This window comes from Calypte anna, chromosome 2, assembly GCF_003957555.1.
Source record: "Calypte anna isolate BGI_N300 chromosome 2, bCalAnn1_v1.p, whole genome shotgun sequence".
In the NCBI taxonomy this organism is placed as follows: Eukaryota; Metazoa; Chordata; class Aves; order Apodiformes; family Trochilidae; genus Calypte; species Calypte anna.
Window position 1 is genome coordinate 21,980,341 of NC_044245.1, and position 288,358 is coordinate 22,268,698.

The 288,358-nt window shown below is 39.0% G+C and overlaps 5 protein-coding genes across 13 annotated transcripts; 2 read left to right on the top strand and 3 right to left on the bottom strand.

Annotated features, from left to right (window-relative positions):
- Positions 1 to 2,128: 2,128 nt before the first annotated feature.
- SLC25A40 (solute carrier family 25 member 40) lies at positions 2,129 to 20,253 on the bottom strand. Of its 7 annotated transcripts, none has more exons than XM_030446184.1 (12): positions 19,915 to 20,253; positions 18,951 to 19,077; positions 18,535 to 18,653; positions 16,499 to 16,558; positions 15,224 to 15,330; positions 13,629 to 13,696; positions 11,840 to 11,964; positions 10,800 to 10,973; positions 8,270 to 8,379; positions 7,899 to 7,980; positions 7,120 to 7,200; positions 2,129 to 2,782 (listed from the first exon to the last, which is right to left on the bottom strand). In XM_030446184.1, exons 3-12 carry the CDS (start codon positions 18,626 to 18,628, stop codon positions 2,676 to 2,678), a joined length of 1,008 nt encoding a protein of 335 aa, XP_030302044.1. In that variant the 5' UTR covers positions 18,629 to 18,653; positions 18,951 to 19,077; positions 19,915 to 20,253; the 3' UTR covers positions 2,129 to 2,675. The 7 variants fall into 7 exon arrangements, with proteins under 7 accessions (XP_030302044.1, XP_030302045.1, XP_030302046.1 ...); XM_030446185.1 differs by lacking the exon at positions 19,915 to 20,253 and adding an exon at positions 19,599 to 19,720; XM_030446186.1 differs by lacking the exon at positions 19,915 to 20,253 and adding an exon at positions 19,634 to 19,715.
- Positions 19,661 to 34,973, top strand: DBF4 (DBF4 zinc finger). Of its 2 annotated transcripts, XM_030446182.1 has the most exons (13): positions 19,661 to 19,858; positions 20,326 to 20,413; positions 22,766 to 22,944; positions 24,172 to 24,366; positions 25,551 to 25,601; positions 26,113 to 26,182; positions 26,330 to 26,406; positions 27,924 to 27,954; positions 28,227 to 28,269; positions 29,991 to 30,122; positions 32,092 to 32,206; positions 32,534 to 32,658; positions 33,840 to 34,973. In XM_030446182.1, exons 2-13 carry the CDS (start codon positions 20,368 to 20,370, stop codon positions 34,900 to 34,902), a joined length of 2,127 nt encoding a protein of 708 aa, XP_030302042.1. In that variant the 5' UTR covers positions 19,661 to 19,858; positions 20,326 to 20,367; the 3' UTR covers positions 34,903 to 34,973. The 2 variants fall into 2 exon arrangements, with proteins under 2 accessions (XP_030302042.1, XP_030302043.1); XM_030446183.1 differs by lacking the exons at positions 19,661 to 19,858; positions 20,326 to 20,413 and adding an exon at positions 21,425 to 21,449.
- A 10,265-nt stretch (positions 34,974 to 45,238) lies between these two features.
- ADAM22 (ADAM metallopeptidase domain 22) lies at positions 45,239 to 170,657 on the top strand. Of its 2 annotated transcripts, XM_030445906.1 has the most exons (32): positions 45,294 to 45,351; positions 45,500 to 45,645; positions 64,033 to 64,109; positions 105,580 to 105,646; positions 116,476 to 116,558; positions 120,581 to 120,644; positions 121,312 to 121,381; positions 124,728 to 124,798; positions 126,036 to 126,110; positions 127,625 to 127,696; positions 128,721 to 128,887; positions 130,505 to 130,589; positions 131,031 to 131,121; positions 133,146 to 133,197; positions 135,043 to 135,142; positions 137,426 to 137,497; positions 137,948 to 138,040; positions 140,187 to 140,267; positions 140,447 to 140,497; positions 140,766 to 140,829; positions 141,347 to 141,452; positions 142,393 to 142,509; positions 143,209 to 143,377; positions 144,388 to 144,496; positions 145,287 to 145,377; positions 146,645 to 146,662; positions 152,514 to 152,614; positions 153,178 to 153,244; positions 156,217 to 156,327; positions 158,444 to 158,530; positions 166,355 to 166,478; positions 167,230 to 167,340. In XM_030445906.1, exons 1-32 carry the CDS (start codon positions 45,294 to 45,296, stop codon positions 167,248 to 167,250), a joined length of 2,760 nt encoding a protein of 919 aa, XP_030301766.1. In that variant the 3' UTR covers positions 167,251 to 167,340. The 2 variants fall into 2 exon arrangements, with proteins under 2 accessions (XP_030301765.1, XP_030301766.1); XM_030445905.1 differs by lacking the exons at positions 156,217 to 156,327; positions 158,444 to 158,530 and having other exon boundaries at positions 45,239 to 45,351; positions 45,497 to 45,645; positions 167,230 to 170,657.
- Positions 170,658 to 177,130: 6,473 nt separating this feature from the next.
- SRI (sorcin) lies at positions 177,131 to 185,393 on the bottom strand. Its single transcript, XM_030445772.1, has 9 exons — positions 185,301 to 185,393; positions 184,081 to 184,164; positions 181,225 to 181,294; positions 180,460 to 180,503; positions 179,265 to 179,412; positions 178,992 to 179,105; positions 178,523 to 178,581; positions 177,762 to 177,832; positions 177,131 to 177,313 (listed from the first exon to the last, which is right to left on the bottom strand). The coding sequence occupies exons 1-8, from the start codon at positions 185,346 to 185,348 to the stop codon at positions 177,806 to 177,808; spliced, it is 594 nt and encodes a 197-aa protein (XP_030301632.1). The 5' UTR covers positions 185,349 to 185,393; the 3' UTR covers positions 177,131 to 177,313; positions 177,762 to 177,805.
- Positions 185,394 to 202,997: 17,604 nt separating this feature from the next.
- STEAP4 (STEAP4 metalloreductase) lies at positions 202,998 to 221,831 on the bottom strand. The gene is made up of 5 exons (XM_030445283.1): positions 221,671 to 221,831; positions 206,605 to 207,060; positions 205,112 to 205,639; positions 204,342 to 204,506; positions 202,998 to 203,309 (listed from the first exon to the last, which is right to left on the bottom strand). Exons 2-5 carry the CDS (start codon positions 207,058 to 207,060, stop codon positions 203,040 to 203,042), a joined length of 1,419 nt encoding a protein of 472 aa, XP_030301143.1. The 5' UTR covers positions 221,671 to 221,831; the 3' UTR covers positions 202,998 to 203,039.
- Positions 221,832 to 288,358: the final 66,527 nt, after the last annotated feature.

Here is a 288,358-nt window from a genome sequence, read left to right on the forward strand (position 1 = left end):
CTTATCAGCATGATTAGTAACTTTGTAAACAAAAATGCATGTAAGTACACTGTATTTTTAAGTGCTAGGGAAAATGCTTTTTTGTGCCAAAGAAGTTTCATAAATTGTTTACATGACTAGCTGCAATACAAGACAGATTTTTAATTATTGCTTACTCTTAGATGTTTACAGGATGTCATTACACTCTGTACAGTTTTAGTTGATTTTCCTCTTGTTAATGGTACCTTGGCACTACTACTGTAATCTGCTCATTTTAGGGTGGGCTTGAAAGAAAGAGGATTCCTTCTTAACAGTACTAAAACCTCCAGGAAATGTTTAATCTTTGTAAGGATGAGGCTACACATCTCTGGAACTCAAAGTACTGCTGGATTTAGCTGGAGGAGGTCTGAGATACATCCCCTCACCTCTCCAGCCCACAGTGCTGGGGGTTACTGCATCAGGAGCAGAGTAAACAGCTACTGATGCCATTTTAAAGTGGATTTTTAAAGAAGCTCAGCAAAATCCACCAGATCTTGTCTTTCAAGCTTGCATATATCCAATCCGTTAATTTCTCTGTAATAAACTGACCATCAAATCTTTTCATACAACATCAGAATGTCCATTATTTCATGTCAGGGTTTTTTTGCTGTTGTTAACACATGAAGCACCTGTTCTCATGGCAGTTGAGTAGCGTTATTAAATACAAGTTTGTAAACGAGGGATGCATTTTTACTACAAATACAATGAGGGAATACAGATTCCCCAAGTTAACATTCTACATCAAGGTACAGTATTGTTCCTGTTTGCTTCTCCCACATCATCAGTATTTTGGAGAGGGCTATGTTAATGATCTTCAGTCATGTTTGCTGATGGCTCTTTTCTTAGAGCTACTGGTGTGAAATTCACGCCATTAACTCAAGTCTTTTATGTAGTCTGACACCACTGTGAGTTTCTGGGTGTTGTTTTGTGCATGGAAAAGCAGTTATGTGTGTCTTTCTCAATTCTACACACTAATCATTTAAAAAAGAAAAAAAAAGTCAACTGTGTTTTGTTGCCTGGATGTTCCATAAATGTTGCATGTATATTAAACATTTTGTATCATCACTAATCACTAGGTTTTGTCTCTGTTTTAATCATACAGGATAAAATAAGACTGTTTGGCAAATTACATTATTGAGCTTGTAGCAAATTATTTTCTTGCAAAACAGGGACATGCCATTTGAGGTTTTTTTCTGTATTTCATTTAACATGGCCCAAAATCTGCTGTTACTACTTTCTCTTGGGCCTCAAGGTTGCAGTGTAAAATACTTTGAAAACCACAATGGGGGAGCACTGTCAAGTATCTTCTATGGGCAGCACCTCTTGCCAGCACTGTATGCTGTGATTTTGTAGCTAATATCTTTACAACTGGAGCATTTTGCATTGTGTGATGAATTTTAACCAGGGCCAAATACATGCTGGGATACCTTCTTCACAGCAGCATATTTATTGGGTAAAGCACACCCAAAAGCTGGTGTCTTCATGACACTGTACTAAGACATAATACTGAGTTATTTCTGTATTGGGGCACACCCTCATTAAAATAAGCAAAAAATAAAATTTGACCACTTTATTGAAAATTCATGGAAGTAGGAATGTAGTGAGGGTAGATAAACAAATTTTTAAAAACCAAAACACCAGCATACAGAAGAAGCTCTAATTCAGTAAGTCAAGTGCCTATGGGCAGGGGAGATGAAACCGCTCACCCCACGTGTGCAAGGTGCTGTAGCAGATGCTGTGGTTGTAGCAGTGAACTAAATGTGCTTCTCGCTTCAGGTGGGGATATGGGTGAGTCCAGCTGGCTCTGTGACAGTGACAGCTTGCATCCTCCCAAAACACACAAAGGAACATTCCTCCAGAACACCTGCACAGACAGTTGTCTTCAGCGCTCAGATGTGCTTTAATTCTTAGAGTATTACCTTAAATCAAAGCCACTGCAGCACCTACCAATGTATACACCATGCTCTCTGGATTTCTAATGAGCACTTTTTCCAGTTTGACCTGAAGCATTTCTCGTTTTAAACCTGAGAAGTTGAAGACTACTTTATTAACATGCATTAAACAAAATGCAGAGCTGCAAATAAAAAAAATGCACAGAATTAAACATGTATTAAGAATAAATAACTGTTTATTGAATTAACTCTAGATCAACCTCTTTATGGAATAATAATCATATCATCCAATTTAAAGCCCAAAACATTTTATAAATATCATTTTAAATACTTGAGAAAAATCTTTAGTCAGACTGAAAAATTAACACAGTGGCAGTGGTTTTTCTTTATTGCTTTGTCCAGCCTAGGTTTTTGTTTGTTTGTTCTTTCTTTTTTTTTTTTGTTTTTTATCTCCTTTGTTTCCTTGTTTCTCTTTAGCTGCAAGAGAAGCCACAAAATCTTCAATGGTAGTTTTGAGGGTCATGTGCATTTTCATAAGTCTTATGAAAAGAGGAAAAAGTGAATTTGTCCATTGTGAAACAATTGTAAATGAAGCTTATAGTTTTAGTTTAGTTTACCAAATTTAGTTACCAAATTTATTTAGTTACCAAATATAACGACAAGAATTCACTGGGAATTCAAGAAGATACTTTGACAGATTGAAATTTGGCACATTTTACCATATATTTTTACTTCTCTCAGTTCGAGGAAGGAGAATTAAGGATGTTAGTCCATTTTTTCATGTAAATGAGAAAAGAAAGACTTTCCATATTCATATGTGCTGATCATTATGGCACAAGCAGGAGCAACTTTAAACAGCCGTGGAGTCATACCTGCCAAGAAGAGAAAGGAAAGTATTCACTATCATTTGCTTTCAGACTGAAGTGCTGCTGTACCATTTAGTGGTCACAATATACTGATACCAGTTTATCAGCTGTGATTCTGTCTATACACATTGCTCAAAATACTGTAATTACTACTGTAATGTAGTTACAGTAATGTAACTACTACTGTAATGAGCTTTTGAGCTCCCCAAAGCTACCCTGTGGGGTCTGCCTGCCTCAAGTCTGTTGCATCTCTGCCCTCTCTGTCTCCCCATGCAGCTGGAGCACCGTGACCTGCAGGACTACTTTGCTCCAGCACAGAAGAGGTGGTGCTGGGGAGAGACTGTGTCCTCTTTGCTAAGAGGCTTGAGACCTCTCAGCGAGGAGGAGAGGTTCAAGAGGCCCTGAATCTTGAAGTCAACCAAGTCAGGGAGGAAGCGGCTCAAGTACCCTCTGCTGGGCTGTACCCTCTACAGCAGGTATGTGTCTCAGCCCTTCAAGCTGACTGAAAAGCAGGATGCCCCTGCCACTGTCTCCTGAAGCCTACAGCGCCTTTACTAAAGTGGAAGGATCCTGCTCACATGGAAAAATGATGGACCTTGGGCATCAATGTCTCCCATTACAATCAACTATGATCTTGTCAGTGGAGGTTAGAAAATTATTCAGCTTACCTAGGAGTGAGAAAATAAGGCTGAATGCACTTATCTACCCGCACCCATCTACTTGAAATGCCAAGATGCCTGTGTGGAGCTAGTGCAAATGACTTATGACCTAAGGGAAACTTTTATCCCTTTGAAACAGTAGCAAGAAGCCAGTCAGAACACCCCAAATTGCCTCACTTACATGTGGGTAACTGAACCGAGACAGTGGCTGATAAAGAGCTCATCTCTGTGTTCCATTAGTCATGACCTAAGTGTAGGTATTCTGATTTATTAACAACATTTCATCCAAAATAATACTGGTACTTTATGGTGATGCTGGCATTGGAGCTCTGAAACAAACATGCAAATCTGTTGCCCAGCTCTGTCATCACTGTACAGCAAGTAAAGCAATGTGACCTCTTTCAGTGAACACCAGGCTTGCAAGTCTTCAACTGTGTAGCCATTCACACAAGGAACCCCAGTGAAACAACACCATGCTGTCAGGACTGGTGTATCCTGGGTTTGGAAAGTCTCTTGCAGTTGTTTGTTACATAGGCTTTTATCTCAGCATCTTGTCACCTCCTCTGGCTGCCAGAATCACACAAGTGCACTACAATGGCCATGACAGAGTATTGCCCCAGCCATGTGGCAGAATGGGACAACAGCAGCCTCACCCCCCCCCAGGAAGACTTGCTGAGGACAGAAAGACAGGGGAATCTCTTTCCTTACAGCCTGGGAGAAGGGCATGAGGAGAGATGAATGACAAGCACCAGGGAAGTAAAGCTCGTGGAGATGAGTGAACATCCTGAGGTGGACACACAGGAAGTCATGAGCACTTTGTGACTGTGAGCCTCTCATGTACTTTCAAGGTTAAATTTTCAGTCTTCAGTTGACATACACAGAAAGGAGGATATTCAAAAGCAAGCTGCTTCAAAAATGGTTTAGTTATGCACTGATACTGTTCTAGTTTGGAGAGATGGGCTAGTAAATTATTGCTAAAATTACCTGAATGTTTGTATTCAGCAAAGGCAAAGTTTCATCCCCAGGTGAAGATTTGCTTCAGTTTAATGAATGACAGTTGTCCTTCACAAGAATATATGAACCAGAAATAAGAATTCTTCAGGATGTCTAATTAACTTGAACACTCTCACTGCAAATATCTATTTGTGCTGACATATGAGGCTAAAAATTCTGTTCCTGTCACATGTGGTGGCAATCCCAGACTGCCTTTGTGCATTCTGAGGTATACAGAGTGACAAATGCCTAACTCCAGCTGAGTTTCCTCTTAATTCCCCCTCAGGCACCACAAGAAGAGGGAGAAAAGGTAGATGGTGAGTGCACTTGTGAATGGCAGTTCTTAAAGAACCCCATTAACTGCTAATCACAGCCCATAGCAGTTCACCACAAAGTTCTTGCCAGGGTATAGACACATTCAGATTAGTTATTGGAGAAGTTCCTGTACTTATGGGGTAAGGGTATCTGCTAGTTGCAGATTGGAAATTAGGGTGGGGAGAACAGGATATAGATAAACTATCGAAGTACTTCTGCTTTTAGGTACTGGATTGGCAACTAGAAACATGGCTTGCATTCTATAGCTACTTAGGACACAATGTATAAGAATGCAAAACTCCAGTTTCTGGGAAATCTTCTTTTCTTCTTGTTTTGCTTGTTAGAGGGTGACAATTAGAAATCTTTGACAGAAGTCTAGTAGGATCCATAATAGCTGCTGCCAAGCATCTTCAAATGGGTGAGAAATTTTCCATGTTGTTCTCCCCGAAAATACCCTGGGATCTTGCAAAATCCACCATGAATTACTAAAAGGAGAGGTAATTGTCTCAGAGTCAATCCTTCTATGTAAGTACGGAAGTGCAGCATTCCCTTAAAGATTTTAAGAATTAAAAGAAATCTTCCATTTTGTGATGAGGTAACAGTGAGACAACTTCTGCTCTGATGCTGGAACATGATTTTTTATGTCTGTTATGACACACTTGCCAGCTCATGAAGTCCCTGTTTTGGCCAGGGTGTTTTGGTTGTGCAGTGGAAGATGCTCCTAAGTCACATAAGGTCTCAGGAGCTTCTATTATCACTCGTTGATACCAGAAAGTTCTCTTATAATTGAGCCATAATGATGATAATAAGGAGGAATAATATTTCCTGCTGAACCTCTCAGGAAAATGGCCAGCTTTGTTCCTGGAGTCTTTGAGTTAGTACCAAGAATTAGGTTACAAGATTACACAGGGGAATTGCCAGAATTCGAAAAAGACAACAGAAGGTACTCCTGGGGAATTTTTGTTCTACAAATATGCAGGGTTTAAAAGGCCAAAATATCTAATGATGGTCAGGGATCCATCTGTGCTGGTCAGCAGTAGAAACTGCCCATAGTTCAGTTAAAAAAAAAGTGATCTTTGCCAAAGGTATCAAAAAGAATAAAAGACAATCTTTAAGAGAGTCCACGCAAGAATAAAAAGAAAATACAATCAAGAAATAACACAGCCTAAATAGGGTCTTAGCAATGACACTGTCTCTTACTCAGTGCCCCAGAGGAACTGAAAGAGCACCAGCCACCTTCTAAATGATGTTCTGAAATGCTCAGCATTGGACAAAGCCTGGGCAGCAATGGTGCAGTCCCTTGATAGGTTCAGTGAGGGTAATGGGGTCATATAATATGTGTACACTCATTTGAGTACATGAGATAACGTTCAAGTAAAATATAAAACTCTTTGACTCATGCAGAAGTCACTAAATTGACAAGATTGTGTTTCCCCATCTGTGTAAATAAAATTTAACAAATATTTAAATTATTTTTCTAGCTTGATAGAAAAATGAAAGGAAAAAAACCCCGGGGAATACTTGTTACATGACCTTGCGTATCTCAAATATACATTATTCAACAGAATTACTCCCATCTAGCAAACAAACAAATATTAATATAATTGCCATATCTTCCAGTCCTCTGTAAAAAACTGCAAAGTTCAAATACCTGCATTATTATGTATGTATTTTATTATGTGAGTTCTACTTCAAAACTTCTTGGGTTCTCAGTACTGCATCGTATTCAAACAGTAAAAAGGGAGACAAAAAAACACCACTGAAGCTTAAGATGTTTCCAAGACAAAAAGGACCAAAATAGTTGAGTATAGAAACTAGTACCAGATGAAAAAAAAAAATTAGGATAGGTATTCCTAAATATAGGTGATGCAACAGTAGTGAAGATTTGGAGATTTTTAGCACTGGTCTAAAAACTGCATCTAAGAAACTCTCAGTTTAAAACTACGTGCACACTGAAGCTATCGAGCCTACAATCCATTACATTTCCTTTGAACCAATTCCTTCTGAAACACTTAGGCATTTTGGTTTTAGAAATCAACAAATTATTTACATTTGGAAAAAAAAAAAAATTGCTTCCTGAACTGAATCCCACCATTTTTATTGGCCAATACAATTGTATCTGTCAAGGCCAGTCCCTCTGTTATTTAAATAAATTGTGTCCATCTTGGACAGCTGTATTTGAGTAACTTCTAAAGGTACTAAATTCCTTCTGGATTTATGCACATCTGTTGCTTTATATATGCAAACTATTCCATAACAGACTGTTGACAGAGATGGAAGTGTTACATAATTTATATGTTAACATCTATAATCACATTACTGATTAAAAAACATTCTCTCTAGTCTGAGTTTTTAGAAATATATCAAAATATTTACCAGCAAATAGTCCAGTAATCCCATTTTTAGTGACAATTTTCCTCATAACTGCCCAGGTTGACGTACAGTGCCTCTGTGGAACTCAATATTGTACAAGAAAACAGTAAATTAAGCAATATGCATGATGCCACAGAAAAATATTTTAAAAATCAGAGACAGTAACTTTGGATGTAATTATTATGTTTAATTAATTTTATGTTAATTTTATCCCTACTACTAATACAGGATGTTAAATTCATACAGCATGCGAATTAACATAATACAAAGCATGTCATAGTAAAAATCTGTAGTTAACACCTGGGGTAAGATATATGAACAGAGACAACATTCTCTACCAGAGTAACTGACACCAGTTGAAAGAAACCAACTAACTTTCAAATGAGCCTCTCTCTCTCTCCATGTCACTTCATACGTGCAGCTAAAAGATCATCACAATTCAGATTTTTAAACAAGAACTTTCCCATATGGCAAACTGAACCTAAAGTTAAGTTTTGAGAATTTATATCATATGAATGAATCATAAGAATGAACAATAATTATTAAGCTAGGACACTATGTCTAAGTTTATAAAAATCAAATCCCCCCTAAATTTGTAAGTGAGTTTGTGGAAGTATAGATCTATGAGATGTGGATCAGAGTTCCTTGTAGAGCAAATCACATTTTTATATAAACTTTAGAAGATGAGACAAATTAAAAATTCCTACCAAAAGTCTATACACTCAAACACTGGGCTTTATTTTTCCAAATTCTTTTTTTCTTCCTCCTTACCAGCAACTTACTTTTTAAGGTCTCAGTCTCCCAAAGTCCAGTCTGCCTATGTGTTTTCACTACATCAAATGGCTGAGTTAAGATAGCTGCAATCTATCAGGAAAATAAATTAATTATAATGCTACAACACAAACAATTAAAAATTTTAAATTAACGTGAACTAAATTTAAAATTAAACTTAATATTCCAAAATTCTTGTATATCACAACATCGTAATTTATTCAGATACATCTAATCAGCTTGAATGCCAGACTACGTGTATTCAAAGTAGATGAGCCCCAAACCCTACACCATTTCTGAGAGAATCATATAGAATCATACCTCTTTTGTTACTTAGTCATAATAATAAAAAGTAGTACCAGAAACAAAACTATATACTTACAGAGCCAGATGCAGCTCCTGAAGTAAAAGCAATAAGAAATGTTGGTTCCTGTGCACCAACTTCCTTGCACAGCATCTTCTTGAAAGTTTCATAATTAGACCAGTACATTGCTACAGTTATTAAAAAGAAAACCACAAAAACCCAAATTGCATTAAAATGTATTTTCATGTCAAACACAGAAATTATTTTAACAAGTACAGATGTGAATATATTCTACTGTGGCAACAGGAGCAAAAAGAAACAAGAACTGAAATAAAAAGAAAAGTGGTTTTTGTGATTGTCCATGGGTTTTTTTAAAATTCAATTTAATATCACTAAAAATGTAGGATATAATTATTTACTATGTTTTCAGGCCTATTCCACACATTTTGTACATCTCACTAACTCTACAAAAATGTATTTCATACAACATGAAAGTGCTCAGGGCTGCCTATATTCTTTTGGGGAACAGTGTAAAACGGAATTCTGAGAGAACCAAGAAATATGAATTTGCTCTCTGAAATGACTAACAGAGGAATGCCTCTATGAGGACTGTCAAAGAAGATGGTCAGTCAGTCTGATGGTCAACTTTTAGGAATAATATCTGTTTCTATTTTCGTTGCTGAACTATACTGCATTACTGCACACCTTCTGCATTTTAACTAAAACTCTCAACTATTTGCTACTGGGCTGAATTAAAGAATGATGTCTTCTGGCAGTTAGTCAAATAAATACTAGGAATGATGGCTGCATATCCTGAAAGATAACTATGCCTCCAGCACTGACTTCTGGAGGTTGTGTCAGCAGAGAAATATCACAGTATTTTCTTGCCAGGAAAACTGTCAGCACATATGTCTGGTCTCCAATATTTCACAAAAGCAAATGCAGGCAGTATCTCAGAAAGCGTTCTCAGGGTTTGATGAAAACCTACTATTAAGTGTACTTAACCCTAATTTAATATAAATTATGCAAATCCAAAACTTTGCTTAAGCACCTGCAAGACTCCCTTCCCTATATACCTTGTACATTTATATTCTCTGCAACAATACTTAATGAGTAAAGTGTTATTGTTAACCCAATTCTTGTGCTTACGTTTTCACAGCTTAAGGCCCAGTGAGCCTCCCGAGGTACATACCTGCAACATCATTCCCTCTTGGGCTAATAACACAGTGGGATTCCAATTACCCTGTGCTGTTTGAATCATGCTGTGCTGCTTGACTGCTTTTCACAGAGGAGCTGCTTTCTCAGTACAAAACTGTTACACTGATTTTAATTCTTCTTGAAAAAGCAAACTTCAGCTAATTGTAGTAGAGGCTCAGACTGTGCTGTAATACCAGACACACTGATTCTACTGGGGCATCAAACAGAAGAGCTAAGATTGAAGGCATTAAGGGAGCACATCTTAACCATATAGAGTATTTATAAGAAAAAAGTAATCTGCAAACACATCTGGAAAAGTCATTAAGCAGCATTAAACACTTTTAGCTTTACATCATTACAGTTTTGTGGCGTTGGTAGTTTGTTGTTTTGTGTTGTCTTTAAATACATTATCCTTTACTCATGCACCTAATTGCCTACTCACTACTTTCAACAGATTCCTTAACCTATAAAGCAGTAGCTACACATTAACCTGTGCTTCCACCCTTCCAGCACTCCACGATTTTAAGTGTTCAAAAGTGCTATTCCTGGTACTACCCAAAGAACAGAAGAACAGAACCATCTGATGCTGGATGATCCAGAAGTGCTCTGGTAGCAATGGGCCACAGACAAGGGCTCTCACCACTGGTATTAACAAATGCAAACACTGCCCTTTAGCAGTCATCACCCAGTGACCTCTGTAGCTCACCACAAAGCAAAGGGGGGATAAAAAGGGAGAAAGATAATCTCCTTGTTATCTTAAAGAACACTTGTAAGACTAGCTATGCTCTGTATCAGACATTTCTTCCAGACTTTCAGCTTTGGAGCTTTGCCAACAACTGGTGCTCTAGCTTCATGTTTTGTGGAGCAGTTCCACAAATTCATTCATCTTGCTAAAAAAAATTCCTGATGACACTACCTACTGCTTCACTCCCTCTTTGTGCGTGTCTTCAAAACAGAACAACACTTAGAGCACCTAGAGCATACACTATAAATAACCAGTATACCTATTCATATCACTGAGAAATTTTCCTACAGCAAGTCTTCAAAAGCAGTCATTGCAGAAGCTCAGTTTTTGCCAAGGACAGGCTAAGTTTTTGCCAAGAAAGACTGGACCAGATGATCCTTACGGTTCCTTCCAATCTGGTATTCTATGATTCTAAAGATGAGAAGAAACAGTCTAAGGATAAAGGGAATGTAACAATGAACCCGAGCTGATCGACAAACAAAATGGGTGGGAAAAATCAGGTCCTCAAAGACTTTATAAATAAAAACACTTAAAAGAGAGCAAGTACATCTCAATCATTCTTAAAGCTAACCATTAAAATTTCCTAAAAACACAGGAAAAATCCATGAATTATGCAAAACCAGATCTTATGTCGCAATCCAAGCTTACATGGAAAATACACCCTACCTGAGAAAGGTATATCTCTCAGAAGAGTAGAACTCCAGCCCCCCCACAGGGAAAGCCATCCATCTGCAGCCACTTTACTGCTGATGCACATGTACAGCTGCTTGTAAGACAACCTGCGATACTGCATTCTTGTTCTGATCAGGTCCAGGGGACTCATTACAGTAACTGAACCAACTGCAAATGAGAAAAATGTGGGCTTAAAAAAATAAAATAGAAAAAAGAAATTTAAATCAACATTTACTAGTAATATTTCTTGAACATTAAAGTCAAGTCTCACCTTACTTTATGTATCAGACTCCTTTCAACTCTCATGTTTTCCTTGAAATAATTCCCAAAACAAGCTTCCTTTCCAAGGAAGATAACCACATCTATTCACAGTACCTAAACCTTCTGGGCACACAATCTGCCTACCTCTTTTAAATACCATGTAACATGTAAAAATCATAATAAGAACAATTTCCCATATCACCCCAGAATAACAATTGTTTTTCTACTAGTTTTCCAGCTCCCCTCATAGTCACGAGTTGACTATGGAATTACATTCCCAGAATCTTCTAAAAAAGGCCAAAAACCTATGACCTGAACAACCCCTACATGAAGAGATGAGGAAAGCAATGAACAAAACTAAGAAGACAGAAAAAGAAATTCAGTCCCTTTATATCATACAAATACATAAGTTAAATTTTCATTTTCCTTGTAATTACCTGTGTAGCTTGACTCTAGAGAACAATGTTTATTATTAGATTCACCACAGAACAGATTTAAATTAATCTCTCCTTGCTGGAAGATATAGGAGATATAGTTTTAAACAAATTCCAAACGTAGTGAAAGTGTAACATCAAAAATAAATCACAGTATTCCATGTTAGAGTGTTATGTTGCCCGAGAAATATTGGGTCATTACAGACTTCCTTTCTATGCCCACCTCCACATTGTATTATCCCTCATTTAAAGCTGCAGCAAATTTACTGTAAAGACAAGTATGCTATTTTCTTGGCACTGTTTTATTTCAGCTTTATCTTCAAACAGATGACAACTTACATCTGCTTAAGGAACCTGCAAGAATTGGAACGTATTGATCATCCATATCAGGTCTAGACTTCAGAGCTTCACTCAGTTGGTCATAGCAGGTAAAATAGATCACTGTAGAAGGAAGTGCCATTATTCTAAAATGTAAGACAGGGAGTCTAAATTACTACAAGGAAAGCAGCAGCATAAAGTTAACCATCTTGTATGGATATTTTCCTTAAATAAGGAAAAACCAAATCTCCAGATGAGTTTTGTTATGAAGAAAAAGTATTAAACCAATGGCTTTGATTCACTGCCTCTTGTTCAGTTTCAAATTCACAGATTTCCCAATCTTTTAGTCTTTAATTTCATCAGAAAAAGTTCTAAGTAAAATGACAGTGGATTATCTCAGTAAAAATGTATTTCATATCACCTTCAGAACAGTTTTGATATGATATTGGAAGATCTTAACATGAAGTATGAAGTAAGCAAACAACTTAACAACTGGGAGTATTTATCCTAATAAAGTTTAGAATACTCATTAGTTGAAAGACAAGGTGGAGTGAGTAACCATAAACTGTTTTGCATTCCATCATAGTGCAGACTATAACAAAACCAGCTCAATATATAAGCATTCAGTGTAGGGGTAAAGCACCACAACCTGCTCTAAATTGGCAATTACATTTCTGTGTTATGTCTGTGCCAATACAGCACACGCCACCATTACCAATAAAACAGTTAAAAAAACCATGCTTGGAAAACCAAGAAGTCATCGTTTAGATTTTCTTTTAAATACTTTGTACCTCTCTTCAATCAAGAACCTGGCTCTTCACTGCAGGAGCACAGAACACATGTTGAAGAAAAAACTGTCCTGGCTGAAACATAGCCCTCTTAGTTCAGTTAGATCCTAAAAGTTTGTATTTTGAAATTTTCACCTGTTCAAGGTTAAATAACAAGGCCTGAGCTTGACAGAGCTTTGCTTATTTATGCCTCTATACTGAGCACTGGGTGAAAACCAAAAGCACACCAGTGCTTTCCCACTGGGCTCTCTGATTAGGAACACCAGAACTGTAACAAAATGCTTCATGTCTTACAAGGTACACCTTTGAAATACATGTTAGATTTGACCAATTTTCTCAGATTTCATATGGAGCAGGATGTAACTGTAGAGGTCTTAATTATTATTCATACTAGGTTAATATAAATAACAAGATAAAACCAGATTGGTGTTGTTTAGCTTAAAAAGACTAGGAGGGAATTTGCTAACAGTGTTTAAATATGTAAATTTCTTTTGTGGAGAGAGAAGGCATTATCTGTTTTCCATCCCAAAGCTGGGGATAAAAGCCAATACAATTTTTTCGAATAAAGATTCTAGTTAGATGTTGAAAAAAAAATTAAGAAAGGTTATGAGGTGCAATGTTTGAGTGCCTGTGGAAACAGCTTTGTTGCTTATTGCATCATTAGTAACAAGATAGGATAATAAATACTGATCAAAAACTGATTATTCCCTAATAATCATGGCTGACCTTGTGGTTCAATTAAGCTATCAAGGAGAAAGTTACAGTAAGAATACAACTTCTAAAAGGCAAAAGGAATCTGATGCTCCTGATTAACTACCAAGAATGTATCCAAGAAATCAAAAGGAGAAATCTCAAGATCTGGATTTAGATGTTTATGACTGAACTGGTTACAGTAATTTCAGAATTTAATAACTTGTTTCATATCACCTAGAAATAAACAAACTCATTTGTCTAAGTAATAGAGTAATTAAAAAAAAATAATTAATAACATACTACAAAAAAACCCAGAACATCCAGCTTACAATGTTGGGGGAAGTCCACTCCACAGTGATTTAATTCCCTCTCTTTGAATAATTTTCACAGATGCATCCTAAAAAACAGAAGCAAAGAATGGCAATTAGCCTTTGAACTTAGTAATATATTTTAGCTGGCAGAACACAAAATTAATGTATTCAAAAAGTTTTTTAATTGCTAATGCTAGCTATCATATTTAATCACACAAGTAATTCCACTGAGCTGAAGAGAAATATTTGTGTGCTTGAAAGTATGAATTTCCTTCCATCTTTAAAGGACCAAAGTAGTAAATTTTTATCAGGAAGTGGCAGCCTTATGAAGAAGTTATTTTCAGAACTAATACAGCATGCAGCAATTTCTGGAAACTCCCCAAAATAATCCAGGACAATGTATTTTTAATATGTATCACAAGATCTAGGCATGAAATAACAATTAACTCAATGATCCAATACTTGCTTTCCATGACAACAATGTGGCAAAATACATGCAATGTATATACACTATGCTACATACTTGGAAGCTCACAATAAATATCATAGCTGCCTCAGAGATTCCCAGACCACTGACACCAGAACATTAAACCCTGAAGACCATACAACTGAAATTGCCATCAAAGAGAAAACCTCCATAGTAGTCAGATACCCAATTTTCTTAAATATTTGGGGTAAGAGGATGAGATTTGATGGATAAGAATATACTTAAGACCAGACATCACAAGGCCTAAAAAAGTAGAGGCTGACAGACCACAAAAAAGACTCACAGGAGAAAAACACAAATAGCCTACAATGTCCTCTATGATTTTCTTCACTGCACAATTTTCCAGCACTTTTGTTTTAAAAAAATGAAAGAAGATCCAATGATATATTAGTCATTCTTGTTTATGAACCACCTTGCTACAGCAAAAAATAAGCATAAAATCATATAAATTGGAAAAATAAGTGATTTTCTAAAAATTACATGAAGATAAAAATGGAAAAAAATTAACTTACAAAGTTATTAATCCTTAAAAAATTAATACTGTACAACTGCTGAAGAAACCTTTTGCATTAACATTTATTCTTCTCAGAAATTTAATTCTGAAAAAAACCCTTGATCACATGTAATGTAACACCTTTCAAACAAAATCTAAACTAACAAAGCATCATCAAAGTGTCCAACACCAAGTCTGCTTCAAGGGTTTGGGTAAAATGCAAGCCTCACAACTTTCAGTGGATCCAAAACTTGACATATGAGCTTAATTTTAAAGGAGCATATTGGGAGATCTGTGGAAAGAAGAGCTGCAAGCAGGTACAGAAAATCAATAATTTTAACCAGCAACTATTTGCAATATAGCTCCAGTGGGGAAAATAAAATCACAGAGGTATTCAGTGAGGAGAGCTGTGCAGTTAGCTGTCCCCATAACTGTCTTCAGGAAGGAATTTGTATTTTCTTGTAGAAAGAAGAAGGTAACATTGTCATGTAAATTACACAGTGTAACCATACAAACACCCTCTCAAATATTAACAAGTTCTACTAGAACTTGAAAAAAACCTGTAAAAAACCAGCATGCTAACTTTTAAAAAATTTCAGTATACAGTTTTAGATAAACGTAAAATGTTCTTACCAATGTGCCTTTGAAATGCCCAGGTTTTTTATACCAGGCTTTGTTGTTTCCATTCTCACAAACACATATATGATCCATACGGCCACTGGAGTATACAAAACACTTACCTAATAATATAAGTGTGTAAGAATACAGTTAATACTTTTAACACTGTTCTTACTCAGTAGTAACTTCAAACTTCAAAAAAGGCAAAGTAGTTGCCTTCAAATACAAGGCAACACATCCTTATCTCTGGACACAGAGAGGGAAAATAATCTTGAAAAGTCAATGACAAATAGTTAGGCAAGAGGAAAGAGGGAACAAAATCCCTCCTCAGATGGCCTGACTACATCTAACTGCCCTCATAGGCTTCAGGAAATATGTTTATGTTACACAGCCATCTGCCAAAGACTAAAAACATCACAAAACCTGAATGTCACTATTTCATGTAACTATGTCAACATCTTTCAGACTTTCAAATCTTTTATTAAATAGCCTCAGTATCCACATTACAAGTGGAAGTTAATATTAGCTTAGCCTGTATTTGTATCAATCATCCTCTCTACTTGTCTTTGTTTTCTTGTACATCATGTGCTTTGAACCTGCTTTATAAAATATTATTACCATTATAGAAACATACTTCAAGTATCACATTTTCAGATTTCTTAAGGGTTTAGAATTTACTAAAAAAACAGGATAGGCTGCATAGGTACTTCTCCCAATTTACAGCAAATCTGACTGCAAATATTCATCTCAACATACAACACGGAACACCAGTCATCTCCTTTCCTTTAAATTTCACTTATTAATTACAACTAAATAGCAGAGATCATTGCCATATCTTTGAGTACACAACGTCCTCAACTACTTAGAAATCAAGTGGCAAGTGATTTAAGCAAGGCTTACTACTCTTTTTCAGAAGTCTGCATGCTGGAAGAGATAAACTTCAACACAGTATTCTGAACATGTAATCCCTCTGATTAAATATTTTTTATTAGTTTTTTTTTTAAACTCAACTCAGTAACTGCTGTAGCTTCTGCCATAATTAAAACAGACAGAAAAAAGCACGTTTAAAATCTTATGTAGCTATGGGAATCTTTTTCCACTGTGCCTGTTCACTTTTTTTCTTTAGCAATTTCAGTATTTATTGCTGTATTGCTTATTTCCCCCTCACTTAGGATGAAGAAACAAATACAACTATAAACAAATGAAAATATTCTGTGGCTGAGCATTATTATAATTATGAGCTAAACACAACAACAAAACTGTCCTCCATCACACTACACATTTATTTACCTTTGGAGAATGGATTGCTTTGGGCTTGCAGTCGAGTTTTGATAACATCAAGAGGAGTTACTGAAATGAAATAGAAGTCATTTTGAAACACCCTCCACACCCTGAAAATACAGAAGTCTACAGATGCCCTATTGTGAACTTACATTATTTTTTTATTTTTAGAAGGAAAAAAAGGACCCACTTTACAATATTATCAGACAGAGGAAAAAAGGAAAAATATAATTCCTGTATGGTTTGCAAGTGACCATATGTATCTTTTTGAATTTAATAACAGTCACACAGACAACAAATACTATAGATGTACAAATCTCATCCAAAAACGATTGTCTCATCTCATCTGAAAGTGCTAAAACTTGCGCCATTATGCTCTGCTGGTAACCTTTTATAAGTGGCATATCAGATCAGATTTTGGCCTCAAGCATGTGAAGTATTATAGCATTTTTTACATGTTTATTCCTTTTCAATAAACTGACTGCAATAGCTATGTTAAAAAATTATTTAACTCAATAGGCATTTTCCTTCTTTACTGTATGCAGACAAGATCTGCAACTTTAGTTGCTGAAAAGCAAATGAAGGTTCAGTAAGCATTTCACTACTTGTGCTCCAGCCCTTACAATTAATTATTACAGATGTGCTGAACTCTACAGTGGCTGGACAGCTGCACCAGCCTCTACTGACTATATTGACTGGAGGCTTGATTCAGTTGCCTACATTCAAGCAGCTAGTGCCACCTGGATCTCCAAGGTATCCAAAACAGGTACACACTTGAACAAAATGCCACAGACAGGACCTAAAACCTTACTGTGCATCAGCATCAAATACTCCAGCACATGTCTCATTGACACATTCCAGTAGCTCCACTGGTATTCCACACCTTAGCTCTTGATTCCCATTAGTTGACCAACAGGAGGTTGAATATATGGCTCACGGTTCCATATGCACAGGTAGAGGTATAAATGTGACACCTGCAGCTCAATTCAGTTGCTTATAATTTGGCACCCAGTAGCATTTCAGCCACTCACACATATTCTGCCTCATTTCCCAGCTGCCACTTCAGAAAGGGGCTGGTGTCCTTTAGATCTTGTGGTCTCAAATACCAAAAACCTTAAGCTGTACTAGAACCTTCCATACACATAGCTGGAATCTATATTGAGAATTCCACAGGTCTGATGTAGCTTTGCTTGCTACTTTATGCACCACAGGACACATGGCATGAAGATAGACTAAAAAAGACTATGGTAAGATCCCATTTTTTAAAAAGTAAATTTCACGAGGGGAAAAAATGTGCTTAGAAAATTGCACATTACCCTGCAACATAATCTGGGTTAAAAGTCAGAACTAAAGGCCAAAAAGCAACTGAAACACAACGTATAAGCTAACGAGCTTGGAGAACTCCAAGGTGATATGAGCTGCTGAATCTCACCAACCCGTGCCTCCTCAGATATGCATGGGGAAGGAGTTCACGATTGATATGACCAAATATGAAGCCAAAGACGAATTCCTCAGAGTATCCAGAAATTTAACTAAAAGTTATCCTCAAGGGAAAAGAAAAAACACATGAAACAATAATAGAAGAATTTGATGGTGTAAGACATCATAGCAGAATACATAAATGTAATTACTGAAGTAACAACACAAAGGGATTATCTCACAGTGGCCAGCCCTACAGGATTTGTGTCTTGTACTGTAAAGTAGACTTCTCTTTAAAATCTATTGTCAACCAGGAGTACGGAAATTAATTTTTTATTATTAATTTTGTCTCTTGCAGAAAGAAAGCAATTCATTAGTACACCAAGAGTAAAAACGACCTAGAAATGAGAAGTTAATAAAAATATTCTTATTTTCAGAAATTTTTAAAGACTTCCAGAGATGGAAAAGATTTAAGATAACTATATTTGTTTAAAAAAGATGCAAAAACTATCAGAAAACATTCTGGTGAAATTTACAGCTCATATAATTGCAGACATCATGCTGAGTCAAACTTAAGAGTAATCACTTTGCAAACTTTCTATGGCAAACCTGACAGTTTACCTTACCAATCAGTGATGTAATTATAGCTCCACAACAAGAGGATATTATTTGTTGAATAACTGTTGTTTTATCTAAGTTGCTATGAGACAATTCAACCATGACTTTATCCTTGGAGAAGGCAAACCTGTTAAAGAACAAAAAACGATATTGCTAGACTCTGCTCAAAACTTGCAGGAAGATCAAAAGTAAAAAATATTTTAAATTTGCATTAATACGTTATTTATAAGCATCAATAATGTAAATATTAGTTTTCTAATATTCAAGCATCTCTGTGTATTTTTGAAATGAGAGTATTTGTGCCACATTTTGCAAATAATCTGTTTCCTGAAGGACAATCAATTAATCTTCAATATCCTTCTTCCACAAACTACAACGTTAAGATTCTTTTTGCAAACCCCATTTAATATTTAATATGTATTACCTCTTGCTGCAACAAAGTGCTTAGGAGCATGTAAATAATCTGTACAAAGCCAAATTCCCATCCTGCAGCCCATAAACTGTAGTACAGCAGAATACTTCATCTAGCCCTCCTCCTGCTTCCATCACTCCTGCGAGAAAATCGAGAGAGGTCTCCTGGTCGGTCCAACAGGCACAGCCTACTAGTGATGAGTACAGCCCCTGGCAAGCTCCTCAGGCAGTAAATAGTGACTAACTAGTATTATGCCCCCATTAAATACTAATTCCGTGGGCAAATCCTGCTGTGTGGCTGCAAAAGCAAAGTTACAACACCTTAGAAACGTATTCCCAGCAACTAAGCTCTCAACAGTTCTTCATTTGATCTACAGGAAACACGATGCTTTGCTAGTTTCACTAAGTTTCACATACAAAAAAATAATAATCTGCCCAAGATACACCCCTTAGATGCTAAAAACTACTAATTTGTGGGGAGTTGTGTTTTAAATTGTATATATTTTTTTCTAATAAAACTGCTTTCCAGAAGAGCATGTATACTGCGTTTGTAAGCAGCAAGCAGGCTGCGACCTCCGGAGGCAAAGCCTTTCATAATAACAAATGTGAAGCATCGTCATCCAGCCCCCCCCAGCCCACGAATCCCAGTACCGCCGCAGACTGGAACTGTGCTCCGGGGAGGGGCAGCGATCTGACCTGCCCTTGAGCCAGGGACTGCCCGGGGCCGGGGAGCCTCCGGGGCGACAGACGCCGATCCCGGGAAGTCCCCAGCCCGCCGGCACCGGGCCTGAGGGAGGTCGCTGAAGCGGGCCGGTACTCAGAAGATTCCCCCACCCCTTTGCCGGGGCCGGTCAGAGAGGCCCTTCCCGAGAATTTCTGACGAGAAAGGGCCCACAGACCCGGCACGACCCCTGAGGCGAGGTAAGGAAGGGTGGTGATACCGCTACAGCCCGCCCACCGCGGTAACGGCCGCTGACCTGCGGAACCTCCCTGACCCAGGCACCTCTTTCACTTCCGCCCTCCCCTTAGCGGGAGGGAGCCCACGGCCCCGCGCCCCTCACCCAGCCCGGCAGCACCTCCCCGCCTCGCTCCTCCCTCAGCCCCCAGCTCTCGGCCCCCGCCTGCCCGTGCATCGGAGGGCGCTGGGGAGGCCACGCCGGGAGGCGGAGCGAGGCCCTGCGCGGCGGGCTGGGGCTGCTGGAGGCGGGAAGGCCTGGTGCGGCGAGGCACGGCACCGTCAGGAGAGCTGCGGCGGCCCCAACGGCTACGGTGGAGAGGGCCGGGAGCCCTGAGCCGGGGTGAAGGGGGCTGGCCGGGCTGCAGCGAGAGGTAAGGTCCTGGCGGTCCTACGCGCCGGGAAGCTGAGCGGCTCTGCTGAACTCCTGCAGGTCTGCCGAAGGACGGCGAGGAGGATGTGACTCCGTGGGAAGATGAAACCGAGCGCTGCGGAGGCTGCCGGCAAAGGAGCGCGTCCCCGTAAGCGGCGGGTCGGTGGGGATGGCCCGCGGGGTGGCTGCGACGGCTCGGGGCAGGAGGCTTAAGCCTTTCGCGCCGTCAGCCGGGCCGCTCTCCGCCGCGGCCTGGTGCCGGTACCGCGTTACTGGCTTCCTTCGTGAGCCCCCGCGGTGAGCCTGGTGCTGGGTTTGGGCCCCTCGGGTCTGTCAGGCGGACGGGTAAGCACGGCTTGCGCTGGCTTTGTTAGAGGCGAGCTGAAATAAGCTTTTTGTGGTTTGGGGAATGAAGCGTAAAAGTGTGTAACTGGGAAGGTATCCAGCCTTTACAAGGTGTTTGCAGTGCAAAGAAGCGGGTAGCTACCTTGCATATCGCCGGCCGCTGCGTGCATCCTGCTCCGGCCGGGCAGATGGTTGCTTGGGTGGAGGATGCCTGGAAGGCCTCAGCACCTCAGGCCCAGAGGGGTATTGAGGTGCAGTCACTGTACGAGAGACAGAAAGACTCTTCACTGCAGTACTGCTAACTCAATGCAGAGTCTTGATTATCCCTTAGAAATTAAATATGTGTTTTCCAGTATTAATTACACTATTTATTATGTTAATGTTTGCACTGGCCTGGCCATTACATGTGTGTGCTGGTATTTGTTGCCATCTCATCTGCAGAGTTTAACTTGCACACATGCTTATCATCCATCTTTTCTATTTAGCTTCTGAATTAGTTGCACTGTCCTAGTCATCCCCTTGTTCCTCTTTCTCTTAATTACTAGATTCTACAAAGCAGACTGGTATTCCTGTTTAACATCTATGTGTTGATAGCCATTACTAATAGAGTCTTGCAGCATGAGCAGTAGTCCTGCCCCTTCTCCCGTCTAAGACCATTGCTGCAAGGGAGAGAATAACAAGAGAGACTGGTTTTGGTTTACACGTTGGCTTTTTTGTCTCCATGAAAGGCCTACTCACTTCCTGCAGCACATTTCATTGTCTGCTTTAAGCTTCTCCAGAAAAGAAGCAACTAGAAGTAGGGTGTCCGTGCTTGTGGAAGAAAAGACAAAGTAAAACCAGTGAGATCCAAGTCTTGGATGATTCTGTCTTCTGTCATTGGTTGTAAATTAATTATTGTGGAAATATTTAAGAACAGAGAAGATTTAATTACTTTCAGTTAATAATATTTTTCTAGTTTCCAGTTATGTTTAGCTACACAGACTTAGGTGTATCACTTTGTGCATTTAGGATCCATCAATATCTCAGTTTATTTGTACTGTCCCTCTCAAGAAATTGAATCTTAATACCAACAACATTTTTCAGCAGCAAGCTACACAGAGTTGTCCTGGTTTCCATTTGGTATCTAACTACTAGTTTCGTATTGTGCCCCATAGCTCTTCTACAGGCAGTTTAGCAATTCTCTCTATAATCTTATTGGTTTTGCATATCTCTATTCTTTTCCCCCTAGGTCATTTACTTTATGGGCAAGGTCTTATCTCCAAGGCTATTCTTCATGTCTTTCATCATCCTTGTTACTCTTTTGCAGGCTATATTTAAGATGTAATTGAGTCCTGCATTTATGAATGACATGATAAAATCCATTGTATTTTCTGTTTCTTGGCAATTTCTGTTTTTTTTCTTTTGATTGCTATTCAGTATTGAACTGATATTCTTGTAGAACTCTGCCATTTCAATATTTCACTTAAGAAATCGTCTTATTTCTCACCCAAACAGGTTTTTTCTTTGCTTAATGAATGTCTAGACTAACAGGACCATGTAGAAGGTTCATCAGCACTGTTTAGTTGCTGTACGTAGTTTCTTAGTTTTAGAGTAAAATTTACTGGGACTGAAAGAATGGTTATAACTACAATGGTTCTAAACTTAAAACTTAGTTCTTCTGTATCTCAATGAGGTGCTCAAAATTTAGGTAGTAAGATCTAGGTCTTATATTTTTTGGTGTTTCAGTTACATTTGACCATTTTTTTTTTGTTCTAATGAGTCTATATGAATCCTTTGGGTTTCAGATTAATGAGAGAGAAACAGATTCTGTTCAAAAGTGGTGTTCCTGTGGTTAGCAGTGTATATACTGTGGTACAGAGATAGCAAATGCTTAGCAAACTGGGTGAGAAGTAGACAGCATTGTATAGTGACTGAAATAAAAACCCCATTTTAGAACATTTAAAAAAAATCTTAAGGGCATGATTATTAGTGTCTGGTTTTGACATGTATAACATAATTTTATATTATGTCAATAGCTATATTTTTTTTAAGTCCTGTGTTGCATGGCAATGTGCCGTGTCCATTTTCATAGTTTACAAATTGCCCTTTTTGAAAAGAAAAAATAAACACAGTCCATAATACCCAGTCGTGCTCAAATTCCTTTTTCTTTTTGCAGCAGATGGAATGCAAGCAAAACCAGAAAAAGTAAGATCTTCTATGAAGAATGTGAGAAAAGATACCGGAAAACTAGAGAAACTTAAATATAAGCCACTAACTGGGAAGGTGTTTTACCTTGATATTCCATCAAATGTGATCTCTGAAAAAATAGGAAAGGACCTCAGAGAGCTAGGAGGGGTAAGTTAATGAGCAGAGGTCTCTCCAAAACTAAAAGAAAATCTGTGCATGTGTAATGCCTTTTCCAAGTTCTTTGCGGCTGCATTTTAATACCTGCATTTTATATGTGACAGGATGTTACTTTTTTATGGTGCTATAATGCTTTTTATGAACAATTAGCTTATCAACATTGTTTGTGTTTTGTTATTTGCTAGAGGCTGCTTTACTAATTGTAACAAAAATGCTTCTTATAAAGGTTAGTTTTCAGTTGATTATTCATTTGCTTAAAAGATTATCTGAATTTACTAAGTTTCATTGTTTGAAGTGGGTTTTTTTATGCTGCCTCTGAATACTTTGACATGTTTGCATGTTACAACTTAAGTTGTTCAGCTGAACCTGAAAAAGATAAGATGAAGTTTTTTGTATGCTTACTAGAAGTCAGTAACTTCAGTAAGCACTTTCTACGTGGGGTAGGTTAATGAGTAATTTTAAATACATTTATTTAATCATAAATTTTGTAAGCATCCTAATAGCTTTTTTTTCCTAATTCTTGCTTCTGCATTGAAGGAACACGTTGACAGAAGCAAGTGCAGGGTATCATAGTAACATAACATACAAGCAATGCAATTATTTAGTCCACTTTAAAGTTGAGTATTTTGAATTAGTATATAGGAATCTTGACAGTTAAAGTATTAAACACCTTTTAACAACCTTAGAAGCAAAAGGGCTCTGCTTAAATTGCAAGCTATTCTCAATATTCCTTTGATAATACTACTTTGACCTCAGAGGAGTGCTGTGCGGTTTTAAGAAACAGGCACTTGTGAATCAAGGTGCTGTCTGAAATTATAGTAGAGGCAAGGAATAGCAATTCTTGGTTTTCACATTAAATGCATCTTTAGATCTAGCATTAAAGAAGTGCATTCTCTCTTTTGTCTTTCCTTTTAAAACAGAATTTTAGGAGTTTATATGTGAAAGCTAAGGCTGCAAATCAAGGACTAAAAAGGGAATTTTTCTGTTCTGGAGGAATATATGCCTAAATCTGAGGTGCCCCTTGCCCTCAGGATCAACTCCCACATGTGTTTTGTTTTTACTTGTGTTGAGTGCACTCATAAGTACCTCTCTGAATATTACATTTTTGTAAAAAGTACACAGCACTTTTATTTGTCACCTTTCATGAAAGTACTTGATGTAAAATTGTCACTGATTATTGTCCTGAAATAATAACATGCTTTATATGTTTATATTTAGAGAGTGGAGAGTTTTCTTAGTAAAGATATCACCTACCTGGTGTCTAATAAAAAGGAGGCAAAATTTGCAACAACTCTTGGTCAGATTTCTCCCGTTCCTAGCCCAGAATCTGCACATAATGGAGGAAACAGTTCACCTCATCCTAGCAACAGAAAAGATCGACATGATGGAAGTTCATTTAAGATAGCAGATACAGTAAGTTTCTTAGTAATAATGCTATGAATAAGGTACAAGATGTGCTCTTACAGTTTTTCTCCTATTTGGTTTAAAAAAATTGGCAGCAGTTCCTTTGGTGAATAAGGTTGTTGGGTTTTTAGGTTTTTTTTTAACAAGTCAGACATACTTTTATACTAGTTCAGGCTAACTTTCGAGACTTTACTAATGCTAATTAAGCAAAGTTTCAGAACCGAATTTAAAAAAGGAGACTTTTCTGCAGATAATCAAACTGTGCTAAAATCTGTTCTAATATAGTATGCCAGACTTATAATTAAACATTGGCATTGTTAGGTTTGACAGCGGTATCAATATGGATAGGCTTGTGATGGCATCCAGTGGTTCCTGTGTCTCTTCAGCAGCACAGCCTATTAATATGACTGCTGTGATGTTGTTAATGCAGCTATCATCAGAAGCAGTCGTTGATAGTAGTTTGAGGAAATAAAATTGAACATTATGAATACTAAGATTTTTTGAGTTCTTTCTTAGAGGATTACATTAATTGCAGCAGTTAGCATCTGAATTTGTATAGGTTTATCTGAAGTTTCTTACATGGACAAGTCTTGCATCCTTTCCAAATAAAGCTGGAAGCAATTAGCTGTTTTATATACGTGGCATTTACTCAGAAGCATGATGGTGAGCCAGTCTGTGGGCTGGTCTTTGCATTGCATAGATGAGATCACCTTATATTGCAAATAACCTGGATAAGTAAAAGCATACTCTTTGTGACTAAACAGCATACAGCACAAACAGAGATGTACCTACCAGTGCTACAAAAGGTGGAGATAAGGTGGAGGCTTATGTTAATGACTGTCATCTTAATATCTTAATATATGGCACAAGTCCAGATTATGAAACCTCATCCTTTGTTGTGTACCACTGGCTGCTTATTGCCACTGTCTGTGTTGTTCAGCACTGATGGTGCTTCAGCCATGCAATCACCTGTTTTGGCTGAACAATATTACTTGTTGGGTGGTTTCTTTCTTTCCCCCAGTTGATACATCAACTTTAACCTTGTAGGGAAGATGGCAATTAACAAAAAATAGTGGTACAGTGAACAAGGGAAACTATCATACTAAAATACGTATTTGTTAGCAACAATATAAACTTTTTTTTTTCTTTAATTAGTTGTAGCTGGCTACAAATGTGTTTCTGTTTTAATACAGGTACGTATGAGTAGAGGAAAATCCTTAGTTGAAAAAGCAATCAAAGAGCAGGTAAGCCAAGTAATCAATGAATTTGTGCTTGAGAAACTTAGGCTTTGCTCTACTAGAAAACAAGCAGTAGTGAGAGTCATCTTAGTGGTCACTCAGGCAGAAGTTGAGGGAGTGCCCTAAGTAAAACTGTCAGATTGTGCTTTCTGGGTACTTGCTGTGGAACTGAAAATCTTTGTAGTCTTACAACCAGTATTATAAGTTATCAGGATTGCTAATAGAGCTAGCTTTTGAGGTGCTTGTGGAGCTAAAGTAAATGTTCACTTTCTTCAAAACTTACTATAAAATGTGACAATTGATAGATAATAGTTTTGGCTTTAAGAAGAGTGAAATAGAGTCTTTAGGTGGGGAAGTGCTGTGACAGGAAGAGGGAAAAGTCAGCTGAGGAGATGGGTAGTCCTTGCATCTGCACTTTGATTTCAGCTTTCATATTACATTTTGTAATAGATTTGTAATTATTTTCACAATTTACTGTATAGTGCTTAAAATTATTAATATAATTTGTTGTTTGCAGGACTTAATCCCCTCTGGTAGTATCCTATCCAATGCTTTGAGTTGGGGGGTGAAGATACTTCATGTTGATGGTAAGTATTTTACTTTGATGAAGCCTAACTTGAACTTGCAACACTAATTTAAGTATGCATTTCTTGAATTCAGAATATTAAAAATGGCAGATTACTTCTAACAATAAAAACCCCTTAGCTGAGTATAATTCCCCCTCTTTTTGTCAGATGTCAAGAATTACATTGAACAAAAGAAAAAGGAGCTCTACCTAATCAACAGAGCGGGCAGTTCTTTGAAAGATGTGGTAAGTGACTTTTTGCTGTTTGTGAAAATGCCATTTTTTTTCATTAACTGAGAAAACACAGATGTACTGAATACTATGTACTGTAAAGCTTACAGATTTTAGTAGTCTTGCGCATGTTCAGTTTTCCACAGACCATGTCTTCTGAATTTATTTTAAAACCATCTTTGAAAAACAGAAAATATTAGCTACGCATTTCTGAATAATTAAAAAAAAATTCCATAGTGGCATTTATCAAGTACATTGTCAACCTTTGCTCTTTCAAAGGATAACTAAGAATCAGAAGTACTGAACTGTCAAAAAAAAAATTGTAGCATGTATCTCATATGTAGATTTTGGTTAAGTTGCCTTGTATAATTTTCCCTATGACACAGTGACTCTTTCCATTTGATGGACCATTTTAAAGAATCAGAATTGAGTTTCCTGAAGAAGCTATCTCTAAGGAATCTGTCAGTAGCTCAAATCTGCATCTTTTCCTTCCTAGTCTTTTCAGAAACTATCATAAAGCATCTTTGAGCTGTTCTGCCAATAATATCCAGTTGGCGTGTGAAAATCATGATTTCTCCAGATTTTAGTGTATGATACAGTGAGACATTGAACATACTTTAGCTGCTTGTGGGCTCCATTTGCAGTTGCTATGTAATTTAAATTAAAATCATGAAGTTACACAATTATCTAGGCAGGGGTCTGTGATAAGTGATGTAAACATATGATATAATGTAGTTATGTTTTGAATGCAGTATTCACTAATTATTTGGGCCACATGAAATCCTCTGGTAAATCATCAGTTTATCAGTGTTTATGGATAGCAGAGTGGGTGTTTTGTTTTCTTTTTTTGCTTTTTGCAAGTAGTATAAAGTACAAGCTTGCATCTTTACCAGAGTCAGTTACAGCTGACAGCTGATGCTTGAATGCGGATTTTACTCTTTTAAAGACAACATACTCCTTTTAATCTTCATTGCTAAAAAGAAATCTCCCCAAAAGCAACCTGTATAAATCCTTTCAAGTGACAAGAATTGTTATCACTGGAGAATATTGATATCTCTGTTGCTATCTGCACTTTCAGTGGCATTTTACAGCTTGTAGTTAATTAACATTTATAAAGTGTTGCAAAAAGGTTATCTGTGTTGAAAAATCAACTCTTAACCATGGGAAGGTCTTGTGGGGGAGGAAAGAGAATACATTTACCTATGTTTTAGCTTGGTGGGTTTTTTCTTTGTTTTTGGTTTGGTTTGGTTTGGTTTTTTTTGGGGGGGGGGGAAGTAAATTAAAATTTCTCAAGGAAAGCACTTTTTAAAATTCATTTTTAATGTAGAAATAAATATTTATTTGTAAAACATGTCAGCATACTTCTGAAGTACTAGTGAGCTTGGTTTCCTGTAAAATTCATCATGACGGTTAGTGGAGTCATGATTCACACAAAAAGACCCTCATAAACCTAAAGTTAGTTACAGCTAAATCTTTAATAAAATGCAGAATAATATTGAGAGGTATTTTATACTTTTTCTTTTTTTCAATAGGGAAAACAAGTTACTGCTTCAAGGTCAAAAAGTAAGTATTTCAATATTGGTAAGTATTTCAATATTGCTTTTTGGTTTGCCTGACATTCTGAATGCTTAAGTGGATTACATGAGAATTTTACTAAAGTGTGCTGCTGTATTCTAATTTGCCTGTCTAAGAAATGGAAGTCAAGTGTTTATCACGTGCAAACACTTACATAATAAGTTCTAAAATAGTATCTGCTTATTAATTCAGCTAGTAGAATAACTTGCTGAATGAAGAAATGCATTTCCCTCTTAATTTCCTGTTCTCCCCTTGACCAGGTAAACTGAAAAATCCATGTGTCAAGGTGGAAGATAGAAGTCGGTAAGTGTTCTCTTCCTGCATTCAGTAATGTGCTTCTGAAGCTGAATAATTCAGAAACATGTAGTATGCCTTGAGGAAGTGCCCTTCTGATCTCAATTTCCTTTGAATTCCTGAATTCATATCTTAGGCACACTGTCCTCTTACAGTAAGATACAAAATTTTTGTCTCTGCACACTCTAGCTAGGTTTCTGTGTTTAGCCACTGTGCAAGATTGAGCAGCTAGTAGTCTAGTAAGGAATATTTGCACTAGGTAATGAGAGTGGAACCTTAATGTGTAGCTCCAGTTTGTAGACCAATGGAGTAGATTCTTTGGAGTACTTTCTGCAAAGTGCTATGTGAATGAAAAGGAAACCTGGAAGCTTTGAGTCGTGGTATCTGATCTTAGATCCAAATCCTGTAGCCCAAAAGGCCAGTAAAACTTTGTATACTAAATTTCAGTCCAGAGTATGAACTTGGTAACATTCATCTGCGAGAGACTGTGTAGATATGAGGAAATGAATATGTTATGTGTTGAAATTGTTAATTGAAATTAGGTTTAATTTTCTCTTCAATCATTAATTTTTAAAAAGAAAAAACCCCTCTTTATCTAAATCAACATCCACAGTAGCATGAAATCTGCTATTTTCAGCCTTTAGAATTTTCATACCTATCTGGTCTTTTAATTGATCAGGTATGGTTGTGTAAGAAAATAAAGTTTGCCAGTTGAGATAACAGTGAATTATTTAAAAGGTGCAGTTCTGCACATTGTGTTTTGCACATTTGTATTTTAACTAGCTTCTGCTTTATCGTGATGTTTATAAGCTCCAAATTCTTTGATTTGATTTTTTGACACTTCTCTAAGCCTGGTCTTACACTGAGTTGGTATAATAGGTATGAAGAGTGTGAGAATAGTGGGGAGAATTTGACAAACACAGTTGTAAGTGAAAGAAATTCATATATAAACTTCTGTGAATTTGACTGTTGAATGGAGCTGTGTACCAAACACTAGAAACACTTTTAAATGTTTATGTAACAAACAATTAAAAAAAATGTTTAATTGCTGATGCAAATATTAGTAGCAGTTCAGAAGCAGAATGAAATTGCCCTATCATGTAGACTTGCTCTTTTTCTTCTGCCTGGGTAGCTTAGTGGAGAAAAACAGTGATACTGAGCTCTGGCATTAGCCAGTTAGGCAAATGAATTTTTGCCTTGTTTTCAAGATTTTTAATATATTCAGAGTAAAAGTACAGTTGCTGGCTTTGGTATCTTTCAAGTTGCAATGCTGTACAGGAAAATTATCTTTCTGGAAAAAAGTTCTTGTATTTCTAATGGAGAATTGACTAAATTTTTTTCGAAAAGGAAGAAAATGGTAAAATGGAAAAGAATTGAGTGCAGTGGATATTGGGAACTGCTATAGCTACTTCTCTAGGAACGCAGATGCACCATCATTGAAATTGTTCTTGATTTAATTGGTTACCCAATCCTTGACAACAAGCAGCTGTGAAAGCCATACCCCAGTGAATGCATACACCAGGGACGAAAACTCAAGGCAGATCTGTTTTGAGAAAGTATCAAGTTTGTAGGAAGGAATGACTTATTCTAGGATATTTCTCTGTCTAGGATGCTGTGTATAAGTAAAAGAGAGACTTTTCCAAGGTTTTTGAGCTGATTTTAAGTTGTGATATAAACTCCTTTTTTCAATTCTGATGGTTCTAATGAACTTGTTTTCTGTCTTATTACAGCCGCTACCGACCATTTTATCTGCACTTCCCCAGTTTTCCAGTTCTGAATTACTGTGTTCCAAAACCATATAGTCCATTTGAGGTGGATAAGAAACATTCTTCTGTTCAGAAACAAACTCAGCCTAAGCAAAGGTTTGTTAAAAACTTGTTATTGCTGTCTGAGTAGAGAATTCTCTAAAATAATTCTGAAGTAATTGTTTTCTAAAATACTTTTTCTGCTTCTAATTATGTGTGATATTTGATACTAATAGTTATGTCTCAGCTGATGTATTTGCTCCACTGTAACTGTTGGTGTCTGTCTGTCTGTGCCCTCTTTTTCCTATCTTTAGTCCTTTTTTTGGACATACAGATGCATACATCCAAAAATGCGTCCTTCTCGTCAACCTAAGATATTTTTTTCCTTTCTGCCACTGGTTTCTTCTTTGTCCTCATCTTGGATGCCATCTAGTAAGTATTTTACAGGAGATGGATTTCTTAAGACTTTTGATACTTGTTGGTGTAATGCTAAAGTAAGCAGCTGTTCATGGGGCAAATAAATGTTAATAACAGTTGCAGTAAGTGGTATGTGATAAATTTTGGCATTTAGGCTCTATTGAGCACTCCAGATGCAGTTAGGACTTTTGCTAAGTCAATTTTATGATTTTAAACTACTTAGCAGTCTTAATTATCTGGGCTTTTTTGTGACTCAGGCTTATTTTGGATGTCTTCTGCCTAGCATATCTGGAATATTAGTGGTTCTTTCATTGACTTCTAAAATTGATTCATATGAGAGACTGAAGATATTTAGGTGAAAGGTAGCTTTACTGTATGTAGAACTTTCTATATCTAGAACTTTTCTGTATCTAGCAACTTGCTGCTTTTCTGTCCTTGGCATCTAAGACTTATTTAGGTTTGATATTTCTTTTCTTTATCAAAGAAAACCGAGTTTAGCTTCTCAAATGTTGAGACTCTGTGCAGGCCTCATCATATTGCTGGAGATTTTCAGCTGATGTTGCCATGATGAATTTTTTATTATGTTTTTAATTGCAATGAGTGTAGCAGTATGAAAGGGCAAAGCAGCAATAATTAGCAGTACCTCTTGAAATAATCAGATGATTTCAGATGTATTTAGAGTGGAGTAGAAAGGCCTGTTCTTTTTAAAGCATTAAAAAAGGTGTTATCTCCACATATGTGGATAAAGGAGGCAAGACCTGCAGACGTTATTATTCAATCATCAGATGAGAAATGCTGCAGCTTATATCCTGTTTTACTGGTTCTTTGATTTTTACAGCTCTGAAGAGACATGGTGACAAGGGTAGTGTAATAGTAACAGCACACAGTTAAATGGAACCTATCTTGTGGAACCCAGCAAATGCTGGGGCAGGTGTTACTGCTTCAGACTTGTTGGTTGAAAATGATTTTTGAAAGCAGTGTAAGCTTGCTTTCTGAGCAATACATTGCTATGCTTTGTAAGTTAGAGATTTTTCAGGGCAGGTTTTTTGATTTGAAGTCCTGATCTTACATCTATGCAGATACTTGGTCAAGTCTTTCAGAAAGATATTTGACTAGACAGGGAGTTGGCACTATTTCTCTGAAATAAAAGTTTGAAGTAGAGCTTGATGGGTTTGCTGTACTGCTAGCAGATCATCCTTAGGTGCTTTAATAGCAAATTGCTCTGTGAAGATCATGGAGCAACTGTTGAAGACACCTTGAACTTGTAATCTCCAGGAAGAACTTAGATAATTTCTTATGTTTCGCTTAAAAAAAAAAAGACAAAATAGCATTTGGTAGTGTTTATTCTGAGTCAGTGATAGTAGTACATCTGTACTAACATGAATGTTTTGTGCTTTACCTAGAGTTCCACTGGGACTGCCTGTCTTGTTGCAGTAAATTTTTTTTCTTAAATTAATGCATAATTTTTCTCTTTAAGTTTCCCAAGTGTTGACTAACAATGATAACAATAGTTCTAGGAGAACTAAATATTTTTTGTTTGCTTGGGTTTTTTTGCTTTTTTGGGGGGGTTTGTTTTGTTTTGTTTTTATTTAAAAGACCGGGAATAAAAGGCAAGTATAGAGCTCAGCTCCATACTTGAGAGTCATTAATATATCTTTTGTATTAACAGAAACAAAATAAATAGTGACAAGGACCATGAAACTCCTCTCCATCTTCCTCAGAAAGACAAAAAAAAGCGAGGATATTGTGAATGTTGTGGGAAGAAATACGAAGATCTTCAAACAGTATGTGAAATGCCAAGGATATGCTTTGATACAGTCATATATCTCAAGTGTTATATCAACAATGGTTTCTATTTGCTAGTTTTAATGTATTTTTTATCTTAAAGGATTTTCTGAATACATCTTTGAAAAAGCAGCAAGTGGGTATTTTTTCTTATATAGGTTTTAAGTCTTGATTTCTGCCTCTGTGTGGAATATCTGAAGGCATAGCTCATGTCTTGGAGACACTGGTAACAAATCAGTGATAATTTAGTTACTGCTCTACATCATACTGTTAATGTGTATATTTTCATACATAGTATTAAATTTCTTCTTTTTTTTTAATTCCAGCATCTTGAAAGTGAACAGCACCAAAAGTTTGCTCGAAGCTCCCAGTATCAAGTGATTGATGATATAATCTCTAAGTTTGTTTATGAGTTTGTCGAATACGAAGATGATGCAAAAGAAATAAAAAGGTAAATTGCATGTTCTAAATTTTAAAGACCCTGTGAGTTAAGACATACTTAGTTGTGAAATTCTTAATCTAGTACACGATAAATTAATATTTTTCAGTCTGATGTAAATTTACTGAAATTTGCAATATGGTTGTACCTAACAAATCAGTTTTAGAAACCTTAAACATAAGAGTTGAAACTCTTTATGAGTATAAAAATCATAAGAGTTGAAGATGGCATCATAGGAAAATAAAACTGACAGGAATTGCCAGAAGTTGTTCTTTGTGTCCTTGAGCTTCAGAAAAGCAACATTTGCTGTACTAAAATACTATGGACTGAAGGACAGGACAACCTGCTCTAAAAACTTTCTGACCTGCAAATAATATTTTCCTCCCTCAGTATGATTTCTTTACCAGTAAAAAAAAAAAAAAATCCTTGTCTAATCTAGATCTTTGCATCTTTGTCTTTTTCTCCTCTCTCCTGCCTGTGCTGCACAGAGAAAGCAGATTTTCCTTTTCTTGATAATTCAAAAGCTTAAATGATAGAGGGACTTGTTTTCTATCTTGGACATAGGCACCAGTGTCTTAATTACTTGGAACAGTAACTCAGTTCAGGATTGCCCTGATTTGTTTGCAAATGAGTCATGAGATAAGGAATAACTTGTCTCATTTATTTAAAAAATGTATTTAAAAATATATTCTTAGTGAAATCAAAGGGAATGCAGACTACTGATAGACTAGTAAAGGTGAGCCTTTACTCTTTTTGTGATTTAAAAATACTCTAGAGTGGTTAGGTTTGAAATACTTTGTCAAGAAAAGCATGTATAATTATGCTGATTTTTCATGTATGTATCATAGAATATTTGTAAGTATTTATAACTGCATTATATTCATTAGCTTCTTTTTTTTAATACCACTGTGAATTGATATATACTGAAATACGAGACTGCTTTCTTTGGGAATTTTTAAAACAATTTTCCAAGTGGTAGAAATAAATCAGAAAACATCAAAACCAAATGTAAGGCACTTCATTCCTGTAGAAGGTAGGGTGTTGCTACCTTAAAAGTATCTTTTGTTTGAAAGTAAAACCAAGAATTGCTTGGTCAGTTTCACTACTTTTCTAGAATCAGTTGGATATGGAGTTATGTTACCCATGTCTCTTTCAAAAGTGTTTGTTAACCATTTAAAACAATTTCATTGCAGGACAAAATGTAGTACAGGATGTTTTTCTCCTATTACTGGAACCGTAACTAGACCAGATGAGCTGAAAGAGCGACTGAAAAAGCAGCGCCTTTCATTGAAAAGTTACTCATGGAAGGATACAGCAATGCAGGCTCTCAAACTGGATCGCCAGCCTGCAGAAATACAACCAAATTGTGTGCCAGTACCTACCACTGTTTCTGGATCTGTCTGTTCAGTTTTTTATTGTCATCTGTCACAACCTTCAGAGCTAAAAAGTAAGTTAAGAAATAATGATGAAAATATTAAAACCGATTGCCTCTGTGCTGCAAACTTAAGAGAGACTGTTGTATCATCAATTTTCATACAACCACCCCCTCAGAAAGATGACAAAGCATACATGGAGAACTTGTCTCGGGTTTATGAGCCATTTTTTAATGAAGTACTGGAGCCAGAAGTAAATAAAAAGAACTCAAAGTGTTTTCGGGAAGGCATGTGTACTTTATATTCTCATACTCAAGTTACAGATTTTAGTGAAAAGGACAAAAACCTATCACAGCCCAAACGAAAATTAAATAATGCAGTAGTTCTACCAGCAAAGTGTTTGAAAAAAACAGATTCCAATCCTACGTTTGTCAAGAAACATCGTGATTTATGTGATAATCATCAACAGATGCAGCACAATGTATTTCTGGAGGCTGAAGTATCTGATACTGCTATAAACAAAGAACTTAATGAATCAGCTGCCAGCACTGCACATAGTTCACCATCTGGAAAGCTGCGCAGAAAAGTGAAGCTTTACTTGGGAAGAAATAAAAGAGAAAGTGGGAAACAGAACACGGAGTTGTGCGTAAAATACTCGCACGGACTGTCTGTTCCTGAAGAGAAGAGGAGTTCTTGTAGTTCACCAGTGCAGGCCCTGCTGGAATTATTTCAGACAAGTGAGATAAACTCAGAATTTGGAGGTTTTTCAGGTTACAGTGAGAACAAAGGTTCAACTAGCATAAAAGATATATGGGAAGGGCAGAATAAAAATTTGTGGTCATTATTTTCCTCTTCATCCTCAACCCCATTTGTTGGATTTTAATGATGTGTTATTTAATACAATGATTTTCAAATAAACTTGCAAATTCAAGATTTTATTCTTGGAAACTTAATTGCTGTGTTATATGTAAAGATGGCTTGGTTTTTCTAGTTTTTTAGTGCAAAAACTTCTGCATATGTAAATAAAAGGTGGTTTTTTAATTTTTTCTTTCTTAATACTGTTCTTACTACAGGTAGTACTAAAGGTACCCCAACAGCTATTTAAAGGCTCTGACCCCAAATTTGGGATTAAATTAATTACTAGGCAACCAATAACCATGACGTAGCTGCATTTGGATAAGGTAATTTTCTAAAATCGGTGCTTATGGTATGTTCCAAATAAGCACATTATGAATAACTGGATATTCCATTGTAAACAAGGCAGCCCATTACTTGTGGACTGCTACTGTTTTGTGGACATTTGGTTGCTTCCCTTCCTATTTCTTCTGCTTCTGCTTTATTAGAGAATGAAAAAGTTTTCCTCATCTTTCTTCTCATGAAAAAGCCTCGGGGAACCTATGTAATGACAAAGAAATAGAATTAGGGAAGCATGTGTTCTATTTTTGACTGCTCTGACGTAATTTCTCTTTAGACTAAAAGTAGCTGTATTGTGTATCTCAGCCAATAGGAAAGCAGAAGATGTATACTTTAATTTTTCTTTGAATGAGCCAAACATACCAACAGAGCAGCAACAATGATAATGACAAAGCAACCAATAGGTTTTTGATTGACTCAGGTCATTTGTTTGATTTTTCTTGCAGAGTAGCCAGCCTGTCTTACTAACTTGCTTGGAGACAGAGTGAAAGTCACAAGTGAGAATTTGGAAGAATTTTAAATACTTGGAAGCTTTACCAGTGCCCATCTCTTTAAGAATTTCTATACCTGTAAACAAGTGCAGGGCATGAGTACAGAATTACAGGAGGTAATTGCAAAGCTTTACTTATATTTATAAGTGCCTTAAGGACAGGTAAGAAATGTAAACCAGCAGGAATTATATTTTGGCATCAATTACTTGTTTGTGTTTTTATCTCTTGCACGTTTAATATCTTCAAACCTACTCTTGTCAGTGTTCTTGTAGTTAAAGTTCTTTCAGTCGTTGCCATACTATTTCTGTCCTTAATATGGTATTTTCTCTGAGGCATAGGTAAAGCTTGGTGTGCAGGAATGAGTGAGGAAAATGACATAAAATTACTTAACTTCAAAGAGTGTATGAATTGGAAGCTGAATTATGAGAATAGCTTCTTAGGGCATTGCTGTCACCTTAAAGGTGGTATTCCTTATTCTGCTATTCATATAATTGCCTGTAGAGTTTTGTAAGAACTACTTTTGGTCTTCATCTTACAGGTCACCTCTGGCTTGATTTAAAGTTTCTTCTGACCTGGATTCACATCAAGAAAATGATACAGAAAGCCATTAAAAAAATGAGTAAAATTAACATTTTAAAAGGCATTGTTCTTGAATATGAGTGTCTATATATATTTTGCCTGTAGTCTGCCAATATATAGTGTTTGAGGAATAGGACTTTAAAGGTGAACATTAAGCAATTACTTAGCTCCTCATTTTGAGTGACACTTGAATGCTAGAAGGATTGCTTTCTAATTTGATGAATGCAGTCTGTTTTAGGAACCAAGTGTGTGTCCGTTTTTGTTCTGGGAATGTTCTGGGGTTTGTTGTTTGTGGTTGTTTTTTTGTTCTCTTTTTAGCTTGTGTTTCAGTACGAATATCAAGTTAAGAAAAACTTGTATTTTTAACACATAGCAATGATCTGTCAGTAGGTGTATCTTGTGGACATCTCCCTCCTCACATCCCTGAGACATCTGCTTTTCTTAGTGTAGTGTCCTCCATCTGACTGGAATGTGTTTGCATGGTTATTTACATCCATAAAGATTATTATAATAGTTAATGGGAGAGGTAGTCAATGCTAGTAAATCTCAGATAAGCAGTGTATATGTCTTGCATAGTATATGATTATATGCAATACTAGAACGTTGGCAGTGCAAAGAGTAGAGAAACTCATTGGAATATGGCGTTAAAATCTTAAAGTGAAAAAAAAATCAGAGGTCTGTCATTAGAATCTGAAGACTGCAGTGCAGATCAAGAGCAGGGAATCACTGCTACAGGTTCCAGAAACCACTTCTTGTCAAAGTAAAGGTTTTGCACGCAGATTCACATTAGCGTGTGCTAAGAATCCCAGTTGTATGTAGTATGTTCAACTGGTGACACAGTAAGCCAGCCAGCTGTTTCTAAAACAGACTTATTCAGCATGTTGTGTGCAATTTTAATGCATTGATCTTTCAAGTTTTTTTGAAAGCTTTTTCAAAAATTTAAAAGGAATTATATTACTATTTGAAAAAATAATTAGATATGGAAGGCTAGTTACTAGAACGTTTGTCTGTCTCTGACTTCTTCCCCGAGAAGAGAAAGAGTGCATCAGGGAGTCAAATGCTACTGTAAGTACCTTTAGTCACGTTTCAGGTGTGTTTTATCTGTACATCTTTGTGATAATTGTGTATTATATGTTTACAGTTTGAACTCTGTTCACAGTTGCATTAATTTCTTCTCATGTACTTCATTTTTCGTTTGGCATGCTTCCTGTGAATTTTAGAAGCTGGTGTAGGTAATTTATATGCTCTGTTCAAAACCAGTTGTTAATACACTCATTGCTTCATTTTTGTGGTGATTAGAGAAACTTGAAGCTGTATGCCCATGCTGTCTGCAGCATACACCTGTATGGAGTGTAGGATTCAAAATTTTAATCAAGCACCCAAATCTGTTACAAAAAAAGTGAAAGCTTTAACATTTGTGTAGAACAGACACTAGTTCAGCTTAAACTGACTGAAAAAAAATCTTGACTTTATGGAAGTACTCTTACTTAAATTATTCTGTGGCACTGTGGACATTACTGTTGCTTTCTCATAGCTGTGGCAAGCACTTTCTGTGGAAGCAAAATGTTTTAGCATAATCTTTAAATGTTATAATAGGAGACACATAGGTGCACAGACATGTACTGTTATTGAAAGCCTGTGCAGACAGTGCACTGGTTTGGTACTTCAGTGGAAGGGTGAGTTGTTCAGACCCACTTTGTTTCATTACCAGTGGAGAGAGTAAAATGAGTAAGGACTTCTGAAATGGAAGCAAGATACACGATGTAATGTTGGGATGGTAGTAATAACATCAAAAGAAATGCAGGTGTTGAAATCTGCTTTTAGAAATAAAGCATTAGAAATAGTGTTTTACTTTGGTTACACCTGCACCAAGTTTGGTTTGCTATCTTTGCAGTGGATGCCCAGCCACTGCATATGACTTTACCCCACAGTATGTGCTTATCTGGAACAGAATTGTTTCTTTTCAGGTAAATGTATAGTGTGTGTCTGAGAGGATAGAGCTCCAAGGGTTGGGAGTGGTTCTGTGTGTGCATTTGCATCTATGTATATGGATGTACATCTAGATACCTGTATCTAGATGGTGGGGATTGTGAGGATTAATGATCCCAAACTACACACACAAGGAAATCCAGCAATAATTTCCAAGTTTCATGCAGCCAGTTAAGCCTGACACTTGGCAGCAGGATCTCCAAGCAGTAATCTTGCTCAACATTCAACTAAAGAACTCTTGAGACAAAACAGCAGGTACGCTACTGAGAAGCCTGCCTTCCTCTTTGGTGTTGGGCTGAAGGTAATTACAACCTGAGGGGTGCTGAGCGTGTTAGCATCTATTCTGTCCTTCAAGGGTTGCCAATGTGCATTGAGGTGATCAGATCCATGTTCCACCTCAAGGTTGCAACAAAATGACATGCTTCAGTTACCCAGTCACACTATAGTCACACTATCATTTTTCTGTTACCTCCTGCTCCTATAACACCTACCTGTGGGGTTTGCCTGTGCTTTCATCCTGCACACTGAAAGCTCAGCAAACTTAAGAGGTGATGGTATATGAATCTCTTGTGGCAGTCTCCAAGGGCAGGAACGATGAAAACCTGGTAGCTGCTCTAACTGATGCAGTGAAAATATTCATCTCCCTCTGTTCTCCAGCTGTAGAATCATGACTTCTGGGCGATTGGCTAATAAACACCAAGGGTTATTAAATGCTGCTTATGATGGGCTTTTCAGTCATGTTGATGGGTGTATCTGCATCATCAACAAGTCCTGGTCTGTCTTGGACTTATGCTGAGTATACCCAAAGATGGAAGTCACTTCCTTGCCCTTGTTTCATTCTGTAGATGCTCAATATCTGAGATTTTTCAGACATGGAATTAGATTATTTTGAGAATAACAGGAAATTGTTGAAATAGTAAAATGTAAAAATAAAACTGCAAACACATGGACAAGCATCCGTTTCATTCATAGGTGACTAGTTTGTATGTAAGTATGACTACTTGCATTGTGGCAGGAGATGAAGTCCTCTTTATCCCTCTCATTTTTTTCTATTATGTCTATTTCTCATGAAAATTTCTTTCTGAAAAATAAGCTATTGTCTCTCAAGTGCTTAATGCCACTCAAATTTAGTTGTAACCTCTATGTTTCTAATCCCTACTCTTGAAGACAAATGAGAAATTTCAGCAGCCAATCAATCCAGAGCAATTGTACAGCTTTACTTACACAGAATGTATGTAGGCAGACTAAAAATTGAGTGCCAAAATATATTTCATAGCATAACTAGTCCTCTGGACTGTGTAAAGAGATTGTTTTATGCTACCAAATGCAAGCATGGGTAGAGATAAATACCATTGGTAATAACCAGACACTACCAGCCACTACTGATGGCCTTTAGCGGAGTGAAGGTGTGAACTGAGTCCATTAACCAGACTAACATCTCTGAAAGTAATAGTAGATTAATATTTCTTTTTTAATCATGTATTCTGTAAATGTTACCCTTTGGTTTCTGATATTCAACAGTGTATTTGCTTTAGAGAATTTAGCTATCTGAAGTAAACGTGGTATATCTGAGGTATAAAAAGATTTGGGATGCAGAGCAGGTGTTTGGATGGAGTCCAGTTTTATTTGGGATAACGTACTTGTAGATTAAGGTAATTATCAGACTTCATGCATGTTTAAAAAAAAAAAAAACTTGAGCTGAGGGAGGATCTCACTTAAAGATTCAATGTCTGCAGTATTCTTTGAAGTGTACATAGCTGGGTTTTAAAAAACTGGCTGTCTCTCTCACTTTCAGAACAGTTTTGCAGCATGGAACTCAAGTAGAATAGAAGTTGAGAGATCCACAGGGGAAGTCAATTGCCAAAAATTATAGTAGTCACTTCTGTGATTCAAACCACCAGTCAGAGTAGGAAATGGGATGTGGTCTCACACATTTCAGGTGCAGGTACACCAGCACATGTCCCATTGGATTCATCTTTCAAGTATGAGGTGTGCAAGCAGAGTAGTTGCGTCTCAGAAGGTTCCAGGTCCTGGGAAAAGGAAAGAGCCTTCTGGGCACTGAAAGATGAGCAAATCTCCTTCTGTATTGTGCACTTGGGTTGGTGTAATAGTAGATACTTAGCTTGTTTCTGAGAATAATTTTAACAAAAACATGAGATCTCTGAATGTTATTCTCTGTATTGCTGTCCTGCCTTCCAAACCACTTGCCATTGAGCCAAATGGTTCTTCTGTCATATGATAAAAAAAGCCCTTTGCTTTCTTTATATCACTAGATTTTCTGAGAAACTGCCATTACTAAAATGTAAGTGTAGCTACATAGTGCAATCTCCTAATTCCAAGAGTGGTGAGCAGAGGTCACAAGTTGTTCAAAAAGGATCCTTTGCAATGACTAGATGTGGGCTCAAACCTCTAAACAAAAGAATTGTCTTTGTAAATTTGGAGTGAAAAAAAAATGGATGAAGCTGATGTACTTATGGCCAAAACTATCTGGTTTTAGCTGCAGATCTAGATGTTTTTTTCAGTCAACAAGAACGTCCTGTCCCTCTTGAGCCCCAAAATTGTGAAAAATACAGTCAACAACCTAAGTAAAGACTTCAGTAGTCTAAGTACTTGTTGAATTAAGGCATATTTCTTATCAGATTTGAATTTCCTGGGTTATAAATCAATTGCATGTCCTCTTACACAGAATTTGGCTGGGGGAGGAGAAAGCACTGGCTTACGTTCTCTAACCATCTGTGTCTTTTCACTCTCTTCCTGTCTGTTCATCACTGTCCTGATCAGCCCTGATCTTTCTGCTTTTTGTCACTGTCTTTCTCTGATCATTGCAATGTCCTTGGTGGGGATAGCTGGTGCACTGCTCCAGATAAGGCTGTACCTCCAATTTATTGTCTGATTCTGTGTCATGTGCTCTTTACTTACAGTTGCACATGCTTCCTCTTTCAAGGTAATATTCATGCTCTGACCTAATAAAGCAGCAAAGTAATTTTTTTTAAATGTACATTAGTGAAAAATTCATTACTTTTTGTAATATTCTACTTTTCACTAAATATATAGTCTTGCAGACAAAATGCACTGTTGACCGTAATCGGACATGTAACTGGTCCTGATACAAGAAAATTTAATTATCACACATTCAGAATGTGAATGTTTTTCACATGGAAACATTTAGGTCAGAACACTTAAGGGAACAGGAGGCCACATGAATACAGACAATTACAACTACTCATAGATCTGCCTCTTCTCAGGAAAAAGTCTTTTTAATACAAATAAATTGTGACTATTGATCACTAAGAATGTGTGTGTTAATAAGTGACCTAGATTTCAGTTGCAACCTATTATATTTGAGAAAACAAAACTTGCTATATGAGGGGAAAAGAGTTACACTTTCTATAGTATTAAGTTGCTGCAAAGTTCTGTAATTGGAGTCAGTGTTACTTTCCATCATGTCTATGCACAAGGCTCTGTCGTATATTCCTCAAGGCAGAAAATTTAGATTATATCGAAATTATAAAAAACACAAAGCAATTTCCATAGGTTTTTTATTATTTAAAAATGTATTACTCTTTCAGCATTTTGAAGCAGGCCAATTTCTCCAGAACTTCAGACAGTTTAAAACTGTAAATCATTACTGCAGTCATCACTGCTTATTGTAGTAATTACAGAAAAGTTTAAGTTGTACAACAAGGAGGTAATTTTCAAAAATACCCCAATAAATTAGAAGTAAAATGCTACAGGGCTGTTCAGCCCATGTGTCTTATTTTCTGTGGAGGGGACAAAAGTAACAGTTGGATGTCAATCTGAAGTGCTGAATTATGACTTCTAATTAATTACGGTTAAAAAATAGTCTTTGGATTAACTATGGTAAATCAAAAGCTGAATATCTACTTGTTCATCACATTTGCTTTAACTTTCCTTCTCCTGAGCCTTTGAAATATTGACATATGTTTTTCAGGCTTATTTTTTCTGCAACCATGGTAGAGGTAGTCATACAAAATATAGCTGTTACGTTTAGCAAGTCATGAAGATGTTGTAATGTAAGGTAGAGCTGTTATTGCTCTTTTAAAAAGGAATTGGCCTGAATTTTCAGTGTAAAAAAACCCCATAGATTTTTAATCAAATTCCATAGAATTTTAACAGTCAAGAGACTGAATGCTGGAAAGATATCTTTCATTAGCAAACAGCAATTTCTTTGGGCACCTCAGTATAGGAAAGACATTAAACTATTAGAGCATGTCTATGGAAAAGTGACCAAGATGGGGAAAATTCTCAAGGGCCGGATTTATGAGGAGTGACTGAGTTCACTCAGTTTATTTAACTTGGATAAGGCTGAAGGTGACCTCATAGCAGTCTCCGGCTTCCTCAAGGGGTGCAGTGGAAAGGGAGGTTCTGATCTTTCCATGGTGACCCCAGCAACAAGACTCAAGGAAATTGAAGCTGTGCCTCATCTTCAATGTGATATAGAAAACTTCTGCAATTTATCTAAACCTTCTCTTCTGAATTTATCTTCAATCTATCAAAGCAGTATTTTCCTAGCCAGACGATAGACGGATGTAAACAAGAAAAGTTTGCAAGGAGTGGGACACAAAAAATTCAGCTCTGTTTTGGCTAATCACGTCCAGCACGCTTACTTTTAAAATGCCTTGATCTTTGTATTAGTTGTCTCTTTTAATATATATATATATATAAAGTTTTAAATTTTATTCTTAAAATTAGCAGAGTTTTAACATATTTTGTTAAGTCTGTTTGACTTAGCATACAAAAAAGTGTTGTATGTATGAAGTAACTCTCGGCATACCTCCCTACATCCCTTGAATCCACAGGCTGGATTAAAGCTCTGGATTTGTAGTCATTAGTTTAAAGCAGCTGTGCCTTGGGTGGTGCTGGCCTGGTGAGTGCTCCACATGATATGTACACCAAGTCTCTCAGCATGTCTGGATGATGATAATGGGAAAGGGAAATTGAAATATATAATGTACCAATGCATCTGTAACTGTACTGTGTATCTACTGCATACCCAGTGTCATGAATTCTCACAGAAAGACACACAAGAAGCTGTGAAACACCGCTCCAGCGAGGACAGTTTGCTCAAACTGAAAAAAAATATAGAGGCAGGCTGCAGCCTGGAATGTAAGTATTTATGACTTTGGAAAAAAAAAAAAAAAAAAGATGGAAACATGGTATTATTGTACCGAATTTTCTCTCTATAAAGAGAACTTTCTAATTTTATTTATGCCTCCCTCTCCCCCTCAATCTCGTCCGGGTTCTTAAGAAACCCTGTAGCAGAGTTTCATGAGCTGCAGTTTGAGCAGCTGCTTGAGGAATTTGTGCAAACAGGACAGTGCAGAACTCACTAGCCACTTTCTCCTCAAAGTTTATATATCTTTCCAGATGCAATATGGTGACTTTTAAACTCCCTAATCATAGAATCATATAATAAGCTGTGTTGGAAGGTACCTCTAAAGGTCATCTAGTCCAATCCCCCTTCAATAAACTCCTGTCTTCACCTTGAACTGTCATTTTATCTGGGATTTTATAATGTGGGAACAAACTGCGAGAGCCCGAATTTCCTTCATCTGTCCTCTATAGGTCTGTGTCAGGAAGGTACGAACTGCAGGAGCGCCAGGCCATCTGCCCTTCCCCGGCGGTGCCCTTCACCGGGGCGGCGGTGTCGGGCGGCGGCTGCCGGGCCCCGATGGTCGCGGTGCCTCCTGGCGGTCTGCGGCAACCCTAGCAGCAGAAATGGAGGTGTCAGGTGTCCTGGCTGTTGCCAGTGCAAGCAATGCAATTAATGTTGATCTGCTGAATGGTTAGATTATGAAAATAAAGATTTGCGTGTGTGCTTGTCATCTTCCAGACTAATAAGCACCACCTTTCCGCGCTATTTGCTGCGATACCACCTCCTTATCATGTGCTTACAACTGGTGCAGAACCTTGCTGTGGGTAGTTTGACCTCATACACTCTTGTCTTGGTCAGCATCAAGCTCTGGATGCCACTGCGCTGCTCTGGTGTTCCTCTTCCCTCGACTCCCCTTAGCTGTGTGCCATGGCGGTCCTTCCTATCGCCACTTCGGGCAACAATAGGGCAAGAGCTGCCTTAGACGATTGTCACAGTGTCCCATTTTCGTAAGGAAACATAGTTAAGAACGGTGAGAGACACAGTGCTGCCAGGCAATACTGCTGCCTTCGGCTTCCCGGTAGGTGGGAGTGTAGAATTGGGTTGCAGATACAGCCATCCCTCTGCTGGGGGAGCATAATCCTCCGGTTTCGGGGAACTGGCATCGTGGGGACTCCTTGACGCTTCTGCCTCATGCCATGGCCTTGCTTTTGCTGCTCACTTGGTTCCTGAGAACGGTGTTGGATCTGTGATGATTCTGCGTTGTAATCCTTTTCAACTCTGATTTAGTGTTAGCCCAGTGGAGAAAGCTGGGCAGAAGTGGGAATTTAAGACAGGAGGAAAAAAGGTCATAAAGGAAATGGAGGTTTACTTTAAAAAGGCATACGTAAGGGAGGAGAGAGGGGGCGGTGGCACAAGCCCTTCGGAGGAGGGGCGGGGGGGCAGTACTAGCAGGTCGTAAGGGAAAATGCTCCGGTGCCACCCCTGAGGACCCCCGTCTTCACCCGGCAGGACGGGCTGACGGCCAACGCAAGGCTTGCGGCAGGAGTTCCCTTAGGCGTCGGGGCGGTGTGGTACCGGGGCTGCCCCACGGGGCGGGGGCGGCTGCGGGCACTGCGGCACTCCCCTGGCTCAGGGGCTTCCCTCCTCTCGCACCCGTCCCTCAAGCCCTGGCAAACGACTACATTTCCCAGCACTTCCCTCTTCCAAGCGGGCTCTGCGGGGAGCCTCGCCGGCTCTCGCCATCTCCTTCCCTCGCAGGGGGCTCGGCGCGGTGGCGGGGCGGAGCTCGGCAGCCCCGGCCCCGCGGCAGCCGCGGCCCCGCAGCCCCCACCCCCTGTGCAGGCGCGGAGCCGGCGGCGGAAGCCGGGGCACCACACGGGTGCGAGCGGGGCGGCGGGCAGCGCCATGCGGGCTGCTGCCTGCCTCCTCTCTCTGGTGCTCTGCGCTCTGCCCGCTGCCCCAGGTGAGCTTGGAGCGGGGGCGGCGGTGGGGAGGGGGGATGCTGCGCCGAGGGCCGCTGCGGAGCCCCGTGGAAACGGAGCCCCTGCTCCAGCCTGCGCGCCGGGGGCGAGGGCGCAGCCGGCTGACGGGTGCCTGTCCCTGCCCAGGAGGCTCCGGGCCGGCAGCTGGGCGGCGGGGCGAGAGCCGCTTCGGGGAGCGAGAGAGCATCAGGCCCCTGCGGCTGGTCTCCGGCGGCGGCGGGGCGCGGCGGCCGGCGCTGAGCACGCTGGTGCGGAGCGGCGCGGAGCGGACACAGGTAGGGGCCAGGTGGGGGTGTGCGTGTGTGTTGTGGGGAGGACGGGGGGGAACGGGCGGGCAGCCCCCGACACCTGCCGCCGCGGCCTGGCAGCCCCAGCGGGCGCAGGGAGGAGAGGGACCCCCTTCCCAAAGGCAGCAGAGACGGCAGTGCGGTGTCCCAGCCGCCCCCCGCACCCACGCGTGTGTTTGCTGCTGGAGTACAGCCTGTATGTAGACGCGTTGCTCGGTGAGACGCGCGGCTCGTTTTCCCGGAGGACCGTGGGGAACGCCAGTCCTACTGCGGCAGCGCTCGGTTGAGTTAAAATGGTCCCGGTGCCGGGTAATTCCCTCCCCCGGGCCTCCGCGGGGGCTCCGGGCGGGCAGAGCCGGCGGTGGGCTGGGGGAGACGCGAGATGAAAGTTGCGGAGCCGTTGCGACAGCTGGAGTTGGCCGAAACGCTGCAGCTTAATTTCGGTTTCTGGATGAAGTGTGGGCAGCATGGGTGGGTGTTCTCTGGGTTCGGGTGTGTTTTTAAAAATAGATAGTGGAAATAGGGAGGTAATTGCTTGAAATATAACGTGAACTTAGCTTAGCAATTTGGCTTGCATATTACTGCCCAAACTGGGGTATGTTTTCAGATTTTTGTTGTATGAAGACTAATTCCTATAGATTTTAACAAATAGCTATCTCAATTTATATTAAATCACAGTGATTTTTTAAAATCTTGATCACTGAGCATCATATTTGAGGTGGCAAATGGCTGTAATATAAAGGGAAAAACATTATGAGTCTATACTGTTGTAGGCTGGGGAATATAAAAAAATTTTGCATTGAGGTAACTGCTGACATCCAAGGTGAATTACAGGCCTCTGTTTTGTCCTTTTCTAGTTTACTGCTGTCCATTTAAGAAACAAGGTAGCTGAAAAAATTGTCTCAGATTTCTTTTTTGTAAATCTGTAGAGGATAAGCACTGACACTTTTAATTCTTCTTGTGTAGTTAAATAATAAACAATCTCTTCACTGCGTATTTGTCTACCTCTGAATGTAATTTACTCTATGTAAGGATTTTTCAGATACGAAGGCAAATTTACATTACAATTAAATAGGATTCTACAAATTCCAAAGTGTGTGATTTGCTTAAAAAAGGAAGTAAAGAAATCCTCTTGGCATTTCAGTATTCTTTGAAGACCCTTGGATACTCACAAGTTCAAACACTTTGTGACATGCCTGCTTAAAAAGTAGAAATATTTGTGTTTCAGTCTGGTATTAGGATTCAAATACTGGTCTTGCAGAGCAAGCTGTTAATTAAAGGGATTTGTTTTTTTGAATGTCTCAACTTTCATTCACCAGATCATATACTCACAAAAATTTTCAAGTCATCCCTATTTAATTGTTAGTATTAACATTACCAGTCAGAAAATAAGTAACATCTGTGTGTTAAAAAGGGTTAAATGCATTTATTACACGACAGTCTTCACCCTAAACTGAGCTTAAATGTATAAAGCCCTGCATGCAACTGCAACTTTTCCTCCTCATCAAGAAGCTTCCCTCTGCTGGTTAAAGTGTCCACAGCCTCTCCCATGGTTGATATCCCAGTGAAGGATGCTGTAGCTGGCAGTGATTTGGAGGAAGAAAATTGCAGAGCAGAAGCAGGCTAAACCGAGTGGAGCAGTACCTATTTTCTGTGATCTTTTCTTTCATGCCCTTGCACAGAGCATAGTACATCCTAATAACAGGATCTGAGTCAGCTCAGCAGTGATGGACCAGCAATGGGACTGCCCTTGGTTAACTGAAGTTTTATAGAAGCTGCTTTTCGGAAGGGAGTTTTGAAGTAATAGTATTAACTGTTGCAGCTGAATAATTTAATGTCCTGACTTTTGAATTCTAGCATCCCTGAAATAACTCTACACTATTATCTCTGCCAGAGTCCTTATCAAAGTAATGGACTTGCTGAGTTCACTTTTACGGTTGCTTTTGGGTGGCTGAAAATAGTCACATGATGTGTAAAGATGCGGAGTGCTAGGTTCTGCTTAGACCTGCAGAGACACCCATGGCTAAAGGTGAACAGTCCAAGATCAGTGGCATATAAAGGGTGGGGGAACAGAGGTACACTATCAATAAAAGTTTTGTATGTATTAGTTTGCTATATAATGAAGTATGCTCTGTCTCTGTGCCCCATTCTATCCATTCCTGGTAGTCTTTGCACAGCTATGTACCAGAGTTAAAAAAAATTGGTCTTGAATAAATTTCAAATCAAAGCTAATGGACTTTTGGATGACTTCAGGGAGGATGCTTCTTGGAGGAGGTTGAAACCTTCAAGAAGAATCTCTGATGGCTGAAGGACAAGCTGCCGTGTCTAGAAAAGCAAAGATACCTGAATGGAATGGTGCAGTTAGGGGAGCAGAAAACAAGGCTGTAGCTGTTGCATTGATGTAAACCATTGTAATTGTGTTTTGAATTGGATAAAGATAAAAGGAGAGAGAGAGATAAGCTGGAGAAAAGGAAGTCGCATTAAATCGGATCGGATTCCTTTAATTCCTGGATGAAAGCCTTAGCTGCAGAAAGGGCAGATGTCATACATTTATTTATTTATTTATTTGGAATTGCACAAGTGGAAATGAGGATGTTTGTTCAGGGGAAAGCAGAAGCAAAGTATGGCTTTTGCAAATCAGGAATTTTAGAAGAGGCTTATGATGGAGTTGAGCCAGAGAAGAGTAATACAAGAAAAGGAGCTGAAAGAGGGGGACTGAAGGGAGAAGTGACTGGAAAGTGATGGTGGGCAGATTTCTAGAAATGTGTGGTTTTTTCATCAGTTTTCATCATTTGTTGAGGTTTCTCTCTAGTAACCTCCTTTGTTTTGTTTGGTTTGGTTTGGTTTTTTTGGGCCATTGCCATCACTATAGAGTGAGTTATCTCCATGCATGCTTTACTATTAAATAGTAAAGAAAATAGTCTATGTACTCATCCTAGAGACCCAGAATGTAATTGCTTAAAAAACAAAATGTGTTCACAGTTGAAGTTGCCCAAGACTGTGTGACTCCAGGGCACAGCACCAGGCTAATGTTGGAGGCTATTATGTATTAATTTCATTAATGTTTTAACATACAGGATATAGTGGACACTGGAAAATTCATGTGACTTTAGGTTTCTGCTTTTAATTCCGATGCTGAATAGTCACTACCTGTATCTGTGACATTCATGTATTTCAGGAATATTCTGTGTTCCCCAAAGGGGGCCTATTAGTGGCTGCATGGTACTTAATCTAAAGAGTAATGAAGATAAGATATATCTGACAATATGCTAATATTAGTATTATCAATAATGCAATCCAGTGTTTTAGCAATGGACACTTCATTTACTGTTGCATAAATAAACCTGTAAGAAAATGGAACGTCTTCTGTTGTAAGGGCATTCAGTGAAGGCTAAACTAAGATTTTTGTATTTTAAAGAAAGTAAGTTCCTGCTGTGGACATTTATAAGGAACTTTTTAACACCATGCCTTGAGCCATATTTGGTTATCATAAAAGCACATGGGAAATCACAATTTCTTAATACTTTCCTTTAGTCAGTACTGGTCAGGCATGTTCTTCATTAGAATGTGGGAATCCATAAGCATTCCTCCCCACTGCCTGTTCTTCCACCTGTGAAGGAAAGCAAAACAAAGCACAACGAATGCCTTTACAAACTTGAGTTTGTACTTGATGTCAGCACCTGATTGGAGGATCTTTTTCTTAATAATTTTCAGTTGATCAAATATTCTGGTTGAGATTAGAGGACCAAACCTCTATACTCCTTCACCTAACAGATGCCTTCTCTCAACCATGAATATAATTTATTAGGGATTTTGCTGTCAGCAGGAGACTGACACTTGGTACCAGTGGAGAAGGGGCCCATTTGTCCCTGACCCCAGCACTTTGTGGTTTTGGTAGTAGGTCTGCACACACAGTCTGAGGGACAACATTTTCCATCTTGTGGCTTTCATTACATTATCCATTTTTGATATATCTAGGTGGTGATAGGGAAATTTGGGAGATTTGCTAAGATTTTTAGCTGGAACAAGGTCTTGACTCAACAACCTACTATGTGCATAGATTCACTCATCTCTGCTGGCTCTGCAAAACATTCGTAGCATAGCATCTTCTGTTTCTCAACTTGTTTTTCACTTGCTTGTTGCCAATTGTCAGAAGGTAGACTGGATTCCTTCTGAATGAGGTTGCTGGGATCCTGACAAGAAGGGGCTCCAGGCCTGAACTCCCTCCTGGAGACATTAGAACATGTTGTTTGTAGTGCAGAGTGACTCAGTGCTTTTTAGCAAAGTATTTATTTATCTTTCATTATCTGCATTTCTGATGTTTGTGACCAAATTATACAATTCCATACATTGATTTGAAAGCATGGCTTTCAGATTTCTTAAATAACTTCTTATTGCTAATAGTCAATTGCAGAGAAGTTTCCATAGGTAGCTCTGCTTTCTCTTGGAGATGAAATCTTCATTAGTTATTCAGGTTTTGCTTAGTCTTTGTTATTGGATTTTCTGACTTCTTGACCTCTCACTCTAGTCTTTCAACAGGATATTCCTGTTCTTTGCAGGTACTTCTGAAACTGCTGACTGTTTAAAACATTGTCACTTTCTGTTCTGATGCTGTCTACTGCTGTCAACTGTATTATTAAGTTTCCATTTGGGTAGCTCAAACAATTAGGGTATTTTTGGTTAAAAATAAATTCTGGCTGTTGAGGCATTTATAAAACATTTCTGGAGTTTAGGACTGATGGATGATGACGGTTGCAAAGAGAAGTGTCATGAGAATTGCCCAATTTAAAGAATTCTTTTCTGTCTACTTAATCAAATGACTGCTGTCTCTTGGAGAAACTTAGGCACAATTTTTGTTCAGCCTATCACAAAACCAAAGAGGGACTGAGGCTGTCACGAGTAATATGCATTTGGCTCTCTGCCAGAATTAATTTTGTTTCTGCCTTATTGCCTCTTTGCCTTCTTTTTATAAGGTTTTAAGGCATTAGGCAAAAAGTGTGTGGTACTTAATTATATGTTAGATATATGTAGTTCTGCAGTATACATGCAAGGGTAACCTAGTAATGTTTTATGAGTATGTGAATGACAGCTAAAATAGCAATACTCATGATTCCTCTTCCTTCCTGACGAGGAAATAAAGTGCTGAAAGTCAAACTTTCCTATAGGTTCCCACATGTTGCAAGGTCATCGAGAATGCCTTTTTATTTCTGATGTAAGAGTGGCTTCCAGATAGATCTTTTTGGCAGATATCTTTTCCTCGTGTGTTTTGGTATTTTATAGGCAAAGAATATTTAAAATTTCTAATTTATCCTTTGTTAGCTGTTGTTTCAGAGTTTATGTTGCAGAAATACTGTATCAGGACTTGGATATTAAGAGCTGATTAGAAGGCATGAGTACCTTTGAATATCCTAATCTTTGTAAAAGGGCTGCATGGGAAATCTTGTTTTGTGATACCTTCTCTTACTCGTGTCATAGCAGAGCTCAAAAGAGATATTCCAAAAGCTGTGGCTTAATGTCATAGCACAAGCTTATGTACAGTCATGAAGGATCTTAACTGCTCAGAGGTAACAATCCTTATGGAAAGTATTGTAGAACCCAAAAAGAATATTTGTCTCACAGCAGTTGCCCTGACAAAGTGGACACTGTGCTCGGGTGGAGGCCTCATTGGATAAGCCATATGGACTCTGTTCTCTCAAGGAGAGACCCCCATTTGGGGAACCACCCTGATAAATGGGGCCCTATTCTCACAGGAGCAGCCCCTCCTTTAGTGGCCATCTCGATAAGCTGAACACTGTCCTTGCAAGGGAAGCTCTGTCTGATGGCCTCCCTGACAGACAGGACACTGTCCTTGTTTGATAAGGGACAGGGGCAGGAGAGCTGCACCCTGCGGAGGCAGAGTGACATCTTGTGTGTGTGCCCAGGGTAAAGCCATTGGAGAGGGCACATGCGCAGAAATAAGGGTTATTGCTGTGTCATCCCATCTGGAGGGGCCCAAGTGAACACCTGGGTGTGCAATATATGCCAAAGCCCCCCCTCAAAAGGTGGAGTCAGGTGGCATAAAAGAGGCACATGCAAAATGTTGGATGTGTGCCCACTTTCCAAGGACCTGAACTTCCTACCAAGATCATTGCTGGATCCAAGGATGGGGATATCTTTTGTTGTCTTATCTCTCTCTCTATCTCCCTCTGTGTCTCTGTTTCTAACCTTATCTCAGCACATAATATAGTTTCTAACTTAGTTTTAAGTTTTACTCCCCATTGCTTTGTTAAGTTTTGTTAGTTGTAAACCTGTTCTTTTTTCAGTTTCCTTAAGTTTTCCTAAATTCTGCTATCTGTAATCCATTGCTTTGAAAATACCATCATTTATAATTCTGCTAGTTTTAATCTCACATGCTTTATAATCTTACTTACTTTTAAGTAAAATGTGTTTTTATATAAGCCTGCTGGTTTGCATACTCCTAGAGTATTGTACTCCTAGAGTACTGCGCAGAGAAGTCCTGAACTTAATATCGTCGAATGAGTTGTTAAAAGAGATTAATTAGAGGAGGAGAAGGATTGAGCCCAGCCACACCTAGGCTCCTCTCTGAAGGAGTTTAGAAAGCAAAGAGATGCAGTCCAAATCTCTGTGGGTCGACTCCCCCTCTGGGGAACTCTACCCATGCCCACTCTGTGGGTTGTAACGCTGTACCCACTCTGTGGGAGGTGATATTTTGTTTGTCCCCCACCTCTGCGTGGAGCTGTGCTCACTTTGTGAGATGTGACAGTGCTGCACCCACCTTGTAGGGCATGCCAAGTATTTTCCCCAACATTTGCTTGTTGTAATGATGAGTATAATAATTGTAAAATCTGATAGAGAGGTTTTTTCAAGCCATGGTAAGCACTGTATCTGTATTCATTCCTGATCTATGTTGGTGCCTGTGAGTGCAGGATCAAACTGAATAGTCTTCCTGCCACTTGTTTCACTGAAGATACCTGGTTTGGGACCCCTGTTGTGGCTAATGATCTGCTGTAACACAAGATGCAGAAGTGTGTTGCTTTCCAAGTAGTGTCATGATAAAGTTTACTCAGTTTTACACAAATAATGGGGGAGCTACATATTAAGCTGATGCTCACTCTAAAATGTTTGTTGCAGGAACGTTATGGGCATATGAATTACAGCATCATGGTAGATCTGGTATTGCATTATTCTTCTGGTACTCCAGGTCCCTTTTGTAGTCTTCTCAATATTTAGTCTTTAAGTGACTCTCAAGGCCAACAACTTTTCTAAGGGCTCTGCTTGTTGAAACATCGTTGCAGTTATCCTGTCAAACACTACTTAAAGGTCAATCAAACTGTAAAACCTTCAACAGCCTAAGATTCATCTTTCTGAATTGTGAGTCCATCTGGCTAGCTCTGTCTCAGTGCTTTCCCTCTCAAATCAGCTCTGCTGAGGTTTGTCATCCTTCCTTTGATGCTGTCCACTTCTCTCCAGGTTTCTCTCTTTTGAGAGGATGTAGACCCTTATTTATACACTCCCATGGGTTTGAGCCAAAGCCCTTTCTCCTCCCAGGTAAACTGCCCTTCTGCTTCAAGGGAAGAGGCTCTCACAGGGTTGTTACCAGAGGATCTGGTTGCTATCTCAGGCCCATGTCCATTCTCAGTCTGGACGACTGTGGATGTGAAGTCCAGTATGATCAAAAGGTCAAACCCACTGGTCTTGGACACAAGATTGTGGTGTTTTTCTATGAAATATCTTTTTATCATTAATTTACTAATATGAGTCAGCTTTTTGGCCCCTAAATAATGTTTTTACAGTATTGTACTTTCTAGAAGCAGTGTAATTGTTTGCTTCTTGCATCTTAAACATAACCGCTGTATTTAGCATCTCCAAACATTACTATGACTTCTGCCCTGTCCCTTTTCTGTCTAGTTGTGACTTCTGTATTTTAATCTACATCGATTTTGTTATGATTTTCTGTATTAAATTAACAGACAAGCTTCTGAGCCCTTCCAGTCTTCTTTCTTTTGGCTTGACAGTGGCCTCCTGGGTACCATAGAATCACGGGGTAGTGTATGGATATACTGTTCTAAGGACACGTCTTTTGGAGTGCATAAAGGATCACAAAGTCCTGCCAGATTAAATTCTGCTCTTCAGAGCTGCAGATGCTCTTTGATAGTACTCCTCTGGAGCCATTGCACTATTTGCATTTATCTGAGAAGGAGAAGTCATCATTACAAGGATGAACTGTGCAGCAGCAGCTGTACTGAGCTGCAGCCAAGCATGGAATCACATCTCTCACCTCCAATGGAGCCATGTTTGGAGCAGATGAGAGCTTTGCCCACAGAAGATTACATCTATGCAAGCTTTTTAGTACTTAAGTGGTATGACTGTGTTAGGGCAGATTGTTTCTTCCCAGAAACTTTACTGTGGGAGTGCTGAGCAGCAGAGGTGGCTGAAGAAATGCATGGGAGTGCTGAGGATGAAGTCCTGGACAGGCTGTGGTGTGCACTTCCACAATGGGTAAGATCAAGTGTCAAGCCAATGCACCTGAAATGAACGACATGATTATGTAGAAATAAAAGAAATGGAAAATGGTGTAGAACTGTTTAAATGTTGAGTCTATAGGACTCCAACTTGAAAGTTGGGTTCAATTAAAGAAAGTTAAGCATGGCACTGCTACTGGGTATTTGCTGTAAGACAGTGAAATCTGCTGATTTCTTTATTAATTTGACCAGCTCTAATTTCTGTACCTTACCCAAATTCTCTACGTTTTTTTTTGTTTTGTTTTTTACTTAAATGATTTTTTCCAGACCAGAAAGCTGTAGCAAGTGGATGACCACATTTTTGAAAAAGCCATTCCAGAATATTATAGTAACAAAAGGTTTAGAATATGTTTCTGTGGATAAATACCTTTTAATGGTGCTGTATTCTGAAAGTGTGATATATGTGAACACGGAAACTATAGCTCTGATTTACAGCTCAAAAATTGCCCTGAAGAAATAGCAGTATGTAGGAACACAGGCTGTTCCAGAAACATCTCCTTCTCCTGAGGCTATTTCAGCCCCTGAAATTCTGTGGGAATAAAAAAAAAAATAAAAAAATCCATCAGCTGTTTCAGAAAATATACACAGAGAAAATGTTGATTTGTTTTGATCCTAGGCTGTATCTAGGAAAAGGAGTTTTGAACTGTGATTTTATCACAGTTTTCAAGTTTAAACTTGATACTTGAGCGTAGTGGTTGAGTCCTATTTAAAAAGTATCCTCTGTAAGTTGATTGAGCAATGTATAGGCATGCCTAGGAGTTTGCAAGTTTCATTGAGCTCTTAGCCTGTGGTGCTGATAAAATGTTAGTCAATTTTCTGCTGTTGCTGGAGAACCATATGTGGGAAAAGTTAGCCATACTGGTAGACTCCAGTGCTTGTTACTTCCAGTGGGAAGAGCTAATGTTTGGTAAGCTTTCTTCTGAACACAAACTAAATATAAAACCACTTGAAAGTGCTTGGAATATGTTATTGTGTTGCTGAAAAATGTTTTGTTCAACGATAGTTGTTGTATAAAGGAACAAAGTTAGTATGTATCCTTTTGTTACTTTTGAATTCAGTTTTTGTAATATACAGACAGTGTTAATGGTGGTTTTTTGCAGATTGCTCTGGTGGTAGGACTCCGTTCATTTCTGAAGACTGCAAGAGATGCTGAAAAGGGGGCCTTTCTCTAAATGTTATTTATTCCTTTCAGAGCTTGGAAAACATTAGCTAAAAATGACCTCAAGGCACCATCTGCTTTGGCAAGGGAAGTGCCTTCACTCCTCTTGACTGTTAGATCTGTTGAGCTTTCCTTCTTGTCTAAATGGTGTCCTTGAGACAATGGTCTTTTCTCCAGCTGAATGACACAGTGATCCAGATGGGTTCATCCTCCAGTGCTGCCTGTGGCGTGTGCGTGGCTGCCCTTGTTGTGCCTTCTCTTCCCCAGCAGCTGCCTGGTGCATCCCTTGTTTGCCTCTCCCACTCCAGCTGTGCATGAGGAGTGGCTCATTTGGGTTCTGCCCACTTGAAAATGCCAGGAATCCTTGGGAGAGGGGCCACTTCATTGAAGAGAGCATTTCCTTGTTTGAGTCTTTTCCCTCTGACCTCGTGCTTCCTCACAAGGATGGATGTTCACTGTCCTCTTGCAATGTCCAGTCCTGTGGTATTGAGGGAGACAGATGGAACAGGTTGCTTTACTGCTGTTGTATCAGTGTTGCCCTTCATGTTATACCTGACCCTCTGCAACCTGCAGTTGCTGTGGGGTGGCAATGGAAACTGTGTTGTCCTTGTGTCAGAGGGTGAGTTTCTGCTCTGCTCCTTGGCTTGGTTTTAGAGGTGTGATCTTCAGTGGTCATCGAAGTTTTTGTATAAATTATGTCAGGAAAACTTTCTGAACTTTACAAGTGTTCATTCATGACTTTCCTTTGTTTCCTATTTGTAACCCAGTACTTTGATAATACCCTTATGATAACCTATTTTATCAAACTTCTCCTAGCCATTAGGCTTGGATAATGAACCTTGTCAAATGCATTTTAAAAACATGAGTTTGAGCAGTTACCAATTTTTCTGTTTTGCCACAGTAGTGATATAATATTCTTTTAATATTAGTTTTACCCTTTGAATGAATCTCTGTGTCTTCCCTTTCAGGAAAAGGAAAAACCAACAAAAAACCCCAAAACAAGTATGTCTTCCCCTGAATTCTTGCAGTTCTTCCTTCCACTGGGATGCATAGATTTTTACAAGAGAAGCTAGAGTAGTTAGTTTCATAGGAAATGAAAAGTTATAACTAAAATTTTCTTGAAGTCAAATTAATGTCATCCTCTACACATAGAAGCACAAGCACAAGATCCGGTATCATGGGATTTTTCTGGTTCTGGAAACAAGTGTCAGATTGCCTCTTGGGAAGGAGCATCTTGCCCATTCAGTTACTCAGATTTGTCCTTTTAGATGTGTGAGATCAAATGGTAGTTCATGCTAAATTTGCTAGCAGTGGCAGCCCGATACTTTTCCTGTCTTCAGTGCTCCATCATTTAACCTTTGGTGAATTTTGAGAAAGGTGAAGTGGAAGCGAGGAAGGTGAACAAGAAAAGAAGTTCTTAGGAGAAAATAAGAATTGTTTTGTCTTAGTTGTTATAACTGTTCAAGTGTCAGGCAGGGGTCTAGGGAGAGATGTGGGAGCAAATACAGCCAAGTCCATCAGAGCTCAGCATCACACCTCTGCAGGACCTCTGAAGGATCCCTGCTGCTGCCCAGGCAGTGGATTTGCCACCTGCGTCAGACACTGCATCTCTTTGTGCTCAGGACTGGTTTTTCCTGGTGCTATTCCCCTCATCCATTTTTCTGGGGTTGCCTTTTACTTCACCATATTGAGTAAATTCAAACAGCTTCAGATTTCAAACCCACAAATCAATAATAAAGGAGATTTTTTTTTTAACTTGAAGAAGAAAAATCACTGGGATTTTAGAGGTACAAGTAGTCCTTGCTTCTAACCCTGATTTCATTGATACTATCGTGTTTATGCAGAGAAAAGCTACTTAAGGTCATGTTTTACAGCATTGTCAAGATCTTTATCTGCTGAGAGCTGATGAATCCCCACCAAAGGGAACTGGACAATGCCACTGTGCTCTCTCTGGCTGATGGTCTTTACCTCCCCATCTGTCCCACCCTCATTTGGCTCGGAGAACAGATATGTGATCCAGGATTCAAAAATTAATGTGGATCTCTTAAAATATTTCCTTATTTCTATATTTTCCTTGAAGTAAATGATTTATCTATTAAGTGTACCCCAAAAAAGCAGCTGTAAAAGCCTTTTTATCAAGCCATGATTCTAGTCTGCATTCTTTCATTAAATAACTCCCCCCCCCCCCCCCCCAAAAAAAAAAAAAGTCCCATAGTCCCATAGGTATTTAGATTTATGCACTTGATAAGAAGAGAGAGCTTCCATGAAGGATGACAAATAATGATGTCTAATATAGTTAATGTGCCTGTAGATATTTAGAGAATGCTAGGGAAAGTAAAAAAGAGATTTTGCAGTTCTTTAATATGCTGTGAGATGTGTATCCCATGCAGTGACACTGAATGTTTGATTAAAATTAGATATCTACAAATGGCAGTAGAGAGAGCCTGAGGAAATAATGTAGCATTTATACTTTATTGCATATTTTAGAAAAAATATTCTTTAGCTTTGAGAATCTTATTTGTATTATTAGACCTAGGCTTATTTCTGGATTTTGTCTCTGAGCAAAGTTTTTGTGTTTGTTTTTTTTCTTCTTGGGACAAGTAGAAAAGCAAGTTTTTGAACTAATTTCTTATTTTAGATATAGCAACAAGGCACTGCATAACTATGGATTTATTACAGCACAACTGAGGCTGAAAACTGTCCTTTTATAATGTATATATGTGATAATTAGCACTGTATTCCTACACTCTGGTATAAATTGAAGTTATAAATTTAAGGACTTTTTAAAAGTTGAGGTTTGTATTCTCTTAATAAATATAGAGAGGGGGCATGTTGGATTAATATCTAAAGAATTTACTATTTTGTAAAGGTGACTGATTACCAAGAAATCTGCTATAAAAACCTCATTGTTCTTACAAACTCTGAAACATAGCTTAGAAGTTTTTTCTTGCTATAACATTCTGTATCCTCTCTCGATTCTCTTGGTGCTTTTCTTACATTTTTACAAATTTGATCAGAATCTTTTATTAGAAACCACAGTGCTATAAATAGTAGCAAATGTAAAATTCTTCACATCAAAGGGCAAGCATATAAATAGGATATTTTTGTATTTTTTTAAATGACATGCCTCTTTTTTGACAGAAATTCTCTTACAGCAAAACTTATTAAAAGGCCTTTAGATGGTTTATGAAGAATACTTCAGCAGTAAGAAATATTTATTATGATGAATTGCCTATTCTATCACAATATATTTTAATGTATTTTTCCTTATTTTAATGAGAAAAAGTATCAGCCAATAGGTTACTACACTGCTTTCAACACCCAGCTAATTATCTTTCTTGTTAGTTTGATTATTAAAGTACATGGATTGTAAATATTTCATTGGTGGTTAAGATATTTTACCTATTTGAAATTAAAGTTTTCTAAACACATTTAAGGTTACGTACAGTAATGGGCAATGCAGCTCACCATTGATTTGCAGTGGTAGACATTGGTTTTAGTTTATGTATTTGTGTTCCCTTTACAGGTACTCATTCTTAAGGCCCAGTTTCTGGATAAAGTTGATCCCCAGTAAGGGTACCAAAAAGATTGTATCAGAAATAATTGGATTTTTTTGTTGTGTTTCTTTGTAATAACAAATAGTCATAATTGGAATGGATCTGCTGTTACTACAGTGATCCCTAAGGCATGGAGCAGGTGATTTAAAATAATTGGAATTGCATCCCTCCTGGTTTTTCAGGAAGGGTTGCCTACCACTTGTTTTTCTAGGATTCAGGCTTTTAATGTTTTAGGTAAAATATCTTCGTGCTCGGTGATTCGAAATAATCCTTTCCACTCCATTTACTTTTGATTCCTTTCAGACATTCACTGAGATGCTTAAACTTTGCAGTCTTTGACTAAAGTTAGCTCTCTCATCATTGTGTTATATACATGGGGTGCTTGGTATTTGCTGTAGGAGGTAGTACACATTAAGTACCACTAGATACTCCATCTGGAAGTACTGCAGCTAATTTCAGAATTGTTATTGATATTTTCCTTCTTCACTTGCATTAAAGTTTCAGAACTTTTTGATTGTGTTGGAAGCACAGCACTGCACTCTTCCATTAAGTTGTTAGTCTCCTTTTCTGGCTCTTGTTCATGTTCTCCATTGAGTGCATCTCTCCTGGTCTCCAAGAAATCCCCTTTTATGACTCAGTTGTCAGCCTTCAATGTGTCATGCCTATGCTTGTTAAAAAAGTCTCGAATTTTCTGAGAAAGTTCCTTGGTTTCAGAACTGAATAACATAATTGTTTGTCCTTCTTCAGTGGCTTAGAGGAGCCTTTGCAGGTATCTTGTTCCTTCTGCTTGACTGAGGTGGTATAGATGGAATAAAAGTACCTATGTTCCTTCTTTGGGTTCTTTTATTGACATATGTCTGTGAGTGTAAGCTTCCTTTGCATCAGGCCTATTCACTGAGCAGGTAAATGTTCTTTAAATTAATGCAGAGCCAACACTTTTTAGAATCCCTTTCTTTAGTTTGTGGTTGTTCACCAGATTTTTAGAAGAATTGTTTTCCTAAAAATGTGTTCTCACTCTCAAGGCGCAGGTTTTTTGTTATGGTGAATGAGATGTTATCTGTCATGGTAAGGGGGATCTGTCTTCCTCTGTCTTTTATGTCCTGTACAGCTTCTTCCTATCACACCTCGTCCTGTGTCATGACTGTGTGGCTTATTTGGATCAGCTTGTTTGTCTGACAGAAAATGTATCCACTCCAAGTATGATTAGTTTTCTGATGCTGATCTGACTTCCTGGGTAGTCACACGAGCAAACAAGGGAGAGCAGATGGAAACATGTGGCCAGAATGGAGCAGAACTGTCCGGTCTTGGCAGCAGCCCACAGTACACAGCATTGCAGTGTTTTACAGCCACATATCAGGGTCAAAGGAAGGGGCTGCAATTTCTTGAGGGCTGAATCTGTCTGAATATCAAAAATATGCATCTTGGTATCTCTGTACATTTGAGAGATGATTGATTGCTCTTGAGTTTAAATTTAAAGGTGAGCTTCCTTGCACTACTTGCCTTGGGGGTGGTTACATCTGTGTAATATTTTTCATCTTAGTTTATTAATAGGCATTTTCTCCCTTAAATCCACATTAACAGCTTCTGTCAGGGAATAACTGTGGTCTAGTGTCACCTCAGAAATACATTAGCCTTGTAATTGTTTATCTTAGAGACATGTTCAAGGGAGGAAATTTCCTAGACCAAATCAATATGATGCAATATGCCTAGCAGTGAAAAACAAAACCAACCAACCAACAACAACAAAAAAAAACCCGGTCATTTTTGCACTTAAAAGGAATGAGGTAAATAAATTTTAATGACAAAGGCTGTGTTCAGTATATGTGTATTTAGAAATTTAAGTTAGACTTTTTATATTCTTCCTTACTGACATATTCTCTTTTGGTACCAACATATGGTTTTATAGAAGACTTGGTTATATTGCGTACACAGATCTAAACCATGGTGTTATGGTCCAATTTGGTTCCCTGCATGACCACAGACTTTTGGACCACTCTGAGGTAAAATTAAAACACAAACGAGGTCAGATGTCACTTGGCATCCAAGAAGGCACATTATTCGTGCACCAACAACTTAGCAGGGCGAAGGGAGAGAAGAGAGTAGTAAAGTAAAGTAGGAAAGAAAGAGGGGGACAGGTAGCACCCACATAATCCAGTGGCATCCCATTTGTGGACCCAGTCTGGGGAAGCTTTGAAGCGTGGTCTCCTCCTCCTCCAGGAAAACTTCTGCATACTGAATGTCTGTTCTCATTGCCTGAACCCCTGTGTTGTGCATGCCCAGGACCATCCTTATGGGGGTCTTGGTGGTAAAGACCTCAGGCCTGGGCTCATGTTAAGGGGGGTAGGTGGGCACAGTCTGACCAAGTTCCTGCCGTCACGGTGCTTTTTGAGGTGTTTTTGCAGAAAGTTGTACTTTCCAAGGAAGGAGCTGCTCCTTTGTGGTTGGGTCGGAGTGGAGTGAATGTCTCGATGTTCTTTTGTGGTTACTGGTGTTCTGTCATCTAACCCCCAAGTAGTCTTTTACAAAAATCTCCTAAGATGGTGATGTTTGAGCCAAATTAATTCTTGAACCCTCACAAATGGCAAATGAAGCTATGTTGCTAATGAAAAGAAATAATAAAGTACTGTAGAATGTTCTTTGCATTTAATAATGTAATGATGAGAAGCAACCAACTGTGCTGCCAATATTCCTTTGATCAGAAGATGAAGGTTGCAGTGCAGATAGGTAAAATAAAGTTGGTTAAGGTTAGCAAGTGTGCTGCAGTTGAACAAGGGAATGACTAAGGTATTGCTTGCCCATAGTACCTTAAGGAGCCTATATGCCTATACAGCAATCTATATGGACAACACCCTAAAAATTTACATCTGGCAAGACAAGATGATATTTTAAAATAATTCAGAGCAAACTCCACTTACTGGGGGTTGGAAATGTGATGCAAATGCTAGCATGTTTTGTTTTGTTGGTGTTTTTTTGTGTGCTGTATTTCTGGATGTGCGAGCTGCTGCAGGCCAGAAGCTACATGGTTGTCCTGTGTGTGGGGGGGTGGCCATATGTACTGTTTGGTGTCTGTACATGCTGTGGGTGTCCATCATTGCCTCACAGGTACCAGCTGGCTGTGTCACGAGTCATTCTGGGCAAGCTGTTTGTAATCCTGAAATTACAAAAAGGGATCAAAATGGCTGATGTGAGGAAATTGCAGCCTTCCCCCCTGCCTCCCCTTTATTTGGACAGAAAGTAGGATTTTAATATAGATGGCAATTCACAACTTAAATAAAAATTACTTACCCAGGTAAGGTAAGCTGTATGTCATATTAGTTTAGTTGGTCGAAATTATATGCTTGACTCTTTATTCATCCAGAAATTGCAAAAAATCACTTAGTGAAACTCTGTGGCCTATGTTACAAAGCAGGTTGGATATCATGGGGATAGTTGTAAGGATGTCTGACTAGGTGAATTTAATCTATTGAGGCACTTTCTAAGATGCTTTCCAGTGAACACTACATCCTTCTGAACAGCAATCTAAATATCTGGGAATTCTCATCATGCAGTTCTGCATGCATATTTGCTGCACTGTCATGGCTAGGCATTTTTGTAGAGGACACTCAGCCTGAGTATCCTTTAATAAGACAAGATGTCTTGATTTTTATTTATTTTTTTTAAAGGAATCATCTGCTTGTAAATACGTATTCATGGCGGTTGTTTTTTTTTAAATTTATTAATACTCATGGTTATGTATGTAAACATAAAAAAACCACAGTCTGTTGTAGGGCAACTCAAAAATGTAATAAACAAAAAAGTCATGATTCTCTCAACTTCCCATTTCTTTGTTGCTGCTTTTTTCAAGGGAAACTGGTATTCTCCACTCTTCTGGATTTAATGCCTATTGAAATGCTGCCAGTAGTTTTAAAGAGAGTGAATTTGATGATTCACATTACCCCATTCTTTCCTGTGTTTCCCAGAGTTTTCAATAAATCAAGTGTTGCAGTTGTACTGTCCTGTATTGTATTGTATTTATTTAGAGAAGAGTAGTTTAGAGTTGTAAGTGGTTCTGCAGTGTTTCTTCTTAAATTCCTCTGTCTACATGCTTCAAATCTTAATGTGCAGATTTCAATGGAAAGAAAATAAGAACAAAGTTGAAACTGCCCCAAAGGGCCCGAAAGTAGCTTTCCTTATTAATTAGTTAAATAACATGGCTGCTTGGTTTCTGGGCAGTTTTCAGGTCTAGAAGCAATCATTTAATTTCCACTTGATAGCTCAGTATTTTTTTCCACTAGTACTATAATAAAGGTTTTATTTCTGGCAGATCATGAGTTACGAAGTATTCGCATGCTTGTTCTCTACAGGTCTGAATGAAAGCAATTAATTCAGAGAAAATATATGGCAAAGAGAGAAAGAGGGAAAAAGAGAGAGAAAGAGAGAGAAAAAAAAAAGAAAAAGAGAGAAAGAAAGAAAGAGAAAGAAGAAAGAAAAAAAAGAAAGAAGGAAAGAAAGAAAAAAGAGAGAGAAAGTAAAAAAAAAAGAGAGAGAAAGTAAGAAAATAAAGATATTTCTCTAGCACCCATTTTTAGGTGTTAGTGACTGCTGAGGGAGTAGGATTTTTGGGAACCTTTTGGAGGAGATGGGTTACAGGTAGTCAGTCAGCTTTTCAGAGAAACACATCCAATCCAATTTTAGTGCATTGCTATCGCTGCCCTATGTGGGCTTTAATGAGAGTTTGTCTGAATGGAGAGTTTGTGTCAGGTAGTGTTGGTGAGGTTTGTGAGTGTATCCCAGTCTGACCAAAGCAGAAACATCCCAGCTGTTAAGAAATGAGTTACACATTAGCCAGGGTGAAGTCTTCCACTTTGCCCAGGATCTTGCCCTGAATGAAAGATGTGAATGAAAGGTAAGAGCTGTTCCCTACTGTGTGGATAGGTTATCACAGGCTGTCTTGTTGGGAATACTTGAGTAAGCCTCCTAGATTCAGAAAGCGGGTATTTTATTCATTATCATAGACTTCTGTGTCTGTTTCAATGCTATTTTACTTTGTTAATGGCAAATCATTACTTAGTAAATATATTTACTTTCTGCACTCACAGACTAGTATGATATATTTTGTTATGGCTGAATACTAATCCCAGGCTTTTCAATATTGCAGTCTACCCACATTGCTCGAGCCAGCTTCCAAGTTGATGCTTTTGGATCATCTTTCATCCTAGATGTGACGCTAAACCAGTGAGTAATGACTGTATCTTACTCTACATTTGTTCAGGACCCAGAGTCAGTGAAATGTCATTTTTCAACAGACATTTTGGAGGCTGTAATATAGCACAGATGCTTTTTTCTAGGTATTGAGTTAATATGTAGTGATATATTTTAAGTACTTCTGTTATTTTCTTGAGTACCACTATAGGTTTTGATACTCCCATTGTTACTTCTTAGTAGCTACTGCAGTGTAACTAACGTTTTAGTGTTATAATTTCATTTGCTATGTTTCATTTTACCATAATGGCAAATTACTATATTCACTCAGAGCCTCCCTGGATACTGAAAGATGGAGTTGCTGAAAACTGGTAGCTGTTAGTGTTTTAATAACCAATTGTAAAGTACTGAAGATAGAGCAATTGCACTGCAGCTAATCCTCAAAAAAGAATGAGATGGATAGTTGGGAATGAAGTTTTTCCAGATGCATTTAGAGTCTTTTGGGAACAGAGAAGCACTATAAGGCAGTAACATACTCTGAACTTCAGTCTATGAGGAAAGATTGAATAGTAGTAAAATTAAAGAGAAGTCTGGTATGTGGCTTTCAGTAACGAGATTTTGAAGTAGCTTTTTAGTTCAGCTGTTTTAAAATAGGAATTGCTTTGCTCTTCTGCTCTGAAGTGAAAAGAGAGTAAATAATATAGTAAACATAAATGCTTTGTTAAGTAATTAATCTAATAACTAAACACAGTGTTTTGTGGTTCTGTGTAGGAATTTGTACTCAATTGCTACAAGTTCTTCTGCTATAAAGATGAACCATTAAGGCTGCAAATTTTGTTTTTTCTTCACTTTTAAACATCTTCTAAACAGTGTCAGTGACTTGATGTGCACTGACATGAATTAAAAACCATATGTGAATGCTTGCTGGTTACAGACAGCAGTGACATTGTGCTGCAGGAAGAGGGTAACAGGCTAGTTTAGAAATATGATTTTATAACAAATGCATTTTTAAAGAGATATAGAGGAAGAACTTTCTTCTGAAAAGCACCAAGTCCACAGCATGGAAGTGTTTGTTGGAAACTAGTTTTGTTTACATATTTATACCTTACAGTATGTTGCAAAAACCCGTTTGTATTTTCGGTGGCAGATTAATGGTGTTGTCACAGGTAGTTTCTGAAAGGTCAGGATTTACCTTGCAGTATGAATTTCAAGTCATCTTAACAAAAGTAAACACAATTACTACTACTTATAGTATATGAAAAGACAAGTTGAGAATGTGATTTTAAGAATTGCAACAGTTCCCTGTAGGTGTTTTTTTTCTTATGCATGTGTAGATATGAACATAAACACATGCAAGCATATAGTTAAAATTTGATTTGAGCTGGATTCTAATTTTGTGATTCTTCTGTTTTCTTTAGTGCTATTAGACAAGTCTTTGTATGAGTAACAGTGTCAAAACATGTCCTTGTCCTATTGCAAATTACGCAAAATGAAAACAAGAAGACTGCAAGGCAATTAATATGTTTGGCTTCTTTCATGACACTTAAATCAACATTTATACTGCTTCTGAATAGCATTTGCAGATCACCAGATAAAAAGAGGGTAAAGTATACCAGAACAACATTTAAAATGTATTCTTAATTATTATTCCCGTGGAGAAAGATGGTCTATTCAGAAAGCTGTCTATAGTTTTATTCTCTTTCAGTTCTTACTCTCCATATTATATTCTGTAGGTATTTTGTGAATATTGAGAGAAAAACAATGATTTTCTTGAGTGGTTTGAAAATTTGACCCACAGTAGCCTTATAATTGAAAAGTAGTTGAATGCCTGAAAGGAGCAAGGTTCACAATTTCAGCTTTCCTCTGGAAAAAATATCAGCTTAGTATTTATAAGTGAACCTCTGTGGATATCAAAAGCATGCTGAAGCAGGCCTCTATGGTAAAATTAACTTTTATGCATAATATACATTTGAGGAATGTTAAAGGAAGTATGGGGTACAGAGAGGGGAGAAAATAATTTAAAAACACAGGTTCTTAGAAGGGAGAGACTCTCCCTGCCTTTGTCAGTTTCCTTTCTTGCAGTCTCCCTGTTGTTTAAAGGTTAATGTCTGTGACTCCTATGGATGAGCACATCTGAGCATCATCTCTAATTACAATGTCAGTGCTGGACAATCACAGAGAAATATTAATTCTTCCATATGGTTCCTCAGTTTATGGAAAAAAAATCAAAATGAAAATTACAGTGTACTTTAAGAAGTCCACTGCTCCCTAATGTCTGTCTGCAAATAGTGTTGTTTGTTTGTTTGTTTGCTGCTTTCTTTTTGGGCAACAAACTGTCTCTTTTATCTTCAAATCCATCTTTTAATCTGACAGTCAGTTTGTCTATTTTCTCCACTGCATTTACCTGTGCTTTGTTATACATCTCCTTTTTTATTTCGTGTTCTGTTGTGTTTGTATATTTTCCATATCTGTTCTTAGTCAGTTCTCTGAGGAGTCACATATTTCTTTCTCTTCTTTTTTCCATCAGAAATAATTGTCCTCTGTGCCACTGTCATAGACACTACAAAACTTTTTAGTTTTTATTGAACCTTATTCCTGACAACTTTTTGCACACTGACAATTGAGGCCAGCAGAAATGTATTTGGATTTGGAAGGAACACACTGCAAGTTGGTCAGCTGGAAAAATTACAGTGTCTGTGCTTGTCTGGAGTGTGGACAGGCCCTGGTATGGCGTGACCACCTCAGGTTCACTTTATGGTAGCCATGCTGGGCAAGCAAGATGATTAGGGCCCTTCTTAGCTGCAGCATCATTTTTCATATGAAAGCTCTAGCTATCTACCTAGGTACCTAGCATCTGGCCACCTGCAGGTACCCTGGCTCCTTGTGTTCCAACAAAATGAGGCCTTCCTGATCATGGCTTTTTGTGAGAGTGAACCCATTGATAGTCTGAGGTCTTCAAGTTTGTGTTGATGGGAAAGTGCTTTGAAAGGTGACAAGCACAAGGAGGATTTCAAGCTTGTAATTTTCAGCAGTTCGGGACTGCTCTGCTCTTCTTGGTGACACTGTCACTAGGATGGAGCATAATTGCCACCTGCTTTCTTTTGCAACATGGATTTAATCCCTCACGGGCCTGTGTTAGTGGAAAATAATCCCTAAAGAAGCAGCAGGCTGGGCAGAATGTTCTCAGAAACCTTACCCCTTTAGGATGCTCACACATCTTCTATTCCCGTTGGGTGCCTGACCATGTCCCAGAGGAGAGCCAGCACTGCATAAAATGATGGTTGTGATGGTCAGTGATGTTCTGAAGTCTGAAAGTTTTCAGATGAAACAATTCTTATAAACTCAGCGATGTTCTCTATGTGGGAAATAAATGCACTTTTCTCATAGTTTATCAAAAGGTTGGCAAAACCAAAGAGGCTTTTTCAGAAAATATTGATAGCTATTATGTACATTTCAGTCTTAATTTAAATTATTTCTGGTTAATGATACTGGAAAGCATTCCAGGAATTAATTATTTTGCCTTGTCACTGAATGTTTTTTGCAGCTTCTGCTGACAGTGATACAGACATTCCTCATGCTTTGTAGGGAATATTTATTAGAAATGTCTTTTAATTAGAGTTTTGCAAACCTCAGATTGTAAACTTCATCAAAAAATCCTGGAAACAGAAGCAAAATTTAAGGCAGCTTGACAGACAAGTGCCAGCTTTTTCGTGAGACAAACTGCTGAAACCTTGCCTGTAATTTCTCTTGGCAAATGCTTTCCAACACTAATATCAATGTGTCATGTAAGCTGTAAATGAAAAACATATTCCTAAATTTGCTCTCAATTGTAAACATTTGGCTGTGTGGAATTCAAAAGGATCAGCTTCCTGATGTGGTTTTAAAAAAATGCAGTTACAACATTTCTGACTCTTGTAATTTCTGGTCAGTCATTCTCCTCCTGCTCCCACCAGGAGTTACCTCCTGATGACTCTTGTGTTCCTCCAGGTGACCCACAGGTCAGACAGGTGCTGGATGGGCTCCATGTGGTGTGATTGGGCTGGTGGGCTTCTGCCTTTGGGTGTGAGAGGACCTGTTTGCCATTCCTGCTCTGGAAGTACTGTGGGCTTTACAGTCTCCATGAGTTAGGTAATGACTCTGTAGCAGGATGTGGTAAGCCATGGTCAGATGAAGCCCCAGGAGGAGCAGTTCTTTAAGTTGTTTTGGATCTCTTTAAAGTCCAACTCAGTCCCTCTTAGTTTTTTTTAAGGAATGTCTTGGATGTACACTGTCCAAATTGCTTGCACTAGCAGCTGCAATTTATTTGGATAGAGGGAATTCAGGCTCTGTTTACTTCTCTTATTCGTGCCCTGTGCATGCAGGCTGAGGAGACCCACTTGGGTACAATCACATTTTTATAATTGATTCTTACTTAAAATAATGCCCTTTTTTTTCACCATATGAGAGTGCTCTGAAAACTTACTTGCAGTATTTAGTACCAGTTTACAAGTAGCACAATACAGACTGGGTTCAGTCTTCTGCCTGAGGTACAGAATCTTGTTCTGCACTATTTTTGCATTACTTTTTAAGTGACACTTACGTGCTTTGTGATCAGAACACCCCTTGACCAAAGAGAGTCGTTCTTTCACACACCCGTTTTGCAAATTTATTCTTTCCCCCTTGGTCTGTGATGGAAAAATTGATTTGGTCATAATTGCAAACTGGACTTACGAATCATTTCTGTTGCTTAATTTCAGAGGCTGATTCTGTTCTTTGGGAAGCAATTATTCAGCACCTCCACTTGCGTTAGCACCCTTTGCTGATACATGTTTTACATGAGCTGTTTCTGAATGGCTTATAGGTTTTTCTTCTCTTTAATTAAAAATGTCAGTTCTACAGAGATTTCTGTTTGGTCTAAAAGACAAGGAAAGGTAAGAGAAGGATTCAAAGTTTACTGCTGTGTCACAAAACATATTCTGAGGCCAGGGAGAATGCCTAACATCATCACAGAGAGTTCCTGCCTTTTGTGGATTTTCTTTTCAGTTTTGTGTTGAAGAAATATGGGAATAAAGAACTTACCAAAGCATAAATTGTTTCAGTAGTTAATTGCCCTCACTGATAAAATTTGAACATGAGTTTTAGACTGAAAAATCCCAGCATCATTGTGTATTCCTTCCACTTTGGTGTGTATAGTAAATCAGCCTTCTTTTTGTTCCAAAATAGATTCGAGTTCCTGCATCTTTGATAAAATGGCATTCTTTATGTCCTTTGGTAATTTCTGTGTCTTTTTGCCAACCTTCCCAGATTATCTGTATTCTTGCTGAATTGTACACTCAGTACTGCATTTTGTCAGTGTCATGTGTAAAAGTAGCACAGCCTGCCCTTTTCTAATTGTTATACCCCTTTATGTAGTTTCCAAGATATTTTTCTTTTTTCTTTTTTTAAATTCTTCTTTTCTAAAAAACCCCTCAAAACTTCCTTCTTCCCATCTTGGAATTGACTCTTTAGTAAATATGAGCTATGTTCTTTGATCTTGTATCCTCACTATTACTATTATTGAATTTGTAATCCTGTACAAGAAAAATATCAGCGTTCTCTGGCCAGAAATATTTTCCATAAATGTATATTGATTATCAGTAAGTTCATTACCTTCCTTTAATTTGTTTTGTACAATGATCTACTTAAAACTTCTTTTGGAAAGGGTAAATTGCTTTTGATATTCCATAACATTTTATTTTTTAATATTTTAATTTAGTTTTAGGTTAACTAATTTCTGCTATGAATATTCTTCTATTGTTGTCAATAGTTTTTTTTTGTTGGTTGTGGTTTAGTACCAGCTACTGGTGAAGGCTGTTGAAATCAACACAATTTTACTACTAATTTGAGTTGAATGGGGATATGGAAATTTGAAACAATATCTGTGAAATGCTTGCAAGTGCTTAATTGTTGTTCTGGTTAAAATGATAACAAAAAAGGTAATTTGTTCCATTCATCTATTATTTCAAACGTGTCACTGAGCAGGAGTTCTAATCACTCTCAAGTGAATTCCCCTGATGTTTCTGAACATGGTTTATGATTTATAAGAAAAATAATATTTGAAAACAGCTGTATGTGTGTACGAAGCCTGTGCATCCCCTCATAAGATATTTTCCTAACACATTTTAGGGAGTTTTTCTAAAAGTCAGTACTTTGTTCTCCTCTCCAGGGATGCGATAAAGAATATTTTATTGCTTTTAGGCAACTGCATTCATTGGAAGCAATATTTGTTGGTTTATAGTAGACTAATTAAAACAGATGAGATAATCAGCACTAAATAAATTGTCTTTCCATGCTATCTATTTTTTTGGCACATAAATAATTATAGAAAATGTATTAATGTGTATATCTGAATGCATGTGTAGGAAGAAAATGATTAATTATTCTGGAGGGATATTATCATTATATTACCATAATGCATTCTTGCTTGATTATATTTGTTAGATTACTGGATCAATTAGGAACTATGTATCTTAAAAACATGCATATAGAAATACCTCAGATGTACAGATCAATCATGAGCTATATTTTGCATTGTCTTTGAAGTAAAATGTCTTAAACTAGGGGAAGAATCACATTTCTTAGCATGTTTCAGTGCCTATGAATTTATCTTTTCATTGTCATGTATCTCAAATTGGCAGTAACTTTAACCTCTAGCTATTATGAAAGGTATTAAAAGAAAAATTAAACATATTTTTGATTTAGCCATTACAAAGTGACTATGATAGTCAAAGTGTAATTTCTGGATTTGCTGTTGAATTGGAATTTTATCCTTTGGTCTTAGAAACCCAGTATCTTTTTTACGTACTTTCTGTTACTTAGATTCTCAGATCAATGTGACTACCTATATAAATACTAGTTTGAGTAAGATGTGTGAAGGGGATAGTAAAAAGAAAAATGCATGAACTGGAATGTGAAGAGCAGGTATTTTCTATGTTGTCATTTATAGGGCATCTCCTTTATGAATCAGCAGCCTTCCTGCTGATAGTTCCCTTCATATGCCTTTCCCTGTGTTCTTGAGTTGCTCTGTTCTGTTTTTTACTTTCTCCTTGAGAACTCCTTTGGTATCATGACCTTCTGTATGTGTGCATTAAAAATAGCACTTAGAGAAACAGGAAGTGCTCTGGGCCTTTCAGCTTGGGGCTCAAATACTTTCCTCAGCTAAGCAGTGAAATGAACTGGAATCCCCATTACTAGACAAGCAGTCAAGTGATGCATGGAGCTATATACTAGAAATTATTAGGCTTTCTAGGGGGAATGAGAGGACCTAACAGATGGCTGAATAGCCATCCACATACAAGCTCTTGGTCTTGAATTCTCAAGATCATTACATGAGGAGCAGGTTATTAAGCCCTCTTCTCAGGACAGCAGTTCTACTTAAGAAATGTGGTTTTAATCCAGAGACTGAATCAGCAGGCAATATTAAAACAATATGTTGTTAACATATGGAACATCTTACCCAGCAAATAACAGTGCTCGACTTGTGTACACAAACCTGTTGTATCATAGAATTATAGGATAATTTAGGTTGGAAGGGACCTTTAAAGGCCATCTGGACCAATCCTCCCTGCAATGAGCAGGGATATCTTCAGGTAGATCAGATTGCTTAGAGACCTGTTCAGCCTGACCTTGAATGTTTCCAGGGATGAGGACACCTATCTTGTCTCAGGGCAACTTGTTCTGGTGTTTCACCAACCTCACTGTAAAAAATTTCTTCCTTATATCTAGACTAAGTCTCCCCTCTTTTAGTTTAAAACCATTACCCCGTGTCATATTGCAACAGGCCCTGCTGAAAAGTTTGCCCACATCTTTCATATAGACCTTGAAGTATTGAAAGGCTGCACTAAGGTCTCCCTGGAGCCCTCTCTTCTCCAGACTGAACTCCCTCAGCCTTCCTTCATTGGAGAGGTGCTCCATCTCTTTGATCATTTTTGTGCTCCAACCTGCTCCAACAGCTCCATGCTCTTCTTGTGTTAGGGGCTCCAGAACTGGACAGAGTGTACTCCAAGTGGGGTCTCACGAGAGCAGAGTAGGGGCGAGAATCACCTCTCCCAACCTGCTTCTCATGCTTCTTGATGCAGTCCAGGATATAGTTGGCTTTCTGGGCTGTGAATTCACATTGAGGCTCTTGTCTACCTTTTTGTGGACCAAATCAATGTATTGGTCTTGTTTGCTTTCTTTGCAATATCTATTACAGATATAAGGTGCTCTCTATGAAATCTATGGCCATTTATTTTTGTGGTTTTGTGATATTTTTGTACTATTTTAAAATGCATTTTGCTAGTAAGAATCATGACTGGTGTCCTCATATTCCCTCACTGCATGACTCAAAACAGACTTGTTTTAACAGAATTTGTGTGGTCTGTAGTCCTTTATGTAATTGTTTCCACTTGGTTGGCACCTGCTAGTGGGTAAAACCTCATTTATGGACAGTTGTGTCATCACAGTGCAGAAAGTTTGTTTCCTTGAAGAAAACCACCAACAAACCAAATTTTGCACTTTCCTTCACACACGTTGCTCTGATTCTCTAGTCCTGTCTGTAGTAGCATGAGAAGCACACTCAGTGTAATGACCCCTTCCTATTGGAACACTTCTTTTTTCTTCCAAAACAGATGCATAAAGAGATTTTTCAAGTCCTGGAGCACCAATTAGCAAATGCAAATCTGACAGGAAACTACTGAGCCTACCCATAGCCTTCTTTCCACCCTTTACTTGTTGGGGTTTGTGCCCCATCCTGCTGGTGCCACCCCGTGGCAGCCTGGGCTGAGTCAGGCTCATTGCCTTTTGTCAGAGGGCATCCCTTAGGGATTGAAAGTTATTTCTCATATGCAAGTATCCTACTGATAAACCTCTCACTTCTTGCATATAACCTGAAGATACTTCTATTCTGTTGATGTACTGTAGCTCAGGGTTGGCTTGGTCATTACCTTATCTCAATTATTACATCTCTCAATTTTACCACCTGGACTCTTGATACTTCCCTGGCTTTCAGACTTCACAGTCTGTGATTCAGTGTTACTGTGTTGCTTCTGTAATGCCCCATCTAATTCCCTGGGTTTTTTTGCAATTATATGATAATGAATTTTTTCTTTTAAATAATCTTCTGATTTGAACAGAACTCAGTATGTTTCTCAGATTCTTCAGATACCTAATTTCTTCCTATTCAGTTTTAGTTCTTTGTTGTCCAAGTTCTGTTATGAAATAGTATAAATAAGATATCTTTTGTTACTTGATTCATCTACTACTATTTATCAAGTAGGACATTAAAATCTGTGTTGGTTTTGTTTTTTTTTTTTTTTTTTTTTTTTTTTTTAATACAGAATAATTTACATTGCACAAATACATTAAGAAGTTATATAAGGAAATGTGCCATCAGGTACTCCTAACAGAAACACTGAGCCACATTTATTGTATATTACTGAAAAGAACTCTTTTTTTTTTCTTCTTTTTTTTAATCCCTTTTCTGTTTCTTTTCAAATGTTTTAACCAAGGATTATGCTTGTATTACCATACAATAAATTAATATAGTCCAGAAAAGTTCCCAGAAAAGTTCCCTTTATCAATTGACTGGAGGACTGGTTGGTTGACAGTAGGTCTATTTCTTTAAGAAAATAAATGACAAAACAGTGTTGAAGAGTAGTTATCATGTGTCCTCAATCTGTTCCATTTACTTTATTTCTACCATCCCAAAGGAAATAAAATGCTGTCATTTGGTGTGATACACCGTGAGATGAAGGAGAAGAATCATCTTGTATTTTTATTAAAGATGACCTACAAAGACATATTTCTTCTAAATTGAGCTTCTGCCCTTTTTTGAGATGTAAAAGGTCAGTTGAAAAAAAACACACACATTTTTTTTCTATTGATCATTCTTCCCTCTTCTCTTCAAAGAAATAAACCAATTTAACATCCAACCTTTTAAATAGCCAAATTTATCCTTATCTTGTGTTATTTACCTCATATCAGATCTCCTTGTTCTTGCTGAAGAATCTACTGGGGAGGGTATAGATATACAGAAGAGTTACAAATGTAAGGGATGTACTCATTCCTTAAAGTAAAAATCCTCCTGATGACATAATAAGATTGGCTTGAATATCAAAGATGTGGGATTTGTTTAAGAAGAACAAAACAAAAGCATTCATGGCCAAAGGGTATGACAGATTTTAAGCCCTTGGTTGCATGTTATCAAATATACCATAGTGACAGTTCTGAATCTCTAAATCATGGTAGACATTGCATAATTTTAAAAGAAAAAAAATCATCTTGTCTTTTTCTATATTGTGAGTTTTTTGGTATCTTTTCGTTCTGCCTAAGTTGGCCAGCCAAAAAATCGTTATCTTAAAGATTTTCCCTCTACAACGCAGTTCAGTTTGAGTAAAGCTGCCTCTTCTCACTGTAAATGTGGTACTTGTTGTGGCACCCTTTCAGTGTTCCTTTCAACAGGCACAACCTTGGTGGCAACAGTGAAATTATAATTGTCTCCCTGCTTATTAATGCTTTTATAATGAATCACACTTTCCACTTGATCTGTCAAATTTTTATAGTTGTCTATGAAGTTATGCTGAAAGGAGAAAAAATGAACTTGATACCAAGTTTCTGTAATGAAACTATGTGTATTTTTAGAGCAAAGAAGTAAAAATCCAGATTATCTTCACTTCCTACAGGGACTGGTGTTCCTAAATAGCACTGAAGCCTTTTGTTATGTTGCCATGTGTTCTAGCATCACCTCTGCTTTTATTTATTTATAAGAAGCAAAGGAAATCTCCCAATGACTTAAGGGAACCCATCCAAAGGTGTCAGATTATCAATGCATTTCTACATACGTTGAGTAACTAATTTGATTACAGAATTGTAGAAATTACCCAAGGATTTAATTTGGTGTACTGTACTTCACTCTGGTAAGTTGCTCATCAAGAAATGGAAATCAGAAAAGGGGAAGCTGCAGAGGAACAGCAGCATCAAACTAAATATGATACTGTAAAGGAGCTGCCAAGTCTAGCTAAACAGATTAATATAAATACATTTCCAGTGTTAATGAAAAATGGTGGCTGGAACTTTTCATTTGCATATTCACAGCCTTTGCTTTGGTACAAAGTTAGAGGGCTTCTTTTGTCTTTCTCTCTTTGGAAGAATTGTTAAATCTTAGATACAATGTATTTTCTGGGTGAGCTTACTGATCTTTAGCCTGTACTTATCCGTAATCATTCTTTGATTTCTTTTTTGGTGTAATTCTCTTTGGTGGTATGCCAGAGCATCACTGCTAATGGATTTCTTGTGTGCTAGAAATTTTACAATATGAATAGATATAATAACATTCTAATGTCCTGCAAATATGTGATGTGTTGCCACTTGAATCAGGCAGCTATGCTGTACTTAAACTTCCTCTTCCTTTTGTCTGTCTCCTTAGTTAGACTGTGGGCATTCAACTGATGCAATTCATCTCTTCTTGAATGTGTTTATTTTCCGTATTTGGTGGTATGACTGGAATAATTTTGCAGCTGGGAATCTGAAAGACTGGGATGAATTTCTGCCATTGCCTTGATCACTGGCACTGATCTTGCTTATGCTTTTATGGGTTTTGAGCCATGAAGGTCATTTGATTTCACCTTCATTCCAGTCCTGCTGCCTCTGGACATCAGAAATGGAGCACTTTAGGTCCAAGCATACAGGTTTGCTGGCTAATGCAATTTCTGCCCTTCCCATCAAAATCTGATTTAAGTTAGCCTGGCAAGGTCTTAACCATGTTTGAATGCAGACCTTCAAATACTGAGTGTTGGATTTAACATGTTCAGTTGATGCTCCTTCATTTATCCCTCACATTCCCAGGGAATTGTTTCACCAGTATCTAAATTGGAATCTGACCTGTGAGTTTACCTGACTGACAAGGTGAGCTTTTCTTTATGATTATGTTTCTAACAAATGACTGGACATTTCACCTTAAGGCTCTGCATGGTTTACACCCAAAAGCTTGACAGATAAAGATACTGGTATCTGCTTTCAAGGTCAGAGTACTGAAGAGGGTTGGTGGTAGATGTCTGAAAGGAAACAGATGATGCTGAGGGCAGGAGAGGTTGTATAGTTTTTTATCTTTTGCAGTATTGATGCCAATGAAAATACTGTGAACTTACTCTACTAGAAGTATATCTTTTGGGTTTGGGTCTGTATTATCTCAGTGCTCAGGCACTTATTGTGATCTTTCCACTGATCTGATCTTCTTGAGGGCGGAATTTCCCGTAGACTGAATACAGATTGGTGCTGAGACATATTCCTCTTCTTCCCTGCATGAGGTGTGCTGAGACAGTTAAACCATTTTTTTTCCTTCTGCCCAGTGATCTACAGATACTTTACTTTTGGACCTTACTGGGTTAAGAAAGAAAGTAGTCAGAAGAAAAGGTGAGCATGACCCATAATCCATGCCTTCCTCCTGTGTAAGCAGGTAGGATTGTCCCCACTGCCCAGCTTCTCCTCTATGCTGAAGCAGATGTGCAGTTAGGCTAGAATGGGGTGGCTTAGACCTCAGAGAGTTGTGAAGGACACAGCAGCACAAAAGTAGTGTCCTGAAGACCTTTGTACCAGCACCCAGTGACTTTAGTACCATGTATGCAGAAAATCAACATACTGCCTGTAACAATGGTGGGGACAGTGGGGAAGAAAGTGAAGAAGTGTACCTTTATTTAGTCTTCAGATTAATCTTTCTGTGATTTACATTTTAAAATTGCATTTGCATTTTCAGAATTTATTTCAATAAATCCTACTTCCCTTGGCAGTACATGCTGGCATATAGCATAGAAAAGTCTTATCTTTAATAATAAAATTTTGGATAACTCAATGCATAAATATCCCTATGCCAGTGTAAAGCTGAATACTGTATGATAGGTCCTGTACTTTAAAGCCAGATTACACTGAGGCACTGTTGCATTTCTTCCTAAATCACCTGTTAACTTTATTAACAAAACTTTTTTCTTAGTATTTCAAGCATTTTTACTTGGCTCCTATTTCTAGATGAGCTCATCATTCAAGTCTAATAACATAAGTTCGTCATTAACTATTTGAAAAGTTTTATTTTCTTTTTGTCTCTTAGAATCTCTGACCAAAATCCCTTAGAATCACTGACCAAAACAAGGCTTTCATCTAAGTACCAGAAAGGGTGAAAACTTCCCTGAATATCTTCATAAGCTGCAGTGCTAGTTAAATTTGAGGGATACCAAGCACTCACTTCTATTGACTCTTTGGAATTTCTACAAAAAATTATCTCTAATAGAAGAAGAAAAAAAAAAGACCAAAATTTAGATGTTCCATTGATAGGTGTTAATCTTTCAATCATTGTGACAGCCTTCATGTTGGCCCATGCTGTAATGCCAATGTATTAGACCAGTACATTTCTATGAGCTAATGGTATCATTCAGTTGGGACAGGTAGGGGCTGTCAGACTATCCAAGGAAACAGTATACAGCAGTTCTTCAGAAATAGCCCAATGTATTATTAACCTTACTAAGTTTCTCTATGCTTTTTAAAAATAAACATATGAATATACACATACACACACACATACATACACACACAGGCACATATCTGCCTTATCTTTATAGGTAGATTTGAATGCAAGACTTTAATTCTTGAATAGGTCCTGTTGCTAATAGCTTCACAGAAAGACTGATTTACTGTAGAGTTGTCTAGACATTGTCTGGATGTGCAGACATTAGAGGAATGTGAGCAATGCAAATTATGGACTTGGCCTCTCATATGAGAGGTGTACTTGAGCATTTACCTCCTAGCAGGATTCTTTCAAATTTTGTGCTCTACATTTCTGTCCCACCTTCCAGCATGAATGAGCAGTTTGAACAAGAGGCACTTCGACATATCAGAGGAGTGAGAGCTTTCCTACTTCTGTTACTTTGTTGCAGATAAATTCTAAAAGGTCAGGGGTTTTTTGGAAGCAAATACTCTTGGTTTTATTTTGGTTTCAATTCTTCCACTTTGATAATCATGCAGATAATTCCTTAGAGCAAGTCACATTTCTCATGAAATGAACTTGAGTAAAACAAGGCAATTGCTGCTTGGTCCTTGCAGAGCCTGTCATAAGAAGGGATTTATTTATTGATTTAGTACTACATGACTGAGATTTAGTCTTTTTATTATTCTCTCTGCTCCTTTTTCTGTTGTGCAGAAAGTAAAACAGCAACATGGAGGCAGCATGCTGACACTTCACTGTGCCAGCAGGAGTAAGAAGAGTATTTAAGCTTATCTTCAACAAAGAAAAATGTGTACTTTTTCAGTGGTTTTGGTATATTGAAAGAAGCCTTAAAGTGTAAGAATCATTTGCAGGTCACTGTAAGTCACTGTGGATATAATCCCTTTTTATTATGTTGCTGAGAATACCAGTTCCTGCCTGCCTGCACTGGGAGAAGAAAGATCTCCATGGTGCTTCCTAATTGACAGCATGGAACTTGAAGGAATGGTTGGGGAAGGAGCATGTCATGATTTGTTCTCCATATATCCAGCCCACTTGTCCTTCAGTATTTCTAGACAGAAACCTTCTTGAGAATTCAGACAGCATAAAGATGTATTAATACTTTTGTGTTGTGTCAGCTGTGTCACCCCAGCAAAACCAAGAGAAGATGCTAATAGAATTGCACACAGGCTATGGCAAACTAAATTATGCTGCTGATCTTGAGAGCTGCTGCCTTTCACTTCTGCTTTATCCAAACAAAATAGCTAGTTTTCAGTTACACACTTCATATTTTCCCTATTTAGACTTGTGTATAGCGTTAAAAAAATGTTATATGTCAAATCTTGCCCTTGAATGAACATCAGTAGTTCTGCTTGACTTCAGCAGGAGCTGCAGGCAAATATCCTAAAAAAAGAACTTGGCCTCAGATCTAATATCCCCTTTGCTGCATGCTGTAGTCCAGGATTGTCTATCTCCCTGTTTTTGAAGTACAGCAGTTACCAACATTGTTAACAAGTCTCTTTCAGTTGCCCTTGGAAAGCCAAACAGCAGGAGCTAAAAACTTTATGGGAATAAGAGGCCAGTGTTTCAGCACCTTTGAGATGCCAGATCCTGAGATCAGCATCCACCAAAGCATTTAGGACTTTGTAAGCATGAATGGACAGTTAATACCCCAACCAGAGCAGAATGCTCTTAAAACAACAGCTATCTGTAGGAACCTACAGATATACTTACTGAAATAGTGTAGGTGTTCTGTATAATTTTTAAGCTGCATTTTTATGCATTGTTGATGTATTTTAACCATGTAGTGGCATTTTCCCTGGGTGTTCTGAAAACTTTTACTTAAGAGAAGGCGACAGAATACCAGGCTGGGGAGGCACCTCTCAGCTGTCAGCAGCAGAGCTGGCAGAGGAATGTATCAGAAATAAACAAATCCTTTCACCTCCTTTTAGACCAGATGGCAACCAAAATCTTCCAGTTGACTGCAAAGGAGCCACAAGACAAAGGAATTTACATTGCCACAGAGTAAGCCAGAGGAGGGAATAATCAATATATAGAGAAACCAGTATTTATAAAAAAAAAAAATTAAAAAATAAGTATATATACATATGGAAAAAGCCAATATTAAAATAATGTCAATACCCCCAGAGGAGGGAATGATCAATATATAGAGAAGCCAGTATTTATTAAGAAAATAAATTTAAAAAATAGATATATATACATATGGAAAAAGCCAATATTAAAATAATGGCAATACCCCCAAAGTGTTAAGCTGTACATGAAGTAAGAAGCCAGGAGAGTGTTAACTGCTTTTGAAAAATGTCATCTTCATTTTTCAGCCAGTGCCCTGTTCTGCATGAACAGGATCTTGTAATTTTCAGGTAACTCTTGCCTTGCCCTTTAAAAATGTTGCTGGCCAGAATGTCACAGGGTGCTATAGAGGAGGCAGCTGCTGCTGCTGCTGCTGTGTTGATATTGTCATCTTCCTTCTCACACTGGTATTGCTAGATCTCAGAAAGCTTAGAAAATGGTGCTTGCTTTTTCTGTCTTTGCTGTAACTTGGTGCAAATTTTTACCTATAGATACTAATGCTCCTTCCATTGCATCTTTCTATCCCTATATTTCTTCTAAAGATGGAATTTTTCACTATTCAATTTCTTTTTTCTTAGAGAACACGACTTTGTTGCTTTCCTGATAGCATCCTGTTTTTCAGTTGCACTGTCTTTGTAACAAATTCTTCCCCAGCTCCATGGTGCTAAGTGTGATGGGTCTTTGGGGTTAGACACTTTCCAACTTTAGGGATGTAGGAAAATATGCCCTTTACTCAGATGCCCCTTTGAACTCATTGAGTGCAAGTACTGCAGTTACCTTGCTCAACATCTGATGACTTTGCTCTCTCAGTCTCTCAAATTTTTTCTTCAGAACTAATTCTCCTTCCCCTGGGACTTTGCCTTACTGTCTTAGCTCATGTGCTGCATTGTCCCATCTTGCATACAGCTGTTTTTGTCCAGGATATTTGTGTTCCTCAATTTGTTTGTAGCACATAAATTTCAAATTGCATTTCCACTTGGAAAGAATGAACTGTGTTCATGCTGGAGGCACAGGGTGTTGGAGTAACAGAGGTTGGTTTTTTTTTTTTTTTTTGTCTTACCCTAAAACTTTGAAGAAAATGTATTGCCTTTTAATGTGATTTCCCCAATTTGTAATTTTGCCTGTTTTCCTTTTATTTTTAATGTGTTTCTTTTCCTGGCATTAATTCCAGCCATGCCCCTTTTGTCTCAGTGGCTTTCTCCTCTGTTTTTCTTCCCATTTAAAGTCTTCACTCTTTCACCAGTTACCAAATGGGATTAATGATTTTGTCTAAAATTACTGTTCTGGAGTATTTCTGTACATGTCTTTACAGTGTTTACAGGACTGTTGTCTCTGTCTTCTTTAAACAACAATAATATTGTTTCTTAGGTCTTAGAACTATGCAGCTTTTAATGCTGTTTTTTTGGGTGGCTTCACTGCAGAGATAGTTCTCAGCAGTACCTTTTTTTTCAGCAACCCAAAACCAATTTGCACGTAGCATGTGATATCTGCACTACAGGGATTTTACACTCTGTACAGATAGTACTCCTGTACCGTTCTTCTAAAGAGCTGCAAATCATATTTATTTTTTTAAAAAGTGAGGATTTCAAGGTATAGTATGTATATTTATACCTTAGCCCCAGTTTAGATGCCCCATGGAGTTTTCAGAACATGGTCTTGAATTTATTTACACTGCCTCCTACAATGTGGGGGGTGCCTCTATAAAAAAGGGATGATTTAAATTAAAATTCCTCAGTTATTTCAGGGGGATAGTCTCCATGATTGCAAACTGATGTACGGAAAGGACTGTCCTTGGTACATAAACATGAAGTCATTACCTTAGCAGCAGCCCCAGTGGTTTAATCCTCACTACCCTCTCTTGAATTGCCTTGATGTATTATTAGTTTTTACAAGAGGATTGCTCTTTCACTGTTATGGAGCTCAGCACTGCTGCTTTTATAAACAGATGATTGTCTTCTTCTGGACTTCAGATTACAGGTGAAACAAAGAGTCAAGATCATAACTGATTTTAGATTGGCTTTAGATACCTCTAATTCCTTCCTGATGCCCCAGGAAGAATATGTTTATATTCTGGTCACATATATAACTTTTTGTCTAAGATACTTGGTATTTGCTCCAAGCAGCAATTTGTATCCTGTACATACAGTGTGTGTGAAAGCTGCTTCCTTGTATCCCACCCACCCTGCAGATCTAGTGCTTGGTTGCAGCTGAAGGAAGAACCAAAGGCGATCCAGTAGCTACAAACACCTTTGGGGCTGGGCAGTCCCCTGATCTACCACCTGCTTCACTGAGTCTTGGGCAAATCCCTGTGCTCCACTGTAACACAGCTCCTGTCTGGTAAGCAGGATAATAGATGATTTGTAACTTGACAGGGCGTGTGAGTTCCAATGCATTAAAGAGTGTAAGCTGCTCATCTAATTAGGTGAACTCCGACCATGAGGGTTGAACATAGAATTTCCAAACCCAAAGGCTTTCACTATGTATGTATGTGTGAATATATATATATACATTTTTTTTTTTTTTTCCCCAGGACCTGTAGTGGTAGGAATTTGCTGTCTAAATGGTGCACAGGGACTTGTAACATGCACCCTCAGGGTTAAGCTATCCTCAGATATTTTGATGGTGAAAATGGGTGGGCATATGTCAAAGACAGCTACTAAGTTGAAATGAAAACAGAACGCTGTGATGTCTTGCATGCTGAAACAATCCATGACAGAAGCACTGTGTCTTTCAGCTCACTGCTTTTCCCGTTTTCCCATGGTGAGTTAGAGCTATTTTTAAACTCGGTATCTTTTAAATAATGCATAAGTTAACAATAGAGACTTATAGTACTGAAAAAAAAAGCCCCACAGATGAGCTAAAAACAGCTAGAAAAACCTACCCAGACTGCTTCCAGGAGGGTCTCTGGGAGGAACAGAGCACATTTGTCTTTTCAGTTGCCAGGCGTATAGCATTAAATTCCTTTTTTAGAGCATATCTGTCTTCAAAATGAGATTTTTCATTTACATAGTGCCTTCCTAATCAAAACAACTGAATAAACACTGCTGAGAGAGGTACATCACTTTGTGGGCCATATGCTTGGACATACCTTAGCCCAGTCTGTGCCTTAGCATCTTTGCATGTCAGGAGGGGTGTTGGGAGAAACCTTCTCTGGGAATAGTATGCATGGACAGTTCAGCTGAGCTGTTTAATTGCAAGTAGTCATTTTCCCAAGCAGCACCAGGTCTATTGTTCGTGTACCCCATGGCTATCCCGTAACAGGCAGCCAAGCCAGGACATCTTGTCTTTCTAAGCCTGTGAACATTTAAGACCTGAAGCACTAAATGGCTGGAAAATGGTCACCAGGGGTGGTTATATGGGAATGGCTTTTACAGTCTGATTTCAGTGGCCGCACTTTCTTTCTGTAGCTCAGATGTTTATGGAGAAGGAACAAGGGAAAGTGGTGGCTGGGAACGTTGTCACCATCAGACCAATTTATCTGACCCTGATTGCTCTGAGAAAAAAAATAAAAAATTGCAGGGACTGAGCTGCAGATCTGTAACCTCTGTGGTCATGAGGAGAGTGTAAGCCACAGAAGCTTTTACCTGTGTGTGAACTGCACTGGCAGGCAGAAACTGCAGAACTGATTTTGATTCTTCTTATGTGTGAGGCTCAAAGCGCTGCTGAGCCCGAGCTGGAGGACTGCAGCCACTGTGCTCAGCAGTGACACAAGCAGTGAATGTAGAGATGGAGCAGAACTGTGAAATAAAGAACATACCAGAGAAATAGGGCTTGCTGCATTTTTCATGTCATCTAGATCTAGTTTAGCTAATGAGACTTCTAACTGAAAGAAAGGGAGAATGTCTGTTTTCCATAATATCTCTTTGCCTTTACTTCCTAAAAAGTGAACTCTAATGATCTGCAGGGTGAAAGAGACAGAAGCACAGAGTATTTAGGGATCCAATCAATCATGTCATGTTATTCCCTTTCACTTGTGTCAAAGGCTTTTATACCATCATGTAGACAGTAATAAATATTCATGTGGGTGGAAGAGAGCACTTTTTTTTTCCAAGGACATTTGGAAATAATTTGTACTCTGGTTTTCTGAAATACTACAGTTCTGTGCTGGTTTTCAGACACATTATTTTAATACTTTGTGAGATATTTTGGGTGAAATGGTTAGCTATCTGGAACTTGCTCATTACAAGAACTCTCTTTTCTCTTTCCTCTCTTTAATTTTTCAAGAATCTATAATATGGAAGATGTTTACTATTGATTTTTGTAAGAAAAGTTACTAATGAATGTCTGTTACTAAGACATTAACGTGTTACCGAATTTAAAGGAATAAAAGGTCTACCAGTATGTTAACCACAGGTCAGTAACTGTCAGGAGATAGAATCAGCCTAATAACACAGGAAATTCTTTTAAGAACAGTAGTTGTAATACCTTTTTGTGTCACTCCACTACGTTTTTGACTGGGTTTTTGGGCTGGTGATCAGCAGTGGTGAAAATATGATACCTGGTTAATTTAGAAAAATTAAGCATCAAATTATGTGTGTGTACATGTAGTTCTTCAAGATATTGCCCATGGTTTGGTGTCAAGGGGAGAACTGTTAGTTGGAGGATGAATCTGTGGAGAGAGTTGAAGAACATATTCTTTGATTTACATATTAACAATAGGGAATAAGGTCTCTAAAAGCTGCTGTGTCAATTACAGTGTGCTTTGTAAAGGTTCAAAATAAGGGATTGATTTGACTTCACGCTGCAAAATATGTAGTACTTTGTTTTTGTAGTATTGCACGTATGTATCTCCTTTGAGGATTTACTGATGTATCCCACTGGATGTGCACGGGCCCTGCAAACAGGCAGTGGAGGTGTGGTTTGCCTTTTACAGTCTCATGAGGGTGTACGTGTCTTGTCTTTCCTCATGTTGCATGCCTAAGGACATAAAAGTTGGTGCATGCTTCTCACTGCTCTTCTCATCCAGTTTTGGCAGAGGATCATGTTTTAGGATACTCATATGGTATGCAGCTGCTCCCAGAACTACTTCTTTCCATCCCCCACTCCTGCCCCTTTTCTTCTTGTGTTGGAATCTTTTAGATGATAGCACTGACCTTTTCTCCATCTTCAAGCTTGTTGCTACAGGTGAAGCAATGCATAACAGCCTGCTGGCCTGTATACAGAAGAAACACTCAAATTTAGCTTTTCCAGTTTGCCTGGCTTCAGGTGGAGTACTTCAGGCTGTTTAGGGGAAGTGCATCTCCAGGTCATATGTTATTTGTAAGATTTTATTAATTTTCTGACCCAGGAAGATGCTTTAGATCAAACTCCAAATTTACCTTGAGGAGAAATCCTTGCTGTCAGTCTTTAGTCCTAGAGTGTGAAGAAGACTGTGCATAAAAACTAGAAGAGCATGGATGCCTTTATGCTTAGAGAGGTCTTTATCACAATGCTACCCAAGAAAGAGAAGTGTCCCTGTGATCCTTGGGGAGGCTTTCTTCACTCTTTTCTTCCTTCTGAGGCTGATAGACGTGGCTGCCTCATGGCATCTGTGTCCATCTTCAAGAGCCTTCTCCCTCAGGACTTGCTATGTGGAACCAAACATTGTGTCTGAGCAGACACCTCTGTAGATGAGCCTGTGCCCCTGTCCTACTTATTCTACTTGGTATCTCACACCTACTGCTTCTGGCATATTCACTTGTGCTGCCCTGTTAACTCTGGGAGCTGGGGGGTTTCTTTCACATGCTCTTTCTGTATGTACATGGAACATATTGCATGGCCATTCCTTTTAAGCTTATGGCACATGGTTCAGAAAGTTACTTCTAATTTAGATTAAAATAAACCATACTGTTGATCTATTTATTTTTTAAATGGAGAGTATTCTGGTCCTTGAAGATCTCAGATACAAATCAACGTCAGAGTCCTGGCCAGCTCTAATAAGGTCATGGTATAAATATCCCATCACAAAGACTAACACTGAAAAGTTTCAGCAATTTCCATTGAAATTCTGTCTAATTGTTTCTTTGAATTGTGTGAACTGATCTGAACTTGTAGAGTAGGCTTGCCAGTCATAACCCATGCTTTCATCAAGACTAAAATATGTAATTGCTGTAAAGATAAGGTGCTACTAGAAAATAATGTATATGTTTGCCAAAATCTTATCTAATTTATCAGTTTTTCTGACAAAACAGAAAACAGGAAAGAACTTTAGGATTTTTTTGGCCCTAGTTTGTTCCTTTTGCCTGGTGGATAAGAAACAATGACACTGGAAGTAAAGGAAAACAAAAATACTGTTTAAAATACTACAAAATATTTCAAAATCCTGGGTTAAAAAAAAAAAGTAATTTAGAACATTTTAAACATCTTCTCAATTTTTGATTTAACAAACAGGTATACAATTGTGCTTCTTATCTTTTTGGTATTCTTTTCTGTAAACTGTCCTCCTCCCTGGATGAAATACTGCATTCTGTGTTCCATTCATTATCTGGTGTGTTGCTATTACTCAGTCACTGACTTTTCTTCACTCATAGTGTAGGGTTCTTGGCTGCATAGGAAAACTTGAGTTTGAGACAAGAGTGTTACTGTGCTTTTGGTAATTGTATTTTGCAAGTCTGGGATAGTAACATGTTTTTTCCATGTCCTTTTATAATCCCATACCAATAGTACTGCTAGAATACGTATTTGTATCCTGAGTAAATTGCTGGGGCTCAAGTGGCCAAGCAGCAAAGAATAATTGCTTATTTTGAGTTGTTTTCCAGTGCTTTAAACAAATTGCTCATTCGGAAAAGATTAATAAGACTCTATTTTGGTCTGTTTCTCTTATTAAAGTATCTTTGAGGATTAAAAAAGAAATTGCCTGGGGGAGAAAACCATTTGGAAAAAAAAAAGTTAATACACTCTTTCTCCCAAACTAAGGGGTCTGGTGTTTGTGTGTTGAATTACCGCTAGTGTATGGAAACTGTCCTGATAGGAGTGTAAAACATGTCTGCTGTTTATGGGTCCTTTATAGCATGACAAAAAGAGTAATGAAGTAGAGCTTTCTGACCTGTACGGTACTTGTAATACTTAGTTTTAAAACACAGTGGGGAGCGAAATGATAGCATTTCAGGGGTGTAAAATTATAATACTTAAAAATAGAGCCTGGATAGAACTGTATCAACATACTGTGGGCAAAAGCATTTAAATGCTTGAATTGTGTATTAGTAGGGGGAGGGAGAATCATCAGGCAGCCACCCGGTCAGGGTTCTTTTAGCTTCAGGCTGTACCTGGGTCAGGGTGGCCATGGGAGGAGTTGGGAATGGGCTGGTGACCCCTGGGACACCCAGTGGGTTTGGCCTCTGCTCCTGTCATTTGAAGTTTTAGTTTGTTTGCAGCTCTACACCTCTTGTAGCCTTTCTGAGGTGACGGCGCAATAGTATGGATAGGACTGATTTCTTTCACCATCGTTGCTTTGGAGTGTGGGGCTGGAGTTCTTCCTTGCTGCTGAAGGATCAGTTCCCATGCTCTACTGCACACCACTGCTTTCGAGTAGCAAATCTAAGTCTACATTTTCTGAGTATGTGTCACCTTCCATTTCGTTTTCTTTGAATGAAGATAAAGCACATACATGGATTTGGGCATGCATACGTCTCTGTGCTTACAGACCCAATCTTGCAATCTGAAGTTTAGCTGGCATGAGTGATGTTTCATCTCGAAGGGCCTTCAACTCAAAGTTCTTCCAGGGGTTGAATGCCCTTGGCTGCCACTCATTTAAATAGGAACTGGGTGCCTGCACTTTCTGCATGTTCAGGTTGCTAGGACCAAAGTACGAACTTTGTCTCAGAACAATATCATCATCCCATGTATAAAGAAAGTTATTCTATAAATATCTTGAGTAGCAATTCTTCAGCCCCTGCTTTTCAGTTACCTCATCCTACCTTGGAAACGTTTCCCCTCTTGACCTTGCCCATAATGTGTGCTTCCTGCTGATATTATATATTAATTCTTCAAATGCATTATTTAACTCTAAAGAGCATTTTAGGCTGCACACTGATAAAAAGTGAAATTGTTTATGAGAGGAAGCTTGAGCTAAGGGAAAATGCACGTACTCTACTTTTAATTAATTTTAATAAACATTAGCTTTATACTATGGATATCTATGGATTAAGACTTTGCAGAGAATGGATTGTTGCATTTCAGGAGTTTGCTGGTATTTCTGATGCTAAATTGAGATCTGTTCAAGGAGATTTTAGCTCAAATATTTCAACACAAAATATAAAGACGTGCATTTGGGTAGTTTTTGTTATTTTTTATGTCTCCCCAGATGAAAAACTATTGTGTGAATTGTACTGAAATAAAATGAGCTTTGTAAATGCTGGAATTCTTCATAAGAATGTTGTCTGTACCCCAGAGATTGTACATCTCGGTGAAGAGAAAGCTAGTTGTATTTAGAAAAGGGTTTTGCCCTGTTAAAATTTGTTTCCCTATAAAAATAAAATCTCCTTATCTTCCATTTTATTATGAAATAATGGTGTTTCATCTAACGCCAAAGTGGCAACAGGTCTTTGCTCTGTGATTGTAACCCAAAATACTAAGCTGTCTTGCAAAATCAGAACTCTGTGTAAGGTGATGATATAAATGTTGGAGGAGCAGGAATCTACCTGTTGTGCAGCACATCACCGATCTGCTTTGGGTTTAGCAATGTTTCCCCCTAAAAAAGTCTCCATGAAATTCTAAGGTTTCCTTCCACATTTTTATTCTATTGTTTTGAATGTTTTAACACTTACATATTTTTGGCCAAGATATCAGTCTCAAACACACGATCCATATTCTGTTGTTTAAATAAAAATGAACTGATTTCCAGAAGTGCAGCATATTAATATCCTCTGCTTTGTTAATGGATATAATGAATGCTCAGCAGCTCAAAATATCTTGTGTGTGTTCTTGAGAGAAAATGTCAGTTTTGGAGCAAATATGGAAAAGAACTGATGGTCGGTCCAGGAGACTTAAAGTGAAGCCTCTTGTGATATGCCAACATTTTTCAGTTGTCTTTGTTTCCTTTGGTGAAATGAATCCCCTTTATGGCACAAAGTGGAAAAGGTGGAATTGATGCCAGCCCTAGAGTAGTCTGAAGAGCATGATTAGAGTACACTTCTTATTAGATATGATCCATTTTTACTCCTTGATCTGAATTGAGCAAATCAAGGATTTCAGTGTGAGTGTACAGAGTTGTGCAGGTCTTTGGATGTATGGAGATTGTGCTTTGAAAAAAAGATTTTATTTAAGCTGTTACATTTCTAGTTATGTTTCACTCTGAAAAAATTGTAGGGATTTTTTTGGTGAAAAGCCGTTTGTTGGAAATTCCTGACCAGCACTAATTAAAAATACGTTTTCAGGGCATCTGATTATCTGAGACATCTTGCTATCTGTTCTTATGCTCTAATTCTCTTGGTGGATATGTAGTGTAGGTTTTTTCTACCTCCATAATCACTGGCCTGTAAGCAAAACAAATGTAAACAGAAAATACCTTTATTTCCTAATAAGGCATTCCTGAAACTTTATTTTTTAATCTTTTCTATAAGGCTTTATGTATTATTATGGTAAACACTGTTTGAGATTACATCACCTCTCCCCAAACACTGATAGCTATACACAGAATCGAATGACTTGTTCAGCAGCATGCATCAATGTGTATGTCTTTGTGATTTAAGAAACAGCTGTATTTGTTTTTCTAACTTTCAGTTTAATGCTCCTCTCCAAATATTAAGATACAGTGCTACAGATTTCAGTCATACCAACACTGTTAACAGATGTATTGAATCTGTTCCCATGAAAAACATTATAGGATTGATTAATTCAAAGAATCACTGTGAGTATGTCTGTCTCTATTTATGTAAGGGGAAAAAAATCTGGGTTAGATAGATATCTAGAGATTTATATATATATATATATATTTTACATATAATATATACATATTTGTATATATAACCATGAACTCTTCTAACTTAAAAACCATTGGCATCCTTGGAGGTAGGTTAGCTTTAATTGATTGTTTAGCTCAGCATTCAATTCTACAATATTGTGTGGAGGTTTTGGAAGGTTTTTTCGTGTTCTGCAAGCCCCATCAGCCTCCCTGATAATTGCTCATCAAACGCATTGCACTGTAGAATTCAAGTCTTAAATTCAGTTTTATTATAAGTAACACATGACATGTTAGAAGGATTAATTTTAGAAATAATATAAATAATTTAGAGTATTGAGCAAGATTCTGGAAATACATAGTAGGGAGTATAATAAGTATAGTCTTATACATATCTGTACTGAAGAGAAGAATCCAATCTTGAACATGTGCTTGTCAGTGTGAGCTGTGGGTATAAACAGTGGCACCATTTATCTAAATTAATGTTTGCAAAGCTACATGTGGTGTTCCTTAAGAACTGATGAGCACTTCTGTAAGTGAGAGGCTCTCAAACCCTTCACTGAGGTGCTGGTTTCTATTCCCCAGTGTGTTCCTCTGTTTGATTTTCAGGCACAGTTGCCAGAGGCACCTAAATAAGGAGGCTGATCTCCCAGGATCTCTGTAGCCAGGAGGGAGAGCATGGGCTTCTGCAGAGGGTTGCTAAGGCAGGAGGCTGGTGGGAAGGGGACACTTTGCCTTTGTCAGCAACTGCTCTCTCCTTGTGCAGAGGTGGATCCTATAGTGGACCAGCTTCCCAGTCTGCGTGTAACATTTTGTCATGGCTCAGCAGAGTGAAGAAGGGGGAGATGATTTCCTTGTCTCTTTAAAATATTCTCTGCTCAGCAGCAGAGGTTCCTCTAGGACATCAGGTTAGCTCAGGATGAGGGCAAGTGAGGAGCTGGAGCATTTTTTTTTTCTTAAAACAGTGTCAGTACATCACTGAGATGCCAAGCAAAAATGACAGGAGATTTGAAAGTAGGTTTCTTGTAGGAGTGCTTGGTCAAATTCAAACTTGTCATCCTCTGAATGAAAATTTTAATTAGAGGCAGCTTCACACTCGGGTGCAGATCATAGCTATAGCCATCTGCATGTGACTATGTCCCCTGGCTGATGGGATGGCTTTACAGATAATGGGGTCTGCTCCCAGCCACAGACCCCATCAGCCAGCTGTGTTTCACATCTCAGTTCTGGATGCATGACTGGACCCTTGGGTGGGCAAAAGGACAGGAGTGCTAGAGGGAAAGAAGCACCTAACAACAGTGGCACTTCTAGCTACTGAATGGAGGCCTTGTGATGAAGTGCTGTGTGGATGGAGCCATTCAGGGTAACAGGCAAAGGTTCTGAGGGTGAATATGTTCTACTGTGTGCTCTTTAGGGCAGTCCTTTCCTTTTCAAGGCCTTCTATCATGCTGCTAATAGCATTTAAAAGGGTCTGCAGCTTTTCTCCACCTTTAGAAATTTTTTTTTTTTTAATGAAGAAGCATCTGTCTGTGCAGTTGCTTGTGAAAATTAAACAGATTTAACTTTTTATATCAGTTATATTCAGCTGCTTGGAGAGACGTAGACTCTGAGCCCCTTGGAATAAAACAAGGGATATGTCAGAATGACAAAATATGTTCCTGCTAACTTCTGCATCTGATAGTTACTTTCATACCTGAATATTTTAACTCCTCCTGCAAGATGCACTTTGCACCAACACTATAATGCTTTCCTGCTCCATGTTCAAAACATGACTGTTTAATGCCAAATAGCTGCCAAGCTGCAAAGAATACCATTGTTTGAGTACTACAGATCTGAGATGACAGGTGCTCAGCCTGGCCTACAGAAAATATGACAATCCTGGAAAAAAGCCTGGAACAGGTAAGTAATCTCTGAATTAAGGGATTAGTCTTTTCAAAAGTGATAGCTGGAGTTTGCATGCTCAAGTATGAAGATCCTTTTTTATCATGCAAAGAATAGCTCAGTATAAAAATAGATATGATTAATAGATAATAATAAAGAAGATAGTTCTTAGAAATCTATCATTTTATAAATTTATGTTTAATGTTTCTACTTATAGTAGAATGAAAGATGAGAGGCTACAGAAAAAGACAAAATAGTTGTAAAGATCTGCTTTATCTTTACTGGCACCATAAGTAAGCTTTCTGGAGATATAAGCATATGGTAATTCACAAATAAGACCCTTTGGAAAGAAAGCAATATTCTTGGGTTTGCTTTGACCCTGGTACTTTTTCCATCCTTGGATACATATCCTCTGAAATTTAAACCACTGTTTAGGTGGCAGCATGAAAGGCTGCAAGTGGTTTATTTTTGAGCATGGATGAATAAAATATGTCAGAGTCTGAAAATGTCAATGCATTAGACATATCAGTAGGCATGCAGGATAAAGCAGCTTGGTTTGGGTTTTTTGAGTCAACAGAGAGAGCATGTAGTCTGCTCTTTCCTAATCATGAGAATTTTGAGCTAGAATTCTCCAAACAGACAACTCTGCAAATGAAGCAGTGGGCTGGTCCTGATTTAAGACAGGATGGAAGTGAAAGATGAGAATAAAGGTGCACAAAAATGTGTGGCAAAGGAGTAAGGGAAGACAAATAACAGATTGGATATGTAATGCATAGTGTATTGCTGACAAATGCCTCCCAGGGGTATAAAATATGACCTACAAAAATTTATATGGATGTATAGCATATAGAAATCTCTTTGAGGTATCAGTATGTATATAAGAAATGAATGGTAGCATCAGAGCATCATTCATATGAGAACTTCTGCCCACGCTACATAATTGGAAAAGGTACAAAACTTAAGGTTTTGCTTTTAACTTTTTTTTACAAATCAATGCACCATGTTAAGTAGATGGTGACAGATGTGTCACCATGGATTTCATCCTATGTCCTTTTTTATTACTTAAAAACCAGCCATAGTTATATCACCTACCTCTGCAACAGAGTTTGGCCTTTGAGAAGGAGTGTGAAGATGCAGTTTTTTACATTGAGGAGTTAAGCTGATGTTGGAGGGATGTGATACGATTAGAAAAGGGGGAACTATTCAAACTCTGCAGGTGTCTTCCTGTAGGACTGTCATTATGAGTTGAATCATAGTCTTATCCATGCAGCAGCAGACAGAAAACTGTCAAAGATGCATTTTCAGAAATGGATCTCCCATTTCTGTGCAGTATCAGATGTGGGGAAGTCTCTGCAATGGATGCCTGCAGCTAGCAGGGTGCTGCTGGCTGCTGCTGCTCTGCACAGCTATTGTAGGGTATGTGATCTGGATATTAACCATGCATTTATCATAGAAAGGTAATTTTAAAGTATCAAGTTACTGTATAAATTTTACCCTAAGTAGGAATGACAGTGATTAGGCACAAAAGAAATGAAACTGTGCTCATACTAATGGTCCATCTGTCCTGACATTGGCAATGGGAGATGCTGTGAAAGAGCACAAAGGCTGGGCCACTGTCAGGGTCCATTCCCCTCACCTCCCCAACATTTCTGTCTGTTTGAGACTACAGATGCCAGAAGGTACATCCCTGCATATGCATTTTAGTACCTGTTTATGGACCCATTGTCCATCATTACAGTCCCTTTTTAGGATACCTACTGGTACCATGTGCCTGTACAGCCTCCTGTGGCAACATTGCAGAGACATACACCCTGTGTGCTACAGTGCTTTCTTTGGTATGCTTTAAATTGGTCTTCTAATTTCTTCAAATATTTCTTATTTTACTATTGTGGAAGTAAGTGAATAACAGCTTTGCATTAATTCTGTCTGTGGCCCACACGATGTTGTAGACCTCTGACATTTTACCCCACTCTCACACCATGCTCTCTTCTCCAAATTAAGAGCCTTTCGAGTTTAGAGAGGGTGATTTACTGGTAGGTAACAGACAGGGAGGTGAAGTAACCTGCTGGGTCATCAACAATGCCAGAGCTGTCTGGCAAGCCAGACAAAGCTGACTTGGAACAGCATTAGAAAATGGATTTTTTTTGTGTCTCTGAAGCAAGCTGTTTTCTTGGTGCTAAATGAGGACTGATGATGGTAAGTTTGGGGAGCTGTGATAATTCCTTGGACTGTGGTTAAGTGATTGGTGTTGTCTCAGAATCTGTCTCTTGAGGATTCCGTGGTTAAGGGATGGAAGTGTCTTCCCATTCTTCATTCATTTTTAAGACAAGCCATGAATTTTATTTCACAGATCTTTGTGTCATTTGTCCTGTGTGGATGTTCTGTGAGATTTTGCCAGTAATGAAGACTGCTTTTGCAAGGGACTGCTCTCTTTGTCTCCTTGTCCTTAACTGTGCATTCAGATTTTTTTGCATGGTTTCAGACTGAAACCCTGGCATGAGCCAGTGAAAATGACCTTTATCAAAAGGCAGATATTACAGTGCTACAGTGGGTACCTCTAATTTCAGTTTCTTGCATTTTAATTTTTCTGCCATTGTGGATCTTTTTCACAATCATGACATATTTTTCCTTAGTACCTCTATCAATAACAGGATTTTTTTTTCAGTATCTTTGTACTTTGGAGACCATTGATATCTTCTTGAAATTTTAGCCGGCTGTTTCCATCAGAATAGTTTCTAGAAACAAATTAGTTCCAAGATTTAGGGTTTACTGTATTTTGAATTAAAGCTATTTTCAGGTATACCCTTTTCTAAAGTTCACAGATTTTGTGACTAAAAATAGAATAGTGTTAACTGTTTTTTTCTGGTCTCATTTCTGAAATATCTCAGGCACTTGAACAATTGATGCATTCATTAGATGAACAATAAAACCAAAGTTCTCCATAATTTTTCAATCCATATGTACTAATATAATTATATAAAAATGCACACTGTTTAGAATCAGTTGTTCTTACTACATAAAAATTTCTTGGGGCATGAGCAACATTTCATATTTCAGGATAAAATGGAATCTCTAACAGCAGGTAACTGTGAGTGTAAGGGGGTGATTGTCCTTAGTGCTTGTACAAGAAATGACAGCACAGTGGGGCAAAGCTTTGCTGTCATTAAGGATTCACATTTTAGGATGGATGTGTTTAGTGTTAGTGCCAAACTGTAAATGTGACCTTGAAGAGATGCTGACATTTTGCTGGTCTTTCTTGGCATCTATCAGAAGTGGGAGACAGTGGCATGGCATGGAAATGCTGTTTGGTAAACAGGGAATGGGCTGGACGACAGAGGAAGAGTAGGAATGTAGCCAGGGAGAGGGCACCTGAGGACAGAGGAGGTGGGTACCAGTAATGGGGAGTTTGGAAGGAGATGATGAAACAGGCAGGAGCTGGAGCAGATTGAATTTTGCCCCCTTTGTATTCTTATTTTATGCAGCTTAAGTTTTTCAAATTTTATTTGCGTAATCTGATCCAATTTGTTACCAAAGCCTGAGAGTGAAGCAAGGCTGTGCTGGCAATGAGGCTATTGCTGGACAGTCTCAGTTAACCTTTAACTGGGTTCAGAAGTGCTTATGTCCAAAGCAAGTGGTCATGCCTGGTCCTTTTGACAGGGTTTTTCTGTGTGACTCTGGAGAAGCATCCCGCAAGGTTGTGCCTCCACCACTTGCTCCAGTGACTGTCCAGTGCTCTTTGGGCACCTTGTGATCAGGATGCTTGGGATCACCTCTGGAGAGCTCCAAGACTTTCTAACTTGTCCCGACTGCAACACACTTGACACATCTGAAATGTGTTATGATGAGAAATACAATATATTTCTACAATCTGTGGCTTTGTAAAGTATCAAATTGGCACTCAAAACAAACAGGTAACTCACAGCTTTCTAGTATTGAGGTAAATGCTGATCTCCTGATGGGAAGTATGTAGAAGACTAATTATTTCTGTTTTGTAAATATTTTGAGAGAGCATAATGGAAATGCCCATGAGTACAGAAATAATTTTTAAATCTGTTCTAGGACAAAATATTGTAAACAGTAGCTTAAACTTGAGGGCAAATTTTGAAGGAAGCTACAAATAAAAATATTTAGTAACATCCATTTGCTCAATGTGTCCTGTACAATATATGTGCTTGTATTTAAAAGCATAGTCATGTTACGGCCACATTGAAATGGATGATATTTAATAACACTTAAGCATTTAATTTTGAAGTTTTTTAATACCATGTTTGTATGAACTATGAACAAGGAGTTGGGTAAAAAGTGTTTGAAATCACAAGTAAGTTGACTTGGAAAGTAATTTTGCATATAGTATCAAACAGCTTGACTGCATGAGGAGGCATATTAAAAATTAGGATTAGACCACACTTATTTGTGCAGGAAAATGCGTTGTCCATGCCTCTCATGTACTTGCATCTTCCCTTTATTATTAATCTTATTATTAATCTTCTCAAATATTGAAATTAACTGTTTATCCTGACTTTAAAGTGGAAAGCATATGAACAGAATGGCATTGTGGAAACTGCTTTGTACTAGTGCTATGAACATGGTCTAAAAATATCTGCTCATTTTCTGTAGGAAAAAGAAGTAATTGACTGAAGATATACTGGTGTAAATTATTCATCAGCAAAAGAAGAGTGAGGTTTTATTGACACTTGCACTGCCATCAGTACTGTATGGAAAACTATGTAAGGTGCAGAGTAAGTAAACCTTGCCCAGGCTACTTTCAACTCTGGCGGTGAAATCAGAAGTTTAGAGCTAGAAAAATCCTATTTCATCTTTCTGCCTGACAGGAGTCTTGCAAACAGCTGCTGTCTACTCTTTATGCATGTTCAAGTCTCTGTAGTTTATCATTGTGACTTCCTGAATAGCACTGTCACCCCTTGGATACTGGGAAGAATCTCTGGGTGTGGAAGTCCTGCTTCCATGTTAGGGTAGTATATTAAATTTCTCTGCTGTCTGAAAGAGAAGACTGTAATCACCATCCGTCCATCATCAGCAGGATTAATTCAGTACTGCATTGAAGCTGTGTCCTTTGAAGTGTTTGTGCCCCATAATGATTAAAACCCTTTATTCAAAAAAATAAAAAAACCCATGATAGATCAGATGTTATTTATCAGTTTCAGATGTAATTTATTTGTATTAGAAAGTTACTGTTGATGCAAGAAATACTAATCATTTGTTTATATTTAAATTGCAATAAAAACAAATGGTGATTTCAGAGCTGCTTTTTGTTTGTCTTCTTTCTTTGTTGGAGTAGGGAGTCATAGTCAGATTTCCTTAAAATATAGTGAAAACAAATATTAGTTTGTACGTATCTCTTCCTGCAGAGCTTAAATATAAACTCCTTGGTTTTTTTCCCTCGAAAATACAAATGGTATATGTGCCAGCTTTAAAGTAATTTCTCATAATTTCCTGATATGGTCATAGAGTAGATTAGACTGAATTGCAAAGGTTGAAATGGATGGGCCAAAAAGTCCATGGCACAGTAACTGTAGATGGACAGTGGCACCCCAGAGTGCCTGCTGGCAGCCAGAGCTCGATGTACTTCAGGTGCAGTTGCAGTGCACAAGGCATGTCCAGCACTGGGATGTGGCCACACCAGCCTGAGTGCTGGAACTACCACTGCTGTTTTTCAGATTTTCCTTGCAGTTTTTGTTGTGTCCTCTCTCCTTATGGTAGTAATAGGAACCAGCTGTGTAACAGAAATTTAATGAAACTAAGCAAGAATGTCTTCAGCCTGCTTAAGCCTTTCCCATCAAGAAATGAAGCCAACCCAGTAAATCAAACACATGCTGTTTGTAAGACAGAGCTGCAAAACTTCATGTCTGATGTGCAGGTGGAGGCCCCGTGCAGGGCTGCAGAGTTGCTCTGTGGTTTGGTGTCTGCAGCAGGGTACAGAGCAGGGTGCATGCCTGTCACGTTCTGCAGGCGAATTAGCTATTAAAGGATAAAGAAGTGCATTTTCAAGTCAGGTGACATTTGAGATCTGAGAGAAGAGTCCTGGAGAAGAAAAATAGTGAGCAAATGCTAGTATTTGGAATAAACTTCATCAGAGGTTCAGGTTATGTATCATTGTCTGTTACTGTAATGTAAAATCAAGCTCCAGGAAAGGACTGAGATTGTGTACAACTCAGCATTTGTGGATAACCCTTAAAGACTCAACCCATTTGTAAATTCCTAATTTCTTGTTGGAGAAAGTCTTAAATAGTCAGTAGGAGTAAAAACTTTATGAAATTACTTTCTTCTTTCCCCCCTTCATATTGGCAGCAACAGGAACAGAAAAGCACAGTAAGAATATTTAAAAAAGGGGAGAAGCTTCAGTTTGTGCAGACAAGAATGAGCTCTGTTCTTTGTTTTTTCCTTCCTCTAAATAGGCACTATGAAAACAGCTGCTGTATCTAAGAGAAGCTACCTAATTCTGATTGATTAGCCCATTTGACCAATTTAACAGATGCAGCCATTAAATTTACTATCTACGTAAAAAGAAATTCAGCAATTCTTTTTCTGGGAAAGAAAGGGGTGAAAGTTTTAGAGCTGTGACTATTAAAGCAGATAGATTAATTGAGTATGGAAATGGCTAACTCCCCCCTGAAATGCAAGGAGAGATCATATATGAGCAAAGAGAGGGTGTTTGAGTAGGCATGAGGATAAAGGAGAATTAAAATATCCAAGCTTGTCAGATACAGAAATCTGCCAGCTAAGTGGCTTTTTTTTGAGTTGAACATGCTGTATTTTTTAGTTAGGTAGTGGCTGGTACTGGAAGTGTTTTAGGATCGTAGTGTAATGTCAGGTAATGCTAATTGCTCAATGTGCTCTTACTGACCTGCAGATAGAAACATCCCTTCTTTTCCCTCTTCTCTAGTTTTCTACTTTCTTGGTCCTTGTTTCATTGTAATAATCAACGTGCCTTCTCTTACCTGGTGTACAAGATGGGCTGTTCTAAAAAATTACCTCCCCTAGACATTCCTTCCATACCTATTAGTTAAAAGGTGACTTTCAGCACTTTTTCAAAGCAGCATTCTTCTAGTTTCCCACATTCTACAATAATCTCATATAGGAACCTAATTCCCTCCCTTTTTACTTGAAAGAGGTGGCTTCCCCTTATACAATTAAGTTATAATTCAGACCTTTCCAGGTTACTTGGTAGAGAATGTACACCACTAGGGCAAAATCTGTTGCCTGATGAGAAGTTTCCTCATCCTGGTGTGCATGGTACCCAACAGTGCCCATTCCTTTTATCACAGCCCTCTCAAGTGTGGTGTTGCAGGAAGCTCCCTTCTCACAGCTTGCTTCTACAATGTGAGTTAGCATTAATTGTGCAGTTGATAGGGCATTTTTCTCTCATCAGTGTCTCCATCATTTCACAGAACCTGTCATTTTATCTTGTATGTCTCCATATGTCTGTTGACATTTTCCTGGCATTCGACCCGTCCAGGCCTTTCATCTGATTTCAGCTAAAATTCCCTCTTCCTTTTTAGTAATACATCTCAGCTCTGGTCTCCCATTTGATGTCCTTGTTTGGCACCATATCTAATCTGAAATTTTAGGTGTACGTAATGAAGAGTTGTGGAGCCAGAAATCGGGGTGAGTGGAAAGAAGAAATGACGGGAGCACTGTGCTGGGTTAGGAACTGCTGGAGACCCCCAGAGAGTGGTGCTGAACGGTGCTGATCCAATTGGTGGCCGCTCACCAGTGGTGTCCCCAGGGATCAGTGCTGGGCCCAGTTCTGTTTAATGTCTTCACAACAATCCCATGGGGAGCTCCAGGCTGGGCACAGAGTGGCTGGAGAGCAGCCAGGCAGAAAGGGACCTGGGAGTCTGGATTGAGAGGAAGCTGAACATGAGCCAGCAGTGTGCCCAGATGGCCAAGAAGGCCAATGGCATCCTGGCCTGGATCAGGAACAGCGTGGCCAGCAGGTCCAGGGAAGGGATTCTTCCCCTGTACTCAGTGCTGGTGAGGCCACTCCTTGAGTACTGTGTCCGGTTCTGGGCCCCTCAGTTCAGGAAGGAGATTGAGGTGCTGGAGCAGGTCCAGAGAAGAGCAAGGAGGCTGTGAAGGGATCCAGCACAAGTCTTGTCAGGAAGGGCTGAGGGAGCTGGGGGAGTTCAGTCTGGAGAAGAGGCGGCTCAGGGGAGACCTCATCACTTTCTACAACTCCCTGAAAGGAGGGTGTAGCCAGGCGGGGGTTGGTCTCTTCTCCCAGGCAACCATCAGTAAGACAAGAAGGCATGACTTAAGCTCTGTCAGGGAGGTTTAGGTTAGATACTAGGAAAAAATTCTTTATAGAGAGGGTGATCAGGCATTGGAATGGGCTGCTCAGAGAGGTGGTGGATTCTCTGTCCCTGGAGGCTTTTTATAAGAGACTGATGTGGCACTCAGTGCCATGGTCTGGGAACCACAGTGACAGTGGATCAAGGGTTGGACTTGATGATATCAGAGATCCTTTCCAACCCGGCTGATTCTGTGATTCTGCGATAAAGAATTCCCACAGTGTCCATAGAGACATAGTGACAACATTCAACATCATAAAACCAGTCTTTTCTCTCATTTATAACACTTTTATAACAAAGATGTATTTTAATACTATGTTTTTGAACTCCCTTTCTGTCTACCCTTCTTAAGTTTGTAATTCTTACTGTGGTCTCTGAGGAGGTCCCTATTATGCCAGCTTTTTTTTTCTGTACCTTTTAGTCACTGCATCTTTACAGTGTCTTAAATTTGGAGGGTCAATTTGTGTTTAAAAGCTGGTTGTCGGCATTTTCCCTCTCTTCTTGAAAATTAAAGTTTCTGTTTCATTTCCAAGATAATTTCCGATTTGTTATCAGTTCCATATTGAAATACTATCCTACTCCTTTTACCAAGATGTTTTATGGTCTCTTCTTCTTTCAAATTGAAGTGCTTTGTAATTTCCTGGGTTTTTTCCTTTTTGTTTCTTTAAATGCTTTGCTTTTTCTGTCCTTTATTCTCTTGATGCCTCATTTTTTGTCCTTCTTTTTGCTTCCAGCAGCAGGCTCATTCTGCTGGGAAACTCATCTATTTCTGAAGCCTGTGTGTTTCCCAGGGTTCCCAGTCCTGCCTTTGGTTTGGTAATCCTAATGTGCAAATGCTACTGTTAATTCAAGGCAGAATTTAAGCACAGGTATATGTGTGCTCTTGGACAAAGGTACTTTTCTTATTTGGAGCCCTGTACTGCAAGAACATTTCCTGGGCCGCCTCCTCCTGTATACTATTGTGACTATTCCAGAGAGCTGGAAGAGCAGAGGAGCTTGCTCATGTTTTGTGCTGGCCCATATGCTGTTGGGTCTGTATGGGATGAACTCAGATGCTTGTGACTTTAGATAACGATCCAAAAAATGATGCTGTTGTAAAAAAACCAAACCAAAACAAAACTAAAAAACTAGACTATTTGATTTGTGTACATTTTAAAAATAACAACTCTGAAAATGGAATTGCTAATTTTAGCATAAATGTGTTTTCCTTGCAAAGCTCACATGTGCTTCTTTCCTGTGAAATGTTTTATTTTTAGATCTTAATATATGCAGGTCTTTGCCGTGCCTTTTCCAAGAATTTGTATCAATGTCTCTGTGAATATTTCTGAAAATCTCATTCTGCAGTGTTGTCATTTATCTTGTAAAATTTTTTTTCACTGTAAATTTATACATCCCTATTGTTTCTAAGATTTTTTTCACTGTCTGTTGCTTTTTCACATTCAAAACCTACTATTTAGGCTTATAGACTGGCAGGCAAACTAAATTCCTTTACTCTTGGAAAGGGTAGAACAATTTATGTTGAAATGCGTATTATTTTAAAGCTGAATGCTTGGTGTCTTATGTTGCTCAAATAATTTTCATTGTGTTCCACAAGTGTTTAGCTATAGATTTTGTTTGTTTTAAAGTAACGGCTTTTATTAAAATTAGCAGTTATGTGCTTTGCTGAAGACAAAATATTACTCTCCCTATAAGGTGATTTCATGAGAGAAGCTTATCTTTTGGAGTAAGTTTTTAAGACTGTATAATTGTTATGTTGCAGCTTAGTTTGTAATAGCACTGATGGCATTATTGGATCTGCAAGAGTGTTGTGCTTCTAATGATATTTTCTGTGCAGTGAGTCATAATAATAATAAGTAAACATGACATGGATTTTTCTTATTGTGGATTTTCCTACTGATAAAATATTCCCAGACATATAAAGCATGCCCTGTTACTTAGGGTAGTCTTTAAAATGTCTTTAAATTCCAGACCCATCATCTGTTCAAGCTCTGGACTTGGTTGCTGGGAGCTGTGCAGCCTGATGAGCCCATCCATGGTGTTTCCCCTCCAGCCAGTCTCATTTTGGGAGCTGAGGCAACTGTGGCAGACAGTGAGAGACTGGGGAATGCCAGTGGCCCTTTCCTCCTGAAACAGGGACCAAGCAGGAGAAAAAGACAGATGAACCTGTTTTGGAATCATCCTCTTGACCTACTTTTAACATAAACACAACTCGAACAATCTGGGTCTGTCCATCAGAGGGGTGGCAAGTGGCAGAAGAGCAGCAGACTGGCCACTGGCAACCCTGGAGTTGGATAGCAAGGAACCTTACACGGCCACCAGGAGAAAGAGGCCCCTGCCAGGGTACAGGCAGAGCAGGCCAGGCTGTGTCAGAGAGGTGCTTGTCCAAATGTCCTGTCCCAGTGGCCCAAAGCAGATGCTGAAGCAGGAGCAGAAAAGCAGAACAAGTGTGTATGAGGCTTGCCCAGAGTCCTTTCCAGGACTCAAAGACTTCAAGTCAGGTGCAGTTTCTGTGTATTTGGCCTCAGTTTAGCTGCTCAGTTTTGCCCATTAACTTGTCCATTTTCAGCTTGAACTGGTACAGATCTCCAGCATCCATGCTTTCCTATGGTAAGAGGCTCCATGTTGTAACCAGGGGCTGTGCTAGCAAAGGTCTGTTTTTATTAGTTTTGAGCTTAGTGTCCTACTCTGTTTCTTCCCAGTTCTTGCATTGTACAAGGCTGAGAATGATCAGTCTCTTTGTTTTCTCATGCCAGATGCAGTTTCCAGATCTTTGGGAATGTAACATATGATCTTCCAGAACAGAAAAATTTTAACAGCAGTATCTTTTAAAAGCAATATTCTGTCACATGAGAAGATCTTGTGCTGCTTCTTGTTGTCCCTCCAAATAGACTTGTAAACTCTTGAGTTAAGTCAGTCTGATCTCTGTCTTTTGTACTGTATACTTACTTCAGTATTTTACATTTTATAATCTATTGCCTCTTCCTTGACAGTAAACTCTTAGTGGCCATCAGGTAAGGAGGATGACCTTAGTTTAGTTGAGTCCCCTCAAAATAGCTGAAAGTATAAGTAGTGCCCTAAGCTATAGAGGTACCTTTAGTAAGCCCACAGAACCACTGACTTTTGATATAAAGGAAGTGTTGTGATTGCTGAGAAAGTATATAAATATATAATTTCAGCAAACTAAACTAAATACATTTTAAGAGAGCCTCTGTCTAAATGTCTGTATCTGGAAAAGGCATATTAGACTTTATAGAAATCTTTGAACATCCCCCTGGTGGATGAGTATCCTACATATTTAATATACACTTCTGGAAGGAGTTAGAGGATTGTAATTGGTAACTCAAACAACAGCATCTCTTTCAGTTGCTCCTCAAGAATGATTCACTCACAGGGGCTGCTGTGCAAAGCATCAATATAGCAATGTGGACCTGACCAGAACTAAGGGGGTCTTAGTGGGTGAACCTGGAGGCAAGCTGGTCATGCAGTGGCTGAAAGAGTTGCTTGTTCTTTCTTCCTCCCCTGTTTACAGCTGCTCAGGTGTTTCCCCCACCCTTGCATCATCTCTGTGGCTCATTGTTCCTCTTCACAAGGCATTTGAATTACCTAATGCAGTGCAAACATGGGTTTGATGAGCCCTGCTAGGGATGCTTTGATGGGTGCCAGATACTGACACCAAGAGTACTTTGATGAGTGTTAGTTCTGACACTAAGATTATTTTGATCAGTGCTTGTGCTGACACAAGGTAGGTGCAATGCTTGCTGCTGAGCGGGCACTGAGACCTCCTGCTTTCAGCAGCAGCTAGCTGTGAACTCAGTGTGACTGAGGGGGCCCTACCTTCATGGTCAGCAGTTGTCCCATGAATGCTCCCGTTCAGAAATTTATCCCTTTTGTTGCCTCTGTTGCTTGCACTTAGATACAAATTCATTTTTTTAACATCCAGTTTCCACTGACTCATTGACAGTCTGAGTATATTTGAGGTTCTGCCAGCATGTTCTGTAGACTAATTAGCTACTGTTATGTCTTGGTGTATAAACCCTGGTGCACTAAGATCCCCTCACAACTCAATTTTTTACTAGACTTGAGATTTCCATTTCCAGGTTCTCTCTGGAGCCTCTCTGTGCCTCTGGGTAATTAACATTCTGAACAAAGCTGTCCTGTACCTGTTCACAGTATTTAAAAAGAAGTCTCCTTTGGACAGTGGTATTAATCTTACCTCAATTTGACTGGAAATGCATCTTCTTTGATGTATTCAGGGATGACAGTTATGTTTTTCAGGAAGACACCCTATTGATCCGGCAAATCATTTTGCCAGAAACAAGTGTAGTCATGTGTCTCTTCCTTATAAACCAGACCCTCCAAACCAACATAATAGAAATTCCCTCCAGCCCTTAAGTGCATAAATTTACTGTTTGTACAATTGAATTTGATCCTGTTTTTAATATCCAGTCCTGAAGATCATCCAACTTTTTCCTCTGGGAGTTTTTTTTCGGTCTTCTTTTATGCCCCATGCTTTTCAATTAAAGCTTTATCAGCATATCTCATTAGAACACTCCTGGTTTTTGTGCTTGCATTATTATTGCAGGTACCAAGGTGGTAGTTTGTAGGGCTGATACTGAAGGACCCACACTTCCAACCTTATCCCACCTAGGGCTTACTCTGGGCAGTCACCAGTGCCAATGCAGGTAAGAGTCCATGGCCCTGCTGCCCATTTAACCAGAGTGAAGCTCTGGAAAGCCAAGTGGCTGCTGCCCAGGGTGGTCTTGCCTGTCCTTGCTGTCCCACAGCAGGTCAGTTCACCCCTAGCTTGAAGTATTTTGCTGGATGAAGGAGAAACATTCAATTATATTTACTCTGCTGAGGTGGTTTGTGCTCCTTACTGTCTGTCCCATCAGTCAACATACCTGTTGACATTTCGGTTCTTTAGCTTTTCCAGTTTAATCTACTCTTAGGTAGGACAATACCAGATCTTCATTCAGATTTCATCTCTGAAAAGCTCTTTGAATATGTTTAGTGAAATTTGCTTGCCTAGAAAATAACTTAGAAGAAAGAGGATCTGACTGCTTAAACATGAAGAATCTCAATAAATACAGCATGCATTAACTTATATATTTGCCTTAGGGCTTCTTTTCCCTTCAGTATTTGTTCCAAGGCCTTGTGTACTTTGAGGTTGGGTTTTCCTTTGCCCAGAGCATTTTCCTTTAACCTTACTGAAGCCACTGAGCTCCTGGGCAGAGTGAGGGTAAGGGCTGGGCCCTGATGGAGGTCTTCCCAAAGCACCCGCTGCCTGCATGGTGGTGGAAGTGGCTGTCAGCCTGTGGGGCACTGCAGCTCCTGTGGCTGATGGCTTCGCCTTCCCGTCTACTGTGATCCTGAGCTCACATTTCAAGGTCATTTCATCATGGGCTGGTTGGGTCCCTAGGAGACTGCCATAGGCAGCTGCCATTTTCCCTCGGATACAGCCTGATGCAGGAGTTACCCCAGCTGATTTCTCATCCATCTGCCTTTTTTTTTTGTTTGTTTTTGGTTTTGTTTTGTTTTGTTTTTTAACCCCCAAATTTTACCTAACTTCCTTATTGTTCTCTTTTAGCAACAAATAGGAAATTCTATTGAATTAAAATCATCAGTGGTTGGTTTTGAACCTTAAGAATGCTGTTCTCTGTTTTGCTTGTCCTGCCTTTAAGTATTAAAAATCAATTTATCCCATGCACTGTGCAACTCCACTGGAGGTGGTAGTGTCAGTGATTTTTATTAACATTTTAGGAAAAGTATCCTGCAGGTTTTGTCCTTTTCAAATGTAAATGTTTAATCAGTGCTTGCTGAGAGGAAGTGCAAGAACACATGTGCAAGTTTTAAGGGTCTTTTTTCTTCTTCTTGCAGTGACCTGCTGTCTTCTGAATATATTGAGAGGCATATCGAACAAGGTGGGAAGACAGTGGAAGTTAAAGTAAGAATTTCCTTTTTATGCTTTGCTTTTAAAAATTTGCTTTGCTTTGCTTTGATGCAACCTCACTTATTTTCTTGAGAGATATCTGATTTTTCAGGGGATTTGTTTTATTCTTCTGAGGCAAATATGTTTCACATCTTCTTATTTTGCAGCTTTTTAGGTAAGACAAACTTTATTGGCAAATTTGGTATATACATGTTTGTATCAAAATGGTACCATAAAAATGTATATAAGGCAGTTATTTTACTGGAACTATAATAAACTTTTGATGCCTGTTAAAGAAAATCTTTCTTGTTTGTTAGCTAGCACTTCCTCATTGTACTAAACCCCAAGTTTGTTTTTAATGAGCTTCTTACTCAGCTTGAGAATAGTGAGATTTATTGTATATTTCTAAATACCTATTCACCACTGCAAATTGTGGGTTTGTTTCTTTTGGTTTTTTTTTTTGGCATGATGGTTGCAAGATCCTGTTGGTTGCAGTTGTCTTCTTTGAAATGTCCCATTAATTTTGCAGGAGTGCTTTGCTATTTGCATGCAGCATGGGCAAATTTTCTTGAGGACTGTCTGCTTGGTAGAGCAATATTTAGTAGGTAGCAGGTATGAAATTGCTGTAGATTACATAAAATGTGATACATGCTATCTGTAATGGAAACTCTAAATTGACCTATCAGGTCAAATTTTGTTCCAGGATTGCATTGCATTAAAAAAACCCCGAAAAAGTATTTTACTAAATCTGAAATAACCTAAACACCTTGAAACAAAGGCATTAACCTCTGCAGTGTGGAAGTGGAAATGGACAAAACAATCCTTTTGCCACTGAGTAGCTAAAGATACTTGTTTCCTTTGGTTTATCCCTTTCTAGCATTTGCAAACTTGAACACTGCTTTCCTTTTACTCTCTAATCATAGTCTGCGTATGTTAGCAGACTGAGGCAAACCCATACGTGTTCCATTAAATCGTAAAGGCTAATTTCTCAGTCAGCTCTGCTCAGCAGTCAAGAAGTCTCGACTCATTCAGAATATGAGTCAAACTAGAAATAAAGGTTATAGCTGATATTAATAAGAACAAAACAACCCACTTCTCTGTGTCAAGGTATATATGCAAGCTACCTAAGTCAATCTGTCCGAGTCCCATCACTGAATTAGTACAGATCTGTTTCTGATAAGTAAGCCTTAATCAAGCAAGGAACTGTTTGGAGTCAGTGGCTCTTCTCATGTAAGTACTGTTTAATCATATGAGGAGAAGGCAGGAGGATTGGGTATTTCAGAGGAATGTTTTCTGTGCAGAACATCTCCCAGTCTCCAGGGTCCCAGGTACTATTTCCCCTTCAGTTAGCTGCCGTGCCAAGGTTGTGGTGTATGTTGGGAGACATCTCACTGCTTTGCTTAGTGCTCTCAAATCTGCTTTAAGTAGAGAGCAAGAGCTGCTGTGTTGACCTTGATGCTCAAGATGAACTGGATTGGGAGTGAAAAAAGGATCATGAGGCTGCACTGCAAGGGAGAGGCATATTGCTGTTTGGGTGGCATGTTTGCCTTTCCATGCTGCCTTGCACCTTTTGTACCTGGGGGCAGGAGCAAAGAGATGGTTGGGGCAGATGGGAGGACTCTTCTGCACTCTTTTCACACACCACTCCAGGAGTTTGGTGAGCATCAGTCCTACAGAAGTGTGCCAGGGGCATGTATATTTTTCACTTGTTTAGCTGCACCCAAGTGTCTGGGATTGGAGGAGAGGGAAGGAGTTGCTGTGACAAAATGTCTGGAAAAGCTGCAGTCATGGGCACGTTTTCAGAAAAGTTAAGATATCAAAAGATCTTTGCGTGAGTGTAGGTTGCCAAGAACATTGTGATGCCAGACAATAAGTAAGGCTAATATCAGTACCCAATAGCTGTTGAAAAGGAAACCTGGTTCCCTCTGACCAGCCAATATTTTTCAGAGCACCTCTAAGTGCCCCAGAGAGTCTGTCAATGGAACAGCTTCTGGAAAGCCCAGCAGTATCTGCTTTGCATTTGAGAAGCTGAGCTCTGGTTTTACATCAAATGCTTTGGAAATCTGAATGCAAATAGAGGATTTTTTCATAATGGTGGTTAAGCACCTTCAATTTCTGTTAAAGCTATTTACCATAACCAGTAAAACCACCTTTAGATTGGTACTTAAAATACACACCAGGCAAAACATAATTATTATACTATATTTTAGGGTTGGTGCAGATTGCATAGCTACTTATTTAAAAGTAGCTAGTAAAAGAGTTCACTTTACAAATAAATCACAATATATGGACCCTGCTATGTAGCAGATGCTTAAGCAGAAGCAGAAGAGCTATTTCTGAAAGGATCCAGGTTTCTATCAGTTGCTTCAACATGCTGCTCTTTATCTACCTCTGTGATTTCTCTTGGACTGTAGGCAGAAACAGAGGCAGCCTGGCAACATCTCTTGCTATTTTGGTGGCAGAATTGGTGACAGAAAGAAAAAGTCCATCTGCCATCCACTGCCAGCTGCAGGCTTTGAGCAAGCCTGTTTATATAGCAAAAGGGCTTTCTCTGTTCCCAATCTTCTTAGTGACGTAAGTTGTTTTTAAAAGTACATCTATATTTCCCTCTTGCATTTCTCAGTGCAGGGATACTGCTCAGACATGCAAATTGTCAGTGCTGCTGTTGTGCCATCAGCAATATGGGAGAAGACAGGCTCTTTGAATTGCTGTGGGAAGGCAGCTGTGGGTACACTCAGCAGTTCGGGAATGTTACAGGCACGGATGTGTCCAGGAAGCAGATGCCTGCCTTGGCTCATACTTTGGCCACTCCTCCTCCCTCTCCATCCTCCTCTGGTAAAAACTTCCAATGCTGTAAAGTCTGTGTGGGTCTTCTTCCATTATTGAAGAGACTTTAGAGAGGAGAAGGGGACAGGGAATGGGTGAAACATTCAGATCATTGAAAGCAACGCTTTGAAGGACCCAAGGTATTTTTATAGGGAGGAGAGTCCTCAGCTTAACACAACTTTTTTGTGATACGAGGAAGTGGAATTACATTCCCTTGCTGTATAATTAATGAATATTTTTTACCATTGTGAAGGTGGAACATGTTACATACATGCTTTTGCAGGTCAGCATTTAGCAGTTGCAGCAGAGAGGCTTCTCCATGAGATGTCCTTGTTGATTTGGCACAGTTAGGCAGCACCTCAGCAACAACATGCAGTGGTTAGAGAAAAAACAAAGGAGGTAGATCTTTGAATTATTTTGGTGTTCTCGCTCCCCCTTAGAGATCATGTCTCTAAATGCTAGCAAAGCAGCAGTACTGGCCTGAATTCCCTCTGGTGGCAAAGAGAATAATCAATTTATAAGAGAAAACCCTTTATGCATTGCCTTTTCCTAATTGTGTCAGTCCAGATCATCCTGTGCTCACAGCACATGAATACTCAACTTGGGTATACTTTATGTTGCTGCAGTATATCTCTGTGTCCTTTTATCTCTCTCCCTTTTCTTTTTTGGGTTATTCTGTCACTGATGCTGTCAGTGAGATGAAAGGCAAAAACCAGCTATAGTGCTGAGTAAGTCACGCTGCTGGATTTTTCTCCTTCAGAAGAAACAACTTATACCTATTTGGTGACATTTTCTTATATAAAATGTTTCAGTTTTCCTTTTTGGAGAGTGTAGAAATAAATGTCTCTGTCTGTGTTCCCCCAATAGATTGGGAATTATGTGTGTTCTTAGGAAATTGCTTTCTCAGAAAAATTAAGCAATGAAAATAATTAAGCTCCCAGTCAGAGAACTGCACAGGTAGAATTGTGGTAGATAGATGCCACGAGTTTTTGATGGCATGTTTAAATATAAGTAGGAAGGACTATATTTCATAGGTAGTCCTAAATTCTGAAGTGTGGTGCTGTAAACACAGTATGTGTATTATGGGCACAAAATTACAGCAGGAGTGCACACAGCATAAAAGAACATTGCTTATTGTTCATAATCATGCTAGTGTCAAGCAACATAAATGCAGTAGCATTAAATGTTAGATATTGGTTTTCTCCATCATAGTCTTGATGGAGAAGCTTTGACCAAACTTGCTGTGTGGCTTACACGTCTTCTGCAGAGATGTTGTCACTGCAGTCTGGGGAATGGGTGCTATAGGGCAAATGTGTTTTAATGCTGCATAGCAAAGCAGAGCCCTTAGTTTGCAAAAATAGCAATTATTTCCTTTTGTTGTGTGCGTTGTTTGGCTAGTAATGCATGCAAAATTCCTGCTACTGTAGCTTACAGCTATTTTAATGCCTGTGCACAAGAGAGGAAAATTACTGTTCTTCATTGCCTTGCTGTGATTAAAGTCTTGGCTTATGTGTGCCACGATGTGTGTTTGAGAGGCTCATTAAATACTCTTTTCCAGGAAAATAATTTAGAAGGGGGGAAAATATTTAAATCTTGAAAAGCCAGAGAGGGCTGGGGATGCCTGACATGATAGGTATTGCTTTTAGTGTGTTAAACTTCCTTCTGCTCAAGGAGCTGTTAAGGAAGAGTCCTTGACTGAGGGCATCTTAGTGCCTGTGTTTGTTGAGACCGTATTTGAATTAGCATTGCAACATTTCACTGTATCACCGCAGGTATGAATTGATCATAAGGCTACAGTAATTTGTGTTGCAACCAGAATGAGCACCTAGTCAGTGAGCAGGCCACTGTATGTTTCTGTTTCTGATTTTACAGCAAGGTTCTTCTAGCAGCATCTTCAGTTTCAAGAACATCCACTGTCTGAGCTCTGTAGAAGAACCTTTCAATTTTTTCTTCAGCTTTTTGTAACTCACTGTTGTGTAACTAAAGAGGAAGTTGTTTCAACTTGCCAGAAAAGCCTGTATGCTATACAGGCTTTCCTGTGAGGGATTACATTTTCTTCTTAAAAACCAAGAGCACCAGTGTAGCTGGCTGGAGGGAATGGAAGGGGAGTGCAAGGAGGCTCTGCCCTGGGAGGCTGGAGCTGGGAGCTGGCGGGGCAGCTCCATGTGCATGTGCCTGGAGCTTGTGCAACTTGGTGCTGATCCCTGGGGGAAAAAGAGAAACTGGAAAGGAACAAATCATAAGTAATGCAGGAACTATATATGCCTGTTTCAGACAGGGCTTTTTCAGCTGTGTCCAGAGATTAGAGAACTGTTAGTACCAGAAAAATCACTCTCTTGCACATCAGAGAATATTTCAAATAAGGGTTCATGTAATGTCATCAGAGCTCCTCTCCCCTATTCCCTCAACAGAGCTCTGCTTGCCTCCTGGCAAATAAATCTAGGCCATAATCTACTTTTTCGTGATAGCAATAAACTAGCCAAAGAAGAGCTGACAGGGAATCTTTGAGTCTGACACAATTTAGCAGGGGATCCCTGTAAGGTTGATCTTCAGAGTGCTCTCATCAATATTTTCATTCATGACTTAGGAAAAAAAAGTATGTGCATAATAATGAAATTTGCTAGCGGTACAAAAATGGGAACAGTTACAGTGCACAGATAGATCAGATGGAGAACTCGATGTCTTTGACCATTGAAGTAAATAAAAATGGGATGAAATTGAATAGGACTGATGACACCTTTTTTCACTTAGTGATTAATTGTAGGTGTTTTTGCTGTACAGGAGTTCCTAAATTTCTGTAACAACGACTGGATCAGGTTATAGTAATGGAGCAGGGAATAATTGTATGGTTCATACCTTCCAGGATGTTGCAATTGCAAAGGGAATGGTGGTCTCAGAATACACTGGTCAAATTACTTACCATAGATTTTGCCTAGAATGAATGTTATTGATGAAGAGTTGACAGTTTTTTAAAAATCTGTGTATTTCAAGTTGCTATGCACACTTTTTTCCAGCAGTGTCATGCTGCCACACTGAGTTGGTAGGTATTGAGGAATATCTCATATTCCTGTTTAAGCATCCTTTGAATCATGGAAACAATTCCTTTGGGCTTCAGTAAAATGTAGTATCCTCTGTGGGGTACCAGGACAACATAATCAGCCATTGTGTATAATGTTTGCCTGACTAATATTCCTGAAGCCCGGCACTTCTAATGTACGTTTGCATTATTTATTTTTATATCTGTTTATCTCCCTGCAATTACCAACTTATTTTATACATATATCTTGCTGCCAAGAAGGAGAGTATTGAAAGTTGAAGCTTTCAGTTCCTGGAGTCCCTCCCAGGCTATATTTTTTTATATACTACTTTATAATGAATCTCAGATTGCAACTCATGTAGGATCTTACAGGTTTATCTTGTCTTACCTTTCTTTGTGACAAAAAAAAAAATCCATTGTGTTCAGCTGGAGTTATTCCTGATTGGGAAAAAAATTGCCAGAAAGTGGAAACCAGTGGGAAAAATTTGCCAGAAAGTGGGTCCCAGTGATGAAAACCTGGTTCTGCTGAAGTGAGAACTTGAATGACTTGTCACCTTCTTTAGTCATCTCTTGAGTATTCTCTGCAGTGGTTTTCACAAACCCAGAGTGCTTGAATTTGCAGGCCAAGTCCTGCCAGACTTTGTGCACCTAATGAGTTACTTACAGTGAGCTACAGCATCCCTAGGCAGAGGGTGGTATCAACCAAGCGTTCTGTAAACTCAGGCCCTGCAAAGATTGAGTATAACTAAGAGAAATTAACCACTTGTTATAACATTAAAGAACATGAAATCCCTTTGTAGATGCTATTATTAAAAAAACAGAAGTATCTTTTTGGGTTTAACTTAATCCCTCTGAGGGGAAATTAAGCTAAGCAAACTGAAGCTTACTTCTGAAAGAGTGCTTCCATTCAAGACTTCACTGTGCTGTAGCATGACATCTTTATCTGATCTTGGCTTCTGTAAATAGTTATGCATAAACATATCTACTGTTCCCTATGGATACCACACTTACACTGTATTATATACAGTAGGTTAATGTTTCCAGACACAGTTTCAAGCTCTGTGAATTTTCACTTAAAGAGAAGTTTCTGTTCATTATTCAGTAATTAGCCAATAAGAAAATCTAGTAAGTATTTCTTCTTCATTTTACTCCGAACTTTATCTTTTTCAGACTGGTTGAAATCAATGTGGGTGCATGCCAGTGTCTCATTTCCTGTGTTGTGTTTATAGTACATCACATGCGTGTAGCTTAGCTTCAGCCTTGGCTGATGAACTGATGTTACAGATTACTATGACTACAAACAATTTTCATATAGTCCCTTAAAACATTTGCTCCCTTGTCCCTGTATAGGGGCATGCAGAAACAGGGCAAAATGGCTGCTCTTGAAATGACTTGTATGCCATGACTCAGAGGCACTAAGCATTGCTACAAGAGCAGATGTAAAAGACAACAGTGGAGGCACAAAGAGGTAACCAGCCCCGTTCTCCTCTGCCTCATCTTCATCCAGCAGCTGATAATTAAAATAATGATCCAAAGTAAGGCAAGTCAAGTCAAGAGTCGGTTTCTCAAGCAGATGCCAAGGCAGCTCCAGACCAGATGGCGTTGCACTGGCATGAGCTCTGTCCACACCCTGCAGCTACATTCATGAAGCATCTTCTTGTGTAGCTACTGGGCAGTAAACCCAAGCCTCATTTGGCCTCTGAACCAGGAAGCTGTGCTGATAGCACTGACCATCTGCTGCAGGTGCCTACCATGAGCCATGGCACTGGGAGTCAGTCGCCTGTGTGCGGAATCCTGTCATGCACACATTGCCTGTGTTTTTTAAAAGAGTAAAGCCAGCAGGCTTTAAACATGGACATTTTGTGGAGAAGCCTTAGAAGTGGTGATGCTTTATCCTAATTTAGGAATCTAATTTGGAAATATTTTTTTTTAAATATTTCTAATTTCAGAATCTGAAATAGCTTTATAACCTATTACCACTTTGTCTCTGACCTATCTGAGTACATGAGATTACTGCCCTACAATAGGAGGGCACTGTTCCCATTTTCAGAACAGTTGGCTCTCAGAAGTCTCCGGTACACTCTAGCTAAGTCCAGAGATCTACTCTGCAAAGAGGTGATGCCAAGGTCCCTGGAGTTATTTCTGAGCTGTGGAAGAGCTGTTCCCAGGGCACTGCTGCAGGACAGCACAGCTCTGCTGGCAGGGCCCCTGCCTTTGCTGAGGCGTGTGTCCATTAGAAGAGATTCTTTACACAAAGTAACATGGGTCAAAGTGTAATTTTCAATTTTCTGTTAGCAAATAGAAACCCATCTATAACAAGATTAGACATTAGGAAGAAATTCTTCACTGTGAGGGTGGTGAGACACTGGAACAAGTTGCTCAGGGAAGCTGTGGATGCCCCATCCCTGGAAGTGTTCAAGGCCAGGTTGGATGGTGCTTTGAGCAACTTTTCTTGTGGGAGGTGTCCCTGCCCATGCAGAGGGTTAGAATTAGATGATCTTTAAGGTCTCTTCCAACCCAAAGCATTCATTCTATGATTCTATAATTCTAAGTCATTTTTGCCACAGGAGTGCACCAGAGGGTGTCTATTTTCTTTTCCTGTAGCTCTTTTCGATGGAGTCCTTGTTATCACTGGGTCAAAAGTTGTGCAAGCATCAAGAATTTATAAATAGATCTAAGTGATTACTCAGAAAGCAGTTTTCTAACTAGTGACCCCACAATGGGGTCACCCCACTTTAAAAAACAAATCATTATCTGTCACTTCATGGAACAGTGGTGGGGTTGTTAGCTGTCCTTTCTTTCTGCTGCAAGGAAAAAGAAAGCTATGTTACTAGGACCTGACTCGACCTGCAATATCCTTTTTTCTGGATTAATGAGTGTTAAAATGGGAACATGGTGCTCCTGGAAGAAGGAAGTTACCAATTTTAAGGTCGGTGGCTGAATGTAGTATGAGTTTTAATGACCGGCACCTCTCCTAATTGCAGAAAATTGCTTACTTGAGGATCTTATGCCAGGTGTTATTTGAAAGGAGATGAATACACATCCTTGATTTTCCTCTCTTGTGAAGGTCATGGTGTTTCTGAGGTGAATAACAAACACTCAGTGTATGGTCAGTGGATGCTGTCTTCACTGAGACTGGAGAGGAGGATGAACCATAGCCAACACTGACTGTGGTGGCTATTGTTTTGCTTTACATATTTCCTCCTTCATTGTGAATAATGGCTAATCTATATTTTTCTCATTTGTGTTTACTCAGCAGCTGGTGCCTCACTGGGCAGGGACTATCTTAAAGGATAGAAGTGAGGACAGATTTTGCTTGCATTGCTGACACCTCTGCCTTCTCATTTTCTGTGTTCCCTACACTACCTACCAGACAGGCTGCAGGGAAACTTGAACTGACGTGGGTAGAAGGAGCTGCATGCTGGTTGGCAAGGAGCTGTAGCAGGTCACATTGCAAGATACCCCTAACTCAGGATTTTGCTATAATTATCTAACTTAAGCACCAAACTGAAGATTAAGTCACAAACTCCGATTATTGTGGTAGTGATTAATTTGTTTTAATTGACCCTGGAGTTATTCTGGTGTGGGGTTTGGTTTCAGTTTTAGTTTTATTTATTTATGTATTTACTTTTCTTGGATGTTTTTACATATTTAGCTCACCAAATCAATAAATGTCTTATTAAACATTTGTATATTCTGTATTGCACTTGGGAGTCACTGGTAAGCCTGAGAGGTTTGTGAAGGAAGGAGAACTTAACTGAACCAAGGAAATAGATAAGAGGTGCCCATTTTTTGTAGTTGCTTTCAAAAATAGTTCACACACCTTGTAGAAAACAGAATAGGATTTTTATATCAAAACACAAAACTAGCAACATATCCTATGTTTTCTTGCAATTTACCTGATCTTGATTTTTTTTTTTTCATATTTGAATAATAAAATCCAGGAGAATAACATCAGATGTCTAAGGCCTCATGCATGTGTTGTGCCTCATGCAAGTGACTGCTGGCTTCTGAAGAAGTAGTAATTGTAATGTCTTTCCCTCCCTGCAGTAGGTGCACATAAATACTCACATGACCAGGTACATTAGGCTAGTTAGATTATTTATATGTTTGCTGTTAGGAAATAGAAAAAAATTTAAATATTAAAAATAACCACTGAAACTCTTCTTCATAGTCCTTTAGATGACACTTGGGAAGTAATATAACATAGCTGAATTTGGCAAGGCTCCTATAGTTAAGTTCCTCTGCAGGATTGAGTGGCAGGGAGAATATAAGGGATATTTGAAGCTTTTTTCCTAAATTTTGCATACATGTATGTCGATATTGTGCAATACCGAATATGTCCAGTGCATATGCAGTTAGGCTTGTTTCTCTATCAGTGAGACTGCTGTCAAACTAAGGGAGTCTTCTGAGGTAGGTCTGCTATTTTTTATTTGAAAGGTGCATATTTTATTTGCAGAAGAAAAGAGGTGAATACTAATTTTCATAGTATTCCTTTACTTCTTGGTTTTACTAGAAGTTTCCATTAGTTTTGGAGCTCTAGCGAGTGCTTCTGATTTGGTTTCTTTTTTTACTCAAGTATTGCTATTATTTTATAAGCATACTTTTCTCCTCAGAAGTAGGAAATAGCCTTAACCTCAGAGCAGAATTCATCTTGTCTGATATAGCCATGTACAGAGCAGGGGTCTAAGCCCCCTATTTCTGACTCTTTTCTTATTCAGTGAAGAAATGAGCACGTCTGGAGTAATTCCTATCTCAAATCTGTGTCAGGATGCAGTAATTTAACACTGAAAATATCTCCATTCAATGTAGAGCATTGAAATGATGATGTTTAGGTAGGTTCCAAACCAGTGATAATAGTCAGTTCTTGGTGCCATGTCAGTGGATTGCCAATAGATTTATGTAAAGATGGTGCTTGACAGAATGGAGTGTGATACTGTGGGGCATTATGTGGATTAATAGTCTCAATTTCTAATTTCAGGGAGGAGAACATTGCTATTATCAGGGACAAATTCGAGGAAATCCTGTATCGTTTGTTGCCTTGTCAACATGCCATGGATTACAGTAAGTCTGGTGTTCTGTTTTTAACTGGCCTTTGCTTATTAGTCTTTTAAGCAAAAGAAAGCTATTTATAGTAAAATACATGCTGTTTATTTTCTTACTATTGTGTCATCAATATTAAGCACTCACCAATATTTAGGAAAAAAGGGTGTAGTTTGAACCTTGTGAAAGCCCTCTTTCCTTGTTCTGAGAATTCACTGACAAAGGTTGCAAGTTGCTTTTCTTTTCTTTTTTTTTTTTTTAACTGAGGACAAATGAAAATGGCCAGGCTTTAAGATAATTTATTGTAGAGATAAAAAAGTACAGTAGCTGAAAACATCCTATACTACAAGAATACGAAACACTGCCACTATTCATATGAACCACTTGGAAATTTGTTCTTTTATTGTTGCTGCAATGTTGTATTTTATATTTCTTTTTACTCTCTTTGCAAAGGAAGGTGTCAGTTTAGAGCTTCTCTTGTCCTATCCATTTTCTTCACAGAACTGCTGACCTTAAGCTGTGTACATGGGATAATACCTTTGATAGAGTAAAATCTTGGAAAACATGGAAGAATTGATATAAAAATGTGCAGTAATATATTTTTTATAGTACATCATTTTATAAAGTATCTATCATCTGAAGGTTACAAGGAACTGTGTGTTGATTGTACAGCTTTTGGACCTACTATTCAGGTTTTCGGAGCAACCAAGTAACTGTCTTTTGAATCTGAGAATTACGGGATCTTTGAGCTTTTGATACTGAGATAACTTTGGAAGTCATGGCAGCAAGTTAGCCTGTGTGGAGATTATCTGAGCATTGCCTTTTTCTGAGAAGCAAGGCTTAGCTGATGGAAATCTTCTTCATCTGGTTGTCTGTCTCCAGCTATTCTGTAATTTTGGTAGCAGATATACAAGTACATAAATTTAAGGAGTGTCTTTTATATTTGTATATTCTTTGCTAGGAAGGGGGAGAATGTCTTCAGAAGACTTGTTATCCTTGCACTTGACTGATATACGGTTGTGTTGATCTCTTTTATGATCAAGCTTGAGCAGCTCAAGAAACCTGAGCCTAGTTTCGGTATGGACAGTGAGCCTAAAAATAGTAGCATTCTAATGCATCCTGAGCCACTGCAGGCTTCCATTAGCAGTGATCCATTAGGTTTTGGCCCCTGATAACTCCTATGAGAAAAAGCAGAAAGGAAGGAGAGTCTGCATATGTCCTTTCCTGCCCTCCTTTTGTGGGTTTCTTCTTAAGAGTGACCCTCCTGCTGCTCTGTATTCTCAAATTCCCTTATGTTTAAATTGGCCCCTTCCAACACAGTTACATGATGAAAGATGGGTTTTTTGGTTTTGGGTTGGGTTTTTTTTTCTGATACAATAAAGTTTCAGCACAGTTATTTTTCAGACAAAATGCAATATGAAGACTGGTAATTCCAGCATCCAGTATGAGAAGGTAATGTTTTCCTGAGCTGTATTAAACTCACATTTTCTGATGCTGCAGTTCCATCATTACAGCAGGCTCCTCCACAGTTGATTTTAAATGCTATGTAATTACTAGATACTCGGACAAGCAGTCAGAGCTCCTTATCTCCAACCACAGTTTGGAGAATCTCACTGGAATATGGGAAGCAGGGGAAAGTTATCTTCAGAAGAGGTACAGGGCAAGAGCTTTGCTTGCATTAGTTTTTTAAAGTGCATAAGACAGAGCAGATGCCTTTAATTGAATAACAAACTTCCTATTACCAAAGTTAATGCTATCTTCTCACTTATTAGTACCTCTAGATCTTGGCTATTAATGGCAGGAATTTTCATACATGTGAAAAAAGGTTGTTTTTTTTTAATAATAAATTATAAGTTATTCTGTTGGTAATGTCTATAGTGTGATCTTCCTTTATGAGTTAAATTAATCTAATCAGTGGCTGGCAATATACTTAAAATTACTAATTTATTTTCTTAATAGTTTTGCTGATGAAAAATACAACCTTAACTCTAAACAAGCTAATTTTTTTGCGATCCTTTTTTGTTTTTTCTTTTTCTGTGGGGTATGCAGTAGCCACAGTTTCCTATGAGTTAACAAAAAAAAACCCCAAAAAATTCGAACGCAAAACACACTGGTTGCTGGGACACGAATTAGCTGTAGTCAGGCAAGACTTCAGTCCTACGTTTAAAGGTTTGAATAGAGGTTTGAAGACCATGCTGGGCTATGATTTTGCTGCCCACTGGTGGTGGATATAAGAAATGCTGTTATTCCCGCAAATCAGGCTTTTGCGACTGCACATTTGTTTGAAGAATAAACCTGACCAAAGTTCAGGTTTTTGCAGTGGTCTGTATTTTGCTATTGCTCTCTGATTTTCTTCACAGAGCACTCAACTACTGAAGTCGGGTGGAAAAGAGCCATGAGTGCTTTGAATGGGAAAGTCATGTGTGTAGGACAGATGTGACCATTATTCTTATCACTGTGAGGTGACTTGATCAGAGGTCGGTGCTGCTGGGTGCACCAGTCACAGGAGGAGCCATCTGTTGATAGTGCTTTGTCCTGCAGACTTAAGTAAAATTGCAATTAGAAGGAAGGATATTTTGCCTGACTAAGAGCTGTAGGATGTTCCCAAATTTTTTTACAGTTCTGCTGGGTTTTTTTTTTTCATGCCTAGAAGTTTATTCAGGAGAATTCTGAATAAATAAATAGTCTTGCTTTCATGTTCCTATTGTGTACAATGTGCTGAGTTTGAATTTAGAGCTCATATTTATGGCCAAGCCTAAAGCCCTTAGTATTGGCAACTTACAAGGGAAATGCTGATACAGCCTAATCCTAATCATGGGTGTATGCTACTGCAGTAAAAGCAAATAATTAAAATGGAAAAAGCTGATTTGATTGAAGATCATAATAATAATGATATAAGAAATGCTCCTTGGTTTTATTCTCCTACAGGGTGATGTCTGTATCAACACTTTCTTTTAAAGTGCAGTTTAACCACAGCTGCTCATCCTGTATTACTGAACCACAGTACACTCTTTACCTAAGTAAGCTTACACTAATGCTTATTAGAAAACATCCTTGCAGGACTTCACCTTTACTCAACATTTGAATGGTAATGCAAAAGCATGCAGTATTACTGTCAGACTATCTTAATCTCTTAAGAGAGCCTTAATAGTTCAGTTTGTTCTTCGTTTAGGAGTTGAACTGTGTGTCAGAATTTAATACGGAAAATCGGTGAGTGTGAGCAAACAAAGTGGCACATTTCCTGAGATACATAGCAGGGTGCTATGAATGACCTTCAGATTTCTGTAGTTTAGAAGATTTTATGCCTTTTAAGAAAGACGCCATGAGTACTTTGCCATGGGTATGGCAGAAGACTTGGTGATTTGCATCTATTTTCACCACAACATGTTGGAAGCCTGTCTGATGAGGCTTCCTATCTCTTCGTCATGCACAACTTATAATGTCTGTATTGATATGATAATGCATGTAGTCATTACTGTTTCCTAGAAATAGAAACTTAAATTAACTCTTAAAAAGAAAAGACCATCTGTCATTATTATTGCTGAAATCCCCAAAATAGCCCTCTGTGCCCAAAAGAGCCCATTATGCCCTTGGTACTGTATGAAATTACTGAGGAGTTACTCAAAACATGAAAACCTAAGCATCAGTTCAATTCACTAATGCTTTTATTTGGGGAAAAGGTGTGTGCATGTTCCAAATATGCATGTTCCTAAACATTAGTCCCTTATTTATCTGTTGCAGGTAGGTCTCTCTTGCATAGGAGTGAGGGTTCTGAACTGGATATTCAGTTGTCTAAATTAGCCAGTTTTTGTGGTGTTTATATGTTTTCTAGAGAAGCTTTGAGGAAGAAAGAAGAATCTATATCACCACAGGATGGCATATCTTTCCTTCTGAAGTAAAGAAACAAAAGACTGCCTCAGAATGAACTGCTTCCTGTTATAAATAATTAAATTTGGAAAATATTTGAAATTCTTAAAATTACTTCCATGTTGCACCCGTATTTTTTTTATTAAATCAGTATTTACATTTCTTGCTCTTAACAGTGGGATGTTCTATGATGGAAATCACACTTACCTTATTGAGCCAGATGAAAACTACACTTCAGATGTAAGTTGAATTTATAGTACTGCTGCTGTGTTGTTTGTTGAATACAGACACTTATGGGTACAGGGTACCTAGGTGTAAGGCTCTAGGACCAAATTTTCATACCCTTTTTCCCAGCTCATTTGCCTAGTCTGTGAATCCCCATCACCACAGACAAAAACTGACTTCCAAAAATTAGGCAGTGCAAAAATTAGGCAGTGGTATATTTGTATATGTACACTTTGGTGTAAACCAGTGCAGTATCAGAGGGTGATGAAGGTCTCTTGGAGCCAGCAGAAGTCTTAAATGCCCTGTCCTCTTCTCTGGCACTATTCACTCTGAATTCTTTACATCTCTCCCTCTTTTCCTGGTTTGATGTCAGCTCCAGTTCAGCAGCTCATATGATGCTCTCTGATGTTCCCTAGGCAGCTTTCTTAAGCCTAACTCTAAGTGTGCACAGCCACTCCATTTGATTCACTCAGCTATTTCAAACAAACAATAATTAAATGTGGCATTAGCAATCATATCACAGTGTGAAAAAGGAGAAGACTGTAGAGTAATTGTGCCTTGCACCTTCTATGTTTATTATAGTAGGTGTGGGATAATGAGGACCTTTGGAACTGTTTGTTAAATGCTCATGAGATGGATTAGTCTACCCAGGTTTAATACATGCAATTATTTGCTGTTTCAGGATGAATTCCATTTTCACTCTGTTTACAAATCCAAGTTGGTTGAGTTTCCTTCGGATGATCTGCCATCTGGTATGATTTTTTAATATTAATGACTTTAGGTGCCCATTTATGGAGAAATAAACTTTAATTCACAGTCTGCTCTTCGACATGCTTACACTTGTTTTTGTAAAACTATTTGGAAAGGTGTTTCTGAGGTTGAAGTGAAAGTTTCAGTAGATGTAATAGATTATATTCTCATTAGGGAGCCTACCATTTTTCATTGTCTGAGATTATTAAATTTATCTCTGTCTTTAAATCATCCTCCATGTATATCCATAGCTCCAGAGGATGAGAGCAGCCTGCACCACCTTCTTTTTTCCCACCCTTCTCATTGTGCACACAGGAGCTCTGTTTTCCACCCCCCACCCTGCTGCATACTATGTCCTATCTGCTTCCTTCCTTACATGATACCCCACTGGTGTCTCTGCTTGACACTGCTTCTTCTCTGCCAATTTGGAAAGTGCTGTCATCTTATATTTTCTTGTAATTAATTGCTAATGGTATAGTTGTGATTTATATTTTTAAGTACTACAGCAGAATTATTATCAGCAAACAATGTGCCAGGTTATGTCATCAGTATTTCTTGTATTCCTTACTACACTCAGATTTATCACTTTGCTCAGTCTAAAGAGATCTTTATTGATGTAAAGATTTTCTTTTTATCTTTAAGAGTGTTGTGTGTAAGGTAAGATTTCCACTCAGCACTATGTTAGGAATGGACTTGGTGTATAATCATCTTCTGTATTGATGTCAGAAAGGAAAGAAAAATCAAGTAATAGGGATTATTCAGTATAAGTGATAGTAAAACCACACACCATTGTAGCACAGTTTGATAGCAGTGTGCTTTCTACATTCTTTTGCTCCCTCATTATTAAAGAAAAAGAATAAAAGAAAGCTATTACAGGAAAGAATAAATGACACTGTACTTTGCAATGGCCTGACAAAGTAATGAGAACTTTAAATAAGGAAAGCTTGGATGGATGACTTGGCATGATGAGGGCATTTGACTTCATAATTTAGTAGACTGTATTTTTTTTCACAATCTGAATTGAGACATATAGTGCCCTGGCATGGTCTTAGGCATCACTATGTTATTGAGGGTGTTGTTTTCCAGATAATGCATAACAGATGTCCTTTTCTTTCAAGGTCACTTTAATCCTCATTGCATTTTTTCAAGATAACATTTTCACATCAAAATTTCTGCTAGGTTTTCTCAGCTGTCTGCATTTCCTGTGATTTTTCTGGTCTTGTTGTTTTGCCTGAGGCTCTCTGGCTGGAAATGACCCCTGTGTAAATTCATCCAGCTTGTGAGTTATAGCGCAGTGTTAATGTGTTAACATTAATGGCTGCATCATTCCCCTCTGTAGATGTCTGACTTCCCATGGTGGGTAAAACAATTGCATTTACTGATAGTTACCTGAGACTCTCTATATATACTGCAAATTATTGTTTTATTGATTGAAAAGTTATATTTTTACCACTGTCCTTAATGATTATTTAAAACTTAAAATGACAGGTCAAGAGCCGGTTTTGTGGCACTAGAACACAGACTGAATTAGCTGACATATGTAGAGCATAATAAAACAAGTTTGTAGCAAAAAGGTCAAGATTTAGTTTCTCATCATTGTGAGCTCTAGAGACTGCAGGTATTTAAGCAAGAAATAGGAACATTTGGATGTGATTTAATTTATTTTAGGACCTTTTTGTAAAGAAAATCCTCAAGTGCACCAGTAGAACCATGAAAACGTTTTAAGCAAAGAGCCCATGATTGTCCAGGCTTCTCCATAAGAAGACAGCTGCAAACTTCACATACCAAAATGTCAGTGTAGTCCTCAAGATTTAGCCAAGACAATTCTAGTTAGTCATACTTTGCTTTCCTGGTTTTTGCCAGTAACTAGCTCCTCCTGGTTAACATGAGCAGTTACGCCTAGTAATTTTTTGTCAGATGGGCAATGTTTTGGTGTTTTAAGGTTTTGCTGATAGAGCAGCCCTGTCAAATTCCTGTCAGCATTGTTTTTAATCCTATTGATCGAATTTTATGCAGAAATTGCACAGTTAATGTACAGCAGGTGGGAGGTGGAGTTGTGAGAAACTTTCCTGTCTCACCAGTGAAAATGAACTGGTAACTGTTCAGGACTTCATAACACAACCAAAAGTTGTTTACAAAGGTATGTGAACTGGAAGTCCCTTAGCTTGAGCAGCTCCTATAGTACTGTCTAATTCTCTACAGGACTGATAAATCACTCTGGAATACTGAAAACAGTCTTCAATTTCTGGAGACTGAAAGGATATAGAAAGCTGCAGAAAGCACAATGGAAGCAATGTAATTAAGAGAAAAAGACATACTGCAAAATAAGCAAGTGCAAATTTTAATTTACACATTTAAAAAAAAAAAAATTATGTCTTCTTGAGGTTACGTGAATAGTAAACATTTTCATACAAGACAAGGAAAGAGATTTCTGTTGTACAGGGAAAAGTGAGGCAGGGCCCATGAATTTACATGTGGTGAGGTGCTGGAACAGGTTATCCAAAGAAGTTGTGGCTGCCCCCTCCCTGGAAATGTTCAAGGCCAGGCTGGATGGGGCCTTGAGCAACCTGATCTTGTGGGAGGTGTCCTTGCCCATGCAGGGGGGATGGATTTAGATGATCTTTAAGGTTCCTTCCAGCCCTAGCCATTCTATGGTTCTGTGATACATTGGTGGAAAAGAACCTTTGGGATATTTAGAAGGGTAAACACAAATATTGTCTTCTGCTTAGTTTATGTGTCCTTTTCTGTGAGTGGCTAGTCATAGATTTGGTAAAAGGGCTTTGGCAAAAGAATAAACTACTCTGGTTTTATGATTAGTCATTTAAGAAGGAATACTGTACTGATAGTGAGTATTGCCAGAATCTTACAAGGCTTCTCTGAACTCTAACTTATTTGCATTTTGTGAATATAATAGTCTTAAAGCATTAATTCTTCCTTCTGTGATCTTCTTCTTAATTTAGGTAGTTATTACAAGAGCTCTGTGAATGTCTGCTGAATTCCTGAAAATATGGTTTGCTCTAAGGAAGCACTGTGCTAATAATATTGCATGTACACTTCTGGTGAAGTTTTGGCATCGAACACCTGCTGTGCTTTCTGAAGCATGACACCCACAGATCATCTGTTTCAGGAGACCCAGATTATCACTAGTAGGGTTTTTAATAAGAAGCTGTTACTGGGAAGCATCTGTAATGTTGCCTCTTTTGTAGCTGGAAACATGAAAAAATGAGTTGTTAGTAAATCTGCTATGTGGAGAAATGCCATACTACTGTCAGATGGCATCAGGGTCACTAATTGTTGGGCTATATTCTTGTAAACATTCAATATATTTGCCTATTTTTTTCTACTTAGAGTTCTGGCAAATGAATGCTACATCACCGAAGTTTGTTGTAAAGCCAAGACACAAAAGAAGTAAAAGGCAGGTACGTGCCAATACATTTGTTTGCAAGTAATATACCATCAAGTTTGTTCTATGTCTGCTGAATTAGTTTGTCCAGATGAAGACCTGCTGCTGCTACTTTTGCATGAGGTCTTGGTTATCAATACAGCTGTTGTAAAACAGAAATTTAATGTTGGTAAAACATTCTTGGGTTCTCTTGGATATTGACTACCTATTGAAGAGTGCTAAATTGCAAATGGAAAGTAGCTAAAATAGTTTCTCTCATTTTGAGTATAGAGTTTTATCAGAAACTCGCCATTGATGAGTCATTTACAAGTATCTTTTATGTTGCAATGGTGACAACTGACTGCTTTATCTCTCGTGACTTTGATTTAAAATAAATACTTTAAACTGAGAATTAATTCCTTGTTAATTGAAGTGGGGAGCCACTAAGATGTTTGTACTCTGGAAAGATAGCAGCAGTTCTTTGTGTGCTTGCAGTGGGGCTCAAATGGGGGTATAGGTCGAAACAAAGCTTGTTCAGAGTGGCTGAACCATGCAAGCAAAAACGAAATACTGAAAGCAGTGAGAAGGGAAGATGAGTATCATCTCTAATTAATGCAGCCTTTCAGAGACAGAAGTGAGAAAGCTATTGCAGAAATTCCAGAAGTCATTCTTGAGGGTCTTACTTTATATCAGGTAGTTTGCTACTTTTCTATAGAATAGCCATTACTCTGCATTTTTAAGTCATAATGATGCAATAGCTCTCCTGGGAAACCTGAGAAAACAAGGACACCATGAAGAAGCACAGTTGTAAATGTTTCTGAATGCAAAGTAAGCATAAAAGGGAGGTGAGTATTGCATTCACTGTGTAAATCGATCAGTGTGTGGATAATTGTTACGGAGATTTGTCATGAAGAATGCAGGAGGCATCCCTTTCTCCATGGGGAAAAAACAGTTTATAGCTGACACAAGCTATTTTTAGAGATACAGGCCCCACCGAGGATTCTCTTTCTTTTAAAAAAACTAAACTTGGTATTAGATGGGTTGAAAGGCAGGATTTCGTTGCTTAAGGTCATATAAATGTCCTGGTGGAGGTGAAAGAATTTTTTAAAATAATGTAGCTGAGCACCAGATGTTTCATCAATATCTGAAACTAGGATTAAGACAATGTAAAAGTTGTATGTATGAGAAGTTTAGTTTCTGAAGCCATTTCTAGTTACCAGTAGCATTCTGTCTGTACTCTTCTAGAATCTCTTACACCTGTACTCTCTCCATAGGTTCATCAAATTCCACATAATGTTGAAGAGGAAACAAAATACATTGAGTTAATGATTGTAAATGATCACCTAATGGTAAGACTGGTACACTTCATTATCTTACAATTATCATTAACATCAAGTTGTCTTAGCTGGTCCATAAATGATCACAATAAAGAACAATATATGTCCAGAATAAATTCAGTATGTCCTTAAGAGAAGAGGTTGTTGTCTTATTAACCATTGATGAAGTTGCTTCTGAATTTTGCAAGATATTTTCACCAAGAGTGCAGCCTGGCCTCAGTATCAGAAAGAACGGTCGTGAATTAAAGTTTTACATCATAAAGTTACTCATGTCAGTGTGATATAGGCTGACCAGATTGTTTTGGAACGTCCAAATGAATACAGAGAAATTTAGTTTGTTAAGCTTGTATACTTTAAATGGAATAATATAGCTAGGCTCTTGAATGTAGTTGAAAGAGACATAATAAAGATTAGTGTATTGAAGGCAAATCAGACTCATTCAAGTGGGAAAAAGCACACACTTATGTTAGTAAAGAAGACTATTAATTAATGGAAGAAATATCAAAGGAAATGGTGAATTTTCCATCACTTGCAGTGTTCAAATCCAGATGGTGTATTTCTTGCAGATGTGGTGGTATCAAACACAAATGATAGGATTCAATCTTGAAGCAACTAGATAAAGTTCAGAGACCGGTGGTGCCTCTTCAACAGGGGACATTAGTTGATTTAATGATTCTGTATGGCTTTATCTACCCTGCATGTACTGTACAGCTTCTCTCATGCTGGCAAAAATAGACAGCAGAGTGTACAAGAAATGTTCCACTGTCATTTGACACTGTCCTTCTAACAGCTTACTCCTCCATCAGTTAAATTTAGTGATCATAACAGTAAATTCTTGGGTTAAAACAGACAATACTGGATGCAGAATTGCCTAAATTAGTATCACTGTCTTTGATCCTGAAGACCTGAAGCTACAGTTTTCTCATTGGGACCTTATCTCTAGGGGGTTGATTCCCCCCCATGGACAATGTTTCCTACAGTTTTTCCTACAAATAGGAGTACACAGACAGCTATCTTCAGTGTCAACTTTTTTGAACTGCACTACAGATTTCAGTAAAGATGCCATTGCAATCTGATTGTTAAAGTGATTTGAAGCAGTGGCATAATGGGAGTGTGAAATTATACATGAAGAAATTTGGAAGACTGCTTTAGAGAGAAACTGGAAAAAAGTACAATATGTGATAGTTCAAAACGGGGATGTGACCACTCTTAGGGTAACATCTCTAATGGAGGCTCAGCTATGGAAGTTATGCTGATAGTAATATGTTCCTGTCACATTTTTAAAAGTAAAGATTCCAAACAGGAATTTATAGATTGCCCAAACAGCTGTTGTGAATAATATCAGTAACGTGCATTTCTGAGCAACCTAATGCATAGCTCATTGGCATTACATTCAGCATGAGGAGCCAAACCTTGCACAGGGGTTTTACTGTTGATATAGTTGCTTCTTAGTTTGTGCCTGTTTGGAAATGGAGCTCGTTTTTCTCTGCATATGTATATGTAACTTGTTTGTGTTTGTTTTGCAGTGTAAAAAGCACCGCTTGTCAGTTGGCCATACAAACAGCTATGCTAAATCAGTTGTGAACATGGCAGATTTAGTACGTATCACTAAATTTTCATTTACCTGAGAGATAAATCATATGATTCTTCTACCTATAGATGCAGGAGTTATCAGTTCATGGCATACCTAAAAATCACATACATGAAGATCACAAATATTCATCCAGAGCCACAGTCAGCTACCTATAAATCCTTTGTCTAACATAAAGCATTAGAGGGTTTTTTGTGGTTTTAAACATTTAAATATCCTGCTGGATCAGTCCCTTGTATCTGAGTTTTAAAGAGCATATGACAATTAGATATGACAATTTTTAATACTGGATCCCTACATTGACAACCTGAAACACAAAAGACAATCTGAAATCAGACTGCACTAGAATTTCTCCAGGAAAAAGTGGATTTGAGTAAATAAGTTATAACAGGGAGAGGGACATACAGGTGGATTATATAGATTATATTTATGATGTTAAATTGGATGAGTTGCTGGCTCTTGCACCTCACCCCAGAAAAGTATTGCTGGAGAAAGGAGACTTGGATTTCCACTCTTGAAAGTATTTGGTATGGGGTATTAACCTCCAGCATTGAAAAGTTGTCCCTTTTTTTCATGATTCAGCCAGTATGACCCGAAATACTCCTGTAGAAGTGTATAGAAGTGAAAACTTTATGTTTATAGATCACTCTTTGCATACAAGAACCCTCATGTGTCACTGGGGTGAGCTGGATGCTATCAAAAAATAATTGATTCTAAATCTGTCAACTATTTGGAATAGTTCTGTAGTAATTTTTCAAAAGTTCCATCTCCCTTTGATGCACCTTTGCCTGTGTAGGACCTACAAGAGGTCTTTTTTCAACTGATTAAAAATTTAGCCTAGCATGTAGATTTTACTTCATTTTTATATGTGTTTGTTGTTTTTAAGGTAGATGAAATAGCCTGGGAGAACCTAAAGTGTGCTAGAACAAGCTAAGCAACTATGTAAAAATGCAATCCGTTGCAAAAAGAAAGTAAAACTCACCATTATTCTATTTGACATAATATATTCGTTCGTTCTCTTAATGTACTAGATATATAAAGAACAACTTAACACCAGGATAGTATTGGTTGCCATGGAAACCTGGGCTACTGATAACAAGTTCACGATATCTGAAAACCCCTTGGTGACCCTACGTGAGTTTATGAAATATAGGAGGGATTTTATCAGAGAGAAAAGTGACGCAGTTCACCTTTTTTCGTACGTAACTTTGTGTGATGTTTTATTACTTTTTTTTGTTTGTTTCCTTGGCGGTTGCTTATCACAAGCGGCTGATGCATCTCCTTTCTTTTGTGTGTGTTATCCACAATAATTAAGAAAAAAAATATTTCTGATGGGGTGGTGGGAAAAAGTTAACACTCAAACTGCCTGCCAGTACTACAAGGGGCTTTACATTCATTTTAACATCCTAAGCCTGAACTGCATGCGCTTGCATCCTAGCTTGTTCTGTGCAATTACCTACTCTGCAAGCACAGATGCCTGGAAGGTGATGTGTGGTTCCAGCTCAGGAGCTGGCATTTTCAGCAGTAGAGCATGGACAGCCCTGTTGTATTATTTAAAAGCAGAACATTGGTTTTGAAACTAGTGAAGCTTCCTGCTTGAAAAGCACTGCTTTACGTTGTTGGATGGCCCTCATGCTGCAGGATTACTGAAGTGCTTCAGATTCTTGAAACAGTTTGTTCTCCAGAGAAACGTGCTGTAAGAAGTTGGGAGGAATGTTATTTTTCTAGAAATCTCTTAGTGGTTATGGAAATAAGATCGATATGACACAATATATCTATAAAATAGAGGGGAGGTTCATGGCTGAAATTTTTGATCCCCATGAGACAGGCCAGCTGAATTGCTCTGTTGGAGTCTTTATCCCTCTCTGCAGACTTTTGTAGGAGCCTGTATGAGTAGACCTAACCTAAACACCTCATTTTCCTGACTCTGGTGTGGTGGCAGAGTACAAAATCCCACTACCAACCCTCTCAGAATTTTTGCATGTGGTTAATTAATGTCATTGACTTCTTCTGTGAAGAGAACTAGTAAGACCTACAAGCGATGCTTGCAGATTTCATTTTTTTGTGTCTCAGTTCTTCAGCTGTAAAATAGGCATTAAGTTTTCTCACACCCTTCATGTACCTTCTCTGGTGATATTGAAAGGTTTGTGGACTGAAGTCTTGTTCTCCTGAATGCTTGTGGATGGGGTAGGATGAAGAGGGTCCCATTTGCTCTGTGACTCGGATTCTGGCTACCTCTGTAATGTTAATTCCAGTGCTGTCCATAACACAGCACTCATGTTGGAGATGGTTAGATTTAGGCTTAGAGTACATCTGTCCCCTGGATAAGATTGACTTCAGTTATAGGGAGCTTTCATCAGAGAGCCACTAATACATGAGCGTGAGTTTTGCTACATCAACTTTACCCAATTAGGTACATGTCTTTTGAGTAGTCACCTATGTGATGGCAGCATGGTGGCTTTTCCTACGCTCTGTCTGTGGTATAAGCTGTAGTTACTTGCTGTAGTAGTGTGTCAATGAACAAAAGGCTGGTAAGATTCAGGTAGTTTGGCAAAATAGTCCCTTAATGCTTTCTTATATTAGGTAGTCTGAGAAGAAGAAGCAAAGATGGTGTAACTTTCCTGGAGATAATTTGTCATGTGAGGTTTATGAGTGGTTATCTGGTTTTCTTAATTTGTTTTGCATAGTTTTCAGCCAGCATTTGCAAATGCCAGTGTCTGATTTGAAAATCATGAGGGTAAATACTGGGATGGGTAGGTGTAAAACTCACAGGCTGAGCAGGGTAAACTTTCTTCTCTTTTTCTTCTTGTCAAAGGGGAAGTCGATTTCAGAGCAGTCGGAGTGGTATAGCCCACACTGGTGGAATCTGCTCCTTGCTTAAAGGCGGAGGTGTGAATGAGGTAGGTGGGGATACTGGGATGAGCAAAAAGTAGTGGGTATTTATCTGCACAGAATTTATCGGCACAGACATGTTCCTCAAAATATCTTCATGCTTTGCTGGTGCAGAGTTTCAGTGCAGCTCTTTGGAAGGGGTCTGCCAGTGAAGAGTGGTGAGTGAATAAAGTCAGATATGGATTCAAATTCGCTTTTCAGCAGCTTCTGTGGTATCCTGGCATTCATACTTACAGCCAGAACAGCAAGGAAGAAACAGACTCTATCTTACCTAACTTGTCCATAAGCCAGCCAGTTTTTCTCACTTGTCCAGCTGCTCTGAAGTAAGAACTGTAACACTGTGCATGTGATTTTTCCTCTTGCTGCCCTAAAATGAGAAAAGCTTCACTTGTATCTGAGATACCTGTATCTTAACTGATTACTTTTCCTACCTTATTTATTTCTTTCAGTTTGGAAAGCCAGACTTAATGGCAGTTACTCTAGCACAGACCTTGGCTCAAAACATTGGCATTTTCTCAGACAGAAGAAAACTTATAAGTGGTAAGTTTGTTTGCTTTTTCACTCTGTCAAGAGAAAATCTTGAAAGTTGGAGGATCTAATCAGCATATCTGATATTTATTTTTCCTCATGTTTCTTGGTAATTTGGAATTATTTGATTTTTCTTGTAATAACCCAAAGTGACAGACATATCATTAGTTTCCCTCTGTTTAAATGCTGTGATATATCCCTGTCCATAACTTCTGGGCAGTTGTGTGGGCAAGGGAGGGAGGCAGAGAAGGGAGGGACAGCAGAGAAAGAAGGTGCTAAATCTTGCTGTATTGGCTTGTGTTTATAGAGCATTTATGCATTTTTGGTTTGGGTTATTGTTTGTGAGGTTTTTTCTAAGCAAAAGTTTCCTCCATCATAGAATCATAAAACAGTTTGGGTTGGAAGCGACCTTAAGGATCATCAAGATCCAATGTCCCTGCATGGGCAGGGACACCTCCCACTAGACCAGGTTGCACAAGGCCTCATCCAGCCTGGTCTTGAACACTTCAGGGATGGGGAATCAGCAACCTCCCTAGGCAACCTATTCCAGTATCTTACTACCCTCATGTTGAAGATTTTTTTTTTCCTAATATCTCACCTAAGTATACCCTCTTTCAGTTTAAAACCATTACCTCTTGTCCTGTCACCTCGTGTCCTATCACCTTCTGTGGTGAAAAGCCCCACGTCAGCTTTCCTGTAGGCTCTCTTCATGTACTAGAAGGCCATTAGAAGATCTTCCTAGAGCCATCTCTTCTCCAGTCTGAACAACCCTGACTGTTTCAGTCTGTCTTCATAGCAGAGGTGCTCCAGCCCTCTGATCATCTTTGTGGTCCTTCTCTGGACCCTCTCCATCAGGTTTATATCTTTCCTGTGCTGGAGGCCCCAAAGTTGTACACAGTATTTCAGGTGCAATCTCACTAGAGCAGCATAGAGGGGCAGAATCTCCTCCCTTGCCCATTCTTCTTTTGATGTATCCCAGGATGTGGTTGACCTGGGCTGCACACTGGCAGCTCATGATGAGCTTCTCATCTACTGCCATCCCCAATTCCTTTTCCTCAGGCCTCAATCCATGATCTGCTCTGGGTCATCGGGAATAGGGTTAGGACAAGGTTGGACTCGATGACCTTGAAGGTCTTTTCCAGCCTGAGAAATTCTATGATTCATTAACCCCCCAGCCTGCATTTGTGCCTGGGGTTGCACCAACCCAGATGCAGGACCTTGCACTTCTCCATGATGAGCTTCATTGGGTTGGCATGGGCCCACCTCTCCTGCCTGTCAAGGTCCCTGATGGTAGGGTAGGTAGATGGCCGGCCTTCCCTCTAAGGTGTCAACCATACAGCTTGGTATCATCAGCAAACTTGCTGAGGATGCGCTCTATCCCACTGTCCACATCTCCAAAAAAGGGATTAAAGACTGCTGGTCCCAATACTGACCCCTGAGGATCACTACTTATCACTTGTCTCCACTTGGGCACTGAACCATTGACCACAACTCTCTGGGTGTGGCCATCCAACCAATGACTTATCTACCAAGTGATCTCCATTTGCCCAATCCATTTCTTGTCAGTTTGGAGACCAGGATGTCATGTGGAACAGTTTCAAATGCAGCGTCATATTAGGATAATAGTAGAAGAGAAATTAAAAGTTAGAAGAAAGGTGAAATTTTTTTTTTTTAACTCTGAAAATTTGGGAATCAGGTATCATGGTATGGGAGAATATGGGGGAACTGTCTCACAATTTTCAAGTGTTAGAGGCTGTCACTGCTGTTTCCTCTAACCACTTTAAGAGAGGGAAGAAAAAAAAGAAAACAGGACTTGTTTTTGAAGCTCAGGATTTCATAGAGTTGTGGATAATTTTTAAAGAAGGCTTGTCAGTGTATGTTGATACATTTAAAAAAGATATACCAGTAAGTTATTCTTTTAAATTTGTATTTTAATATGAAATGGAATTGACTCCAGTGTGTCTTGTGATAAGAAATGTATTATTTTTGACTCATAAGACTCAAGATGTAAATTCTTTTTTTGTTGTTGTTGTCAGGTGAGTGTAAGTGTGAGGACACGTGGTCTGGATGCATAATGGGAGACACAGGGTAAGGCACTTCGCTAGAGGAAAGTTGTGTCTATACAATGACATAAAGGTGTGAAAATGTTTGCTTTTTGTGGTTTAGCAAAATATTTCTCTGAATCACTTTTCAAAAAGTTCAGTATTAACTGTACAACATATGTAGAAAAGACTTTGAAAGAAGTGTGTGAATGAGAGAGGATTAGTAAGAGGATTTTATTATGTGAGGATTTTAAGTGACTGCTGGTCTAACTCACAAAGCTCTGGGTTCAACAAACAAGCTGGGTCATTGCAGAGTAGTAGAAGCATATTTAGCTTCTTTTCTCCTGTGAGTTTGCTGTTGAGTTGTGGGAACAATGACACATCCTAATTCCTGAAATACTATTATCAAATTTCTTAAGTATGTCACATTTTCAGCTTTTCTGTTGGAGCCTTTCATCTGGATCTGTCACCTTTTATGCTTCAGTTTGTGCAATAATATTAGAAAAGCTGCTCCCATTGGATGGAGGTTGAGTATGCTTATACTCATATGTAACTTCACTGGAGAGATTTTATCTAAAGACTAATAAATCAGAAAATATTTGCTTCTAGATGAAATTTATTGGTTTGCAATGTGTATTCAGACCTTAGTTCTTCCTATTACAGACCTGTGTTTTTCATCTGTATGAATTAAATAGCCTACTCTTAGACGTAGACAGTACTTCTAAAATTAATTTCAAATTGACTTGCGAATTTTTGCAATTGCTCTGTGATCAAAACAATTTTGATAAAAGAAGCACATCCTATGGAAAGCTCTTTGGAAGTGTGAGTAAGTGGCTTTTTCACCTTATCTACCCAAAAACTTATTAGGTAGAAATTTTCTGATTTTTCAGATGTTAAAAGTCAATCTGAGAAGGATCACTGCATCACCAGCATCACTGGTAAAAGTGACTCCTCAGCTAATGATCTTTTAGGTAGACAAAAAACCAGCTTGTATTCACATACCTTGGTGATGAAGAATGGTGAATCCCACTTCCTCTGTTTTCTTTAGACCTAAATCATAAACACTAAAGTTGGAAAAGACCAATCACATTTTGAAAGCCATCACTCCTGGCAATGCAGGATTATTTTGTATAGCACTTTTTCTAATATTTTTTATCCAGTTATAAGCTGATACAGAAAAGCCCTTGAGACTCTTAAAATCTGCTTGAAAGATAAGTACTTTCATGACTAATGGCCTAAATATGGAGACCATGTAAGTTACTTTGGTGAAATTCTTTCCCTGTGGAAAGGATCCATACAAAGATTATCTGCTTTGTATTGTTTTTAGGTGGTGCACTGTGCCTTAGGTTTGCACTCTGTACTGGAATGAAATTTATTCAAATTTATTCACTGGGACACATGAAACAGGGAAGCCAAAAAGTTAGCTATCTTTGTAGAATGTTTTTAATAGAATAACTCTATATAATAGAAATAAAAGTGTCAGGAGAGCAATTTCATCTAAGAAGGAAATGAACTAATTATCCATCTTTGGCTCTGATAGTATGTATAGGAAGAAATGAACGAGATACTGAGATCAGGCCAGTTAGTGAAACAGGTATGCAAGAATTACATGCTGTATAATACAATTTGTGGAGTTTAGCATGAAATAAATGAGTGAAATGTTTTAGACTCACTTTCCATGAGCTCTGTGTCATTGTTGAAAATTATTTTTCACTTACTTAAATGATTTACAAATTCAATAACATAGCAGATAGTAATTCTGATTCTGAACCAGTGTGGTTTTTTATTTTTTCTAGTGTAACATTGTATTTTTCCTCCTATTTTGAAAAAAAAGAAAATATAGTATAAAAAGCACTATAGAAAGTAATCCTGCCACCTTTTTCCTGTGCAGGTATTACCTTCCAAGCAAGTTCTCCAAATGTGATATTGAAGAATATCATGAATTTTTAAACAATGGAGGGGGAGCCTGCCTTTTCAATAAACCAACCAAAGTAAGCACTACTTTATTATTGAGTATTTTTTCAATTTCTAACTTAGATGAAACCAAGAAGAATGAAAATGGCAATTTTGGGGAAAAAAAACCCTTATAATTCTGATATTTCTGGTTCTCTGGAGGCTGAGGCAGGAAGGCAATTTTGGAAAAAGATTTGGTCACTGAGGTCACAGATGTAGAAGAGAAAGTTCTGGAGTGATGCACATTCCACCTAGAGTGGCTGAGAAAAAAGTGGATGTTCTGATGACCACAGAATTTCAATAAATGCTAGAGTGGAGAAGAAAAGTCATCAAATCTGGATGAGTTTGCTTATTTCTCAAAGGTCTCCTTTTTATGGAAGAATATTATTAAAAGTGGAGAGAAAGCACTGAATCCACTAATAAGATTTCTCATGCTTTAAAACGCACCTGCATTTTAGAAGCTTGCTTTTACCCATCTCATTAGTTTTGAATTGATTCCATAGTGTATCTCATTTGGGTTTGTTTTAGTGATTATGTTTGTTTACACATCTGTCAATTGGAAAGAAATAATTACTCTCAGTTTAGATTGAAAGCATTTATAATTGTTTTCTACTGACATGGAATTGTGAAAGTTAGGAAGGAAGCCAGGGTGATTTAGACTCTTTCATGTATTGCTGTTTGGGTTGGTTTTAAGTTTTTGCCAATGGATGTCTGCCTGATTCACAAGGCTGTCAGAGGCATCTGTTTCCAGCAAAGGTGGTGAAACACAAAGTTACTTTTGCTTTTCAAAAAATATGAGGTAAGGGAAAACTGATAGGACAAGGTGCAGTGTTTGTCAGTGCTCCACTGTAAGATCAGCTGTGATCCTGAAATTACATCAGTGACTTGTGGGGCAGATTGAGCATATGCTCATTTTCAGATGAATGGATGAGTTATATGGCTTTTGGGGAAAAGTTATCCAATTTGATTTTCATGTTTTCTTTCATATTTAGATGTCCCTATGTACTGCAGCAAACTGTCCCAATTTTTTAAGGCAGGACCCTCTGTTAATGCTGTCTGCTTTTCTGTATTGTGCAGCACACTGAGAGATATTGAAGAAGTTGTCTGGAAAAATATGTAGGAAACAGTTTTAACAACTCTTTACTAGTTCTAAATCGCTTGCTTACATTTAATTTAACATTCTACATACTCATTTCATGCTGCAGTCACATTTCCTTTTCAATAGGGGCATCTAATAATAGCACATAAGCCTCAGGCTGGTTTGTGGCACAGTGAAGTATGAAGGATGATGCTCCATCCTGTGGACTAGTGGCAGAAAGGCAGCTCCAGGAGCCATGCACTTGTGCAGGTGGCTCATAAGCAGAGTGGCTTCTAGAGTGGTCCTAATTTAATTGGAGAAGTTGGAGGACAATTTGCCAAGTCCTAGTCTTGGTGACATCCTTATATGCCTTCTTACTTATGTAATAAAAGTATTTATATGTTTTGTTATACTCAAGGAAAAAAATAATTTATTTGTGAAAAATTGCCTCTAGAAATCTAAGCAAAACAGAAACAATGAAGCTGCAAAGAACAGGATATAGGTATCCATTATAAGTTAATATAGCATGGGTCCTGTTTGAAAAATGGTAAATCAATTTTGCCTCAGGGAAACAAAATTATTAATTCAAATACACAGATTTAGAAATTTTAAGTTACAGTTTAATGAGGAGGCTGAAGGGAAGGAAAGGAAGCCTCACCAGCTATACTTCCATCTGCTGCTGACACATACTTAGGCAAAACTACTAAAAGCTCCCAACTTGGGTTGAGAAAAGGTGAGAGAAAAAATATGAAACTGCAACAAAAATTGACAAAGAAACATCCTCTTTCCTCTCCCTGCATTTCTGAGCCATGAGGTCCCAAAGGGACTATATGACTACTCCTTCAGAAGGTATTATGGAGACATCAACTGGGGACACAGCCCTCATCACTTGGACCTCTGTGATGATAATGAAAATACCAGATTGCTTTAAATTTGTTCTTTTATTGTCGTACCTTGTGCTTTCGATTGTGGTTTCTGCTCAAACTGAATCTTCTGTAAAAATGTCAGTCTTACACCAAAGGCACTATGTGTCTCTTCAGTATCACTGAATTAATTCACACATTGTTCCATCTGTCACACTGGTTGAGTTTCTACTTCTAGTCTGCTTCTTCCCGAGTTGTGGGGTACTGCGTATTGGTTAATGAATTTGGAATGCTAGCTTAAAAAGCATGTTGTACAGAATAAATATGACAATGATTCCCTTAGGAGGGCATGCTCTTTGATTTCTGATTTTGCCCTGCAGCTTCTGGATCCTCCAGAATGTGGCAATGGCTTTGTGGAAGATGGGGAAGAGTGTGACTGTGGGACGATAGCGGTAAGCCCGGTGTGCTTTAAATTAGCAACTGGATTCTCCAGGATGTGGTGCTGGCCATCAGTGCTGTTAACATTAAGAGGAGAAGTCAGACAATGCTAAGGTCCTGTGACAAGGGATTATTAATTTCTTACCTTTTTCCGTCACGTTTAAGACAATATGTGCTAGCTTCTTTATTGCATCACCATATAAATTCTGAAGAATAGTAGTAGCTATAGCTACTTGTGCAGAATCAAACCTAAAAAATGTTGAAGAAAGTATTTTCCTTAATGGGAACATGACTCTGGTCAGTGCTAAATTGTCAGTATGTAGTGATTAACACTATGAAGTTAGGAAAATTGCAATGCATAGCATAGCAATGTTCAGGTAGCATACTAAGATGAGAAGTACTATGAGAGCTTGGGTCTCATCTGCTTTTCCTTTGTGTTCTCTTATAATGTGTGTATTCCTCAGGAGTGTGCCAACGAAGGAGGAGAGTGCTGCAATATGTGCACCCTGACAGCAGGCTCCCAGTGCAGCAATGGGCTTTGCTGTCGGAAGTGCCGGGTAAGGGCAGCAACCCTCACTGCATTGTCCTGACAGTAATTCATCCAGGTGGCTACAGGCACCAGAACACATCTTTTTCCTTGCAAAGCTTGTGTTTCTGAAATTTTTCCTTTTAAAATTGGCTGAAAAATGGTTTGTTTGGGGCTATTCTCTGTCTTTTAGTCTGGATTTCTTGGGGCAGTGATTGTGATGAAATGCAGAGGTGAATTAAAGCCTTCCAGTTTCAGAGAAGTTTGAATCAGGTTGAAGTTTCAGGGGGTTTCATTAGATATCCTTGTTTAAACATGCACATTTTTACCCATGTTTGGCTCCCAGTGCCTTACATGTTGCTCTGGATTTGTCTCACGAGACTGAATGGGAAAATTATACTAAAAGAGAAGGCTAAAGAAAAAGATAAACAAACCCTGCAGCTAGTAGAATTGTTTAGAAATGTTAATCTAAAAGACAGCTGACCTCAGTTTTAGTTCAGTCTGCCCATTTCTCCTTATGTTTGGAGTGACTGAAATCCTGTTGAGTAAAGGGAACCAAGGTTAACTGTCAGGTATTCTTCCTGATACATCAGTAAATAGTAAAAGGATGTTTAGCCAGATCTTGGCTATAAAGGAGCCCAGCTAAATATAACATACAGTTTTTTATACTCCTTTAGTAATAATGATAATTATTATTAATGTTGTTAAAAATGTGGTGTACTATGTGTGATATTTTTTATCTTCATCTTTGGGCATCTGATGGTTTCATTTCCTTAGGAAAAACATTTGTAATTATGGTGGTCCACATTCTTAGCTTCGTGCTCATCCTAATGTTAAAAAAAGAAAAAGCACAGATATTATCCTGGAACAGATCAGATTTCCCTTAGCACTCTGAGGTTTGCTTTTTTTTACTACAGTATAAAAGATTAGCAGATTGCCAGCGTGGGTGAATTTTTGTTCAAGTATACAAGTCACATAGGTGCCATATTAAAAGCTGTTTGAAAGAAATTAAGCTTCTGTGTACCTTCATTATTTTTGCAAATGAGACAAGGATTTATCTAAATACAGGATGGGGAGGATGAGCCAATGCAGAGAAAGGCAGAATTATGCAAATCACATGTCCCTGTGAGGTGCTAACCAGGACATCTCAAAAGACATATGTAACAGTTCCCAAACTTGGGTTACTTTCCCCTGTAATACCCTCTCTAAAAGCAGGAGTTCATGAAGGAGAAATTGCAAGCAAAGCATGGTGAGTGTGTAACCCAGCATCTGTAGTGTTTCTGACAACTTTCCTGTCTGTCTGCATTTTTCCAGAGACTTGGTAGGAAAGATAAGCTGAAGTCTGAGAAAGTACCAGTCTAGCTCTTCTGCTGACGTGTGCCCATTCACACCAGCTGTGGAATTAGCAGTTATCCCCTCCAAAACTATGTGCACACAGAGCCAGAAAAAAAGTCTTAGAGCTGCAAAATGAATGGAGCATCACTGACTTAGAAAGCCTTTCAGGGAAAATAAAGGGTCTGCAATAACAATTGCTGGTAATGGGATGTCTTCTGGCTTTTACAGGTCTTGAGAGCACACAAGTCTTTAGTTGTGTGCAACCAAAATGCCTGTGTTAGGCCACTGATGAATTTTTTGTTATTAAATATCTGGACACTTAGAAAATGGTGTCAAATGATGTGGAATTTGGTACTTTTAAGTAGTTTCTGTTCTACAGTGAAGCACTGTAATAACCATAGTGGTAATTCCTGGAGCTTTGTAGTGCTCTTCATCCCTAGAAAGAAGATCAGGATCACTCTGTGTGTTTTATAAAGAGTAAAGTAGTTACAAAAAGGTCCAGTGTCCTGGTCAAGAAAACCAATAAACCAATACTGCAAGGTACTTTCAGTACTAATTTAATAAAATCCAGGGATCTTGTGTCCTAGGAGAGCACTTGTCCTGCTCAGCACTATACTCAATGCACTCATGAAGGGGGTGGCTCAGAGAGTGGTACCACTCATACCAATAAATGGCTGTTGGCTTGGCAATGTGGTGTCCATGTCAGGAAGAGGAAAGTCTTCTCAGTCAGCACATTAAAATTTTCCATTTTTATTTTAGCTTAACTTCTTAAAAAGAGCATTGCATTTAAGGTATGACATGAAGAAATCAAGACACTAATTTTCTGTCCTTTTTTTCCCCAGTTTGAACCTAAAGGAGTTTTGTGCCGAGAAGCTGTGAATGATTGTGACATTGCAGAGAACTGCACAGGAAATTCCAGTCAGGTGATTTTTATATTGTCCAGCTAAACGATAAAAAAATCTACCTGTAGTCTCTCAGTCACTATGAATGTTACCATTTTGTATAGTAAATTGTATAAAAATTGTATTAAACATGCTGATACTTAAAAAGCAGTTTGATACTGAAATATTTTTCTATGGTAAATTATTTTCTCTTTCTATAGTGTTCTCCCAATATTCATAAAATGGATGGATATTCATGTGATAACAAGCAGGTAATCAGCATGTTAATTTGTTTTATATTTTTTCAGCTTTTATAGATTAGATTATTTTTTGTAGATTTTGGTTTAAGATCTGTGGAATTCACCTGGGACAGTTCTGACAGTCCTCAGTTTTAGGTGCTAGTTACATTTTATTGCTAAGCATTTAAACAAACAGAAAGTAGAATCACATAATACTTGGTTCAATGGAAAGCATTTAACAAATCTATAAAATATTTGAAAAAAAGAAATCGTTTGAAACTCTTTTTGTTTTCCTTTCTAGGGTATATGTTTTGGAGGAAGATGTAAAACCAGGGACCGGCAGTGTAAATATATCTGGGGTGAAAGTGAGTCAGTTACTGTTTCTAGGTTGGTTGTCATTTGTGTTGAAAGATTATCTTAGCTGAGAAAAATTATGGAAGAGACATATTCAAACCATTATAAGCAGCTAGGGCTGTCCCTCCCCCTCTTTCCTCCTCATTTTGTTTTTCCATCCTCTTTTCCAGCTTTTTTTTCCAGTTTTGGTTAACTTACTGGTGATCATTCTGAAGTCTTAGCTTTATCTTCTCATTAATAAAGAGCTAGGGAGCCTATACTCCTGTTAAGTGATTTATTTCACTGTATTCTGGACATTTTGCACCAATGAACCCCAGTCAATCTTAAAAGAACCCTAAACAGTCCTGTGGTACCAATTTTTCATTGAGAACACTGTTCAGAGTTTCATAGGCCACCTTCAGATCATTGGTACTGCAGTTCTCAGATTTGGAAGCTCTGCTTGCTTTGATTGCTCATTGCCATTTCCCAGGACCTGGCTTTTCATATTCTTCACCATCTATCTTAAAAGATATTTGTTTCTGTTTTTAGAGGTAACAGCTGCTGACAGGTACTGCTATGAGAAGCTGAACATTGAAGGGACTGAGAAGGGAAACTGTGGAAGAGACAGGGACTCTTGGATACAGTGCAATAAACAGTAAGTTGATTCGTTTAGAAAACAACTGGTATGATATGTTTATCCCTGATCTATTTCTTTAGCTGGCATGAAGAGGCTCAAAAAGTCTCTGTACAGATCAGACTTCTCTTGGCTTTCTGCAGATTTAGTGCAGGAAATTTTCGATGGAGAGGAGTGTCAACAGGAGATGATCTTTGTCAAGCACCAGCTGAACTAGAAGTGGTGCTGGTATTCTTGGTGAGGCTGAGCAGTGCAGAGGAGAGCAGCCTGGGGGCCTGTGGTTTCATGTCTCACCTTTTATGCTGTGCAGTTGCACTGCAATGTTCAGTTTTCGTTGTAGCCCTCCGCATGTTTTCCTGCAAGTGGCTCTCTAAACCATTGTTCCACATTCTGTATTTATGAAGTTGATTGTTTCTTCCTATTTTCTGAACCTTTTGACAAGTGAGTTGTCCATTCTGTCAGTGATTGAATTCTAGTCCTGCCTGAAGGTGGAATAATGACATTTCTGACCTTTCTGTGCAGATTTGATAAACTTACTTTTGTTCTGTTATAAATTCATGAATAAAAATTATTAAGTAATATGGGAGAGGCCATACAGTGCACAAGTCTCTACATCAGTTCTGAAGTTCCTTCAACAGCAGAGCTGAACTTGGTGTCTCTAGTTCCCTTACATATGTGTTGTAGAAGAGTTTGTTATCTACTGCTTCTCCTGGAAAGCTTCCTGCTTCCTACTCAGAGCATTTTTGATAACACATCTTAAAAAAAGACTCTTTCCCCTGTCTGAGCTCCAAGGAGAATAATTTTCATTGGAAACAAGACATTATTTATGGGAGTTACTGTCAGTGAGTGAAAGGGAAGAAGTAGCAACCATGTTACAACACAAGTGAAGAAAAACTCACTTCTTTGATAGATAGTTTTCACAGAATTTTCTTTTCAGTATCTGTTTATTCTTTCAATGCAGGGATGTGCTTTGTGGATACCTTCTGTGCTCCAATATATCCAGTGTGCCCAGACTCGGAGAACTTGATGGTGAAATCACATCCTCAATCTTGCATTTTGGAAGAGTCTACAATTGCAGGTAACTGGAAATCTTGATAACAGAACAGAGACAGTCAATATCTGTCTTGCATGGAAAAGCACCTTTCTCATTCCGAAGTGTAGAACACCTGTTTCCATTAAAATATTTTTCCTGTTAACCCATAAACTATTATTGCTTAACCTGTGTTAAGCTTCAGGATCTTGACTGCACATGGGGAGCACAGATGTTTTGCAGTCCTCTGGGTTGTTGTTAATTTTGCCTGTAGAGTCATAATGCTCTTCTCTGGCCTCTTGATTTTACATTCTTTAGTCTTCGTGAAGTACTTAATGTACTCACAATACTTAGACATATGCCTGCACTGCGAAAGCTCACTGGCAGCTTAATACATTGCCATATGTTAGCTGAATCCCAATTATAGACCTGGTGTGTTCACATAGCTTCACACAACTGTAAGATGGAACAAAGTCTTACACAGTCAAACACAATGTTTTATCCAACACCAGTTCTTATACAGGAAAAATGGTGTTTTGACCATTGTATTAGTTTGATGGAGCTATACTGCATTTCAGTTCGTTTTGCATTAGGGCCAGTGATGAATAAGCCAGTGCATACTCTTTCCTGGTCCTGGGTGTCATACAACACAGACAGAAAAACAGGCAGCAGCCTGGGTTCCAGTTTCTCAAGCAGTCCCATCGAGTCACAGCACAGGTCCCCAGGGTCCTCTTGGTTGTCTTGCAGTGGTGGCCACGTGAAGCTCGATGAGGAGACGGACCTGGGCTATGTGGAGAACGGGACGCCGTGTGGGCCCAGCATGGTGTGCCTGGATCATCGCTGCCTCCCCATCGAGGCCTTCAACTTCAGCACCTGCCCAGGCACCACAGACAGCCAAATCTGTTCAGGACATGGTGTACGTTCTTGTACTCTTGAATCCTTTTTTATGTTTTTGCTGAGTAGCTGGTGTTGTGTAGTGTACTAGCCAGACCTTTCAGGAAGCCAGCAGCGTGATTCTAGGAGTGTTTATACTGGAGAAGCTTTTGGAAAGGAAAGGGGGAAAGGAAAGGAAAGGAAAGGAAAGGCATATAGATAATCATGATGCATACGAGTCAAGGCATCTTAAACAATGTGTCACAGTAAGTACATATTAGTTTTGCAAAAAATTTATCTGTCAGTTCTTTTGCTATCTCTTGATAGCTATCTTGGCTAATTTAGTATTTTCTCAGGCAAATTATTGGAGAATATAAATGCTCAAGGACAGAGAATCTTGAGTCTATGTTCTTCCAGATGCTCTTTTAATTCTCTATTATGTCAACAGACACGAAGTTTCATTAAGTTGTTGATTTTGTTGGCTTAAAGTCACTTTGGTCTAGAGAAGAGGTCACTCACTGAGCTGGCTTTTGGCTAGTGGCAGCTTCTCTGCTCAGTGCACAGCCTATGGCTTTCCTGGGGCCCCTGGTGAGACTTATAGTCCCTTACACAATTTGAAACACTGTCCAGGTCCCTGTGGCTAAGATGAGATCAAAGCAATTATTCCCTCATAATATTCTTTGTCTTTTATACTGCATCAAAACTCCCTTGTTTGTTTGAAATTAACCACTTCATCATGCTTTGAAAAAATGAAATCATTGAGGTTCACAGTTTGTATAAGTCAATTATAAATGGCTCTTTTAAATATATGACATTAAAACACATTAACGTACTTAATACATATTACATATCTTTCTATATAAAGTATACCAGTACATCTAATACGTGTATACCAAACATATACATTTAAAAATTACTATATATTAAAAATGTTTTGCAAAATTTTGCAGGCAGTCAGAATCAGTTCTGTATGACTGTACCTGTGCTGTGGGTATTAATTATGGGAATAAAATAGTTTTGTGATTTTATTCTGAGCTACACTTTTGGCTGCAGGTTTGTAGCAATGAAATAAAGTGTGTTTGTGACCGATTCTGGGGAGGAGATGACTGCAGTTCTCGCATCAAAGATGATATGTTTTTTGATAAAGATGCCATCAATAAAGGTACTCTGTTACAATTCTTACCAATAACTGGAAAAGCCTGGATTTGAGGAAGGTTCATTAAACAAAACTAGATGTCCTTCTCTCTCAGTTAGCACACAACACGATTGCCATTAGGAGACAGACTCCCTTCTGCTCCTCCCACAGCAGAAGCATTCAGTGGCTGTGAAAGAGGTCTTAGATCTGGGGCTGGATGTGCACAGTGATGCTCACAAGCACTCAGTAAACCTCTCAGTACTGGTACCAGTGTATCTGGTTGTACCTTACTTGTCTCAGTCACTTGAATGGCTTTATTAAGTATATTGATTAGATCAGGAGAAGTAAAAGGTTTTAATATCTAGGTAGAAAGATAACATTGCTTAACTGGTTTTATTTGTAGAGTCAATTTTTTATTACACAGCCAGTATGCAGAATGTTGGCACACAAATTTTAGGCTTTTACATATTTTGAGTTGAATGTTTTTATTCACTTTTAGGCTTGCATGCAAGAGAAGGATACATTGTGGAAAAATGAGAGTGTAAATGTTTTTCATTATAAAACCATGTGGGGGAACAGTTTTACAATTTCTAGAATGTCACAGCTTTCCCATGTAGCAGGTGTTAAGGGAAATGGACAGAGAGGGCAAAGCTTGATTTATGAATGATCGTTTTATGTCCATGCTGTACTTCAAGATTGTTGCAATTAATTGGCATAGTACAAGTTGTCTAAGATTTTTGAAAGATGGTGTTTTAAGTGGTTTTGTATATATTTCTCCTAAGATGCTGTGTATTTTTCCTCTTTCTTGTGTTTCCAGGTGTTGTTAGCACAAATATAATAATAGGGGCTATTGCTGGCACCATTTTAGTGTTGGCTATCGTTTTAGGAATAACTGGCTGGGGTTACAAGTAAGTAAACTGTGTTCTTCTTAATACAGTTAAAATTACATTTCATCTGATAGCTGATTATGCTATAAAAAGAACAACCCAAACATAATGATAAAAAATCTTAATTGGATTGTATTTATAATGCAAAATTTTTATAGCATTTGGTTTTTTTCAAACAATTCTGATGTGTTTGTGATTTTAGAGAGCTTGATCCAGGTTAGAAATTGACTTCCTATTTAGTTATTTCTTTTCTCTAGATGATCAGACTATGATTTTACTGTATCTGACAAAGGAAATACAGCAATACAGTTTGATTCAGTTATCAATCTTCCTAATGGCAAATTAAATTAACAAGATTAGCCTTCAGTCAGTCTGTAACCTTAGGCTTCCTTAAACAGATGTTTGTATTCTGTCAGCTTAACCAGAAATTAATCCAGGTGTATTTTTGGTAAGAGAGATATGGAATTTGCATATAAGGTGCAAATTCTCTTCTGTCACAGAACTGTCAATGTTCCACTCACAGAAGGGCAAAATGGATTATTTGAGCCTGACCAATATTTTACAGTTTCTATCCTATTGTGAGTTTCTTCTAAAAACCAGAGGGTTTTAGGTTTTTTGAATATATTAATAAGAGAGTCAAGGTACTTACTTTGTCACCTGTGTTTGGGTGAGACTGGCTTTTGAAGTTCTTCCTCCAAAGGTCCCCAGTGTGCTTGGAGAGAAGGGCAGGTTCAGGTTCAGCTGCACTCAGTGCTGTAGTGGGGCACTGGTACCTCCCCTGCTGGTTTGCTAAATTGAGGTAGACTGATGGCAGCTCAAAAACATGTAACAAAAGAAATATGTGGGTAAAAGTAGGAAGATTAGGATAGTGAAAAGATAGGTATATCACCTGTAGCTTTGAGCAGTATCTGAAAATCTGAACTTGTATTTTGAGTAGAACTCCAAAAGTTAAGGGCTCAGTTTGGGATCACATCAAGCCAGTGGGATAACTTTTTGGAGGTGGAGAGTAAGAGTGCACTAGCAGCTTCACTTAAACCATCATGAACTGTACCTCCAACTCAGCCCTGACTTCAGCCCTCAACATAAGTGTATTTACCTTGTTTATTCTGATCTAATATGTTTATGAGTATGTTTATTTCAGAAGTGTTTTCTGTAGAAATATTTTGAGCAAAGTTTTCAATCTGCATACATTGCTTTTCTCTTTACATTGTTTTTTCTCTTACTGGCCATGTATACCTGCATACTGATAACTCACTCTTCTTTCTTTCTCTTATCTTTGTATGGAAAGAAACTACAGAAGACAGAGGTATGTGATAAAAGGAACTGAATGTCTCTTAGAAAGCTCTGAAAATAGCTTTTCTTCTCTCTTGCTTGTGTACATGCTATAAAGAAAATATAGTGATCACTGTATTTTCTATGAAGAAAATACAATGATGAATTCTCATATTTTAAAGAGTATTTGCTTGAGTATATGAATTTGGTGTCTATTCTATGAATGCATTGCTTGAAATCCTCATTTCACTGGACTCAGTAGCAAAAATAACATTGATTTCTGAGACAGACTATGTTAATTTAGGAAAACAGGAGAATATTTCTAATAAGAGAGATTGAAAATCTGCTATTAGAGGTGGAAATGTTCTTGGAAGGCTGGGTATTGAATAATTAATATTAACATGATGTTCAGGAGCCTTTTGAGACAAATTCATTCCTGGAGCTTCTTTGCAGTTAAAAATGCAATGCAGTTAAATGGCTGTGTGAATGAAGGGCCCATTCTTTTCCACCAGCCTGCTGGATTGTTTTGTAGCTAAAGCATGGTACTGTCAGTACAGAGCTGACCTTTAACCCTTTCAAGCTTGTGGCCAAAATCCAGAGTTCCTTATAAGTGGGATTTGGCTCCTGGAAGGCCACCTCCCTTTGATCAGGCATCTGCTTGGCCAACAGAACTTCTGGGAAGGAGCTGGCTCCTTCCCCTCCTCATGCCCCATAGATAAAAGAGTTTCTCAGATTTCCCTGGTTTTGGCCTATATCACTGCCTCCTTGTCCAAGCTGCTGCTTTGTTTGTTGCCACTGCCCGTTGTGCTTGTTCTCCATGTCCACTGCCTGTGTGGTGCTTTCTCTGCCAGGCTCAAAAAAACCCCAACAACAACCTGCCAAGTGCTGGGTGCATACTGCAATGTCAGATAGGTGGCTGAAGCAGTAATGGGAAAAAGGCAAAGCAGTTGAAGTCAAGCCCTACAGAGAGGTGGGGAGGTGGGAAATGTTACCCTGCACAAGGAAGGCAGAATTTAGGGATTTTGTGCTCCTGAGTGGCATTTGATGTATCTAAAAGCTCAGACTAACATGGCTCTCAAGTCATTCTAATGTGAGTGTATCAGTGTTGGCTGAGGGCAGAGCAGCCAAAGCCTCAAAATACTGAAAGTCTTTCCCGTGCATATTTGCATTGGAATATTAGAGAATCTAACTTTTTCAAATTCCTTTATCTCCAGAAATGAGTATGGACAGAAATGTGTGAGTATTCAGTCAGTCTGCATCTGTGTCTAAGGGCATGGGCAGAGTGGAAACCAGCATAAGCTGAGGCTTTCGGAAGTGGTGGAGGGCTCCATAATTTTAAAGCAGATACTTAGAAACGAAATCTCCTTCATGCAGAAAATGGACTTCTGCAGTAGAATAATTTTGGATTTGTACAAGGACTGATTCATAAATGGAAAAACCAGACATTTGTCAGTGTCGAGAGTGTCCTTCTGTTTTTAATTGTTTATGATTGCTTCTTAAATAAACATAAAGACAAGCCATTGAGGTAATTTTGGGCATGACATAAGGAATGATATTTGGTAGTATTAAGCGACTGAAGTGAGTAAACTAAAAGCAATAAAAAGAGAAAATTAGCAAGAATTAGACAAGCTGGGATTGTGTCACTTAGAGGAAACAGCTACATGGGAGGAGTTATTTCTGACAGAGAACTATGAGGGCAGTTTGCTGGAGCAAGCCTGGAGAGCAGGGCTGCCACGCTGAGTCAACTCCCAACAGGTACTGGCCAGGGAATGGGGCAAGAACTGAAACTTGAGAGATGCTAGAATAAATAATATGGAAGTACTGTGTTCCACTGATGATTTATGTGCCATATAATTATATATATTTAGCACTTTAGGAACATTAGAAGTTCAGATGTAAAGAGAGCCCAGTGCAGGTCTGTAGCTGGACGCAATCTGAATGTGAATCAACCTTCTCATTAATGCACATCTTAATAAGGGCAGTTTGAAGCAAAAAAGGGCTTGGGAAGTGCAAGACTGAACAAATAAGTTTCTGGTATGATGAAATAGCCAAATAGCAAAGTAGCTACTAGTACTAGGGAGGATTTTTCAACTTGATGGAACTGTAATTGGAATATTTGCATGGCAGTTTTTCTTGTGGCAATGAATTCACCATCTGCAAAAAAAAGTCACATAACTTAATTAGGGCTTTGTAATGTGCAGTTTTGTCCACCAGAGCTGAACTTCTAGTGCTGGCAAAGGACAAACTTTTCAGGTGTGTGTGGCATTTTGTATGCCTTGGCAGATTGAGTCTACTGCAGTAACTGGGAGTAGCTGAGAACCTCTGATGCTGGCATTAGTTCCTCTGTGAAAGAAAACAGTTAATAAACTGAAGACTTTTCTCCTCTTGAGGTTTATACAACTCAGTTGGTTGTTGTGTTGCTATTCTTGAATTCAGTGATCATCACCAAAAGTAAATGGGAAGCATCTGCTTCAGAAGGATGAAAGCATTCACTTTTTCTCAAGTCCTTTTTGTTGCAGGCATGCATTCTGCCATACTTGTACTGCACCTGGGGATGATTTTTGCAACCAGCACAATGAGCCATTTGAAATGTCTGAATTTGGTTATCCAGTGTCTCATAAACCCCAAACTATTCACTTTGAAAATTGTGATCAGAGTTTATCAGTGAAATACTCCTCGTTTTCCCATACCAAAACTACATAATCCACTTATCTGCCCATTTCAGAAGCACATGGGACTTTCCTCTCAGATGGTTAAATTATTTATTGAATTATTGTAGGCTTATTGTGTGTGGTTAGCAGGTTTCCTGAAGGATTGCTATCCTTACCTCTTTCTTTTAAACTAATAGCTGTGCATGTTCATGTGTGTGCTGGTGCCTGTCACGTTTTCTGACTCTACCATGTTTATTATACTTTAGACAAATACCCCAGGGAGATTATGTTAAAAAGCCTGGAGAGGCCGACTCTTTTTATAGCGACATGCCTCCTGGAGTCAGCACAAACTCTGCATCTAGTTCTAAGAAGAGGTCTGCTTTTCTGTCGCATTTTCAGATTTCTACCTGTTCCATTACCCATTATTCCATTAGTCAGAACATTTCATTGTTTTGCAGCAGGTTTGATTCTTTCTTCTTTCTTTGTGAAGTGTTTGAAATAACATCCTTTGTACTTTGATTACTGATTTTTCTCACATGCACTGAGTTGCTAATTAGCACAATTTGGCCAGAAAAAACATGTTTTCCCTTGTAAACCCATTTTCAGTTAAACAACTTTTATCATCTCCTTGCTTAAGAATTGTTTTTAAGTAGACCGTAATAATAATTGCTGACTCAAAAAAAATTAACCACTTAAAAAAAAAAAAATTAACCATTTTAAAAATCATGGTCATGTAATCAAAGAAAAGGAACACTGTCTTGCTTCAGTAATAGTTATAAACATAATCTGTTCAATATAAATGTTATTTTTATATGTTTGTTTGTCAGTGTCTGGATAATATTCTTGCTGTCTCACATTAAAGTTGATTTTATTCTGCTTGCTAGACTAGTATATTAGATGGTCACCAGGTGTTATCATAGAAAATAATTCTATGGAGACTTTCTGTAGTTTTGTGCTTGCTATTATGAGTAATCAGGGAGGGCATTAGATTTTTCTCTTGGTCAGGTTTCACTAAGTTATTGTTCCTGTTACTTTAAAAAGCCCACAGTATTTTAAAATGGAAATTTCAGTGAAAAGCATTGGAGTAATTTGTAAATCCCTAAGGTCAATGGGTCATGATGGTTACCACCCCTCTTCAGTTAGAGACCCTTTAATAATAAAAATCTTCAGCTAGCACTTTTAAATAATTGATGAGAAGCACAATGCCCGAGGGGCTGTTGACACTCCTGCTATGTAAGAAAACTGCAATTGTCAGTTCTGGTAGTGCTGAGCAGCTTATAACTGTACAGTTGATGAAACCGTTCCCTTTTTTATAATTTAAAAGAAAATAAAGAGAAATGTGTAGAAGGGGTAAATTTGTAGCAACATTTCCTCTTTGGGTATAGCACCTTGATCAACTTCATTTAGTCTGTTCTAATGAACATGTTATTAAGAAAAATGTAGTAATGTAGAATTAATAAATTAATTATAATTTTTAAATTCAGCTTTTTATATTTGTGAGTGGATAAATTATTTGTTTTTGGGGAGCAAGCATTATTCTTAAAGTTGCATGGTTTATGTTGGAGAATCTTTTCTCATTTATATAAAATTTGAAAAAAAGTCTTGGGGAAGCAAGTTTTCACAGCTTTGTTTAAGCAGCTGCAGATACCAGTTAAGGAAAAAAGTTTGGTTTTAAATGAATATTACTTAATGTCTGTCTTCTTCCATTCAGTATCTGTGTTTCTTTTCATACTTCATTTCTTCCATGTCTCTATTTATTATTTGTTCCAAAAATGTAATGGCTTCTAAGGTCTGTCTGTACTAGAGAGCTTTTGTTCATCACCAGTTCAGGTATGTTGTGCCACTGTAACGTCTGGAAAGTAAGTCTGACAAATATAGCAGAAATGTTGTGATGGAGCAGACACAGTCCTCCCATTTTAATGCCAAGACCAGAAGCTGGTCTTGATTTGCTTTTCGTGTAAATATGGATGATATCTCTTGGCAGCCATTAGAGTGACCAGGCCGCCAGCTGCCTGGGCTTCTCTGTGCTGGAAAGTGTTATGAAATTACATAGTAATTAGGATGTTAAAGGATTAAGAGATAACTTTCTGATAATTCTTCCTGCTATGAAATAACAAACACTAAAACTGGTATGCAGCAAGACACTCCTGAACCTTAAGATAGACCTCTAGGAGGAGAAGATTATTAAAACCATCTGTTGATAGATCTTTCAAATCCCAGACCTTTTCTGCTGTAGAGTTCATTTGAATTAATGAAATCCTGGGCTTAATTCAGCGTGGCTGTGATTAGCCTGGTCTTCTGAAAACTGAAGAACATCTGTCAGTTGTCTGCCCTCCAAGGAAAGCAGAGACTGAAAAAATCCAAGAGTATTCAGACTTTAAAACTAAAGAAATAGATACTTTACTCAAAACTTCTTTGCAGTAAATAAGCCATCTATTCTAACCAGGTTTCAACTTACTCTTAATTTCTTCTCTTTTGGTAGTAATTGTAGATCTCATGGCAAACAGCTGAGCAGTAGCAGCTCTAGTTAAGAGGAGGGAGCCTTTTCCAAAACCTCATTTTTTGGACCTTGCCACACCCATCTCTGGCTCTTAGAATACAAGACAGACTTTAGTTGCTACCAACCATCTAGATATAACTACTGGTTTTGACTTTGGGTTTGGCATTAAAATTACATCCTGTAGTGACATATCCTAGTGACATATATCCTAGCTGACAAAATATAATAAAAAAAAATAATTAGTGAAAATGAGACAGTTACCCCTCCACTGGAGCTACCAGCTGTGTGTGGGAGGATGTTCATTGCAGTTTCCTGGACTCCTGAGACTTGTCACAGTAGATAGAAGGAAGCAGTCCTGCAATAGCACAGGGAGGGAGTGGGTGAGAATGTGATGAAAAAAACACCTTGAGCATGGTTGGAAGAGGATCTTCCAGCTTAGAGCTGGGGTAAAGCTGGAAATCTGATGTGTGCTTGTGTTTGTGCTTTCCACACTAAATGTGTGAGAAAGCAATGCTGAAACCTGGCTCTGCAATGCAGATACACCAAACCACTGCAGGAACAGCTGGCAAAGTGTTTAAGCAGGCAGGGTTTAACCAGGAATCCTGGATGCTCTGCTAGTGCAGACAGACCTTGGGCTGTGTTATGTCACTGGCCTTGGGAGTGTGACTCTGAACCTGACGTTGATGTGAGACAATACCCATAACAATAACTGCATCTGAGCCCTCCTGTTCCAGGTCAAATGGATTATCTCATTCCTGGAGTGAAAGGATCCCAGACACAAAACATATTTCAGACATTTGTGAAAATGGGAGGCCTAGAAGTAATTCTTGGCAAGGTAAGTGTGAACCTCTGTGCTGGCCACAGTGGAAACCAGCCTCTGGGCCATTGCTGCTCTGCTGAAAGTTTGGCTGGTCTTAGGACAGCAGCATGACTCCTTAAAATTGTGCTAATTTTTGTTAACGTGGAATTGGGATTTAGAAGCACTGTAACAAGCACCTTTTATTTGCACATAGAAATAACATTTAATTTCTCCCATTCCTCCAGTGCGAGCTAAAATGAAAATGAGGAAGCAGTCTGTTCGCTCTTGCCAGCTTTTGTGATTTTCAGGCAGTGTTTAGTGTTTTTCTTGAAGTGTAGTGGTTTTCTCAAATGAAAGCTGTAAATAAGGAAATTTTTGTTCTGCACACTTGTAGCAAAAAGTAGGGAAAGATCACCTTAGTGGAAGGTTTATCTTGTCTGTGACAAATGAAGGGGGCCTCACCTGTGACTTCTAAATGATTAAAGCTAATGAGGTAACAACTCTTTTCTGTGAATACAAAAAAGAAAATAATTTGGCATGAGATGCAGGTGAGTGTCAAGTTCTTTTATCATCTGTTTTTATCCTTTGATTTCTTTCAGGTAATATAGGAGGAAACAGAAAGAAAGTCAGAGGCAAAAGATTTAGGCCACGGTCTAATTCAACTGAGTAAGTCTGAATTTAAAACAGCAAAGCCAAAAAAGAACAGATTTCATATTTGTGTTTTGTAGATGGAGTTAAGCACACTCAAAAGCAGACAGCTGCATTTTTGCTCTGTGGTCCATTCTGATTGCTGACTGATAATCTGGTAAATGGTTTGGCTAATGTATTTCAGCCTCTTTCTATGTATTCCTAAAAAAATTAACTACCAATTTTCTTTTTTATGTAGGCTTCCTCACAGTCGTTTCCATAGCAATTCCCAATGATGGTGGCAGCCTGCACCATCACTGCAGGCTTCTGTCTACAGTAAACTGCCATTGCTGAGTGTATCCTGGTTCAATTTCTCATAAGCTGTTTCCTACCCTTGTCTTCGCCATGGGTTGGGCCATTGCAGAGTTAGAGATTTGTATCTCTGTGTACCTGCCTGGAGGTTTTAGGAGAGGTATCTGTCTACTTCGAAAGTACCTTGAAGTTTATTGTTGTAAGCCTGAAACAGCCAGTCTTGAGTAAGTCTTGCAATAAATGGGTAATGAGAGTTCTTACTAAGCAGCTGATGTAACTGATCCTAGTATGGCTTAGAGTTGCTTTCCATATTGATTGGTTTCTTATATTTATTAAAGAGCCCATGTGCAGTACTCCCCACAGGGAAAGAGCCTTTCTTATGTACTGAATCCTGCTGGCTCAGGCTCCTTTTGTGAACGAGCAGTGAGTGTCTGGAAGCATAATGCCTTGTCAAGCACTGGCCTGTTCCTACAGCACACAGGAATTACCTCTTTGACCACAGTGGCCAGGATAGTGCCCTTTCCCTGTATCATTAATAGTAACTTTGCATCTCTGTGGGCAAATGGGCTTGATACCAACCCTGTTGGAAACTAATAATGCTAACTCCTCCCTGGGCCCTGCTTTCTTCAGTTTGAGGTTTTTGAGTTCTGAAACTTTTCTTGCACCCGCAGTGCACTCTCTTGAGGTGAGTAGGCTCAGAAAGGTTCAGAGAGAACATGCTGTTGCAAGTTAGAGAAACAGTAGTTTGATACATGCTGTAATTGTAACATTGCATGGTCAAAATGGCAATAGGGAACCAGAAATTTCAGCCCCAGATCCATTGAAGGAGTTTATCTGTCAAGTGCTTCTGTGCTCTTGGTCTTTGTGCTGATAAACTGTTACTGGAACATTATTTTGCTCGTTTGCTTTTTCTCTTTGCGTGAGCCAGTTTGATGAAAACAGTTTGACCAAATTGCTAAGAATACAAATACGATCTTCTTCAGAGGCTTGATCAGTGCTTCCCTTAATTTTCCAAATTGTATTTCTTAAACAAGACTTGTTAAAGGAGTTTATGTTAATGAAGTGTGTATTTGGGCTGGATTGGTCCAGGAGGAATTAAACCAGGTTAGGTTTTTTTAGCTTAGAGTGAGTGTAACTGCACAGGAAGAGTATTTTTTTCCTCTACGCTGCTCAGCTTGTATTTTATAAATTTGCTTGGAGTAGACAGGGTAGACAGAGTGAGTTGGAAATATTTTCCCTGTATACTTTTTTCTCTTTTAAAAGTTCCCCTGAATTTCTACCTAATTCTCTGCTTTCCTTCTTGCTACATGGTATTGTCTCTCAACCCAGCAGCAGTCCTGGTGCTAGAGCCGGGGGGCTTCTACTTCCTAAGGGCTGTGCAGCATCTTATTAGAGATGAAGCATGTGCTCCTGGGAGAGACCTACTGGGCCAGAAAACACTCCTTCTCCTGGTGGGGTTTGTCTTGGGTTGTATAGGACTGCATGGCTTGTCTGAGTCTCCTCGGCAAGCCTGTAACCTTAGAGGGTTTCCACGGAATGATCCACATATTGTGCTGATTAGGTGGGGAATGGAGAGAACTGCTGAGTGTGCCCAGTGGCCCTAGTTAGAGGGATGATTTCCTTTATGAGTGGAGAAAATCGACTGAGAATGATCGAACTGTGGCCAGCAATTTACTCATTAGGAAAACAAAAAGCAACACCTGCTGTTTTCAGGATGCCTCGGAATACATGGAGGCTTTTTCCAGATAAATTTACCTTCTTTCTCTTGGAGATGTAGAAGAACCCTGCAATCTGTTCTGAAGCAGTGGATGGCATTTGGCAAGTCCACCTGTGTGGCCCCTGAGAGTCCAATGAAGCACAGTTGAGATGGAAGAAAAGGGTCTTCCCTGTTAGTAGTAGAAACAGCATAGTTAACCACTAGAAAATTGGGCTAATTTGGGTTATGCCTTGTGCAGAATTTAGGATTTTTTTAAAAGCAGGTGTGCACTAGTACAGTTGTCTATAGAAGTATTTGATGTTTGCATGTCTTCAATAACTGCACGTATTATGCCAAGATTTTTTTTTTATATATACAACCAAGCACCAGATACAGTTGTGCTATTAATAATTTAAACAAAATTTCTTAAACACTGAGCAAAGTTTGAGCTCTGCATCACTCACAAACAGCACTGACAGGAAGGTTGCAAGCAGTTGAGCACTTCCTGAAGAGTGTACTGCTCACACCTTTGTGTGACCCCTTGTACCTAACAGATATGTGAACAAGGCTTCTGCTAAGGGTATAGCTTTGTGGAGACTGCTGGGACATTTTAAATTGTTTCTGTGTGTTTTAAAACAAAATTCATGTTCTTTAGCAGCCAGATGCTTCAGTTCAAACAGAAGGAATGCCAACAGTCCAAATGTTTCTGCAGCTTTTTCACAAACAGGGTTGATGAAATAGCTGGAAAAAACCAAGTTTTCTATTAAAATCAATAAGAATTATCCAGAATTTATAACGAGATTTTTCTGAATAAGCTGACAGTTGAATTGGGAGCTTATGTCAAAACAGGTCCCTGGGAATGGGCTTTTTGCCAAACAGCAATTCTGACCTTTGCTAATTTGCACTGCTTTTTCTATAAGCATTTGTCTTCCTCATTTTTTTTGTTATAACTGATACAAACATCTTTGGCTTAGACTTTCTGTTATATATTGTCTTTTTGCAGCAGGGTAACCCATGCATCTGAGCCTGGGCTTTCACTCGCCCACCAAATCCTGTCCCAAGGCATAAGCCCAGGGGGTTCTGACCACCCCCAAACAGGGAGTCGGGATCACAGGTCAGTCTCACCTGCCCCTGCATTCTGGGCTGCCATTTTATCCCGGGAAAAATCCCCTCCCTCAGTATACAATAGTTTCACTGTGGCAAAACACCATGACTGCTTGGAGGTGCTCCTGCTGATGCAGTGCTAGTTAACCTTCCTCCTTGCCAGCCTGAGGAGTGTGATTAGTCTTGAGCCCAGGTCTTTTGCCTTGTTGCATGTTGCGCTACAAGCCAAATCGAGCTGTTGATCCTAGCTATAGGCTTACGTATAAGGACACCTGTGTTTCAAACAGGAATTTCTCAAAGCAAATGTGGATTCCGGCCTTCTCTAATGAACATGTGGCCAGGAAAATCAGCCTGAAAGCTTTCTAATGGTATCATGTAGTGGTCTGCAGTAACTTGAGTTTAACCTTTTTGTAACAGATGAATTGAGGTGGTGAGCAACGGTCTGTAGTACAACCAGACCCAGGAAGTCCTGTAGCACGGTTGTGCAACAACTGCATGCTTTGATACCACGTTACATTTGGTTATCTAATGCAGGATGCCAGATTGGGAGTGTTTCATGTTTACCAAAAGACCCTTTCCAATGATCAAAAAGCAAGTCAGAAGCACTGCAGCAAGTACAAGAAAATGTGTGGTTGCATCTACAATTAAAGCTAACTCAGAAGTTTATCAGTTCCTGATGGTGCTGGTGTCAGCCTGTTGCTCCACTTGTGGTTCATCTGTTGCTGCGCTACCCCTTCTGACATTTTCTTCCTCTAAGACCCCAAGCTGGAAAGCATCAAGCACTCCTAATTACTGATAAATAAGTAAGCTGAGGAAGCTACTTAGAAGCACTTGTGGCTGAGGGCGAGTACTTTCTGAGGGCTGTGGCTGTGCTTGTGCGGGGTGGGGAGGAGATGTTCCAGAGCAAAAAAGGAGCAAAAGAAGTTGGAAAAGTGCTGCTGTTTTTGTCGTCAATGAGGTTTGAAACATGGTGGGGCTTTAATGACATGATCTGGCCTGATCTTTACTCATCTGAGCAATCCCTTGCAAGGCCTGTTCCCATGTGTGAGGTCATTGGAGTATCGCTCATAAGTAAGGGTGGTGAGAACTGGCCCAGAAATATTAAAAATAACTTAAAAAATAATTTTCTCTCCCTTTTTCTTTGGTTACAATTTGTTTCTTATTTCAGAGTGTGCTGGTCTTTATTATTAAAAGTGGTGATCACAAATATCATTAAACTGTTGCTATTCTTATTCAACAAGAATGGTCTTTAAATTGGACTAGGCAGAAATCTGTTTCTACATTGCCCTTTTAGCTTAACATGACAGAGGGGGAGGAATTTGTTAATCTTTTTACTGAGGGCTAAGAGAAACCAGTTACAAAAAAATTTTTCTTCTTCCCTGCTAATACTACTGTCAGATAATTAAACATCTTTTATTTCATAGTTTTCTTGTAACTAATATGGGTATGCAGCTCAGAGGTTTTTTCCTAAAAAGTGTGGTCTGGTATCAAGATTGCTTCTGTAAAATGCGAGATAACTCTGCAGCCCGCCTCCATTAAAGCTCCTTGTGGTCCTACCAAATTAAGCAATTACTGAAAAATCAGAGGGTTACTTGCACATAAGTGTAAAGATTGCTGCTGTAGTGGCAAATGTTTCAAGCCTTTTAACACACCGAGGCTGAAATTCATTCCTGTAGAAATGGCCAAGCTCAAGTTCCTTTGCTAATTAAGCTATTATCTTGCAATTCATTCTAGATGGCTGCAAATTTCTGTCCTCAACAAGCAAACTACAGGATTGGAGCCAAAATACTCCTTTCATCCTTATTCTGAGATGATGATACTAATTGAAACCATGAGTTTAATGCTGGCCCTCTGCATAGGAGTGAATTTTACCCTTAAGACATTCCATGAATAATGTATCCCAAAGAGTTTCCGTAATAATCAAACATATGAGTCTTGTTGTAGGTCAGATTTCTCATGCAGTTGTACACGTTGCCTAGTCCTCACCCAACATTCATACTGATTTATTTGCCATATTCACTTGCATTTTGGGGATGAAGACATCCTTGCTAAGCTTGTGCTGTGTGTTCTCAGATTTTCTATTCTTGTTCTTCTGCTTTCTCTGTTCCTTCCATTGCTTTCTGCAGGTATTTAAACCCATGGTTCAAAAGAGAATATAATGTAGCTAAGTGGGTAGAAGATGTGAATAAAAACACTGAAGGACCATACTTTAGGTATTTTGTAAATTAATTCTATATCATTTTTAAGAGTTGTTCCAGCATATACAAATATCTTGGGACTCCTACCTTGTATAAATCAATACAAGTTACTGTAGGTGCAAAGGGCCCCTCTTCTTTTGCTGCATTTTGATGTCTGTTTTTGGCTTCATGTGCAATTTACGATTATTTTTCTGAATGTTTTAATGAAGCCATTGAAAAGGGTCTGTGTAGTGCATGCTTTCCCACCACCATCTAGAGCTTGTAGTAGCTTTCTCATCATTTTATGCCAAGTAGTGTTTTATGGGCATGAGACATATTTATCACTAATAAAGTAGTATTAACTTAAATAGACTGTAATTTACTGAAGCAAGTGGTTTCGTAACACATTGACTCTACCCACTGTCTTATATGGTGCATACTAAATTTAAATGAAAAAAAGAATAAAAAGTAATGGTACTTTACCCACAGCATACATCAAAATAATTAATATTGTAATTGGAAAATGAAATGTATGAGAATATACTCTGTGCTCTATTTATCAAACCACTAATGAATCTGTTACAAGTGAGTGTAGGGTTCAGCCAAAAACATCACTTCTTTTTAAGTGGGGAAGGTGTGTGTTATCAGATACGTTTCAAGTTAAAGAGAAGAAATGTTCACAAGGCTGGCCTCCCTGTTATACATGAATCATGAGACTGAGAACATCTTAGTAGATTCTCAGAAGGCATGATTCCACAGCTGAGACAGAAGTTGCAATCAGCTGAAAAAATCATCTAGCATAGCGGAGAATGAGAAACATTTTATGACAAATAATATAAACATGAAAAAAAATGATGCAGCTGCAAGCTGACACATCACAAATGAAGCCAAAAGAAAAATTATAAAAACACAGAGAAAAAGAATACAAAGCAAAATCTTTAACCAAAACAGTGAAGAATGGTAAGATGAGTAAATAGAATAACAGAATAGAACAATAATTTAGTACATTATGAGACCTAATAATAGTGCTAAAGGGCAGAAACATGCTCTAAATATGTCCAGTATGTCTTTGGGGAAACAACCTGTGATGGAGTTGTATCACAAGATGCGAAGGAAACACCTCTATTCCAATAATAGTATTGGCAGATAATAAATAACAGAGTTGGACTTTAGTCTTTTTTAGAACTAAATGTGTCTCAAAGTCCTAAAGCATAAAATTGTCACTTTTTAGAGCCATTTGTGTTTGCTTTCAATAACTCTTAAATCATAGTATAAGTTACAGAAAGGCTTTTCAATGAACAAAGAGGGCAAATGAGGTGAAGCCTGTCAGTCCTGGTCTCCGTCCTGAACAAGACTTCCTTGTGTCTTCCTGACACACAGCTTAAGGTTGTGCTGTAAGGTTGTTGTGATTGTGCCAGCTGGTATCAGCCTGGTCTCTGTGGTGATACTTGGACTTTCAAGCAGGGTGTGTTGAGTCTGGTGGTTTTACCATTGGGATATAGGATCCAGTTCTGGTGTCCACAATTCAATTAGCATGTTCAGCAACCAGGGAGGGTTAAGCCCAGCGAAACCTTAGAAGGGGCTGCAGGGCCTCAAGCTGCTCAGTTTAATGGAGCAGCCAAATATTCAGCTGATCATAATATCCTCATAGCTGTATATGGAGTAAAATCTTTGCAGGATGTCCTTTAAACTAGCAGACCAAGACTGATAACAACCAGAAGTCACTGGAAGGTGAAACAAGGAAAACTCACACTAGAAGTGAGGGGTTTTTTATTAGCAAACCTTTTCCTAAGAATACTCTCTGAACCTTTGTTGCTCAAGGCAAGGCCATCAGTCACACACCTAACCTAACCCCATAGATGTCTTTCAGGGTGTTTGTATTAGAAGCCCTGTGACCACAGTTAACAGAGACATGGATGGAATATGAATATAGCACTAATTTGAAAGATGTTACTTCAAATGGTTTAGATAGACAGGCTTGAATTCCTGTTTGGATACTCTTAATTTGGCTTTCATCTTTACTAGCAGTATATCTTGATTTAGTAACTGGATTAAATAATGGGACTGTACCACACCCCTCAGGGTTTTCATCTTTAGCACTTACTGAGTCATATTTCGAACTGTGCTTGAGATAAACCAAGCATTTTTAAAATGTAGATGAGGATTAAGCTGACCCATGTGAGTTTTAAGGACTGTATATCAGCAGAGATAAAACAAATGAAGAATTTTATACCGTAAAAGCTTAGTAATCATTGCCTGCATCGGTAGCTTTAGAAATGAGATAGAAACAAGTATAAATTTAGAAACTTTAATGTCCTAATTGATTGAGGTAACCATGGGAAGTATTCTGCGGGCATATTATGGAAGGTGAAGGATCAGATCCTGCTCTGGGAGGAGTTGCCATGGGCTTATGAAAGGCTGAACTGAAAAGTTTCTCCCCAAAACTCAGGCGCAATTTTGGTTAAACTGTCACAAACTGGAAAACATTGTTCCTAAGAACAGTGTGTCAAAACACCATATGGCTGGATTTTGAGCCTGTGAAGTGATTAATGAACAAAACAAAACAAATCTTGTTTGAAAAAGCAGAAAAGCAGGCTGAAGTCAGACTGTCCAGCTGATACTACATTTAGGAAACATAGCCCAGGATGAGACATTTACACCGGATAATTAGCTCAGATTTTTCTTTTCTTTTAAAGATGTCCTGAAAGTAACAGTGCTGTTTTGCTTGTCTCCCTATAGTTTTAGGAATAGTGTGTTGATGACTGGTGATGCTTCAGGTAGAGTTGAAGGAGAATTGGGAAAGAAGATAAAAACACTTCCTACAATTCTGAGGATCATTGCAGATTTTCAGCAAATAGAGATATTAGTCATTACAGAGACTTTCTCCATTAGCTTAAAAACCAGTATAAATCAAAATCTGTCTTCCTGACACCTGGGGTCTTAGTTATTAATATTTTTTTCTAGTCTACAAGTCTGATGGGTATTTCTATATAATTACTTTTTATTAATGATAATAATAATAGTAGCTTGTGCCTCTGGTGCCAGAAAGCTCCCAGATGTGGGATTTTCTTCTATAGGAAAACAATAGCTGAAAAACCCCCTCATTTTCCTGCACAAAGTGTGGGCTAGATTTTAATTTTGCATTCCAGGCTGTAGCTGCATATCCCCAGCAATATCCCCAGGCAGAAAACCTTTCCCTGATTTCTTGCTTTGCTGCAAGAGATGCTTTTTTACTAGTGTGCTACTACTGTTTATTTTTCTTATTGCCAATTACAGTGGCTAGTGCCCAGACTGACCTTGTGAAAGATAGTTAAGGATAACTCAAAACCCTCACTGTATCTTAAAAGATTCAGTAACCATGGTAGTATCAGAAAATAAACTGCCAGAATCCCCAAAGATGGCATTTCTGTAGATAATTACAGACAAAAAAGACTAGAAGTCACCTGAAGCACTGAGCTTCTACATTTGATTTAAATAAAATATTTACAGTAACTTAGATTTTATGGGAGTTGCTTAAGTATAAAAATAGTTTATAAACATAACAGGGTTATTAGAGACCCAGGACACATACCCAGAAGGAAAATGGCCACCCCAAGTCAGAAGGGCACTGGCAAGGGGCATGAAAGTCAGGACATGACAAGCTATCATTTCCCTCCTATTTTTAATGTGCTTTGGTGTTCCTGCTGTCTTCTTCCTTGATTTCTTCTTGGCTCCTCCTCAGCTGACCATTAGCCAGAGGTGGCTGTGCTGCTCCAGTAGGTCCAGTGCCTTCCAGCTCAGCATCCCACAGGGCCCAGAGCCGTACCAGTCTGTAGCTCCCTGCTGTCACTGAGGCAGCTTTACACCATGCTTAAAGACAAAGAAGAGTTTTTCCCATTACAACCAAAGTGAAATTTTGGCCATGTTGACAGACAATGAAAAAAGTGCCATAGACATCAGTAGAATCAGGATTTCATTTCAAGAGTGAAGGAGAAGAGATCATTGAAGCATGTGTCTGCTTCTGGAGCACCACTGTGCAGTGTTTGAAGTGGGCTGCTCAAGCCACAGCCTTTGTCTCTTCTGCAGCCCCCCAGGAGCTGGGTCTGCCCTCTGCTGCTGCACTCTCTTGAAGAAACTTGCACATGAGAGGCTTTAAAAGAAACTGCATTTAAAATGTTAAAATATTTAGCCACTTCAGTGTTTAACAAGATCCCAACTTCCTAATGTAGGATAATTTAGGCTGTTGGTGTCCTACATAGAGCTGAACCCTTTGCAGCAAAGGTCAGCTTGGGCTGATGGTATCTACATTTGGCCATGCTTTCAGCAGGTTGAATGTTAATTGAGTTTCATTAAATAGTTTCAATTGTGAAACAAACAAGCACAGTTTATGAGCAGTTTGGGTCTTTCAGGGCCACCTGCCTTGAGTTCAGCTGAAATGACAAGATGTTTAGATTTAGATGTTTAGTAATTAGATGATTTAGATGTTTAGTAATTGATTTAGAATTTGCAAGATGTTTAGTTGTGTGACAAGCTGACACATTTCCCATTGTCTCTTGTGAGTCAACCCTCCCAGTTCAGGTGAGGAGAAGGCAGAGCATGCAGGTGCCCAGCTGCGGGAGAGCTCATGCAGATGTCCTCCTGCTGCTGCAGTGGTTTGTTGTGGATCCCAGCATGGTCTCCCTGCACTCAAAGTTTCAGCTTCCAGGACAGAAAGATGGATGCAAAGTAGCCACTACGTCTTGTTTTCTAGTCAGAAATCAGATTTTTTGCAGCGTGTTGGAATGCATGGCTTCATTTGGGGTTGGCAGGTAAACCTCGGAATCTCAGTTGTGTTGTGTACAGGCCAGAATGCAGCGTTAGTTTCTTGTATAAATTCCATAAGGAAACAACATTTGGCATGAAAGCTAATGGATTTGATAGCAGGAGAACTAAAACCCCAGTGAAAGCTAAATGAATCCCACCCTTGCCCAAAACTGCAATGTTTTCCCTACCTTTAACCCCAGCATTTCCCGCAAGTGTCCCTGAATGCTGTCTTTCTTCCATCCTGTAAATGAGAAAGGTTATGTCTGGCTCTTTCTCATTTAAAGTATATGTAAATCTGGGATACACAGCACATACACAGTTGCAGGGCATAATCTGGAGGGTGATCAAAACCACTTCAAATGACTACGCATATGACACAAGATGCATCCTAAGATCTGTGAGCACACACTTAGTGGTGATGTGTTTTCATAGTAGATGGTACTAAAGGTGACAAAACCTAGCACATAACTGTGGAGCAGAAATAAGGGGTGAGACCCTATGAGGGGAGGGCAAGGTCATTTCTGTAAGTGTGCAACTGCATTCTTGATGTATTTGGCTGTAGCTTTGCATGTACAGGTGAGCAGCAATGTGTACACCAGGTGTGCAAACCATAGCTGAGCAGGCAATGTGAAAAGGGACTGAAAAGAGGGATATGTAGGCAGCTGCAGTGCAGTTTTGGGATTCACAATCTTTTGAAAAGGCAGCAGCATTGCGATTGAGTAAGTGGTGCAAAGCTGCCTGGCTGAAGGCTTAGTTTGGGATCCTGATCAGAGGAAAATGTTCATGATGCCCCATCCTTAGGGGGTTATCAGTCCTCCCAGCATCACATGCTGAGGCTGATGGACTGGTAGATTGGTCACAACTTTCCCTCTCACCGTAGCCTTCTTTTGTATTGCCCAAAATAGCCCATGGGAAGAGCCTTTCATGTGCAGGAGACAATATTGTGCCTTTTTGTGGTGCAAGGAAAAGCCTTCATTCTGTGTGCCGTCTCCTGGCTGTGGTACCTATATAAACAAATTTCTGATAGAACTTGCCAAGTCAGGTCTAATATCACAGTTACTTGTTCCAGATGCATTGTTTATAAATTTAAGCCTAAAGATTTTAAATTCTACTGCAGCTTTGGAGCAAAAATCATAAATAATTGCATTACTAATGGTACACAAAACCTGCTTATCTTCCCCTGTTCCTCTTCTCCTTAATTTTTTTCATTCTAGATACACTAATAGTTTATTAGTGATCCTTTTCAGTCCAAGTGTGTGAAGAGATGAGAGGACTTGTATGGCTAGTGACCAGCAGGGCACTGTTGAGAACCTGGATTTTTAAAAAAAAATTTTTTAAATAGCCTGTTTTCTTGCATATGCAGTTTGATGCCCAGATCTATGATGCTGGACATGTGAAACCCATGTTCTTCTACTGAACTAGGTGTTTCAGATTTTCTTCCTGAAAACATTCATATGTGTCCAGTTCATCTTAAGGGGTGATCAAAGTGCATGTGCAAATGTACTTTTTCATGTTTGGATAATCGTACCAACCTAAATCTTTTAAGTGCTGTTGCACTCAGAGGGTACCACATGAGCATTGTGAGTCAGATTGGAGAACTCTCACTGTATAATTTCCATTGACACCTTGTTGCTTGTGGCTACCATCCATCATTGTTTGTATGGGAGACAAGAGAGGGTGCTGTTGGAGGGTGCTGTTGCAGGTAGCTACAGACACAGCAAAGTTATACACTAGTCCAAAATAAAATAACAATAATTATGTAGAGGTGAATCACACTTAGCAGTAGAGATAGTAAACAATTCAAAACAGAAAAGGGTTCCTGCCTTGTTTGCAATCCTCTCTAGATGAAATCCTTTAAATCCCAGGCCCAGAGATACAGGGCTGTCTGCCAGAGGTGGCTTCTGGGGCACTTGGCAGTGGTGCTCATCACTGGGGTCTGCAGCTGCCCAACATGCAGCCTTCTGCTGCAGCTGAGGGGCTTGGAAGAGCTGTCTGTAGAAACTGAGAGAAACCTTTCATCTGCAGGGGTGTGTTCAGTTCTGAAGGTAGGAGGTAGCTGTGCTCAGGGAGGGTCTGGGTGATGTGGCTGCACTAGTGGGAGGCCTCCTTTGAAAAATGCCTTCAGTCCACAGACCAAGAAGGCCAGGGTACTTCAATTTTTGTACTTTGAGGCTTTCCCCCCTTTTTATTCTGCCCTGATTTAGAGCCAAATAGGAACCTCTCAAGTGGGAAAAGTGCAGAATCTCAAAACAGAAGTATAAGTTTTTCTTGGGTATAAAATTTCAGTCAATAATGTGCTACTGCCTTATTGACATGAAAATAATGCCTTTCATGTGATACAAACATTTACTTGCTCCTGCTTACTCTACTCACCTTGTACAGAAATGCTGATTGCCATTGACTAATCAGTCCATTTTTGTATATTCTCATCAGACTCTTTCTTTGGCTGGAACAATATGCACTGTATGATGCTTGCATGTCTAATAATTTGTTATTAGCACTTTGTATATGCCTTTGTTATTTCACAACTAACAGTTTGGCCTCCAAGTGCATGCATTTGTGTAAATAAATGTGTTATAAAATAAGAGATTTATTTGCTATGTTTGTATCAATATAGGAGATGTGTAAGGTATACATAAAGACACTGACAATTGCTATTTAGTCACTGGCAGAAGACATCGTTCAGCTTCTATTTATACAATCACTGTTACTATTTTTGCTTCATAATGCCATGTCTATCTTTTAGTTTGGTATTTATTCAATTGCAGATTTGTTTTGTTAACTTTATAATGCTTAATTACAGTACCATATAAAGCAGCTAAGAAACCATTTTTGCTATGCAATACAATTCTACTAAGATGTAGGATTTTTTTTTTCTTCCAGTGTTCCTGAAAACTAAAAATACCATTATTCATATAATGAATTAGACTACTGAGCAAACAACTTTATCCTCCCAATATTGAGCTAAGAATAAGCTATATACTTGGTTCTGAACCAAGCTTCAGAGTAATGGCAGTTGCTGTTGCAGTGTTAGGACCTGAAGACATCATATTTATTTTGTGTGTTTCAACATCTCAGGACACTGTCTCCTGCAAAGTCTCCATCTTCATCCACCGGATCTATTGCTTCCAGCAGAAAATACCCTTACCCGATGCCACCACTTCCTGATGAGGAGAAAAAAGCCAACAGGCAAAGTGCCAGGGTACATGTTCCTCTTCTCTCTTCATTTTGTCAGATTTACTGGGGATTTTTCAAAAGGAAAGGGTTGTGTATCAATAGCTATGACTAACAGTGAGAGCAGCAGTGGCATTTTCATTGTAGCCTTAACTCCAGAAGCTGCTGAAGCTGAGCAAGTTCCATTCCCAAGGAGAGTGTGGAGGGCTTGCATCAAGCAAGCCTTGCATACCTGGAGGGACTTTCCTGCTGCATGCCCTGAGCCCACCCTGGACCCCTCCAGGGTATCCAGGAATTGCTGGAACATACTGTGGATAGTGATACTTCTCCACAGGGATTGATTTCCAGCTGCTGTTGGAAGGAAACACTAGCTGTTGCTTCCTCTCTGTCAGTTCAGAGACAATTGTAGCTGCTCAGAGTAGAGTTAGGCAGAAGAGAGTAGGAAATTATCTGTACACTAGTATTAGTTAATGTAATCATAAGGTTAAAAACTCTCTAGTATAAATTGGTTACTACACTGACATTCTTCCTTCAAACTTGCTGCACTCCCAGCCATGGACATTTACTTTGCTGGCTGCAAGTGAGTGCTTTAGACCACCTGCTGACCTTATGGTCAGAACAGAGACTGACCAGAGGCTGGGAAGAGATCAAGAACATAGCCTTAGTGATCCAAGTGATGTAGATGTAGTTCCTCAAAAAAGCTTCTCACACTGTTTGGGTAACAGTTTGTATTATTTTGGTGTTCAATATGTGTTTATGTTCCTTTTCCCCTTCTTCAGCTATGGGAGACATCCATTTAGCTGCACTGTTTTCCTGGGGTGACATCAGAACTGTTTACTTCGAATTTTATAGAAACTCAGCATCACTGAGTCATTGCACATTCATCTGCTCTTCAGGCAATTGAAAAGATCAACAGAGGTGCCCGTGGCCACAGTGAGAATCTCCTCTCATCTGAAAGGGAAACAAGCAGTCTTTTGTTGTTGTTGTTTGGGGTTTTTTTTTGTTGTTGTTTTTGGGGTTTTTTTGTTGACTAGTATCTTACGGATTTTATGAACAACCAAAAGCATAATAAATAAAAGAGGATTAGTTTGGACCTGTTCCACATGATGACAGATATACTTACCTACAGTCCCACCTGCAGGCTGTTTGTCAATCCTGCATACGAGGGGTTTTTCTCTGTTTTAACACTGTCCTGAGTCAGCCCGGAGTGGAACTGGGAACGCGCCTCCTGGAGAGCACAACCGATGTAAACTTGTACGCTGTATGCATGAACCTTGTGTTCTTTACTTTCCACATGTAAGGGAAAACAACTTACTGTAGTAGAAATTAGCATGCAGGAGTAAGAAATATAGGATTTATTTTCTGACAGGATTTCAAGCTTTGGAAGGCAACTATTTGACACAAATGTCAAAAAAACAAGAATTCTATCTTTTTTTTAACCTTACATGTTTATAATCTCAGTATACAGACTGTATATATGTAAACATTTGATAATGTCAAAAACAGCTGTTATATATGTGTATCTTGCCAAATGCCTAAAGAAACAGTCATGACAAACATCACAATTCAAATTTTCTAACATTACGAGCAGACAGCTTTGGAAATACAGGAAGTACATTACTGTATAAAACCATGTCTCTGAGAAACTGGTGTTTGACCAAAATCTGTACTATCTTTTCAGTATGTCTTGACAATCTGAGTTGTCTCGTAAACTGCAGAAACCAGTTCAGCAGCACTTTTTCTTAAATCATCATTAAGAGGAACCAGCCAAAATCCATTGTTTGGTGAGATGACCAGGGTATCATCTACAGATGTGATGAAGAATGAGTAGGCAGATGATGAGGACTTTCTTTAAGTAATGTGCAGTCCAAGCTTCCTGGACATTTGGTAATACTTCTATGTTGTCAATTCAGGATGTGGTGATGTGAAGTCCTTCTGTTGAGAATTCCTGTGTATTTTTGATAGAGCATTTCAGACACTGTTTTAGATGGCAAGGTATAGCTTATGAGAAGTATAACAATTTCACTAGATAGTAACAGTGCTGGGCAAGTGGCCATTGTCATTGCTGACTTTTAATTTTCATTTGTTCTGTGATCTCCTTTACCATGCGCTTGAATACTGTGCTTACTGCCCCTGAAGCCTCTTTGACAATTTTTGGGGGCTTACACTAAATACAAGGGAGTTTATCCTGAAAAAAAAAATGGGAGGGGGACACACGGGACAAATGAACCCTTTACCATGGAGCTGTTAATCTTGTCTATAAGTACATGACTAAATTTTTAACACCTGAGACTTCAAAAGGTCATTGTAAACCAAATGTCTTTGGATTGGAAATTTTCAGTCAGTAAGAAACTGGAGTATATTTAATCAGTTTATAATTCTCCAGCTTTCCAAAAGTGACTAATTCCTAGCTTCAGGTAGTACCATTTCAGAATAAAACATCTAATTCTGCGTGGTGCACTTTAATACTTTGCCCAACAGCCATATGATCAATTAGACATTATTGTGGTGGGAACATCTACGGTGTTTCTGAATCTTCTACCTCTTTCATGTATTTCCTTTAGTAATTGAACACAACACTTGCAGCCTTTTAATATATTTTTTTAAGTCTCTCGATAAAGTCAAATACATGTAAGAAACATTAAGAAATGTTTAAGGATGTCAGCACCTGTAAAGTATGTAATATTTTTAAAAGCACTATATTTTATGATTAGACTGTGTCTAGGACAAAATATTGGCCTTGGAGTTCAAATGGTTTTCCGTCACAATCGACAGATCCTGGTAAGTATTTTGGAAAAAGATAAATATGGGTGAGTGTAAGTGGATGCAGTCACTTGTAATTACTTTAGGAAAAGATTCTGCACTTTTGTGAAGAGTAAATATCCATCAGCACTAAAGAGTATTTTTTGCAAACATTTACTTTGAGAGTAAGTAACCGAATTAAAGATAGTAGTGTACAGCTCATGAAATTAGGGCCTGAGCCATAAGCATGTGAAATCAGTGTTTTATTGATTTCAGTGGACTTTGAGCACAACTCTCAAGAAGTTCACCCATATTAGGACATTATGCTAACCCAACAGCTGCTATGTTACTCTTCTTCCCTCCTATATTAGTATCTTGTCTTTAGTAACTGGACTGTTCATCATGTGCCTTTTATGGTATTTTGTTTGGATACAAACTAGCATGTAATTTTGAAGAACCCTGTTAAATTTCTGTGCATATTTTATGTTTACCACTGTTTACTCTTCCCTTTCCATTTTGCCTTATCAAGAAACAAAAATTTGGCAGACTGAACTGGATATAACATACTGGCTATTTGTGTAGTTTTCATAGCTTGTTGTTCTGCAAACAAATGGCTCTTCTGACTATTTTCATTGTAGTATATGCTTTCAGCTCCACTCTTGTTTTGGTGTCATTCATTTGTAGCATATGATGGTACAGTTTTGTGTGTAGTGTAATTTTAGCATTTCACATTTGGAGATATGTAGTGACTGGAAGTCCAGTTACGAGTACTAAGTTTAAGTTAAATAAATATTGACTTTCCCTTTGATGGGCTAGAGTGAGAAAATCACAGGATGTGAGTTTTTGCATCTAGTTGGTAACTTGGAGACCTTGCCATTGCACAAAACCTGAGCTGGCTGGGCTGCGGGAGCCTCTAAAGCCAGTGAAGCTCAAAGAGAGAAGCTGTTTGCTTACCTTCTGGGTTCCTTCTTCTAGAATGTGATGTGTTGGAAAGCTGCCAGATTAATTACCTTGAAGATTGCAAATATTTTTTCCGCTGTACTTAGTTACTCTTGCAAGAGCAATATAAATTGCCATGTAATACCTCATCCAGTCTAAAATAGTGTACTTTTGTTATCACTAAGATCACTCAGAGTCATTGAGACTTATGCTTTTATTTTATTTTTATTTTAATAAAATCACTGGTTATTGCCAGCTGTGCTGTAGATGCCTGTTGAAGTGGGGAAGCTATCAGTTCTTCTCAATGCATCAGAAGTAATTGTCCAGATGAACACAGGACCTGTCCATATGTATTTCAACATGTGGGAAAAGAATCTTGTATAAATTAAAATAAAGTTAATATGACTAACTGATGGAGACTGGAAAACAGAGATTATATCCAAATAATATTGCTGCACAATGATTTCACAGCTTAAAAAGTAAAAATGGGCCTTCTAGTTCTGAATTTCTTGGCATAAACACTTCGAGAATTCTTATTACAGACTTTTGGTGAACATATTTAGGCAGCTCACCAGAAACGGTTGTGATTGATAATTTAAATATGCTTTTGCTTTATTTAAATGTTTTTTTTAAAAGTTCTTAATTTTATACATCCTATCTCTGCATAAGGTATGAAGTTGTCACTGTTATCTGCTTTGAAGTGTGACTTAACCCTGAAGACAGCTATTTCCAAATGACTTGAGAGTTTTGTTCCTGATTTAGGAGCTGTTGAAGCTGCAAAGCTGATGTACTCATTAGATAATTTTGACTGTTATTTTGATTGGACTATAGCCTGAATTAAAATCAGTAAGAAATTGTCACTAGTTAGTGTACTGAAGTCCTCTTACCTGAATCTCTGCTGGTGAGTTTAAATGAACTGAGTGGTCTCATCAACACAAATGGGAAAAAAAAAAAAAACCCAAACAACAGTCCTAAGAATAGGTACATATACTATTGCAGGCATGCATATACTACAGTTTCTGACAGAAATTTGTAGTTATTATATCATTGCTTAATGAAGAGGGAGGCTGAGGGAGCTGGGGCTGTTCAGCCTAAAGAAGAGGCGGCTCAGGGGAGACCTCATCGCTCTCTACAACTCCCTGTAAGGAGGTTGTAGCCAGGTGGGGGTTGGTCTCTTTTGCCAGACGACTTTCAACAAGACAAGAGGGCATGGTCTTAAGTTATGCCAGGGGAAGTTTAGGTTAGATATTAGAAAGAATTTCTTTACGGAGAGGGTGATCAAACATTGGAATGGGTTGCCCAGGGAAGTAGTGGATTCTCCATCCCTGGAGATATTTAAAAAGAGACTGAATGTGGCACTCAGTGCCATGGTCTAGCAACCGCAACGGTGGTTCAAGGGTTGGACTCGATGATCTCTGAGGTCCCTTCCAACCCAGCCAATTCTATGATTCTATGATAAGATGTAACATCAAACAATGGTGACTGTAATCCTATGGGATAACAGGTTAGCTGTTAGGACTTGCTGTCATCGAATCCCATACCTAGCTGCTGAATGCAAACTTGCCAAGATGCAGTGTAAAACTGAACAAGCTCCTGTTCCCTTCCATCCCCTTTCCACTCCTATTGAAAATTATTCCTATGAATGATAATTACATCTACTAACACTCTCTTGTGCTGGTTCAGTAAGATGGAAAAGATGCTAAGTTAGTCACCTTTCCTCAGAACACCCTGGATAAGGTCTTTCCAGAGCTGTTAATGCATCTTTTTCTCCTTTTACACTGTAGGTGATGGAGCCTCATGTCTTATGTGACATCTGGTGGCTAAGTCATTCTGTGTCTCTCACTTTCTGGCATAGTTGAAGGCTAAGCCTCTAATCACAGAACCTAAAAGCTGTGTCCTGTTTCTATTGCTCTAAGTCTGAAGATCATCCATCTCTTTCTTTAAGTCATTTGACTAGCTATAATTGTTAGAGAACTCTTTGGACCATTGTTACCTGCCACAGTGTGATATTATTTACCTCTTTTCCTAAAGAGCTTGAGCATTTTGTTCTCCTCCAAAGCCGTTTTTTTTTACTGCTCAGCATGGATTGTCTGATCAGTGCTGAGCTGATGAGCCACTGTGTGCATGGGTTCCAAACCATATTACATTTATCAGCAATATGGGATCATATTACTGACTTTGATCAGATTTCCCAAAGACAAATATAAACTGTATTTATGTCCAGCTTGTCTGCACAGGACTGTAACGTTCCTATGGGCATGTTAACTATTAGGGTGACAGAGCAGGAAAAAATGGAAAAGAGTGAAACTGATTGTATGCAATACAGTAGGGAGTGTTAAAGACAATTTTAGCAGAAAGAGGAAATGAAGTAACACTTCCTATCCACTATACTAAAAAACTCCTTTGGCCTGAGAATTTTCCAAGTCAGCTTATGAAAACCCTTTCTAGTGCCTCAGTATGGATACTGATGTAAACTAAAAGAATTTCTTTACCTAGAGGGTGATCAAGCATTGGAATGGGCTGCCCCAGGAAGTAGTGGATTCTCTATCCCTGGGGATATTTAAAAAGAGACTGGATGTGGCACTCAGTGCCATGGTCTGGAAACTGCAGCGGCAGTGGATCAAGGATTGGACTTGATGATCTCTGAGGTCCCTTCCAACCCAGCCAATTGTACGATTCTATGATTCCATAAAGCTTTGGGACCAGTAGCTGGTACACCAGCATGTGGCACCCCATCAATCCACAAGTTATCTGCAACTATTTAGAAAAGCACTACAGCAGTCAACATAGATACCCTCTCTCAGACAGGTAACCAAAACAAGAAGTTCAGAACACAGATGTAGTCATTTGCTCACACCTGAGAAACTTTATCCCCGACTTCAAGATTGGCTCACGGTGCCAGGTGTGGTGATTTTAGTTCTCAAAAGCCCAATCTACACCAGTTTCAAAATGACTTTAGCTAAGCCAGTTTTAAGATGTTTAATTTTTAAAATGTTTAATTTTTTAAATGTTTTAAATTCTTTGCAACATAGACAGGCTTAATTGCAATTCACTCAGAATGAGATGAGGAACATTGGGGAGAGTAAGCACAGAGCAGTTAAAAAGAAACACATTCTCTAAGGGACAAATACAGGTGTCTTACACTGTTTTTAATTACTAAAGCATAAAATGTGAAAGCAACAAGCTAATTTTTTTTTCTGTTTCTGTATTCCTCTGAGTAAAAAAATACTTTTGGTTAAAAGAAAATCTTAACATGAGGCCTTAAGACCTTATATATTCTAACTTTAGCATGGAGAGTCTATTTTTACAACCATGTTACAAATTCTGTATATAGGCCTGACTGACCTTGTAAGTATAGTGGTGCTAGCAGCTAATTGTAGGGCTCAGTATAACAGTAAATACTGATTTTTTTTGATTATTGGTACAAGGACTCCTGCTCACTGCCTCTGTAGAGACTTTGCATATTTTATGCTTGGAAATACAGTCCAGAACATACTCTGTGAATATATAACCTGTTTTTTTTGTTTTTTTTTTTTTCTTAAGGGTAAGGATATATTGCAATAGGTAGTGTTTTATATAGAATACAGTACTTATTTTTATTGTTGCATAAATGCAAAATATTTTTTTTTTCAGAATAGCAAAGTATTACAGAATTTTTAATCCACTGGAGAAAACACTATTTACAATATGACCAGTTCTTTCAGCAAAGCTTTAGGGATGGCATATACTCTCTGTCAGCTTCATTTTGTGATAATGTTTATCTTTGGCATTGCTGTAAAAACAACAACAAAAAAAGCTATTTTTCCACTCATACTAGCCCTTTCTTGTAAAACATTTATAGAAGGAAGGAGAACCTAGTTTCACCACGAGGGCTGGGCTAGTACTGGCAAAAACCAACCCATCTATATCATACTCTTTGCTAGTTAAAATCCTTTAAAAATCAGACCTAATGTAGAAAAGATTTTGACAAACACCAAAATAAAGCATTACAATTCAGAGCTTTCTAGTTTGGAGTGTGATATTTTTGTCATACGTATTACAGGCACTGGGCTGTTGCAAATGAATCAATTTGGCTTTCATGTAGCTAAACAAAATGCTGCTTTTTACAAAATCACATCATTTTAATTTGAGGTTCTGAATTCCTGCTCATTTTTAATAACACATCACAGTATCCACTTCTGTTAAGAGTATTTAATACAAATGCCTGTGATTTTCAATGTTACTAACATATTGTAACATCAGTAAAGTGACTTTCATTGACAAAAGCTCTTGTGTGTATTTTGTTCTCCTAAGTCCTTATACCTAGCACTTTCCATTTTATAGATCTCTCTAAAAAAAGATCCTGTGTGCATGGGAAATGCTATTTTTAATAGACTACAGATGTGATTTTTTTTTTTTTTTCAAATTTCAGGGTTGAAAATGATCCTGTGAGCTTCCCCATCCTTGTCTTAGGGCTCTACTGTTCTCAAGGCAAATCTAAAATTACTGTTCCTTAAATGTGCATGTCTGAAGACAACCTAGGAAAAATATCTATGTTCTAAACTATGCCTGGTTGTTTGCACAAAGGTCAGGAGCAGTCACCTCACTTAGTAATCATATAACCATCCTTCCTGGTATGCCTTTTGGAAAAGATAGACCTTTAAGTCTGAGTTACAGTTTCTCTAAAGCAGGTAATTTGCATATTCATATTGCCCACTGAATCTGCTCTTAACTGGGAGGGCAGCAATCTCTACAGTCACTCATTAGCAACTCGATTTGTCTTAATTTATGTCTAAACATGAAAGATTTATCCTGTCAAGTCACTGTGACTACTATGGATTTTTGAAATACCTATGGAGAATAAAAAGCAATTTTTTCTTGGATAAGCTAGAATTTATTCCTGGTTTTGGAGCAATTAATTTTCCAGTTTTCTCTGGTTTGTGTTTACAAGAAGATCTCTGACAAAAACCCTGTGATTCTTGCAGCATTTTACTACTGGCACTTGGCTGGTGCCAAAACTGTAATTTAGCCTGGGGAAATAAACTGGAAAAGACTTGGATTTGTTTCGTCCTCTTCTTTCATTGCTCCAAACACCCTGTTTTGCCAAATTAAAGAAGAAAAAGTAACCACTCTGACATAAAAAAAACAAACAACCCCCCAAGTATCCAAAATAAGCTGAACACATTTTTAAAGCTGTTTTTTTTTTTTTTGTTTTGTTTTTTTAGTGCAATTTTACCCCTGCATATTATTTCATCACTAATTCTCAGAATGTAGTGCAGAACTCCATACCTGTAGAACCATGTGGAACTTCTGGGGGAGGCTCAGATCAGTTAAGTTATGCTTACCTATAGGAATGCTATGTTTATTGCCTGATGGTTTTTCATTAGTTGTTAGAGGCCTGTGGTAGGTGAAAAATTGGAATGGCAAGGGTAAAAAAATGCAGATCAAAAAACAAAACCAAAAACCAACAAAACCCCCCCCCCATGCTCTACCTTGTACCAGCAAACCAATGCCTGACCAGACCCCAGACAAGAGGTACTTTGGAGAGACTCCTCACACTCTGGCCAAGGTCTGCAGCTGAGCATGACATTCTGTGGTTCAGAACATCCCCGTGATTAATTTGGGTCAGCTATCCCTGGTGCCTTTCCCCTCAGCCTCTTGCCCCCCCTCAGCCTACTCGCTGAGGTCAGAGAGTGAGAAGCAAAGATATAGCTGATGCTGGAGAAACACTGCTCAGCACTAACAAATGCAGTGGGCTGTTACCAACACTGTTTCAGTAACAAATCTAAACCACAGCACACTCCAGGCTGCCATAAGTAAGATTTAATTCCATCCCAGCCAAAGTCAGTGGAAGAAACACAATTAAGCAAAAGTATGAGAAACATTGTGTGAGTAATGAGCATTTTGGTAGAGATGGCTCATTCATTTTAGGGTAGGGGTGACCACGTAAGGATGAATATTGCAGGGCAAACAGCTTTTGCTGGATACTCCATTCACAAACTTCATCAGCTCTCCAGGTTTTGAACTACAGCAGAACAGATGTTGACTACTTCAGTCCAAGAAACCTTTATGGACTTTGGTCATTGTGTTGGAAATACTTTGTGTAACATTCCATATGTTTCCCAACATTATGTGCAAAAGAACTGTTCCCAAATAGCAGAATGTGGAAATATAATCATGTCTATGCCTTTAGATTAATTTTTGAGGGCAGAAAAAACTACCTGCTGAAACAAAACTAGAAGAAACATGCAAAGGATTTTGAATGTTAAGTAATAAGTGCAAGTTGTTTCTTCAGGCAAGACCAGAGTTGAACTGATAGTAGAGAAACTAGAGACCTGGATTTTACAATATTCTTAGCAAGCTGGGTTGTAAAATAGTAGCTCCAAGCAAGATTTCTGCTCTGAGGATTAACTGTTGTTTGTCCAGTGACATATACAGATATTTATATAAACACATGCAGAGTCTTGCATACAACCCTTAGTTCAAAGAGTCATTCCCAGAAGTGCTCTAAACTACTAGTTTAAGAAATATACTTCATTTATCATTCTGTCATTTTGTGCTTACAAGGCTACCAAAAGAAGAACTAGCACTCCATTGTGGTAGAAGGAATTGACCAAAATTAACTAATGTTTCATTAACTTACTTAATTGGAAAAAAGTCTGAACTACCTCCACAGAGCTCCACCTTCCTATACATTGTCAGTCTCTCTCTCTCAAAAAACAAGCCACCAGAAAACCCCACCAAACGAAAGAACTTTTTCCCTGCTAAGAAATCTTAGGCAAATTTTTTGTCTTTCTATACCTATTTTAATGTGTATTTTAAACCAATGCCAATTACTGCTGTGATCTGAAACAGCAAGAAGGCAAGAATTTTTCAAAGTGGGGTTTGGCCCTTGTATATTAATTGGCATCCTGGGGCAGGAAAGGTGGTGTGAAGTGGAGGGGACTGAAACGTAATTCAAGTCTGTTAGCTTAGAAATTCATTGTTAAGGGGAAAGTTCATGTATAAACTGACTCTGTATTTTTTATATGTTTAAAAGTGTTTTATATAGTTACACAGAGTAAGAATATTACTGGAACAAAAGCCCCCCCTGTGAAAGGACACCCTGTGAGAAGAGCTTGCTATGTTTTCTTGCATCCCTGAAGTTGTAACAGGTAGTCTTGAGCTTAGTGCATGGTGTCACAGACTTCATTTTCAAAACAGCTGTCAAAATAAACAACATAAACTTACTGATGTTCTAACAAACCAGTGCAAAATGATCATTCCAAAAGCTCTTTCAGTTTATACACGTCTTATGCTGTCAAAGACAAAAGAATATATATCATTTTATATCATACACATGATACTGTCCAGGACAGAAAAAGTTGCACTCCAGGAACTGGTTTTAGTGAATTACAGGAAAAAAGTAAATACATTACAAAACCTAGCAATCTGCATAATTTGAGTTATACATACTGAAATGCAAGTTTATAAAAATAAAAACATTTTTAATAGTTACAGGTTGAAAGTTAAATATGACAGTATGAGTATTTTATAGTCATTGTCAAAACTAAAAAAATGCAAGTGTGTAAGGCTATAGACTCATAAAATACATGATTTTCCATACTGAAATACACAATCAATGAAAGATTTGGCAAAGCAAAATACAAACTGGAATGTTAACGATGATCATCCAACAGCTTCCTTCCTTTTGGTTTAGATGCTCATAACACACTGTATGAACTGAAAAAAGAACAAATGCTTATTTGGTGTACAGTAGAGAACAAGTTTTCACTTTTTCTTCTTAAGTCCCCATTGTTACTACCCTTTTTTGTAAACATAATCAGTCCATGAGCAGCCAAACTTTGAAACTATTTATGAAAATTAGCTAATAGTTCACTAAAACAAAGCATCTCCTTAATAACAACAAAAGTCAGGAATACTGGAATCTCGTTTGCCTTCTCTTGCAGGGATGTGGCCAGAAAGCCAAGGTCTACAATCCTGACTGATTTGCATCTGTCCCCACTGTACCTCTAACCTTCCCTGTAAAAATGCTTACCAAGTCTTAACACAAAAGAAGAAAAAAAATAGTCACAGAAAGTCAAGTTCTCAGGCAATGTAGCCTCTTAGATCTTCCTGAACCACACTTGGAAGAAGTCCAGACAAAATGCACAGAAAAATTTTGTAGACCTCTATAAAGCAGATGAAAGCTTTTTGAGACAATGCTCAAAAAAACCCCGAAACCTTTGTGTTCTCAGGTACCACTAAAAGCACAGGGAAGACAGGCACAAATTCAGATCATTACTGTTTGTCTTCATAGAATAGAATCATAGAATCAACTGGGTTGGAAGGGACCTCAACTCCAACCCTTCAGTTTTAAGATTTTCTTTAGTTTACCTTGTAACTTTAACACATTCCTTAACGTTCACTTACATCATCATACTGGAAGTTCACAAATCCCTGCTGAGATGCATCCCTTCTTCTAAAACAGTCTGAAAAAAATAATTAAGAAAACAAAACAGAAACCAGGTAAGAAGAATTACAGTTACTCCAATTTTTAAAAATGCATTGTACTTTCATGAAATTCCCCAAGTCACACACCAAGACTTAATTTTCCATTCTTCATTTTCATATGTATCATAAACAACCCTTTATGTTCTGTTGATAAATACAGCTTCCCAATTTTAATAACATAACTCCTCTAGTCTCTGGAATAAGCCTGCATTATTTTCAATGGGGATTTAAAAAAATCAGAATATATAATTGTTCCAGTTCTGCCTGTTTTCTCATTGAAGGAAAAGCATTTTATGTTACATAAAGTTGAACTTGAATAAGGAATAATATTTTAGTAAATAAAAATATATTATGGGGATGAGAGTAAAAAGGCTGTAATACATCATACCAGTGAGAGCTCTGAGTTTCACACAGCAGGCAATGTAATCATCAAATCCAATCTTTCCATGAGTGCTGTATCGCTTTGTGATTGCAGACACTGCCTGTGGGCTCAGCCTAAATCCTATTTGAAAATAAAAAGTTTGCATTGAAAAAACAGGTAAGCAAACAGAATCCAACACATTTTTAATTGCAAATGTCATGTGTCAGTTATTGCAGGATGATAGCTAGAACTGGGAAATGCTCTAAGTCAGTGTCAGAGCAAGAACATTTCACTGCTTACCCATATTCATCAGGGCTTTCTCCAGTTCTGGACGATCCACTGTGCCACTACTATCACTGTCAATACTCATGAAGTGTTGTTTCCAGCCATTGACTACAGCCCAGAGTTCTTTAAACTCATTAAATCCCAGTGTGCCAGACATATCCCTCTGATTCCAAAGGTAAGAAAAATGTTTCTTAATTTAAAAAGTAAAAAAGCCCTCTCTTCAACAGAAATTTATATTTTTATAACCTGCAGTTAAAAACTATTTCTTGAATGTTAATATAAACAACATTTTCTATTATTCTTTTTTCTAGTAAAAAACTAACAACAGCATCCCCCTGCAAAGAAATAATGCTACCGCCCAAAACAAAAGGTCAAAGAACTTACACTCCTTATTTCTTCATAGTGAAGCAGGATAAAACTGCTTACTTTTTCTGAACTAAACTTAGTTTACAAGCTTCTCTCTTACCTGCCGCAGTGTACTAACAATAAAATACATATGGAAAATGAAAACAGAGGCCAAATGAAAAATTTCTTTTACTAAGAATAGTATCAGTTGTCTCACATTCTCAGCAGATAGCTCAAGGTGAGCTGATAGCCCATTAAAAAAGAAAATAAGCAGGAATTAAACTGAAAGGGCTGTCATATTCAAATATTTTAATATTTATTTTTATTCAAATATGACAATTTATGTTTTGACAAAAAATCTCAAAGACTTCCAACTTTGCACAGTAGACCTAAGTCTTCCATAGGTTCTACTGCTGAATGCCATATACCACCCCATTAGCTACTCAAACCTGATTCATTCAGGGAACAGGATTTAGGGACTTAAGACTCTATTCAGAATGTGTGGAACTAATATTTAACCCATTAGAAAGAATATCTCCAATGGGGTCCAATTTCAAAAGCACAACAAGCCATTTTCACAAAACTGTTCTGGGCTGCCAGACCTGACTTGTCTACAGTCAATGCAGAAAAAATCCCCTAGGTTTGGAGGGATGCCACTTGTAAGAAGATCAGTCATTGAGAGCTACCTCATTTATTATTTCATCCAGTAAAATCAGTAAGAATGGAATTTTTTGATTACCAAATTGTAATTATCATAATATTTATAAAGTAAGAGTGGAATGGGAATTACAAAGCCTTTACCAAATTTTGGGTACCCTCTCATCTTTGCTTACGTAATACAAAAAAGTTTCACAGTAAAGGATACATCCAGCATTGAGATCATGAGTCTGCAAGTCTCTAAGTTGAAAGCTGTTTAAATTAGAAAAAGGAAAAATAAGTTATATTATAATAATTACATTTTTGTTTCTCTAAACACATTTTAAATTACTTTTTGTTATATAGTGATATAATATTATAATGTGTGAAATACTATATAACTGCTTCCACTGCAGACCAAGATACAATATCTTGATCAAACATGAGCTTTTAATCATTACTCGCTAGAAAAACTGACAGCAGGCAATCTGGAGGCAATTTAAGTTATATTTCAACTAATTTGCTCTTATCTCAATCCATAAAGGTTTTGGGTTTCAGACCAAGTGGTCATTAATATTTCACCAAAGACTACACTCAAGGAAGCTGATTTTACTCAGAAGCTTGATTTTGTAGGTATCCCCATAGAGGAGTCCTTCCACAGAACTTTTTGGTTAATATCAGAACTCAGTTTAAAACAAAGCAGAACACCTTTTTTGGAATTACCTGTGTATTACAAAACAAAAGAGTTCACTGTTCAGCAGCAGGTAACTGAGGAGGCTGAGAAGGGAAGTCTCATGCACAAAACTGAATGCACAGAATTTACATTTCAAGGTATCCCATGTGAAAAAAAAGCCCTTCCACCAAGTAAATACCCCCTCCTCCCCCCTAATTCTAAAGAAAGCACAACTACAAGCATTTTCTAGTAGGTGGTATAATAAGTATTATTATGCTTTAGGGTTGGGGGTTTTTTTGTTTATTTAAATCATTAACTTACGTTTATATGCTCCTGCAATCCCTGACTGGGTGAGACATCTCTGTAGCTCATCAGCATCTATTTGTCCATCCTTTCGATAACAAAAGATGAATCAGCTAATCAGCTACTGTTTTAATTCCCTCTCCCAGGCTTGTTATTGCCAGTGCCCATGTCCTTCTCAGTGGCATTAGTTACCCCATTAAGAAACAAGTGTTTACCTGTCTGCTGTATGACAGAAACTGCCTTTTAGAACCCGTATCTGCTATGATGCTTCTTTAGTTAATATTTTTGTAATACTCATTAGCTTCCCAATCTAGTGATGTACAGGATGGCAGGTTCACTCTAAGCTTAAAAAAACTCCTAACAAATCCACAGTAAATATTGGTAATGTATATTTGAAAGCCAGCTACATAGAAACCAAGGCACAAAATCAAGGAAAGATAGAAATTTTTTTTAAAGTACTGATTTTAACTTAGTGGGTGTTGTATTCACTTTACATTATATATTTATGATCTCACTGCTACTGTAGGAAACCTAGAATCCAGGTCATACATACCCTCTCCTTAAGACTTTAGGTCTTACAAATCTAAACCAACCTGTTTTTCTTAAATAGTAAGTAATTAGCAGAACAAACAAAAGCAGAAAGCAAAGAACTTTGAAAGAAATTAAAAGCAAAACAAACCCAGAAAAGATACCTATCTGCATGGTTTGGAAAATGACTCACTTTCAATGCATCCTGCTCAGGGTCCAATAGGGAAAGCAGCTGCCAATTCATGGAAAGCAATGAGCAGTCAAAAGTGGAGCTGGAATTCTAGGCCACACTCCTCACATACCCAACATGAAGTTTGATTCACAGAGAATTTGACTATAATTTAACCTAATTCAAGGGTGTAACATTTTATCTGTAGATTTAAAAAATGATCTCTTGTAAAGCATTAAAAAAGGAAACAGAGAGTTGCTTTATATTTAATACAAATATATTTGCCTCTCTGAATCATGGATCATCTACTGCCACCACCTGTGACTCCTCCAGTGCTTCCATCAGTGCTGCCTCCATGCAATCCTGAACATCCACGGCACTGACTACGGGACCAATGTCACTGTCCTTGGACAGGCAGGGGTCACCAGTACTGAGGCCATGATACTGAGGATGCTGGGCAGGGCACGTCTCCAGGATGGAGGATCACCACCTCCCTAAGATTGTGCTCTGTGGTGAACTTGCCCAGAGAGGAGATACAGGGGCTCCCTGGAACAACCCCTCAGCTTTGGCCATACTGACTGCCATCAGTGCTCCACTCTGGCCTCCAGTCAGGAGACATGGAGACACCATCCATAACACTGCTGCCTCCTTTGAGAACACACATAGAATCAGTCTGGAGGAGAAAAGACAGCTCAGAAAGCACCATGCCTTGGCTGTTCCCAGTCTCACATGAGGCTTTCTGCTGGGCCTTTTGCAGCCGCACTGCCTGTCCCACGTTGGCCTTATCAGCCATCAGTGCCCTTACAGCAAGCGTGGGGAGAGAGAGCCCTTCTGAAATCTTCGTTCATGAAGCCAAGCCATGATTTTTTTCCTTTTTTTTTTTTTTTTTTTTTTTTTTTTTTAAGAACAGAGATAGGCTAGTAAATGGCATCGTGGGAATGGCTCAGCCAGGTAATTTTCAGAAATGAAGGATTACTATTTATAGGAAAAGCATCATTTAATATGATTAAGTGATACTTGACAAGGTCTGAAAAACAGATCAGTGTTTGGATTCTATATAAAATCAATGGCAGCTAGAGCCAAATTGCTTCCAATCAATTCCATCAGTCTAGCTATAAAGAGGTATTTAAAACTTTACACTTACAGGAGAATTCAAAAAAAGAAAGAGATTTGAAATAGCCATGCATATTAATCAGCAAATCTCTTCAAAGCCTTTGTGCCTTCTGAAACAAAGGCAGGATCTGTATAACTTCAAAACAGGCACGAAGACAGAAAAGCTTGATTTGTAATCATGTTTAACGTTACCCAAAAGATGCTTGGCTTTTTTTTTTTTTTTAAGTAGAACTTAAGCAGTTCAACTAAAAAAAGCACCTAACTTATTTGCTCCTGAACTTTGTAATTTCGTTCAAGAACTACTTATTTCTAGTAACATCCATAATCATACAAAAAAAATTATGCCACAGGAAAGAAATTAAACATGCAGTGCAGAATGAGAGAGAGGAAAAAAGAAAGACCTAAATCAAAGTAGTGAATATAATTTCCTCTAAAAAAACTATCACTTGATCACTCTATCCTACCTGCAAACCCAGAGACTGGCACAGCTCAAGACTCCTTTTCCATTTGAGTCTATTAAAATCATGTGATTATCTCTTAATACTCAATTTCCTGCTCTTAGCAAGGCCATCTCCACAGCCCATGTTTCACCTTCTTTCTGGCTTCTTCCTCCTGAAACTGACAGCATTGCCCAACCCAGAGCTGAGCCACAATTCAAATACAACACCTCATGTTAAGTATACAATCCCTTCATATACTTCTGCAAAAAATACAGCACCCACATGCATACATGTGTGTATGCACTTACACACATACAATATAAAAACTAACAGCATCTAACAAATTGTATAGTTTCTGTGCCTATACAGCTATACATATATATGTATATATTCAGCAAATAGGCCAAGCAAAGCTTTTCCCGGGCTTTGTTTTTTTTGTTTGTTGGTTTTGATTTTCAAAACTTGAAACAAGTTTTCCTAACTAAAAATATCAGGCATGCTTCGCTCCAAAAACTAAGGTAGACATTATTCCCCAGAAAAAAACCAAAACTAAAAAAAAATCCAACAAAACCCAACCAAATCACCCCAAAAATCCAAGGAATAAATAACATTTTATAAGTTTACCTGCCCAGCCACTGCAGCAAAATAACCATACAAAGGATCTTGAGCTTGTCCAGGGAATGCTGGTCCTCCAGGAGCTCCTCCATACTTTATAAGCCAAGAACATTATATTTAAACCCATGATTTAGTTAAGAAACTGCAGTGTTTGTTATTTTTATATTCGAACCATGCAAACAAGACAGATCAAACAAAAAAATTATTTAAAAAACCCCAATACTCTCCTTCCCAAGGCACAATATTGGTATATATATCAATACATGGTTACTATAATTTAAGCCAAAACCTGCATATAAGCAACCTAAATATCATCTAGATCATCTCATGAAGTCTGAATTTTAGTCTACTACAGCAGAAAACGGGGTACTGAAGGCTACTGAGGCACTGCAGATTTTTTTCTGCTTCAAAAAAGTTAACCAAGATAAATCTCTAGGAAAATACTTGGAGAAACATGGATAAAGCACAGAAATTTTTAAACAAAATTGATTCCTAAGTGAAAAACCATGGAATGCCAGCAATTAATCCTGCTGACTCAGGTGAACCAATAATCTGTTAGACAATAATCTCCGTGTACCTATCTTTTTCCGAGACAAGAATGTGCCTGTTTTGCGGATGGCCAGAGTTTCGTCAGGAAAAAAGAAGTCAAGCTCTTCGAAGCCGCTCAGGTGTTAGACACCAGAGCCGAGGGAGGGTGCGGGGACCCGGCTCGGGGGGGGATCGGCGCCCGTACAAGTGACCCTCAGCCCCCGCAGCCCCGCCCGGGCACCCCCCCCTCTGCTTCTCCTCCCGCGGGCGGAGCCCCGAGCAGCCCCGGAGCGGCTCCAGGAGCACAACCCGAGCGGAGCGACTGGGCGGGATGCGAGGAATGCCGGGCAGAGCCCCGCCTAACGCGACTCTCATCATTTCCCCTTCGCGATCCGGGAAGCTGATTCCACTTCCCGCCCCCTTTTCCGCTCAGGGACCCGCAAAGCCATCCCCGCCTCCCCCGCGGCCCCCAAATTCCGCCGGATCTCCCCCGGCTGAGCAAGGACACAGCGGGCCGGATAGGGCCCTAGGGGTGCCCCTCACAGCAGCCGGGACGTGGCTGCCCCGCCTCAGGAGCCATCGCCTCCGGCGCCATCGCCCCCGTCTCAACGGGGCTGCCGGCCGCCGTGGCGGAACCGAGCCCCGGCTCAGCGCTGCCGCGCCCCGTCAGCCCCCGCCACCCGGGCTCAGCCCCTGCTCACCCCGCCCTGGTAGTAACCGCCGCCGGGCGCCTGCTGCCCAGGAAACATGTTCGGCTGGCACTGGCACTGGCGCCGGCACCGCCAGCTGTTCCTGCCCCTGCCGGCCCGGCCTCGCCCGGCCGCAACCACTCGGCCAGGAAGCGGGGACCGGGACGGGACGCGGGCTCAGGAAGGGGCCGAGGCTGGAAGCTCTTCCAGGCACTCGTGCGGGGCAAGCGGCTGACTCATGTCACCGGGGCAATGGGGCAGCGCCAGGCAGTGCCGCCGGGAGCCGAGAGACCACCCCATCCCACCCACCCCGTCCCTCGGACCGGGGTGGTACAGGCCGCCGGGCCGGAGGCGGCTGTTCCTCCCCACAGCAACGGGGCGGTGCGGCGTTGCCTCAGGGCCTGCCCGTGTCGCAGCTGCGAGTCGGTCTCGCCGTGATCGCCATCGAACAGGCGGGTCGGAGGCTGTTGGCTTGGGCGAGCCGCCGAGGGAATCCCGGTGACATCGTCCCTGGCAGCAGAGGTGGTGGTCCCGGCTCACCCCCGGCCTGCTGCTCCAGTGGCTGGAAAACAAGTGCTTTGGTGTTCTGTGAGATGTAATATTTCATAGAGTTGCAAGTGAAAGAGGCAAATTATTATTTAATGGCTTTGTATCACAGGATAGCATATACAAAGGCCATCTTTTCAAGGCAGCTGAGAAAAAAGCTAGTAAATCTGGCTAACTTTTCAGCTTCATAAATACGTATCTGACAAGTATTTGAGTAAGCACCTGTTGATTTAAAACTTAAGCAAACAGTTTCATTTGCCAGACTAAATCGATGTGCAATATAGGTTAATGGAGACACACCGCTGCAGCTTCTTAGAGTACGTATATTAATGTCTGGGCAAGAAGCCTTCCAGGTTAAAAAGAAGATATGGTGATAAGCATATGAAAGACTGGGAATATTGAAAGTAAGTGGCAAAGAAATAAGTGATAGCATTTGAGGAGTTATTACACAGCGATAAGTGAAGTATCAAATAATCTATAGGTCTGGCCAATAGCTTAAAGGTAATAGGGAAGATTTTTTAACTGCATGAGTGAGAAAAGCAGATAAGGTGTAAACCAGTTAACAGGTGAGGATACCAGAACTGTACAACTGTAGCTATATGTAGAAGGTAGGCATGCTTCATGAGTTTGGTTTTTTTCTGTACTTGAACTCAGCATAAATACCAAGACATCCTGCATTTCCAGTGCTTCTACTAAGGTTACTGGCAATGAACTCTGCACTCAGTAGTGATGTATTTTATATGGTTTGTTGTGTAGGCTTTTGTTTGCACTGGTGCATTTGTTTGTTTTATCCAAAGAAAGGAGGGCTCCATAGGAATGTTCGAGGAGATTAGCAAGTACATGTCTACTTCTGAAGGGCTACTGAACTTCGGTACTGTTTTAGGTTACAATAAGATGATAGCATTAGAAATACAGTAGGAAATCTGTGTATAATAAATAGATACTGACTTTGGAGCTCAAAGACTATGTCGTCCCTCTAGTGGGAAGACTGAAGTCAAGCAGTGTGCAGGACAATGCTAGTGCTATTGCTTTTTTGGTTGTTTTTGTGGGTTTTTGTTGTTTGTTTTGTTTTGTTTTTTGAGATAATTGTTATATTTTCCAAAGAAAAGACCAAAGTAAAATAATTTTGCTTAGAAAATAAAAATCATGTGTGCCATTTACCTTCCATAGCTTTTGCTATGCTTTTGCTATCCTTTGTACTAGGATGTTAAAAAATAAATAAAAATTGAGCTACAGTCATAGCCTTACTGCTTGAAAATTGGACCACAAGTTATGTTAATTCTATGTACCACAGTTACAGTAAACCAAAGGTTGGCGTCAGCCCCATTACAAGCTGCACACTTTCTGCTTGCACACACTGTCTTCCCTCCCTCTGCAGACACTAAGTCTTGGTACATTTAATCCCGACAGAAGCTCACAGACAATGTGGGAATTCAGCCACCCTGAACTGAGAGCCTTGAGCCACGCAGTGCTGCCAGTTATGTTCCCATCTGGTGTAGTGGCTGGAAGCTTGGTGGCAGCATGCTGAGGCGTCCTGCTTTCCTGGCAAGCAGGGTGTGTAATTTGTCCCTTCCAGAACTGCAATAAAAGAAGTTAAGGGGGAGGCAGGGACTTAAAGTGTAAAGGTCGAATTTCCTGAAGTGTTTACTTAGAACATCTGAGGGGATAAAAACTTGGGAATGAGTATATTACTTAAGGAGGGACAAAACAAGTGAATGTTACCCTTTTAGTTATAACTGGGTAAGTGTAAATTCTATTACTGTAAAGGTAAATACACTATAGACCATAAGTCTTTAATGTAATGCCTCACTTGATACCCATAATGAATGGTGCTCAACTGTTCTGCATTTTCTGTTGTTTGTTTTTTTTTTTTTTTTGACAACACCCTTTCTTTTCGTATTTACTGCATGTTATTTATAGTCAGTTATTTTGTACAAGGATATTCTTTAACAGCCAAGTTTTATCTTGGAATCCTCAAATAATGTACTTGCAAGGACAGGGGGAAGGCATTTTTGTTACTTTATAGGTAAAGAAAGTGTGGAGATCAGAAATTCCCATCAATTTGATTGTCTAGTTTGTGCTATCTCTATTTTCTGCAACCCTATATAAGTTCCAGACCTTTTCCTTCCCAGCTCCAACTTCTTTATGAGATGGTTTAGGGGTGATCAGCTTCTTTACTCTGTTCTTCTTCCCTTCTTTGTTTCCTCTGTGTTCAGCATTGTGCGAATTTCTTATCACTCACTGGGCATCAGCAAGAGTATCACTGAAAGCCTAAGACAGGATAACCTTACTGGTGGATGGAACAGCTACTGAAGTTTTGATATTGTGATTTTTGAGGCTAACAAGCAACTTTTATTCAATGCAGCACAACTTTCCACTTCTGTTTCATTATAAATATAGCAGATCATGCTATATATATTCCCCAGGCACAAGAACTTTACAGAAATAAAGCTAAAATGTGTGGGGTTTTTTTTCAGTAACAACATTAATTTCGTTGATCTCATAGCTTGCAATCATATAGTTCTCACAATGGTGTTTAACTGAAGTTGTGATTACGTTATATCTGGATATCTGAAGATATCCTTGTCTGTGACTTGGAAAAGATGTTTACAGTTGCCCTGTTACAGTAAGTTCTACTTTGCATACCACTTTAAAACTGATCTTTATTCCTTTTCCACATACCTTATTTCAAAACCTTCACTACTGAAAACTTGGGTAATTTAAAACATATTGATGAGAACTAGAGCAAGTCATGCAAGCTCCTTTAATCCTTTGATTGAATAACATGGGGTCAGGATCCAGATCTGCACTTTTTGTGGTGGACAGAAGCCAGAGTGTGAAAATGAGGTGCATGTAAATGATTGCAGCACAGAACAAGTCCAGCAATAAGGCATCTGATTCCCTCTGTGCAGCACTTTTTACAATCATATGTGTCAGCATATGTGCTCTGATATAAATCAGAATATATATAATGCTACTTTACTATCTGATAGGATAGGACTAAGTTGTGCAGGCTGGAAGATGTGTTATCTTGTGAAACTACCAGTTGCAGATAGAAAGTGCTGCAAAGCCTGATTCTTCTGAAGAATATCATGGGTATCCAACTACAAGTGGGTATTCCTGGTTCCCCTTCCTATTTTCTGAATGATTTGTTTAAAAGCCCATGTCTACCTGATGAAAAATGGGCAACTAGTCTAGGAGGCCAAGCCTGAAAATGATCAGTTAGCTAAAGAAAAAGATCCCACTTGTTTGCTCTCTCAATTAAATTTTCATTTGTGCATCACCTTTGTTTTAATACATGAGCTGAAGCATATTATTTTTCAAAGTTCCCTTGAGCTAGGAATTTAGAGCACTAACTTTTTTGCAGGTAGCCTGAAACTAATTTCCCAGAATTAGTGGGAAAATGTGTTGGCCTGGTTTGCCTGTGACTCACCCAGTGGCATGCAAATAAATTACTCCAGGCAAATAAAGTTTATCTTTTTATTTGATTGTTCAAGTGCCCCACTACCACAAATGATGCAATGGAATTTCTAGCATTTGGGGAAATCACAAATTTCAGCATGCCACCACTGCAGTGAAATATCTCTTTCCTGATTATGATGTATCCTCTTGACGCCTGTTTTGGTTACTGCTTCTGTTACTACATGGGATCTGTGTTGAAAATTCTTCAAATATTGCAACACATATCCCCAAGTGGCCAACATAAGATCTGTTTGCAGTTCCTGTCACAAAATTTTATCATACAGAATCTCAGAATCACAGAATAGTAGGGGTTGGAAGTACATTCACCTAGAACAGGTTGCACGGGATCATATCCAGGTAGATTTTCAATATTTCCAGAGAAGGAGACTCCACAATCTCTGGAAAGCCTGTTTCAGTGCTCTGTCACCCTCAGAGAAGTTTCTCCTCATGTTAAGATGGAACTTCTTGAGTTCCAGTTTGTGCCCATTGGCTTTTCCTATTGCTGGACACCACTGAAAAGGGTCTGGACCTGTCCTTTTGACAACCACATTTTAGGTATTTGTAAGCATTGATAAGATCCTTTCTCAGTCATCTCTTCCCCAAGCTGAACAGACCCAGGCCTATAAGTAATTCACCAAATGAGAGATGCTCCAGTCCCCTAATAATCTCCTTAGCTCTCTGCTGGACTCTCTCCGGTACGTTCTTTTTCTTTCTTGATCTGGGGAGCATAGAACTGGACACAGTATTCCAGATGTGGGCTCACTAGGGCAGAGTAGAGGGGCAGGAGGACCTTCTTCAGCCTGCTGGCCACACTTCTCTTAATGCAGCCCAGGATACCATTGGCCTTCCTGGCCACAAGGGCACTTTGTTGGCTCATGGTTACCTCACTGTCCACCAGAACTCCCAGGTCCTTCTCCACAGAGCTGCTTTCCAGATCAACTAGTACTGATGCATGGGGTATTCCTATGTGCAGGGAATTAAGTTCCTCTCCACCCAACTTTGTAGCCTACCCAGGTTTTACTGAATGGCATCACTGCCTTCTGACCTCTCAGCCACTCGTCCTGGTTGTATATGACCAGCAGACTTGCCAAGGATACAATCTTTTGCTTCATCCAGCTCATTAATGACTATGTTGACAAGACTGGACTGAGTACTGATCCCCAGGGAACACCACAAGCTATAGGCCTCCAACTAGACTGTGCTGCTGATCACAGCCATTCAACCAGTTCTCAATACACCCCACTGTCTATTCAGACTTCCTAAGCTTACCTTTGAGGATTTTATGTAAGACTGTGTCAAAGGACTTGCTGAAGTCGAGAAAGGCACCACCCACTGTTCTTCTTTCCTCTACCCAGCCAGCCATGCCATTGTACACTTTTGGATTGGTCAACCATCATTTGCCTTTGGTGAATCCATGTTTACTGCTCCTTTTCTGCCACATGCTAAGACATGACATCCAGAATAAACTGTTCCATCAGCTTACCAGGGGTGGAGCTGAGACATGTAGTTTCCTGTGTTGTCCTTCTTGCCCTTTTTGAAGTCTAGATTCACTGGGTTTTCTTCAGTCCTCAGGCACCTCACATATTCTCCATGACCTTTCAAAGGTGATGAAGAGTGCCTTAGCAATAACATCACCCAGGTTTCTCAGCACTTTTGAATGCATCCCATTTGGGGTCCATGGTGTTGTGAGTGTCCAGTTTGCCTAAATGATCTCTAGCCTGCCTACTTGAGCACACTGTTAAACCAATATCAGTGAACAAAAAATTTCCTCTTGGTGTGGCTTTTTTTTTTCTTTTCCACATGTATTGACCATGCTCTTTTAATCATATTAGCTTTTTTTGCTTCTTTTGTTTTTTTTCTTACGACTGTTGTGAGTTGCTAAAGACCGAAGGATGGTCTGTTGCTGTGCCAAGAAGGGCCCACCAGATGTCACACTGGTACTTCTAATACGGGTACATCAGCCCGTGCTTGGTGGCTTTCTAACCTCTACCAGGTTTTTACAATATGCAGATACAAGCTTAGGAAACGTAGAAATGGAGCCCATGCAGACAGCATCAGGAACCTGCTGTGGGAGTAGCAACTTTGGACTCAGTGCTGATCTCTAATAGGAACTGTAATATTCCTGAGCCATTTTGTGTGCCAAACTGCCCTTGTAAATACCTAGCAGCAGTTTAGGAGGTTATATATCAGTTTTTCTATTTTCTATTTCTTTTCTTTTTTTTTTTTTTTTTTTTTTTTTTTTTTTTTTTTTTTTTTTTTTTTTTATCCACTCTAATGTTTTTGGCTAATATCTAAATGTATGGGTATGATAGTTCTAACTAGCTAGATTGATTTAATTTCTAAACTTAGCTGTAAGTCTGCCACTTAAAGTATTCCATTTCAACAAATTTTGTATGAACTAGGTCGCAGGAAAAATTTCTTCACTCTCTGCTCGGGGTAATATTATGTAATAAGCAATGATCTTTTTGTTCACTAAGCACTATTTACATATGATTAGTAAAATAAAGTCTGTAATCATTAGCCAGATATGTATAATAAATTATCAAGACATACTCATATTTTATGGAATAGAATAATAGAATTGCTTTGGATAGAGAAGACCTTTAGGGTCTTCAAGTCCAACTATTAACCTAACCACTGTATCACATCCCTAAGTACTACATCTGCATCTTTAAATACCTCCAGGGTTCCTTCCCTGAGCAATCTGTTCCAGTTCCTCACAACTCTTTCAGTAAAGAAATGTTTCCTAATATCCAGCCTAAGCCATCTGTGGCACAACTTGAAGCAATTTCCTCTTGTTCTATTGCTTGTTACTTGGGAGAATAAACCAAAACCCATCTCTCTCCAGACTCCTTTTAGGTAGTTGTGAGAGTGATAAGGTCTCCTCTTGCCCTCCTCTTCTCCAGACTGAACAGCTCTGGATCCTCCATCGAGCTTCAGGACATGGTATCACGGCTATCAGGACAGCTGATGCTATACAGGTTGTTCTTATCTCAGGTTTGTTGGATATCTTGTTCTCTCTCTCTCTCTCTCTCTTTTTTTTTTTTTTTTTTTTTTTTTTTTGTTATAACATTGATACTTCTTTCTTGTCCACTTTTGTAGGTCAATCCTCTCAAATCCTCTCATACATTCTTTTGTATTCTTTCAGTGAAATTATTAGAATTTTCAGGAAAATAAAATAAGAGTTCCACATCACTTTTTAGCAAAGCATCCATGCATGTTGCTCAAAACTGTGCATAGGGCTTATGAGAAAGCAAAGGAGTAAAGAGACCAGATGGGCTGTCAGTTGCTGTACACTGTGCTTCAAAACATTTAGAGTGCTCTAGTGGGCTAATTAAAAAAACCAGAAAACTGAAGAACTCTGGGGTTTTTTGCTCTTCTGATATGTGTATATTGTAATTTACAACAGTAAGTATTTTTATATAATCTAGCTGCTCCAGGAATATTTACAGATGCTAATAATCACTTGCTGGTTTGCACTTGTGTTGTACATGCTTGACATGTTACATCCAGGAATCAATTGGCCTTGAGCTGTCTAAGAGCACTCCACAAGTTTACAGCAAAGTTTTCTGATTCCCTTTGAATTTTATTCAAGCAAAAGTTAGAGCGATCAGCTGGTGGCAGCAAACACTACAAGAAAAAATTTCCTTGGAGTTTGGAGCTGTTCTCAGTTGTCAGAGCCCAGTCTGGGCAATGTCCATGAATGGGTGGACTCCCAGGTCTGGCTAAAGCTCTTGTGAAGCCAACAAAGCTGTGGATAAGCACAATCATCTTCACATTCTTCTGGGTTACAGTGTTTGTATAACTCTTCCTTTTCTGCTTTCATCCACAGTATGTGGGTCTTTGTTCATTTCTGGTGTTTTTCGTAACCTTTCCTATTATGTAATCTCTAATATGGCTTTCTGAGGATTTAGTTTAAGCATAGTACCTCCAAATCTTATATAGCACTGTCAGGCTTTCACATACATATTTCTTAAAATTGATTAAAACTATTGTTCTCATAATGTTCTACAGTGGAGGCTAATGAAAATCTTAAAGATTGGGGAAAAAAGCCATGGTCTAATAAAACTGTGAACATATTCAGGGCAGACCCAACTTCATAGTAGTTATGACATGTAAGATGGTTATATGACCATCATTATCTTGAATTTAAGGGGCCCCAGTTCTTCACTGGTGGCGTGCACAGTCAGTCACACCTGCATAGTCTTATTTTGCACAGGGATTTATGATGCAAAGATCTCTGCTGAAAACCTTATGGGAAGAAGAGATCAGAGATTCCTATCTTCATGCTTAGGGAAGTGGCCAGGCTTTTTGTATCTAGGAAATAAAGAAGTCTGCTTCCTCTGGAAGTTTGACTTTAAGAAATGAGTGGCAGAGGAGGGGGTGTAAGTGAGGAGAGGGTGTAAGTTTGGGTTAAGTGCTTTATTTTGTTTCCTTCATGAACTCTATTAATAAAACTAGTCAGAAAGCAATTCTCTGCAAATACTGCCCTCTGATCTGTAATAAAACATGGAGGCATGTTAAGGGGTATTGTCCTGGCTTAATGATTTAATTTTAAAAGTTGTCTTCAGAGCAGATATACACTAGGTATTAGTACTTTGTGTCTGAAGAGAGTGACTTTATTTTCTTCTGACACTGGAGTTAGAGCTCAGGGTGTCAACAGTGTTCAGATACCCCTGATTCTGTCTGCCTTTGAACACTCCTCTTTATCTCTTTACCTCCTTGTAACTAAGATTATTTTTCCCCTCTGGATATTTCCGCTTATTTAATCCATAAAATCTTTTGGTAGAGCTTCTATAATTCACCTAATTGCAGCATAAATATTCAGCAGAAATAATCTTATTTAATCATTTATCACATCCAAGACAGGGATTTAAGGCACATTCACAGAGTACATTAGCACTGCACCCAGTTTTTGCTCTGTGATCCTTTTTAGCTTGCTGCTTCTGCCATAGGTAACAGATTGAATTTAATTAGTTTATTTTATTATTATGTATTTTCCAAAAGCTAAACTGCCCTGCTCTAGGAAGTTTTTGTCACTTTATTTTCCACTAAATTTATTTTTACTGTTTTTCCTGGCACACCCCTGACAGGAACAGTGTTTGGACCAATTGCTGAAACTACTCTCCAGATAGCTACGGGGAAAATCCATGGATTTTTATTTACATATACTCTGTGCTTGTGTAAGAGTGACCTACTTAAGAAACTCTTAACTTTTTTTCCTCATACCTCTGCTGGGAAAGAAGGTGATGAAACAGCATGATCTTTTTTTCATTTTAAGGAACTTTCAGAAGAACAAGCAAAAGGTATGCAAGTGGTAACATTCATACACTCTCCCACATTTTAAATAATAACCATCTTTTGATTCAGTGTAACCTTCTGTGTTACATAGACAATTAACATTTTATCTAATGCTGGTGTCCCCCGACTCAGTGAATTAGGTTTGACAAAAGCATCCATGCCAGCATCCACGTTTGATCTAGTGTTTGCAAGAGACAGTGAATCTGCCCATGTTAAACAATACTCAGCTGATAACATGAGGATAATTACTGTCACTGGTTTTTTCTTAGGCACAACCAGGAGGTTTTTAATCTAAAATTGTATGGCTTTAATTCCAAGTGTTTTTGTTGTATCTTTCTCATTCTGGGATAATGGTACTTTGTCTCCTTAATGATTCTAATACTTCTCCTAATCAAGCATTTACAGCTTATTAGTCTTTGGGTTCTTTTCTTTGGAAAAACAAGTTGTGATGAAGCCATGTATTTTTGTGTCTTCCTTGAAAATAAGTGCTACAGCATCAGGTGTACAATATCTAAACCTATATACCTAAATATTATGTGATAGTCCCAGTATACTTTCTCACACCTGCTGCTTTGCTAAGCAATCCCAGAGTTACATACATTTGTATGGCTTGGTTTTGTCTGTTTCATAGAAGAAATGATCTGTGTTTTTCCTCTTTTCCAGTTACTGGATGATAAAATTTCATTATTAGGATAATAATTTGGTATATTTTTTTCATTAAGCTCTATAGTTTTTTTTCAGAAGTCAATGAATTAAATTCCTGGAGTCTGTAAATGTAAGTAATATTTCCACATTCTTACACCATTTTTGATGTAATGGACTTTTCTCCAGAGTCTTCATTGTCCTTCTCACACTGTGAAAGAGTACTCAGCCATTGCTTTCTTCAGCAGTTGAGTAACTCCCTTTCCCTGTCTATTTGAAAATCAAAAGACAATGTTAGAACTTTCTTCTGTCTTCCCTCCCCTACTTCCCTAGTATATTTGAACATAGTTCCTAAGCCTTTCTAGTAGGCCCTTGGTGAACAGTTTTCAGGTGGGGCTTTCCACTCCACAGCTCCTTGGGCTGGACACATGGCATGCACTCTTTGTTCCTTGACAATGAACTTCTGCAGAGCTGAATTCACTGATGCCATAGCTGAACATTCACCATTCATCAAATCAATTCTATTTGTATCTGTCCTTACTCCTCATAAGGATTTCCAGAGTAAGATAGCGTCCACATTTCCTCAGCAATGATTTTATGCTTATTTAGACTTATTATGTCTAATGTTTGGGCTGTATACCTGAGAAACTCCCTAAAAACCTGCTTATGTGGCAGTAGTTCTCTGTATGGATTTGCCAGGCTTAAGCTTCAAAAACTGTCGTCCTGCAGGTAAGGTACAAGGTATTTTCACAGTGTTATTAGCAAATTTTTGTTAGTATATTTTTTTGTGAAATTATGTTCATGTTTGAGACTATCTTTTTGATTATCTGTACTGACTGTTGAGATTTTTAGTTTGTTACTTAATCTAGGTTTTTAATTTTTAAAGTGAAAATGTAGTGAAATGAGGCAACCAGGTGCCACTAAATGCCAGGGACTGAGCATGAGCTTGTGTCAAGCCCACCTGTGCCTAATTAGGGTGGGCCCCCACTGCGCATGAGCGGGACCAGAGGCCAATAAAAGGTGAGCTCGTGCTCAGTCCCTGGCAATTAATGGCACCTGGTTGCCTCATTTCACTACATGAAAAACCGTTGCAGCTGCAAATACCTTGAGTCTTTCATTGTCAACATCAAGAGACTTTAGTGTGTGGCTGTATTTTCACATGTGCAGTAGGACCAGTTTGATTTATATTTGTCCATAAATATATATATATTTATATAATCACACTTTTCTTCTTACATCTGAGCTTCTTCTCTGGGGTAATATATATGTTCCATGTACAGCCACTGTGGGCCCTTCAGATAAATCATGGAAGTAATAAAATATGTTAGCTGAATACTAAAGTTAAAAAAAAAAAGGCTATGTGTATATATATTATTATATATATGTTGAAGTGAGGTTAATCATCTGTCAAAATAATTTGCCAAAAGTTGTGGTGAATTTTCTAATGTTTAAATCGAATTCAGTCTTTCAGAATATTTTTACTTCAGGAGTTTTCAACCTGTTTTAAAGGATTACCTGCTAGCAACAACAAATGGTAACTAGGATAAAACCACATGTTGTCAGGAAGCTTAAACTTTACAGCAATCTGCATTGCTGATAGAAAATTTGTAGGGGTCTGAAACTGAACTGAAAAATATGACAACTCCTGATAATTCAGAAAGGAATTAATTCAGGTAGTGTCTACAGCCTGTGTTCTCTAGGAAGAGAGAATAGCTAATCACAAGGTTGCCTTCTGGCTCTCAAATCCGTGAAGTTGTAATTAGAGAACTCTCCTCAGTTTCAGGAAACCTGTGTCCAAATACTGTCTTTGCCTCTGTATTCCTGCGTGATGTTCTGTGAGTCACTGGCACAGTGATCATTAAAGAAACTCGGGATCTGTCTGTGATGACAGTTAAGTGTGAATCTAAACGTCAGCTTCTTTGTAGGAGACAGGAAAGACAGCTTCGTCAGGAAAAATGGGTGTTTGTTTGAAGAAGAGATGCTAGAGGGTATTTGGTGATTCAAGGTACCAAGTGATGCTTGGGTATTCAGTATCATCCCAAAATTCAGCATGTAGCTGCACAAGCCCCTTCAGTACCTCTCAGACTTCTGTAACTGGACAGGAGATATCCCTCAGGCCCTGGCAGGATTTGGTGTTTTCAGCTGTTGAATTTATTATCTCAAAAATTCTCAGCAGGCTTGATAGTAAAACAAGACTGTAGTTTCTGCAGGGTGACTCGAGGCTTGATCTTTAGACCAATCCAATAGAAGATGGGATTTGGTTTCCAGTGTTTACTTATGAGATCGGAAAACAGAAGTGCCAGCAAGACAAACAAACTGTAATCCTGTATGCATTTAACATGATTCCCTGCAATTACTTCTGTGCCTGTCCTTGCCACATTCAAGGTCCTGCACCTGGGTCGAGGCAATCCCAAACACAAATACAGGTTGGGCATAGAATAGATTGCAAACAGCCCTGAGGAAAAGGACTTGGGGGTGTTGGCTGATGAGAAGCTCAACATAAGCCAGCAGTGACCACTTGCAGCCCTGAAGGATGACCCTGTCTTGGGCTGCATCAAACGAAGTGTGGCCAGCAGGCCAAAGGAGGTGTTTCTCCGTCTCTACTCTGCTCTCCTGAGACCCCACCTGGAGAGCTGTGTTCAGTTCTGGAGTACCCTACACAGAAAGGGCATGGAACTCTTGGAGTGAGTCCAGAGAAAGGCCATAAAAATGATCAGAAGGCCAGAGCACCTCTTTTACAAGGACAGGCTGAGAAAGTTGGGGTTGTTAAGCCTGGAGTAGGCTCTGGGGAGATGTTACAGCAGCCTTTCAGTATCCGGGGGGGGGCTTACAGGAAAGCTGAAGGGGCACTTTTTATAAGGGCATGTAGTGACAGGACAAGAGGTAATGGCTTTAAACTGAAAGAGGATATATTTAGTTTAGACATCAGGAAGAAAGTCTGTAGTGTGAGGGTGGTGAGACACTGGAACAGGATGCCCAGGGAAGTTGTGGGTTCCTCATCCCTGGAGGTGTTCAAGACCAGGTTGGATGGGGCTTTGAGCAGCCTGGTCCTAGTAGCAGGTCTCCCTGCCCATGCAGGGGGGTCAGAATTGGGTGATCTTTAAAGTTCCAACCCAAAGGATTCTATGATTCTATGAATCTATAATTCTTTGCCCAGGATGGTTCTGTGGGATGGGGAAACAACATCTGTCCTGTCTCGGGGGTCCTGAAGCTCTGGGTCGTCACTAAACAAGTGGGGAGAGGGAAGCTGCCCTATGTCTCCTTCCTCCCAGGAGCTACCTCTCTGGCCTCTTCCTCAGGTTCTTCTCACTGGCTCCATCTCTCACTTGTTTTTGAATTTGCTTCAGTTCTTTAACTATAAAATCCAGGTGATGGTATCTCACATTGAAACAGATTAGTCCGTTAAGCAGTCTCTGTCCTATATCGGTCCAATTGCACAGTGGCATCTTTCCTGATTCTTCTCCCTAGGGGAAACAGGTTTTCCAGCTATATTCATTACCAAGCCATGTAAGTCCTGTTCCTGATGCAGAGCTGGGGCAGCTACTGCTGCTGCTTGACAGTGAGCTGTGTGTAGTGGCAGCTACCTTTGTAAAGGTTATTGTAAAGGATGAGAAAATAAGCTGACTTGCACCAATTGGAACCAGCAAAAGAAGTCTATGGCAGGATCTTAAAAGCTGGGTTGGACTCTGAAATACTTGGTACCACGCAACCAAAAATTTGTAACATATTCTGTGATGAAGACAGTAGGAAAGAAGAAAAAACGTGTTTGTGTTTTTCCTCCTTTCCTTCTTTCCTTCTCTCTCATTGTAGGAATTTTGCTTTAGTTTCATATACTTCTGTCAAGAATGATTCTTTCAAAGTACCTCCTATCTTCTACACCAGCGTTTATTAATAGACATTCTGTTTTGGTCTAGTGGTGTTTAACCACTTGTGTCCTGCAATGATAAGCATATTACAACAATTTATATTTTTTCATATATCTGTTTTCTGAAGTCTCTAAGTAGAGATTTATAGACCCTACACTTTCTCATCTTCCATAAAACTGGGGAAAAATAGTGGATAATATACTAGGAAAGGCCTCTGCACTGATGTTGAATAGCTCGAATCCACTGATTGCAGTAAAGTTTTTCTCAAATTAAATCTGAACAAGTGTGAAGACAAGCAAGCACAGCAGAGGGGCTGTATTTGAATGAATCTCAAATAATAAGCAACTCTGGATGTGGAAGCAAAAAGAGACACAGAAATAAGGGATATGTGTGAAGCTATATAAGCAAAAATATTACCAATTCTGATTTGCAGCATTTGAAGACATTATATATAAGATTCATGCAGTTCTGTGAGGTCTGCACATATCCTTTCAAGACTCTGCAGTGTATTTTTCTTGTAATACTGAAGTTTCTTATATGGAAATAATATGTCAGGGATCTAGTCTTGTCAGAGTTAAGATTTATGTCAATTCAGGATTCCCAGATTCAAAAATATTAAATTACAGCAATGTGCAACCCTAAGAGATGTGTAGTTTTTCTAATCATTGTGATATATTAAAAAAAAATATCTTGAGGGCTGTTAACTTTCTCCAGGGAGCAAGCAATTCATATTAATGACAAGAACTAGAGACAGGACTGGAGATGGCATTATGACATTAGAGTGAGATTATGTACATATGCACATAAAGGGTCTGCTTGGCTTCTGGGAACAATATGGAAAACACCCTTTCCACATTTAGTTTTATGATCCTTCTGATGTCCTCTCTGGCCAGGCTTTGTCAGTACATTACAAAAAATATTAAAATATTAAGAACTCTATCATGAGTAATGTATACAAGTTACCAACAGTTTTTATAGCACTGGCTATTGTTTTGAAAACATTGACTGTGAGGACTTTTAGTTTAAATATCATTAGTTAAGAAATGTGTTTCCTCTACAATGTTCAAGAAATAAATATGTAAATATGTGAAGCAAATACTCCCCAGGCACCCAAGAATAACAGGATATGAAATTCCTCACCTAGACTGGAAAATCAAGTGCTGCTGGAGATCTGACCTATTATTACAGAGGTCAGCTAAGAGCCTACTGCTGCCTTCAGATGTGAAGGTTTTGGATACACTCCTGAGGGCTGCCACATGCACCCAGTGCAAACAAACAGCATTTCCTCATCAGTTTGTACACAGCAGCTATTGACACACCATTCTTGCAGTAAACAGGCAATTGCTAATGGTATATAATCACTTCCCACATTCAGTAAATCTCAATCTGTGTTTTAACCTAACAAAGCAACTTGGCATCAGTCCCTGAAGAAGTGCTTTTGTCTTTCCACACAGTCTTGTGCATGTTTGAGACTGGTTTAGTAGTGAGTGAATATGCAGGTAGTATTCAGTCAGGCCACAGTAAATTTGCACTAATTTTCAGAGAGGTAAAGAAGACCTGGTTTGGCCCATCATTTTTAACACAAAGTGCTCAGATTGTATTTTATAAGGCATAGCTATTAAATGAGTGTTGCTTGACTATTGCAGTTTCACCTCCTACACAAAGGTTCATCTGGGAGAGAGAGAAAAAGGCATTTTTTAGATATGTATGAGGATAGGCAGAAACCTCCAAAATAAATCCTTTAAAAATAATAAAACCTCCCAATTTAAATCAGTTTCTTGAACTGTTACTATTTATAATATGTATCTGGAATTACTCTGTCACTGAGATCAGAATTTGGCCCCAAAATAGCAAATCCAGAGCACATTCACTCAGGCTGTGGCTGCTTATTTTCTGCTCTGTCTGTCACTTTCTTTTGTACCTACATACACACACACACACAGAGACACATGCACACTCTCTCTCTAGCTTGTTTTCCTTCCCTCTAACTGCTGCTTCTGCCTCTCTTCTTCTCTAGAGAATTGTGTAGTGGTGTTATCAGCATCCTCACAACAGTGTTGTCACTTAGGCCCTTTGAGGCCATACCAGATCCCTTCTGCAGTAAATAATGCTGAATTAGTGTGGAAAATCTTTGAAGGAAGTTTGGAATGAAGTACCACTTCATCATGGGACAGATAACGAAAATTCCAGTATTACATTAATGTAGGCATATAAGCTAGTGATAGGCCCAGCATGATGTATGCACCAGCACTGGTTAGTAAGTGTTCTTGGTGCCAGAATTATTTCCAAGAAATCTGGTTCCACCAATTGCTGATATCCCAGACTCCTTTACCATTCCTTCAGATAGTATAAATACGTCCTTTATGGGCCAGAGGATGGTGGGAAAAGAGGATATAAGTCCAGAACTAAAAACACTTCATTGCTGCGAAATGTTTTGAAAATTATAATTCAGATAGGCTTTTTTAGATAGGGTTTTTTTAGTGGGTTTTTTCTTTTTTTTTTTCTTTTTCCTTTTAATGCTTGATAGAACTTGTTTAAAAGTTCAGTTAACTATGCTAGTTAGCATGCTCATCCTCTCATGTTTGTGGGTATTTATCTTCTGTATGGACAGGGAGGAGAACACCAGAGAGATAAAAGATAGCAAGCAATTCTCTTTCTATAAAAAGCCCACCACATTTTGCCTTTTCTTTGGTTTCCAATGTGAAGACTGTCAGGTCCTCTGTTTGCAGTTTAAAAGGAGGTCACCATCCCAGCTGGATCCTGTTTTTCCACAACATTCTCAGCCCACTTTGATGACTAAGCAAAGATCTGCTTATGTGAGCATTCAAGGAGCCTGAGCAGCTGACTGATCCCATTTATTCCTTGCCCCAAGGCCTTCCAACACCTTTGTGCAACTGAGCATAACAGCAGCTTCATTGTACCAGCTGGTTCCAGAAATTATAACAGAGTCCAACACTATTAAAAAACCCAATCTTTATTGTGATGAATTTATGTATATTTTCATAGAATATATGTGATATTGCATTCAAAGATTTATTTTGGAAAATCAACATATTTTCCTCATGAAATACAATAATGACAGATAATACAACCCCCCGATATATAGGATTTCCCTTTAGTTTCTTTCCTTACAACTCACTGCTTACATAGAAAAAATTACTGACCACTTTTTGCCTACAGTTTTGAAGCTTAGGCTTGTGAACACATCTCACAACTTTCTGCCATTTTGTTCTTTTCTCCATTCCCTTGACACCTGGGTGTCTGGTAGAAAACTACAGGCATGGATTCAGTCATCCTTGTCCCGTATCATTTGAACATTAGGCTTCCTGTACACAAACCAAACAAGTCTTACTCAGCTATGTCTAAGGTATGACCATAGGTCTTTTTTTGATCAGATATTAATGGAGGATAAACTAATGCTGGAAAGAGGAGAGTTCTTCCTCAGCCAGCTCTCATCCTGCACCTATTCTATAGGATATTCTATGGGATCTATGTGGATGTGTGTAGGTGCATGTATACCTGAGTGCCAATGAGCAGGATTAAGAATAAGAGCAGGTGCCATCTAACACCAAAGGTTACTCTGGTTCTGTCCTGCCTTGGAGAAGGTTTGGAACAAGAGAGGGACATGGAGCACCACTTCCCTCTCTCATACCCGTCTTAGGAATCGAGGGTTGAAAGGACCAGGGAAGGGGGAATATACTGAGCAAAAGAGAGGGCCTACACCTGTGTGAAAGCATCCCTAGGGTTCAGGAACTTAATGACCTTATTTAATTTTTATTTTAAGCTTGTCATTGAGGTGGCTTTATTTTACTCAGGGCCTGGCCAAGTTTTTCACTTTTTCTCTCATTCTCCAGATAAAGGAGGCTCAGGACTTCATTTTGATGTGCCTTCATTTTTTTTTTTTGCTTCTTTTTGATACTGCAGGTTAGTCTAATTATACAGCAGACTTATTTATGATGTAATTGGACTGTTCTGAGTATTGGGGATTCCTCTCCCAGCCCTGTCGAATTCTTGTGAGAGGTTTATCTAGGCAAGGAAATATCAGCACAAATTTAACAACCAGTACAATGCATGGAACAATGAGGGAGAGCATATAGGCACTTGGAAGATACCATCTGTATGATGATGGGCTCAGGAACCATTTTCCACCATAAACCAATGTGTGTGCTGTGCACAAAATCAGTGTCAGATATCCCAGTTTGGACTAGGAGAGAACAAAAGAAAGAACAAAGTAAGTAGAGGTCAATACAGTAAGTTAAGCAGAATATATGCAATTTACAGGACACATTAAGCTCTGTGGAATATGTCAACTTTGTGACTAACTGGAGACAGCTGAAATGAAACTGTTTTATAGGGTCTGCTTTTTTTTAAAAATAATGACATTCAAATGGATCTTGCTGAACCAAAATTCTGCGCTGTTTTTGTTTTGTTATTTCTTTTTTTCTCCATCAACAATCCTGATAGTTTTTGTTAGCTCACACATACTGCCTAGTGCTTGGTGAAAATATTTGTGATATTTGTGAAAACGCAGAGAAAAAGCTGAAATCCAGTGAAGAATTTCAAGCTTCTGTATGCTCTAGTGCTAATCTATTCAGAACTACCATATTGTGCAGGTTTTTGGCCCTGATAAACCATTCATTGATAGTGATATCCCCTGCCCCTGCCTCCCCTTCCCTTCCCTTCCAGCCCAGCTCCTGCAGCAGCACAGCCACTTGCACCAAGCTTCCTTCAAACTGGAGGCTGAGATTATCGTGTTACCAGGGGCAGCCTGTTTATAGGCACAGCAGTTCTTAGAGCCTGCAGAAACTGCAGATTCTCTTTAGATGTCTGGCAATGACTTGATGGGAGTTATAAAGTAATTTTTCACACCAATTTTAACTGAATTATCTTCTGAACAAATAATAAATGGCTAAATATTTTGTGACTTACTATGATCGTAAGATTTGCTAATTCCACAATTTCAGCTTTCTGTTTGTCATTTAGGAGCTCACATCTTCCTGATTTTCTCATGTTACTGCAGTAACCCCACTTGCACCACAAGCATCCATTGGAGCAGCTTTATTTTTTTACAGGTGAACTGTATAGCTGTGTAGATTTTTTTTCACTGTGTGATGGTGGATAGTGGACTCATCACATTTGGAGATACTAATGCAGGAAAGCCCTAAGTCTCCAGTAAACCTGCCTGTGGTCATAAATAATAAGGGAAGAAGATTTTTTGAATAAGTCTTTTTCTTACCTGTACAAATCGAAATTCTCGCCAGTTGACACTGTTGCTGACTGAAGGCAAGGATGTTATTCCCAGAAGAACAAATAAAAAAAATCCTAGAATCCCCAAAGCCAAATAAGAGTCACTAATCCATGCATTCGTGATGTCAAGTGGCTCTGTTTTATTGTTCAGTGCCTGAATAAAAGAAGACCAGGTATATCTTAGTGATAGCAGTTTTAGGATCAATAGGCAGAAAAAAATATCCTTTATGTTAATGAGGATATAAATAATATATATGTACTTTCTGGAAATCATCAGAGATTTACTTTTAATGCCTGTGAAACAGCAGAAAAGACATTATATTACATATGGATTCCATGTACCTAGAATTGTGGTGCATATTTTACACTTCTGTAGACCTTGAGGAGAGGTATGTGTTTCTCACTTGTTAAAGAAGGTCAAAAAGTCAAATATCTGTGATTTTTAAGGTGAAAACGTGTCATCCTTAAAGGAGAAATAGGAAAGTACATGTCTTTAAATTACTCTTACGTTTACATTTTCCCTGCTTATTTTCTTACTATTTGAAATATCTAAAAGGAAGACTGTGACCAGAAATCCCCTCAACTCAACATAATGTCAACAATGTTTGGATATACCATTGGTTAAAAGGAACAAAAAGACCATGAATGTAACCATATTGTAAAGGACATTAGACCATCCACATCAATTCCTGAAGCTAAAGGCAGGAGGTGGTGTTTGTAACAGGGCCAGAAGAAAGGAAGATCTAGAGCAAAACTTACCTGAGAGATGGTTTGGCTGCTGATCCTCCATCTTACAAAAGAGCGAATTGGGATAATTAGGGTGTACACAGCATGCAGAAAAGCAAATGCCAAGGCTACTAATCCAAGCTGTTTCCTACACAGCATCCATTTGTCCAGCCAGTCTGGGAATCGGCGGTATTTGGTACCTCTGTATAACTGAATAATTGCAGCAAGCACACCAGGAAGATAAACCAAGGAAAGAAGGGTGAGTGCCAATATAGGGCAGATCCGGTTTGGGATGGAAATTGCAATAAAGAATGAAAAGTTTTTCTTTTCATAAATGTAAGTGTAAATTACATCACGAGTCAAACAGTAGAAGAAGAAGAATGTGACTAGGCCAAGGGACAAAAGGATTGGAAACTTCCACATTGGAAAGAGCTGCAGAGGGTAATTTTCTATTTCCTGAGCAGCCAAGAGGGATCCCTGATCTAGTGGAGTGAGACCCACTGCACGAACAATATCCATCACCATTTGTTTAGCTTCCATGTCATCTCCACAGACAAACACCTGCAGACAAAAACAAACATAGGTTTTATTTAGACAGACTTTTGTCACATTTTCTTCTGCTGTCCTACCTGGATATGGATGATGAGCAGAAAATTTCTAGACTACTTACTTGTAGTGAGACAGGACCAGGTGCCCTGAGTTACTGATGAGTGGGTGTGGGTTCACCTGTGTCTGGCCTCCCTCCTGAGCATGTGCAGGAGCAGGGGGCCAATAAGAGAGCAGCTGACACCCACGGAGAGAGCTCTCACTCTTCAGTGAGCATGAAGAAGCCCACAGCTCGAGGAGCCCCAGGAGCAGGCAAGAAAGGGTAGATCCCGAGGCCACAGGAACAGCCCTAGGACATCGTCCAGGAATGGGCTAAACCCCGAGGCCTCAGGATCAGCCCTAGGAGCAAGAAGGGCTCCTCCCGCAACACTTACTGGCTTCCCTGCTGGCCTTAATTTATAAAGCAAAAAATAGTCTTCAGATACTTTCTTGGCCAACAAGTCCCAGAACTAAGAACATGAATCTTTTCTCTGGGGAAGGAGAATGTTTAAAGTGACAAAATTTTGTATCTGAAAACAATGTGTGACACAGTACAAGGCTTTGCCTCAAAAACTTGACATACTCTACTGAAGACCCACAAGCAGTTTGCAAGCACAAGATTTTACAGGAATAAATAGGAGCAAAATTTTCAGTTGCTCCTACAGCAGTCCTTAGGTGCTTTCTATGGCCAGTTCAGTGCTCCCTGGTCTTCTATCTTTCTTTCCTTGCTTCTCTAGTGCCTCCAAACCCAGTAAGTAACACCTTATCAAGCTATAGATATTCCTTTTCATGCCTTATTATACGGCAAAAGTAAATTTGAGCTCACATTTAATTTGAAATGGGTCATTATAGGGAAAATACCACCTCAACCCTGTATGATTCAATTCCCATATGTCTGATTCCTAAATCCCTGTGACACAGGGCCCCCCTGTTGCTCTTACCTGCCTGCTTGCATCCAGTGTGCCTGACTGCAAGGCCCAGGCTGACACGGTGTTAAAGGCTTTCACAACCTTAGCTCCAGGCACCAGCTGAGCCAAGTACTCTGCGTTGGATTCGGGGTACTGGTTTAATTTTAAGTTGTTGCTTATATCCACCAAGACTTTCCCATGGAGAACTTCTGCTAGTGGTGTAAGGAAGTTGTAGTGTTGCCTCTGGATTGCTATAATGATGATGGCAGCTTTCTGTGCTGCCTCTGTGTGGCTCAACACCTCTGCATCCTTAGGAATCAGGCTGGATGTCTGTCTGCTCCGGCTTCCATACACGACAGGGTAGCCAGCCTGAAGCATTTTATACCCCAGAGCTCTTCCAAAATCTCCAGTTCCAAATATGCACACTGTCTCTCTTTTGTTAGAGGTGTTAGGAGCCAAAGCCATCATGTTGGAAGAATTTTTATTCATCTGTTAAAAAAAAAGTAGTAAGAAGAAACTAAGCAAAACATCAGTCTCTTGAAAATGAAAAGTTAGCATCCACTCTGGCTGTACAGAATAAATATCAGAGTTTTCTTGCCTCTTAACACGCTTCCTGCACACTCTTCTGAATACACACTCAGATGATTTCTGCACAGTTTTAAAGTAACAGTTCTCTCCATCTCTTACTACACCCTTGTCTCTATCAATCTTATGGATTTTAACATTCATCTGAAATGTTGCTGTTTTCTTCTCTCAAAGGGAAAGCAGAAGGAAAAGACACAGGAGCACAGAGAGCCACGGTTGCACACATTTCAGGGTAATTTCTGCTTACTTATGCTATAGAAAAATATTGAAGAGGAGTGTGTTGCCAATCAGACTAGAACCTGAAAGGTCTTTTGTAAAAATCTTGAAAAGTGATACTAAAAAAGATAGCTACAAACCTATCTGTTGTCCTCAGTATATCCTTAATATGACTAGTCAGTGCCAGTTTGTTTTATTATTGTTCTTCAGTTTTCTGAAGAATGTCCCTTAAAGCTTTTGGACAGTAGAATTGGAATGTTTCATGTTGAACATTTATTTTTGACATTTATATAGTACTCATGGTAAAATTCTCTTTGAGGTTTTTATCTATCCTTTATCACTCTACCTGAAAGCTTCCAAGTCTTTAATGTATTATCCATGCCACAGCAGTATGTACGCTCTGTACTTGCAGTGTGAGACCCATGATACAAATACAGAATGAAAAAAGTCTGCTCCAAAGGTCTTGCAGTGGGCCCTCAGGTTGTTGTCCTCACTTTACAAGAGGTGAACTCAGACCAGAAGACCTAAAGCCTGAAGGAAGACCCCCAACAGGAGAACTTGGAAGAACTCTCTCATGGACTGCCAATTCCATACTTAGAGCAGCCAATTAATTTGCAGACCTGACTCAAGTCCTGGGGGGAATAACTAAATTTTTTCAATTCACAGAAAAAAAATGCATGAAAAAAATGCATTAGGTGGACCCAATCAATTCAGGCCAAGAAGGGCCCAAGGGTCTGTGGGCTGTGTGACTCTGCAGGTCCCACAGGAGCCTTGTGTTGACCCTGAAGCTGCACTTCCAGCAACCCAGCTGGGCTTTGGGTTCCTCATCAAGGAACACAGTGAGCATGAAAACTGACCCTCAAAATGACCCATCAGAATCTCTCTTGCATATCTGTGTGCTCTGACACATGCATACAAATGCAAAGTCCTTTGACATATTTAAAAATAATTCTCTGAGGGCTTTATTATTGTCCCATGTGGATGTGACTAAAGCTATAAAATTCCTTTTGGAGGATAGTCTGTATTTCAAAAAGAACAGAAGAACTGCCTATGTAATATTAATAAATGCTTCATCTCAGTATCTAATAAGACACATGTTTCCTTTCTTAATTTTTCTTTTTTATAAAGTAGGCTCCTATCTGCAATGAAAACTAAAGCTTATTTGTAACATGATTGTCCAGTTAAAAATTTTTGTATTTGCCCTCAAGAAATCAGTCTTATTGTGGAATGATCTATGCAAATCACTCTCCTCTTCAAAGGAAAACTGGAAAAAATCAAAACTCAAAAGGATGCTAGCAAGTAATATTTAGTATCTCAGTTAAAGTTATATTTTGTTTGAGATTATAAAAATATGTAATATAGAAATGGATCCATCAGCAAGAAATAAATCTATAAATTGCTTCTGTTGTTCACTAATACTGAACATCTCATTTGGTTGTGAATTCAGAGCTTATCTTGCCAGAAAAGAGAAAAAGAGGAAGATGAAAAGAAAAATCAATGTAAAGAACATTATTTTCTTCAAAACACAGTTTCTTGGAGCACTACCCAAGATGTAAAGGGACTTGTACAAAGCCATGAATATTTTTCCATAGAAAGCTAAAGACAGTCAAAAGTGCCTTTCATACTGATGGCCTATTTTAGCTTAATACCATTTTTATAAAGAGAGACAATTGTCTTGAATAAGGGAAGCAGAATTTACCTTTTCTTTTCAAGAATTACTAAATAGGGATGCCCATAGCTGTTGTGATGATATACATTATATATTAGATGATTTTTGTAAGAAATTGAGTATCTTGTCAAACTAATATAAATTCAATAGTGAATCTGCTGCTTCTGAATATCACATGTAGGACACGGCAAGTTTGCATTTAAATCCCAGGCCTTCTGGACCATGACTCCTTCTGACACAGGAATTAAATTAATTTTCACCATCAAATGTTTTTTTTTTTAATTTCCTTCAACATGCCTTCATGACAGCTGGCTGTTGTTGAACTAAGACAAGGCTGTGGGCTTTGCAGTGGACTTCTGGAGATTATGAGGCAGTAGATTATGAGCACATAGACTGTGCATAGATAAATTTTGGCTTTTCTGTGTGCGTCTGAAGAAAATGCAGCCTCTGATGTCAATCAGGTGGGTATAAAGTCAAAAGAGAGAAAATGGCTTCTCACAGTCCCTGACAGAGATAGCTGCAATGTGAGAAGATATTAATTTTCTATAAAACAAGGTGTTTTATTGTCGTGCATCAGTGTGAAAGATTAGAAGCAGAAATACCTCACAAAGGACACAAGGCCAGTCTGGTGCTTGAGAAACCAGCCCTAAGGCTGACACTGGGGTCTCAGTAAGCAGCTGGTGGCAGTGGGGGTCTGCTCCATGCCCATAGGTCATGCTGAGTGCAATTAAAGCACCAGAGCAAAGCAGAAATACCAGCAAAAAAACATGTTGCAAACATTATCTGTTCTTTTATATATATAGCTGCATATTATCTGAGAAAAAGCCACAGAGATTTATATCCATACACAATATTTTTGCTTATATCCATTCCCCGAATATTAGAGCACTACTGATGCCTTTTGTTATTTGTAAAATAATCCACATAAGCTTCTGTAATGATTAACTGTGCCCTTTCTCTTCTGCATTGTTGCTGTATTCTTATACAGGATGGAGTTATCCTATTTTAAGGAAAATGGTGGTAATGTCTCATTTTACTTGGTCAGTAATCATAAAAGGAGGCGCTGAAAGGAAAAGGAAGCTAACTGCAAGACTTTTTTTCTACCTGCTGCATAAACACTAGGGAAACGGAATGAAGGTGCAATGTTTAGTTCAGCAGTGATGTGTAAATACTTTGATTATGCAGGAATTTGAATGAAGACAGGCACATTGCTTTGCACATGGGAGAAAGGAGGGATTTCTTAGCAGTGCTACAGATGAAGTACAGTGCCAAAAGCAGAAAGACAAAGATGTGACTGATGTAGACTGGGATGGATAATGGAAAGATCAGAAAGATGTAACATGAAATGGCAGATGGGAGGTCTTTGGAATGATTCAAAAGTTAGAAAGGCAAGACAAAAGGAGCAGGATGGTGGAATTTTACTATTTATATTTTACTATTTACATTTTACTATTTACATTTTAAAAAGAAGCAAAACAAATAATTCTGGTAACAATCTGAAGAGATTATCTAGTCTGTCTCCCTCCCTAAAGCAGGAAGAACTATGTTTAAAACAAGTCTGACAGATGCATGTTTATCTAACCTGTTTGTAAAACCACCCTGTATTGTGGAACCTGACATTTTCCTCACTTACTGCTTTCTCAACCATACTAATAGGCAGATTTTCCTATGTGTAATCAAAATCACCTCCTCCACAGTAGACACAGGTGTCAATTTATCCACCTCTTTTCAGCAGCAGTTGTTGGAGACAAAAGTTGTTACCATTTCACCCTTTTCTTTTCTAGATAAAACAACTCCAGATCTTCCCCTGCAACTCATGCTTCTGAGTAGTCATCTTTCTCATGCTGTCTTCTGATCTTTCTCGGCTAAACTGCTCCAATTTTTAATTAAAAGTATGGTGCTAAAACTGATGCAGTACTTTTGCTAAGATCTTACCAGATAGAAAAGGATTGCTTCACTTGCCTCATGGACAACATATCATCCTGCTGTCACACTTCTCTCATTTCCAACACAGCTGATTCATAGTCAGCTTGTGATGCATTGAGGCTCTGAGTACTTTAACAAGTGGGGTGTGGCAACTGAAAGCCATGATGGGGAGTGAAGTAGCTGGACTTGATGTTCAGACTATCCATGTGTCAGAGATTTCCAGTAGCTTTGGTCTAGTATTGCAGCCTGAGTGCACATTAGCAGCTGCAGTGCATTGGGGTACACCTAAAGCATGTCTGGCTCAGCTTTCATGGAAAGAAATCTAGTTTCATATGCCCTAAAAGAACTCTCTGTGGTGTAAAGTGAAGCTTGAAAAGCGGTGCTCTGCTTCTATGTCCAATCAGAACTGAAATCCTACTGTAAATGCATCCTGTTAGACCCAGTCCTTTAATTGGGTGGCTCCCTTGCTGCTTGCTTCATCCCTGTTTCTGTGGTGTTTTTTGACTTAGAGCTGTGTTGTGCACTTGTCCCTGTTGAATATCACCATATTTTTTCAAATTGTAGCTTCAATTTGTAAAGGTTGTTTTGATTTCTAAGCCTGTCCTTTAATGTGCTTGCACCCCTTTTCCACTTTGTCAGATTGACAGCTTTGATAAGCATAGTGTCTATTCTGGCATCTACTCCATTTGATGAAATTCTGAAACAGGACTTTTTCCAGGAGAAAGCCCTTGTATATCTACTGTAAATGTGGACTTCCATTTTGACAGTGATTAACTGAAAGAAGGAAAATGATCCTTCCAATAGTTCTGCAGAATCTACCTTATATTAATCTAAACTAGGCTGCATTATCCTATTATACTTTGAAAACCTTGTCTAACACTTGCCATACTAAAAACTTCACTCATGTCAAGTTGTATAGCCTCTGTCATTCACAAGGCCTTTTATCCTGTTAAAAGAGGAAATGAGGCTGGTTTGGAATGATTTGTTCTTGATTAATCCATATGTCTATAACCTGTTTCTTTCTTATCTTCTATTTCTTCCTCTATTTGCTTGAGAATTGTAGTTAAGTGGATTGGACCATAATTCTACACCTCCTCTTTCTTCTTGCTTTTGAAGATAGCTGTTATTCTTGCCTTTCCAGTCTTTTAAAATGTTACCTCTTTCACACAGTTCTTAAAGATTGTTATTGATGGCTGTGGAAATGCTTCAGTTATGCCCTGAACAATGTGAGGTGAATTCCATCAGCCTCACTGATCTCAGGTCATTTAACTCACCTTGAGCACAGCCTAATCTCTTTTTTCTATCATCTAGCTAGAATTTTCAGCTCTCTGCTACTGATATAAACCCTGTTATTATGGTTGACTCTTCCAGTAAAGAAAAAGCAAAATAGGCATTTCAGAGCTGGTTTTCTTGGAGTCATTAGTCAATAGCTTTCTCTCAGTTGAGTAGTGGATCAATTCTCTCCTTGATTTTCTTTTAACAGTTTATGTTTTTACAGGAAACTTCTTGTTATTCTAGAGGTACCATACTAATTAGATTTATTTTTGTGCTGTGACTTTTCAAATCTTATCAGCATGTTAGTACAATTCGTCTGAGCTTGTCCATAGATTTGGATTTATGTATGCTGCTGGGGTCTGAAGTTTCTGAAGAACTCACAGCTCCAGCCACACCACTGGTTTATTGCAGTCCTTGCTCTGCATTCCAGTTTTCTTGTCTCTGTTTTTAACATAGTTTCTCTAAGGAGCTGCCAAATCTTCTGAATTAATTTCCCTCCCAAATTGTACTTCTATCACCTCCCCACCTTCTGAATCCAGTATACTCTGCTTATTATTCTGGTAGGTGGACAAATCGATTTTTGAGCACTTGCTCTCATCTCGTGGCCTGTGGTGGTTCCCAGTGATGACAGAACCTCTGCATTTACTCATATTTCAGTGTCTAAAACCTTCTATTGAGTCCATATTATTTTATATTTTTATTCAGCACAAAAGTTTAGAAGATGAAGCAGGATATGAGCACTATGAGAAGATAAATTCCCAAAACATTACCAGGAATTGGATCCCTAGCCATGTAAAAGAAAGGTTTATAAGTAGAATAAGAAGGGAGTTAAAGACCAGTACAGGTAGGTGGTCATAACCACAATATATGGTTAATAGTTGTGTTATAACCACAGGTAGGTTATGGTGTTGTCTAAGGAAAGAACTACTTTTCAAGATTTACAACAAATGTCAAATTATTTTCTGTTTAATATCATTGTAAAAATTATAATCCCAAAAGTAGTAATAAAGTTTACATGCAGAACAAATATTATGGGATCCTAACTTTAAAGAATGAAGGCCCACAAAGGGCCTCTTCCTGTGTAAACTAAATCCTTTGACTGCTGCTCCCTTGAACATAACAGCAGAGGCTGTGTTCCACTGTGAAATAATAAACAGCACTTGGCATGAGCGTGTCCTCTCTGGAACAGCTTCCCATTGTTCTAGTTGACATTCTGGAGGCAAATAAAGGTCCTGACATAATAAATTTGGATGATTATGCAGCATGCTGAGGATAGATTCATCTGTGTGAATTTATATATGGTTATACATTAATCATGATAACAGTATTAACTGCATATTCCAGTCATGCAGGTACTAGAATATTCATATGAGCAGTTTGTTTTCTAGATTCACCTTTCTAGAAAGAGCTAATTTCTCCAGTTTTCAAAAGGGTTATTTTTCTATGACACTTAGCTTGGCACTTTCAAGCTTGTTCAATTTAGTCCATTGCACAGCTGAACTCTGGTAACATCCTAGCATCCTGCTGCATGACGAAGTTAATTCTTCCCTCAGGTTCACTAACCTTTGGTGTTGAATTCTGCTTTTACAGAAGTAAAACATGGACATATGGGATAAGTGGTTTGGGTTCAGACTATTCCCTCCTGTAGAACTCATTTTAACCTGTTGACTTGACTTCTTACATCTCACCTTAACTCCACTGCTCTTTTAATGCAGAGGGAATCCTGTTTCTGTTTTCTTTGTTCCTAAGTCTCTCATTGTCATTACAGCAGAGATCAGTCCAAGAGTCTCACATAGTATCCATGGTCTCAAGTCTCTGGTAAAGGTCTTTTTCAGACAAAGCTCTGTACCTCTCTGGTCAGTAAGCACCTGAAAACATGCAGCTCTTCACATGGATTCAATAACTTGTTTTCAAAATTTGAACCACACAGGCAGGGATGAGCACATTGCAACTTGTGACCAAACGCAATTCAGAGCCTGTTTCTTCCAAAAGACTTTGAAACTTGATTCTCACCATCACTGGGGAGAGAAAGGCCAGTATGCTGTTTGACTTGACATGATTACGTATCTTAATCCTGCTGAACAACTGTAGACTGGTCTTGAATTGGCATTTATGGTCTAACTGGTGAAAATAAACCCTTTGGAGGTGTCCCATCTCTTGCAGACCTTCCTCATGCCCCTTTGAACAAACCAAGCAGGTTCAATCAGGTTTGCTTTCCCTTCTTCCTCTGTGTACACCTGATCCCTGCTTACCTGATAAACACACATCCTTCTCAGTCATGGGTGGGCTGCTCCCATGGGAACCATGGGGCTTTGTCACCAAGCTAATGGTATGTACTCAAACTACTGGCAATGAAGAACAGTGCCACCAATCACAAGTATCAAAGGCAATGGAAGTGGCAGGAGGGCTTTTTTGTTTTGGTTTGGTTTGTTTTTTGTTTTTTCATGTTAAGTATCTTTTTTCATTTTTTTACTTTCAGCTCTGGATACTTGTGGATGGGCATGGTGAACTTCAACCAAATAAATAAATGAGTACATTTTATTTCTTTTTTGTAGTTATACTTGATTCATGGGTAATTTTTAGTTTCCCATGCTGTCCAGTTCTCTAAAGTTAAAGAATTTCTTTCAAGAATTCTCATTTCAAGTTATATCTTATTATTGTCATACTGTGTATTGCATGTACTGGCAAGAAGAAGTCATCCCCAACTATATTGTTGTTGTTTGTTTGTTTGTGTTTTTGTTTGGTTTTCTTTTTGTTTAGTAAATGGGAATCCTGCTTTGTGTTGTCATCTATGATCAAAAGGTTTATATTAGAAAAAAGTGCCCTAATTCACTGAAATTACATATAGCAGGCCATTAAACATAATAGAAAAAGGGAGTAATTGATACTTCATTCTTCTATATGTGATACTGCAGCCTTGGAACTATCTTTAGGAACTGTTTCAGATGGCCATAATATTTACTAATCCTGCTGTAGCTTGCAAAACAAACGAAATGTGATTTAAAATCTCTCCTCAGAAAGACATGTACACTGCTCTTAGGCAGTCTCATTTACTTAAAATTTCGTTTTACCATTCCTACAGAGAGAGAAAGAAACCACTGTATTAGAAATACTATTTCTTATAAGCTGACAGCTATAGAACCAAATCTGCCCTAAATTCTAAACTGCATTTTCTTTTGCTTGATACACCTAAAACTGAAAACCATGAGGCTAAACTACTCTCCCATGATTAATCCAGTACTTAAACACATAAAGGAAATAACAGAATAGCTCCTAACAAACATATTACAACGAATTATTTATGCATTTTCTTTCAAGCAAATTAATATCTGCTGTTCTTCTGAGCAGAAAATCCTAGGCTCCAAGTTTTGACAAAGCTGATAAGAAGTAATTGTTTGAACCAATAAATCCTGCTACAGAGGACATTGCATTTCCCACATCTTCACTTTTTATCAGGAGAACACTAAAGCTGCCTGGAGGCTCTTCAAACAGATGAAGTATAGGCCTAAATAGATGTGCTTAATGTTGCCTAAATCATAGCAAAGTACTGAGAGGGCTGGAAATCTCACCACCTCCAGCTGCTCTCATAAACATGTAAGACCAGCTACAACTTGAGTAATTTCTTCAGTCTTTTCAGGGCTGCTGTACTATTCTGAAAGGTGTAGGTATTAAGCTTTAATCCAGCCTAGTCAACTGCAAAGAGAATGAAAATATTTCATAAGACACCTGAAGGTCAGCAAGGGTGAGAAGGAGAGACAGACCTGCCTACAGCCCAAGGGGCACTACATTCAGGCCCAGGAGACGGCCTGAGACCTTGAAAGACACGTTCTCAGGTCCACTGGGCATGGAGAGGCACCTCCTGGATTCCTGCTGACCCCTTCCCTTACTGTGCAGCTATTCTTCTGAGCATCTCTAATCTGCCGTTTTGGGACATTAACAACTGGCTCTGCCTCCCTGAAAAATAACACTAGAAATAATGAACCTTGGCTTCTGAGGGGTTTGTGTTTCTTGCTTGATTTCAAGTGCTGATTGCAGCTGTTCCCAATCACAGAAGACGACTCCTGTAACATTTCTTCTCCTGGATTTTTAGGTCTTTTAAATGTATATAGTTACAGGAGTTAATTTGTCAGGACTTTTCTGTGAGGTATTCAGCTGCCTGTTTTCAGGCAACATAAGGAAAACGGAGCCCTCTCTCCCCACAAGCCCCTACATGATCAGAGAAATTGCACATCCCACAGAATTCAGTCTAAAATAATGGACACCCTAAAAAATTTTTGATGTACATCCCTGCTATGCATGTCTGTACCACTAAAAGGAAAGGAAACAAGGGAGAAAGGGCTCTGCAGTTGTGACCCACTGTCAGTGTGGACTGCCAAAAGGCAGAGAGGACAAGGCCAGGGGTGTTACTTGGGGTGCATTTACTGAGAAGCCCATCAGGAAGATACATTGAGACTGGAAGGAGCTGGCATTACACCAACAACCAACCAAAACCAAACCACCAGACCTTCAGAACTCTAAAAATGCAGGAGCTCAAGGCTCGTATTTATAATGAGCTATAGAAGTGCCTGACAGCTTAGCTCTCTTCCCATTTACAATAAGGTAATTGTTGATTAACAGTTATCTTACTTTTGGCCCAGGCTGGCACAAGTGGGAAGAAAATGAAGCCCCTTTGCTGCATAACACCTGCTCCTACACTCAGAAATCTGAGTATGATGAAAGTTTTAAGAAAAAGAAGCATGAATATAAAATTTTCTTGGCAAAACAAATATACACGGATTTGCAACACATCTGGAATGAGGCTTAGCAGATATTATGGAAAGTTCATTAATTTGTGCACTTGCTTACAAAGCCCTATATGCTAAAATGTGTTTAAATGCACATTATCAGTTATCCACTGATTTAACCATGGATCGGCTTAACTTTATCAGGTCCCTTATTACCCATGTACATGTACATGTACATTAAATGTATTCACTTGCTTTTCTTGGTTTCCTGTCTTTCTTTTACATGGACTTGGATACTTTCCTGTCGTACTTGAATGCAGTCAAGTGGCATTTGCAGAGACATAGCTTTCAGGACAAGATGCACACTGATATTTTTGGAAAAAAATCATGTTCCTCACAAAAAAAAAAAAAAAAAAGAAAAGAAAAAAGTAAAAAGAAAGAAAGGAAAGAATAAAAAAGAAAAAGAGATAGTTTTAAATGTTGCTGCATTTTTCATCTAGGAAAGATTTGTTCTTTCTTAAGGTGGATGAATTACACCTTGCTGTTGACGCAATGATTTCTGGACTCCTAAAGCAACAATGTAAGCAAGAGGCTTTGAAAATTAGCTGCTGAGAAGCTTGAATTTAAAAACATGTTTTTAATCTGATATTAGTAATAAATTGCAGAACTGTTCAGGGCAGCGTCCTAGACTGAGAAATGAAAATATCTCATTTTGCTATTTTTCTTCATCCAGATCTCTCCTTGAGTTCAGCTCATGTTTTGCAGATTCCCAAGGTGCTGCTGGTAATTCCCTAACCTGGCAAGCAGGATGGGTGTGTGCAGCTCTGGGTCATTACCTTGGCTCTTAGCCCAGGCATTGGCAGGAATGAATCCTCTCTGCCAGGGAATTGCCTGGGAACTATTTGCTTTTGAAGCACAGTGTTGCCACTGTGGTTCAGCACAGGGCATCCAGCCTTATCCTATGCCATGGTCCACTGCAAGAGGAACACAGGAAACCTTACATAAGATCTCTTACAAACCTCTGCTATTTACACAGAAGCTGCAGCCTTCAGGAAGAGGTCACCCTGTTTTCTGTCCTCTGCTTGCTCCTGGGTCCAAGTCAAAGGCACTTGGATATCTACTGTTCCTGTGAACTCTGCAGGGTCAAGGCAGAAGGTATCCTCCTGGTTCTGCACTTCAAGACCAGGCAATAAGCAAGAAAGGTGCACGCCAGACCCTATCTATGCAATGGGAGTGAAGGAAAAGGTGGATAATTGGGGAATGATATTGGAGCAGAGACAAATGAAAAGCCAAAGTATTCTTCCTAAATCTTGTTGAAAAGGAAATAAGAGGGTACCAGGAGGTACAAAAAAAGACTTGTGCTGCTTTTGTAATTACCTAATTGGACAAAATAATTCCCTCCTGTAGGATAGCCCTCTCTTGCAGCTTCAGCAAGGAAATGCAATACAAAATGAAAAACTGGATTTTCTGGGAAAAAACCCACAACAACAAAGCAACATTTTCTTGCATTACTGTTTTATGCTATTACTACTATTGCATAATTATCCACTTGTGAGTACTGATGTCTTTTTACATATTTCCTGCCCTCACAGTCCTTGTTGCATGAAACTACCCCAGATAAATCCTTTGTCAAACATTCCTGTGCTCTAGTAATGCCAGATGGTGTTTTGCTCTTTGGCAATCAAACTCTCACCTAAATTTCTTAACACCTAAGGCTTGTTTATATAGAGGCCTACAGAAACTTGCTCACATAGTTGGTATCACTAATAGACTGGTGACAGTAAACCACTTTGATCTCAGTCCTCAGGTGATGTAACTTGTCTGAAGTGGATGGCTAAGCTGCTTCCACCATTGATCAAGCAGTTTGTAGCAGATTATTATAATTAAGCACCTTTGAAGTGCCAATTTATATGAAGCTCTGGTGCATTCCAGGTTGTAGAATTCAAATTAATTTTATTAATGTCCTCATTTTCATGGGATATCATGTTATTTATGGAAATACTTTTCCTGCACATTCAGATTTGTCTTGGTGAGGCTGCCACACCTAGGAAAAATCATACGGAGGGAAATCATCCAGAGCTGAAAACCTGTCCTCACTCCTGATTTAATCTTAATTTCATGTTTTCCTAAGCAAGCCACGGGATCTTCATCTTCCAGGGGAAGTTTAGACCTAGCCTTGCCTCTGAACCAGGGTGATCTGTGGCACTTTGCCAACACAACACATAAAGCTGCTCAGCCAAGCACATGAAGAGAGGCTCTGAACCTGGTAGCCTGACCCTGTGCCTCCAGGACACCACCACCACCAAATCAGAGCATTCCTCTAGGAATTCCACCAGGAGAGGGATCCCTGAATAGTTTAGTAAAGCAAAGACAGCTTGAAGCCTTTTTTGCAATTGCATCTCCAGGGCTGTGCTCAGCAGTATCTATGAGGCTGGGAGGCAGCTTTGTCAGTCCCCTAAATAATGCTTTTGCTGGCAGCTATTCCTGCTCCTCTTCTGTTTCCAAGAAGCAGAGATACAACCTGTGCCTGCCCCAGCTGCCACCCACTGCAGCCCTGCAGGAGGATCCGGCTCAAACCATGGCAGGAGAGGGTGAGGAGAGAGCTGTGGGCACAGCGCAGAGAGTGCTTCACAAGGGCATTTGAGAGTTCACCCATTTCTCACAGCCCCATCTACAGCATTAAGGAAATGGATTTTCTATTTCATTGGCCATACTTTCACTAAGGGGAATACCTATTGGAGAAATTTTGAAAAAGAAGAGACTATGTGGGTCTAAATCATGACGTTAAAGGAGGAAAAAACCCCACTTTTTCACTTTTTTTTTTTTTCCCCAGAACATGCAGTGTCAAAAATACCCCACATCCCAACTGCAATAAGCATCTGCGAATGTGACATTCAAATACCTATCCCAATGTTTTCTTCCCAAAAATACAGCTTTCAAAAATCAAAGTCAATATATGTTCAAATAAAAATAGAATAAAAATCTAGTCAAAACGCCATCATCTATAAAATGTCCCACAGAATATTAAATGTTTAAAATTATGCAGTTTCACTCTGCTAGCCCTGTAATTAAGAATGAAATGAGAGAATAGGTTGGCTCAAATCTTGCAGTTACCAAATAAACAGGTTTTAATAAAAATAGACTGAGAAGCAGTGAAAGAGGCCTTAAAATATGCAGATTATAACTACTCTGCCTGACAGTTTCAGCTGCTGTCTGTGTTTTTGAGGGATTTGGCTTATAGGTAGAAAAAAGCTGGTTCTGAGCACATTGTTAGGTACATTGCTGGAGTCTTCATTTTGGACTAGCCCTGGTCTAGTGCTATGAGCTTAATTTCCATTAGTGGTGGGATTGCTTTGTTTCACCCAAGAGCAGCCAAGATTGCATGTGCCCAGCCTGCTCTGTGATGTGAAACTCAACATGGTATGTGATGGAGAGCAGCAGAGTCAGTTCTCAAGTGAGCTCCTGCTCTGAAATGAAGCACAAATGTAGACAACATACTTTGCTAATAATTTCTCAACACAATGGAGACCACTTATCCAGTCATCATTTCTGCCTCTAACTAAGTAACTTAAAACCAAACATGCCATCTGCCTACAACTGTACAAATATGAGAAATGCTTAATGTATTTGTACAAGAAAACTCCCATATGGAGAAAGAAAGTACAGGGATGCTTGATTTCTCAATGACTGTTGGACTATTTTGGTATGTAGTTACAGTACTACTTCACCCTAGTCTAAAACATTGCTATTAAAAAATCTAGGAGCTTCTGGAAAGCCACATCCTAAGAAAAAAAAATCATCATTTTCCACTAATTTCATCATTTTATAAAGCCTCAACAGTCTTAAAAAATTGGCCTATTGGCCTATAGTCTGAGTGACAGTTTGTGTTGCAGATTTAGAGGGGATATGAAATTTTGCTATATCAAAACTGAAGAACAGTTCTGACAGCTGCACATGTTTTAAGAATTAATAATGTGGAGCTAGTATAAGACAATATTTAAGAAATATCAATTTATTTCTGCAGCAATGAAGCCCCTTGCTCATAAAGCATGAAACAAGATTAAAATTGGTATGCTGCTTGAAAGGGAAGAGGAAACATGAAATACTCATGAATCCAGATGTGAAAAGAATCCTTACCTGCAACAGTTATTCAGGACAACTTATGATTCAGGGTAAATCAAACACCCTTGGAGTACCTGTACTTGCTACTGAAATTCAAAGCAGAAATTTGGCTCTGGCTTAGGAAAGAAAATTCACTTTCTAGCTTCATCATTTAAAATTCACTGACCAATCCTGATTTGCAGAGCTTTCTCCACTTCTGTAACTGTAGCAAACACCACTGAAAGATTAAATAAACTTGCTATCTGCTATGTAAGCTTTCTGAATACCAATTGACTAATAAGAAGTTCCAGTTTTTCCTAACTTTACAGATACAAACCCTTTCCTATGTCTCAGTGCTTCCTTGCTTCAGCTCTTGATGACTAATAGGTTGTATAACGTCAGTACAAAACAAGGCGACATGGTTTTCTGTTTTGGTTTTGTTTTTTTTTTTAGAAGGGAGAAAGGCTGGGGTAAAATTTTACCAGGAGACTTAAAAATTTAAGTTCAAGCCCACCTGACCTTCTCAGGTTCTTTGGCTGCTCTGTTTCCCATTCCTAGCTGCAGAAGTGAGAGCAACCTGTATCTCCTCTGCAAAAAGCTCACCTGTGTGATCAACCTGCTGCAGTCCCTCTAGGCAAGCCGATGCTTTCCCAGCTGGGATGCTGTTTGTGCTGGGGGGAGAGAGGCCTCAGAAGCTGCAGAGAGGTCCTATTGCCTGGAGCAGAAACCCTGACAGTCCCACTGCTATTTATCTTTAGTGGAAGCCAGGGCAAGCACCCAGGGGAGGGCAAGACAGGGGGATGTTGCAAGCCTTGTCTGTGCCGAGTGAAAGAACTTCCCGTCAGTCTCAGGGAAAGTCCCAGCACTTGTATTTGCAGCTGAGGTGAAGCTGTGGTTGCTTTTGTCATGCTGGTGCTGACTTGCCCCTTGGCTAGCATCCAGAACTAGGGTTTGGCTGTGTTCTCCCATTCTTGAAAGACTAACCTGAGAACTGCAGAAGACAAGAATGTTGCAGAAACAAGACAGCAGCTATTTGCCTGGAAGGACAGCTGGGTTTTTTTGGTTTTTTTTGGTTTTTTGGTTTTTTTTTGGTCATGGTTCTCCCCTGCCATTCCAGCTGTGGGTAGGGACAGCAAGAATGTCACATGGAGATGAAAGGAATTTTGCATGGAGATAGTTAGAAGTACCTAATCTCTGATATTCTCTAGATATTCTTAGCAGCTATGGTGATCCTGCAGAGCCAGAGCCCGCTATGGATACATATTGAGAAATTAGTCTTTACGGGATAAGCCTCTGGTAGGATGCAAATGTCTTGCTGTTACACATCTGTTTGGAATGAGACATGATTCAAAACAGATGCCTTAAGCATCAAGAGATCACTGGTCTGGATCATACTCCAGACAGGAGAAAGAAGCTATGACAGTCCCACTGGCACTGAGATTTTATAGGAAGTTTGGAAAATGAATTTAAGGGGATTTAAATAATATTGCACTCTAGATCTGCAAGCAATGACTGCCAATAAAGAGGAAGAAATTTTTTAAGAGATAAATTTATGACAGCTTGTTTTTGAAGACTTACTGGAAACTAGCTAGGAAAGCACACTGAGAAACAAAAGGCATAGAGAACATAAGACATGGAAGTAATCCTTAAAAAAGAGAAAGGACAAGACGTTTCATTCAGAACAATCTGACTGCACTAGGTCTGAAGAAACTATATTTTAAATCTTACATTGTAGAGAAGAGATCAGACCCTTTCTGAAGTTTAGGACAGGAACAGCCCATGTGACCTGTGACTTGTGCCAAAAAGCAGAAGCCAGTGTGATGGCCAAACCTCTGGAAAAGATCCAGGAACTGAAAAAGGTGATACCACTTTGGAAGAGCTTGCAAGACTCAGCAAGTTTTGTATGTCATGGGCAAAGCAAATGAACTGGCTTAGGATTTCTTGCAGAAGAAAATGGCACCAAGTCAGTGGAGATACATGTGGTGAAAAAGTGTGTTATTAATTTTCAGCTGACCCTTAAACTAGCATACTGCCAAAATAGTGTTACTACATTTAAATTAAAACTTCTTGGAAGTAGAAAGGAAGCCAGTTGACTTGCACAGCTTAAATACAAGGCTAACTCAGCAGAAAGGGTATGAGAAATAAATGTACAAATTCATAGGAGATGGAAAAGAAGGGTGAGAGCTGTGCCCTTGAGAATATCAGGGTGATATAAGTATTTAGATCCTGTGTAAGAACATGAGAAAAACATCTGAGAATCAGAAGCCATTTCCAAGTGGATTAATATCTCATGAATATTAAATAATGCAGGAAACAGTAGAAATGCCCAGCAATTCTCTCACCTGTGCAAGACCTGTGTATTGTAAGGCCATGCTTTGAGAAGGAACTGGATAGTGTTATTGCTCTTGGATGACTGGAGGAACTGAAAGAGATGTCTATTTAGGCTACATTTGGCACCTGAGGAAAAATGTGACAAATTTTATCATGCCTTTCAGGTTAGTAAGATTGATACAGATGACATTTAGATCTGATGAAAAACAAGTTTCTTTCTTGGAAAGAAACTGTTCTTCTGGGCTGAAGGTGGCCAAACAGCACTGTAAATGCTATGTAACACAAATAATAACAAACTTGAAGAAAAATTAGCACAGAATTTAGTAAGTTGCCAGAAAATATTAATCAAATTGTGTTCTCCAGCACTACTGGGGTCCTGAATTGTAAAGAGAAATATGTACCTAATGTATCTTCTTGAGAGTGCTGTCACAATGATCTTGCATGTAGTTATTGAAAAAATTAAGAAAAAGAAGATATTAATTAGTTATTTCAGACCTGAGAGTAAATCAGTCATGGAGGATTTGGGGGCATATGTTGATGTAGTCCTTTTAAACAGCATGTGACAAAAAAGTGATCATGGTAGTTTATGAGTTAACAAAACTTAGGGATACTCAGAGGAGAAAAAAAAAGATTTAATCTTAGTCATGGAAATAAACAAACCCATACATTTTTATTTACTGAAGGCCACTGCTATTTGAAACTGATTATAAATCATAAGGAATTACCAAACAGAGCCTAGCCAGTGGTTATTTTTCATTATTTTTCAGTTACGGAGTGTGACTTGCAGCTTCAACATAACCTTGAAATTGCAAGCAGGATTTCCAGGGCATTTGACAATGGAACAAAATCCAGAGAGATATCTGTACATCACTCTTATTGCAATAGTACTTATTGAGCTGGAGATACTTCAGAAAACAATTCCTATAATGAACGCAAGATTAAATTTAGCCTGAAAATATAAGAATTGTGAACTTGACAGTACAACTGGAAAAGATCTTCCAAAGCATACGTGTGAATAGTTTCAGGATTCAAATGTATAGAGTAAAGGTCAGGGACATCTTGCACATGAGTTTCAGCTCAGCAATTCTGTTTAGAAAGAGAGTAAGGTGTATCCTACATAGTGTGGCCATGGTAAAGGCTGTATCTAGTGAGTTTGCAGAAAAACAGAAGAAAACCTGAGTCATGAGAGGATGTCCTGATTTGTGCTTGCTTTGTGTTAGTATTCCAAAACAATTATTCTCCTTTCCCCGAGGGAGCCTTACCAACTATTACTATCTGCCTCTGACGAAAGAACTCCAGAAGGCTGTAATCTGTAAAATTTACTTTTGTTGACCTAGTACACATAGTATACTTGATAACCATTCAGCATACATGAGATTAAGAAGGGAATTAAGTTTTTAGAGGAGCTTATTCCAGCCTCTCTTGCTCAGTTCAATAAAACAATGGAAAACATACTCAAAGACCATGCAGAAATACACGCACAGATGCATTGTGCTTGCATAGACTTCATCTGGTGCCCTGGGAACTTCTGGTGCTTCAATGACTGAGTGATGCTGAAATGAAAACTGGCCCCAGCATGGAATGGGCCCCAGGCAAGGATGTCATAGAAGTCCCAGGGGCAGACAGGGCTTCTCTGTCCTGGCCTTCAGGCAAGGGCATAGATAATCAGGCTGTTAGTCCTGTTCCTGCTGTGGTCCTGCTTCAGCAGCCTGCACCCTGCACCATGACACTGGCCAGGATCAGGAGAGAGAATGCAACAGGTTCTGGTTGGTTTGCATACATCTAGGGTTGGTGTCCAGGTCCTTCTGTCTGTGGAGGAGGAAGGGCATGACTACTGCTCTGTACATGTAGCTGGGTCCAAATCTCCCTCCTTCAGTTCCTGCAAACACTGTCCCCAGAGCTGGCAGTCTGATATAGAGAGTGTCCTCCATCATCACTAAGGACTTTGCTGTGATTGCAACCCTCTTCTGTCCCCTGCAGTCTTTGAAAGACTTCTCTGGGCTGCTGGTCATCTCCCAGAACTTCCTCTAGACCTGGGATGGGAAACAACCAAGACCTTTGCAGCTAAGAAGAGTCAGAAACTCCTCGCTACCCCTCCTGCTCAGCCTCCACCTCCCTGTACAGTTCATCCTCTGGCTCCCCCAGTACTTTCTGAAGCTTCTGGCTCTGCTTCTCCTTTCACCTCTCCATTTTTGCATCACCCACCCAAAGGTCCAGTAAATCATGGGACCTGTTTGCTGCTGTTGTGCTGTCTCTGGCTTTTCTGTTCCTCTCTGCCATGAGAAAGGTAGAGAGCAAGAGAAGGTATGCTGTGACTGCGGGGCTTGCTGCCACTCCTAGATGGCCAACAACCCCAGCAGTCCTCAGAAATTCTCTGGGAGTTGTGTGCTCTTTTCTGTGTCCCTCTCTGGGTTCCTTGTGATACATTTTTGAGCTCTCAACACTCATGCTTAATTCTTTATTTTGTCTGTTTGTTGTCTCCTATCATCACTTGTCTGTGCTTCTTTTCATAGGAAAAAAAATCAGTGGTGTTACAAAGCTGCATGTTTGTAGGAGGTTGTTTCCCCAGGCTCAGGGATGTTGTATAAGAAAACATGACAACCTTCTGATGAAAACCCAAAAGGGAAAGAGAAAAAAGGAGACACAAATCCTGTCATTATGCTCTGCAAAATCTCCACCAGAGAGCAAACTCACACTGAGACCAGGGAATCCTAGGACACGCAGCTAGGATTGCTGCCCCTGGGAGGAGCAGTTCTGATGCCCAGAGGAGCCACCATGTCCACATGGACACCATGAGGCACCTCAAAGGCTGATGGAAATTTATGGGTAAATAAAGTCTCAAAGTTGGTGATAAAAGTGCAACTCTGCATTTTATCACTCTTTAAAATATAGTTGGTTTTGTGTTTTTCTTGGCAGGAAAGATACAGTCTTGGGATTGCACCTTAAAGATTTAGCATCTGAAACAAACATTGTGGCTAAAGCACTGTAAAACTTTTTTTTGCTATATGCAGCCTTCACAGACTGGAGGCCATAATAAATCAGATCCCATGCTGTCAGATCCCATGCTGTCTTTATTCGGATGTCTAAAATTGCAAAGGTATTTAGAATGGTCAACCCATCTTTCAGTATTTATTTATACACTAGGGATCGCAAAACACCATCAGTCACACAAGTTAACCCAAGGTTTACTAGTGCCAGAGTAGGATGGATTTCTACCTGAAAACAGGACAAGAAACAGCATGATTTAAAAATAAACTTTTTCCTGTACACTCTATCATGGGATTTCTGCACAAAGCATAGTTTCTTGGGAGTTAAAAACTGGGTTCTTAGTCTTTAATAATAACTGGCTTGATATCAGCTTTCCCAGAAACAGTAAACATGGGTCTTGTATGCTTCACTGTGGGGTTTCCATACAATCACTGACTGGAAACAGTTCAGAGTAACTTCATGCTCCTTTGCCCCAAAGCTAGTCTGTGACTCTTGATGAAAAAAAAAAAAAGAAGAAAAAAGAAAAAAAAAAGTGTTTGCAAGGTAAATTAGTTCAGATTTCACTTTCAAATAAAGTCAACAAATGTACAAACTATCTTATACTTTGCTTGACACTATTTCAGGTGATGGTTTGCTTCCTTCATGTGCTCAGGCTGAAGCTGTTGACCTGTAAATGTTTGATATTAATTTCTACAGAGTGGAAATATCCAGTCCGTGGCTAAGCATAAGCTCTAGAACTTTTGACAGTTTTAATTCTTTTTTTTTTCTCAGTGATTTTTCTGTAAGACAGTGAGGGAAATGCTGGGTATGTGAGTAGGTGAACAGCACAGGTCACTTGAAGTTGTAGATCAAGATAAACGTGCTCAGAAGGTGAAAACACAAGCCATAAAGAGACATACAGAAATGAGCTGTGATGTAACCAGATGTTCAGAGCTGGGGAACAGGTGAGTTTTTTGATAAGACAGCCATTTCTAGCTTCTTTCTTCTTATATAAATCACTAACCTCATCTAATCTGTCCACGAAACCAAAACATCCTTCTTTATGATCACCTGCTGTGAAAGTGTTTGAGAAGCGGGGAGAGTGAGAAGAAGGGGAATAATTTTTCTGGACAGAAGAAAGGATGACACATGGGAGGGCTGCAAGGTGGACTGAAGCATTTTTCCACTTGCTGTTCAGGGCTTGGCCAAAGCTCTCTTGGATTCCTGCTTATAAAGCTAATATCTGCAAAGGAACTATGTTCACATACATATGCATAAGGCATCTCAGCTTTTCATTGTCTCATTAGTTTTCAATGCACATGAGTTGATCAGTAAAGATGATCCTAGAGGGACCTCTTACTTATAATAATGTCAGTAGGAGAGGGGAAAACACAACTGTATGAGCTATTCTATTTTTAATGTTATTTTCTGGTTTTGGCTACCTGCCATTTTAGCTTTCAAGTGGGTATTTTACACATTGAAGGCATATGAAGCTAAAGTACAATATTTTGCATGCTGAATGAAGGTAATTTTGTTCAGGTGGTATTGTCTTTTTATGGAGTCACACTTCCATTTCTGTGATAATAAAACCATTTGGTATCAGCCTTCCTTGCTGTTTCAGCAGATAAAGCTACCCTGTGGCCAAAGATAGCTCTTGTGCATGAATTTGTGAAGGCTGCTCTGCATTCCTGCTGCATGAAAGATTTCTAATTAATCTTTCCTTATGTTACAACAAATGTGACACTATTGCTCACTTAACTTCTAGGAACATACTCTGCTGTTCATAGTTCCTACCAGGAGGCCAAAATATCCTCTGATATCTTAGATATAGTTATGGTCTTTTGTGGAGCAATATACAGGATTTTCATTTCCTAGCATTTTACAGGCAAACTATAGTGGGTTTTTTTGTGAGATGGGAAGAAAAACATTAACAGCTGAAGTATTCTGTGAAGAACATCCTGGTGTAGTGAAAAAAAAGATGTCATCCAGCATCTGTGTCCATCTGTGTCATCCAGCATAGGAAGAGCTTGAAACATTTTTCTTCTAAGCTAGTAGGGCATACAGAATACAATTCTTTCCTCTCTCTCTCTCTTTTTTTTTTTTTTTCCCTTTTATTCTTTTACAGGTTTTTGGTTTTTTTTCCTCTTGAAAACAGGAACTTCATTATCATCTGAGCAATAATCATCTGTTGGGAGCTTTTTGGAAGAAAACGGACATGTGAACAATCCTGACTAATTAGCGTTAGCCAGAGTGAGCTAAGGGCCTTGAGGCCCAGGTGCAAGGTTATTAAAAGATCAGCTGTGTGCAAAAGATAAGGGAATTGGCAACAGAAAGAAGAATAATAGGCTGGGAAAACATCGCATAGACAGCACATAAACAGTTGTATTTAACCAGTTCTCAGCGCCTGAGAAGAAGAAAGTTACGGCAGATAAAAAGTTGCAAAGAGGATGCCTGCGATCAACAAAGCAGGACAAGGATGATAAGCAGCACCCTATCGCAACATGACAATAGGTGTGTGAACAGCAACACGCAGCCAATCAACATGAGCCACGAAGGCACTAAGACCATATAAATGTAACACCTTGCTTAATAAAATTGAGTTTAGTTGCTAACTCATATTGAGTTGTCTCTTTGCTCCGCAAGCCCGTACCCTCCGACAATCATCAGACAGAAATAAAAAGCTAACATTCAGTCTAGGAGAAATTGTATTGCTATCTTTGCATAGATAGCAACAAGAACAAAAGAAATGTAAAACTTCTTGCCTAAAGACACTTCTTTGATATTACAATTAATCAGAAAAAAATAATTTGTACTGGATTGACAGAGAGCAATAAGAAGGGGGCATGAAGGTGAGTAGGCTGTTTGTGTGAGTACATGGCTTTTGGTGCCAGTCTGGCAATGACAGAGGACTTGAAAGTCTATAGTGTAATCGGGTCTCTGAGACCCCTCAGCAGTTTCATTTGGAGCTTTTGAGTGCTTACAGTGTCACTGGCCATCATTATTATGCTTGGCCATCAAGCAGAAGACAGAAAAGGAAGTAATTTGAACAATTCAAGGTTCTGGTTTCACTGAGCAAGATAGTTATCCAGATGACTGCTCTCTTTTTCTCAGCAGGACTTGAGCAATGTGGCTCAGACTAAGGAAAGGAAGGTGATTTAGAGAAGCCAGTGCTATGTGAGGAGTGGGTGGTGTACACAGCATCTCTATCCAGTGTCAATGCTGTAGCCTAGAGGGCAAATGCAAAGCTAGGGTTGAGCCAAGGATGAGCAGACCCAGGTGAATATCCCAAGACCTCTCCCCTTTTGCAAAGCAAAATTATTACTTTGCAAAATAGAACCTTGGCTGGCTGAAAGGCTGGTGCTCAGCTGTCTTCTTCTGGATTGGGAAGATGAAGCCCTCTGACCTGTCTTTTTTGTAGAGCGTAATAACACCTAACCCACTGGAAAGGATGATTTTGAGTTCCTAAGACATGATCATGAACTGTTATTAAATGACATCACTTTTCTGAAAGATCTTTCACTTGGTCTTGGCAGAACAACCAATGTTCTGTCCTCAAAGCCTCTTCCCTTCACAATTTCTTCTTACTGACCTCAAAGCACTGACCCTGCTCTTTCTGCTCCTCTTCTAGTTTCTCTGTTTAAAGTATGCTTATTACCAGCAGATTTCTATGGTTTCTTTCTCGAATGGTATCCCAGCCACATTAAGATTATTTTTGTGCAGGTAGTGTTTACAGGGAAGTCAATAAAGAGAGAATGAGAAGTGTCCCAGAAAAAAGTAAAAATTCAGACTTTTAGGTTTCACAAGGAGCACTTCACAGGCAAGTGTGCTCTGAAAATCTCTATATGCAAAAAGAGGACAGTTTTTACCCAGTCCTCCAGCCCCTCCAAGTATACTTTATTATTTTAAAAAATTAAAAAAAAAACAGGCAGAAGATTCAGGTAGACTTTGTGAGATGCTAATAGTGGAACTGGACACACCATCATGTATTACAGTAAGGCTATTTTTGTCTTGACCATTCTCATCTACATTCTGTTATTTTTATGAGAAGTTATTTAAATGTGTGCATATACCTCAGAGGAGTAGTCTGTGTTTTGCTTTTTTTTAAGAATGTCAGAAAGTTATAATAAATATCTCCATGAAATTTGCTTAATAAGAACTTTTGGAAGCATTTGTCATATTTCTGCTAGCAAAGTCAACTGAAAGACTAATTTTAGCAATGTGAAAAGCTGCTTCTATTGTGACAAAAATTATGGCCTAAGGGACAGAGCCACCCCCTCCAGAAATTAATACTTACAAAACCACATTTCTGTCAACTGTTAGATGGCAATGCCATGGGAAGACACTAATGGGAAAACAGAGCTGTCAGAATAAAAAGTGTTCATCTTCTCTAAACCAAGGCGGCTTTATTTATTCTTCCAAGCAAAAAGCACAACTGAATTGTCTCTCTCAAATCTCTGTCTCCTTTAGATAATACTCTTGCTTTAGTACTAACTCATACTTCATCTCCTGTCTCAATCTCTTGATATTTTTTGTTGTTGTGTAGCCGTCGAGGAATAACAACTTCCTTAATTTGCTATTGTGTTGCATCCACAATTACAAATAAGCTTCATGAGTACAAAACACACCAAAAAACCCACACCACACAATTAATGTAGACTAAAACCCCAAACTTTACATATCAGTTCAAGAATCAATTGAGGTATTTGCAGTTCTAATTAAAGAGTTATTATTAGTCTCATTTTGCTAAAATCAGAACTCCAAAATTTATCATTATAGCTCACTCCCAGTCATGATGCAATTGAAAATTGTACATAGCAATTTGCTCACCTTTCTGTTGGTCCTCAAGAAGCAGGGAGAGGGTTATGGTGAGTTAGTAGTGTCCTGAGTCCTCCACTGGAAGAAGAGTGATGCTACTGAGGATTCCTGCCACCTTGCTTCAGGACCTGCTCAGGGCTGATTTTATATGTTTCTTAGCACGTAGTGCACGTTGCTCTTTCCTCATTGGTCTGCAATTCCAGTTATCTAAATATACTGTATGTAGTATGCTTTGATTACGTATGTTGAATATGTGTTCTTTGTTCCTTTTGTTATCTCTAAAGACAGCCTTCCGTGGGCTTAATTGAGCACTAGTAATTTGTGTATAACCAAGAACCCTCTGTTTTCATCCTGTCTTGAAAAACCTCTACTATAATCCATTACTTCTGTAATCCTCTACACTAGTTCCATTCTAGATCATAGCTGCCATAACACAAAATAACTAATGCTTCTCTGCTATCTATTATATACAGAAATTTCAAAAGTATTATCACAATAGGCACTATAATATGCAACTTCACAAAGCTAAGCTAAAACTTAAACAAATTAAGTAATATTCACCTGGTAGGTAAATAATTGCTGTTACAGCTCAGCTAGCTAAAACAAAGCTCCAGACAAGCCAAGACAATCCGAACAAATCTACTGTTTCTGGAAGGAAGACTTGTCCAAGGGTCTCATCAGCTTAAGGTGAGACCCAAAGGAGAAGACTCCTGGTGCTCCCAGTCAGGTGAGGAGATGGGTTCCCCTGTTTTCTGGGTTCATTTGTATTGTTTAAGAATGGGTAGCTCTGATTCCTCAGTTGTACAGCACAATGCAGTCAACCAAGCTCTGTTCTGACAATATGGCAATATAAAATCTCCTACTTGGAAAGGAAATGTTAAAAGGAACTTGCATAATAGTACCTTCATTTTCATGACTCCATCCTGCTGAGATATGAGACTTACCTCTCCTGATGAGCCTGATCTGACTGATGCATAGAAAGAATGAAGATAAATGTCATGGAAATGAGAGCACAGGGAGGTTTTCTAACCACTTGCTCCCTGGGAAAGGTGGGAGTTTTGTGTCCTGGTTTGGCCTCAGGCTGATTCAGTGCCTGCCTCTTGAGGGAGAAGGTCAAATTTCCAGTGCGGAAGAGGGAATATGCTGTGGTGGACCACAAACCATTCTCTGTCGGCACTGACTTTTTATGGGCTCCTGTCCAGAAACTTTGTTTGAATTGTACACAAAAGATAGGAAAGTTTAAGTACAACACTGCTTTTTAAATTGTTTCCAAAAGTTCATGCTCCTTCACAGTGTTTGTCCTTTTTTAAGTGCAGCTTCCTTTTCAGGGGCTTTGGGTGAGAGAGAGAGGCAGGAGCATTGCCTGGACATAGTATCTGTTTGTGCATCCCTTGGCTGTCTGGATGTGTGCTGAGTTGGGGAGCACACTGCCAAACTTTCCTCGTGGCAGTAAAAAACCTGATTTTGCCTATGGCACTGTGAGCTAAGAGCACTGTGAGGGAATCTTCAGGTAGATTTCCTCCCTCCAGATGCGTACTGTGGCCTTTTCTGCAATGTGCAATAGCACTGCACACTAAAACTCTGTGGTAATAAATGACACGAATCATAAAGCATCTGCCATTAAGGAAAGTAACCGTCCCAGATAAATGTTGCAGGCAAAGCAGAAAGTCCTGCTGGTTTATTCTAGCCAGTTTGTAGGATTTATTTCTGTTTCCTCTAGCAGCAGGAAAAAGAAATACTCAAAGCATCTCTAAAACAGAAGAAAACCATTAGATACATTATATATCATTAATAATTCTACCATGATAGAAGAGCCACTAAAATGATTAGAGGGCTGGAGCACCTCCCCTATGAAGACAGGTTAAAGAAGCTGGGGTTGTTCAGCTTAGAGAAGAGGAGGCTCCGAGGAAACCTTATGGCAACCTTCCAATGTCTGGAGGGGGCCTACAAGAAAGCTGGGGTAGGGCTTTTTACATGGGTGTGTAGTGAGAGAACAAGAGGGAATGATTTAAAATTTGAAGAAGGAAGATGTGGGTTAGAGATTGTGAAGAAACGCTTTCCTGTGAGGGTGGTGAAATGCTGGAGCAGGCTGCCCAAGGAAGGGGAAGCTGTGGCTGCTCCTTCCCTGGAAGTGTTCAAGGCCAGGTTGGATGGGGCCTTGAGCAACCTGATCTAGTGGAAGGTGTCCCTGCCCACGGCAGAGGAGTTGGAATTAGATGATCTTTAAGGTCCCTTCCAACCTTAGCCATTCTATGATAACAGAAAAGCAAGAGTGGAAAGTTAAATAATTTAAGTGTAAATATCCATTTATTATAGAAAAAGTACAATACGGATGTGATTGCTGAAAATGAGAGCTTCACAAAAAGTTGTTAACATAGATCATCCCAAAAATATTCATTTGAAGTGTGATCAGATACAAGACACAGAAGAGACAGGCTTTTTAAGTGACAGTTGTTGAACTGCAGATTTTAAAAAGTGTTGTATCACAATGTTAAAGAATTAATTTTGCAATGATCCACTATAAACTCTGAAGTGCATATGTGAATAATTGCAAATGGATGCACAAAAGGGAGATAATTTGCTTATCTGTCATTTTATAACTGTGGCATCTGAAGCCTATTTTATGATATATAGCAAGCCATCACAGAACAAAAATGTCAATCATCTACCTAAAAATCTTGCAAATTGGTCATAAAATCATACTTAGCTAAAGTGGGACTTTACAGCACACAAAATATATTGCAAACTGGGAGAAAATATGCCAGATTGAGTAGATATCTCACTCTCTTCAGAATTATTGTCCTATTGTAAACAGTCAGAAAGCAAATATAGAAACATAGGCCAGCAGTGATAATTCAGGTGTGTGAGGTAGCAGTGCCACTGGAGTAAAAATCATGTCTTCAAAGGAAAGCACATTATGAAAATAAATGCAAATATAAATACAGAGGAGGCAATGGGGATGGTCCTGCAGACCTACTGAAAAATATTATGGAATACATCTTGGGGGAGTTTTTTACAAGAGTAAGTAACAGCATGCTAGGTATATAGTAGGAAAACCAAGGACTGCCAGGAGATACGTTTTTTGGAAAGATTAAAAAAAATGCACCATACAGCAGAATTTTCTTCACTTGCAGAAGTATTGTAGTGCTAATATCATAGAATCACAGAATGGTTTGTGTTGGAAGGAACCTTAAAGATCATCTAGTTCTAATTTCCTTGCATTTGAAAGGGGCACCTTTCACTAGACCAGGATGCTCAAAGCCCCACCCAAGCTGGCCTAAACACATAATTTCATGATGTCGATAGTTTGTCTATCAAACACTTCCTGGAAAACTTTGAAGGGGAGCAATCATCACTGGGTCACTTGGCAAAACAGGAAGAAATAATCACTGAAAAAGTAATCTTTGAAAAGACATGTGAATAAACTGAAAATACAGCTGCTCTGGGAGCCTGATGGTAGTCACTAGCATGACAGGTGAGGAGACCTAATTTTCTTCTTAGAAAGACTCCTTGAGAGAATTCAGATGTGGAATCCAACACAGTATATATTTCAGGATCAACACTCTAAATGAAAAATAATTTGCATTTTTAATGACAAATGTAAAGCTAATTTTTTTTGCTTCCAGTGTTTTAGTTGCACCTGTTAACTCAAGAACTTTGTGACAGTGTCACCAGTACTTAATAATTTGGTATATGCTGGCATAGTTAAAATTGCATGAATCAGTAACCTGTCAGGCAAAATTGCTTCTTTCCTTCATCTGTGACTTGCAATATTCTAAAAATTACCAGGTAAGAGTTGTCTTTAATTTAATTACATGGATATGATAAACTAACATTAATATTGTGCTGGAGGACTACTCATATTTTAATTTTGGCCAAGGATGAAAACTGCCTGGAGGTCTAATTATGTTCCCATGAAAGTTCCTATCAACTTTGTGTAAATTTGGAAACACAACTTTGTGTATACCCTCATCACACTGACTGGATTTTTTTTTTCCTGTGAGTTACTCAGTGCTACCTGAGGGTATTTTTTGAGCTCAGAAATGTAAGTAGGGCTGCAAGATCTAGCTCTAGGTAATTGTATTACCCCAGGTTTAAACTAGCAGATTAATATTACTCAGGAGGCTGTTTCACACAACAGATAAAATCCTAAAGGATTTTACAGGGTCTCTGTTAGCAATCTAAATAGGGATAAGGAATATATTCTTAAGTCATACAGCTGTGTGAGCAATTGAAATCGATTAGAGTTGTTGATGAGCTCACTTGGATCCTTAGTCACACAGATATTTTTGAAAATGATTACACAGCTAAAGTAGCAAGGAGAGCATTAAGAAGGATTATGCTTATATTCTAGTTTCACTGTCTAGGGGTGAAGCCATGTCTTATCTACTCAAGAGCAATAAAACCTACTTTTTTAGGGGGGGGAAAAGTGATCAATATGAAAAAGATTTCCTTTCATAATGCGTTTAGGTGCAACCCAGAGATTTGGCATGAAAAAGTTCAATGGAGAACGTTACAACTAATTCATTAGAAAAAAGGACTAGGTCTTTATTTTAGGAAGGATGTCCAATTGTTTGCTCAGTTTTAAAATGTAAATGAATTCTGATTTGCTTTTGCCATTCCATTACCCCTCCTGAGCTGCTTTGGTGGAAGGCTGCAGTCCATTCCCCTGCTTACCCAGTCCCACAGCTGCTGCTGTGAAACCTTCTGCTCGCTGCTGACTTCTGTCTGCTGAGCTCTGTCTGTGCTGGGAGCAAGTGGGTTCAGCTGCATTTTGGCAAGGAGTACAAAGATTTGAAAGCACCCCATGTCGGAAGATAAAGTACATGTGGAAGAGACACTATTTCAGCTTTCAGTAATCTTTTTTAAATTCCACTCTGATGGCTTAAGAGACTCTTATCACCTGCAGCTTAATTGATCTAATGTGAAAGCGTTTGATTTCTGTTTATGGCGCTGTTATAGCTGGATATTGCTCGAGCTGTCATTATTGATTAGCAGCACTGAAGATACTAATTTAGGCTATTTACAGAGAACGCCCTGCTGTTCATAGAGTGGTTTATGGCCAGAGGGGAGTGAGGGGCAGAGCTGGCAGCAGGGCCACCCACTGGAAAAATGGGGTGGTGGCTGGGCATGCACCCGGGCACGACAGCACTGGGGCTGTTCTGATTTCACCTGAGGGCTGCACACAGAGTGGCACGTCCACACCATCAGCCTGGCACCATGCAGGGGAGGCACAGCGCTGGGCAGGAAGGGAGCACCAAGATGCTATTGCAAGAGGATATTTAGCAGTACATATAATGAAGATGGTACGACAAGGGGTAATGGTTTCAAGCTGAAAGAGTATAGATTTAGACTGAATATTGGAAAGAAATTCTTTCCTGTGAGATTAGTGACACACTGGAACAAGTTGCCCAGAAAATTTGTGGCCCCACTCCCTTGAAATATTCAAGGACAACTTGAATGGGGCTTTGAGCAACCTGATCAAGTGGGAGGTGTCCCTGAACACACAGGGATGTTAGAACTGAATGACCTTTAAGGTCCTGTCCAACCCAAACCATTCTACAATTTTCTGATAATTGGAGAAGTTCTCTGCATCTCTGTCCTGCAGGGTGCTGTTGCAGTTACCCAGACTCTACCACATCCTTCTGTAACTTTTCAGTCTCCACCTCCACCTGGTTTTGTAGTTCTGTCTGCAATTCTCCATTTAAGGAAGCTACTACAGTACCTTATTTTCTCATGTCTCAGAAAACTTACTCTAATTTCTTGCCTAGATAAGGCCAGAGAGATTTCTAATACTTAATAGTACCAGTTGTAAAGATACAGCAGTTCCTGTATGCAAGAAGAAGCAACAAAAAAGAAGAGAATAATAAAAGACATGCTTGTACCTGTTTTCTTTTGAGAAGAAAAATGCTGATACCTCTGCTGTGATTGATAGAAATACATAATACATAAATATCTGTGGTTCCAAAAGCTGTTGCTAACCATGACAATCTTGCTGGGACTGATGGATGTCCAATTTCTGTAGAGATAATATAATAACACATTAGAAACATCCTTTAAAATAATAAAGGCTGACTCTATTTGAATGATCTGAAAGCCTTAAAGAGGGAACAAATGTGTACTGAAAACAGTGCAATGCTTCAGTGCTCAAAAGTTATAAATATTATTTTAAAATCTCAACTTGTTTCTTGGCTGACAATTCAATTATTCAACCTTGTGCTGGAGAACATCATAACAAAATTTGTCTCTGTAGTAAAACTGAAATAAAAGATGTCTTTGGAAGAACAAAAAATCTATGTGTTAGTTTTATTGATGAACTATTGAAGGAGAAAACAACCAGTTCACTTACTCATGTGATATCTCTTGTTCAGTGATCTAGCACAAAAAAATGTAGGAATTTCCCCCTTCCATCTTAAAAACTGCCTCTTTTCTGATTGCATAATCATTCTTCATGTAAGGTTTGTATTGCATAACTGCTGGGAAATTAGCCCTTAATAGATCAGGAGACCCAAGGAGGACCTGCATGAAGCTGCTGAAGCCAGAGGGGTTCCTGCAGTACTGTGGGGCCCTGAGCTGTTTCCTGCCCAGCCCAGCCCAGCCAGAAGCTGTGTGGCTGTAGCACTGTGGATCACAGCATAGTCATGGTTGGAAAGGACCTCTGAGATCACTGAGTCCAACCATACACACACACAACAAGTGAAAACAAACACCCCACAATCTCAGCCACTAAAGCATGCCCTTAAGTGCCACATCTACATGTATCTTAAATACTTCCAGGGATGGTGACTCAGCTACCTCCCTGGGTAGGCTGCTCCAGTGTCTGACCACTCTTTCAGTAAAGAAATTCTTCATAATATCTAATCTAAACCTCCCCTATCGCAACTTCAGACCATTTCTTCTTGGAAGGAACCTTCAGACCATTTCCTCTTCTCTCATTCACTTGGGAGAAGAAGCCAACACCACCTCCCTACAACCTCCTTTAAGGTAGTTGTAAAGGGTAATGAGGTCTCCCCTCAGCCTTCTCTTCTCCAAACTAAACATGCCCAGTCCCCTCAGCTGCTCCTCACATGACTTGCTCTGTAGGCATCTGATCAGCTTGGTAGCTCTCCTCTGGACATGTTACAGCACCTCAGTGTCCTTCTTGTGGTAAAGGGCCCAGAACTAAACACAATATTCAATGTGTGGCCTCACTAGTGCTGAGTACAGAGGCATGATCACTTCCCTCCTCCTGCTGGCCATGCTATTCCTGATAGAAGCCAGGATGCTGTTGGCCTTCTTGGCTAACTGGGCACACTGCTACCTTATGTTGAGCATGTTGTCTACCAGCACCCCAGGTCCTTTTCTGCTGGGTAGCTTTCCAGCCACTCCTCCCAAAGCCTGTAAAATTTCCTGGGGTTGTGACCAAAATGCAGGACCTGACACTTGGCCTTATTGAACCTCACACCATTGGCCTAGGCCCATTGATTCAGCCCATCCAGGTGCCTTGGTAGTGCCTTCCTACCCTCAAGAAGAGTGGCACTCCCACCAAATTATTGTCATCTAAAAACTTAGTGGGAGTTAACTCAATTCCCTCATCCAGATAATTGATAAAGATATTAAAAAAGACTGACCACAAACCTGATCCCTGGGGGACACCACTGGTGACTGACTGTCAACTACATTTGACCCCATTAATAACAATCTGGGCACAGCCATCCAGCCACTTTTTTACCCAGTGAAGACTATACTTGTCTATGCCATGGTTCACCAGCTTCTCCAGGAGAATTCTGTGGCAGATGGTGTCAATGGCCTTACCAAAGTCCAGGCAGACAACATCCATAACCTTACTCTCATCCAGAAGGTGGGTAACATGGTCATAGAAAGAGATCAGGTTGGTTAAGCAAGACCTCCCTTTCATAAGCTCATGCTGGCTAGCCTATGTCCCTTGGATGCCCTGTACTTGCCATGAGAGCCCACTCAAGATGATCTTCTCCATGATCTTTCCTGATACTGAGGTCTTGCTGACAGGCCTGTAGTTCCCCAGATCCTCCTTCTGGCCCTTTTTATAAATAAGGTGGCACATTAGCCACCCTCCAGTCATTCAGGACCTCCTCTGTTGACCAGAATTGTTGATAAATGATGGAGAGAGGCTTAGTGAACTCCCTCAGTACCCTTGGTTGAATCCCACCTGGTCCCATTGACTTATGCATGTCCAGCTGCAGAAGCAGATCATTAACTACTTCCACTTGGATCACGAGCAGGGTGTTCTGCTCTCTGTCCTTATCTTCCACTTCATGTAGTCAGTAAAATGTCTGACTGGCTGGGCTTCCCTCTATGGAAAGATCCCTGTGCCTTCTACACACACAGGGCACTGGGGCACTGACAGAGAACCCGCTGTTCATTTTTTTCCAAAAGTGAGCAGCTTCAAGAGGAGAACTGGTCATTATCAACACTTAGAATGGGATACATACCTGTGCTGGGGACACATTCTTATGAGTCTTGAACTCCAGGAGGCCTCACAGCAGGTGACCCAGGTGTCCTGGTTTGATTTTTTTTTTTTTTTTTACAACAGGCTCTGAGCAGATGACCCTGAGGATGTGATGGCCCCAGGAGCAGGTGTGGTCCATCCTTGAGCAGAAGTTGGGGTATGGACAGCCTCAGGTCAGTGTAAACAGGTGTGTGCAAGACAGGCAGTACAGGTTTGATGGAAGGTAGAAAGTCTTCTGAGCATGCTTACCCAATAAATCCAAGCTTGTTCAGGGTACGTGTATCAGACTCTGTGTTTATGGAGTCCTGTATGTCAGGATATGTCTCCCAGATCCTTTACGATCCAGTCCTTCTATCAAGTCACTTTCCACTAATTCCATATGCACCAGAAATAACACTGAGTTATATACCTCAAAAGACCTTTTGAGTGATGACACTCATTTTAGTCAGTATAACATGTAGCCACCACTCTGGGACCACTTTGAAGTGGCTATGGTGTTCCTAGCTGGAAATAAAGCACAATCATTACAGGACTGTGAGTAGTCCACCTCTAGTGTTCCAGGCTCATTGGGAGAAAACAAATGAACACATTCATATTGAAATGCTTACCTTCTTACTTTTGACTGTAAGGCTGGGAGAAACTCTGCACAGACCGGCGTGCAAAATTCTAATTGAAATATGCAAAATTCTAGAAAGATTCAAACTCTGGCCTTAAGCTGACAAGTAGGGCTCCCTTTTCTCTTAGTACTTCCATCTGTAAGAGAAAAAAAGTAAAAATGAAATAATGAAAAAAAAAAAGATAAAAATCTCTACTGCATAGAAACAGGGCTTTCAAGGGAAAGAGAAAGGCCATGAACCATTGTGGAGAAAATAAACACCTCAGATGTTACTGTACTTGTGCTCAGACTGATGCCCAAAGACTTAAAGGGGAAGAAGTCACGCCGGTAGCTGAAAGGGAAAGCCAGAAAAGAGAAACCATTTACAGGTAGGCAGCTGGCTGGTGTAGGCAAGGAACACAGGACACATCTGAAGGTAGACACTTTGTGTGCTGCTTACAGACAAGCCTGTTTTACAAGAGACAGCAAGCACCCTGTACTGCCCAGGGGGAAAGGTGTGGGCATGTTTGTATGACAGAAAGTGCAAGTTGAAAGGGTCCTTGGAAAACTGTCAAAAGCACAGATAAGGGGGATCTTGACAGAAAGTTCATATGCAAATACAAAAGGTGTAGGTTGGAACCAAATGATCTTTAAGATTCCTTCCAACTGAAACCATCCTATGATACATCTCACATTTAACTCACAACATTTAACACAGAAAGTGTTTTTTTCTTCACATGGCAGGGTTGCAGTGAGAGCCCTGATACATTACAGGGGTAACAATTCATGGGTATAGAAGCTACTGACAGGAAAATATGGCAACATTTCTTGAGCTCTTGCCTTGCTTTGCATTCTTTGCTATTACTGTTTCACTTATGTCACTCTTTTGAAATTTTGTTATTTTAATGGAAGTAAATCTTATAGATCTTACAGAAAAACTTATAGAAAGCATTGTGTGTACAAAGATTAAAGGATTACAATATAAGATAAGACAGGAAAAAAACAGTAAAAACTGTGTTTTCAGAAAAATACAAGAGTCAACAACACAATACAACACATTTTTAGAGGCTACTCTACTCTTACTGATAATTTATATTTTACGTATACATAGCAACAGGCAATACAAGAGAAAGTTTCAAATAGTTGTCTCAATGAACAGAAGTTGGACTTTACTATTCTACCGTATCAGCAATAAAGGGAGAAACCAAACACTGTGTTTATATTGATTCCTTTCTGCAAGCTGGTGAGAGACCTCCTGGTACTTAACTTTACTCACACTATTGACTCTCCCTTTGCCAGCAGAGCTGGAGGACAGAGCTCATGATAAAGGCTGAGGAAGAGGAGGGCACTAGGCAGCAAATCAGGAATGAGTCAAAGAAAATGCTCACGTCTTGACAGAAGACGTTTTGGTGAGCACGTAGGTCTCAGTTCACCTTTTCAAGCACCACTGAACTTTGTGAGTGTGGTAAATTGAGGTGGGAAGCCACAGGGGGACTGAGCACCACTTGATGATGCCACTGACCTGTCCTTGTTCTGGAGACACGGCATCTATACCCAGCAGCACTATCCTGGGATGCCAGTGTAAAGATTCACTGCAGTCTCCGCGAAAGTACATGGGTGTGAAGGGCCTTGTTACTGCCTTTTATATTTATTTATATATGTTTAATTTTTTTTTTTTTTTTTTTTTTTTTGACATACATCAGAGCCTGCCTTTAATCAGTACTGCACAACAGTGCCCTCCTGTGCAGGACAGCAGGTCAGGTCTGGACAAGCAGCAGGGAGTAAGGTCACAGACCTTGGAGTTTCTGGGCTGTTACCATCAGACCTCTGAGCTTACAAATCTCTTTGAGTGATGGTTAGTGTGAATGATATGCATGGGGAGATGAATCACAAAGAATAAAGGATTAGCTTGTTAGCTGGAAAGAGAGTTTGGTGGTGCATGTGAAAACATACTGGGTTTCTCTCTACTTTTCTTGCTCTATGAATGCAAATTATTATTTAAATCTTTTGCTGCTCTATATAATAAGTGTAATTTATTTTTCTTCCTTCAACTGATTGCTCATTATTATAACAAAAAAATGGGGGATTGATTAGAAGTAAAGGTCCCATTAATTCTTTCCTTCATTGTAGTAGTACATTCTTTAGGCTTTTGTCAGAAACACAGTTTTAGTGCTGCAGATATTACTATACCCTTTCACTATTCCTATTCTATTGATCTCTATGACATTATCTTTATTTTGATGGTGGTTGTCATTATGTATCAATTCAAACAAGTCCTCGAGGAATATTGTGCTCAAGTTGTTTTCCCTCATCACTATGGGCAGCTGCTTTTCTTTTCTATTTTCTCTTAAGGTGCATTTCCTTCAGTCACAAGGGTGTACTTTCGACAGTGTAAATAATGAGTCCAAGATTAACTCACAAGACAGACCCTTACTGTGGAGCTTAGCATTAGCTCATGGAATAGGAAACTGAACACAGCCTATGCTGTAAAAACTGAAATTAGATGGGTTGCCATTGTTATGAAGTGAGAGGACCACCAATTTTCTGAGAAGTATGCATTCACATTCTGATAAACATATCATTTATCTAATAAACAGAACATAATTCATTTGCATATGATTAATTGATTCATCTGTCTATTATGATTTTTAAATTTTAGATACATATATAAAAATGTATACACATCTAGATATGTGTGTGCATAGATATACAAAAATATACAAAAAGGCACTCAAATTTCACTGACAATTTTGAGGTCTCAGCAGTTGTGGATTCTCAGTGTTCCTCAAAAGAAGCAATTGATTCTCAGCAAACAAAACAAACTCAGCAGTTATGTGCCTGAGCAGCTGATAATATTGAAAGAGAGTAAATGAATAATTCTGAAATAAATATATACAGATTAAAATCTGAACTTTTATTTTAAAGCAGAGAGCTTCAACCCACAATATATCACAGCAGATTTCCAAGGCTTTTAGAAATATCTATCATTAAGAATAGTGCATTTAGCTACATGAATAGAGATAAAATAATTATTGCTACTATTTCTCCAAAGCATCTGGTTTTGCAGTCCTAAGAATCTGGAAATTTCAGAGCCTAGAAGAAGGAAGGTCTGTTGTTGGCATCAGATCTGGTGCTGTTTTTATCTGATTTTTTTTTTCCTAAAGTGAAAGGAAAAGGCAAAAGGAAAACTCTCCTCATTAGCTAACCCAACTGGGTGCTCTCTCAGAGAAACCAGTGTATATTCCCATAGAGGAAAACCAAAATGGGGTGCTAAGGTACAGTCTAGCTTTCCTCCTTAGACTGTGTCAAATACAGTATGAAGGAGGGCAGCTGAGGCCATGGTTGCTCTGCCCTGATGGAAGATATCCTCCCACCCCCAGAGCAATGGCTGATATCTCTATTCCAGATAAACCCAGATCCGACTCTATCTTCCTCTATTGTGCTACACTGGAAACTATGATGCTACTGTCATTGATTCCCATTAACACCCTTGTCTTCTGGAAGAGACCACTGTATCTGAAAGAGACTGAGTGACAGGTGCAGATAGTAACTTCAGAAGTTGTTTTCAGCTTCCACAGTATGTCTGTCATGGCTTTTTACCATGGCATGGGCAGAGACCCTCCTCAGAGGGGCCCATGGTGGCTTTACAACCATCCCAGTTCCCTCTATAGTGGAGGGGAGTACTTGGTGTTCCAAGAACACTGAAACAAGAACAAAGAAAGGTGGAAATTACTGTTTTTATGAAGAGACATGGCTGGTGATGGAGTACTAATGCTTCCAAAACAGCTTGTGAATTTTACATTAGAGGAATTGTAGGATAATGTACACAGATGGTGTTGGGAGCTTAGTGAAGGGTAAAAATTGTGAAAACATCAGCATCTCATGTAGGGCTGTCCAAGTGAAAGTAATTGTAGTTATCATGGTATTTTTCAGAGTTTTGGTTGGCTCTTCCAATCTCATGCATTTAAAAGTGTCAACTGAAGTCATGCTGACCTGTTTTCTTGGGGCTTAGATGCTTACATAAGACAGATGCCAACCCTGTAGGGTAATTACAGTACTAATTACTACTTTTGACATATATTTCCAGTCATGAGGGTTGTTTCCAAAATGCCTTTGATGCTATTTTGCAAGGGCACTGAGCTGAGACCTCCTTTTCCATATTATTGTTCGATGCTGACATTTGCTATTTCTGTACTTTTCGATATAGGAATATAACAGTAGACAGTAAAGGGAATTCAGCCATAGGTTTTGCATGTAATAGGAAGCCTAAAGTAAATGAAGCAATAGATTTTTGCTATGGGGAAAAGGTATTTCTGTTTTACTCAGTAGTTTTTCTATGCAATACACTTCTTTAATGTACTATTCTTGTATCCTTAAAAGAGGACAAGAATCACCTGAAGGTAAAGACATTGAACATTGTAACTAAACATAATAATGTCTCTCTTGCCAGTTTCCAGCAGCAGCCTCCTTGTCAGTAGTCCTTTCCTTTCTTACATACATTTGCTCTCCTTATTAAGGAGCAGAGAATTTACACACATGTATGAAGCATGTGTCTCCTGCTATTCAGTTAAACAGAAATAATGAGATAATAAAAGAAAACACTCTAAAAAAAATGTCAGCAAATGTAGTAACTTTATACCAAATGCTGAGGTTTGCTAATGAGCTAAACTTAGTAGACCACATCTGGATTACCAGAGGCAGTGTTGGGGCCTCAATAGAAGAAAGACATCAATGAATAGGAATATGTTCAGCAAAGGGTCCCAAGAGTGGTCGAGGCTGGACTACTTGACCTATGGGGAGGGGACGAAAGACTAGCACTTGTTCATCCTGGAGATGATATGACTTCAGGAGGGACCAAATACCCCAGTAGCAACAAGGAGGTTTTAAAAATACAGAGCCAGACTCATCACAGAAGTGCATGATGGGAGGGTGAGCGTGAGAGACAGAGTGTAAATTGAACAACAGTAAGCCAGACTAGATACAAGGAGAAACTTGTTCCCCATGAGGACAGTCAGGCTGTGGAACAATTCAGCCATAGAGGTTGTGCTGTCTCTGTCCTTGCAGGTTTTCAAGACCTGACCAGACTGTGTCTGGAGAAAGCTGTTCTTATCTCACCATTAGCCTTGCTTAAGTAGGATGTTGGACCAGAGATATCTTGGGGTCCCTTCCAGCTTGAATTATCTTGTGGTCCTTTAATGCTGTGAGAAATACTTGATGCCCTTTGAGCAACCTGGTACTTCAGAGAAGTAGGAGAAGTATTGGTAAATCAAGGGCCATGGGGAGCATGTGGTGAATACAAGACTTGCTGTCTCTTCTAGTTTTCCTATTTGAAATGGACCTGACTCATCTTACTGCTCCAGGCAGCACTGATCCTTACAGTGTTTGTTCCTCTGTAGGACTTCACAGACAGGTGAATAAGGAATGCCAGATGCAGCACAGTTTTCAGTGGAGCTGGGTAGGAAAGCAACAGATTGTCCAGCTCTTATTATTCTGCCATGAATGAACAATAGGTTTCTTAATGCCAAACATTTCCTAATGAGTCTCATGAGATATAATTTCCTGTGCTTTGCCAGTTGGGATGGCACTCTCGGTCTAATTGCAACCAAATTTGATGGAGCAGCCTCAATTATTAAACTTCCACATTTTTAATGAAAGGAAGAAACTAGGTAATGGAGAAAGACTTTCTCAGTGTCTCTGTCATCAGGTTTGGCACTAACTGGAAAGAAGGTCTGTGCAGCGCACATCAAAGGTAAGTACAGGGAGAAATGAGCCCAGCAAGTGAGCTCAGACAGAGTTCATGCATCTTTCAGTATCAGTCACAAAACTATAGGGAGTGGACCTGCAGCTGATGAGGTGGACTATCTGGATGTAGAAGGTCTATGCTCCATGTCCCAGAAGGGCAGTTCCTTGGAAACTAAATATTTTATGTTTCTAAGCTTTCTATCCCTCCTGGCCTCTCTCTGTAATAGGGGCTGTAACTGAAGTGGTGTCAGTAATTTCACTGAAATTATGGAGTTTCTCCATAATTACAGTCATATTTACCATTCTTTTGCCATGTGCCTTGGCACTGAGGCTCCCTGATCAGACTTCTCTTTACCTCTTTGAACCTATATGGGGTGTATGTGCAGCTCAGGGCTGACTGCTGAGTGTCTCCCATGTGAGGTACAACTGGGCAGCCTGATTGCTGGTCAGATGAGAGGCTTCATATGGGATATGAAGAGTGAGAAAGAAGTCAGTATTATTGGCAAGTTATGCAAAAGCAGAGACCCCAGAGTCCATCTTCTAGGAAGGTTACTTCCCACTGCTCTTCCTATGTGGGACCTAATCACAAGACACGTTCCCCAGCATGGGTCCTAGGCCATATGGCATTATCTTCACCCTAGTGAAAGGCCATCCTTGAAGGCCTATGTTGAACTTCTAACTTGCTTTTCTCTGGAAAAAAGATAAATGGAAACCTCAGTGATCCCACCTCTAGATGGCATGATGATACTATGAAATGTTCAAGGTTTTTTTTTATGTCTCAAGGGATCATTAAGCCATTGTCAAGGCAAGAGCATTCTCCAAAGCCCAACACCCAGGATCCATATTGGCTGTTACTGATTTGTAGCATGTCTGGAGAGATCATGGTGCAAGTACTGGAATGTGGATTTTAAAAGCCAAAATAAAAAACTGCTGGACATGTACAGCAGCCACACTAGCAAATATTAACTTTTAAAATCAGTTTTCAAATACTAAGAGGGCACAGCTCACAATTTATGAAAGCATCGGTTCAGGATTTAGTTTTTTGTGGCAATCACATTCGGGTTGCAAGAATGCAAAATAAGGCTGCTGCTGCTGAACTTCAGTCACCATTTTCATTCTCCAAATCTGCTTGCATTTGAAGGGAAATAAAATGCAATAATATGTGCACATATTGGTCATACAGATTCAAGCACATCTGCAAATAAAACATTTAGAGACTCAGAGAAAATTATTTCCCCTTCATTAAGCACATGAAACTCTCAGCAACTTCAACAGGAGCCGTGCACATGTGTTTGACTGGATTCCTCAGTTTTGCTTGTGGGCATGGAAGAAGTCCAAATGATAATTTTCAAGAGAAAAAACACCCTGATTTCTGAGGTGTTTTGTATTGAGTTCTTTTTCTGGTTTGTGCCTTGTCTGAACTCTTCAGTTCATAGTTGTTAAAGAATGCCCCAAATGCCAGATCCCAAGTAGTCTTCACTTTTCAAACATCAAAGAAATAAAATTTTACACTAGCTCTAGTGATCCCCTGCAGTTCTGTGCTCTGAAGAGCAATAAAAATGGAACCTAGATGGGTAGACATGATATATTATTTGACAGATCAAACCCCATGCTGGTGAAAAATTTCTTATGGAAGCAGTTGAAGAAATGAAAAGTACTTATTTGCTCCACAAGAAGAAATAGTTCTAAAAATAGCTTTCTGCTCTGCAGTCTCCTGTGACACTAGACAGCCACTTTGGGTCCTGTCATGGTTTTCAGCAGCCACTCTGTCTTCCCCAGCATTTAGATTGGCACTTTTCAAACCAGACCTGCCAGGTTGGAGATGAGATGCCTGGCTTTGCAGATCACTCAGTTCTTGTGTCTCAGGAGGGACTGCTCCTAGAAACCTCTGATGATTTTGCAGGTGAGGGGAAGCATTTTGCAGCAATGCTTTAAACTGTGGTGCACTCACTCTGAAAATGAGCTTATGACCTCAGCTTGCAGTAGTTAAATATCTCAGAGAGATAACCCCAGTGGCCTGTGCATGTGCAATTTCAGAATTCCCAAATTCTATTACCTTGTAAGGAATTACCAAAATCTGGGAAAACTGGAAAATGCTAGATTGAGACTTTTATTTCTAAAATATATTAATCTGTTTTGGATTTATGCATCATGTTATTGCCTTATGAAGGTTTTTATTCCCTGCTGGTGTTGGCCTGAGCCTTGACAGCTGTAGCTGATGGTGCAAGTGCTGTTTGGCTGCTGCTGTGGTTAAGAGAAATCTGTTGGAGTGGTGACATCTCAGACCACCTGAAGCCAATTGCACTCACTCTACTGGCAATGCCCTTGGTCTGGGAACAGAGAAGAAAAAAAATCTGAAACATGAACTTGGGATAGGCATCTGGAGCAGAAAGCCTCCAACAAATGGCTAAATTAAATTCTAAGCAACTGGTTCTGGAGCCTGACACAAGACCTGAACTGCAGGCACTGCTCCCAGTTTAGCTTACAATATCTTACTTTATATTTTGCATCCCTATATCCCCCTGCAGCTTCACTGGATATATTTTTCACAGTTCATGGCTTATAACTACAGTTTAGTGCTGCTGCAAGTTGTGAAAGCTGCTCTGCTGAGCTGCAATGGCTGCAGAGACTTCTGTAGTGCTCTGTAGAAAGGTGTGTGTGGGTGTGAAAAAAGAATTTATTGCAGTTTGAAGGATCTTCAGGTCCCTGAGCACGGACAGAGCAAAATATCAGATTTTAAACCCCTTCTTGAATCTGTTGCATGTATCTGCTATATTATTAACAGTTATTTTTTAAAAATTGCATATACAACAATGTGAAATTCAGCAAGTACTAATATGTTTCCTTTATTTTTATTGCAACAGAATCTCCAAAGCCCTAAGGCCATGAAGAATAACAACAAAACTCTCCAGTAAAGAGTGTCAAAATTCAGGTTTTGTAAGAAATGGTGAATCATTCATGCTGCCTAACTAATACATCCTGTTCTGCCTCTGCTGGGAATGTAAAAAATTACGAAAGCAGCCAAAGCAATAACAATACAGTTTTTCTCACTATGAGTAACATAGATTGAAGTAGTGATTTTCTTGTTCAGGAAGTCAAATGTTAACATCTTGTCAATAGGCATACATTGGCCTGCCTGGTACCCTGAGCAGATTCAGCACTAACATCAGGGAGGGCAGAAAAATATGTGAAGAAAGAGTGTAACTATGTTGTTTCCTTTCCCTTCATTTAAAAGGGAATGTATAAAGGGATTCCTTTTACATATCTCAGAGTGTGAATGTCAGTTCATCCTTCTAGTATAACAACAAACTGATACCTAAGCATCATTGCTGTATATATTTTGCCCTTACTTATATAAAAAGATATTTATTTTTTAAAATGTAATATTTTGTTATCTTTCATACTTAGTAGGAAGAATTTGCAGCTCTGGCTGTCCTCTGAATGCATGGATTCATACACTTTCCAGTAGAGAGGTTTCATGCACCAGGGAGAGTGCAAAGCTGGTGGTGGCTGCCCCACTGTCAATCACAGTCCAGACTAGAAGCTGGGAATTTCCTTTCTTACGGACATTTCTTCATTATCCAGTCTCTCAGAGAATTATAAGGTCACAGTCTTGTGGTATCTATTTCCATTATACTACATTTTTTCTGGCATGAGGAAAAATTACTGTCTCTGGAATGGATTCTAACCCCCATTCAGAATAATTAGTTAAAATAAATTATTGGCTTCAACATGGATCTTCACTAGAGTAAATTAGGTCTGAATCTGGCTATATTTCTTTTGAGCAGAGGTTGCTAGAGTCTGAAAATAATGATATCTCTCTGTGCTGAGGCTGTATTTTTGTGATGATCTCGCTGTAATTTTCTTTAATTGAAGGACATCTGTTATCTCTGCAGTACATTAGTGATTCTTTTATCAATGTTTAAAATCAAAGGGAGTTTGAGCAGAGAAAGTTGCTTTGAGTGCATCCACTATCTTCTTAATTCCTTAAAGAAATCCTGCATCCTCCTCTGTTTTATTACTGAGGTCTGTAATATGGCAAACATAAAATTCTCTTCCTCAATTTTTCATCTCACTTTACTTATTTTTATTAAAAAAGACAAACTAAAGTGGCACATGATCTTTTTGTTCTCTAGTTTCCTCACTAAATCCCTAAGGCAGCTATTTCGCTCCATTTGGACACCACTACCCTCTCCTGATTTTTTAAGAAATCCTGCTCCAAAATCGTAGTTGCAGTGCTGTTTCCTCCTCTACTTGAACGAGCAATGGTTGAACAGACCATGTGATTGTTCATTTGGATGTGGATTTTATGTTTTATCTTAATTTTGCCCCACTGTAAGTCAATGCATTAAATGGACACTCAAGAATATCATTTCATAAAATGTCAGAAAATTTACTGCAGCCTATGGGAGTTGTGCAGGGTGTTTGTACTCTGTCTGTCCTCATTTCTCTTGTCCTCACAATCTTCCTCCAAACTAACTCCTCCTGTTCTGTAAAACAGGATGGCAATGTCACACATCATCTTTTTTTGCCTCTTATTCCTTCTCAGGGGTAGAGAAAATTATTTAACCTACTTAGGGTTCAGTGCGATCTCTCAGCATATTATTCATATGGATACTGTGTTCACACCTCTCCACTATGTTATTAATGCTTAATTAAGAAATGATCTGATCTAATCAGTTACAACTTTAGAGCCTTGAGTTTGCTAGTTTAGGGGGTTCATTTATTTATTTATGTATTTATTTTCTTTTTAATGAAGGATAACAAAAGTTGGAAATACAGAAATGAAGAAAAGTTGAAAACTTCAGATCCAGTTTCTGATTTTAGTTTTGTGGTAATAAAACTGCACTAGTTTTGCCCCTGTAGTGTTGATTGTTGTCTAGGTCTTTAAATTTCTGTCATTAGGAAAATGCAGGAGGCAACATACTTGTGCATTTATGGGAAATCTAAAGAGAAGGGATCTGACTGTGAGTGTATCTCCCACTGAGCCAAAATTTACTGTGTTCTTCTTTCTTTTCAAATTGGTCTTTTGCAACATCAAGGAAAAGTGGCAAAGGAAATGAAAGTAGTTGTATCTAATAGAGTCTTCATTGAAATCCAAAGAACAAAAACTATTCTTGCTTAAATTAATGCAGGACAGATAAGTAATGCCAACAGAGCAATTAACAGAGACAAAACAGCTTGCAATTTAGCTGCTGTGTTGCACATTCAGTGTCACTGTTAATTAGTTGGGACAAAACTGTATCTTTGTCATAAGGTAGTAGACCTTAAAGTTTTCATATATTTGAAGTTCTGTTCTTGCTGGTTAATTGCAAGATTCTCTGTGTCAGGAAGCCCATAGATGGTAAGAGAGTACAGGACTTCACGTAATGAAGATTGAAGAGCTGCACCATATAGAACATTGCTCAGATGGAAAGCTACTAAGAGCAAGTGCAAGTGAAAAGAAACCTGGGACTCTTGTGAATTTTGGATTGGAGAAAAGTTTTCATGCTAGAACATGGGACATTTTGAAGAATCTAACTGGGCTTTTAGTTCTCAGAGGGGATGGAATTTCTTGCAGTATAATTGCTTTTACATTTATTGAAAAGATTCATCAACAGGAATTAATGTATTTTGCATTATTTGCCAAGGAGGAGTAAGTGGTTACAAAGAGAACTCATCTAGAGACTAACATCAGTTCAGGAGGGACAATTATTAAAAAATGTGGAAAGTTATCACAATGTGAGTTCTTATTGCTTGATTAAAATAACTGAAGGTATTGGGATTTATTTAATCCCTTGGTTTTTTTACATAATATATTTCTGCAGTACTGCTTGTGTTTATACCTTCATCTCTCCCCTCTTAAAACTAGAAGTTTTTTCTTATCCTTAGGAAGAAAAGTTAGACATGAGGTATGAGGTGAGAGTAGGATGCAAAGGAACCTAAAACAGTGGCAGAAAAAGTATAATTAAGAATAGGTTGGACTAACTTTTACATTTTCAGTGGATGATTTGAGTAAGACAGTTTAACTCCTGCATCCCTAAGTACTGCTTAACCTTAACTGGTCACAAAATTTCAGCAATTTGGCAGTTGCATACACCTGCATGTTTAAAAAAAGGTAGATCATGCAAAACAATTAGAGAGAGAGAAAGAGAAAGTTAATGCAGCATAAAGAGTTTCAGCTGGTGTATATGATGCATGCAATCATCAGCTCACCTATAATGACTTGCCCAGTCCTTTCTAAGCTATATCAAATTTAAAACTTGTTACATGCAGCATAGGGAATAGCAAAGCAAAGGGGGAAGCTGATGTGATGGTTTAAAGGTTTCAAAAAACGTAACTTCAGATCTTGCTCAAGATACTGAATGTTTTCTAAAAGATTTACAGTATTGGCCTGTAATGTTTGATGTAACATTTGAGTCCTTGTGAAGATGGAATCACAAGCTTGTGATAAATTCTGAAGTTTCTGATTATGGTTTGTCATTTCACCATTGTAGATCACATGAAATAAAATGGTTTGGTCATATCTAGTAGCTATCGTTTATAAATATTGAACAGTCATCCTTGCTAGGATTGTAGGATGTATCAAGGTTGTGAAGTTGATCAGGTCACTGCAGATTTAGCCCTGTATTTGTTTAAAGGTCCTTCTGAAACTAACCTTGAATTCTCCAGATACATTTGTCATTTCTAGCTATTTATTTACCAGATAGTTTGAAGGGAGTGTTTCAGTTAGCAAGCTTCTGATGAACTGCTTGTTTTGGCTATTTTCTTTTCCCTAATTGTAGTATCTGTAAGGGCACCTAAGTCACCTACAAATATAGATCTGAATTTTCTCTGCAATTAGATAGTTTAGTTAAAAAAAATATAAATTAGTTCCAGTAGCTGATTAAGTCTTGGATAAAGTAAAATTTATGGCTGTTATGTCTTGTCGTGATCCAAAAACTTTAAAACCATAGAGACAGAGAGTGATGATGCCTTGTTGATTAAATTTTGATCCTCATTTAAATAACTCTACAACTCTTTGCCCATGCCAGCTGGACATAGGGAATGGTCCATCCTGACCTCCAGAGCTCCTTATTTTAAGTAAGTTTCAGTAGGATATTTCTAGTTACTGAAGGTTAGAACAGCCAGATTATGCAAAGTTTTCTCTACTTCTATGGCTTTGCTTTTTTAGGTTTTGTCTTATCATTCATGTAGGTGATTTCCTGGTTGCATAAAAACCACTCCCCTAAAATAATATGATCACGTTTTTATTCTCTTCTCATTGACATGTGTGTGAAGTAAGGTTGCCTGTCATCCCTCTTTCCAAAACTGGACAAATAAACGAATCACGTTTTCCATTGGCTGAAATTTATTGATAGGATTGAACTCATCACCCCAGGAAATAATATTTACTAACCTTATCCACTCATGTTATAAGGCAGAGTAGGAATGGTGACTGCAATCTATGTTTTATACTGCTCCAGTCAGTTCAGACTTAGTGTCTGCTTTATCACCCCAGCAGTAGCCAACTCCTAGTGCCCATCTATCCACCTACAGAAAAAACAGAAACCTGAATTCCACACAGAGGAGTATTAAATAATGCTCAAGAAAGATGGGCTAGAAGGTGGTGGTGAAGTGTGTTAGGTGCTGTGCTGTATTGATATCTGAGAAAAGCCTCTATGGTTGCATTCAGTGGTTGTTTTCTGACTGGAATTTGCCACAGTCTTTCTCATCAATGGATGAGTAATGTGTGGGTCTGTTGTCACCAGTTGCACCTTTGTCTGTGTCCATCAGAGAAGAAGTTCTCACACTTCCCTCCCTTTTGGAAAAGCCTTCTGCTAGAGAAGTTGTGAACATACCAAGATACCAGCTTTTTCTGCAAACATTTATCTATAAATCAATTCATAAATGTTAAGATATTCCAGGTCTGAATAAATATAAATGTGAAAAAAATGACATCAAGTTACTAAGAAAAGCAAGAAGCCCACTACAATTTGAAGCTTATGGAGGCTGAAGAGTGTTTTGCTGCTACATGTATGACAGACAATCAAAATAATAGAAAAAGATCTAGGACAGGAAGGTAGGCTAAGCTGGAAGATTGAGACCACAAATACTAAGCACATCTATCAAACCACTCAACCTCAGGCAGCATCTAGTAGTTGTAACTAAATTGTGTTGATTTGCTTTGTACAGGGTTTTCATGCATAGGCTGCTCAGAATAGCAGCAATAATATTACCTCAGAAAATATATCATAAGAATCATTGACAATATTGCAGAAAAGCTTAAAGAACTGCCAGCATGAAAGGAAATGGGATATTTATTCATTTCAAGCTGGATATGGATATAGTCCCAGCAATGGAGATATTACTTCTGAAAGAAAATCCACCAACAGTAGAAGGTGAAGAGGTAAAATTTGTGTTTGCTGGGGTCACCTAACCTCCAGAAGAGAATATATGAATTAAATTTTCTGACAAATAAGCTGGAACAGATGCAATTTTTAATGCTGCAAAGAAAAGAAATGCCTATTATTAGTTTAAGAACACAGAAAATGCTTGCTTTCATTTGAGGGATGTTCACTGGAAAGGGGAATAAATAGGAGATGGGAAAAAATCTTTCTTGAATAGGAAAACTCTTGACTGAAATGTGATAACTTTCTGATGTTTTTAGAAGTTCACCTTAAGATTAAGGCAGAAACTCACTTACAAGTTGCTTCATCTGGAAATCATAGAACCAGAGAGGGAAAAAAAAAGTGGTGATACTGTCATTGATCTCTGCAGCAGCAAAAGTGGATCCCTTCATTTGAAAGTATACCACAACCTAAAAAAATATAAAGTAAAAAAGCAGAAAAAAGAGTAGCTGAAGCTACTCTTAGGGAAATAAAAAATATCTTAATGCACTTTCAGTACTTTTTGAGGGGGACAAATTTTCTTCAGAGACTGTTTTGTAGATGCATGGTACCTGAGATGTAGCATAAGAAGATGCTGGACATGAGGGGGAATTACCCCTTTCTTTAATTTATTTTTTTTTTAAATGAAGCCTAAGTTGGCTGATGCTTTCTGAGAGCCTGATGGGTTCATTTCCATAGGATCAGTAAGTCGGAAAGGTGGGAAAAGTGCAGATATCTGTGTGGTGGTAGGTGTTGGGTCCATGCTGACAGCAGGTATGTGAGTAGCAAGATGTGTTTTTTAAGCCCTATCAAGAGAACATAGATGCCTCCATAATCATCTGAGCACTAGAACTGACAATAAAACTTCAGACGGAGTACCTAAAAAAGGTTTTTTTTTTTTCCTGTGGCTGATTCACAGTGTCACAATTTTTCCTTCAAACAGAAAGAAGTTAGATGGGCAGGAGGAATTTAATTTGAGATAGGCTAGACAAGGAAGAAATGTGTACTTCCAATCAGAACTGCAGGAAGTTTTTCAGAATGTTCAAAACTGCTTTAAGATCAAGATGAAAAACTACCACTTCTCTTATTTATAGAGCAGACTTGTCAGCTCCAGGATTTGAGCTTTTTGAAAATTCCTCTCTTAGCTTACAACCTATAGCTATGTCCACAGTTGCTCGTATGCTTGAGAAACTGCAAGGAACTGAGGCTGGTGAAACAAAGATGATTAAACCATGCAGAAGTTTCTCTGTCTCTGCTTTTGCCAGCCTGAGCAGTTAAGAGCAAACACTTTCAGTGTGGTTCAGCTGCATGTTGAGGTGGATGTGTCTGAAAATCAACAATGTATGAAGTCAGTCTGCAGCTGCACAGTATGTTTGATGGGATCGTAGGTGTCAGATACCTTCTATGCATGCATGGAACACATCTGTCCAGGTGTGCAGTGGGTGCACAGGAAGCCCAAGCAGTTCTTATTCAGTGGGACTCCTTTAATAGTGGCAAGTGTGAACAGTGTAGAGCAAGTTATGAAATGACATAAATGTAATTCTTTAACTAAACCTATTGACTTCCCTAGGGTAAGCTTTGCGGGGAAGGTACTGAATGAGGTAAGGCTCATTTATTGGTTGTCTTTGAGCTCCACAGTGCAAAGGATTCAAAGCTTCTTGAGAAGGGTTGGCCTTAGGCCGTAAACACTCTAACAGTGTCTAAAATGTCCTTATATTCTTGGACAGTCCCAGTGCCTGGCAACCACAGTGATTTCTACTTCAGTTCCTTGTCAAGACCTGTCTTGACTGAGTTACAGCTTTTGAGAATATGCATGATGAAGTACCCAGAGACATTAAACTATGTGCTGCTTATGCAGAAATCTTGGAAAGCTGGTGTCTTTAGCTTGAAGGGTTGTTTTCCTTACCTTGATGGTGATTAATCACCCTTCCTTGCTTCTTCAACTGCATCCAGTAATGAAGATTTTGTCTGGCCACTGTGCAGGGTAGATTAAAATTTCTGTACTCAAAGGATTACAGTTAAATGAGGGCTCATTTAAATACTTAAATTATTAATGAATAGTGCAGGTAGGGTTGCTATCCAGCTCTGTGAACTTCATGCTTTCATTGGGAAACCTGCAGTTTTTGAACTGCCAGTCAGATCTTAAAAAGCACACAAGGATTTGGTTTTTTGCAAAGGCTTAAAGAAGAAAAGTCATTTAAATGTAGTAAGTCTCTTCATTCACTGTAAGTTATCAGCAGCATAATAGATTTGTTGATGTCTATACCTTCAACCTGTCAATTAGTAAGTAAATAAAATAGAATAAAACTATCCTTAATAATTTCAGTGACTCATAATGAAAAACTTATTCACTTATTTAAAAAAAAATAATATTGATGCTAAAGATTTCAGAGCAACCAAGAGTTAACATCTGAGGCTTTTCACAGGGGAAATACTAAAGTTGGACATGCATATTGACTTAGTCTGGCATTGATCCACATACTGTGTGACAGTAATGGCTGAAGGTTCTCAATGACTTCTATATTCCTTTTCAAATGGTCTTGTGACAGCACAGCTGCATATTTGGTGTGCCTGCAACCTGGGGTGAAATATTCAAGGAAAACACAGTAGTAATGTTCTTTTACCCTTTGATTCCTTTGCAATGTTAAGTCCTTAAAAGCCTGTCTTCCTGGAAAAGAAAGAAAACTTGTCTCAATCCTCATCTGGCAATGAAGGGTACATACTGTTAGAAATAAGACTTCCTTTGAGTCCCTGCATGTGCACTGAGTACTTAGAGAAAGGTAGAAATAACTGTCATTAAGTCTGGCCTCCAGCTTTGCATTAATGTATTTTTAAAGCTGTAATATTTCTGCTTCTTGTAGATGAGTTGATGGGGAATAGGTAAACTCAGTTTAAAATAAGTTCTTGCTTTGAGTCAGGCAACCTGTGAGACTGTTGAACTGTTGATTGCAAATGGAACTTAAAGAGAAACACTGGGAAACATATGAAAAACAGAGAAAATGAGGCAATAGTTGCTGGTATTGCACTTGTCTACCTTTTTCATGACTGCCATAAGAGCTGGCTTGCATTTATGAAAGGGCTGAGTGGTCTGATGCCAAATACAGCTCCATCTTAGTCATCAGTGGAAACCTTTTATGATATTATTAAAGAAACAATAATCTTGGTATTCAAATACTGATCTATCTAGTTCAATATTTTGCCTCTGATAACAGGACATATCAGATGTGTTACAAAAATACAAATTTGGCAATTATTTAATATTTTGAGTATACTTCAAATTTCTTTTTTTTTAAAATCTTCTTGAGTGAGAAGCTGTTCAAGGAGTAATGATAAGATACATTCCCACCAAAGCTCTTGGCATTATGGTATCTCTGGATATTTTCCTGATCAGGATGAATTCATAATAATTTTGAGGAGCTAGGAAAGATGCTGACATACAGAAATATTGTGGAAGAGGTTGGCCACAGGCTAGTTGTGCATTGCCTGGGGAAAGTTTCCATTATCTGCTTTTCAGTCTTAGGGAACTCTCTTTTACATTAAGAGAGAGGACAAGAGAAACAGAAGAAATAATTTTAGATGTTGTGAAGGAGAGAAACATGAATAGTAATCAGTGGAAAACATCCAGATGGCTCATAATCAACACGAAAACCCTGCTCCTGTGGACCCCAGGCACATCTATGCTTGTGCTTTTTATGAAGCATCATGATATTCAAGAGAAAGCCAAAGATGCTTCATGAGTTTTGCGGAATAATACTGAGGAAGACCAAGAATTGTGTGAAATAGACAGCCCGTGGCAAGTATGCCATCACTGAAATCCTGAAGGAATATAAAAATTCAGGCCATAAATTAAGCCAATGATTTTTAGGACTACACTAATACTTTTTGCTTGGATCTGAATACAAATGTGCCTGAATTTTTATTTTATTTTTTTAAAACTCTGTTCTAATCACAGTCATTACTACAAAAAAAGCCTCTAAGAAATTACTTCTGGGCATTGCTCTCATTTGGAACCTGGCTGTGAATTAAAACCAGGCACTGGATGGATAGAATACTCCATTTTATCCCAGTACTCACATGAGAAGTGGGATTCTAATCCAGTGAGGAGTTAAAATGTGGTTTAACTAGTCCAGTTAGCCTGCATGGTGTAAGTACATGGTGTTAAGCATTCAGATGTAAGTATTGCTCTCTGTAATAATGGTATGAGACAGACCTTTAATTTTATACCAGACATACTCAATAGCAAGGATGATGTAGACTCTTTCTGCAGCTACTTCCCCATACCTCTTGCTAACAAGCAGATTGTCACTCCCAGGTCCTATGTGTCAGGAGCACATTGGAGCTCTGCAGCTTTCACAGACTCTTCTTAAGAAAAATAGTATGAGCTACTTGGGTACATGTGAGAAGTTCCTAAGACTTGCAGTAACCCTGAACCTTTCAGATGAAGGTGGGTGGCATTTGAAAGCCAGCAACCAAATTTCAAATTTACCTGTTCTGTATGCTCATTAGATGAACACAGAGGGGGGGAAAAAAAAGACCAAAAAAAAAAAGACCTATAACAGCATTATCAGATTCCAAAAGTATGTAGTATACTTTCATTATGGGAGAATAAAAAGACATAAAACAATGTTCAGCCAGACCTTGGGCAGTCTGTAGCATTTGAAAGGGAGACTGGAACAGAAATGCTGCCAAAACCATAAGTCAGAGCCTAAAAGCAAATATTTTTGTCTCAAATTGCATTTTGCCAGCATCCCAGAATTGCTAATTGCCTTCCTCCTCTCAATCTGCCACTAGAATGACTGTGCAGAAAAACTTGTGCCAACCCCCTTAGTTACCTGTGTCTCCACCACATTTTTCTGTGAGCTATCTTGGGGGTGTGGTTTTCTCAAAGGCACTGGTGGGGAGCTAAGAAGTAAAGGTGATATGCCAAGTGCTACTTGGAACTTTTCCAGACTTTATTGCTGCTTTTTGAGACTGATGTAGGTTTAAAAATGTACTGCATCCAGATCATTGTACTGCCCTGTACATGCAGTCCATGCAGTGTTGTCTTCAGAGCAAATCTCTCACAGAAGGCTCCATGGGCATCATTAATTCTGTAATCTTCCGTGTGATATTAGCAAAGGTTCCATGCTTTGCATTGTGAGGAGGGGAGAACAGTTGCAGAACAGCATTACTTGCTCTAGTCATGCCGATGCTGTCCTACCATTGTCAGTGCAGAAGAGGCAATTAATCAAAATCAGCCTGGTGGAAATCTGGGAGTTTTATCCATTCTTCCCTTGCTGCCTCAAGCTGGAAGAGCACTGGGTCGGTGTGGTGGGAACAGAATAGGTGTTTTACCTTTCAGTGTTGCCTTGACAGAGTTCTGCTCAGCCAAAGCACAACTGGAGAGTTGTGTGTGCCTGTGCAGACACCAGGACCACAGAGGGAGCACTGCTGGAGAGAAAGTGAACCCAGGAGGTTTTGGGGATCAACATAATTTTCCAGGCCTTCAGTGGTCACCTGACATAAAAAAAGAAAATATAAATGGTCCTTCATTGCTGTTTAGTTGGGATGATTCTTATCAATTATATAGTTTTGCTTCTCTGAAGCTTTGGATGGTTCCTGCAATGTCCCATCAATAAAGAATGTGAGACCTCTGGTCTTTGATGTAGTCTCTTATTTTCTCCTGCTCCTTTGGGGTTGGTTCTGTGTCTGGGTTTTTGGTTTATTGCTTTTCTCTTTCTCTCTTGTCCCAGTACTTTATGCTTAACAGTTGTATTTAATAACTAATAGTTATTAGTTCTCATAAAGGTATTTTGGAGTCTTCTATAACAGCCATTCAGAAGATCTTGCTAGAGCTGGGGTTAGACAGGAAATGGCTGTATTTTGTCTTACTCTCATGTGAATTTTGGACTAAAAATATATAATCTCTCTATGGCAGCCCAGCAACTTTAAATATCAAGAAATGTAGTTAATGGAGGGAAAGAAAAGTAAATAAAAGTTTTGTATTAAGTCTCATTAAATTACAAATCACTGAATGACTTGAAATAAGATTAAAATGTGAGTTCTCTAGTCTATTTTAAGCTGCTCTACTATTATGGTTTTTTATTATATAAAAGTTGAGCTAGTAATTTATAAAAATCTTCTAAATGCACCTTTTCCACCTTCTGTTCTCAGATTTGGCAGTGAAAAATTGTTCTGATTGCAGTTTCATGAAGTGTAATTACTTTGTCAAAGGAAAATATAATTAGAACTGATATTTAAAATGCACTATAATTGTATTTAAGCCATTTGATAGTTTGGTCACGTACTGGATGTTTTGTTAATTTAGCAACAGCTAACAATACTGAAGTTGGAGAATTGTCTGACAGTTTCTCTTTCCTGTTTTAAAGGAAATATAATTTGCTCCAGCTTTCCATCTATTTACAGAGAGAAGCTATGGAAACCTACTTTCTGTGAGCAGCATCACTGACTGCACAGCAAATTATCCACAGAAGTAATACTCCCATTGATACACTGACAGTATAAGGTTCTGTTTGAATAACAACTTGAACTTAATATTTGATCACTAAGATTTTCTCTCTTAGGAGAGAAGTGATGTGAACAACCAGTTGAGGGCTGGGAGCTGAATTTTAGTTCCAACTTTAATACTTAAGCTTTACTTTCCTGTCAAACAAGGTTGGCAGATACCAGATTCTCTGTGTGGTGAAAAGAATTTAGGAGATGGTAGCTTTGAAGCTGAAAATAGTTATTCTTATATTAGTTATTTTCTCTATTTGGAATGGATTCTTGATAATGGAAAATAAAGAACGCCCATGACTTACCTCTAGCATGTCAAAATATTCCAAGCATCACTCATGTTTCTTTGCTAATGAAGAGCAACATTTGTGCTCAAGTGAGGGGTGAGGGGCTACCTTCTCACATGAAGTCAGTGACATTGCAGTGACAGCCGCCTTGGGGAAAGGTAGGCATAATACTACAACTTCAAGCAGGACACAAAGGGGTCTTGTATGTTTCATCTGGGAACTTCAGACACCTGCATCTCTTTGTGTCTGCTCTGTGACAAGAGACATGTCAAATGTGTCAGATATGAAGAATGACAGTGCCAAACCACAGATGGATCTCGCTACGCTGTTGGGGGTAGGGACAGTGCATGGGCAGCCCCAGGGCATTTAGCTGCTAGCAAATAACACAGTGCTGCACTAGACACTACTGATGGTGGGGGAGGAGCAGACATAATACCCATTACTGAATGTGAGCTAACTCTTGAGAAGCAGAAATGACATTTATCTCAGAAACAGAAGCAACAGAAGGCAGGCGTTCCAGAGACAGCTGCTGCATCAACAATCGTGAGCAGAATCAGAATGGGCTTTGGTAGGGAACTGAGCAGAAGCTCCCAAACTAATGGTGATGGATGGCAAAGGTGGAGAGTGGACACATTTGTTTCTGGTCTTCATGTGAAAGCAGGCATTGCACAAGGCATGGCAGAGATGCACATGTCTACAGTGCTTTATAAAGGTAATATTTAATTTAGCCTGGAGCAACCTTTGGATGCTATTTTTTTTGGTAAAAATATTGAGAGAAGAGGTCCTCATGAAGGAACTCACAACCAAGAAGGACATAGGTGGGTGTAGATATGTCTCCAAAAGCAAGCAATTGGCAGGCATCATTGCTTCATGTTCAGAACTAGTATCTATTAGTCTTCTTGTCCTGAAGTGTTTTCTCAAGGAGTGAGAAACTCACTCAACTTTTCAAAAAGCTCTTTTGAAAACACTTGTGGAGCATACTTAATTCAGTGGCAGAGCTGTCTAATATGTATCTCATTACTCAAGAAAGAACTTGGCTTTCTGGGCTGTCCTCCATTCAGCCTGCAAGAAGGGACTTCCCACAGCCACATTCGAGAGTTACAGAGTCTTCACTGGAGCAGTGTCACTAGCTCTCAGAAAGTCTCTCACAAGCTGATGATCCTTAGAAAAATATTTTAAGAATATATGTGACTTAGTAGAATTGTGGGCAGAGATATATTTGGTTTTTTGTTTGGGTTTTTTGTTTGTTTTTTTGTTTTCTTTTTTTTTAATCAGAAGATCCAGATGTCTTTTCATATTAACATTTTAACATTTTTTGTGGTTAAAAGCCACTAAGTAAATCCCTCAAGACAGTCTTTTTGCAGCTCTGTAGTATTTTGCTCTTGGAATTTTTCCAAAAGACTTTTCATGGTCCCTATTAAAGTAGTCTTTGATTTGTTTGAGTCTCAGGGTATTTCAACTTGTTATCACTCAGTCTAGTTTTCATTTCAGGCAGCCAAACAAAATTTAGTAACACTACAAATGTGTTTACTTTTTTGCTGATAAAGAGGTCTGGTCACACAGCTTCTTTATCAGCCTCCAACAATATTAAATGTCAGCAGTGAAAGACCATTCACCTGAACACAAGATCCAGGAAAAAACATCCCCATCAGCACAAGGAGAGAGGACTTTCTGTTCTTAATATGCTAAATTATAAGGGCCAGCAAATTAAAGATTTTGATGTGTCCATAGGCAAATGTGCCCCTCACCTGAGGATCCTTCACATAAATGTCTGGGGGTGCCCTGCATCTTCCTGGCAGCTCAAACTCTCTGCTGATCCTTGGGGAAGTTTAAAAGGGAACTGCAGCCCAGGAAGTTTATGATGTTTTCCTGTATAGATTGGAGTTGTGGTTATTTCATACCTCCATCTGTATCTTACTGCTTTCCTCTCCCCATCCCCCCTCCTTTTTTTTTTTTTTTTTTTTTGTTCCTTCTTTTTTCAAGACTTTTCCTCTCATCCAAATCCCTCCTCATTTATGTGCCTCATTTCCATCTTTTCAGATCTCTTCCTACCATGTGGTGGGCTGTTTGCTTTTTACTACTGGTAGATCCCCCAGCAAGACCTCTCGGGTCCCCAAAGCCCATGGGGTCAGACAGTGGCCTCTGATCTCTGGTAAAATCTGTGACTCGCCTCTTATCAAGCAAGAAAAAAGGAGGCAGAGAGGAGTCTCAGGGGCTGATGGGCTGGTGTGCTCCTCTGGTCTCTAACCAGCCATTCCTATTTGGAAAAACAGTACCTCAAAAATAATGTTTCCATCTCTCTGTTCCCATAGCTGCCATAACTATTGCTTTAACCAGGATTGCTTTGCTTTTTTTACTGAACAGGAGAGATTACAAGATCAGGTGTAAATAAATTCCAAGAAATGAGGTTTCAGTTGGAACAAAGAGACCCTATTAATAACTAAAGAAAAGTAAAAACAGAAGATCCATTACTTCAGTAGTTGCTTTGGCACTTAATAACACACAGAGCACAAGGACAGAGGCACTGAGGACAGGTAAGAACAAAAGCCATGAAACAGAATTCAATGCAAGCTGGTATCAGCAAAGCCTTGTGGGCCAGTGTCATCAGGACTGCTTTGCAGCTCAGTTTCTAAAACTGGCTGCTCAGCATTAAAAAGGAATTAAAATTCAATATTTTAATATTATTTTCCTTTTGCAGTACAAATAAATTTAATGTTTTAGGAAAAGCTGATGGCTAAGAATTTGAAGATATTTTTCTGGATTATTTGAATCTCTTACTTGTATCTCTGTTCCCTGGTAGGGCTGGAAGGGTACCACACATGCAGGATGAATGACAGCCATCACGGAGCTGACCTTTGGTTTCTTTCTTGGCCCTGGTTGTTAGTTACATAGCTAAACATTGATACAGGTTGTACAAAGCAGAATGAATTCCTGACAAGTGCATTGCATTGCATAACTGCCTTTCATGCTGTCACAACCTGGATTGAGCAGCTCAGAAAGATTCAGATTAGAACCCTTTGCTTTCCAAACTCCTTCTCAGAGAGCATTAGTGGTGTGGCTGTACTCAGTTTAGCCTCAGACCTGGTCCTTTCAGGGAGAGTGATTAAAAATTACAGTCCAAGAAAATTCTTGACCATCAATTACTCCTTGATTTGATTAAGCTGAAACTACACCCAAGGTCTGTATTTAAACATAAATTTTAATTAAAACTATGTAAGGAATAACTCATAACTGCTGATTCTTTGATTATTATAAATGCTCAGGCTCCAATCATAAAGGCTGATATGTTGGAAAGCTGGAGTTATATTAAAAGAAAATCAGCAGTTCTGGGCTCAGCATTGAGCCATCCAGTGGGGGAGGGTTGGTATCACTGAAACTCCTAAAGCCCACCATCACAGCTTCTCCTTTTTACTTAAACAATCTTTTTGAAATTATGAGTAAGCGTGGCCAACACATGTAATGACTGAGCAATGGGGGGACCTTGGCCCCCTCCACTCTTCCATCCCTATCTCTGTCTTTGTCTCCATATGGAGGTCATTATTTCCATAGGTGTCAGGCAGCCCTTTGTCAAGCAGTCCTTAGGTTTTGTTTGAGGGCTTAAAATGGCATTCTGACACCACTTGCCAAAGTCCTGAGGGCTGGTCCCTCCCATACACCTAAGGGTCTGCCTACCATGCACAAGACAGCTGCAGTACAGAATATTGGATAGGGACTCACCAGCCTCTCAGTTTGTACCTTGGTTTTCCTGTGACTGTGGGAATAGCTGTCATCCATCTCCAAGTAAAATGTTCCATTGGCAGGTTCAGGCTAGGATTATAAAACTCTTAATGAGGAATTATGGTATGTTTTTTAATTATTTTATCATTATAAAAATTACAGGGAGGTGTTTCAGGAAGTGTCCTCCAGAGGTTTATTACTAACATGTCAGAAAAACCTCCAGGACTTGGTTACATTGTTAACAAGATGTTTAAAAGCAATTAAGAATCTTAACAAGCATAAAGCAGCACACTGCAATTCAGATTTTCTACGTTGTTAGTCAGGCTGCAAATACAGCAAGATGGTTAGCAAGGATGAAAGGGAACACGATTTATCTATTTTCTGCACCATGTACATATTAGCAGGCAGCTCAGTGCAATACAAACACTTTTGTGAGGGGCAGCAGTTGGTGCTGGTGTCCTGGCAGACCTGGCATTTACATTGGAGCAGCTCTCATCTGACCCTGTGGACTGATTACTTCAAGGTTTGGGGCACATCAGGTGAGCTGGTGAAGTTCAGCTTTTCATATAGGCTTGTACAAAGAAATGGAGTTTTTGCTCTTGGGTCACTCTGAGATGTGAACCAAAGTGGAGTAAATGGGAATGGTAAAAGATTTCAATCAGATGTCCACTCCTGCTTCAGGCTATGACATAAATGCTGACATGCAAAATACTAATTAATAAGTAATGGATCAAATGTACTGAAGGGACAGGGAACATAAAATCGGCATAGTAATTCTTCATATATTATGTCAATTTTTTAGGTTATTATTTTTTAGTAAGTTTAAAAGACTATTAATTTTTAGCACAGTATTAATTATGTAAAACTGAATGAAGCAGGGAAATATCATCCACCTATATTTTATAAGAATGCCTTAACTTGCAGTAATGTTTTTTTTAGTTTCAAGAAATACAGATTAATATTTTTATAAACTGTGCTCAAAGTAGCTTCTATAGCTCTTAAAAGATCAGCATGCTTATCAGAAAAATGTCCACAAAATAAACAAAATGATCTGAAATGTCTTCTGATCACCATTCATCTTATTCAAAGTGGATCAAACTGACTTCAAAATGAGCTGGATGCTTTGAGACTGTTGTTTCTGTAATTTATCTAGGTCCCCATGACTTCTCCCCCTTTCTCTTTCTCTCTCTCTTCTTTCCCCTGTAGTTTATTTGAGCCCTGCAGTTACTTGGATCTACTGGAAAATTCCCCATAGGCTGTATTTGCTTTCCAGAGGGAGCATAATATGATGCTGTTACCAGACGAGCTGTTTGTACATTTATGCTTCTCCTTTTCAGAACTGCAAGGCTCCAAGTTTTTGATGGTATTTTCTATATTATCTTTGCTATGCAGTTGACTGAGGCACACTGAGTACCAAAGGCACATGACTCTCCCTGTGCAAGATCTGGGACTGTGTGTCTGAGCTGGGAGTATTCCCTTGGGTGCACTTCAATGAAGCCACTGAAAAGCAGCAACCCAAAGCTTCCATTTGATAGGAATATATTAGTCCTTTCAAAGCTTTTATTTTTGTATTTGTATAATTAATTTAAAGGAAGCAATATTTTTAAGGAATTTAATGACAGTAAGGGAAGCAAAGGGAGCTATTAAACGCTAGGGGTGTATTTACCAGGAAGACAGAGGCTTTTATGGTTCTCTCCTCTCCCTTAACAAGGAGCCAGCAGTGTACTTATTTCTGGAGTAGTCCCCACAGGCCAGCTGTAGTAGAGCAGCCCACAGGACTGTCAGCATTCAGGACATCAGCAGAGAATCATAGAATCATAAAATAATTTTTGGTTGGAAAAGACCTTTACAATCAACAAGTCCAACCATTAACCTAGCACTGCTAAGTCCACAACTAAACCATGTCCCTAAGCAGTGCATTTACATATCTCTTAATACCTTCAGGGATGATGACCCGGCCATTTGCTGGGACAGCCTGTTCCAGTTCCTGACCATTCTTTCAGTAAAGAATTTTTTCCTAATATCCAATCCAAACGTCCTCTAGCACAACCTGAGTACATTCCCTCTTGTTCTATTTCTTGTTACTTGAAAGAAGGGACCAACACTCACCTCTCTACCACCTCCTCCTAGTTGTAGAGAGAGATAAGGTCTCCCTTCAGCCTCCTTTCCTCCAGACTAAACATTGCCAGTTCCCTCAGATGCTCTTGATGTGACTTGATCTCTGGGCTTCTCACCTGTTTGGTATCTCTCCTCTGGATATGTTCCAGCACCTCAATGTCCTTCTTGCTGTGAGGGGCCCAAAACTGAACACAAGATTAGAGGTGCAGTGTCACCAGTGCCGAGTAAAGGGGGACAATCACTTCCCCAGTCCTGCTGGCCATGCTATTTCTGATACAAGCCAGGATGCTGTGCTGAGCAGATGTCCAGAACTGCTTCATGGTTGGAAACTTTTAAATTCTTTGGACTCTTTCAATTTTCCTTCAATATATCCAGAAAACAGTTTTTAAATTCATCAGACACCACTGAGCTGTAGAAAGCTGTCAGCATGACAGGATCCCTGTCAGACACATCCAGATGGGCTCTCATGACCGTACAGTTTGCCACACTGCCTTAATTTTCTGCTCTTTCAATTAAAAATAAAAAAAAGATCTGGTACTTTGATCTGCGTTTTTCCTAATATGTGTAGATTCACCTCTGTGCTCAAGCACATGGCCAGGCAGTCTGTTACCAAACAATGATAAGGAATGTCTGTAAATTGGTTTCGCTACACTGTCTCCAGGGAAGACAACAATTGTTACCTCTCTGTCAGCCAAATGAAAATACTAAAACACGATTTACAAACAGTAGCAAAATTGTGAGTCACTCTAGTTATACATGTCATTACATCTACAGGTCCAAGTGTCTTGAAATTAAAACAAGATTGGTCCTGTCAGGTGCTTAACAATTTTTTTAAATTATTATTATTATTATTATTATTATTATTATTATTATTATTATTATTATTATTATTATTTTCTGAAAGGGTCTTCCTAGGGAAAGCACTGTAGAAAGCATCTGTGTCAGCAAAGCATAAACTTGACACTGCATACCAAAATTCAAAGGAAATAATGCTGCAATTCACACATTGAGCCTTGTGGCCAAGATGGAGAAGGATTGCCATCTGAAGCTTTGCTTCCCCAAATTCTGCTAATGATTGTTAACTGAAAGTTGACAAAAGGAGGTGGAAAGTGCTGAGGACAAGTGGGATCTCCTCTCTTCTTTCTTTGAGTATCTCAGAAGGCCTTGGGGCCCTGGAAGCTTGGTGTCAGGATGCATTGCATATTAATAATGTATAAAGCACAATCAGCACACATGGTGCTTTGCAGGCATGTAACTCATTCTTGGCTCCAAACTTCATCACAGCACTGTAGGAGACCAGAGAAGAGCTACATCAGAAATACAAAATAATGTATTGATGCATTATTGAACAATTTAGTTCAGCAAGTCTTGTCAGCACAGATTTGAAAGCAACAACAAAAGGTTCTATGGGATATTCATGCAAATAAAGTAATGGGATTTTGAGGATGGAAATATAGCTGCATAGGGTTGTTTGTTGTCTTTGAGGGATTATAATTTAATTTTTCAAAGTAAAGGCTTGTATAACAGAGATTGGGAATTGATGAAGACACAAAATCTGCCAATATCAGTGCTAAAGCAGAGCTAAGACAGTGAGTTAACTCTTGGCACAGACACCCAGGATCTCTGCCCTTCAGTACCTATATTTTTCCTTTTCTATTATCTGGGGCATCTGAGTGTTTGCTACTCCTGCATACAGAAGATCATTGATTGTATGTTTTGGAAACTATGCAGAGTTTCTTTTGGAAAAACAAATATAGTGAGACCTGAAGGAAAATGAGCAACAAAAGGCACAGAGGAAATACAAAGACAGAAACAATACCATGGTGGGTAGAGCATCTAATATCAAAACAATATAAATTGACCCTTCCACATGAAAGAGTATAATATTGCACAGCCTGTGTTATGAGACTGGAATCCATTCCCTCCCAGAGTTTCATAGATATATTATTATAGTGAGCATAAGTAGACTAACGTATGACTTATTTTGGGTGTCCATTATCATACAGTGATTTTGCTAACATCTGAAGTGCTTTAAAGCCCTGCTGGCTGGCACTGTAATTCATGGTGCATCTTAAATATTCACATATATAAGTCAAGTATTGGATGTTACCGTTCATATAACATGAATTTTTAATGTTTTTCAAATAGCTGAAAGTGAGACCACGTGGTAGTTTATTATGGCAGTTTGTATAATAGATGTAATAGATATGTTGTGGAGCTTGCTTTTAATGTCCATTAATGTACTTAGGAGTATATGTGTTACATTACAGATGTAATTTGTCAGCTGTAGCACCCTGTTGCTGTAAGGAGTTGCTGAAGAACTGTCAAGACCATGGCTACTACATAAAGGTCTTATATTGTGTCTGTTGAAAAGATAACTAAGCAGATTCATTAGTCAAAAGTAACACAGTGACAGGTTGTCATATGAATATTTGTGTAGTTCTGATAACTAGATTTGATTTTTGCTAACAAAACATCCAGTTGCTTAAATGTCTATTTGACATGCAGATTGCTGCAGTGAGAGGCAGATACAGTATATGTTTCTTTTCAGCAATAAAGCAAAATAAGGACTGGCTGTCATGACTTGTGCATGCTGGTGGAATATCTGTGCAAGGTCATTTGTGTATTCATCATTATTTTACCTTGTAGACATTTTGTGAAAAAACTCTAACTTCTTTAACTGGAATAATTTGCAAAGTCCACCTCAGATTTCTACGACTTCGAATATTTATTTCCTTATTATTGATGATTAATAACACCACATTTGAAAGGTCACAGTGTCTTTGCAAGGCTGAGAGGAATCCAGCAGGTTCATTCACATGTCAAGATGCTGGGCCTCCCTTGGATGAAGATGGTCAGACTCAGGATCTTGGCTCCCAGATATAAAGGCAAATCCTGTCACTTACAAAATTTTAGGACTTGTTGAGGTTTCAGACATTTGTGTTATTTCTCTATGGGATCTCCCAACTGAAACATCAGAGAAAACATCTTACTTTATTACCAGAACTGAATATGGCTGATCTACCTGTACAAAAATATCTCAAACCTTTAGAAAACAGACAGCATGGATTTGGTGTGTAATCTAAGTAAGTGTGCAGTAAGAAAGTTGTCAGATTTTTCTGATTTACTCTTTAGGACCAAATTCTTGCCGTCTTGATGAGGGGTTGCTCTATAGGGTTTGAGTATAACAGTGGTACGGAATTTGAACTGTGCCAGTGGATGGAAGCAATCTTACCTTTGGTAACCCCAGAGCTGAAGAATTAAATTTTTCTACCTTTGTGGCTCACTCAAGCAACATGGAATGGTCCACAGAGAAAAAAATAACAGTTTAGACAAACTCTTGGTCCCTTCTAATTCCTGATTTATTTTTTTTTCTCAGATTATGAAATACCATGTTTGCTAATATGTTGGCATTCTCCACTATATGGTGAGTGCTCTCTTTTTCATGTTTTTATTCAATTCACTTTTACCTTGCTGGATGAATGTAAATTGTATTTATAATTTCATATTATAAATATTAGGATAGAGAAAAATTATTGTTGAAGGATTAGTAAATTCTGTGACTTTTACATTATGTTGACAATAATAAACAGTGCATTAAGGCAAAGATTTGTGTAGCTGGTTTTGCTCAGTTTTCAGAAAACATTTATCTCCTCATTTGGCAGCCTTCCCACTGCCTGACCTACTCATTCTACTGAGAAATTAGGTGAAAATGAATCAGTCAGACATTATATTGGGGATTGCAGCAGGAGATTTACATTAGAAACAATCTCAGGAATGATGGAAAGACACAATTGTCAATCCAAGAACAGTACCTAGAGAGATCTTAGGTTCTGAATTAAATCAGAACTTGGCTTTAGCATATTTTAAAGCTCACCATCAGATTGTATCAGGCAGGCTGAGTGGCAACATGGGGAGGATCAAGATCTTGAAGGTACACTTCTTTTATTTATGCCCCTTTCCTTTTTAGGCAGGTAGATATTTGCAGCTCTTGGCATCTCCAGCAAAGCCAAATTGTTACAGATCTGGACAGCAACATTTCACAATTACTGATGTTGGAAGCCTTCTGTCAAAGAAAAAATTGCTTCTCATTTTTCTCATCAATCAACAGCTACAGGAGTCCACTAATACTCCACGAGATAAGTGTAAATGTTTTGTAAAACAAAACTGCCTGGAGGTGAAAGATTTTGCTTCAGCAACTCATCATATTTTTATATAAATTGCAGGCTTTTCTGTCGTATTACGAACGCATAGGAAAACTTCAAGATTCAAATAATTTCTCCCACTGCAAATCTCTGTCAGGGTTCTTTAGGTAATTCTTAGCAATAAAAGAGATCTCCACACCACTTTCAAATCAATACCCTGTGTTTCAGGATCCTAGGCTTCTTCGTGAACTTTAAGGAAGGAGCAGCCTGCTAATTCATAGGGATACTTAATCTTATATTAAATTCCTGGTCATGTGGGAGTGCAGCATGTGACAAGTGCAGGATGTGTGCTCACTTTCTCCTTGGGGGTCTCCTCAAATTCAGATCACTTCTCCTTTGGTATTTCATAGGTTTGATATTTAATTCTGCAAATCTAGCACTTAATCAATACATCAAGTTGTAATACTACACCCAGAGCATTACTATCTGGTTTTAAACTGCTGAGAGCTTTGGATTCTGCAAGGCAGAAAAATCTGGAGATGGCCATATAGTAAAAGAACTGCAATGGTGACTGGCCAAATACTTACCCCCACTATAAACAAGTTTTCTGTACACTGTGGTAGTAACGTCACCTTTCTGTCAGGATGTGATCATCCCCGTCTATATGCCAGGAAACTTTACTAACACATAGAATCATAGATTGGTTTGGATTGGAAGGGAGCTGTCATGTTGTAGCTCCAGCTGGCAGCAAAGAATCAGGCATCCACCCACTGTGGGATGGGGAGGAGAAAATCCAACTAAAAGCCTGTGGGCTGAGACATGAATTACAGTCATGGGTGAAATAGACTCAACTTGAGGCAAAAAAAATAATCAGTTTGGTTTGTGACTACTTAGATGAAAACAGGACAAAGAGAAAGCAAAAACAGAGCCTAAATACCTTACCCCACCATTCCCTTCTTCCAGGGCCCAGATTACTTCACTCTCTCTTAACTCCTTCCCTCAGAGCTGCACAGGAGAACAAGGACTGGAATTTAAGGTCTTTTTTACACATTTTCTGCTGCTCCTTCTACCTCAGGGGGAAAAGTTCCTCACATTCTTCCTCCACGTAATCACAGGGTCTCTTCCATGGCCATGGGAAAGAGTCCTTCATGAACGCTTCCAACATGAGTCCCCTCCTGTTCCCTCAGGAACAGACTGCTCCAGCCTGGGCTGTCTGCAGTTACAGGCTGCTTTGGGAACAGTCACTTCCTCTGGCACTAGGTCCTTCGTGGCTGCAGATCCACATCTTCTCCACTGTGCTCCTCTCCAGACTCCAGGGTACAGCCTGCTGTCCCACCATGGGCTGCAGAGGTACCTCTGCTCAGGTAGGTCCTCCCTGTCTCTCCTCACTGACCTTGGTATCTTTGCACCTGGAAACAGGTACTGTTATCACTTCCCTCTCTTCTCTTCCCTGAGGTCTTACACAGTTTTGTCTTCTCTTTCTGGAATATGTTAATTGCAGAGGTATATTCACTGTGGCTATGGGTCTTGGTCGGAGATGTGGCTGGCTTTTTGGAGCTAGGGGAGCTGCCAGCAGCCTCTCACAGGAGCCACCCCTGGGGCCCTTCCCCTGTTGCCAAAACCCCACCACACCAACCCAACACAGGACCTTAAAGATCACCTAGTTCCAACTTCCCTGCATGGGAAGGGACACCTCCCAGTAGACCAGGTTGCTCAAAGCCTCATCCACCCTGGCCTGGAACACCTCCAAGGAGGGGGCATCCACAACTTCCCTGGGCACCAGTGTTTCACCACGTTCACAATAAAAATTTTCTTCATAAAATTTTCTTGAAGGCCCCCTTCAGGTGCTGGAAGAGTGGTTATATCCTTCTCTGATCCAGGCTGAAAACCCCCAATTCTCTTACCCTGTCTTCATAGGAGAGATTCTCCAGGCCTCTGATCTTCTTTGTGGCCCTTCTCTGGACTCAGTCTAGCACTTCCATGTCCTTATGTTGGAGGTCCCAGAGCTGGCCAGAATACTCATGAGGCTGGAGCAAAGGGGGAGAATCACCTCCCTGAACCTGCTGGTCATGCTTCTTTTGATAAAGCTCAGGGTTTCTGGGCTGCACATTGCCACTTAATGCTGAACTTCTTTCAACCAACACTCTTAAGTGCTCTTCCTCAGGACTACTCTCAAGCCACTCTCTGCTCAGCCTGTATTTGTGCTTGTGTTTGCCCTGACCCAGGTGCAAGTCCTTACACTTTATTTGGTTTCCACGGGCTTACTGTTCCAGCCTGTCAAGGTCCCTCTGGATGGGATCTTTTTCCTGCAGTGTGTTTACTGCACCACACAGCTTGGTGTCATTGGCAAGATTTCTGAGGGTGCACTCAACCCCACCGTTCATGTCACTTACAAATATGCTGAACAGCTCTGGTTCTTCGAATTCTTAAGGAACACCATTCGTCACTGATCTCCATTTGGACGTTCAGATGTTGACTGCAACTCTTTGAGTGCAACAGGCCAGCCAGATCCTTACTCACCAAGTGGTCCATCCATCAAGACCATGCCTCTCCAATTTAGAGACAAAGATGTGTGGGACAGGGTCAAACCCTTTGCACTTACACTGGAAATCATGGGTGACATTAAACATCACGATACATTTTTCTGACCTCAATATAGGCAGTAGGTAATTTTTGAAGTAATAGGAGATTTGTTAGAGGGTACTTCTCACTCTGCATTGGGGAACACCATGGAATAGAGATAGAACTAAAGGTAGTTTCATACTTTCTAGGAATATATAATTTTTGGTGGGAGAAAGTATAAAGCTAAAAATCTTTCAGACAATACCAGTTGCCTGAAGACAAGCACATATGAGAAAAGTCACACAGATGTCTTCTGACAGAAATTTATCTCATTAGCCACTGTGTTCTTTTATTCCATATTCACACAGTATCAGGCTTGTGGTAATTTTTATACTTTCTCAATCTATCACATATATTTTGCATTTTTGATGTGTATACTTTAATCACCACCTGGATAACCAAAACATTCCCAAGTAACTATGTAATAAAGTCTCAGATACTGTTGTATAGCCTTATTTCCAGTGAAGGAATTAGCTGATTCATTGCTTAATGTTATCTTTTTAATAGTAAATTCTATAGATACTCAGAGATTTCAGTGTGATTGTAAGAAATGGCTACTCTAAAGTCTAACAAAACTAAGATAAAAAAACAGAGAAGCAGTAACTATCAATGCTAAGATCACCCCCACAGGTGCAATATTTTATATTAGTTACATCTCATTGTACTGTATTTTTGTTTTTCATCCTGGGTGAAGATGAAAGAAGAGTTTTAGCACTTTCTGTACATATAGACATTTGTCCTTGCATCTTCTTGATAAATCCTGCTTCAGTAGGCAGCATGGACTTTATAACAGTAGACGGGAGACAACACTGGTCACCTGGAAGACAAAATATTTTGTTCTTTCCAAGGCATATGAAGAAAAATTTTTTCGTGTGCTTATCCCAGGCGTTAGAAGATCCTTTGTTTTAGATCAGTCCTATTTAGGTGTTCTTTTACTTTCACTGAAGGCAATGACAAAATTGCTATTTTCTTCAAAGCAGACAGAATATTACTCAAAGTGTGCCTCAAGAGGATGAGTATCTTGAAGCCCAGGTGCATTAGATCAAGACAATAACCCAAAAGGACCATAGAAAGAACACTCCACTTCAGCCGGGATGACTGGAGCTGTGCTACACTTTCTCACCTGGCAGTTAATGAAGGTGTATTGTAAGAATATGAATCTGATTCAGAGACACTTATATTTCAGAGTTCTTTGCTAGAACCATACTAACAGTATTAGTTTGCCTCAGTGGATGGGGCTTTGTTTTCCTACATACATTCATTTCTCTTTGTGTGGTTTTAGCTTTCACAAAACAAAGTGAGGGTAAGTCTCCATGCTTTATTGACCTGAGAGTCCTTAGAAGCCCAAGGATATTGATATTATTTGTGAGGAACCCCCCCCCCCCACACACACATGTGTACACCCACACATGTCTCAGATAAGAGCTGAAGTTCAGTAGTTTGTTTTCCAGTTAGCAGCCTCCTCCATACTTTTAAAAGCCTCTGGTCTCCTGAGGTTTAGATCTCTGGATCTTGTGAAGTACTTGTCTTGTTCTGAAAAATATATTACATTCACCTGAACCCCTCAGTATTCTTCTCTCTAAACTTGCTGACAAATGATTCTATGATTTTATGAAATGTATGCCTCTTAAAGTGGACATTAGATAGGAACAAATTCTGATATAATGATAAGAAAACACAGAGAAGTTCTAACATTTGTTGTACTCTACCTAGTTTTCTTACTTTTTTTAGCTCTTCCTGAGGCTTTTTGTCATTTTCTCCTAGGATTTTATCCTTCTATGCAGTTTACAAATTCCTCCACTCTAGAAATTCTCCGTGTACATATTTTCAAGGCTATCAGCTCTTTCAAATGACAAGTGCAAGGCATTCATCAGTGAGGAATTTAGGCAAGTAACTAATAAGAATAAGTAAACCTAGGACTTAGAGGATGACAGACAGCTAGAGGATAACTGCATATGCCTTTGGATATCTATGTGTCCTTGACTGATTTATACATTATGACACACAGCTATTAGATTAATTTCTGTTTTAGTGTTGTTGAAGTTTCTATGCATTTTCCAATTCTCAGTATTTTCACGTGGGCTAAAACTGACAAAAATTAGTGAAAGGTTTTTTTTCAGTTTATGTATCCAGCTGATGATTAGCTTAATATACATGCATTTTCTGGTAGATATATGTAAATCTGGGCACTAAAAACCATGAATGGCCCATCAAGCTGGTCTTGATGGGCAGACTTTTTAGAGGCAGTCAGATTTGGTGGGCCTTAAGACCTAAGGAATTTCTTCTGTTCCAGCTGTTAGGTCATTCAGTCAAGGTTGAGAGTCTACATATACAGACACTCACACAATATGTGCATGGCCCACAACACAAATAAGAAAAGCAAAATGGAGACATCTTCAGAAGTGACTACACAACTTCATGATGGCTCCCTCCTCCTCCTCCTCCTCTCTAGCTGATGAGAACTGAAGTCTGGTAACTGCATACAGACACACACACATAGACATACAGAATCAGAGATACACAGGGACACAACCAGTGGGTCTCTCTGGCAGCAGTTTGTAGACACTTGCTTGGGGCAGGTGCTGGCACCTCCAGCCCCTGGTGCCTCCTGGCTGCTGGCTCTGAACCTCTCAGTCTTCAAGGTTTGTGGTCCCTCTCCACTTCCTGGCACTCAGACCTCTCATCCTACCTACAGGCTGCTCTCACTCAAAAATCATTGGCATTCACACACACATGCACACAAAAAACAGGGTCTGCACTTATACTGATGATAGAAATTGCATTAAATGGGATTGGATTACTCCATCTATTGATGTTCCTCTGGTTCTCATTGGTGTTTGCTTTGATTAGTTTATAATTAGATCACCAAACCTAACTAAGCAATCATATGTATACTTAGCTGTGGGCAACCTGCATTATGCGTTAACCCATAACCTGAAATATTACAGAGTAGTCTAACCAGGTTGCAGTGTGCAAGCAGTGCTATTTCATAAACAGGTTTGCTCTTCTAATCCTAACCCTTAGCAGCCTAAACCTTCTCTGTGATTGAGAAAGTTTATATTGCAGCATGTGATATTTAGGTTAAACATTTTTGGAAAATATCCCAAGAGTAAGAAAAGGGTCTCAGCAGAATAGCCTTTCCCTCTCTGAGGAAAAACCTTCAAGCACAGCCCAACACCTGTGTTGGGAACAACCTAATTGAGCAAATCTTGATGGATTTGCTGACAGCAAGAGAAGGTTTGTGGATGGGGATGATCATCTTACCCCTCTGCCTGTGAGGCAGATGAGGGGATGGTGGAGCCCACCCTGGGACCAAGGCTCCCGGTTCTTACTTTCTGACTTTCCTGTGTGATCTCTGATAGATGGAAAATTTCTTCCTCGGGTGACATGGGACATTAACAAAAATTTGAAGGAACTTACATCTAAAGCAGTCCGTAATTTTTCCCAAGCACTTATGAGAACATTTTTTCTCTGTGAAAAGGAAATTATACCCAAAGAGAATGTATTATTACTGTTATTATTTGCAGTGAGTATAATCACTTTAAGTGGAACTGATGCATCAAGGAAGATTTCTCTAATGGCAACTCAGCCTCTCCTGCAATTATCCTTGTCTCTGGTAGGTTGTGAGGCCGTTTGACACAATGAGAAGGATTCCAGGAGATGTATGGTGGTGCCACTAAGCATTGCCAGTGAAGAGTACCCTTCATTTGTGTGCTGTAGCTAAGCACCATTAACAATCCCTACACCCAAAAGTTTTAAGTGTGTAGTGCCAGTCTTCACTGTATGTATTGTAAATGCACTGACTGCACAGGGTCAAAATAAAACCACTTTATGTATCAAAATGACCCTTCTGATGATCTTTCTTCTAGTAATTTAAAGTCTAAGAGACAATTATATTGCTTTCCTAACAAGCTAAAAGGGAAAAGGAGTTAGAAAAGTTAAAGGACAAATGTCTACTTTGAGAGCTTAGAAGAGGAGCAGAAAAATATTTCTGAGAATTCTTGTTAAGGATTCTGCAAGGTTGTGTAAGAAAAGAATGAAAGGTTTCATAATTAGGCTGAAAGTGTCATCATATTCTTGGTTTTCTACTGAAATGCAAAGGAAAAAAAATCTTTAAACTAATTTCTGTATCATATAAAGGAGTACTTTCCCCTAAGGTCAAGAAAACATTGTGTGTCTTAACAGAGAAAAACTTCTGAGACTCCTGTTGAAGTGTCTGCTTTCATAAAGCATATAAAGAGGAAGAGAGAGCACTTCTCCATTTTATCAGTAGTCTCAACAGGTCTTACTGTTCCTCTGTTAAGTCTCTCTCTGTACTTCTGATACAGACCTCTCTGAATGTAACTTAAGGGTCAGCTGTCTATTCAATAATGTCGTCATACAACTGCAGCCCTGAATGAATATTGGATGTTTCATAATAACCATTCTTTTCTGCAACTCAACTATTTATACTAGACCACTGTAGGCAGCACATGTAGAGGGCTCTTGTCATGTCATATGAGAAGACTTGGGTGTATGAGAGAGGGAAAAATAGAACAGAATATCTAGATGTGTGGAATGTAAATTTATTTATTTATTTATTTTTTATTTTTATGGAAAGGGAGAGTTTGCAAGGAAGCCAGAGCTGTTTGTTTCAGCAGCTATATGCGGGACTCCCAGTTAAAACTAGACACGTCCTTTATTCTGCCCCTGCTCTTACTCCTATTTGCTGAAAACCATAGAAATGCCTTCAGATATGTAGCAAATGTCTCTGCTGCTGTTGCCACTGCAAAATACCTTAATCATTGAACATGTATTTTTTCAGTACTGAGGAAAGGAAGTAAAATTGTCTGTCAAAGCCAAGAGAAGGAGAAGGGCAGATGTAGTGACCAGTCCCCACCATGTGCTGCTTAGTCTTAGGATGCTGGCATCATGTGTTACAAGAAAATCAACCAATATACAGAAAATAAATGATACAGCTTGGTTTTTGTTATAACATTTTTGAGATTTACAAATTCAGTAGGTTTGCTAGGAAAATTTATTATTATTATGGTATTTTCTTTTGTCTATAATGGTCCTTTTTTTTTTTTTTTTCTGTCCTATTAATTTTGCCAGAAAAATGTCCTTTACTAGAATTTTCCTGAGGCTGAGAGCTTCTTTTTCAGTTCACTGTTGAAGACAGTATTATCACAGTCCTTATCAAGTTGACTGTTGTTATATATTTTTAATTGTCTGCTTTAAACATCTGTTGTATAAAATCCTGTTCTCTGTCACTTCTTTGGTAGGTAAGATCTCTTTCTGCTAATCGTTTTATATCATGTATACCACTACAGATTATGTTTTGAAATCTACAAAGTCATATGCAGTAATGCTATGAAAAAATTCTTATTTTTTGGATAGAATTTCAGTTACTCACTTTATTTACTTATTCTCAGTTTAGGATTATGCTGATTCATCAAATGATGCAACCTACAAGATGGGACGTAACCTTCTTCTTCCAATCAGCTCACCTCCTCTTTCTCCTTCCAGTACTGCCACTCTCACTCACTCACTCAGTCACAGACAGTTTTTCATTTATGCTTCTAACTCCACCACTTTCTCCTCTGACCTTCTCCTTTCCTTGTGCCTTGATTTTCTCTTTACATTCTTTTTCTTTTATGTTTTTTTTTTTTTTTTCCCATTGCAATAGAATCCCAGAATGGTAGAGGTCCTCTGGAGGTCATCTAGTCCAACTCCTCTGCTAAAGCAGGCTCACCTACAGCAGCTTGCTAGGATTATGTCTGGGTGGGTTTTGAATATCTCCAGAGAAGAGAATTCAGAGACTGTTCCATTCTAAAAAACCTCATAAACAGGAAAAAAAACCCAAACAAACCAAAAATTCACGATCCTGTCCCAAAATGCTGTTAAAAAGATAATTTTCTTTTCCTCTTGATTGATCCTTGTCCCTCCTGTTTATGTCTTTCTATGTGTTTCTTTTTACCACAAAAAGCATATACTCGTGTGAGGTTTGTTTTTTTTTTTTTTTCTCTTCAATTTTTTAGTAAGTGGGTTTATCATCTGCTGATTCTTACTGACATGCTGACCAGTACTGATTGCCTTGTCATTTCTGTTGCTATTCTATCAGCTTTTATTCCTTTCTTATCTATGGTCTTCTGATGAATTTTTTTTTTCTGTACTGTATAGTGTGGAAAAAAATATCCAAGCAAGCTGTAACTGAGATACCCTGGGTAGAAGATGGACAATGGTGCTGATGGAGCTCTTGCCTCATCTCATTTTCCCTCCTGTGAAGCTGACACTGCTGAGAAGGAGGTTATACTAAGTAGGGTAGTGCCCCTGGCACATGGAGGTAGGCCAGTGCTTGGATTGCCCAGCTCAGATTTAGCCTAGTTACACAGCAGATGCCTCTCAGGAGGAGAGAGTGCTCTTGTTTCTAACTTGGAGTTAAAATGTCTTAATTGAAGATTTATTTTATTTTTTCTTTCTTTTTTCTTTGTATAATTTTTTTTCTGTCATGGGAATTTTCCCAACTCAATTTGAGGGGGTCTGGAGACATCTTGTTTGCAATAATTTGTCATTATATCTAGAGGTGTATAGTGTATTTTATATCTGGGGAGGTGAATCAGTATCCTTTTGAAAACAAATCAAGAATAAATTCCTCATTGAAAGTGTCTGCCCGAAAGACCTTATTTTTTACACTAGTTCTAGAGAACAACAGCCTGCTAGCTGTCTTCCTTGAGAGGTCTTCTTTGATTAAAGACAGAAACACCTCGCTCAGTTAGTAGCTGAGCTCACAAGCAAAGTGAAGTGGCTGTTTTATCTCCGTTACCATGGTAGCTTTGCCTCAGACCTCTTCCAGTCCAGTGTAACTAATGTGGATACTGCCATTGTAATGTATTTTGGTCTTACCTGAGTGAATGCCAGCAATATAGTTGTTTCTCCATAACTCAGTGAGGTTTTCGTTGTTTTTCACTTGAAAAGATTTAAAATGCATGTGGCCCAGATTGAAGTAAAAGAGAATTTCACATTCTTAATTCTCAAAAACTGAGCTAGTATGTAGGTCTCCAACTAAGTACTTCAAATATTTTTTAAAATACCTTTTTAAAAAAGTGAAATCTTAATGTGGGCTGTATTTTTTCCTTATGCTGTCTGCAAAGGAGAAAAAAAGAGAAAAACATTCCTTTAGGTATCAACACTCAATTCAGTAGCTTGTAATTGGTAAGTAAATTTTTTCCCAACACCGACGATGTTGAAATATGCAAAACTGTGTGCCAGCCTAAGTACCTGTGAGGTTGTAAGTTGATTTGCTTTAGTTCTACACACCAATTCCAGACTGGAAATTTTTAAGAGATGGAAAGCTAGGATATCAATTTAAACAACAATCTCTTCTAAACTTCTTTCATTACCAACCAAAAAGAACCAGGTTTGTAATGAAAGAAGTTTGGAAGAGACGAGAAGAATCCTGACACTCCTTTTCATTTAAAGCTGGAAAGCACTTCAGTGTTGGAGCAAATTACCTCACAGTAACAACACCGTTGTGACAGCTTCACTTTTTTCCTAGGGTTCCTGATTCCTCACTCATTTGATTCCTCAATCATTCTTCCTGATTCCTATCATTGCATGCTGACTGCCTGTGAGACACATACACAATCCCATGTGGTTATCTTCATTCCTCACTGACAACCTGGTCAATCTTGTGGCCATTTAGGGATGCTATTTCTGGGTCACCTAACCTGTGTGGTACTAAGACAGCCAGGCTAGAGAATCTGTCCTCTCCACATCTTGTCCTTTCCTCAGATTCAAATTCATCCCCTCTGACATCTAGCACTGCAGGACTCCCACTCTCAATCACACAAATATGTGTCCAAAATTGAAAATCCAGACAGGACAGCACTATTTTTCCTCTTCTATTTTCCATTACATGCTTTAGAGCATGTTTTTCCTCCCTCCCACCCTCCCTCCTTTGACCTACCCAGTCCCGATCTATTGCTGCTTTGGAAAGAAGAGAGCAAATTTATCAGAGAGTTAGGATGCAGGTACTTGCAGAGGACAAGTCTACCAGCTGCCTTACTATTGACAAGAAAGAGACAGAAGATCAATTACATGCTTGCTTCAAAATTTTTGCAGGAGTAGGGTGACAGTGGTTGGATGGAAAAAAGGGATCTTTATTTTAAGATATTTTGGAGAAGAGCACCCTTTTCTTAAGTACATGATGCATTTTTTCTTTTTTGGATGTTGAAACTGTCCTCCAATATGCAATTAAATTATTATTCACTTAAATGCACTATTTCAGATGGTACTTATAAACAACTTTGCTAAATACCAGTGAATCTTTAAAAATAATTTATAGAAGTTTTTCCATGCATAATTCAAGATAACTATTTTGAAGCTCCTAAGTTTTTTTCAGTCTGCCAGTCTGTTTACATAGAAAAAAAGAATTCTTCCCACTGCTACATTTGGCATGGGAATAGGCATAATATATTCTCAAAGTTTTAAGAAATCAAGAGATCTGGGATTTGAAAGCAGAACAGTAGATCCTAATTTTGTTTTTTGAATATGGTGTTGCTAAACCATTAACACACAAGATACTGACTGTTCACTGCACTGTATCCTGCACTTAAAGAAAATATATATGAGGAAGAATCTCAGTAAGGGAAAGTAGTCAGGTGTTGGAATGGGTTGCCCAGGGAGTTGGTGGAATTACCATCCCTAGAAGCATTTAAAAACTGTGTAGATGAGGGACTTCAAGACCTGTTCTTGTGTGTGATACAGATATTGATCCATATTTTTTATTCAGAGCGATTGTTGACAGCTGGACCCTGTGATCTTACAGGTCTTCACCACAGTGACAATTAGATGATTCTATGATATCCAATCTTTTCTTAAACTAACCCTTTAGTATTGTTTATAATTTTCTAATGACATTTTCTAGGCAAAGATCAGTTTATGTGTTGAAATGAAAATGTGAAATTTGATATGTGGGATCTAACAGGTACCACTGTATGAAACACCTTTTCTTTTATTCTTCTACAGAATGATGTTTTTTATGTAATACTCTGGATAACTCTGAAGGATATTTTTGCAAGTACTTAGAAACCACCTTTTCACTTTTTTGTGTTTTCCAAAAAACCTGAAAAGGTAGAGTTTTGTACTGAAATGTTGTGCTGTTGTTGTTTCTATATCTGCTTCATTCACCTCTTTTAAGACCTGTTAGCCCACCATAAACAGTTTCCCAGGTGCATTATTATAGCATGGCTCAGTGGATGATTTTTCAGAAACAAGGAGCCACATACAAGATTTGTATGAGGAGAAGTATGTGCCACCAGTGTCTGATGAGAACGTGACTCTCTGGCACTTGTTGCCATCTTCACTGAGCCATATGAAGTCACACAGGACAGTTTGAAAATTCCTCTTCTTTTTCCCTAACAGAGTTATGGTAAAAGCAATGGAAATTATAACAGCTGCCTCTAAAGATCTGATCTGTTCAGAAAACCATGGTACTATGTTAAAAGATTTCTCTCTGCCACTTTGATATCAGTTCTACAAACTTTCTGAAATTAAACAAAGTACATGATTTTTTTTTTAATATTTTTTTTTAGCACTACTGTAATTTTGGTTAAATAGGCAGGAAAAAAGCCAATCTAATTATTCAAGTGATTTTTTAGATGTTCCCTAATAAGTTTGGCATTTGATTGATATTTTTAGTGGATACATTGTAGTGAAATGAGGCAACTAGGTGCCACTAATTGCCAGGTAGTGGGCATGAGCTTGTGTTAAGTCCACTTGTGCCTGATTAGGGTGGGCCCCAACTGCGCATGAGCAATAAAGGTTGAGGCCAATAAAAGGTGAGGCTCAAACTTACAGGCTCAGCTCAGTTCTGAGTAAGTCAGCAGAGAGATTGGCTGCTTTTGGAGCAATAGCACCGATCCAGGCTAGTCAACCCTGAGGGCAATAGACTCAGAGCACTATTCCTGAGTTTCTGCTGGAACACCTGGTTGGACCTTGGAGCACCATGCCCTAAAAGAGGTTTGTTTTGCAACAATACACTTTCTTTCTAATGCTTCCCCTAATAATTACATGGATTCCATGTGCACTATTCATGCAGCCTCATTGCTGACATATTGATGAACTATGACTGTTGCAGAGGAGTAGTAAGGAAGAGGACAAATGAGAATAAGCTTAACTGGAATTTGTGTCACTAGAAATGAAACACTGCATGTGTATGTTGAAGTAGTGTGTGCTGTGCCCATTCCAACAAATAGAAAATGTGTGCAAGGCCTGTTTTAATACACTTAACATGCAAACAACTAATGGAATATATGAATAGAGTCTTACATGAAACCAGTGGCATTTTTTTACTTTCTTAAACACAAGTATAATACATGAAATAGATATTAATATGTTGTCCTAGTTCTAGACATGAGAGAAGTCTGGATTTGCTTTTGAAAATAATTATTTCTTGAAGGAATTGCAGCCTGAATAGATTTAGCTGAAAATTAATAGAAAAGTTCCAGAATTTAGGTAAGTGAAACACCATTAATTTTCTACAAACTGGGAAAGACATCTATCTTTCCCTTTAATATTTGTTATAACATGATTTTTTCTTAGAAAAAGCCTGAGCTCTTACTAAGCTTAGGTATGTGCTTGCAGAAGAATAGAATCATTTGCAGTGGAAGAGATGCCTCTAGGGTCATCTGAGTCCATGAGCCTGAATTATTGGTGGATGGTTTTCATTATTCTTAAAATAGCTTTGAATATCTTCAGTGGTGGAAATGCTGTGACCTTCACTGTCAGGTTGTTCCATTAGGTAACTGTGCCCCTAGTTATTAACTTTCCCTGCTGCATTTTCATCTAGTTACTGGTATTTCTTGATCAGCCTCATTGACAAATGAGACTAATTCATCCTTACTTTTTGTAGTACCTTCCTAAGTACTTGTATATACTTCATCTGTCTTCAACTTACTTGTCCTTAGTTTTGCACACTCATTGATTTTAATTTTTCCCATATGCCTGATTATCCACATTTTCTCATATACATTTGTATACTCTTTTAATCTTTCAATTTCTGGGAGGTTTTTTACTAAAATAAAACTGAGAAAGAACTCCTGTGGAGACTGCAATAATGTAGAATTCAGTAACACATCACAAATAATTTAGACTGGAGATGTGGCACATGTGATAAAAGCAGATCAACGCATGGGACTGGAGAGACTCCTGAAAGTCACTAAAGGAGAAAATTCTGCAGTCTTTTATGGGATGCATAGTCCCATTGATAAATTTATCAAGAACCAGCATTGTTGTTTTAAATCAGCATGCTTCTTGCACCTCTTATTCCTGCTGAAAAGCTGCTTCATCATTTATGAAACAGAAAACTTAGAAAAAAATTTCCATTCCTAGGTCATTTGTAGCCATTTGTTCTGCCAACATTACCCCATATTTCAAATCTCTTCTTCCTTCTCTTTATCCTCTCTCATATGTACGTACAGAGAAAAAATCCATCTCTTTGAAATTCCACTGAGGTCTTTCAGCCTTGTATTGCTACCTGGTCTGCTCATTCACCTGTCATCTTAGCATCCCTCCTTTTTTTGTATTGCAATGAAATTCAATCTCTTTCAAGTACAGACAGTAAGAGCTATGTTCCACATTCCTGATGAGTTCATGCTGGTTCTTGTACAGTGGCAGTAATAAGTCTCTCTCCCAGCAGAAAGACCTCACTTCATGCTTCTTGGGATGACTGCTTTTATTTCATAGTTCCACTAGTGAGGGCTCATTGTGATCCTGATTCTGCCTAGTGTCATTCTTCCAACCTTCTGCCAGTCTTCCGCCTTCTCCATTACTGCTGGAGGATAAGTTTTCCCTGTCATTCAGAAATTCTTGCTCTGCGGTCTTGGTGCATGACCTGATTCTGCATGCTGTTAAATTTCCTTCCAGATGTTCCACCTCACTCCACATATTTCAGTCCCAAAGTCTCTCCATGTGTGACATGGCAGGTGATTAAGGTCTGATACTTGCTTGACAAACAGTTCAGTAATTTTCAGTCCCTTTGTCTGCCTACAGAGATTTGGTCTGCAGCAACAGCCACATAGGTGTGGTGTGTAGGTCACTCACCAATTATTGTCATGAGCAAAACATACTCAGGCTGGAGAAGATGAATTTAATTTATTGCTGGTTAAAAGCCAAACCAAAAGTATTCCCAATGGGAATGGGGAGACATCAGCATCAGTGATGGGCTCAGGTTAAAGCAGTGGTGGATCTGTTTTGGTGTTATCTGGAAATGGGCCTGTCCAATACAGGGGCAGCTTCTGTTGTCCTCTCACAGTGGTTATCCTGTCCCTTGCAGTGAATCTGTCTGCAGGTTTGAGTTGTGGGCTCCTAAGCAAACTGACCCCCAACAGGAGGAAGATTCTTCCTCTTATTCCCATGCTTTGCATACATGCTGGATTCAGTAATATGCACATTGTGAGCTCAGTCACAGCTTGATATGTACATACCACAGCAGCTCTGCTGAGCAGCCTTAACACCCTCTGTTGTGCTTTGCTGGTCTCTAAAAGTTTAGTACAATTAGGCACTAATATCTTTGTAAGAAGGATCAGCTATTCTGCACTGTGGTTTATGCCGAGATGCATGAGGATGTGAAAACCTGGATGTCATGTAGCCCTCATTGCTTAATGGGGGAGAGAGCGAGCAGAATATTACTCTAATTTTAGTACTACATTTGCAGCACTCCTGAAGGAACAGTTGATTCACGAGGTGTTTTCCCAGACCCTTTGCTGAGATGCTGGTTCCTTTGTGCTGGTTTCTGTTCTGGTCTCACCTACAGATCTTTGGGACATACCCGGGGGTGCCCTGTGTGGCAGGAGGGCATGAATTGCTCTGGGCTGATTGAAAATGGTCCCAGAGGGCTCCAGAGTGGTGAAAAAAATGCAGCATTCACCACAACTGGAGCCAGGCAGGGGATCCTGTGGCAGCTCTGTAGGGACCTGCTTAGGAAAGGGTGTTAACTGGGGAGGCAGGTGGCACCAGAGGACAGCTTCTAATGGGCACAAAAGGAGATACAGAAGGGCACACTTGAGTAGGCACAAGAAGGAGATGTGAATAGGACACACAGAAAGGGGACACAGGAAGAGAAATTATGATCCACACTAGAAAAGTCCACTGAGGGACTGTGGCTCACGATAGAGCCACACGGGAGCTGAGAGCAGTAACAAGAGAGGAGCAGGGGATGAGAAGGGTGAGAAACAAGGGGTAGCAGAAGAAACTATTACACATTGACATGGATGTCCTGCAGTTGCTGTTGCCTCATTGCTATGACTGAGATAAAAATGGTGAAAATAAGGCTATTGGAGACTAGGAATGGGAATGACAGATACTGGATTGAAGCTGAGTCTGGGAAAGGGGCATGAAAGGTGATTCCCTTTTTTTTTAATTGAGTTGTTTCTCAGAAACTAAATCAGTGAGGGAAAGATTATGTTAAGTGGTAATAAATTAGCTGAAATTCACTGAGTTAAGACTGTTTTTCCCACAACAGCAGGTCAGAATATTAAGGTTTGCCAAAAGGCATAATGTGTTTTGTGTATCCCATCACACAAAAAGACAGCCCTGTGCTTCTGTGTTTTATCTGGGGGACCCTGTGTTTGCAGTTTTTCTCCTTTCCAGTTCATAAGGACGCAGGGCTCATGAGCATTCATATGTAATACAGGAGTTACTTGTTTGCCTTTGTTTGTAATTTAATCTTTTCATTTTCACTGACAGTGCTGTGCTAAGCTTAATTAAATGTTTCCTAGATGGAGCTCCTTGCTGAAGGAGCCCACAGATGGAAAAGGCCACATGTTGCTTCTACTTTGGCTACATAAGGTCCTCTGTGTCACCACGAGAGAAGAGCCTGGGGTCATCTCACACACCACAAAAAGAAAATATCCTGGAGCAGTGTGCAGCTGCAGTGTTGTCAAGTGCTGAGGGCTCATTTCCTGCTATACATTAATTCCTACTGAAGAAGCTGCTCATATCCCTCCATTAGGATGTAGAGAGTAATAACTTCTCCAAGTTTTCTTGTCAGGCTGTAGAATTTTGCAAGGCTAGATGTGACTTCAGTCTCATTTGTGCTACTCCCTAATTGTCAGGGAAGTATTTTGAATGACTGAAGGCTGTTTGGATCTATGAAAAAGGAAGATCACTGCTTTTTATTTCAGAATAAAGCCTTTCCAAATAACTGCTGAAATCACTGCGGTGTTCAAAACACACTTTGGCTCTACATTTTTTAAAAAATAAAGTACTCACATTAGTAGGTCAGCCACATAGGGTGTATTTTAAATTGCTTGTTAACTTCCCCATAGTGGTTATGAGTGTGAGCTATTGTGTCAGTGGATAAAACTTAGATCAAATGGCAACACTTCCTATTCTTTCCTTTCAAAAGGGAATATCTCAGTGCTCACACCTCTGTAAAGAAATAACCTTCCCCTGTGGCTGGTAGATGATTGGGTAAAGCACCACATTAGCAGAATTCATCCTGACCAGCTGCACCAGAGCTTAACAAAAGGCAAGTAATTTAGAGTAGCTATGCAGTAGTTTTGGTACTCAGCTCACAGTTTGGAAGGGCCTCTTTAAAATAATACAGACTAGATTTTGTCTCCTGCATCATGAAATTTTGTAGTTTGTTTCTTCCTTGT

Bases quoted from the DNA above. Each gene is read 5' to 3' on its own strand.
- SRI (XM_030445772.1), bottom strand. From the start codon at position 185,348: ATGTTTCCTGGGCAGCAGGCGCCCGGCGGCGGTTACTACCAGGGCGGG. The intron at 179,106-179,264 runs GTAAGCAGTGAA...ATTTTCAAATAG, and splicing joins GAAAGCCCTGATGAATATGG to GATTTAGGCTGAGCCCACAG. The intron at 178,582-178,991 runs GTATGATGTATT...TATTTTTTTCAG, and splicing joins GAAACTCAGAGCTCTCACTG to ACTGTTTTAGAAGAAGGGAT.
- ADAM22 (XM_030445906.1), top strand. From the start codon at position 45,294: ATGCGGGCTGCTGCCTGCCTCCTCTCTCTGGTGCTCTGCGCTCTGCCC. The intron at 126,111-127,624 runs GTAAGACTGGTA...TTTGTTTTGCAG, and splicing joins TTGTAAATGATCACCTAATG to TGTAAAAAGCACCGCTTGTC. The intron at 158,531-166,354 runs GTATTTTGTAAA...TCAACATCTCAG, and splicing joins ACTGAAGGACCATACTTTAG to GACACTGTCTCCTGCAAAGT.
- STEAP4 (XM_030445283.1), bottom strand. From the start codon at position 207,060: ATGAATAAAAATTCTTCCAACATGATGGCTTTGGCTCCTAACACCTCT. The intron at 205,640-206,604 runs GTAAGAGCAACA...TTTTGTCTGCAG, and splicing joins CACTGGATGCAAGCAGGCAG to GTGTTTGTCTGTGGAGATGA. The intron at 203,310-204,341 runs GTAAGAAAAAGA...GTTCTCTCCTAG, and splicing joins GAGAATTTCGATTTGTACAG to TCCAAACTGGGATATCTGAC.
- SLC25A40 (XM_030446188.1), bottom strand. From the start codon at position 18,628: ATGGTTGAATTGTCTCATAGCAACTTAGATAAAACAACAGTTATTCAA. The intron at 13,697-15,223 runs GTAAGAACATTT...TCTGTTTTTTAG, and splicing joins GGCATTTCAAAGGCACATTG to GATGCATCTGTGAAAATTAT. The intron at 7,201-7,898 runs GTAAGTTGCTGG...TACAATATTGAG, and splicing joins GGAGACTGAGACCTTAAAAA to TTCCACAGAGGCACTGTACG.
- DBF4 (XM_030446182.1), top strand. From the start codon at position 20,368: ATGAAACCGAGCGCTGCGGAGGCTGCCGGCAAAGGAGCGCGTCCCC. The intron at 24,367-25,550 runs GTAAGTTTCTTA...GTTTTAATACAG, and splicing joins CATTTAAGATAGCAGATACA to GTACGTATGAGTAGAGGAAA. The intron at 28,270-29,990 runs GTAAGTGTTCTC...GTCTTATTACAG, and splicing joins AAGGTGGAAGATAGAAGTCG to CCGCTACCGACCATTTTATC.